General features: G+C 41.3%; 6 protein-coding genes across 11 annotated transcripts; 2 read left to right on the top strand and 4 right to left on the bottom strand.

The window, feature by feature from the left end:
* The first annotated feature begins 105,216 nt into the window (after window positions 1–105,216).
* PPP2R3B (protein phosphatase 2 regulatory subunit B''beta) lies at window positions 105,217–154,982 on the top strand. 2 transcript variants are annotated; one of them, XM_082783756.1, is made up of 13 exons: window positions 105,217–105,659; window positions 134,002–134,187; window positions 135,957–136,060; window positions 136,609–136,711; window positions 137,446–137,520; window positions 140,990–141,076; window positions 141,494–141,650; window positions 143,743–143,791; window positions 144,818–144,907; window positions 145,618–145,793; window positions 149,908–150,026; window positions 150,111–150,217; window positions 153,803–154,982. In XM_082783756.1, exons 1-13 carry the CDS (start codon window positions 105,315–105,317, stop codon window positions 153,945–153,947), a joined length of 1,743 nt encoding a protein of 580 aa, XP_082639882.1. In that variant the 5' UTR covers window positions 105,217–105,314; the 3' UTR covers window positions 153,948–154,982. The 2 variants fall into 2 exon arrangements, with proteins under 2 accessions (XP_082639882.1, XP_082639883.1); XM_082783757.1 differs by lacking the exon at window positions 105,217–105,659 and adding an exon at window positions 119,839–120,043.
* Window positions 154,983–155,118: 136 nt separating this feature from the next.
* LOC309890138 (cohesin subunit SA-2-like) lies at window positions 155,119–218,180 on the bottom strand. 4 transcript variants are annotated; one of them, XM_082783723.1, is made up of 32 exons: window positions 217,944–218,180; window positions 212,500–212,584; window positions 211,746–211,892; window positions 210,463–210,559; window positions 209,225–209,301; window positions 204,481–204,552; window positions 200,847–201,051; window positions 199,721–199,872; window positions 198,475–198,548; window positions 197,946–198,069; window positions 192,105–192,203; window positions 189,827–189,906; window positions 181,322–181,429; window positions 179,312–179,420; window positions 178,345–178,462; window positions 177,394–177,497; window positions 176,859–176,951; window positions 176,661–176,750; window positions 175,434–175,637; window positions 173,926–174,002; window positions 172,876–172,963; window positions 171,847–171,924; window positions 169,837–169,929; window positions 168,936–169,104; window positions 167,530–167,681; window positions 166,626–166,727; window positions 165,157–165,311; window positions 164,928–165,056; window positions 161,160–161,350; window positions 159,987–160,155; window positions 158,871–158,961; window positions 155,119–157,171 (listed from the first exon to the last, which is right to left on the bottom strand). In XM_082783723.1, exons 1-32 carry the CDS (start codon window positions 217,985–217,987, stop codon window positions 157,163–157,165), a joined length of 3,585 nt encoding a protein of 1,194 aa, XP_082639849.1. In that variant the 5' UTR covers window positions 217,988–218,180; the 3' UTR covers window positions 155,119–157,162. The 4 variants fall into 4 exon arrangements, 3 of the variants coding, with proteins under 3 accessions (XP_082639849.1, XP_082639850.1, XP_082639851.1); XM_082783724.1 differs by having other exon boundaries at window positions 155,119–157,168; XR_014319381.1 differs by having other exon boundaries at window positions 157,155–157,171; window positions 158,871–158,956.
* A 485-nt stretch (window positions 218,181–218,665) lies between these two features.
* GTPBP6 (GTP binding protein 6 (putative)) lies at window positions 218,666–229,649 on the top strand (the record flags this gene model as incomplete). The annotated part of the gene is made up of 10 exons (XM_082784656.1): window positions 218,666–219,032; window positions 220,209–220,346; window positions 220,777–220,847; window positions 222,405–222,535; window positions 223,243–223,313; window positions 223,759–223,917; window positions 225,225–225,433; window positions 227,918–228,066; window positions 228,394–228,546; window positions 229,028–229,649. The coding sequence occupies 10 exons, from the start codon at window positions 218,666–218,668 to the stop codon at window positions 229,167–229,169; spliced, it is 1,590 nt and encodes a 529-aa protein (XP_082640782.1). The 3' UTR covers window positions 229,170–229,649.
* Window positions 229,650–229,763: 114 nt separating this feature from the next.
* On the bottom strand, window positions 229,764–245,323 carry PLCXD1 (phosphatidylinositol specific phospholipase C X domain containing 1). 2 transcript variants are annotated; one of them, XM_082771524.1, is made up of 7 exons: window positions 245,275–245,323; window positions 242,587–242,729; window positions 239,019–239,155; window positions 236,230–236,358; window positions 234,974–235,129; window positions 232,266–232,449; window positions 229,764–231,549 (listed from the first exon to the last, which is right to left on the bottom strand). In XM_082771524.1, the coding sequence occupies exons 2-7, from the start codon at window positions 242,696–242,698 to the stop codon at window positions 231,257–231,259; spliced, it is 1,011 nt and encodes a 336-aa protein (XP_082627650.1). In that variant the 5' UTR covers window positions 242,699–242,729; window positions 245,275–245,323; the 3' UTR covers window positions 229,764–231,256. The 2 variants fall into 2 exon arrangements, with proteins under 2 accessions (XP_082627650.1, XP_082627651.1); XM_082771525.1 differs by lacking the exon at window positions 245,275–245,323 and adding an exon at window positions 242,839–242,937.
* Window positions 245,324–263,241: 17,918 nt separating this feature from the next.
* On the bottom strand, window positions 263,242–268,720 carry LOC309877434 (regucalcin-like; the record flags this gene model as incomplete). Its single annotated transcript, XM_082758749.1, has 6 exons — window positions 263,242–263,292; window positions 264,449–264,603; window positions 264,742–264,873; window positions 266,121–266,336; window positions 268,047–268,229; window positions 268,555–268,720. 6 exons carry the CDS (start codon window positions 268,718–268,720, stop codon window positions 263,242–263,244), a joined length of 903 nt encoding a protein of 300 aa, XP_082614875.1.
* Window positions 268,721–275,180: 6,460 nt separating this feature from the next.
* Window positions 275,181–285,057, bottom strand: LOC309888275 (regucalcin). The gene is made up of 6 exons (XM_082780513.1): window positions 284,893–285,057; window positions 284,066–284,248; window positions 282,871–283,086; window positions 281,416–281,547; window positions 276,356–276,510; window positions 275,181–275,537 (listed from the first exon to the last, which is right to left on the bottom strand). The coding sequence occupies exons 1-6, from the start codon at window positions 285,053–285,055 to the stop codon at window positions 275,487–275,489; spliced, it is 900 nt and encodes a 299-aa protein (XP_082636639.1). The 5' UTR covers window positions 285,056–285,057; the 3' UTR covers window positions 275,181–275,486.
* Window positions 285,058–288,358: the final 3,301 nt, after the last annotated feature.

Here is a 288,358-nt window from a genome sequence, read left to right as displayed (position 1 = left end):
GGCTTTCGAGTGCAGTGATATCCCAAGAGATTACCCCTCCTGCTGGGTTGCATTGCTTAGACTGCATAGCTCCAATACACTTTCCCTCTTTTAGAAGATCCAAGTAAACTACTGGCTAAAGAATTGAAAAGGGGAGTTAAAGTGTAGGATCGTAGGGTCTTTTTTTTTCATTTTTCCTGAAGTTTTAAAATTTTCAGTTGTCTTTCTTATGACTGTCAACTCTTCCAGCTATTCAGAGACCACTCCAGCATGAATTCTATGAATATATAACTTGGAGGCTCGCCAGGACTAGCAGGGTCCTTACATTTGGGCAAAACTGTGGTACTCTTAGTGAATAATCTGATTGTGGTCTACATCTACCAATTAAGTTAAGTTGCCTAACTTTGGGACCATAGGGGAGCTGGAAGCAGCTACGCTTTTGAGGACTCCATCAAAGCTAAAGGGTGATGCAAGGATTAAAGCACTGCCTAATGCCAAGAAAAGTATCACTGCATGACCTTCTGTGAACAAAGGAGCCTGGAAAGCATATGTACTGCACTGTTCAGTGTGGAAGCCAGGTAGGGGTTGAAGGAAGTGGTTTTGCTTTGCTGTCTGGAGTTACAAAATCCAGTGCTTCAGACTCCTACACCTCAAGAGGCTTTGGCTCAAGTAAGTGATTTTGTTGTGGTCACGGAGCATTTCCATTAATATGAGTTTGAAGGACTGAACCTCACTACAATGCCCACCTTAATCTGTGTTGTCACAGAAAAAGGGAAAGAAAAGGACAAATAAACATGCACAACTAAAGAGAGTCAGTGTAGCTGGCCTAGGTAGAGTAGTAGGATCTTGATATGGAACCAGTATGGTCTGCAGAAACATGTATGAGCTAAGAAATATATTGCAATCAAAATGTACACTATATCCTGAGTGTTAAAACATGGTGCTCTGCTTTTATGATTCCCACAGAGGCAAAGCCCACTTTTTCAATGTTTGTGGTAATCCAGTGAAAGTGAACTACTGCAAGACCTTAACAATGCTCTCTCCTTCCAGTGACAACGGATCTAGGCAGTGCCATTCCTTTTTTCAAAAAGCACTTTCCTTTTTTTTTCCCCCAGTTTCTTTATGCTGTGCAGCACAGAACATAATTACTTTACACTGTAGGCTCAAAAAGTCACTAAGCAGCTGATAAAAGGCAAAGAAATCAGTATGATTTTCTCGCTGAAAAAAGAGCTTTTCTTATTGGAGCTGATAACTCTCACCAAGGGCTCCAGGCTTTTGTTACATCAATTTGAGGAACTCATAATCTCTGCATTATGAATGTTCAACCAGGATATTTCCTGCTGTAGTGCATCAGGCACCTTCAATATCGAAGCTCCTGTTGTCATTGTTGGGTAAACAGCTTTTGACACGTTTTCAATATGATTACATTAGAACAAGTGGGTCATGATTGATAACCTAATATTCAGGCCATGCAAATCATCAATCACGGGAAGTATATTAATTATTCAATGTAACCGTCTAATGCAAGAATCAATGTTGGAAATGAAGAAAAGAAACTCACAGCTCCCAGCAGAGGCTACACCAGATAATAAAAAAGGAATACTAAATAATCTCAGCCCATAATCCTGTTTAATAAAATCCATTTATTTAGCTGTCAAAAATATGATACAATTATTTAAAAAAAAAAAAAAAAAAAAAAAAAAAACAACAACAACAAGAAGATAATGAAAAATATTTTTAATTTTTTTCCTGTGGAAAAGAGATTTTTGCACTTTTATGCTGTGATTAAATGTGAGGTCTAAAAATAATCTGTAAATAATGAGAATAGCTGTGACATATGTTAAGAGAAAACATCACTCAGAGAAAACAGGTGTTCTCCGTTATACTTACTGAGGTTAAAACAATTATGACAGTCTGACACATGGTCTGCCACAACCCAAGAACCATACAGATCCCCTACATGCACCCCACACTAACAAACCCACACAGGAGCAGACACATTGCCTCCTTAAGCCATCTAGAGCCTCAGTGACTTCAGTAGCCAGAGCAACCCCAGAGAGAAGCACCCTTGCAGTGTCTGCTGTACTTCTAATGTGTCAGAAATTGTGGCTGAAAATGTTTGTAATGCAGAAACAGAGCAGAACAGCAGGCAGCATCAGAAGGTGTAAACTTAATGACCCTCCTTGCTAAGGTATCATTGCTTGATGGAGAGGGGAATTGATGGCACTTACCTGAGCAGGTAGCTCTCTGCAGGCACTTGTTGACCCATATTCTCTGCTGGATTTGACCTCTGCGATTTTCCAAATAGTTTTGCCTGCTTCAAACAGCCCAGAGCATCTTAAACAAAAATCTCTGGTAACTAGTGCTGGCAGTATCAGCATTCACCTGGCAGAGGTCTAGGCATGGACTGCTACGTTTTCCTTGTAACATGACCCCACATAACTTCCACTCTGTCTACTTGCAGGCTGTTCCCTCCTTTTGTGACAGTGCCTCATCCCCAGTTATTGCAGGCAACAAGGCTCCTTACAATTATTGGCATAATGCTCTTTAGACTGTCACTGACTGATCCTGACATAACTACCTTTCTTTTAATGCATTTTAGCTAGGAATCCATTTTTTCCAGGTGCTTCCCTTCTGTGTTTTAGCATCACATTTTCAAAGTATACGTTTTATTCATAGGGTCTGGTTTGCTTTCAAAGGAAACATCAAGACAGATTAGTTCCCCCAACAGAAAAGAAAAAAAAAAAAAAAAAAAAAAAGTGCACACCAAAAGGAGGAAGAAAACTAAAGGCAGGTTCATTTATCTTCCTCTGTAAATAAAGAGCTACCCTCTTGGAATATGTCCTATTTCAACTCAGCTAAAATTCACAAAGGTCTGTACATACACACTGAGTGGCAGATTGTGACAACCTATAATAAGAAGACCACCAGAATGAAAAGGTGACCACTAATATTATCCACAGTATGGCAGTATGGAAGTTAGATGCAAGAAGGATGGTGACGGTTATAGCAGGATCTTGCAAATAGTTCCTGGAAGACCCAAATCCAGTGAGGCGTCTGCCTAGTATCTGCCTAGTGGTATACATCCAAAGACTTCTCTAGGCCAGACTTACAGACCTGATAGTTTATTTTCCTGCTAGGAAACAGCATAATAGCTGCAGTATCAACCAGCTTAAGAGGAAGAAAGGTTTGGCAACATCAGGCTTAAGCTTATGAAGAAGTGCTATAGCACTGCCTGTCATCTTCAGCCTGCAGGTAGAGAACCACAGGGTGTGGTGGGGACACATAACAGCCATAACCCCCAGAAGCATTAGTCTCCTTTGCCTAAGAGGACTCCTTAACAAAAGAAACATTGATCTTAAAGTAGGAAATTATAAACAAGTTGACTGAGTGAAAATTTCTCTTATTTCATAATCATATTTTTAAGTGTTGTGAATCTGGATGTGCTTCTGCTCATCAGCACAGCCACCAAGCTGTTGTCCAAGTCCTGGGCTCTGTGTACCTCTAAGTTTCGAGGGGTCTGAATGCCTTTGGTACTTGTTCTTACCTCACCATCTTTTGAGCACATTTTTCAAACACCCCTCTATTAATGCCTGTCATAAGGGCCCAGATGCTTAAGGCCTAGAACCTAGATGCATTTCAGAACTTGAAATACGACCTTTCTTGCATTTGCAAATCTCTTCACTCTTCAGGGACATGTTAGCTGAACCCAGCAAACCTAGAGGTGCAGTAGGGTTCCATAAGCAATTAATTTTTAGGGACAAAAGACTGGAAAGGACTTCTAAACTGAGAGGCCTTGCTCTTAACAGGACCGCTCATATAAATCCTTTCACTAACGAGACTAGGTTCTAACTCAAAAAAAAAAGTGCATATATACATATGTGTGTATATATATATGTATATTTGGGGATTATCACCTTTACAGGAAGATTGTTCCATAATCTCACTGGTGCAATAGATACTTTAGAAATGGAAACTTTATTCTAGGTTGCAACCACAAAGTATAACAAGCTTCTGCTTATTAATTCTGGACTTAACACTGTCCTGTAGCTCTTCTGTTTCCCTGGTGTTTATTTTTACCTCTTTACTCTCCAGAGCATATCCACAGAAAATGTATTTTTTATAGAAAGAGAAAAATATAAAATAATAGACATAAATAGGTAAGAAAAAAAAATGGGGTAAACCTCTCCAACAATCTTGTTAGATTGACAAACCAGCACAATGAAAAGATAACTCTTGGCAAAATTTATAAACACGCTTATATTTATTTTTGGTCCCGAGTTTCTTCATACTCCCTCAAACACTTTTGTGATACCTGTTAAAGTCCAGCAAAAGTTCAAAATCCCACATGGTTTCTCCTATAAATAATGGACGTTCACTGCCTCTCTTCTATGCAGTGACTTTTTATCTTCTCAGGCAAATCCACATTCAAAAATGATCTGACATCATGAAAACTTGACTTTTATTTCCTGTGGTTTGCACAAGCTTTCTTTGCTTCTGTGCAAACTGCTTTCTCCAGTTCTGCTTTGTCATTTGATTCACTTACCTTCATCAGATAGTCAGGTTGTTTTCCTCCCTTCCACACAAATCTGTCATTTAGGTATCATCACCACAGGATCAACATGAGAAAAACAGTTTTGGTATGGACACGTCCCTTCTCGTTCCTAAGGGCCATTTAACTGGAAGATCTTAAAAGTTAAAAGACTTTCTGATGTTAACACCTGTCAACATGTTTTCTCCTGTCAACATGGAAGTAAAAGACTGTAGAAAATGCAGCCAAGCCCATATTTAAAGTGATGTATACAGTTTGATTCTGATAGATATAGGAATCCACCACATCAAAAAGAATCCTTAGATTGTAGTCTTCCCCAAAATGTCACACTGATAAAAATCCTCATGTTTGTTTGCTAAAAAGACAGGAAAAAAAAAAAAAAAGAAAGAAAAAAAAAAAGAAAAAAAAAAAGAATATTAGTTGCTGAGTCAAGTCTTTAAATGTTGAGCCAATTCATAACAAATATTCAATTCAATACTAAATCTAATAAGAGAGCACAGCTGCTTTACAGGAAAACAGACAATGCATATGTTCAGCTCTTTCCATTCAGCTTGCAACAGTGGAAAAAATACAGACAAAACAGATGTATTTAAATAATAATTTTCCTAGGTAGTTTATCAGGTAGTTATTTTGGAGGTCATGAAGGGGAAGAAAAAAAAAAAAAAGAAAAAAAGAAAAAAAAAAAAGAAGAAGAGGAAGAAGATGAAGAAGATGAAGAAGAAATAAAATATAATCACCTTTCCAGGGAGGCTTCAATTTTGTGTTTTGTTTTGTTTTGTTTTTTCCTAGCAAAAATGTGTAGAAATACAAATATCAAACAGCATGAAGCTCTGTATTCAAGCAGCAGTACAACTGTACTTATTGCCTCTCCCATGACCTCCAGCACAGCTTCTCCCAGCCCGCTGCCCTATCCCACTGTCAGCTTCCTGGAGAAGAACGTTGCAGTTCACCAGAAGAGAGTCAGCAAAAGAAGTTACAAGCAACTTTTCACTACAACATAGTGAGGCACTTTGAGACTCTGCTAAAACAAATGTTCTTATCACTTATTCAAGCACTTGCAGTACTTCTTTCAAGGCAAGTGAAAAAATGTCACTGAGCAAAGGAAGTTCAACCATAGTTAGAGTGTTTTGATCACTACAGAAGATAGTGCCATGCGAGCCTTCCTGATACTTGCCAACTCTTGTTAGTACATTCAGGCTTCTCCTTTAAAATATTTTTTAGTATATCTTTCATGTTTAGTTCTAAAACTCATTGTATTTACCCGAGAGATCAGACCAAGCTTCTGCCTCCAAAACATTTAGACAGATTTTAAAAAAAAATATTTGCACAAGAGACCAAAACTCATCTTTCTGGTCTCCCAGGCAATTACATGCTTAGGCAGTAAAAAAGAAAAGGAAAAAAAAAAAAAAAAAAAAAAAAGGCTTTCTTCCATACCCAATGGGCAGTTGATTAAACACACATTATTACAGCTGTGGATTTTCTTTTATGTTTTCAGTTTTTAAATCAGAACATCTATATTGGTAGCTACCTGGCCTCTTGCAGTGGGAAAAAATACTAGAAGTCATACAAAAGACAACTGAAGCCACACACATGGAAAACATTGGTCAAAGCAAGTGGAGCCAGAAGTCCCATCAGAGACTAGAATTTGGCCCAGCCTGCATCTTGAAGTTACTTGTGGCAATTTATCCACAACAGCTTAGCTTTATTTCATTTTGAATTTGAATTGACACATGAATCGTAATCAAAGCATAATTTTGTGTTTCTGAAGATGTGGAGTCAATATAAACTTCGCCACTCTTGCTTGATGCTAAAAAGCTCTTGGACCAGACCTTCACTGCTACTATCCACTAGGCAAAGATCCTCATAATAGCTCTGAATTTGTTCTCAAGCCACAACCCACTTTCCCAGTGCTGCCAATTTAGCGTATATTGCTCATAGGAAAGTGGACCAGAAGAACCCAATTGTATTACCATTCTGATGTGGTTTTGCAGGTATTAGGACTTATGCTGGTATTTCCAAATGGAGATGCTTCTCCTCCCTGTGCTTCAGGCATAGTACCAAGACATTCAGAGCCCTGACTGCTCTCCCAGTGGAAGCTATCTGAAAGTTTTGGTTCAAAATTAGAAGAGGTCACTGCTTTCATTCATAACTCCATTAGAATTTTGATAGCATGAGCCACAAACAGTTATTTCCTTCTACCTGGTAGGATTCAGGTGTCTTATTTCACATGTGTTTTCATCTTCTTCCTCAAGGCTGTTCTGTCAAGAGAAGAGTCCAGTTTCAGTCCATCTTGGAAGATTTTTCACTCTGCATAGAAGATGTGGCTCTGAATAACTTTAGGTACAGAGAGAATCCAATGCTAGTTTTCTCACACAGCCTAGACAACAGGTAATCACCTAGCTGAGGGGGGAGGGGGGGGGGGGGCAGATGGAGAGGTACGTAGCAACTATATCTTCTGCAGAACCCAAAGAAGTTGGTATGTTTGGACAACACCTATTGCATCGATCCCCTCAGGCAAGAAAACAGAAGGAATACCTCATTTGTGGACTCAAACAAATTTGAAACATTAAACAGGCTCTGAGCTGCTGGGACTGTCAATGTGGAGGTGCTTCTGAGAATGCCCAGAAGCAGAATTTAGGTTCCTGAAAAATCCAAATGTCAAAGACAAAAGCAGCTGCAAAGTTTAAGCGGTTGCTGAGCAGTTTTGAGAACCTACATTTTGGACTGAAATATCAAAGCCCCACTTTAAAGCTTTTATTCTTTCATGGATGTGGCCCTCTTTTTTTTTTTTTTTTTTTTCCAGTGCTTTCATTCCCCTTCTGCACAATGAAGATAGGACCACACTCTTCTCTAACAGGAACGCTGAAAAAAATCCACACAACAACATTTGTGAAGGAACGAAGCTTAAAGAAATAATGCAAACCTTTGAAACAGAAATTGTAATTCATAAGTGTTTTTTGCAAAGTTTGTGCTCAACCACCAGCAAGCTCTCAGAAAACACACTTTCCCTCTGGATCAGTGAAGCCATGCACCTAGCCCAGGACTGCACTGACTGAAGAGAAGTTAGTCTGTTGTAGCTGATCACCAGTTTTTCATCTGTGTCACTGACTGTTTTTATCACACCCTGGAGTACAGGACCAGATACTTTGTTTCATGTATGGGACATAAAATACATGCAGAACATTCTAGTCCCTTTTCCTACCCTGCTCCTGCTCTGAGCTGTCCATGTACTAGCGGAAAGAAATGCTGCTCCTTTCCCAAATGAGCCTTCTTCTGCTTCCTCCACCACAGAAATTGTCCAGAGTTCCACAGAAATGTTCGCAGGCATTTGTTGCATGCAAATAGCTGCCAAATAAATCATTGTATATTGCAGCACAACCCCTGAGGGGGTTTGTACCTATGGAACTTGCTACTGTCACTCCACTTCCCCATATACCTTAATCATGTTATTCATTCAGCAAGAAGGATGAATGTTACAGCATGAGACTTTAATCCCTCACTGCTGAGGATCTGATTCTCAGAGAGAGAGAGAGAGAACTGGAAATCCAGGGAAAAACTTTAGGTAGGAGTCAAACACCATTATTTCTCAGCAGCGGGTTTAGACAAGGGCTGCATTATAAGAATATCTTCACAAAATACTTCAGAAGAAACTTACAGCATGAGCAAACATTCATACGAGTGTGTGTATGTATGCAGGTGTGTAAGTACAGGGTCTAAACAGCGCTATTAAGGCAGTGAATACGCAAGCTTTTAAAGCATCTGAAAAAGTCTTATATACTGCCTTCTGTAGGGTAGACCTATTGAACACAAAGCAACTTTACAAGAAAGTCTCCTCTACCCTCTAACTCTTTGCATTTTTTCCATAAAGACAATAAAAATTAGATAGAGGCAGACATCAGAGGGAGAGAAGCACAGCATATCGCAGTAATCTAAGAGCCCGTATTTTTAATACCACCAGTACATTTAAAAAGCAAAAGTTTTGTTGTTATCTCTAGAGTTAGTGCTCTCTGTATGAGGGGCAATGCCTAGGTCTTCAGTCTGGCCATGACAGTAACCCTGAAAAGATCATTTCCATGGAGATTTAAGCTCTCTGTTAAGACTGCCATCGAATATGCTCTCAGGTACTACAATGCAGACCAATCTAGAGGAAAATAGGTGGGCATTATGTCACACCCCATAATGCCTCCTGAACAGCTATGCATTAACACTAAGAGCAATTGATACTTCGGCTTACCTGTGTCCGGGGTGTTTACAAATCAGCAGATGAGAGATATAAGGCTGTGTCATTCATTACTAACTAGTTCCCCCAGCAAGACAGCTTCCAGCCAGATGCTATTATTCCAGACTTGACTAAGAAAATACAAGAATCAGATAAGATAGTGAAGCTTTCCTTATTTTCAAAGTATTTTGTTTATTAAAAATAATAATAATAACAACATGAAAAATGGGATTAAAAAAAAAAAAAATCAATAAAGGGAGCTGACACAACATATTCCAGTTTGGGGCCTGGTTTAGAGTTTATGAGAATCATCCTTAACAAAGCTTTTTGTAGAGCTTTCTTCTGAGCATGTTTGACAATTTATGGGGCATTTTCACAATGCCAGATCTACTTACACCACCAGAAGATGTGGTCTTACTTTCTTGTCTGGTACATCTTTCTGATCTCAACCCTGCTTGAGGGGTAGAACAGCAGTAATTTTCTGCTCCATTTTGATATATGGTGTCTGCAAGCTTTCTGCCAGTCTCCCTTCTTGTCCTCATTTCAGGTCCTCTATTCATCAACGCAGATTCATAGAACCACAGAATGGTTTGGGTTGGAAGGGACCTTAAAGATCACCCAGTTCCAACCCCCTGTCATGGGCAGGAACACCTCCTACAAGACCAAGTTGCCCAAAGCCCCACTCAACCTGGCCTTGAACATTTCCAGTGACGGAGCATCCACAACTTCTCTGGTAAACCTGTTCCATTGCCTCACCACTCTCATAGTAAAGAATTTCTTCTTTATTATCTAATCTAAATCTACTTTCTTCTTTATTATCTAATCTAAATCTACTTTCTTTTCATATAAAACCATTACCCCTTGTCCTATTGACATGCGAAAGAGGGCCTTCCTAGAAAACCCCTACTTCTAGAAAGCATCAGCATGACAAAAGTCATGAGTTACTGAAAGTGGATATTACAGATGTCTCAGATCATTGATCAAGTCACCAGTTTCAGTAATAAATTAAAATAATAACATTACAGCAGATAGATATAAGCTGCATTGCTCCTCATCCAGAAAATGAGTAGAAAAAAATCACTTATTTATTTAAACTAATGAAAAATACAGAAGTGGATTCCAAGATTTCACCTATCTTTCAGATTTCCAAACTGATTGAACTAAAGATTTTGGGACTCACTATAATATTGCCATAATTCAGTGATGTTGTACATCAATACTTATTAATTTGATTCTTTGAGTATGTACCAGTCTCCACCAAACATACTGCGCACCTCTGTCCATTCTGTAAACCCCACGTGATTACTGGTATCGTAAGTAGGGAAAACCTGGAGTGTAGGAATAGAAGGACTGAATCCCATTTCTGTTACTGCCACCCTGCTCCGACTAGCCACGGTGCAGAGCATAGTGACAACCGTGACATTACTGAGTCACCATGGATTTGCTGAAGCAGTTTAATAGGCAAAATACAAAAGATTATATTGAGGAATGGTGATACAAAGCCCTGCACACTTCTTTCTTACCATTCCTGCAAAGCTTGAGAAGAATGATGGTTTATGGACAATCTCAGTTTACTCTATTGTACTTTATTATTAATCATTTTATGTAAATGAATGAAGGTACAATGGCTAACATAACGGATTAATAATTGCTGCAGCTTGATCTATAATTAAGGGATTACATGCATGATAAGATTTTCAGGCATAGAAATGGAAAAGAATATGATGAAATACAGTATCTGGCATGAAAGCCTTGCTGACACACAACTCTAAGCTGCTTCCAAAAATTGTTTGAGTTCTGTGCCATACCATTTTAATGTGCATCAAACACAGAGGAATGAAGCTAAGGGACCATATCATTTGAAACACTTACAAGATTTAACAGGGACCAAAGCACAGCTTAGACATGTGCTGTGTGAGTGAAGATACTTTATTAATTTCCTTCTAACTCAATTAAATGAATTAGAAAATTTCATCATTTTATATTTTGACATAACAAGGAGGTAATAATAAATAAATAAATAAATTAATTAATTAATTAAAATGATGGTTTTACACCAATCACTTCCTGCCCAATAGTCTGCAACATCATCTAGATAATCATGCTCCATGAACTCCCCATGGGTGGACACTATCATGTGAAACCTTAATGCTTCTCTGAATTGCTCTACAGACACTATTCCATTTCATGGTGAAGAACAGCAACTGTATCATTGGGCCACCATATCTGATTAATTGTCCTCGATCTCAAAGTCTTCTGGTCCCAACACAGTGCTTCCTCAGAGCAAAATGTCAAGAAGTACCTCTGGCTGTTCAACCTTTACTAACACCATAGAGCCTTCTGGCAGGACTGAGATAGCTTTATCAGTATAAGGGAGAGGAAAGGCAGTGTCTGCATGTTCTGACTGACTAAATGAACCCACAGTTGTATGGGCAATTGAAAATTGGTTGATAATTTTAAACACAACAGGTGCTCAATGAAAATGTGACTAGGCTAGGAAAATATACCCAATCCTTCAAAAAGTGGAAGTCTGTGCAACATGAATGCAATCGAGACATTCACTGCTGTATAGTTTGGTCAGGTTGCAGGCATTGGTTTCAAGAAATGTGTGCAAGAAATAGTTTTCTCATTAAATTTCTTCAGAGAGATTATTATCCTGGAAAATACTAATTTAAAAGTGCCAGTATGTGCTGTTGCAAGTTAATGACAGTTACTTTCTCAAAGGCAAAGACACTTTACTGGAAAGGAATTTCTTATATTATTCACCACTTTTATGAGGTTACATTGTTTGGATTCAGCCCTAAATTTAGGACTGAAATCCAGACACAAACACATATGCACTCTTAACCCCTAATGTCACCCTGGATATAAAGGCTATTAGCATTTTTCTCTTAATTATGTTTCTGCTGGTACAGCCTCTATTTTCAAAGACATTCAGCACTTTGAGCAGTGTACAGATTTTCATGAGGGCACAGACAAACTATTAAATTAAGGAGAATATTTAGGATATGCACAAAATAGTTGTGCACTCATTTTTTAATTTTTTTTCCTTTTCCCTTCTATATTTTTCATAGTTCACTGGCCAACATCAGCATAACAGCTCTGCTGTCAAGAAAAAAAAAAATCCAAGCAATAATAGGCAGAGTCTTTGTACAGAAATTCACCCTATTCTGACAGGCCATTTCCTTATTATTTTTTTTATCAGGAGAGACATGTGTTTTACAGGACAAATAGGAAGACACAAGCATTACCCCAGTGACCTTGCAATCCAGCTTTTGCAAAGCTGCGAAGGCGAGATGCCATGCCATAGATCAGGCTTTTGTTCTTGGCTCTGCCAGTAGTCTGCTAGCAATGCTGGGCACCCACCTTGGCTCTCTGCACCTCAGCCATAAAAAAAAAAAAAAAAAAAAAAAAAAGGCATACAAAGTCCACTTATATTTATAGTTCATGATGCTAGTGCAGTATAATGGCTAATTTTCTGAGGGAATAAGTGTTATTCCTTCTCAGAACTTGAATAAATTGTGGGATCAGAGGGAACACCACAGACTACAGAGAATATTTCTCCTACAAAACTATGAAGCTGCTGCACAGCTCTAGACAAGGTTCTGTGGCTAACATGTCCTTCTCTCATCCTTCCTGTGTGATGGAAGGACCAGGGTCTGACAGAGTTTCTGTTTCTGGGACCTGGGCTTGCCCCACATCTTGAAGTGCTCCTGCACAGCAGCTGACTGCAGAATGCCCTTCCACATGGCCACAGGTATAGCCAGCCATAGGCTGTATGTATAGCCTTGGTCACAGACTTGCTTCTGCAGGAGAGGGACAGGGTCAAGAACCAGACATGAAAAGTGGAATACTGCAGACTCAGCCATGCTACTAAGCATCCACATGCATGCCCACAGGCCTACCACCTACCCACACTCAGTCAGGATCAGCTCCTTATCTTTATTACTGTAGCTCAAGAATAAACTAAGAATTAAGTGTATATGTATACATACACACACACATATATATACATAGTATTAAAAAAAAAAATCTTTCTCTATGCTCTTACTGCATAAGACATCATGTGCAATCCTCAGACCATGACTTTACGACGTCGCACTGGCTGTAGGCCTGTCTCAAGGGATGTTCTGAAATTCACCAGCTTAGAGGAATGCTTGGACAGTGTCAAGCCATGACAGGAAGTTTTGTGCCACTAAACAGTGGCCGTATCCCTTTGCATGGGGCTTGTCTAAGACTTAGGGGAAAAAGTCAGTTCCAGTATCTTATAGTTGACAGTTTCAGATTGCTAGCTAAAAGTTTTCAAAAATTTTTAAGGGATGATTGCCAAACAATATGATCAAGGAAACAAGACTCTCTCCTGCATCATGTAATAATGGTCTATCCACCTGTAAATGAATCTTTCTATCCATACAAGTCTATGTTTTTCACTGGTAATGTCATTGCCCCAGTGGCAACAGTTGTCAAGGAGTTGTGTGGTTGGTCATACAGTATCTACAGACAGAGTTTTAGGCTGACATTTCTGATCCCTTCAGAGAGCTGAAATCAGTAGGAAGAAGTGAGCAAGGGAGCCTCAGCGCAGGGTGTGCTGGCCAGGTTGGTCCAGGCAGAGCCCAGAGCTCTGGCACTACACCATCACCCAGCCACAAGCCTTGAGCAGATCAAGAGGTGTGGAAGAGGGAGACAGCATGGCAGACAGAGATCTGCGTATCAGATGTTAAAGCTGGCCAGTAGGAAGCATGGTAAATGCATTATTGCCAAACACTGGGGAGTGATATATGGATAGATATTATATCTACCAAGCTAAGGGTTAGCTTTCTTTTTCCCTCATACAGTTTTCCTTGATGTAAAAGGGGAGGAGAGGAGCAAAGAAATTGGTCAATAAAGACTCTCGGAGATCATACCTCGTTAGCATAAACATTTTGGGTGAGTTCTTTGTCAGCTTAAAGAGGGACTGATGGACATTTGAACTCCTGTAGCCCTATTCTGGGCTTTTGTTTTGTAACCCTATTTTGTTGTTGTTGTTGTTAGAAAAAAGGATAAATAAGAACCCATGATATATCCTTCATCACATACTTCTATCATGCTCCCTTCTTACTGTCCTCACACTGTAATCTTTTCATTTCCCACTAGAGTCCTCCCAATGCCTTTAATAAATTTTATCACTTCTATTCTTTGCCCCTCCTATTTATGCTCTATATTTTCAGTTATAATTACATGATGACATTCCAGTATTTTCAGTGTTCTCTTATCCCCTGGTTTTCACATTTTTCTTGTTTTTAGACACTGTTGCTTACTGATTTGTCCACAGTGACAGGCTACCCTTTTTCTGCAGCTGCTGCTGTTCATTTAGAACCCAGCAATGTGAACAAAGTAGATCAAATTATTCCTACCAATATGTATTACCATGTATTTGTCATCACTGAATTTCATCTGACATCATGTTCCCCAGTTGCCTAGCTTTGTTAAGTCCCACCAGAGTTCCTCACACTCTTATTTCATCTGGACTAAGCTAAATAATTTTGCAGATTGTGCAACCTCATCAGTTCCATCCCCATCTTCTTACAGTTTATAAATGGACCTGCTAAAGTCTTGGGATCATGCACAGTAACATCACCATATCGTACTGAAAACCATCCATTTATACCATTTTTTTGGGGGGCCTCAAAGCCCAAATTCTGTCAGTGACAGAATTCCACCCCTCTCCCCTTCCCTTAATGATAGGATTTTGATGACTTGCTTTTCTCAGTGGCTTTTTGAGAAATAAAAACTGTAACTGTTAGTTCTCAGAAGCTGAGGACAACTAACAAGTAGTCCTGACTAGCCTCTCAGGTGCTGAATGAATTAATTTGGATGGATGTCTCATCTTTTCACACCTCAGCTTCCTTATTCAATGAAAATCTCCCTAAATGGTTGCCCTGTTTTTATAGTCTTCCCTAGGCATCTGCCATTGGTCACTTCTGAGACAGAAGCTGGGATAAATGGGCCTTTGGTCTAGCTAGGTACAGCCGTTCTTATGCAGTAATCTCATCTTCATTATCTGAAATATTAGGTTTCAGGTCGGGTTTTCCCCAGACTCCCTGTGATGACGAATGATATAAGGAAATCATTAAGACAAAAATGTTCAAAAGTGGCTGATTTTGGATGGCATAGGATGACAGCTTTGTATCATGTCAGAATGTAAATAACTTCCTGCTTACTCTCACCTGCGAATCTTTAATGGAGATGGTAAAATAAGACAAATCTTATATTAGTGCACCCTGGAGCCCATCAATCATTTCCCTTTCTCAACAGAATATGATTACCTTTGTTTATGATTTTTCCTACAGTTTTGAATCCACATGACATTGTCCATGCCCAAGCACCTTTCAATGAATTAAGAGAAAAATATTTTTGAGATCCATCTAATATTTCCCATGGTCTTATTATCTATATGTTCTGTATTTCTTTCTTTCTTTATTTATTTCTTTTTTTTTTTTTTAAAGAAAGAAAAATAGCAAGCAAGCTGATATATAAAACAAACACTTTATAACCCCGTGTCTATGCTCCACAGAAGCTGTATTTTCTGCTTTTCTTGTCATATTTGTTGTTTTATAGTGTTGAAAAGACAAGTTATACAATAAATTAGGTTGTTCTTTTATTTGGGGAGATTATTAAAACACTTGCCATTATGTAACCCCAGATTTGAGTGGCTGGGTCCTAGATTTTCCCACTGCCATTAACTAAAAGTCTCTGTAGTATTAACACCTGGCTCTACCTTGATTGATATTTTAAATTAGCAGCAGAAGAGTCTGGATGAAAAACAAGGTAGTAGTATTTGTGTTGATTCACTCTTTGTACCAAGGCAGACATTTTCTTTTGACATTAGGAAGACTAATCAACAGTGAATATCTGCATGATAATCCTCCACTGGCCCTTGTTTCTTGCTGCCAATATTTCATAAATATGTGAGGTTTAGAGCACTGGTGATTACGCTTTGTACTCTTGGCACAAGGTCTGACATCTGGACCACCCAGGTGAAAGTCCACTGCAGTTCAGGAGTCAGTTCCTTCTAAATGCCTAAGAATGTCCACTTTCAAAATGGTGTTTAGGGGCTGATCCATGAATTCTACACATGCTGCAAACATCTGCTTACCCACTGAGCTCAGAAGAAGACCTTTAATATAACAGAAATAACAGAAGCAAGTAAATACCACAACTGATTTGTTGCTTCCAAGAGCCCAAGCCCTATACAACCAAATTTGAGCCTTACTGCAAAAAAAAAATAATATATATATATAAGTAAAATAAATAAATAAAATAAAATAGAATATTAAGATAAAATAAAATAAAATAAAATAAAATAAAATAAAATAAAATAAAATAAAATAAAATAAAATAAAATAAAATAAAATAAAATAAAATAAAATAGGTTAAGGCAACTGCTCTGGAATTCTTTATCATTTTTGACTGCTTTTTAGCCAGAGATGCCTTGTCCCACCCACAAATCACATGTTCAGCAACCAATCCACACAGCCACAGCTAGCCAGTAATTGTTTGCTGCACAAACTCTGTAACACTTCATTAGTTCTGCCACACATCTACTTCCACTGAAGGTAACTTCCCAAACGAAAAAAGCACAGGGCAACATTACAACTTCCATCTATTTTTAGTGCAACTTTTAAAAAAATATATAGGAAATGCAATTGAGGAAAAGAGCTGCTTGCACTACAGTTTACAATTTAAAGCAAAAATATGGCCTTGGTGGTTGTGTGTGTGCTTTTTTTTTTTTCTGTCAATCTTATATTTCTCCAATGAGACTGTGAGAAATGTGCAAAGCTATGTGATCATTTCTGACAGTTCTTGGCAGCTGGGCAGGGAAGCATTGGAAAGGATATCTCTCTCGCAATCCAAGATTAAATTTGGACTGAAACACAGGGCTCATTTAGGCAGCAATTAAAGGACCTTATAGACTGAGGGAGAATGAAATGATAAATGCAAAGAGGCTTATTTAATGGGGATATTAAGTAAACTGCTGGTAAAAATGCCCATTTATCATCCACTGATTCCTAATTGGTTTCCTGTTCCTGCCTGCATGTGGCATTTTCAGAAGGAATTACCTTCCTTTAGTGCGACTGTTGCAAATGCAATAAATCAAGCCCATAGATTTTTAGCTAATTTAGATGGAGGCTAAATTGGAGCCAAAGCATGCAAGAGTGCTTGCAATTAATGTTCATTACAACTTTTAGCTTCAAAACCGGGAAGGATCATTTTAATGCACCATTCCCAAGCAAGGCCACTATTTCAGGATTTGGCCACCCTTTGTATGCTCAACAAAAATCACTTGCCTTTGCAAGCAACTAGCCTTCCTAAAAACTCCCCAGGAATCTAGGCTGAGTTCTAGCAACCCTTTAAACACCTGTACTTCAAGAAAATCCCTGCCTTTTATTTTCATTATATGACTGATCTGTCTATAAAGGCTAACTTACACAGAAATTGCTTACCTTCACCATATCATTATTGATCTCAGCCGCCTGACTCTAGCAACATAAACTTCATTTCCACCAGGTAGTGTGAGGAGGTAACAAGGTTCTAGCTGAAAAAATCAATAAAGTAAACTGCTGTTTCCCAACCAGCAACTTTACTAGATGGTCTACAGTCTTAGCATATTCCTATTCCAAGGGTTCAGCTTTGGGGAAGAGAAGAAAAAAACTTGCTAGCCTGGGAATGTCTTTCTTTCACCATTCTTGTAAGGTGCTTTACAGATGGAATCTGTGTCTCATTTTATGGTATTTTATTGTTCAATACAGCCAGCCACTTTGAAAAACACAGTGACCCAGAGTTTCTGCAGCTTTTGGCATTAAAAATCTATGCTACATTTGAATGTAGTGCTGATATGCAACATTGAGAGCAAAAACAAAATTTGCTTAGCTATCATGAGTTCCAAACAAAACAAAAAGAACAAAAAAATCTCCCATTTCCTGAATCTACTGAAGTTAATGGGACTCATTCATATTCAGTGGTGAGAAAATTTGGTTTCCTGTGTCTTAATCCCAAGGAAAGTTATATATATATATATACATATGACAAGATTTTTTGGTTTCTCTTACCCATTGAAAAAATAATTTTTCATTTGCTTGTTTTGCTTCCAAAAGTACTATTGACACAATCTAAGTACCTCATGGCAATCAAGAAAAATAGATTTAGAAACACTACCCTTGGTGTCACAAAACAGGCAGCAATCTATATTTCATTTGGACTTGAACCCAGCTATAGTCAGTATTTTTGTTTTCTCTTCCGTTAGGTCATTTAACCTTTAATTCCTTGTTTTCCTTTTGAATCACCACTCACTGAATTAACATTCAGAATTTACAGCCTTCAGAGCTGGCATGTTTTTTGCAAATGATAGGTTTTGAGTGGGATAGGTTGAAACCCAAGTGGGTGATAAAGAAATCCATTAACTTACTGACCCACAAATCTTCCATCTTCATCTGTAATGTACCTATGAATGGCTAAAGGCAGGACCCTGGGGAAGATGAGGGTTACACTTATTCTCCTCCCCCAACCACATTCTGATAAATATTCATTGGAAAAAAAAAAAAAAAAACTGACACAGAAATACAAATGTTGGTATTAATGTCCATGCTGAGAGACCATGCTGTGGAGAAAATGGGTGGGCAATATGAAGATCCAATTTCCATTTTCCAAGAGCTGCTACCAACTTAATGTTTCACCATATGCAAACCACTTAATTTCCCCACACCTCATCTTCACTGTCAGAAAAGCATGGCTTACATTCCCACAGACGGGAATCACCACATACAAGTGCTAATTACTTTTAATTATTCTAGTTTAAGCGGCTTCAGGATATTTTTCCTGAACGGCAGGAGCACAGAGAAACATTGTGGAAGGCCTGAAAATGCCCTGCTATCACTTAAAGCAAGTAAATGTTCCTTAAGTGAGAAAGCCTGCCTAGCTTTTGCTCCAATCTGGTTCAAACACTTCTGGCTGGATGCTTGCTGCACACAACTGAAATGACATACATAGTGTTAAAAGGAAGTTCAGGATACACTTAAATTTGCCATTCTCCCTAATGATTCTAGTTGGTTTGATACTTGATGATGCTTTCTGAGCTTCTAGGTAATGGAAGTTCACATTTAATTTAAACAACACTTCCAACAGAAAAATACGCTTTATGAGCTACTTATTTCCTTTTTTTCTCTGTTTACCTTAATCTGATACATTAATACATAAGAATCCTGTCCCAGCTTGACTGTCTCCTTCCTCCACCCCAAGCCAACCCTCCGCACTCAGATGGTGATGCCTGCCATTCGTAGGGATTTGGCCCACCCTTCACCAAAGCAAAAGTAAACCCTCTGTCAGCCCAGGACGCCCTGGGAGATGACATGAAGTGGGGCCAAGTTGGATGTCCCAAGCCCTGCCTCACCTGGGTGTCCACTACAGTGTCACAAGTGACAAAATCTGCCTGCCTGCTGTGAGTTCTCCTATCTCTCAGCCACCCCACCAGGTGAAACTAACTCCTTTCCAATTTCTTCTAATCATTAAAAGGCCAGAAGCAGATTTTCCCAGCAAAGCATATAAAGCTGTTGGGGCCCAGTGCTCTAAGCTATTACACTTCAAAAGGCAGGGACTGCAGATCTTGGACTACAGTCCTCTGAACTCCAAATAATTGACCTTAACCTGATCTCACATTAATGGGTTTTATACTACTTGAATTAAAGTAGTGGACTGACTCTAGTGGACCACTGATGTTTTGTTTTTTACCAAGGCAAGAAGTATCAGAATCAGGCCCCATAACCCAGGCTCTCCTGTCTAACCAGATAGACAATTATTTTAAAGCCTTCTCTTTTTACTACTCTCTAGGCCCCACAGTCTTCAGAAAGGAAGATGTTTAGGTTTTCTTTAAACCAGATGCAGCTACTCTGCCAAGCATAGTCCAATTAAGTACCAATTTTATATTATTTTTCAGCCACATGTTACAACAAACAACAGAGTAGAAACCCACATATGGTTTTTGATATAGGAATAATGAAACTCAAAGAAAGAAAGAATTGAATTTCCTGTGGTTCCTTTTAAAAATATAAAATGTGTAATATTTTAATGGACTAAAATCAGTACACATGGAATATTACTTGGTCCCAACTGAATACAAGGTTGTACATTAATGGAAAAGTCCTGCTGATGTAAACGAAGAGGCAGAACACTGCACTGAATAGCTGGGAATTTATTCCTCAACCAAAACCACATACAGAGTTGGTACAAGTCAAACCCACCGGCAGAAGGGGGAAAACATGTTCATGTTAAAAGCAGCTGCCTGTAGCCAGTGGTGGTAGAGTGAGCTGATTATGATATCATATGCCTATAAATGAGGAGTACTTCCAGTGTTTCCATAGGGGTTGCAAGAGTGCAAAATAGATAGGAAGAAATCTTTATCGGCCCACAGTGTTATTGGCTCCACAAGCCTCATGAACTCATCAGCAAAACATAAATAATGCTGCATCTGAATAGAAAAGTACATTTTTAAATAGCATCCTGGTCCTTTAAAGAGTTCATCTACTCCAATATCAGTTTGTTACCTGCTTGTTTTTCTCTGAAATGCATGGGTTTGATGAGGGAAGATTAACCACTGGTTAATGCTCTAAAGGTCCTTGAACATGAAGGCACAATAGTGCATGCTGCTGGTCTTCCCCCTTTGCAAACTCCACAGAATCAATGACCTCCCAGTGTGAGAGAGGTTTAGCTCAAGCTGTTGCTGTTCACAGTTTTGACATCATTGGTTCAATCCCCAGTGTGTCTGTTGAGGTGCCAGTAATCATATAGACTCCATGGAAAGACTCACCTCAGGGAGCAATGTTTAATATCCACAGGACACAGCCTTCAAACCTGGATGTCTTATAATAAGCATCATGAAGACAAAAAGGTATTCAAATTATTTCTTCCAAAGCCTCTCTTGTTCCTCCACCTCTTAATCACTTGCCATGAGTTTGGAAAAGAAAGTGAAACAATACAGTGACCTGTGCAACCCACCTTAAAACAGTCCTGTATGAGGAACATACCATTATTAATCTTCCCCTTGGTGTATATTAATCCCCAGCATTCTTCACATCTGCAGGGTATCAGACACAGGAGGAAAACAACTGCAGTAAGTTGAAAACAGCACAAAGTAAAAAAATAAATAAATAAATAACCTGAGTTTTCCGGACAATGGTAAAATGCACTAATCCACAAGGGTAAAGTGACCACTGCAAGGATTTACAGCTGAGAATTAATTTCATCTCTATTATTGTGTCAGGTAAAATAGTAGCAGTTGTACTCTAATTTATATGGAATCACAAAGGAAATCCTATTTGATTAAGTGGATGAAGCACTTTCCACTTTTATCTTCATTTCATAAAGTGCCTAACAGGAGGTCAAATTAAGAGACTAAATTAACATTTTAAAAAATTAACATTTAAAAAAGTCATAGTGAATGCTATACCACAGTGATTCTAACCACACTATTCTTTATCATGAAGGTACCAAGACTGTTTTAACAGCCTTGGTACTAGAAATTAATAACTGTTATTTCCACGGGGACCCATTTTTCCTGAATGTAAATCATTCCACAAAGTCAGGCAGAAGAAACAAAAGCATTAGTCATTTCATACAAAGGTGTAAGCAGAAAGTGCTAAATCAGTTCCACTTTCTCCCTGAGTGAGCCATACGAAGGAAGCCCTCACAAATCTCAACTTGTGTTTATGACAGAAACCAACAGAGTCTACTCTAAGCCAATAAATCATAACAGCTATTTTGAAGGCCTTTCTTTAATTACTGATTATTCAAAAAGAAACTATGACACAACCACCACCCATGTAAAGACATGCACACACAGTCTTGTTTGTCTTATACACAGCTACGCGCCGGAGCAGTTCTCCAAATCACATTCCAGGCATAATATTTTGTTTGCTCTGCCTGTTTGTGTTTCTTTACACCACAGGCATTGTCCTGTTAACACAATTTCCAAGTCTGTTATTTGCTATTGGTAATTCACATTATCCTCAACTAACATTAAAGGTTTATCCCTCCAATGTTATTAGCTCAGCTTTCTGAGGAATTTATATTTTATTTGTGTAATGGTGTTTATATGTCAAATATGTGTCAAGTCCGAGGGCACTGAGAGTTTAATAGCTTGGAGTAACTAGTGAAGTCACATCTGGAAAACAGCATTTGTTGGAATCTGAATAATAAACTCATCTTACCATTATGCCAAACAGGAAAGTTTTCTGTATAGAAATATATTACTTTAAAAAAATATTTTTTGTATGCCAATCTTCGGCAAAAGCAGTGCCAGGATGCAGCTGGACCATTCCATTTAATTAGAGCGTGTACTCACATCTGCTTTTTTCCTCCTTTACTCATAACAAGGTCTAATTTGGAATGCTTTTATACACTAGTTAAAATAGACTTTCCATACCACATGGGCAGGGAAAGAAATAAGAGGAAAAGTACCAAATGCAAATTGAACCTGTCTTCTGCCAAGGACTTAGATGTGCCATCCTTCCTACATCCTTTTCCCATCAGCAAGCAACACGCATCCTCCATGTCTTTTGCTAACAGCTGCTCTTCCAGTGTAAGCCATTTTACAAACATCCTTTTCCAGCAGTGGCTGGCTTCTACACTGTCCTCCCACACACACACATTCAAGCATGATTTTTCTGTTGGCTGGTATTCTTCCCCTTCTTCATATTCCTCATTTTTTTGAGGGTCAGACATCCTTTTCATGAACAGGAAAAGATCCACCTACCTCCTTAGAGACTTTCCGTGCTATGAAAAGAACTCAAAAAGGATCTTGACCTGTCTCTGCCAAACTCTCACTCTTCCATCTATCAGCAAAGGGCATTGTGGGTCAGTTGCTAACACAGTAAAAAAAAATAAAAAATGGTTGATAGCAGTGGCTGATAGCTATAATACTGGGAGGAGAGAGGAAAACATGACTGTGGACACTAAGAGAAAATCTTTGCTGGACAGCCAGGATCCATCCCATGGATAAGGTGGCAAAATACACCTATTACACAGGTTACAGAACTTCACCATGTTCAGGCTACTTCTAGCTTACCTGGAGGATTACAAAACACAGCTTGCCAGGTCACAAAAGTTTGGATCCAGTCTTATAACTCCACAGTGGAAAATCATTCCACCACCAAGAATTATTGCTATTGTACTGCACAGGGATTCCAGGAATGGAAAGGGCCAAGTATGTCTGAAATGCCCTTCTCTAATTATTCTGCATGGGATGGCTACCTCAGCACCTATCTGTGTCTGTTTTTTCACAGCTGTTTTTAATATATGTGCCCCTGTGGAGATGCTTAGGTAAGACGTACTAGGCTGGTCCAGCTGGCATAATGGAAAAATCCTCTAAGAAATAATTCAGTAAGACAGAAAGTTTTTATAGTTCTGTCGCAAGTCTCTTGAGAGTGATTTGGTATCTTTACCTCTGGTATCTTTACCTTTGGCATCTACCTTTATCTAGCCATTTTGGCCCTCTATGCACCAGTGACAAAAAGCAATTCATGACAGGCAAAATAAGTCACTAAGACTGTGTGATTTGCTCTCTGAAGGTTTTTCTCTCAGCTGGCTATCAAGAGAAGCTCAATGACTAGTATACACCACCTGGACTTTTAAATGGCTGAAGTGCATGAAATCAACCATGTTCATGACAGATACCATGAATAAATCAAATACCACTTTTGGCTAACCTGCAGCAGAAACACAATTTCATGCCAGCTCAGCCAGTTCAACTCAGAAGGACAGAAAAGAGAAAACAATGAGACACTAGTAGTTGCAGTTGAAACAGATAATCCAGCCATCTTCTGGTCTTAAACAAAAAGAAAAAAAAAATCACAGATGTGTAATGGGGAAAGAAAACATGCGTGTGTTGGTATTAGCTTACAGTGCATTTGAAAAGACAAAGTTTAGGAATATATTGAATATATTGAATAAAAGCCACATTCCTCCACACCAGGGAAAATTTCTTCCCCTCCTCTCATTTGGCCAGAGAGCCACTGGGCTGGGATTACAGATGGGACAGGTCAAGAAAAGTCACTTCAGCAGTCCAGGAACCCAAAAAGGAATTGGAAAATTACATTCAATATTTTAAAACCTGCAAGGAGTCCAGCATGGGGCAGTCAGACCACAAATCTAGGAGGCTAGCAAACAGAAACCAGCAAAGGAGGCTCAGAGTCTGATCATTTCTTTGCTGCGCTGTTGGCCACATAGAAAGTAAGGCCAGAAAACAAGCCAGAATGGTCACACTGGCCAGCCGTCCTGATGGCAGCCCTCCAACAGGTGGAGTGGATTATGGAAGGAAGAATGATCTGTTCTGTACAAGTTATTGCTGGATAGTTCCCAGATGTGTTAATAAAGCTGCAGTCTATTCAAACAACATCTATCCTGGTCTATCCTGGTTCCTCCTCTACACTTATCTTGAAAAAAATAAGTCTGTTACATAAGCTAGTGACTGGCTTACTTAAGAAGTTGCACTTTATGCTGTGGAATAGAGGGTTTTTTGTTTTGGGAAAAAAGGAAATAAAATTAAAAAAAAAAAAAAAAAAAAAAGAGAGAGAGAGAGAGAGAGAGAGAGAGAAAACATGCAAAATTTCCAGGAAAATCAGGAAAAAATTGGGTTAAGCAGACTGGCAAAAATGGAATGATGGAGACTTGACACAGGTCTATCTGCAAAGTATCAGCTGTTTCCAGAGCTCAGGAATCCAAAAGAAGCAATTGGCTTTATATGTAGGACCACAGATAGAAGTCCAAAAATAATTTTGCACAAAACTGTGCAAACTTACATGGGTCTGATAGAAAAACACATTTCTTTCAAGTACCAGCAAAAAGGCATGGTGGTTTATTGAGCTACGGCTTTCTGTTTTACCCAACAAGCTTCTGTTCTTCACATTTTTGAGAGTCTGTGACTGAGCTACAAAGAAAAAATGTCTTTCCAGGTATGGACCCTGTCAGCTGTTTACTTTCTCTCTGCCAATTGAAAGTGCTTTCTTTTTAGTAAGCCCAAGATCAGCAGAAGTGGGAAAAAATGGCTTAGTCCATATTTTTCTTAAACACTGAAAATAGATGTTCAGGCACACAGAAAATTCTGCAGACATGATGAGATTAAGGGATTCCTGATGATTTTGCTGCATTTTCTAAAACACCACTTTTGTTTGAAAAACAATGAAGTTTATAGCCCTCTTTAATGCCTTCACTATGTCAACCAACAGACTCTGTGGCCAAACAGACTGAAATAATAGCTTTATTCATTTAATAGAGTGTTAGCTTTTGAAGTTTAATTATCAAGGATAAGAACTCTCCACATTCAGGGAAATGCAGACTGAAGTATGAAATCCACTTGGCTGCAGATCATTTCTACTCCATTTCAGTACAAGGAGGAATTTCGGTTGCGTGCCTGGAGAAGTGAATTCAGATCTGTAGATTCTTCTTGTTGCCTCTTACAATCCCAACATCCGATCCAATCCCTACAACCTCCTGTTCATTTCCTTCCAAGTCCTGACAAATTCTCCTCCTCTTTCCCCAAAGTGGCCCCTGGGAAAGATGAACTTGATTGGATTGAATTTTTCATTTCTACTGCTGTCTGTACTACCCTTTGGAGCACTCAGCATTGCAGCTTTGGCACGGACATCAACAACCACATCAAAAATCCAGAGAGTTTGGGAGCCATCCCAACTGCCTGAGAAACCTCCCTCAAGCCAGACAGACCTTTCTCCAATGTTTTGCACATTGGGCAGTCATCTCACCTCTGCGTGAGTGGGTGTGAAACACTCTTCACCTAGTGCAACACTTGTCATTTGTATTGCAATGATGTAAATGGGGCTGATCGATCCAACTGGCAGATCTGGCCCACACAGTCCATCCATCCTGCTGCCTTTTTTTCCTGTGGCCTCAGAGGAAATCAGGAACAGTTGTTAGATCAACACACACAGAACAAAAACCATTTGGAAGCCTCTTACACTTCCAGCACATGTTTGGGTATTTGGAGCGATGAGGAGCCACAGCCACATGGAGCATTGAGGCAGTCCCCATGCTGGCATTTAGCCCCAGTCCAGCTGAGAAAGTTGAGACACTGAATTTTAATGATCTCAGGGGAGTAAGGTAAGAACAGCGCAAGCCACGTGTCTGTAACAAGGCAAGTCTGCTTGGGATGAGACTTACTTCTGAGGATTTGGGACTTTATGAACATTAAGCCTCAAGGTTCTTAAACAATATTCTGAATACTCTCTGACAATGTCACTGCACTTCATCCAGATCATTGATTCCATTACCCAAATTTGGTGGCAATCAAACCATTCTTTTCCAAATTCAGCAATGGCACTTCATCTCAGTTCCCATTCTCAGTTTATAGGCTTAAATGTCAGACTTTTTTTTGCTAGAGCCAGATTCTCAATCAATGTCTAAAATATTATACTTGTCATGGTACACAAAAACTCCCCTTTTGCTTATCTCCAATACCTCAAAAAAGACTAAGGATTTCATTTAAACATTCCAGAACTAAGCAGGCACTGTAAAAATCATTCATTCCTGTGCCAATAAAATCAATTAGCATGATGTTTCTCAAACAAATGATTTGCAACCTCAACTTATTAAGACTTTTTTAGGAGTCATTTTATATAGCCAAGAAAAAAAAATATATTCTGACTCAGCTATCAATTATATAGCTATTAGGTACCTTACTGCATTATTCTGGAACTACAAAAGATGAACATATAATAGAGATAGGAAAACAAAAGATCATCAAATTCAACAGCTACTCAGAAACTCTGACCAAGAATGTTAAGACACTAATTGCAGCCCTAATAGAACAAGACTATGCAACGAAATGCCTATACAGCATTCATGGTAAACAGCTCTGCAGCTTCTCCCCTTGTAGTAAAAGGCCAGGTAGAAAAATAAACATCTCTTTTAAAAAATCTCACTTCAGACAGATAAAACCCCTTAAGCTAAAAAAGGGCAAATAAGATGCAATAATTAGGATGTGTTATCCAATATGCAAATCAGTTCCTGCAGATTGCTCTGGAGATGCTGAAGTTTATTCAGCAGGTTTATCAAGAGACAGTGGATTCCTTAAAAAAAAAAAAAAAAAAATCCCGGGGAAAAAAAAAAAAAAAAAAAAAAAAAAACACAATGAAGGAATGAAGAGAACCTGCCCTTTCACAGAACATCTAGCTGACATGTCGCTTGCTAAAAAAATGTAAATGATTTAAAGAAAGGCTAAGCAGAAATGTACATCAAGTGCCATTATTTCATCACCCACTTTAATCACACACTGCTATTCAGAATGGCTTGGGATGTTGGTTGTTACAGAAGAGGTTTCTGTACCATTATTAGTACCTCTGAACAAATGCGGTGAGCGGGGAAAAAAAGGGCAGCAGGGGGGAGAGTAAGAGCGAGAAGGAAATGTAGCAGCGGTTAAAGCATAGTTTAATAACTCCAATCTCAGTCACTTTTTTCATATGTATTGTATGTGCAAGTCCATAGTACAGCATAATGTGTCATAATTTGGCCTCCAATTCTGACAGCACTGCTTGACTTGGGCATTAAATCATTGCCCCGAGGAATTCACATTCTGGCAATTCCTGATGGTAGGACTGTCATCTCCTCCCACACATGACCTATCATTTTTGACATGATTGAATCAAAATTAGTCAGTACATTTAGATGTAAATTAGAGACATCCAAGAATAATAATGAGCACAAAAATATAGCTCTGTGTAATTGACACGGCAACAGCTTAGTACAGTCTTCCACAGTGTCCTCGAAATTATTAATATCATGATAACAGAAGTACTGTATCAAAAAAGTGAGAAAACTTTTCCTTTTTTTTTTTTCTCTTCTTCGGAGGGGCATATTTAACTAACCTTTAAATCCTAAATCCTTGGCTCACCCTGCACTCATGCTACCAGGATGGGACGCTCATGGGGCCAAGCCCCTCAGATGAGCAGAACTGCTTGCTCCAGGTAGTGACGCTTCCCAAAAACATGCCAGAGCTCCCCAGTCCACATGTGTTTCCCAGTGCTGCCCCACAGTGACACCACACCTGGTGTGTTCCCCATTATAAGCCCCTTTTTTTGTGTATTTGCACCGACCCCCAAGAGTGACACTGTCAGGAAGGTGCCAGAAGCCACTGGCCACCCCCAGGCAGCTTCGGACCCAGCCTACCATTGGGGTCCCTGGCGCTGGGGAGCAGAGAGGAAAATCCCCAAGATGCAATTGAAAGAGGAGGCCTGAAACTTTTGAAAAGAAAGAGGTGTGAGAGAGCTCCTCACTCTGCCAGGGAAAGGTCCTCCATGTTGCCACTGCTGTAGGGAGCACCCTCACCCGGGGCAGGTGTGTGGAGAACAAGACACAGCCGCAGACTTTGGGGCAGAGAGGCCTCCCACATCTGTAAAAAAAGGCAGCATACAACATCACCACAACCCAAGACCCCTAAAGTACTCTTTTACCAGATGGAGAGAGAAAGGAAATGGCAGAAATTTTGTGGGTTTTCCTCATTTCCCCACCTCCCAGTGGATCAGTCACCCTCAGAGCAGGCAGACACCAGCCACACCCTTTGCCCAAGAAAAGGACAGGCCTTAATAACAGAGACAGACTGAGACAGACAAAAACATGCACTGTATTAAGAAACATTTCCATCCGGTTTCAGCCTTTACACCATGAAATGCCATTTAATATCCCTGGTTTTGCACACAAACACTGCCCACCATCAGCCATCCCAGAGCTGCTGGGCTCATTGCGAGGGGAAAGCCTGGTTTTCTTCCCATGTGCCCCACAGAAAAACAGGTAACTGTTTAGGACTGAAACAATTCAGGAAGTTGGATGGGTTTTTTAGTTGTTTTTCTGGGGGGTGGATTTTTTTTTTCTGTATGGTGGGAGCATTTACATGTGTTAATGTGGCACTCAGTGATCTTGATAACCCAAGTCTGTATTACTACCTTGAAGCAAACCTAAAATCTCCTGGGGTCATGCCAACATCTCAATGGTTGCGTACTGAGTATCTCCCTAAAGTCTTTGATTACCATGTTGCCGGGGGAAAAAAGAAATTAGCTGGAACAATTTCTGTGTCAGTTGTCTGTGATGAAAGAGGAAGTGCCCAAGATTACTATGTCCTCGATGCACTTGCCATACCTTCACTCAACAGAGATGTTAATATTTAGAGTAACCAGGTGAAGCAAGTGTCAAAGCTGTTTTATTGGAATATGTTTTTCTGGAAGCCACAAATCATAAAACCATTTCTGAAACAATATTGCAAACACTACAAAAGTTTCCCTGTGCAGAGTGCATATGGCCAGAAACACTGCTTAGTGAAACAAAAGCTGGTAAGAAAGAAAATTTTCGCTCATGCAATTCAGTTTTCAGTGCTGATTAGTAACTTCCACCATGAACACTGCAGTCCTCTGGTGCTTAGCATGTCTGCGAAAGTGGCTAATGAGTGCATATAATTTATGAAAAATGCCAAAGCTTGCTAGGGCAAGAATACACAGCCTCAGTAGCTCTGTTTCAAACAATAAAATAATAATAATAAAATCCAAAAATATTTCTGTAAGAGGAGCAGAACACAAGCAGTTCTTGTGCACTTCAGATAGCTGCTCAGCACTATTCCCTTTAATAGGAGTTGAACATAAAATGTTTGTTTTCTAGACGTTTTCTACCCTAAAGTGTCAATGGCTATCTACATCCTTTTGAGTTTGCTGTACTGCCCATTGTGTATTAAAGTATCACATCTCACATTCATGACAAATTCAGTCAGGTAGCAGTACAGGTTGCTTATCTGCTCCTTGGAGTTGAAAATGATTCACCCATCCTTGAAAGAAAGACATAGCAAGTAAATCTAAATCCAGCTGCAGCTTGTGCCAACTTTGGCTGGATGCGATTAGTTCTGTAGGACATATGATAAAGGAGTTCAACTGGACTCAGAAAAGATGGCATCAGTTAAACTAATGAAGACTTGGGCAATGTACAATGATTTACTGTCATATTAGTGTGTCTATGCTAATTTATCCAAAATGAAGGACATTTCAAAATACTGTTTGGATTTGATACAGAATACCACTAAAAGGACAGGCATTTGGGAATGTAAAAAATGTTCTCTGGTAACAAAAGGCTTTGAAATCAACACAGAATGCCTGGCTTCCTTTCAAAGATTGTGCCTGGAAATGGCTGTCATCTCACACATCTTCTTAACAAGGACTGACTCTATAAGGCACTCTTATTTAAGAGGCCTGTCTCTTTTTTTCTTCACAGAAGCTGTTGCTTCTAGTAGGCATGCCCATTTTGGTCAGAAGTGACCAAAGAGTAAAAGTGAGGTAAAAAAAATAAAATAAAAATGATGAGTCCCATTGCTCCTCTATGGGGAGCAAATTGTGAATAACAGAAGGCAAGGAAGACTGAGGAGGAAATAAAGAAATAGAACTGTAATAAATAGAAAATAAATTAAAAAATAGAGATAGAAATAGGACTGGAATGCCTTTCTGGAGCAATATTACTGGGCTGGATTCAGAAGCTTCAGGAGAGGGATAAGTGAAGAAGCTGGCAAAGGACTGAGGGAAGCACATTCCCCAGTTCATGTAAGATGCAACTGGTACTCAGTTACAATGACTGCCAGTGGGAATGAGCATGGAGAGGAAAGGTATGCATTTTAGTGTTAACAGAAGTGGAAATCTGAATTTGCCATCTCATCCTGAAATTTGGGATGAGAACCTCTCCCTAAAACTGAAAATTATCAGGACATAACACCCCAAATTTGACAACGTTGTATTTTAATTCCTTGTATTTGGGGAGTGTGAACTATGTTCACTTAGCTTCTAGCAGCACTGGTTCAAATAGGCCCTCCTGAAATCTGCAATACATCTATCAATCCAAAAACTCAGATTAGGGGAAGAATTCAACACCTCCAAGAAGCCACAGAAATTGAGTGGTATTTCTGAAGTTACCTGAGCAGGCTGCAAAATGTTACAGGAAGTCCAAACCAAGGACCCTATGCATTTAGAATTGTATGGTTGGCTCTTCTAGATGTACATACTTCACTCATGTTTGAGCCCTACCCCTTCAAATTCAGTAGAGAGATAAAACAAGGGGGCAAACTGTCACAATACATCTCAGCTGTGCTACATAGCATTTCCCCACACAACAAAGCAGGAAGGAAATAGTGGAATTACCCACACAAAGAAAGCAAAGTGCTCTAGTGGGTGCTTGTAGAATTGGGGTGCTGCTCTCTAGTGATCCAAATGGTTGTATATAGTTTGGCAGATTAATTGCTAAAGCAACATTTATGCTTTTGTGTCTGTCTTTTTTCCTGTCCTACTGTAATGGTACCAAGGAAACCAAATGCAGAAAACAAAGTTGTTAAATATTACATTATAAGGACAGCATAAAGCGCCTTGATAAGGCTGACAAGCCAGCCTTGTGGGGAAATATTACACAAATTAATTCTTGCAAATTTTAGCTATGCTCTGTTGAAACAGGTCTTCAAAAATTGAGGCAAATCCCACCTCCATTTGACATGCAACAATAATAAAAGACAAGCACAATATACTTTTTTTGTCTGATAAACAGATCAACAAAGCTACATTAAATTAGTAATTAACAATTAGTTTGTCAGACATAAGTGAAAGTGCAATTAAGTCTGTAGACAATCTCCTCTAGCATTTCTTTACTTGCTAAGGAAGAGCCTGATACAGCTAAAACTATAAGGTGTCTCAGATATATTTTGAAGGAGAAGTAAGGCAAACTATACAGCTGTATTTAATGATTGGCTCTACATTGTATCAATGACTGGTCTAACTAGGACAAGGTGAAAACCCGCCTCCAGCTCTGTAGAGGCAGGAAAGCAGAGCGTATGTTTATTATCACCCTGGTGAACAGAAATTCACAAGTAAAATAATCATACATTGTTATAAATAGGGCAAGTCATAACCCACCTGCAAAGACGAATATCAGTATCTTACAAAAATACTTTGGCAAAATAAACTAAGAACCACATGAAAACAAATTCTTTGGTAGTAGGTTATTTTCATCTCCTTTGCATGCATTGTATTTTTCCTTGTATTTCCACTACAGTAAATGGGAAGTATTTTGAATATTCTGAAATACTTCAACTCAACAGTCTTTGTCACAGCAGGGAAAAAATCTCTAATTACAGAGGCCTGCAGAGATGGTAGAAAAACTGACTTAATACCCAGATTATGTTCTGGTTTCTTCAAGTAAGTAATCTTTCTGAGTATCAAGAAGTCCTCAGAAAATAAATAAATAAATAAATAAATAAATAAATACATAAATACATAAATACATAAATACATAAATACATAAATAAATAAATATTTTAAAAAAATCTAGAAAACGTTTTTTTCACATCTTGCCTTTGAAATTAAATGGTGTTTTTTGATTTATAGAACATATCATAGACTGCGTCATTCTGTGACATTGCAGGTTTTATGCAGCCCCTGATACCAGCTGTGTCACAGAAGACTACATTCTGAAATGTCTTTAGCAAATTAACAAACACCAAGAGGATTTCACAGGAAAAAGGAAAAAAAAAAATGTAAGCATTTCTTACTAAATATTTTTTCTTGTATATTCCTTAAGGTGGGTCATAAAGACATTCTCACAAGTCTAACATTATTTCAATTTTCGTTAGCACACTTTATTTTCAAATTATTACAGTGAAAGAGCAAATTGTTATCAAACTGTATGACTTTTTTCAGTTTTACATATATTCTTTGTTTATAAAAGCACATTTTCACAAGGACTAATGCTTTTTCTAAAATACATATAGATAAATAGATAAAAAGGTTTCTATTGAAACTGTAACTGTCTTTAGTTGCAGCGTTCCAGATCAAAATACTTTCCTTAGACCATGCTAGGATTTATCCAGATTTCAAAACTTCCCCTTCATTCACACATACTGAACACCAAATATTTAAGTCTGAACCTCAGGAAAAGATCATCCTTTAATTCCCAGGGCTACCTTGGAATATGTTATTTTAACTGCCAGATTCTCAAAAAAATTTTTATACACATTGTCCACCTGCATCTCAAATATCCATGTTCCTGAATCCTGCACCTGCTCTTAGTCCAATGCCACAGATGCTTTTCAACAGATGTTGAAAAAAAAAAAATGTTCTTGACTGGCTGCAGTACAGTTGGCCTTGTCTTGGATATTTATTTGGTTAGTTAGTTATATTACTCAGTTCATTCCATGTTTCTTTCATCTGCAAACTGAATGGGGGAAAAAATGAATAGTTCACATGAGCACGTTATGCACATTTACAGTCAGAAGGCAAGCTAGCGAACTTAAATGTAAGCCATTGTGAATAAACATGTAACTCTTTATTGTAAACATGGTAATCTGGAAATTACCTAAAATTACATTCTTATGTGTGTAAAGCAAAACAGAAGAACCTTAAAAGTGTGACTTTTTAAGAACAAGTTCCAATTCCCTCCATAGTAACAAATATGTTTTTTTACAAAATACAGAACTCACCATGGAGAGGCAGATGGTGGCCTTTCCCTGTCATGAAACAGAGGATCATATCTGAAGAAAAGGATCACTTGGAAAACAATTATCACACATTTTAAGTTTTGAATGCTCTAAAGACATAAAATCCTGTTGATCATTTTCTTCATGTTTCTTGTGTATTTGCTCCTAAGTTAAATAATAGCATGGACTCTGAGAAAGCCATCATTAGGCTTCAGAGTCAACAAGATATTGAAGTGAAAGGAGTGAATATAGGCCATTCTGAGCTGCTGTCTCCAGTTATTACAGAAGCTAGAGGCAACACGGCATCAATTTGCTGTCAGTCCAAGTGGGGAAGGCTATTTTTGCAATTATATGCTAGAGGCTATTTTTAATGAAGGATTAGAATTTGGAGCACAAGATGACAGCTTCCTAAAACAATAGGGCTTGTTCAGCTGCTGTGAGCCAACATCATTCATCCGCTGAGTTGTGGCCCTGATCCGTCAAAGCACTGGATCTTCAATGAGACTATTTGCATATTTTTCAGTTTTATTACTTGAGCACCTGGAAGCTTTTTGTCATGGCAAGAATGCCATTGTGAAAGGCACTGTGTGAACAGCAACAAAACAACTCTGTTCCTAGCACCTTACAGTCTAAGCTTTCTTCAGGTTTAGCGTACATTCAAGGGTTCTGTTGGATCAAGGCCTTCCTGTATCTCCTAATCCAGTTCTAGTAACACAGATGTTATGAGACAGTCATCAGGCATGGGGTTTCTCCCTTTCAAACTGTACCAGATAAAAAAAAATAAAAAAAAAAAAGCCAGGGAGAAATCTGAAAATGACAGTAGGAAATCCTTACTTAGGGTGGAACACAAGTAGAAAAATGCAGATTAACAGCCCATAATGTTGAATCCAAAATGGTATTTTTATGCACTTAAGAGTAGGAGTTTGCTCTTTAGTATCCTCTTTTAGAAATGTGCTCTCTTCTGAGTCCATGGTTTGGCTTCCAAAGTTACCAGGCTCTTTGCTATGCAATTAATTTTCTCCATTAAAACATACTGCAAATTCCTTGGCTGAAAGCAACAGCCTTATTGGGAGGGGTGAGCTAGATTCTCAGCTGCCAACCTGTAAGCTTAGTGAAGTAACAAAATTAAAACGGGCTTAAATTGTCATTTCTGGAAGAGCACTGTTTCCCTTAGTGTTTTGGCTCATCACAACACAGACTGTTGACATGCACAAAAATCTAATGCAACATGGTGAGTCAAATTATTTGGCTAGTGTCACTCTGCAGAAGTCTGTCACTGTGTTAATACCCAGATTTGATAGATTTTGGAAAAATGTCATTGTATACCCAGTGTTCAAGCTCTTTTTGCTGGGAGCACAGTGAGAACTACTGGACCTTTAACGTTACATGGAACACACTAGCAGGCAATTACCCTGAAGCTTTATGGTAATAACTTACCATGCAATTCTAGAATATTACACAAAAAATATCTGCAGATAAATTAAAATAAACAAACTCCAGCGTAACTACAGCTCAGCAAGAACACAAAGAGTCTTAGAGTGACAAAAAAAAAAAAAAAGCACAGCCTTTGTATGTTTAAATAGGGGAGGCAGGAACAAGAGAAAGAGATAGTTTACGACAATGGTGAGCAGATGTGTTGTCCATACTTTAAGAGGGAAATGGAAAAAATGGAAAATGTGAAGAAAGCACTACAAGAGGTATATAAATCCTGGAGAAAATACTTTACAGTTAGACTCTCAGGGAGCTCAATGTATTTATTTTATTGAAGCAAGACTGAGAGGCTACATGATTTCAGTACATAAACACCTTCTCAGGTAGCAAATCCAGTGCAAAATTCTAGAAGAGAGAAGAATAATGAGAACCCAGAGGCTGAGGAGCTGAAGACAGAAAATTTAGACCAGAAGAAGTGTATGTTTTTAGCACTGGGGGACGGCAATTAAGTTTGAAAACTCTGCAGCTTTTTTTTTTTTTTTTTAAATTTCTTGGCCTTTTCCATGTAAGACTGGTCACTTTTCTGGAGATATTATTTCAATGAAGCACAAGTTATTTGGATTTTATTTTTGTAATTTGGGATACATAATCATCTGTGATGGTAACAGAAGGCTTGACTAAATGATCACTTTCTGGCCTTCAACTCTACATGTTCTGGGAGAAGAAGAGATATGATTTCTTATAACAAGGATTCTCTCTCTGTACTAAAAGGTTCTATTCTAAAATAAAATCCTTCTTAAGTGCCACCTTCTACCCGATGAATTAAATGTGAACAGAGGTTAGCTAGTTCATGTTGGACTGTGTAATATCAGATTAGTTAATTCTGTCTTCTAATGACCCAACAAGATTACCGTCTCACTCTCCTCAATATTACATACACAGGGAATTACATGTAGCCAATATGCCCAAAAACCCACATTCCAAGCTTGACAAAGGAAAAGTCTAGAATTATGACAGCAAATGTTCTGTTAATTCTTCAGTTGTTCTTCATGAAAGGGCAGGGTAATGTGGAGGAGATAAAGAGGAGGAGAGTAAAAGATGAAAAGACATGGAAGAGATGAATGTGAGAGCAACAGAGAAGTAAGATGAGGTTAAGTTAAGAAAAAGCCAAGCAGACATTATGACATTGTGAGGAAGAGAAGCCGTGAAGGCAAATATCCAGTTGGTAGATGTATAGCAAGATTTGAAACTGTAGTGTCTCTGAAATTTGGCCAGGGAAAGAGAGGCCCTCTGGAAGACATCCCTTAATTTTGTTTATTATTGGACAGAAGCATCCTCTGAAGCCTCTACTTATGCCATGTGGGGCTCTGGAAGCCTCATCCATTGGCTGTAGGTGGGCTAGAAATCTACAAAGAAAACCCAGTTAGTGAGGATAATGGTACAAAATAGTTCAATAGAAGACATCTTGTCTCAGCATCATTAGCGAGCGGAGTCTTTCCATGTGTCTCTGACAGCTCTCTGTTAGACTTGGAGAGTGTGCTTTATCAAGCTAATTCTATCTTTCTATCTTGATATAGTATCAATTCTAGGCTTCACCACCCTAACAAATGCCAGAGAAACAAACCAGGATGTAAGGCCATGAGAATTTCACCTGCCTCAGTTTGCACTGAGAGACAACATGGCAATAAAGAAACAGAAAACTTCCAGAAAAGCTCATTTTCTTTCTAAACTGAAATAAATAGTCCTGCACAGAGGCCTGTGTTCCACGTGGTTCTTACTTCTCCCTGCATCTGTGCCATCGTCCCATGGAGAAATCAGCAGGCAGTGCTTTCCTTTCCACACAGTCAAGAAGATAGAAATTACAGAAAACACCCCCCCTAAGGTAACCACTACTTGCTATGTCTCAGCCATCTTCCATCTCCAAAGTGTTAGCAGTGGGACTCCATTTCTTCTACACATCAGCAAGGGGGGAAAATGTTATAGCAAATAGGTGAACAGTCTTATCTTTCTCCTGACACCACTCACTGTGCACTGGCCAAAGACATTTAATTTAGCCAATAAGTAATTGAGGATTAAGTTAAAACTGGCAGGAAAATAAAGCACAGTTGCCAGTCCAAGTTCTACCCAACCTGAGCACTGCAATAGAATGTCCAGAAAAAAAACATTATTGAATTCCCAGAATTGTTTCATTGGATTTGCACTCCTCTAACTGGGAGAAGTTGGGATTTCTGTGCCATCATTCATTTAACATAAGAAACATAATGATATATCTGTTTGCTTTCATTTTTTTCATTTAAAAATAATAAAGCTTTATGAACAAGCGTACACTTTGTAAAAGATGGGTTATGTCTAAAGATTTCAGAATTAACATTATAAAATTAAATACAAATTGTAATTTTTCTTTTACTTCTTTGCAGTACTGTATGGCATTTTCTGGCTGAAAGACAATTTTTTATTCAACCGAGCTAAACTAATGGCTGGCAGTGAGGAAAATGCACACACTGGGAAAATATCCCCAAATATCATTTCAAAATATTATTTAGTGTGCAATTAAAATAAAAGTGAATGCTATCCAGTGCAACGAAAACAGCCTTTCAGTTGTTCTTAAAGTTAAAAGGCCAGGACTGCAGGAGGCAGGGGACTTCTGGAGCGGCACTTAGGGTCCTGCTCCCATCTCATTGAAACAGCACAGGATGGGCACAGGAGCAATGCCCTTGACTGCGTGCCCTTATAGGAGCGTTACAGCTCCACTGGCTTTTGTATGAACTACCTCATTCAGATTTTTCTCAGCTAAAAATCTGCCTTGTAAATAGAAAACCCTGTAACTGTCTCACACTCCCAGGTTTTGTTTGGATGATACATGGTGTAAGTGGTTATGGCAAATGAACCACACGTAGAAACTGTTGCCATGCTTCTGCACAATAGTTGTCCTAAATGTTTTCTCTGGCTTCCAGATTATCTAATATATTTGCCAGGTATAAAACCTTTCAACTGAAAGTATAACATTTCTAAAGTATGTGTGTGTGTGTGTGTCTCAATTACACAGATACATAGAAAATTAAAATGGAGTAAAAGGACAGAATTATATCAGGATAAACAAGAAGAAACACACGCACACAAAACCAAGTGTGTAGAAAGAGATATTAATTTTAATGTGAGGAAGACAAAATAGTTTTTCCACAGAGGCTTTGTGCTGCATGAGGGTGCCAAAGGTTGCCACTGGCAGGGAGATGCTGCACACACCGGCCATACCTGAGAGCCCTCTTGAAGATGCTGGTTTCACCCCATGCGGATGTCCAAGCCCCCACGCCCCAACTGCCCCATGCAGTGCCACAGCTAGAGAAGGCCCTGGCTGAGCTGCACCTGCCCCATTCCTGCAGCTGGCAGAATGGTTTGCATGTGGGTTGCCCCTCCATACATACAGTGGGCACACCGACTCTGGCAAATCTCTGCTGGTTCCTTTTACTTTTGGCTGAGTTCTGCCTAGATGCTTGTTTCCTCATCAGAAACCCTTGAGCTGTTATGAAAAGCCTCTTCTGGGGATTTTAAATTACATAACAAATTATAACAGATATAAAACTAATATAATTTTGTGTTCTTTGGATCCAAGGCTTTCAAAAGTGACGTGATTTTGGAAGGCCAAACTTCCAGGAATCAGATACTCTTCATTTCCTTTAAGCCTTGTTCTTTTCAAAGGTCTCAAGCTGAGTATTCAAACACTGAGAAACCTAAAATCACTAAATAGCTTTGGAAAATCTTAAACTAAAAATGTACCTAACTACAAGAGATTGATTTCAGTTGTTCGACATCAAAACCCAACAGTTGCTTTCTCTGAGGCCAAAAGCAAGGCTTCCTTTCTCTGATAATGTGTTCTCCAAAAGGAAGACATCGTATACGATGGAAAATTAACACAGGGCAAAGAAGATCACAAAAGACTATGACCTTTCTCCTATATAAATATTTAATCAGGTACTTGACCTCACTGGATTACAAATTAACAGTAATTGGGACCCAAAAGGTTTCCTCCTTTTAACAATTTTTTTTCAATTGAACATGTTATTAAATTGGTTCAACTATTTTTTTTAGTAGAAGGGAATTAGTTACTTATGAAAAATATATTGAGGGACTTTAGGAAACCTGCCATCCCTCTTACCAGCTTTCTGAATCCACACATTCCTCTTCTTCTGCATGAAGGTGTCCTGTTCACCTGAACACCTTCAGGTTTCATCTGAAGACATTGTAAACATAAGACATAGTGTTGTTTGTCCTGTACCCCAGTTCCAAGACAGTAGCTAAAATGATTGAAGACACCCATTAATATCCTGTTCTCCATGTACATGTATACAACAGAGAGAGGAAAACTTCCTCCACAGCTTTGAACATTTCCTAAAGCAACAAAGGATGAATTGTGATTTATGCTGGGACCTCAGATCCATTCAAGATAGTTTTCCAGCATGGGAATTTTGTTTGTAACCATCCTATTAAAGAAAATCCATATGTCATAGAAATTAAATGGACTGGCCTGTCCACTCACAGAACTCTTGAGTCCATAATATGCAGTCAAGCAAAGCTACCACTGAAGTTTCCAAGGGGACTTTGATTTCTCCCAGGCCTTTTTACTCAAAAAATAAAAATAATTTTTAAACATGTTTCTTTCCTTCTTTAGTCTCTGCTACTTTTATTTTTATCAACAGTGCAATTATTCACCCTGCGTTTTCAAAAGTTCATAAAGCATACGGAAAAAATTGATATGAAAGGAAACAGCACATTTTGGGGAGAGGTTTTTCTCTTTTTACTGGACAAAAAATAATTTGGTTCAGCTGTGTGCAAGTTAAAAGAGAAAAAAATGCAAATGTAGCAATCTGGTGGGATGGGTCGCTTTTTATTTATATCTGTAATTCTAAAACAGCTTTGAAATGACAACTCTGTGTTAGGACAGAGATTAATCCTTGTCTGCAAAGTGCCACGGGCATGTTCCACAAGAAAACCCCCCCTGTCACCACGGTGTCTGCCCTCCCCATCAGGAAGGCTCTCAACCCTGAGCACTGCACATCTGCAGCTTCCCTTCCAGTGAGCACTGCAGTGCTCAGCACAGCTCAGTTGCAGCCTACTGGCTCTGAAAGGACCTGCTTTGGATGACCACAGATTGACCTGGATACCAAACATGAAGGGGAAACCTGCGGAAGGAAGAGCTCGGAGTGATCTTATCAATGGCAGCTGGAGGTAGTTTTTACCTGTCAACAGAAGTGAAAGGAGAACTCACAGAAATGACTGGGAAACAGCTCTTCAGATTAATTCAACTCTTCCCCAAGTTAGCCCGACCTTTGAAGTACAAAGGTGACTGTGCTCAGCATCAACAGCTGAGTACTGCTGATCCAAGAGCCATGTTGTTCTAGAAGCTACTTGGTGCCTCTTCTTTACGTCTTGAAGACCAGAAGATCAAGGTCACGCTCATTTTCACCCTGGTGATGGGATAACTAACTCCTTACTAAACACTAAGCCCCCAACACACCACATGTGCCACACCAGGTTTGAGCTGAGCTAGCTAATCAGGGGAATTCTCCAGCTCTTTTATAAGGTGACCTTGTAGCTCTAATTCAAAAAAAAAACAGGGATATGAGCCAAATACCAAAGTGTAAATAAGTTTTCCTATAAGCACAATATCAAGACAGTAAGTTTGTGAAGTCCATTCACTGGCTCCCATCCCAGAATGTAAACCAGGTGATGTATCTTCACTCCTCTTTTCTGACAGCAGCAATCATGCTGAAGTCTGTATTTCTGGCTGTGGCAAACACCTGGTGACTGTTACAGTGTTGCATCCATTCTGGCTCCTCTAGGCTCTTTGCCGAAAATCACAATTATATGTTGTCCTCTGATTAATGCTCATCTCTGGGTCTCAAATATCTATTCTGATTTTCCATTTTGTTTACAGGTTTCTCTTGTGTCAAGAATTTTCTTCCTCATGCAGAGCACGTGCTCTGGTTTGCCTCTGGGTATGCGTGGTTAAAGGCTCAATTGAGTTGCTCACATATGTGTACCTACAGGATTTGAAATGCCTAGGGTGTCCACCATGGCCTCCATCTGCCAGTCTAGTAAGACTCAGGTCTCCTCTAAGTCCTGCATTGTATCTGACAATTTCCTGTGGATGTTTTGGATATGCCTGCACATCTTAAATGGAACAGGTGGCCTATATATGGGCAAGTGAATCAAGCCTTTGATGTCTTATGTTGCAATGGATATGCTGTAGAGGCATTTGGGAGTTCAGAATTAGTGCAGTAATATCTGTTCCCTTTCTTAACAACTACGCATTGGCTATAACTCACTTGATCACACCTAAACCTGTGGTCTTTTCAGTTAGTTATATGCCATGGCAGATGTTATGCTTATCAACAGAAATCATAGGTCACTTCTCAGTCTAGAACCTGGAACTTACAATTAATATAGACATTATTGCCAAACTTATAAATCTACTGAAGCAGTTAAAGCAAATTTGATGTTCACCATTTGTTATCTTTCTCTTTATCTCTGACTAAAGTACACCTTCACTAGTATGTTTTTTGACTAGCCAATCCAAGGTGTCCTTCTCAATGACCTTCTTCCCTACATTTTCTTTTGCCTTACTGCGATAACAGCTATTCTTGGACTTTTTGTGACTGATTTCCAGAAGATCCAACATGAGCATGAAAAGTGCTGTTTTTTTTCTCATTCTCTGCTTTTAATTTGTATGACCACTTGGATAACTCACTCCACATCCAGGATAAAGACAGTTTCATACATTTGTAGTGGTCATACACTCTGTTACAGCTCATTCCAGTTCACCTGGTTGCATTCTTCAAGCAAACCGTATTGTCTGTAAAGGTGGTGATCTTGACAATGTTTCACCAAGTCCTTTCTTGGGTTTTGCCAAAAGTGTTCTATGCTCAGTCTCTTGGCTTTTGATTCAAGTGGTCTATGCTTAGTCCCTTGCCTTTTGATTCCAGACAAAACCAAAAAACTTTCTGTTGCCATTTGCATGTTCTACTTAGAATATGCATTCATGCACCTGTCCTGTCACCATAGCCCTTGAGGTCTCTACTGTAGATGAGTCAGGTGTCACTCATTTCATGTTCTATTTCTCTCATTAGTTTGAGATTGACAATTTGGTGTTGTTAAGTTTTTTTCTTCTTGCAGTTTCCAGTATTCTTCACAAGCAGTCTTGGTGTTCAATAATAGTGCTTCCCCTTTCTATTATGTAATTCTCATGCATTTTCATCCCTGGGAGACCTCCTATTGTTTGGGTCATGGTGCTTCAAAATGCTTCTGGTTCTAAATGGCTTCCAAAAGACAATCTCAAGAAGCAGCATCTGCAAAATGGTGATGTGAAAGTGCAAATTTTGAAGCATTCAGTGTCCAGGAGAATCTGCCAAAATCCCTTCTCTGTATCTTATCTTCTGAAGAACTTGGCTTTTGCCATCTTAGCAAGTATTTAATTCCTTGAGAGCAAATGGAAATGTTTTCCTTTTTAAATGATCTTGTTCAGCTTCTTGTGGTCACTGCAAAACCTAAGACCAATCCTTTCTGCTATTTTTCTCCACAGCTACAAAGAACAAGCCTGTTTTATTGCGCTGGCTGATCCTGTGAATGAAGCCATCTGTTGTCATGTTTTGCTGCACTTTTATTAGTGCCACATGTAAGAGATTCTGCATCTTCCATTAACTGTACCTTGAATGTCACCAGGTGACCCCTTTTTTCTGCGAGCACACTTCACTTCACGCATTGGCACATTCACGTCTGGTTCAGGTTTGTTCCTGGGGCTATGAATCTACTGGGCTTTTGCACACATTCTGATGACGAGACCAAGCTTATGCCCATGGACTACTTGTTTCCCTTAATGCATTACCACAAAGTCTTGCTTTACTCTTTGTGCCTTTGAACATCAGTGACATTTCACACTTGGCCAGGCCTGGAATTTGTCCCCTGCTTTCAAATTTCAGTCTCACCTTTGACTTCTCCAACTTTATACTTTCTTTTGAACAAGTGTGTTTCAGTTTCTCTCACTTCTTTCATTTGGGCTCCTGGGCCTAATTTGTGCATCACATGGAGGCCATTTGTGCTTTCTTTTATTAGCCATTCTTTTGACTTTGCAGCATCTTTCTTTGTTGAGCAAATCCACAGCTTTCTCCTGCACTCTATTTATTCATTTCATTACCTGTTGTAGTCTGAGTGTTTTTGCAAATGTGTGAATTCTTTTCCTTTCTTGATATTGGCACATATACTGGACTTTTTTATATTTATTCACATCAGCTGCCAAAGCTATTTTTGGCCTAAAAAAAAAAAAAAAAAAAAAAAAAAAAGTGCTTGAATTTCTCCTACAGACCAATTTAACTGGCATTCACAGTCATGGGCTCAAACATTTAGTCTGACTATTAAGAAAGCTTTCAACTGATCCACCATGGAGAGTGCGGTTTTAAACAAGGGCACTTTTCAATGCCCTTAATTCACAAGAATTGGCCTGGTAGTTTTGAGTTTGTGATAAATTACTCTATTGTCCCATTTATATTTTCAATAATATCTCCTCCAGGGAGTTTTACTTCCTGGAGGAACTTTGATGATCAAATATCCTTTCTGCCACTACACTCTTGAAAAAATTGGTAATTCTGTGCACCAAGCTCAGTCTAAAATTTTGTCCTTCTCCTGTTTTATTTTCCATTACAGCTTTCATATAGCCTCTATGCACCTGTCTGATTCTTGTCTTCATCTTTTTAGCATTCACCCTAATTTTAAATCATTGGATGCTTTTATCTACTCCAGGTACTGTCTCTTTAGCAAAAAGAAAAATAAACTTCCATTTTTCTCCTCAAGGAAGACCCTCAGTAGAATTTGCTTTTGTTGTTTATTTTTTTTGTTTGTTTGTTTGTGTTTTTTGTTGTTGTTGTTGTTTGTTTTTTTTGTTTGTTTTTGTTTTTGTTTTTGTTTTTTGTTTTGTTTTTGTTTTTGTTTTTGTTTGATTGGTTGTTTGTCTGCTTTTTCCTGAAATAGATCCTCTTGGTGGCCTGCTGATCAACTCAGGTAGCCACTCTAATGGTGCCTCTATGCGATGAGAGTAGTATGTCCCTTCCATAAATCAGTAACTGCCCCATCAGCCATCCTGTGAGCGATCACTGCGTTTCCAGCCTTTATGACTCTACAGGCAATCACAGAAGATTTGCAGACCTGCCAGCTCTCCATCAGTTTGTGAAAGTTAGTACTAATGAGGACAGGAAAATGTCACACCAGATTACAATTCCCTGGACTTTTTGCCAATTCCAAAATGCTCTGTTTCACTTCCCAGTTCCTCTTGCCATTTGTCCCTTTTCTTGGACTCTTAATGCCCTGGTTTGCAAAGCATTGCACAGGCAGATCTTCATACTGGTGTACCAGGAAGGCAGGCTACTAAATTTGGAGCTGCAGCTGATATGGCAGTGTTATACAACAGGCATCACCTGTAGCATTGTACCTCTAGTAATGTATTTTCAGGGAAATCTATGGCGTCTTTTTATAAATCAATCAAAAATGATCATGAAAAAGATGAAGCTGTGTAACAGGAGGTTTGAAAGACAAGCTAACACATCTGGATCCAAATGGATGGGCAAGGACTTCATTTACTGCTGCTAACTTAGCCGACCTAGTACAGTGTATCTCCCACTCTCTGAAACTGCCTCACCAACCTTCCTGCCAGGTTTAATGCAGGATCATTTTTAACCAGAACTAAATTGCTTTGTCTCCTCTCCAATGTAAGTAAAAACCTCACTGACTGTACTCTCCATGAGTCATTTCAGTTTCTTGTCCTGGATTTCTTTCAAAGAGCTTCAACTGGTTCACTCAGTTCTCTCCATATCAATACCAAGTTTTGTTTGGTATTTGTATAGTTTAGCATACTGTCAAAAAACTGCATATGTGGACTTGAAATAACTGAGATTTTTTTTTTGAGATGTGGGGGTTTTATTTTATTTTTTCTTCCTTTTTTTTTAATGGTAAAATTGTTGCAGAAGTAGTAAATTTTGTGTTCTTAACAAGTCTGGTGTAAACACTGTGAAGTTCACTTAGGGTCTGATCCTTAGTATTATCTAAGCCAGTTTATCCTGGCGAAGGCTTTGCCGTGTAGCTTTGGGATTTTAACTGTCATAATGTTCTTCAATAATGTAGCAGGCGGTCGAGGGCTGAAGTATTATATTCAGCCCTTTGAAGTATGCAGCAGGGTAGGTTGTATTGCTGAAATGAAAGTGAGCGTGTCAGAGGGGTTATGGGGCGGGTGGAGTGCCGTGGTGATAGGGAGCTAATGTGACGACCATTGTACTGTGTTCACTTAAAACCTTATTTCCGACTTGAGCTCTTTCTGGTTGTGCAGACTGCTGTGAAAAAAACATATGTCTGACACCATATTTTAAACATATATACATTTAAAACAAACAGGAAAAAAAAATACTGTTACAAAGTAAGCACAAAACAAAGGTCCCAAATGATGATACCGAGATACCCTAATTCCCTTAGAGTGGTTTGCTCACTTGTTTGCTTTTGAAAATAAAAGAAATGAAATCCCAGCTTTGTACATCAGAGAGTGTATTGTCTTTCATGTTTAATTCTTCATTCTCAGCGTCTGGCCTTATTTTAAGCGTCACAATATTCACACCCAATTTAAAGTGTTATACTCAGACCAGTCCAATTACATACCTGTGCTCTGCAACTAAAGAACCACTGGGTGCATCATTCATAACCACTCAAGTGACTTAGGCACCTACATGGATTTCCAACATAGGAAAGACTTGGGAGTGAGGGGGAGGCTGGAAATGCCATCCATAAGTTTGCATCAATTTTTAGCTCTGTAACCAGACTCAAATTCTAATTTAAATTTAAATTTCATTCAATGTAAATATATTCAGTGATTTTGCGTTTAAAATTCCATTGACTTAAGTAGGAACATTTTCTTGAAGCCATTGCCATCCAGATGTTGTAACATAACAAGAGCAAGTGAGTCATGAGTTATAAAGAAAAGGCTTAGAAGCAAAAATGTAAGATTAACTGGGCCTATGTTCCCACATCCTACCTCAGATAAAGATGAAATAATAAAACCAATAAAAATGGTGAAAAGTCACTTTTACCCAACTCCTTACCTCCTTTGTGATAGATGAAAAGCATTCTTTTTAATTTTTTACATTGTTTTATCTCTGATAATGTTCCCATAAGAATTGTGCCTAATTTTAACAGTGTCTATAGTCACACCCTTTATGCTAAAAATCCTGTTCCTTTGCATGAGCCTTCAACTACTGTAAAAATATGCCATTGCCATGCAGCCAGCCCATCCCGCTGTGCACTTCACTTGTGTATTGAGTGTTCTCTGTAAATAAGCAGAAAAACCTACAAACTCCTTGCATCCAAACAATTGTTTCTTTTAATGTAGAAGCCCAAGCTAAGGTCAAGAATAGGCAGATATTAAACACAATTAGTCTAAATAACTGCCTGAAGACAACTTTATGGTAACACTATGTACCACCTCCTCCACTGTCCATTGAGCTAAAAGCAAAAACACAAACATGAGGCAAACATGGCAAGTGCCATCACGGTATTTTGAGAAAAGAAGCTATCCAGTGTCTATGAAAATTTAATAACCATTGACTTTTTTATTATTATTATTTCTTACTGTGAATCCAGGACAAACTTTTATTTGACAACCGTATGTCCTTTAAAAGAGATCCATAAGTCTTCAAATAACCCAGACTGTTCTTCCCTCTCTCTTCTTCCCTCTCTCTCTCTCTCTCAATCTCTCTCTGTCTCCCTTTTTAATGCCCACATCTCCACTATCAGGAACAAATATGATTTCTGATTGAACATCACTTTATTTGCCAGTTCTGTGGTCTTTTCTTATCTTGTTCCACACTTCTCAGGCTTTGTGGTTAAATTATGTATTAAGGTCAATGTCAAAACACGGAAGATCTGTAATCTACAGGGAGCTCCCTTTTATTCGTTATTACAGTGAAGGCTGAGCGCAACTGTCAGGGAGCTTGGGATGTGCTCAGCATGGAGGCTTGCTACACAGCAGGGCTCTACAAAGCCTCTCTCCTTGTTCTCCCAGGACGAACCCTTGATAGATTTACCCAGATAACCCATCTCACTTTAAAGCTCTCTTGTCTCTGCTTCAATCTGAAAGCTGTCAAGTGCACCTATATAGTAATGTCATAAATCAAACGTAAAATGTGTACACTGGAGACACTGCGAGTGTCATGTATTCACTTGTACTTTGAGATCTTCTAAAGTAAAATGGTGTCAGAATAAGGAAGGCTGGGAGGAATGTTTTTTTCCTTAAAAACGACAGAATATTTGAAGAGGTTGGCTGTAAACTTTTTTTTTAAACTTTTGTTGCTATAAAGCCAAATTCTGGTTTATCTTAAATTAATCAGGGACAGCTATTTAGTAAAGAAAAAAATAAAAAATAAAAATAAAAGAAGAAGAAGAAGAAGTTGCAAGATAGCTATCTGTAAACAATGTGATTTAATGCAAGACCATGTATTGATTTTGTTTCTTTGGTTTCCTTCTTGACAAGCATTTGTCAACACAGATTTGTATTAGTTCCCAGGTTTGTTTATTAAACACTCATCATTCTTTCCCTGAACTAGAAACAATTCTCTTGCAGCAGGAGTACAACATCAAAGAGGGATCCTAAAACAAGATGCCAAGCATGACAAGAAAGTAAAGGAGTCCTCTATGCAGAAGGTACCACCACTGAACTTAATTTTTTCTTATCCTCAGGTAAAGAGAATTTTATTTTTTTTTATTGGCAGAAAAGGCTTGCTATTTCTTATTTAGTGGAATCTGCGTTTTATTTTTCTTGAGGGAAGAAGTTTCATTTACAACATCCACGTTGCCTTTTAGTCAAATAGATCCTAGCAAAACATAAGTGATCCTGCAATTGAAACTTTCTTGACTTTAAATGTTCTGGCTCAAAGCCTATCTATTTCAAGGCCAGTTTGCATAAAATGCTTAATTAAGGATATCTATGAATCATACTCTGTCCGGCAGTCACCAAACTATGTATTCCATACTGCATCCCAAATATGTTTGACAAGTTTGCATCATTAAACTGCAAAAAGCCCTAGCATAACTTTAAAGAAATCTCACGCATCAAAACCCCACAAAAGGATTGTGGCTCCTTTTAAATCATTTGGAATTGAAAAGTATCCAGTTCAGCTGGGATCCAGAGACCGTGCGCTTTTTGGTGGAGGGCAAGGTGAGGCCCAAAAAGTGTTCTGCTCTGGAGACAGATGTGTGAGTCTGAGCTATAAACCAGCTGGTGCCAAAGGTCAACCCGGAGGGTGCCAGATTTTTTGGGCTGGGGAACCAGCCCAAACAGGATGTGATACTAGGTTTTTCATTCCCTCTTCTACTGCTGGCTGCAGATCCCTCCAGCTCCTTCACCAAACACACCTACAGTCTGCCCACGGTCATGGTGGCTCTTGCATCTCTTGAAGCTATAAAATCATTCCTTGTTTCTGTGTACAGCAAGGCAATATTTCAAAAGGCTTCACGTACAGGCAGTGACTTCCTCTGTAGTCCATACTACTAACAGAGATCTCTTTGCTCTATGAGGTGTTACTTTTGCACTTTCCTAATTTATATCTTTTGTATTCTTGTTGTTTTCATTTAAAACAAGGGTATTTCTTCATGATAGCATCTGTTCCATCCTCTTTGAATTTGAAAATTAAATCTTTTGCCTTCAGGACCCAACATGACCATAACACGTCATGGAGCCATAACATAAGAATGTAACATTGACAATGTTGGGTCAGAGCAGAGGTCCATTTGCCCAGTATCCTGTCTCCATCATTAGCCAGACAAAGAGTGTAGAAACAGGTCAAGTAGCGGTGCTTCCCCCAGACTGCTCCTAGCCCCCAACAATTTGTCATTCAGTAACCTTGTGAGGCAAAGATGGTGTCTTTATATGTAATAGACACCAGTGGATTTTTCTTCCAAGAATGCATCCACTCATTGTGTCACTATTTAAATGTAAGCATCCCCAGCAGGAGTTTCACAGCCTAACTACAGATTGTTTCAAGCAAAGCCTCACTTCACACTTTTGAGCAGCTTACCCAGGATCCATAAAATGGAAAAAGAGCAGCGGAATGCTACAAAAGACCTACCACAAAGGAAGACAGGAAGGGGTTAGAAGCTGTCTCGTCTTGTTGTCATTGTCTGGAATCTTTTGATTACTCCAAGCAGGAGATGACTTTGTGCCTTGTAATTTGAAGTTCATCTAGATATACAACTCTATTAGTTGTGTTGTGCAGAAATAAAAGGTTTCATGAGGATAGCAGTCCCATTCTGTGAATCTTCTTTATGAGAACAATTTTTCCTGCTCCCTCTTAAACATTGTATTCATTAGTGAAGATGAGAAAGTCTGGAAAAAAGCTTTCATTCCCCCATCCATCAGTCACATTTCTTGGGGTTCATCCTCAAATAATGTCCATGTCCTGTGCTACTGAAGTGACTGATACCACCAGTGGTATCTCTGCACATCAGGCTTTAGTTCTATTAGAGGAGGTGTGGTCTATGGGAAAGTCTGTATCTTGACTGTATTCTTGAATGTAGGAATCTTTGTCCACTTTCTCCTTCTCAGGTGAGTAACATTCTCCTGAGCCTGCTTATGACTACAATTAATTATAGATTTACATGTTGAGAATTATGGTTTTCCAGGTTGTTGAAGTACAGAAAAAGATAGATAGAGCCGTGCTTTTAGATTAAGGTATAGTTTAAGATTTCCATAGAAAACACAATTTTCTCTAAAGATAGTCATTTGAACTGAATTTTCAGTTTCTTTAAAACTGTTCAAGAAGGAAAAAAAAAAAAAAAAAAAAAAAAAAAAAAAAAAAAAAACAACCTTCAGATTTTACTCAGCCCTTACAGAAAAGTTCTTGTATCCTCTCAAAAGTATCTCTGGGTTCCAAGAGTACCTTAAACTTGACTGTTTAATATAATAACAACTAGTCTGACATGACTTTTTACCCTTTTTTTTTTAATAAGACATGAGTAGGTTTGTTGTTCAGTATTCCTTTTTTTTTTTTTTTGTAGAGGTCAGAGGTCATACCCTAAAAGCTCATAGCTACATTATTACCAGCAATACTTGTCCAAGAGAGAAATGAACAGTCAGAAATACAAAACGCATTATTATCCATCATCCATATTTTGCACCTTCAAATTTTTTTCAGTGTCAACATTCCTGAGCCACACTGACACTAAAGAAAAGTCCCTGAAACCTCTGCAGATTTTAACAGGTCACTCCAGAGAGCAAGTTTAGTGCTTTCTTTAAATTCATGTGTTTGTATTCACAAGCCGATGAGTGTCAGGCTCACCACTGCTCCACTTTACATATATGCTTTCCACTTCAGAAGGAAAAGCTATGGTGCATCTGAAACAAACCCTATCTGAAGAGCCATGAAAATAACTTCTGACTACCAGGCCTAATTAATGCCTCCATGCTGACCTCTACATCCAGCCCATATCAAAAATGTTACAGCAGAGCTGATTCAACATGAACTCAAGATCAGGCAAGACCTGGTACTAATGAATACTAATGAACAGTAATTACTGGAACTCTGCCACAGAAACCCACTGCAGAGACATATGCTAATGGGCTTTGCACAACCAGGCACAGGACTTCATATCCACTAAGAAACTTCTGCTAGACTAAGAGCAAAGAGAACCATATGTCACGCTCAACCTTGCTTGCATCTATTTCCTCCCCTGCCCCTTGTGTCTGACATCCAGCTCCTGCCCCATACAGCCAGCTTGGGGCCAGCTCAGTTCTGCATCCCTTGCCAGCACAGGGGTCATGTGCATCCACTTGGGGACTGGGTTTGCCTTTCTGCCCTTTGTTCTCCCTCAAAATGGGCAAAACCTCATGTGGAGTAGAAAGAGATGTTAGGTTCCTTGGTCCTCAGCAGTTGTGCTGATAATATTACCTGCTAGTGCAAGGACACAATGGGAAAACAGATCCAAGTATGACATTTGGGCCTTCCCTGATAGATTTAATGGAAATTTACCCTCCAGAAGGAATGCATAAGATACTTTTAAACATAGAGACAGTCAGTTTGACAAGACTTCTCCCTTCTGAAATGTCCAGTGCCAGTCCAACCACACTGTGTGGATACCCTGACATCAGTGAAAAATGTTTCTGAGATAACCTTCACTTTATCTTAATTTCTGAGGTTCAATTCTGGCAATAATTAAAATTTATAAGAATAAATGTAACAATCAAGCCCCCAACTGAGGTGTTTATGCAATAAACTTATCGTTCTAGGCTAGCACAAGAGGTCAACATAAAAAAAGCACTCAGGCTTAGGGCTGGACCAAGCATCTGAAGCTGTGAGTGAGGGACAGCATGGAGCCAGAATGATTATCTATTCCTCTCTGCACTTTCAGATACTTGATTCCCACAAACACCATTAGTACCCATGTTTTTATTGAAGCTTCATCTCCTGGAGTCATAAATTAGAATCGTAGCTTTCATTTTACTAGGTAAGCAATTTTCTAACCCTCCTGGGTGTGGACAAATGCTTGTAAATATGACCCACATGAACACTAATGGCTCCAAAACCTGAGTGTTAGTAAAAGAGGTCTAATTATTTATTGACCTGCTTTAACTATGTGATTGAAGACAATCTCCTCTTTGGAGCAGATGTTGAATTGTAGTGCTTAAGACTTAGGACTGTGTGCAGGCTGCAAAGGCGTTGCGCTGAGACTGCTGCATGCCAAATGATTAGCATTAAACTTCAAGCTTAATAGATGGTGACCAGCCTTGTTGCTGTCCCCCCCTTCACCAGGCCCTTGCTGGTTATACCTCACGCCAGCTTTTTAACATGCCCTTAATTCGGGGGTGTGTCCCCACCTTTCTCCCATCCCATTTGTCCCTGCTATGTGCAGGGGAGCCCCACTAACTCATTCTTCCCCTGACTTTAGAGTTCACAAAATGAAGAAATGGGCGTGGAGAGATGTTCTTGTTTTGAGGGGTTGTTTTAGCTTGTGAGCTCACCGAGGAAGAACGCTGTCTGCATCAGCATGCATTTAAAAGTTTCCAGCCTTGTGGCTAGCATACAAAAATTTTAGGTTTTTCCCCTTTAAATAAAAGCCTAAATCCTACAGAATCTGAACCTACCACATCATCCGTAGAAATGCATCAAACAACAGAGAGCCATCCTGTGGGCAAGCTGTTTGACACCTGGTTCTTACTTCTGTACTTTTCCATCTCCTCTCCAGCCTCCTCCCTTCTTTTGTCCCTGCTGTGTTCATATCTTGCTAACTGAAATTGAACTAAACAGGACATCACGATGTACCTGTAATGGTCAGCAGAACAAGAGGTGTATTTGTCAGCTGTAACTGTTTAGGAAAAACAAGCACCTGCCAGCTGAAAGACCTCAATACACTTGACCTTCAGTCTGAAACAGCAAGCAGCAGAGTTGTTTTGCTACCACCCAGGCAATACATGAAAATCCATATTCCTTGACCTCTAGGATGTTAGTGGAGTTAATCCCATTTCTACAAGTTAAGAGGTCCAATACTTTCCTTATCTCTTGACTAGCACTTTTCTGCTTAGCATTCTTGCACAGCTTGTGCTCTTTTAAGTACTTTCTGATATTCCCTGGGCTGCAGAGCTTACAGAAAGGGGTCTTTCTTTTTCTTTTTCTTTTTCTTTTTCTTTTTCTTTTTCTTTTTCTTTTTCTTTTTCTTTTTCTTTTTCTTTTTCTTTTTCTTTTTCTTTTTCTTTTTCTTTTTCTTTTTCTTTTTCTTTTTCTTTTTCTTCTTCTTCTTCTTTTTCTTTTTCTTCTTCTTTTTCTTCTTCTTCTTCTTCTTCTTTTTCACTTCTTCTTTTTCACTTCTTCTTTTTCCCTGTCTTTCTAGTCTCCAGAAGTAAGAAATTCATTTCATTACAGGTGCTTGGATCTGACTGGATCATTTCTGAAAAAGATCGACAGTATCTTTAATCAGCTACTACATGTTGAAGGAAATAAATGCAGTGTTTGTCTGCTTTGGCTATAGAGCTGCTCCTCCTGCCACTAAGGTCATTCATTTGTCAGGCATATAGTCCCAGAGCTTTATAATTTATACTTAGAGCTGTTTGGTGTCCAGGTGGACTTTAAGGAGGTGGGTTTGAATCTGTTGATATATGTAATCCTAGACAACATTGGTCCTAAATCTTGTCAGCTGCCCATTACTTCTAGCAGAAGGGGAGGTAGAGGGTTTGCAAAGACTGTACCAGCAAAAATCAACTTTGAGGACAGTTTAATTCAGCCTAGTAGTCACAAGACATTGGTGCAAATTTACTAGAGGACAGAACCAGACAGTAGCTCTCAGTCAAGCTCACTGGAGCATAGACATTCCTAATCACACAATGCTGCAACAACTAGCTTTCCCACTCACTTTGCAGCTGTAAATGGCTCTGAGGAATTTTCTATTTTATCAGCTTGTCCAATCAAAGATATTAGTTACCCTTACAAACTTTAACTGACTTGTAACCTTACATCTGCACAGGTACAGCAACACATCAACTATTCCTTTCATAATGTGCCTTAGCATTAGCAATATTCCTGACCTGTGTATCCACTGTTTCTACTATTCTTTTCTTTTTCTTTCAAGAAGTGTTTTGGAATTAAATGCAGTGCTTTAGCATTCTTTAAGTCATAAAAGAACAGGGTGTTATGGCAACTGATACCCTTAAGTTCCTTTAAAAATGTACTTTGTAGGACTAGAAATAAAAGGTATGAAAGTGCAGTCTCTTGAATACTTTGATATGAACGGTGCAAGAGACACATATGAGAAGAAAGATTCCCATCCCATGTGGTAGCACTGTATTGTAGGAGAATGAAAAAAATGTATATATGAAAAATTCCAACTTCTCCTGTGGAGCAACTTGCTGAATTTGAGAGACTCTTGAAAGCTAGTCTCTTTCAAAAGCTAATCTGACATTTCTGAGGTCTTCCTTTTTGCATGTGGTAATACATTACATGTGTTTGAGAAGGATTTCAGGTTTCCAGGAAGATTAGAAGAGTAGCTGATTCATTCCTAATAAAAAGCTCTGAATGAGTAATAATCAATCACTTTCTGCCCATTTTTTCATCAGCATGTATCTGTCTGCATACCTGAAATGCCTGAATGTTTCAAAATACAGCATCTTTTAAGCCTAAGTGAATTTAGATTCAGCCTTCAAAATCAAAACAAAATCAACATTTGCAATATGTCGTGTTACTCCCTCCTGAGCCTGTTTCCCATGTCATGTTCTTCAGAGAGGCACACAGATATTAACAAACCTCCACACTTCTCTGTAAGTCTAGATATCATTATATAGTTTTTAAATATGGTAGAATTCATGGGAGATGAAAGAGTTAAACAATGTTAACCACCTAGTACATCAGCTCCAGACTGGGACTCAAGCATTAACACTACAGAAACAGGCTGAAAGTTAGCTCAACACATCACTGACAACTTTTGAAATTTGTGGTAAGGATAAAAACTTTCTGTGTCCCAGCAATGGAAGCAAATCAGATGCTCAGCAAGCAGGATTTTACACAGTATTAGTCATGAAACACATGAGCAATTTGTATTTTAATGACTGTTGACAACAGGTTTTGTGCATGAAACTTGAATCCTTGAAGCCTAGTCCAAGGTTATCAAGAAAAAGGTCAAGTCAAGGTGAAAAAGTGTAGATCTTGCAAGGTACATCACAAAGCACTGCACAATCCAAAGCAGAGTAGAATAAAATGTAAAGTATGCCAGATGTAGCTATTTCAAGAAGCTAGGGAAAACTATGATCCTACAAATCTTTGGCTGACATCACTTCAAAACTGGTAGAATCAGGCATACCCTTCCCATTACTAGCTGGTTATGGAAGTGTTAAGCTGTTAACAGTCATTACATCATCAAAGAAGATGTTGCTTTGATATGCTGTCAGAACAACACTCACCCCTTAAATATTCCATAAAGAAATGAGAACACCACTGTGAGGGGGAGCAAATGGTGTTTTTCAGATATGGCTTGATGGTATCCTTGCATTGCATCATTTAGGACTCAGCAGACAGGTGCTTAAATAACATATTGAAATCACTGGGCTGGAGGTGGACCAAATGAAGTGTGTCATGAAAATGAATCATTCATTGTTTAGGCTGCCTTGTAGACAGCAATGAGGAAGATCTGGACTTGATAATCAATGTTGAAAATGTCCCATGAATTCCACAGATTTAGGGAATGTTCAGAATGGCTGTTTATCTTGGTGACTGTTTAAAGGGCATCATTACATGTAGATGGTTGCATGAGTCTTTCCACTGACTTTACTGCACCTTGCATCAGGTCTCTTAAAATGCCACAGACTAATTTAATTACAGACAGATAAGTGAGTTTTTAAATGAATCTTTAAAAAGGTGCTCTCTTAGTCTCCGTGTTCCCATGTTTCCTTATTCAATCATGCCTAGTACTTTGTGGTTTTGAGCTTTTGACATAAAATGTTATGACGACAATATAAAAAATATTTTCTAAGGCTTGTCTTCAGACACTCTCCACATTCATGCAGTGCTTGGATGCCCAACTTATAGAAAAATAATCTCATTCCCCAGTAATTTCTTCATCTTCTCTTACCCTTCAACTCATTTCATTGTAAATCTGCTTCAGATAAACCTCACTTTGATTTACCTGGTCACAATATATGTTGTAACTTGCTGGGTGGAGTTATTTATACCAATACAAATTTCCTTAAATCTGTTATCTTGCTTTGTTGGAGACATTTTTAAGTAGTTAAGTCACAGGAGAGCAACCGTACAACAGTAACATGGGAGAAAGCTCTGTCAGGAAACCCCAGAATTCCATTTTTTGCAGAGAAAAGCTAATTGGTGTGTTACTGTCAGACCAGCAAGCCATGGGATCTCACTACCCCTCTGCCCAGAACCTTGCTTACAGCTTAATCTGTCCACCCTTTGATAGATAGCATGTTTTACAAGAGGCAACACAAGCACAAATTCCATGTGTATCCATGTCTCTGTACTGAAGGCATGCATGTTCATTTTTGAAGACCTTTAGTCACTACCTAATCATCTGCACCCTAATGAGGACAGACACTTGTCAACATTAGCAGAGAACCTCTATTTCATGCATATACCCATATGCCCTTATGTTTACGAATTTCCAGGCTTAAAGTAGAGTTGAGGCAGCCACAATAAGAAAAATAATGCATGTGTATGCATATGTGAATAATTTTATTGCAGATGTAGCAACTTCTGGTGGTTACGTACCATGACAGAACCTACTTGAGGTTCTTCAGTCTCTCCACCTTTCATAGTCAACTCTACCAGTTGCAATCCACGCTTCTGGACAAACCGTACCACATAGCAAATCAAAAAGTTTGAAAATACCAAAGATTTTTGCCTTCATATCTCCCATCTCTGTTGGCAGATTGGTGAGGTGAATTATATTAAAGAAAGTGACTGCTGATGTGAAGGAGAAGGATACCTGTTTAGTACCTCATTTCAAATATAAAAGGCAGAGAATAACTTAACAGATACTTTTCCCTTTCATGGAAAAAAGCACAGCTCCTGGAAAAAGTCATTGACATGCTCCTTCTCATCAAGAGATATCTAGATGACTCTTGGTGGGGAATGCCAGAGCTGTATGAAAACAAAACCATTTTCTGAAAGTGGCAACCCAAGGAAACAAGTGTGAAAAGTGGCTTATGAGACTTTCAGAGAGAGCCAGTGGCATGACTAGGATGAGAACCAAGCTGCATAACTGAGATATCAGTCCTATGTTTTATCTGTTGATCAGTAGTGCTCAAGTCACAGGGAGTTCTTGGTCAATGGCACCTCTCTGCCTACAAATTCAATTACAGAAAAGGTAAAAACCTTACAAGAAATTTGTGGCTGCCAGTACCTCAAAGCCATTGAGGAGTAATACGTTCCCTCTTCGGTCCTGCAACTGTTCCGTTTGTGCTCCCTTCTTTTCTTCTTCAGAATGCTCCTGCCCTGATCCAGAAGTGCTGTCATTCTGTGCATACAAAAGAAATCTCAGGAGCATGGGCACTGAGTTTCTATTTAATGCCTCCCTTTGTTTTGCCACTAGCCTTTCTGTATGCCTGAAAATACTGCGGATTCAGTGTGCAGAGTAGATTCCTGCCACCCAAAACATAATGGAGAAAGAGCAGGATTTGCCCTTTAGTCAATCCCTGACTGTACGGCATTGTCCCTACAGATACCATTCTGCTCTTTTCCCATTGTATCCATATTGTCAAAAGTGATAAGTCAAAAGCTTTCTTTTGTACAGCTGAAAAGCTATATTTCCCAAGTCTCCTTTCAGATCTGATTGTAGCGTTTTTATCACAGATGAGATTACTGTGTAAATGCATGCACTCTTCATTCTAGATTCTTTATTTTTTATTAAAACAACCATTTCCCAATTTTTCAATAACTATTTTTTACTCTTAACAAAGATCTTCCTGTTTCTTTCTCTGTTTCTTTTCTGACTTCAAGTATTCAATCCAATTAAATTATCATTTTTATCTAGTATTTAGCATGAAGAATCTTACTGTTTAATACATGCAGTCATCTCTTTCTTCTGTCCAATACTTATTTTTTTCTTCAACTGTTTGTGCCTTGAGAAAGATACATATTTCATCAAAAGATCCAATAACACATTGAACACTTACCCCCTCCTACCTTCAAAAGATCATACTTATCCCCCTCTTAATCTAGTGAGGTATGCAGCCTCCATCAAAATTCTACTGAAGACAATGAAAGTATAAATTCTGCCTTTAAAGCAGCTAGTTCAGCCCCTTGACAAGCACCTACAAATCCAGCGCATATCCAGAAGGAGGCGTCATTTTCATAAATGGTGGAAGATGCCAGTCTTCAAGCTATCAGCCTGATGCTGTCATGTGCTTAAAATCCATTTAAATTATTCCTTAAATAAACAGAGGTAAAAAGCTCAGAGTACCAAGTTACATGATATAACCTATGATAGCAATAAATCAAAGGTTCTGACCGTGATCACAGATATTATCTCTTATTACCTACAAAAGAAAATATAAGCCAGATATCCTATTTTGTATCCAGAATGTCTCTAGTGGCTTAGCAGCTTTCTAATGAATATCAGCTTAAAATAAGCTCATCTCCTTAGAGATCTGCTTCTGTGAAGGCAATATTCCCAAAGAAAACCCGTGACTGCTAAGTAACCTTTGTTATACTCATATGGCAATGATCTATTGGCCTAGGAAGCATGTACACTTTGTATAATTCTCAGTAAAAGGTAATTTTTTCCCTGGGAGGTTTTAAGAAAATATCCCTTTAAAATGTTGATGTAGAACTAATTCTCTTTCCTGACTGATTAACAAAAAAATATTGCTACTGTGGAGGAGAAATGTCAGTGAATGTGACAGCAACCTGGCCTTGATTTGAAAAACAGTAGAAGAAAGGTGGAAAACTGTAAGAGAAATGTTTAAAGGTAATACTTTTTAAACAGCTTGCTTAGACAGCATGAAAGCTTTTAAAATCTTGTGTATGAAAAATGAGTTTTTATCACCTATGTATACTTTGCACCAATTTATATTGAAGAAGATGTAGGCTCATGATGCAATTTTTATTGCATCCTATGAAAGCTGTTAAAAAGTTACCACAGAGTACCTTATGCTAAATCAATCAAATGAAAAGAAAACCCATTATTTTACTGCACTTTTCTGACAGTTACACTATAATAATGGGAAACTTTTTCAACAACTAATCTGTATCTGGCATAATTACAATGTTTAATAGTTTAGTTTTGACATATTTGTTACTTAGCTCATTATCTTCCTATAAACCTAGATCATCACATTTAATGGTATTTCAAAAATCCTCAATCCGTGTTGAAAAGTTTTAAGCAACAGTCTTTCCCCTGTTCTTTCAGTACCTCTGGATTCTGTTGTTTGATTAGTGGATGCCCTCTCCTCGTTTAAATATGCTAAAACACTCACCTCTTCTGATTAGCAGAGTCTGCCATGCAAAGCCTTTGTGTTGCACTTTCTACTGATTTGTACTGTATTACACTGAGATCCAAGTATGTGCCTGCTCTTTTCTATTGAACTCATTTATCTTTGGCGGTCAGCCTCACATGTGCATTTGGTGTCAAGTGTTGGAGAGAGAAGCAGGCACAGAAATGCCTCTTCTCCTTACTCTTAATTTTTGTATTGAAGGGAATGGGGATTCAATGTCTAGCAATCGCCTTTCAAGTCGGCAGCAGAACCACAGATAATTATCAGAGTTTGGATTTGAAAACACTGTGCCAGACAAAAGGCTTCTTGACAAGTCTGCCTCTAGGGGATGGCAAAATGTAGTAGGATGAAAAAATCACAGGGGCCTATCACAATGAGCTACAGCAGTATACAACCAGCTCTTGGGTCAAGCTCCCACAGAGGTTTTGAGGTGTTGTTGGTACCATGCCCCATCCAGAGCAGGGGAGGGTTGAATAGGTGCACTGCATCTTGCTATGTCATCATTTCTGGGCTTTCTGATCATTAAAAAAAAAAAAAAAAAAAAAAAAAAAAAAAGAAGGAGGGGGAACACAAACTTCTTGCCTCTTTTTCTGCTAGTTATCTTTCATATGAGTTGTTTTCAATGCAAATAAGGGGCCCAAGCAGTAGTGACTCTACACCCCACAATTTCATTCCAAAAACATAGGCTAAAGACTGATTTACTGAGGCAGTCAATAGCTCAGGTGGCAAAACTGAAGTTTCAAGCATCCCTTTATTACTAGCACACCTTCCAAGCTAACTGGGCAAATGTGGCAACTCTGCACTGAGAGAGGCAAGAATGGAAGACAGGTGAAAGACTGTCAGGTAAGAGAAAAAAAAAAAAAAAAAAAAAAAAAAAAAAACAGGGCCTTTATGATAAGGTCTTTTGTACATGCTGAAAATCTTTTGAAGAGCCATCAGGTGTGTCTCTCTGCTGAGGTCCAATGAAACCATTGCGGTGTCAGCTCTGAAACTTTAGCATAAGTGTCCTTAACACCAACTGTACTAACATTACCAGCTTCATCGGACAAAATTTGAAGCAATACAGCTACTATTTGATCTAGCAGTCTTTGCCTCAGATGCAACGAATGTTGGTCCTTAAAGGGACACATGGCCCATGGTGTATCTCACTGATCCAGAGAAGTCACACGGGCACCTCTGAGGTCAGATCTGAGCCTGCAGGCTGAAAATCTCTATCAGTGTTCGCTGATATGATTTTTCAGATCACTTCATTGCACTGGAAGCACATGTGTGGGCAGCATGCTGGAGTCAGCCCTCTTACCTGTACACAAAGCATACAGCCTCCCGAGCACCTATGCCCCAGCCTCCAGACATAGCTGAGCAGCTCCATTACACCAAAGCCAGGAATGGCCTATCCTTCTTCGGGATGAGTGAGGCATACAAGCTGCATTTATCCTTCCCTCATTGCCTGCAGATCTCCAGGCCCTGTGGCTGGTTGTCTTTCTACAATTTTCTTCACTCTTCAAGGCCTCTTCACTTTTAGTCCTCGTGTCCCTGAAAACAAAATCAAGTTCTGGTCTTAATGGACAGCCAAGTGGAGATAATTAGCAAGTGGGGAAATAGGGAGCATGCCTAGCTCACTGATGACTCTGTGACAAATGCACCAGGTGCCAGGGAATTACTCTCGGAAGAGAAAGCTGAGTTCCCATGAGTCAAAAAGTGGCCTCCAGGGAGAAAAATATTGGCAACCCTAGAGCCCAAGTGTTTCCATTTCTTGATGAAGATATTATTTTTCAATGTGAAAAAAAAAATAATAATAAATTAAATATATATATATATATGAAAAAAAGAGAAACCAAAGGAAAACACTTTTCTCCCATTAAGAAAGTCTGATGAAAACTGTTCTTTCATCTAGCATTTGATACTCAAATGCACTTTCCCATTCACAGTTGGATGGAAATTTTTTTTCAAGTTCAACCCTAATTTATTTATCTTAAAGCAGGCAATGTACTGTAATTTTACAATAAAGGACTCCCAATCAAAGCTTACCTTATCCAGAGGTAATTAATACAAAGATTGTTGAATTAAAGATGTGAGTCTTGACACTTTGGCGGGGGGTAAGGGACATGGTCTCAAAGGCCCAAATTATGCCTGAAACAGACCAATTAACACCATGTATCTTCTTTTATGTTAACTTCAATTAAGGTTTCTTAAAATTTTTAAAGTTATTTTCTTCTTTACAATCTCAGAATGTCAGAAATGTACATCAAAGAAAAACGCTTCAGTGTGAACACCATAGGTAACGCTCATTTGCACACAAATCTGCATATTGCAAAGGAGTTCAGAGCCCATTTTGCATGAATTATTGCCGGATGTGAGTCAATGAATTAAACAGCTAAAAAATAACAACGATCCAAGTGATGATAAGCTGCACCTACTTATGTTGACATAATGAATTTAAAAAAAAACACGTCAGAATTTGAGTTAAGTTACAGTGGAAATAAAGAGGTGATTTAAACTGTGATGCTAGGCAGGCCTGCCTGTGTATTTTAAAATACTTTACAAATTCATTTTGCTCATCATGATTCAAAATTCTTGTATTGTGAGAGCGTATTCTTTTTTTTTTTTTTTCTACCAGACAAAACAGAAATGGATGAAATTTCACACTCTTGTCTCTTTCGGTTTTGAAAGTAAATCCATTGACTTTTTTCAGCATTGCAGAGTATGTCATTTATATATCTTTTATTCTGCAGTCATCTGTCTATAAGATCAGTTTGCCCTTGTACAATTCATCTTGCAAGATGCCATTTCTTCATTTGCCACTGATGGGCAAGAACCTCATTCTTTTCCTTGTGCTGGTGCAAGCAATGTGTTTCTGAAATTGTCACAGCAAAAAAGGAGTGGAGTTCAGCATGACTAATGCAGAAATATCTGACTAAAGAAAGAATTGGTTCTTCAAAGAGTTAAATTTTAATCACATAAAAGGAATACCAAGTAAAGAGCAAAAATCCAAAGCTTTTCAACATAGAGTCTTGTTTTTCAGAGTCAAATCTATCCCTTCTAGAGCCTGTATGTGGCTCCCACTGACTCCAGTGTGTTTGGCCCTAATCAGAACAGGCTGCAAACAATGGACTCCTCTGCTGGGGCCTTTTCTTTCCCCCTTTGCAAATTCTCCACACATGGAACAAGATTTTCTTCTGAGCTTGAGTGCTCTTCATAACTGTTTGACTGATTGCTTTTATGAATATATTTGGGTTTACGGATTTCCCATCAATATTCATAATGAGAGTACCACGGGGCTTCTGCCTTTTAGAATTCAAAACCCAGGTTGTATGTGTGGTTATATATATCATTTGGCATGCTCCTTCTCTCCTCATAAGATGATATCCCTTTTATAAAAAGAATGGTAGCTCGAGAAGCCTGAAACTGCTTTAACTTTTCAAAAAGCAAAGGGGGTTTTAAGGAGTAAGTAATAAACAGGATTACAAAAATTCTGATTGCGTATGAGGGGAAATATTTCACAGTGAAACTGCCTATGGATGGAAACAATCTGCAATCTGCCTGTCCTCAGAGACACTCAGAATGAAACTGGAAGGGCCTTGAGCAGCTTAATCTCGCTTGGAAGCAGGGGTTTGTACCAAACACCCTCCAGAACTCCCTTCTGCCCAAAATCTGCCCATGGATCTAATCTGTGGCTCCACAGCCTTGATAGTAATATAAAAGAACTGCCAAAAACCAACTGGGCCAAGAGCCTGATGTAGTTGACAGCAATGTCTGCATTTTCCCACATAGTCTCTCTGCTTTCCTAATAATTGCCACACTCACTGCAGTTTAAGCCACTGACAACCCAGAATGCACGCCCAAGAACAGATTTGGGTGTTTTGGCTAACTGATGTGTGCAACAAGCCTACTGTGGATTGCACTTTTCTATAGTTTATTAAATTTATTATAGTTATTATAGCAGCTTCACCTTTAAAGAGCTTTAGGAGAAGTGGAGCATGACCCCAACTTCCACTACATTAAAAATGGCTTAATCATACCCAACCACCATGGGAATAAGTAACAGTTAAGGTCGAATGCAGGTTTGCATGTGTTTTGCTTTCTAAAGACCCTCAAGAGTTTGCAAGTTACAAGAAATTTTACACCTGTATTACCTCCATCTTTTCATTTTTTGTGATCACAGGTCAAAAAGAAAAAAAAAATAGAAGAAAAAGAAGAAGAAAGAAAAAGCTAGCTCAGCTCAAACTGTAAGGGCTCAAATTCCATCTGTTTTAGCTCATTTTTTCTCTGAGATGTCAGTATTTTTCTAAAGACCAACTGTGATAAAGCTTATCTTTGATCAACAATTCTGAAAACACTGGCCCTTAGCCAGAACTCCATTTCTTTCTCAGTTTGGGCTCAATTCAAAAGTCTCAACTTTTTCATGAAGTATGTGACAAAACTTCTAAAGAAGTGCAAGTTCCAATAGAAGGGAACCATCCTGCCAGGATAACAGGCAAATCATGCGATCCTTACTACTTACCTAAGCCTTTTTCTAAAAACTGTCACTGCGCCTTATCCATTTTAGAATCCCAAATCCCACTCATTGGGACTGCAGGAAACTCTGCTTGTTTAAGAGTGGATTTTGGCCTCAGTGAAGAAGTTGTCCTGAACTCTTTTGGTTTTAAACCAAAAATATATATATATCTGTCTGTAACACAGACACGTTATTCCTCAGCTGCAGATTGAGAAGTAAGCAAGATTATGGTATCTGACATTTGGGCAACTGATGGGATTCTATCAGCAAGTCGGTGTTTTCAACAAAAAGGCTGTGTATCGATATTTGGCTGCAAGGAATGCAGGTGGTCTGCATGACATTTTAGGAGTGACAGTGGACCATTGTCCAAAAAGCTTGGAATCACTGGTTAAAGCAACTACCTTTACTACAAAGAGATGGAGGGGCCACTGAGCACATCTTCGGAAGAAAAGAGCATCTGACCAGGATGCCCAGCCATTGGTGTTTTACCACAGTAATACTGAGTGTGAATCTAATTCCTGTTCATTCAGCCTCAGGGAAAGCAACAGATCTACAAAAAAAAAAAAAAAAAAAAAAAAAAAAGACTGAGAAAAGGCTATTGGGCAAGTAGGGCAATTCCACACGGTATTGTACCAGGGCAGGCTAGCAGAGGAAGGGCTTGCTACTAGCTAGCAGTGGACATTCAGTTAGAGACAGGTTCTCAAAGCTATTTAAGCACTAACCTCCTATTCAAAATGTGCTGTGAGGCACCTGAATTGGCTCATTCAAATCTCAGGAAAAAACTGAATGCTGTGATTTACTGTCAAAGCCTTATAAACAGAATTACAGAATTCAGTCTGCAAACATCCTCATGAACAAAACCTCACAGAATTCTCACAATTATTAATATTAGGCCAAGTAATCATCTCCAAAGGTAAATGATGAAGCACTGTTGCTTGAGTTATTTAAAGCCAGATTGGACAATTCTCCAGGGAACATTTTTGGGGAGAAAGTGGGGACTTTGTTAAGATTAAACTGAGGTTATAAATAGGAAGACATTAATGCAGTGCAGCATTACTGAAACAGCAATGCTGTTTTATGGTTGTTTTTTTCTAATCTGAAACTAAGGAAATTCTCACTTCCCACAGCAGTCTCCGCCATCCCCAATTGCTTCTATTACATTGACCAGGAGTAACACCCTGTGGCTTTTCATTCATTCTGCAATGTTGTAATTTCTACCTTTCTCCTCATCAGATGTCAGAAACACGGAGCTCTTGTGCCTTTCCCGTGAGCCTGTGCATGACTTCTGATTCAATGTTTACACCCATGCGCATTTGGTTGGTGCAGAAGGGCTTGGACCTTAAGTGCAGAAATCTTAGAGCAAGATGGTAAAAACAAATGCTGTCTAACAGCTTTGTACCATCACTCCAAGGTGAGGAATGTGTAAATGAGCCTCAAGGCTCAAGTGATGACGAGGTAGATGTTGTACTCACCCATTTAAAAGTAGGTAGAATTTCTATCCCCACTTTATCAGGCTTTGGAGGGTGTCATGTTTTCTTCTGGGTGCCAGTGATGAATAACTTGTATAGTCATTCAACTAGCTGGGAGAAGGAGATTATGGTTAACAAGACACCTTGGACACCGGACAATTGCAAGGAAGCAAGGAGCTGTCTCCTCAGCTACCTGCAATTGTGGGGATTTACATGTATGCAAGTGAAAGCAAAGCAGAGGTAGAAAATGTTTCCAGGTCAGAAAAGTCTGTGGTGTGCCCCCCTACCTGAGTGTACAGTCATACACTGCATACAGAGCACAGAAGAGCTACACTTTTTCAAGGTCTATATGCTATCCACAAAGGCAGGTGCTCAAGTAAACCCTTATCAATAGGAAGGTTTGATGATTTGAGGAGATTGCTCATTTCTTTCTTTCTGTGTCTCCATTTATTTTTTGTTTGTTTTTTGTTTTTAATTTAGAGTGATTACTTCCTCTGCCTGACTTCTACCTGTTTTAGGAAGAACTATTTGTGCCTTTTCAGTTCAATCCAGAGGAAGTGAAAATCGTGGAAGGTGCTTCTTCCACAGATGGATTTCTAGTTCAAACCTCTAACATCATTACAAGCACCAACATACAGGACAGTTTATCACTGAAACAAGCCTTTTCTTCAGTTGCTTTCTTCAAATGGGGTTTATGTGCCTGTCAATGTGAACCAGAGTGCTGCATATGTGCACCTCAGAGATCTGTAAGTTTCATTCTGAACTCACCAAGAAAATGGGACGTGACACCCAGCACTAAGGGATATTCAATCATTTCTGATCCACCTGCACACTTGGGTTGTCAAGGCCTTCTCAACCTACTTCAAACATCCCCACAAACAGCACCTGGAGAGGGAGCTTGCTTTTTTCCCCTTAAACTTTGGCATGTAGGTTGAAGATGAAGCTAAGGAAAATGTTCCATACGCACACATGCTAGAGCTGGGCAGATACTTTCACTAGCTAAGGGTGGCACACACACATGCAAGCAAACATACTTGAATGCACATAGCAAATATTCAGCTGGCTGAACTCCCATCCTGCTCTCTTCCATCTTTCTCGTCATGTTGCTGTGCTCATCGCGTTTCCCCACAGGAACAGCGGGTGAGTTGTGTGGACAGGTATGTGAAACACCTACAGCAGGGCCATCAAGCAAATCACTGTTTGTGGAAATAAATAATGGTAGCACTTCCGCTCTCCCCATGAATGCACAAGGGGACGCATTGTGAAATGCATCAAACCCTTTACTAGTTCTTGTCTCAGTTCTCACTCCGAGTCCCCGCTGCTTTGTGCTGAATACTAGTCCTTTTCAATGGTTAAAAAAAACCTCTGGAGCTGTGGAATTCCAGAAAGCACAAGCCAGGCTCAGACCCCTCTTCTCACGCAGCTAACATCTTTCTTCTTCAGCCTGAGTGACGGTGCTTTACTGCGGGCTCACACAGAAGGAAAGTCCACAGCCCCAGCCCTGCGACACGTAGACCTTCAGAGACCTGGGCCCACCCCTTCCTACCACTGCTGTGTGTGGCCTTCAGGCTTAAAAATACCTTCCTTTCGCCATAGTCGCTGTTTGTGTTAAGCCAGAAATTGAAGCTAGACGCTTGCAAAGAAAAACGTTCCTGGAAGTATTGTCTTACCCCCTAGCATGAGGCACAGTGCTACAGAAATGATCGCTGCCTTGCCACAGCCACTTGCAGACCCTGCCCACACAGCTGCTGGCGGCATCCCAGCAGCAAGCACCATTGCAAGGATAGCACCCCAAAGAGAAGAAATGTGGACCTTTCAGCAAAACTGGCATTTCACTTCCCCTCCGTCTCTCGTACAAAGTCCTTTCAGTAGCAGCAACTTGATTTCAAGTTTGCAAATGTGCACTGCTCTCCCTCCCCCTCACCTGCCCATGCAGGCATGCCACAAGACATTCTGCACGTCCTGCCTGCTGAACCTGGCTTACAATCAATGCACCAACAAACAGCCGCTGCAGTCGCTGTCCACATTAGCTGAAGACAGAATTAGCAGGAAAGCAGTTGCCAGCTGAAAAGAGGTAAAAAAAAAAAAATCACTGTTGTTGTCTTCTCTGACATAGATTTGGCAACACCATTGTGCATCCGTTCTGATCAATTTTATTTCCAGTGATTTATTCCAAGGATCTCCCAGTTCAACCAAATACAGGTCCCTGGAAGAAATGAACTCAGCCTGTAATAATGGAGAGCTAGCAGGTTCTCTCCTATCACAGCTTAGTTTTGGCCCGTGCATTCAGTCTTCCATTTCCATTCAGCTTTATGGCTGTATATTGCTTATTTCCCGTACTTCTGACTACATGCATTTGTCGCATTAATATTTTCTGAGCTGTGACTTCTTCCAGGACAATAATACAAGGGAATATAAATGCACAGGACTGTCAGGCTGAAAACATTTGAGTCACACAATAACTTGATTTGCAGTGGTTATTTGTGCCAGTGTTCAATGTCATTGCTATCCTAGGATTTTGAACAGAAATTGTTTTACAGGAGACTGCCTTTGTCAATACCATGTGATCTGGCAAATTTTAAATGTGACCCTTGGAATGCAAAGGTAGTCTTCTAAAAAGCATGTGAGGAAATTGAAGCTCTTCCTGGAGGCTGCCTAGCCCAGCTAATTGCACTGCTAACTCTCATTGCCCTCAGAGGATCTTAGTTTGACACTTCTCAGCTATTTAGTGCTCTTCAACCAACAATTGACACACAAACCTGAAATTAAAAAGTGAAAAGGGGACGTTATTTTATAGTGTTTGGGAGCTTAGATTCTCTGGTGCTTTTTATGATGCAGTGAAAACTTGTGTGATGGGTGACTCCTGTGACAGAGCACTTCCTTGTTTCACAGCACGGAGCAGCCTAGAAATAAATGTCCACTACAAACAAAGGTACACTTCTTAAGTCCTAAAAGTCATCGGTCTTCAAAATATTTTTTTCTACAAAAGCCATGAAGCAGAAGATAAACTAAACCACAGGTGATTGTCCCAGCCACTGCTGTAACAGCAAGGCTGGATCTGCAATTCAGGTGCTGTCCTATTCATTGCATCGAGTCTCTTCTCAATACAGTCTGGATAAAATAATGCATTTTTAAAGGTGGACATGAGGAAGGTGAACATAAATATTAAAAGGGTACAAAAAAAATTAGTAATTATGAGGTTTTTTATGTTACAGTTGTTATTGTTTTTGCCGAGCACAAGGCAGAGGAAGGAGGGAGGTGAATACAGGGACCATCATTGCTTCCATTTGTCTAAGAAGCCCAAAGTTCACACTAAACACTTTTTATTTTTAACTCTTTCAGAAATAAGTCATGAAATAGAGAGAACAAACTCATGAGTCAGGCTAAAAGCAATAGTGTACATACAGTCTCCTTTTAAACCAGTTTGCCAGTGTTTCTTCGACACGATGCTTATGTGTAATGCAGTGCAGTAAATAGGGACCTGACTCACAGCCTCCTCCTCTCAGGCAGACACAGACACCTGAGAAAAGCCCCATCAGATCAGAAGGGCAACACACAGTGCAAATAACCACCTGAGATGCCAGGCAGCATGAAAGGGAGCTTAGGGAGAGATCTGGACATGAGTTGCAGCTAAGTAATCAGGAATCTATTTATTGCAAGATTTTTTCTCTAGCATTTGCCCAGGACTTGTGGACGATACTTTTGACCTTCCAGGTAATAAGATTTAGGACAGAAAAAAAGTAAAATAGACCATTTTACTATTGCCTGAAGTCCAGTGGGCTCTGGCTGGATCTGATGAAACAAGTCTAACTGCTAGTACACAGAATAAGTTCAGTATTATAATGTATTGAAATGCTGATTTAGGTACTGTATCAGTAGATTACACTGTCATCTAGTGGCAACTACTCAACTTGCATCCCAAAATACTTGACGCCAGTCTGCACAGTGCAGATACCTACTCAGGAATCTTCTCTTGACAGGCTTTCTAGAGCAGCCGAATGATGAAGGACGCTTTCAAGGGATATCGCCATGCTAATGGAAGATGCAGGCATACATTGTGGATTTGACCCCCCTGCATACCTAGAAAACAAAAGGCCTTTAAACAACTATCTCAGAAGATGCATGACCCACCTAAACTTATTCTACTTCCTGATTAATGAAAGGTAAAAACCACGAGCTGAAAGTTAGAGGAAAGCCAGAGCCTTCTATTATGATGGAAAGGAAAACATGCAAGGCAAACACATCACTTTACGGACTAGCTGGTGATATTTTACTCCTTTTTATAGGTGTGCATATTACTAGGATGTCCCTGACATAAGAATACATGAAGCCAAATCATAAGTTAGAAATAGATTTAGCAATAAAGTCAAAGGGACTTCCAGATGTTCAGAGAACAGAACTTAATGGAAGGAAAAGGACAAATTCATTGCTAGATGAATATGAGAAGTGGTTTAAGAGTGATTAAGAACCCACAGGCCCATATAAGAGCCACAAGTCTAAGCATTCACCCCATTCTAACATAAAACTGCCCATAAAATATTTGATTAAGGGATGGCTAGAGTCAATCCATTATTGGCAGAGCCAGACAGAAAGAGCGCAGTGGCATGGAAGAGTTTATCGGGCTGAAGTACTGGCTAGCCTGCTCAGAGAAACACCAGATTTAAACACCAAAGGGTGAAATTTCCCCCCACCCCATTCTCATCCCAAATATCTATCTATATATATATGGATTGGATTTAAGATCACTGGAAGATATTAATATTTTTGAAGTAGGTAGAAGAAACAGTGGCTTTCAAACATCTCAAGTCACCAACAAAAGCATACAGGCTGGAGGATTCTGCTATCTCCTACTGCTCTGAAGGTTGGTATGGATATGAAAGAGAGACAAAAAAAGAAGCCCAAGGAGAAGGAAAACAGCAAAAAAAACCAGCAGATCCAGCCTCAGCAAACACCAAAAGATGGACCCGGGGTAAAAACAGAAAAGACTACTGGACCGGGTGCTCACCGACAGAGGGGAGTGTGGCACAGATACCATGTCATTCTCCTTAGTTCTCTTTTTTTTTTTTTTCTTAAGACAAATAGCTACCTTTTCTTCCAAGCTATTTTACATGCCATTTCTTGAACACTCTGATGTTTTGTTCACTTTTGTAGATCGCTGTGGGAAAAATGTTAATATTTGCTGGACTAGACATTTGGGTAGCACTTGTGCAAATGTCCTGGTTGTGAAATCCTGCATACTCCTTTATCCATTATCCATCTCCCAGGCCATCCAGTTCTCCAGTGAATTCTCTTTTTATGGTTGTAACAAGTACATTTTCTGGCTTTCACTACTCATGAGGAAAGACAGTGTTCCCTAATTTATTTATACTTATATTTTTGTAATTTGCACAAATGAAATGATCTACAGAACGGGATTCTCGGTAGTATAAATACATGTTATCACAAAGAACGCATTTGTAACAGCATTAAAGAAACTTCAAAACTAAAAAGCATTTTGATTGCAGCAGGCCATTTAATATGCATGCCCCTCACTGAAATTAGGCTACATTAGCTAATCATTGAAGAAATAAGAGAAGCAATATCTCGGTGTAAATTAACAATGCTAGCTCTGAAAGACAGCTAATTGAGATCTGAAACACAGGGAATTACAAGCAAGAGACCACAACGCTCAGAACTAGCACACTCTCTGAAGTTTCACAGCACTTCTCCTTAACCAAAAAAAGACCTTATGTTTTTTTAAGTAGAAAAGCATCACCAAAAAATCAAGCGCCATGGGACAACGATTCATTTGACTGCAGTTCTTGGGCTCAGGTTTACCAAAGAGAAGGGTAAGGGCAATTGCTTTATCCTGTCTCTCCCAGACAGTGACTGTTACCAGTACTTGCTGCCACAAGAGCAGCAGTCTGGCAGAAGAGCTCCTGTGCTGGCACCACGCAGGAGGGGACAGCCATTCCCAAAGCACCATCTGTGGTCATACAGAGGCAAACCACTGGCTCAGGGCCTCCTGTTCTCAGTCCATTGCTTTAAAAAGAAGACATGGTAGCTCTGACACATACATTGATTGTGCTATAAGTGTCTAGTTTAAGGCACCTTGCTAAATAACTCTGATTTTAATGGCCATAACAGTAGAAGCACTGCATTTCTATGGAACAACCGAATGTTCATTTTGTGCAATCTTACAATCTTGTGTTGATTATGCATTGCACTTTTTCATTATTTTTTAGGTAATGAGCTCTCAATTATTCCTGGCAATGGGGGAGGTTGAAGGGAGAATAACCCAAATAAAGCAAGAACGCGGGTAACACAAAACAGATGTAAATTAGGTTGTAAGAAAAGAATAAATACGTTTAACTTTGAAAAGCAAAGCTGAAATGAAGAATGAGGTAGTAAACATAATGAAAATGAGGTGGCAGGGGAAGTGGTTAATCCACAACACAAATAATCCTCACACAGCTGATCAAAAATTGACTGTCCGTGTTTACACCTGCAGTAAGCCCAGCTGCCCCTCTTCTGAACAAAAATGACAGCCTCTGCCTTACATAGGCTGGGAATGCAGAAACATGGGGGGAAATATTGAAACCTGACACGTTTTGGTGAGGGAGATACAGCCTCTCCTGGATATAGAGGTTCTCAAATTGTAATTAGCGAAGGTGGAAATCACAAGACTGGTACCTAATGCTTTGCAGGCCACAGCTTTCTAGCAGGCCGCAGATCTCTGGAGGTGGAAACTAATGGAAAGCAGCACCCGCGCTCCACGCGCATGCTGCACTTTCTTCAAACCTTCATTACTGATTGCTGGGCTGAGACAAATTCCAGCCAGGCTAAGCAGCCGGTTTTTGGTGCACTTCTACACAGTCAGGACGTGTTTTAATCCCCCAGAATTTATTAAAGGAAAACAACAAAGCTTTAGTTCTCCTGCCACAGCAAACAAACTTTGCTCCAACCTTTCACAGTGCAGATATCAGTTCCTCTCGCCTACCAGTGCAGTCACAGGTAGGTTTTTCTGCTCTGAATTTTGTTTTAATCAAGTAGTAAAATGAAGAAAAAAAAAATCAGAAAAGCCATGGAAATTTTAAAAGCTGAAAATCTCACATGCTAAAAAGACAGTTCCCCCATCCAAACCCCGGTGCTCCAGGGCCAACCCAAAAAGCAAGACCAATGAAGAAGTGTCTTAAGAACATAGTGCCTCGTTTCTGTACTGACTGAGAAGGGCAAGGAAAATGAGCCATGGGACCAATGGGTCTTCAAGATTTTAAAGTTGAAGGAAGGCTTCTGGTTCCCCTGCTTCAATATAAAATCTTAAAAACTCTTTCTCATTGCTGACAAAAAAAAAAAAAAAAAAAAAAAAAAAACCACATATATCTTGATTATTTCAATAGGTTTGAGGCATTCTTGAAGAATTGACTCAGTTTTATATACTTGCACTGCTTTACAGAGCTTCAGAGGAAAACTGGAAATGTGCCTGATGCTGGATAAAGTCTCCAGTGCGTGACATGACAAACACTGTCTCAAAGAATTTACAAACAAAATGGGTGGGACAAATGCATTCCAGTTTTATCCATGTTAAACTGAAGCCTCAAATTACGCTGAAAACCCATGACAGAGCTCAACATTCATTTACATTCCCGAACCTGATTTAATGCCTTACCTACAAGACTCTTTGTCTTTAATTGTGCCAATTTACTTTACAATTCACCTCATTTACAGAGATTATTAAAATTGACAACTGAAAGTAAGTCTGACACAGTTTAAAGCAAGAAATAGGAGAACAAGGAATGCAGTCTTGCATCCAGCACAGATTTCCATAGTCTAACTTCTGCCTAAATTCCCCAGCCTAGAGTTTTTGCTTGAGTAGGTACAGGTGGCAGCCTACAGCCAGCCACAAAAGACTAGATAGCACTTAGGGGGCTGAGCCTGGCACAAACCAGCTCAAAAATAATGTTCCCACAGCTAAATGCTGGTATATTAAGATTGGTTGTCTTCATTTAGACAACCTCTCTTACAAGAATGAATGATCTTGAACAGAAGTATCTTAGTTATGAGAAAATTACTAATGGCACAGGTGAAACAGAAGCACAGTGATGTTTATGAGAACACTAGCCCTATATATTTAGAATTGACATCTTTAGTTTATGTGAATACAACAATTGCATCAGCAGTCTCAAACTGAGATGCAATCAAGCCTTTTCCAGTTTCTTTACTTCCTGGAAAGGCTATGGAGCTATGTGAACCTGCAGCATGACCCAGTACTGAAATTTGTGCATGGACATCAGGTTTGTGAGACAAACTCTGCAGTTCATACCTAATTTTGCCATGAACTGCATGGAAAAGAGCTGGCTGCTTCTAACAGGATTCTTAGCAGCCATCTGGACCACAGTGTTATTGAAATTAACTGATAGGAAAAGCTGGGATGAAGGGTGTTTAATAAAAACCCTGACTGCTCATGCTAAGACCACTAAGGCCCCAGGGAAACATCAATGTCAGATGAGGATTCATAGCCCATGTGCTTCACCACCTCTGCCATTCCTCTCCACACTGCAACAGGTACCGCTTTTGTCTGTCACAGGACGGGAAGAGGAGCAACTGGGCAATAAGGCAGGAGTTGGGATGCTAGTCCAGGAAGAAAGGAAGGTCCCAATTCTCCCCTAACCTTCCACGTCTCTTGTCTCCCAGCACCGTGCTCCAGCCACCCAGCAGCAGATGATTTTCTGTCCATCACAGTCCTGTAGGCATTCATAGGAGCACAAGGTCAAGTGCCCACCTTGTGCTGTTTGAGACGTCCCAGGGTATCTGGCTCAGCCTCTAGCTGTCCCTCCAAATTGCATGTCTCCCATAGGACCTGTCATCCCCTGGGACATCTGCCAGCCTTGTGCAGATATTTTAGCCACCCACTATTGTTTCAAGTGGTATTAGAGACCTTGGTGCAAGCAACTGAGCTGTATATATATCCTATCTCTGTGTATATATATCCTATATCTTCCACTCAATCAATACCAGACACTGTAAAATCAGACATAGGATTTGAGGCCTGCACATTGCCTATGTACCTATTTTGTCCTTAAAAACCTCTTTAGGATACCCCCTTCCAGAGAACAAGACCTGTTGACTGCTACATCTCACACTGACGAGGCAGGGTAGGTGCCCAGAATTGCTGCTGGACTTTCCCTTTCTCTGCTATATGTTGTCACTCTGCTAATGAAGTTACTCGGAAAGCACTTTCTACTTATTGAAACATATCACATTTAGGAGTCACAGACTTGTATGGCCATGAATCTCATGTCACTGCTTCATTTTTTTCCCTATTCAGATTGCAAAAAGTTTCCCATCACATTACTTTGCTATATATCCTTCAAGTGAATGCTTGGTACATATTTAGATCCTTATGGGTAGCACTCAGCATAAGATAATTTTTTCTCTAGCGATCCACCAGGGAGATTGAATAAATTTCATAAAGAATACATTTCTGGACATTAGCTAAGCACATATAACAAATGGATCTCAACAGTTTCTTACTAACTATTGATGGACCCTACCTGTGATTAGAGCTTTCCTGAGGCTGCATTTGCTATTTAGGATTTTTACAGGGATTTGTCCATACTTTAGAGCCTGCAGCTTGTTTTGAACTTTCTGAGCAAGGTGAGCATTTTGAGCCAGGCCCATCTAGTCAAATAATATGTTCCACAGCTATGTACCTTCTAATGGTCGCAAAAATTATATAGTCTTCTGCAGAATACATGGCTGAGATTTTCATCAAAAATAAAGCACCCAATACGTTAAGCATATTTCCTTTATTACCAACCAACTTATTCGTACTGACATCTTTATTCATCAGAAGCTGCTGCAAATAGCTTGGACAAATAGGAGGTGGTTTTCTTGGATCATTTATTTTTGAATATTTGACATTTGTTATTTACACTGGGTGATTCTTACCTTAGATCAATACACAGACATTTCTACTCCTTGATTAGATGACAAAATTTAACGAGAGAAAAAGGTACAAATAGATAATAGAGAACAACAACTGTTCACATTAATATTGCATTACACACGTTACTTACCCCCAAACCCACACATTAATAAATCCAACGCCATTGACAAACCACAAACAGTATAAAAAGAGGCACCCAGTCATTGCCAAATGCAAGCTGAATACAACGAAATTTCTGCCAATTGGTATTGCCAATGCAATACCTTGCAGCATTCAGGCAGTTCCAGCCTTGCTGTCGTGGTGTCTCTGAAAAACAAAAAAACAGGGTTATTTGTATACACAACTGAGGCATTTTATAAGCCACAGTGACATAAAATGCCGACTAAGAGTCTCTTTTTTCTTACCCCTTTTCCTTTCACCTAAAAATCACACTCATCTAGTATATCTCTGCAGAAACTTTACTTAACATTTTCCTTAAGTACCTTCTTGAATAACAGCCAAAAATCATAAAATTAAGAACTTAGAACTACAGAAATCAAATTAATAAGCTAGTGTGCCTGGGGGAGTATAGAAGAAACCACCATAACATAGTATCAACAATAATACTCACACATGTATGTAAGAACACAGAGGGGGGTGTGTGCACAAGTGTGTGTGTGTGTGTTTGTGCTTATATTTATAACCCTTCTTGTAAAGGTGTATTACACAACATATGTTAGTAAAGCATCTGCAAAAATTATTTCAAGAAGAAGACATGACAGAGACTATACAGAACATTTTAATATTCGTAGTGGTCAGTAGTAATTTCATGCCTCAGTTATACCCTCTCTCCAGTCACGTGCCTCCAATGGCGATGGTCTGTGGGACTGACCACCTAGGGTCACACTTTCTGCTACAAAGGCACCAGACAAAGGGGCCTTCGCACACCTGTGAAGCCAGTTAAAAGCCTCTACGGGGCAAATTATTTGATTTTTCTTTGATGAGTGCTGCATGGCCTTTTTTTGGGGGGGTAAGTTCATGCCTTAGTTGAAGTCCAGCTCAGCAAAGCAAACCCCAGCTTCACAAAGTCCAGCTCAACCATTCAGTTGTATTAAGCTGAACCCCAGCTTCACCAAACTTGTCCATGCACTTCCAGAAATTAATTTTATAGCCTAACCAGTAGTCAGATCTTCAGACAGTCTTGACATAGGGTGTTTGCCTTCTGGTTTTTAGAACCTATTGATCCAATTGGCTCCACTTACATCACATTTTTAAATTGTTCCTACAACCACAAGACTTAGCAATTCATTTTACTTTTGTTGGTGAAAAGAGGGGGTCTTGCATAGACACTTTACTCCAAGGATCTAAGGCTTTAAGAAAGACATACTTGATGAAAGCACAAGGGTTAGCTTGTGGTTAACTTCTGTTAACGATACAAAATAAGCATGAGCCATAAATCTGGTGAAAATTGTATCACAGAACAGAAAATTTGCCAAATTGCTTTTCTAAGGAGTCAGAATATTTGCTGAATCAAATCAATTATTACAGACAGTTTTAGCCAAAACAAAATGAGTAAAAATATCAAAAATGCCAAAATACTTTTCAACATTTTTTAATGTAACATCTTATTTCTGAAACATCAACATCTTGTATCCTCATCTTCCAAATAAAACACTACAATTTTTACTTGAAAAGATAATTTTGTTTACAAATTGAACTCCCTTTCAGATAGGAAGGATTAGAAAGTGTTAAACAACCTGATAATTAAACACACTGAGTTGCCTCAAGCAAGCTGGTCTTGGCATTGTGTTTTGTTTGTGGTTTTTGTTTGTTTTGTTTTGTTTTTTAATCAAAATCTTCAAATCCATTGTAACTATTTGTGACAAAACCCATAGTTTCTTAGCTGTGTGGAGGTGGCTTAGTAGTTCGAGATGATTAGGATGACTTGTCTTCCTAAATTTGACTGCCAGTTTTGACAACATTTTCTCAATGACCTTGAGTACATCACTCAACTCTCCGTGCTTCAGTTTCCTCACCCATCTACTTGGCTTTTACTAGGATTGTGATGAAATCATCTTGTGTCAAGAATATTAATTTACCAGTATGGATTGTCATTTACTTATCAGTTCATCTGTGACAGGGCTGTCCTGTAATGTCATTGTCACCTTATTAACTGGGAAAGGAGAGATTTAGGTGTATTTTTATCCCACCATGGATTATAGGAGTTTGGTTGTTGTGGTTATTTCCATTCCTCCAAGTAATCGAGTGATTTTTCTAGCGTGTTTGTATGCATTTCTAAACTGTCCCAGCTCACAGTTGCCCCTCAGTAGCATTTCCTTCAAAAATAATGGTGTTGAAGTGCAGAAAATCATAAAAAGAAATGTCTATGTACCCACGGTGCAGCTCATGATTTCTTTTTCCAACGGAGGAAGGTATCTTGTGTGACCTGCACAAGTTGATGCATTTTGCTCTCTGTACGAGGAAATTCAATGAGTTTCCACAACCAAGCTTTCAGCCGCTGGCACGGGTCGTTATCGGCAGCACGAAGCGACTTGCACAGAAGCAGATTATTTCTGTATTTGTGCCTGGCTTGTGCTGGGGGACCTCTTCCAAGCTTTGCGGCATCAGTGACCGGGACGAAGCCACCAGCATGGCATTAGCTAGCAGCAAGTCTCCACGTCTCCGTGCTGTTCCTCGCCCGCTAGGTGGCACCGAGTGCTTCGAGCGGTGTAAAGGGGATGTGGCAGCCCGGGGGGGGATAAATAAATAAATAGAATGAAAAATCTTGGAAGGAAACGAAGGAAAACTCCACTGCCGTCTCAAGGACGGGACGCTGGCACTCGCAGAGGTAAGTTACATGCCCAGTTTACCACCCAAGCACTTTTATCACAAAACCATCTTCTGAAAATAAAGAAGCTCAGCATGTATCCTACAGCCTCTCTTAGAGGGCAGGTGATCACTGTAACACATCAAAAGCACGAGGGGGTAAATCTTCTGCTGGTGTGAACTCGATTCAGCTACAGCCATGCGTGCGAGGAGAGGGTGTGACTGCGTGCACAAGGACACAAGCTCAAGGGAGAGACCACAGAAAATTTGGATCACCTGGGGGATCTGCCTTCTGTCCCTGGGGAGCAGAGTGGCTGCTAGAGACAGCGATTTAAGAGCTGGTTTCATAGCTCAAGGACCACCTATTCCAGATTTCCAGTTTGTGACAGTAAGCAAATAAGGGAAAAAAACTTTTAGGCAGAGGTACATATATATTTGGGGGCATGCTATTTGTTAAATAGTTTAAATAATAAATGTGGCTGAGGGTAATGGTGTACATAACTTAATTTTTTTAATTCAAATGTAGCAATGACACCTCACAAACTTAAACAGGACCCCAGTATGGGCTTATCTGCTTAGCTGAACAAGAATGGCTTTCTTTACCCATACAAAAACACATATACAAAAAATAAAAAATACAAAAAAAAAAAAAAATACAAAAAGTGAACGTTTTGCTCCTTGAATTTTTCCTGGAAAAAGAGGTCAGAAGAAGCACAAATTTCCTTTTCAGTCCTAATCTATATTTCTATTTTATTAATTTTTCTATTAAAACTAGTTCCAGATTTTTCTGCTCCTTGCTGAAACGTTCAGAGAATATCTCCTATCATCCTATCTTCTTACAGAAACCAAATTTACTTAACTCTGTAAACACATAACTCCATAAAAGATGTTTAACGTGAAAACCCGTAAGTCTGACTAGCAGTTGTTGCTTTTGTTAATACCTCATTAAATGTAGGAACCTGTTTCTGGAAGAGGAAATGTGCTCAGGTTCCCAAACTAGTAATATGTATGTCTAGCAGGGAACTTCATTTTTTGATAAGGGTTTCTAAGGCTATACCCTTGGCAATAGTCATAGAAGCTTAAAGCTGTGAATTTTGTTCCTGATGAAATCTACAGTAAAATCACAGTTGAATTCTCTGCTAAACATTCAGAACCTTTCACTGCATGTCACCATGGCCAACTTTTTCTTCAAATACTTAAAGTGTGCTTATAACCTCCCATGATTTTTCTGAGGCTATCACAGAAGACTGAGATTTAGTTTACACACTGCAGCTCTTTTTGTACCCCTGCTGCTGCCCATGGGGTATTTGCAGCTTTAAAGTTTGTCACTGCTAGATGCCACCAGGTCTGTGCATGTGCTTGCTGGGTTCTGGCTGTTATTATGACACACAGGTGGTTTTTTAATATAAAAGGTCCTTGATTTTAGATAGATTAGAGGAAAGTATTTTGATCAAAAGACAGAGTTCTGTATTGTACTTTCAAAGAAGTAGGTACAAACAGAGCTTGCTAATTTGAAATGTGAAGTAGCCCTGATCTTCAGCTGCTCTGTTTCTTATGAAGGGACATCTCCCAGAAGCAAATCTTCCATCGTTGGTTATGGTCTATGGCAGGCCAAATCCCAAAGAAATCAATGGAAGCTCATCTTCGTTGACTCTAAGGCTTGTCCCCCATGGACTTGATGAGGTGGATGCTTCAACTGTTGGAGATGTCTGAGGAAACACATACACAGCTGCTGCTGCTGCTGCTGCAGGATGTCAAAAGCAAGACATGTCAACACCCAGGCTGCCACCACTGTACAACACACAACCCAACAGAGAGGATTCTAAACTAAAGGAAATTTTCCTTCGTGTGTTTTATTTGCCTCAGGCTGACTTAAAGAACATTTTATCATAGCACATGCGTCTTCAAAAAAAAAAAAAAAAAAAAAAGGTCATTATCAGAGCACTAGCCCGCAAGAAAAAGATGAGGAAAAAGAAAGGCACCTGAAAGTTTCTTTTCTTTAGATATTCTGTGTTCCTCAGCACCAACATTTTCATTTTCTTGTTGGCCTTGAGGACACATTGCTACTGGCTGCTTAGCTAAACCAAGCAAGGAAGACCGTCAGGTACGTGAAATGCCATCACATCCTTTCCTTTACACCAAGCTGAATACCGCTCTCTGCTATTAACGTAGGGTCTGATCGTGCTCTCACCAAAGTTAGAAGCAAATTTCCCATTGACTTTAATAGGGCAACACATGCTTTTTACTAAACAGACGGGGCACTTTTTTATTTCCTACTAAATATGAAAAAGAAAAATCTGAGTACCAAAGTCTTTGATCAAACAGAAAACAAACACATCTTACAGGCTTTTTAATAACTTTTTTCCCAATAAAAAGAGTAAAGTTGGCCTGAAATTATTATACCTGTTTGAACAGAAAGCATATTTTCTTTCTAGCTAGGCATTATATCATTCAATCTATGAAAACAGAGATGTAATATAAAGTAATAAAGAGGAAATACAACATAAAGTAAGATTCAGACATATTAAATTGCTTAATGAAAACACAAGAGAGAGAAAATAGAAAATATGTTTTCCTTTATTGAGAAAAATCCTTTTTCAAATGCTTAATCAATAATAAAGTTCATATTTCCTGACTTGAAATATTTTTTACATTTTTTTTTTAGAAAATTATTAAATATCTTTAATGAATATAGATTGCCATTTTTCTGCAGCATGGCCTGGCAGCATCCCGAATAGATTGTTCTCTGCCTAATCTGTTTCCCTTCTGCAATTGACTGATCCGAGTAGTGCACTTCATAATTTCATTTCAGATAATTCTTGTCACTGAATTCTATCCAGTAAATGTGAATACACATTTGCAAATGCACCTTGGGAAAAGGGAAATCCTGCAGGATCATGCTGCTGGTAATTTGAAGATGAGTCAAATTAACAGGCAACATTTGTTACCACTTAACTTTTCTATGCTCTTGAGCTGCAGAGCAGATTGAGGCTATGTGAGTATTGCAGTCAAACCACTGTTATTCCAGTTTGCATATTCTCTGACCCTAGTTCGCTGTCCATGGGTTATTAAATATGCAGAGTCTACTCTATGGAAGATGTAAGGCCTCCATTAGAGTGTGAAACCGTACATCCACCTACTCCACCATCTTCTGCCTGAATATCTACAGCTTGCTTCTGAACCATCTTGCTCCAAAGGGTGGAACATCAAAATTATCACTTAAAATAGCTGTCAATTCTGGAAAGACGTGAAGCATTTGTCTTCTCTCAGGGCTCAGTGGGAGCTTTACATTTCCTGCTCAGCATGGCCACCTTTCTCCCAGTATGGGACTGCAAGCACTCAGTAAGACCCTGCATGCAGTTCCCAAGGGGTGGAAAGACAGGGTATGCCTGTAAGATGATGTCAACCTGGCAGTCTTGAAGGACACAGATTCTGTGGCACAAAGACTTAGAGAAGTCATGAAAAGGAAGTAGGAAATTCCCAGTGCCTGGGGAAGCTGAGAGGAAGGAGGCGCAAGGTGTCTACAGTGACAGTGTGGGGAAAGATGTATGGTCTGGGGGGTCCTAAGACAGGCAGCAGTCCGGTGTGCTGGGAGATGAGAAGTACCAGCAGGAGCATCCTCTGGGAAAGGCAGGGTGGGGACAGGAGTAGAAAGGGACAGGCAGCTTTCAGCCATATGAAAACATTGAAAAGTTTGATCTCTCCTGGACTAGACCATTTCTTCTTTATTTGTACCACAACCTGACATCAAGACAATTCAGAACCTATGCATATGTGAGTAATGCTGTTCTGGGCAGCAGGGTATCCGAATTATGTGTCCAGGGCTGGCAGACAACAGAGAACCTGTGCAAGATGAAGGTCCTTCTGGAGTGGCACTCAATTGCCAGCTGGTAGGCCTCTGGGCTCTCAGTGTAGCTGTTGTGGTTAGGATACACTTATTTTTTGGCAAATGGTCACAAATAAGAAAAAAATATATATATTCTATGGGGAAATGGGTTCTACAGGGGCTGTGACCTGCAAATAACCAGATCTCCACGCTTCATCACTGCAGTCCACTGTTGATATGAGCCCACCAGTTTCCTTCCCTAAGCAATAATCCCAGAAGATCAAATTGGCTACAGTTCCTCAGACTGCACGTTATAAATGAGGGGTGGGAAAACGCAGTGCACAGTGTGCCCAGTTTAAGCTGCACCCTTGGCCAAGGCCTGGGCAGGCCAAGGTGGACTGCAGCCCCTCACATTCTGCACGTGCCACCAGGTACAGGAGATGAGCAGCTCCTGGGCAACTTTCTGGAGATGCTTCAGCTGGGCTGGGCTGAGGGAAGCTAGTAGAGAAGGGGCCAGGCAAGCACTAGGGAAGAAAGAGGTAAGGTGACAGGCTAGGGAGAGCAGTTACCCTCACAAAACTGTTAAGGCACCTTGCACATCAACCTTCCTGAATATTACAGTGTATTGAAGTAATCTTATTTACATATCCGAGTTAAATTTGGCTAGTTTCTAAGGAGTATTGCTATAGGCAGTACGCACAAATCACCTGGAACATCATCTCCTTCCATTGTAAACCTCTAATGATGGCTTATAAACAGAAACACGGTCAAGCTAGAAATAAGCTGTCACACAAAATGCTGACATCTCCAAATAACAAGTATATCCAAGAGGTGTTTTTTTTCTCATTAAAAATATTGCATTTATTTTTCACAGAGGAAGTAGATGTCGTAAGAAAAATCAATATGAAGTGACCTAATCTTTCTCATTTTCATTTTTAATTCCCCCATCGTGGGGCTGGAATAGCTCCGTTCCCTGACACCGAGTGCCATGACAACCATCAGGCCCATCAGGTCTCTGCATAGCCACTCTGCTCATTACCTGGGGAAAAATGTACGTACCAAACGCTCAAGCTCTTTTTAAACCTATTAAATATAAATAACTAATATGATTTGACCTAGATAGCTGAGTGTAATGTACCATAACATCCAAATTAAAAAAAAAAAAAAAGCCTAAGTGTAAAAGCATTTATAAATGTTATGGAGACTAAGTAAAGTTGCTACAGTGAGCTCACCAGTTGTATTAATGTTTTAAGATAACTTCTCAAATGAAATGTGTTCAAAGTGAGAAATGTAAGTATTCAAAATTTCGGGTATCACTTTTATGCTATAAGTGCAAATTTCTATGAACGGTGTATTTAAAGCACTGAGAATATACAAGTTTTTATAAAGGAGATGCATCTCAAATCTGGATAACTAGTATCTCCAAAGAAAAACGTATTTTAAGTTGCCCTTGAAGCTTTAATATTCACACTTTTCTGAAACCTAAAGTGCACAGGTAAAACACCATTTCTTTTAACAGTACTAGCCCATGGAACAATCTGTAGTTGCACACACATTCAACCATGAATAAGCAAGATAAAGATGTATGAATTTCTTATCACTAACCTTTACACAAACACCATTTATGAATAGGTATATCCAACTCGACTGCCAGCCTGGCTTTTCCCTTTCATCTTGCTGCTAATCGATACTTGATAGAAATTTTATGCAATAGCAATGTCCAGTCCACATTTTGCATTTTGATGCACCAACAGCAACATAACCAGCTTCACTCCTTGTCCTTATAAATGATGCTGCCATTTTCACAGATAACCTACTTAAATGTCCTAACGTTTTCCCTGAGAAGCATCACCTTTCTGGCAGCTGGCCTTTGCAAGAGAACGTTAGACTCTCATCTGAAAGAGAGATGTACGACCAAGCCTCACTCTGCCAAGCTGGCTCAAGGCTTTCATTTAATTAGCACATCTTTAGCTTGGCCAAATTTAAATGAATGCGTTTCTTGGTAATACAGATAATAAAAAACGCCTAGCATTTGCACCCTGTGACCTAGATAAAGAAATCACTTTAAAGATGAAGGGTTTGGGGTTCTCTGACTGATTTCAACTTTATTCGGCTTAATTCTCCTATCCTCTGATCAGTATTATCCCTTTCTACTGCAACTTCCTCTTCAAGCATCTCTCCAGTCTTATTCCCTCATATTACTAACTTCTCTAAGCCTTTATTTCACATTTGATTTTATTTTCTCCCTCTAAATGTCTCTCCAAGCACTTAACTGCTTTTCCAGTTTCCCAGATAACATCCAGAGATGCTCGAGCATTAATGGCTTTGCTTCCAGCTACTGATCAGCCATATAAATCTGTTCACACGCTGCAACTCGTCCTGAAAATTGGGTCCAACACCACCCCAAACTTCAGTATAAAACCTGTTTGAAATCCACTGACTTAACACAGCATGCCACTAAAAACGCAGTTGTTGATGCAAAACAACCACCTTCATGACCCCACTGTTTTGACACATTTGAATCTGTCAGGAAGTCTAAAACAAATGAATTTCTTTTGTAGCTGGAAGACAAATAAAATTTGTTTGGGTGGAGGTTTCCCTGTAAACTAATTACGTTAGACTCACCACTGCCTTTCATCTTGTACCACACTCATTCATCTTTTGCTCAGAAACAGGAAGAGGAGGCTGCTTCTTCCTAGCCCTGCAGTCCCTGCCATGCCTGATTCAGACCATATGAGCTCCAGAGAAGATGCACAAGTTTGCTTGGAGCAGAATCAGGCCCACAGAAGCTGGTGAAATCACTTTTTCTCTGTGTGGAAAATGAGAGCAAACCACCCTCACAGAAGTGCAGCAGAAAGGACTGGAGGAAAATGTAACTCAGCTGCTCAAACATTTTGTTCTCTGTGGAATGGTTTATAACCTATTGAATTTTCATTCCTCCGCTACATGACAGTTGAAGTGGGAAAAAAAAAAAAAAAGAAAAAAAAAAAAAAAAAAGAGAGATAAACATTTAACTAATATGTGAGACTACTTCTCAAGGTCACCCCAATTATTTATTATTAGGATTTTTTTTTTTTTTTTAGGTTTGCAGCTGTTGCAAGAGAATTCCTTTCACTGAAGTATCCCCTGACTGCAGTTTCCAACAGAAAATCTATTTACTGAAATTGAATATCAAGACTACCAGGTATGCACAGCTGCACTACAAAAATGTATATTATCTGGTCATCTCCTGCATGCTACTCCTTTTTTATTAAAAAGTTTAAGTGTGGTTCACATGGATGTAGAAGATTAGGAGGAAAAAATATGTCAAAATGAAAGCATCAAATTATCCCTAGCAAAGATATGTCTGAAAAAGGGAACCAGAAAAATGAAGGCCCGTATATGACCCAGGGTTAATTGTACTCAACTACCTGTGAAATATATGCACATTTCTATGAGGAGAAACAGCAGCGTGAGGAGGAGTGTTCCCAGCAAATGAGGACGACGGGCTCAATGACGCAGACGCACCATTAGCCACAGGCCTTGGAGACCCAAACCAAACAGATGCCTGCTCCTATCAGAAGCAGCAGGTAAATAGGACAGAAAATGTAGAAGCCCGATGAGTAACAGGACTGTGGTCTGACATGGTACGAATAAGCAGAGGATAATAAGCAAAGGCAAACAAGGACAATGAGAGGAGTCAATTGTAGAAAAGTCAGCTACATCACACACGGAGGCAGCAGTACATTCCAAATCTGGGAATGCTGCATTTTGGGACCAACCGGAGACTATTTTTGCTGAGCCAGTGCCCATTAAGTGGGCTCTGAAGAGCTGTTTGTTCCCTCTGCAGGCTGTCGATTTGGCCAGAAGCATGGTGTTGGCAAGAGAAAAACTGGTGCATGGGGAGTGCAGGTAGCAGTCAAGACACCTCCATGCACACAGTGCTAAAGTTACAAACACAAGTTATGTGAATTTATTCAGTGTGTCCCCCTTTCTTACATTACTGGCTTGTCCTAAGCCAGGGGTCACTCCGTGCTTCCCAGTGTCAGCCATCGGAGTTATACCAGCCTCTGAGTCCTGTTGGACGCTTGCTCCTTTATATCAAACACCGATTTTTTGGCTTCTCTGCCTCTTACCTTCAGCAAAGCACTTAGCCTACATGCAAGACCCTTCCCATGGGGTTCAAATGAGGAAAAAAGAAGACTTGATATGGTATTTGCTATGTGTAATGTATATGTGAGAAAGGAAAGTATAAATTTCTGCTACATTTAAGGATATAGACTTTGGCAGCTGGATTTTCCTCCTCCCTCTATCAGCCCAATGCCACTTTAAACATGTTATTTTCTGGCTGTCCTCATTTTCTGTGAACTATTCCTCTGTCATTTTCACTGTCACAGGAATCAATACCTAGTAATAGCATTACATAGGTGGGGGTGTTAGCCTCCCAATAACTTCTGGAGCCACAGACATGGTTTATTAATTTGTTATATATCTTTGACTGGTTCTTTTCCCCTTTGCCCTCTTATCTATCTTTCAGGGCCTCATGCTAAGACTGCACAGTGCTGAACAGCTGTAATGCACATCTCTGTTTTCCTTAGATCAAGTGGTCAGGAAAAAGTACTCTTCCTTCCCCACAAATACAGAATCACTTTTGCTAAACATTATGCTAACTTGTGCAAAGAATGACAAAATTTCATCCCCGATTTGTGAGAAAAACATGTATGTAACAACATCCCTGCTCAAAAGTTCAACAGCTAAAAACACCATGGCAATGAGAGCTCTGACACACTGGAAGACTCCTGGTTTCCCAGCAAATGTCAGCTCTTTCTCCTAGTCCTGAAAGAAGCCAGCAAAAATGCTGAGAACCTATTTAGAGTCACATTTAACATTTTTATTCTGGCCTACAGCACAATGCAGTTGGAAGGATGGGGGGGGGGGAGGGAGTGCATATTATCTTCTTCTGTGACAAAACAGATGGACTGAGATCACAAAAATCAAAGATGTGTTATTTGAGTTTTGCATGTTATTATTTCACTAGGAACAAGTTTTGAAGTGGAAATTTAGAAGTATGGACGCACCTCTGTTTCTACCACAAATGTCAGTGCAAATGAAACCAGCTTATACCAAGAACACCCGCTATTCATAACAGCCTCTTGTATACAGTTTATTGACCTGTACCATGTACAGCATTTCTGTTTATCAAGACTGTTTACATGAAACTAATTAAAACCATCAAGATCATTGGTTCATAGATGCTACCACACAGACAACAGAATGTCATTTAAAAGATGTGCTAAATAAAACACAGGTTCACTTTTCTCAGCTCTGGCTGCCTTTATTTGCCACAATGCAGACACATTTTCTAAATTTGCACTTTCTCTAAAGGGTACAGGATCAGGCTGACTTGTCAGTACTGCAGAACAGGGAGAATGAATGCAATAAACTTCTAGGCTGCCAGCAGCTACAATAAACGACACAGAATGACAACAATCCTTCCACATAAATACTGATCTTATTTTTGCTGAACTCTAGACCTCTTGTTTCATGGTATTTTTATAGACTACAGTTCATATGCATTACATTAGGGGAAGCAGTTATGATGCGAGCATATTGTCACATTCCCTTGTACACTCATATTATGAAAAAGTGCAAAATTAAAGGAAAAATTCATTTCAGTAGACCAGTCAGTCAGCACTGCACTTGGGGAGAAAAATAACAGTGCAGACCTCTGTTTGTTTGCAGCATTCAAAAATCTTCCCTCTGCACAGTCATGGGTTTTATTTAGATCTTCAGAATAAGGTATATTCCAATGTAAGAAAAATAGATGCCATTTTTTACCACAAGAAAAGTCTTTTATGAATGCTTGTATAAGACAGTTTTATGTGCCTCTGACACACCATTTACTTGACTTACCATAAATGTATTGCTTCTTAAGCTATCTCAAAAAGAACAGCAAAAACCGGAGGCATGCTCAGTCAGACTAACAGTTACACATACGTTACTACCTCACGAGCAGCTAGAGGGCTGAAGTTTCTGCAAGAAGAAGAAATAACAAAAGCAATGGATTGAAATGGCTGGTTTTCTCTCTGCCTAGCCCATCCCAAATACCACAAGAAGTCTCTCACAATTTGGAAATTACAATTTAATGTGAATGAAGAAAGTACCAAAGCATTACAAGGAGACTCAGAAATACATCTCTTCTTATATAATGAGAGAGTATATCATCATGTTACTATCATTTGAGAAACAGGTGCCTATCTGATGCATTGCTTTTGATAGCAAGGAGAGAGGTGATTCTTCATGCATCGAATAGATAACATGGACATGCACCTATTTAGCTTAATTTACACATACGAATAAATATATTTGCATGTCTTCTCCTGGTTGTTCATACTGCAATTTATAAGCTTCACTGCAGAAACAGCAAGTCCAACATTTTCAGTAAATATTTAGGAATTCTACAGTGCTGATGATGAAGCTTACCACTCCAAACACGACCTGCAGTCACTGCAGTGGCAGTTCTGAAGACACTGTACATGCACAGCCTCTGATTTGTGCAGGTGTCAGAAGAAAAAAAAAAATCTTTTCCCTTTCCTTTATTTTTTGCAGGTTCACATTGTTACCATTTCCCAAAAGGTAGGACTAGACACGTAGCAGTTAGATGAGCTCCTAGGATGTAGGGAAAGAAAAAGGATCTTCTAGCTGCAGCAGCAGTAATGAGAGATTCTTTAGATTTTTCTTTCCTTAGACGAACATTTTGGAAGAGCTGATTGCAACTGAGGTCAAGGTTACATGAGAGGTTACTACAAGTCTGTCTTAGGAAGTGAGGATTCATAGAAATGGAAAGAGTTTTCGTATTTACTTTTGAAACAAAATTCACCTGGGATGCCTTCAGAGACTCCTGACAAGGACAAGCACTCCACTCCCTTCATAGGGCTAGAAGCACTTTCTCTTGTTTCTTCAGTGCAAAGAGTGGGTACCACATGCACAGATTCTTTACAGACACCTGACTTAGCTGGAACAGATGAATCTGAAAGCTTCCTTATTCATCCATGAAGGAATCATCTAAGGAGTTCAGTATTCACAGTTATGTATTTTTAAGCAAAACACTTAAAATTATATCAGAAGCATACCGGCTGATGGGTGTTTTATGCCCTGTTCAGATAAAAGCTCATTCGACTAACTGTTTCAACCTCTGGGGACTGCAGAAAGAGAGGCATTAGTTAGTGAACTGTGCATAGTTACCACTGAGGAATTCCTGCACACGTTCTCTAGCAATATAATTTTCATCTTCTTTCTTCATCAGACAGCAGCATGGCCACCAGAGAATATAAAAAAGAGTTTCCCAAAACTTAATAGGTTTCTCTTTTCTACATCTCGCAGTAACTTGTCCATAGTGAGCCTTTGTAATTGACTACGGACCCCAAAGTATGGATTTAATCTTAGTTTAGACTTAGTTTTTCACCCTAGCAGTACTTTCTCTGTCCGGGGAGGACACTTAGAATCATGGAATCAGAGAATATGTTGGGTTGGAAGGGACTCACAACAAGATCATCAAGTCCAGCTCCTGCCTCACACAGGACCACCTAAAAATCATACTGTATGTCTGAGAGCTTTGTCCAAACGCTTCTTGAACTCCAGCAGGCTCGGTGCTGTGACCACTGCCCTGGGGAGCCTGTTCCAGTGCTTGATCACCCTCTTGGTGAAGAACCTCACCCTAACATCCAAACTGACCCTCCACTGATGCAGCTTTATGCTTCAGACACTTCAGAAATCCTGCCCTGTACAGAATCATTTGGACTTCAGAACTCAAGAGTCTTCAGATACTGCTTAACTTTTAACTTTCACATTCTCCCATCAGGAATCTCCATCCCAGTCAGGCAAGGCTGTCGAGTCTATCATGAATATGGTATATATCCTCCATGAGTTGAGTCTTCAGGAGCCGTATATGTGGTAAATAAATGGTATGGTGTAAAGAAGAGCTTCTGCTTCTGAAGCAAAAAAAAAGAAGAAAAGGGATGTTTCTTCTCTCCTGGTAAAAACCAGGTACCAAAAGAAATAATTATGAAAATTCTATGTCTACCAATCTAGTATCTTTTCTAAAAAAAAGACTATTATGTAATACACCCGTGTAATCCAATTACATGATTGAATTTATCTTTTCATATGTATTTATTTCTTCCCGATTACAAGGTTTTCGTTGCACACTGCACTTAATGCAGAGAATCCTCTTGGACAAATCTTGCTTGAGTAAAGGCTGGAGAATTTTACCAGTTTATAGCTGTATTTTAATAAGTCTATGATCCCACTGACAACAAAGTAAACAGGAAAAGCTCTGCTGCAGCCAGACTCTCTCTGGGCTTTTCAGCTGACTGCTTCTGTATGTAAAGCAATTAGTACATGTGTATATATTCATGCATGGGGGAGAACAAGTACGGATTTAACTATCAATATGCATACCACAGTACGCAATTTGTTGCTAATAAAAAAAAAAAAAGCTAATAAACAAGGCTCTGTGAGTCTACTTTTCGTTAGAAAAGTTCAGTGAACACAAGTGTTGGATTTTGCCTAATCTGCTCCCACCAAATAACTTCAACATAACTTATTCTATCCACTGGAATTCTTTCCTGTTCATCAATTTAGAATTGATCACTCATTTCTTGTTTACTGTTGCAATAATGGCTCTGCAACTGAAAATAAATGTTTTATGCTTATACATAAGAGGAACCCAGTCATATTCATGTTAAGATGCTTCCCTCATATTGTAGTTATAAAAACAGAGAAGGAAAGTGTTGGGGGGGGGGGAGTTCATTCTGCAAATTTCTCTTAAATGGAAGAAACAGCCCCATGGCTACACAGTTCTAGCAGTTTCTGCTTGTGTTTCTTCTAATTACATTTTCCTGAAGAAAACTGACTTCTACTACATCTGAATCTGTATTTGTCCTGCTACAGCAGCATCCTGGTTGTTGCAACATTTTCACTGAGTTCATCAAGGGTTCAACAACACTTCAACAAGGGTTCAAGTTCAACGAGGGTTCAACAAGGGCTCAAGGTGTTCAACATCTCACTGAGATTTTGATCCAAAATAGCAGAAGTAACTGAAGTACTCATTTTTGCTAGAGTACACTTTAAATCACAGTTCACTGTGCAGAGCCTTCTTCCACCAGGTGGTCTGTTACACTTGACACCATTTCACATTTGGCTGTTTAGAAATTGTTTTGCTGACATGGGTAGGATCTTCCCTTATACCTGAGGTGAATGCTGCTGGCTAAGGTCATGCTTCCTTACAGTCAGAGAGGACGGCTCCAGCAATATAAATGGGAGCTGGAATGGATCCTTAGGTCACCATACCATGGCCCACAAAACAAACAGTGTTTAGAAGTCATTCAAGTTGAAAACTTCAAAGGAAAAAGAAAAGATGTGTGTGCTGGCACAACCATGAAAAATTTGTCATCTACTCAAGGGAGCTCCCTCCAGGATTCCATCTCCAAAAATGTATCTTCCACTCTTTGGGGACTTTTCTAAATATCTCGGTAAAATGGCAGCAAATTTAAGACCAGCATTAGGAAGGGCAATCCCATACTGTTAAGCATTTGATGCTCATTTTCCATGAGTCTAGCAGGGGTTATAGAAGGGGACAGTGACTTCTTTTCCACCATTCCCCTGGGGTGGTACAGACACAGAGAGACAAGGTCAGAGTTGAAACTGCTCCAAGGAGCCTGGCTCATCCCCTGGGCTGCTGAACATGATACAAAGCAGTGCACTCTCCATTCACCAGCATGCAAGTCTTGCTGCAATTTGGCTCTAATGATGCCCGCCCAGGACCTCAAGGACAAGCAATTCCCCATGGTCATGTTGCTCTAACACCGTACTTTGTCTACTGCTCCACTTGTGTAGTAGTTTCTCCACAGTAAAATACAATAGAGCTGTATGTACAAATACTTTAACCACTGGGAACTCCCAGCTCTTGAATGATTGATCTCATAATCCTAACACTGTGTGGAAAAGGGTTTTGATATTTAAGAAGTCTTCCCAGAAGTATTTAATTAAGTAGGTCAGTCTCTCACCTAGACAACACATTTCCTTGATGTTAACACAGAACAGTCGTCAGGCTGCACTTCCAAGCCGTGTTTTACCATTCAAATGATTTACCTAAATTAAGCTAAAAAAATCCGTACATGTCCACATGCCCTTTATTGTTTATCTATGGCAATCTACATCATTGGTTTGGCCTTACATGTCTGAGCTGGTACCTGGCCCCAACGCCCATTGATTTCACCTGAGCTATGGATCTCCAGCATCTTACTAGAGACATGTAGGGCAAGTCACCCTCAGGTCTCCTGTATAACATTTGTTCTTCTATGTTGCCTACATCTTCTGGCCCCTCTGATCTTAAAGTGAAGCCTCTGAAGTGATGAGATGGAGTTCTCTTATATCGTGACGCATTTGCAACGTATATGTAGTTCACCTTGATGTTTGCCTCTCCCCAACTATTGTTTTACTGCATAGCCTCTATTTTATTGCATGCTCCAGAAGTCCACAGTCTCTCTATTCTTTTACAAAGTTGGTTACAAAAATTAAATTCTTCTTTACCGTCCAGGTGGTTTACATTGCTTTTAATTCCCTTTCCCAAATTTTAGTATTTAATCATAAAACTTCTGCAGGAGGTCTACCCCATAGAACTATATTTTCAAACACTGAGGTTTAGTTTGCTTTCAAATATTAAAGGCATTTATTTTATTTGACATTTATTTTATATTATTTTGCTATAATTTATTTTAATTCTAATAATCACCTGGTTTTATTTTCAGCACTGTATTTATTTCCTTTTGTTCCCATCACCCAAGCAGTTCTTTAACGGTTAGCTATAAATTTGCATCTGTTTGATCTTAGGTGTCTTTCTGCCTAAAGAATTAATGTTGCTTTTGATAATATATACTCCAAAGGTATATTGTTTTGAACAACTCCTTTGACCTACTTGTTTCCATAATGTTTGAGGTTTCTGTCAATGTGATTTCTCTTTATAATTTTTCTTCCCTTCTCTTTACCAGAGGCTGATTTTCTTCTAACAGCCTATTTCATTTCAGTTCAGTAAAACTCCCTTTATTTTTTAATTTTCTTAGGTTATAGAAGTCCCTAGATTCCAAAAACATTAATTTTACATTTTGTCAAATAGAAGGAAGTTCAGTAGATTCAAATAAAACCAGACTGAATAATCTTACCTATCTAATGTCCTTTTTCCTTCACTTTGAAAAATTCAGCAACTGTTGATGAAATTCTTGTTCCTGTGATAGGTTGAAAAGAAAATTAAAGTAAGTGTTATTTCATTAGTTCTGAAATATAAAACTCCTTGTCACTCTTCAAAAATACATATTCAAATCTCTATATAAGTAGCATGCAGACATTCCTGATCATATCTAGTAGGAATTTTTCTTTACAAAGACCCCAATTTTGCAATCCAATCTGAACAGAAGAGCCGTTTCAATTCCACTGAAATCCAGTGAATCCATTAGGCATTGGGCTTACAAAGGTATTTTGGCACTTGAAAATACAGATGGGTTCACAGTAGAATCTTCAAAAAAGTATAGGAAGTGAATTCTCACAGAAATAAATTAACTACAGTGTCTGTAGCACAACACATTATACTTTAAATTAAACAAGCCAACAAAATTGAAATGCAATTTTTTTTACAAAAAACACTCCAAGAATTGGGATTTTTGTCCTATGGCACAAGAAAAGGCTGTTTTGGGAAAGGCTCGGGCCACACGTTCTGAAGGACCACAGGATCTGGGGGGACACGATTCATCTCCCTGCATTCTCCCTTCTCTGCCCTTCAGGCATTCAGTGATTTGCTGACCAGAAGCTCCTTGCTTCTGTTCCCTGACCATACCGAACACAGGTGCTCTCAAAGCAGTGAAAGGCCAAATTTCACACCTGCACAGCCAACATTTGCACCAGGGCTTTTCTGTCAAGAGAATGCAGGTTGTGTTTGCTCGTGTCAGTTTTTTAAGAGGCTAATTTGTTGACAGAAAGAATAGCTGCAGAGTCAATACATCGCACATTTAATAATTACCCAGTATTACAAATATAGCAAAAAGGCAGTGTTTGGATTCAGGTTATTACACTGTGGTAAACTTTGAAGATTTTCTTTTCAGGTGATACCACTTCATTGGACTTAGAGGGCAGCAACATTTTCAAATTACTTTTCACAAAACATGAGAGAAGTTTCACTACCTTCTAACTGATGTTGGATCCAACCCAAACTCAGAACTGATACCTGCAACGTCAAACCTGTGTCTCTAAGAATTAAAATGTATTTGGAAGTTGGGTTATATATGGTACTATCTATCCTAACAAAAGAGGCTATGAGCGATTATGAAATGATAAACTATTAAAATTGAATACTTACCAACCACAAAAAGGTCTCTGTGAACACCGCAGTTATTTTGTCTCCGAAAGAACAAATGTTTAGGAAACACTGCAAATAAAACTGAAAAGTATAGACACAGGCTAAGAACTCCAGAAGCTATGTAGAGGTACTCGCATAAAGCACTCTGTAATTTACACAGCAAGTTTAGAAGATTGCTGTATGAGCATTCCAGGATCTCACTGGAAATCTTCTTTCCTCTAAAATTAGCCCTAGAGTTAGCTCAAATGCCTTTAACAGCAGGAAAGCTGTCCTGCTGACGCAGGCATGCCAACACAGCGACACCATACAAGCAGTTTAAAACGGAGCGAGCATGGCAGCTCTTTGCTAAACCATGGCCTGAATTTGCAATTGTTGACATTTCAGAGGTGGCCACATTCAAAAGGGTCTGGCTTATAAGTTCTTGGTACCTACACTAAAATAAATGAAGAGAAAAGCAAGCATTTTATGGCATGACAGTATCATACTTCTACAATTATTTTGAACATTAATCATTTAGCATTATGAGTCAGAGAGGGAAAACTGCAGAAAATTACAGGGGAAACTAATGATAAGCATTTGAGAATGTTTTTTTTTTTCCTTCACCATACAATTCTATGCACATAAATTGTTACAATTAGATACTCATTCTCTACCTTGTACCACTGATGAACAACCCAAAACTGAAATGGTTAAGGTTATAAAGAATTGGAGATTCCATGTTCACATGGAGTTTTACTATCTCTTTATAACCGATTGAGAATGTTTTCTGAATTCTATTAAAAAAAAAAAAAGTTCAAACTGCTTGACAAATATTTCATTGTCCTCATACAGCTCACTGCTGCCACTTGTTTGGAAAAATGAAAGGTAAGTTGAAAAATGCACCTTTTCCATTTTCATCTCTAATTGAATTCTCTCTTGACCCCCTTATTCCCCATGGCTGTATTTCAGGTTTTGATGATAAGAAAAAGAATTTTGTATTTGGATAATACAATTTTCTCACTTGCCTTCAGCGACCTTCAGCTCAATTTCCTCTCCCCAGAGACACTGTATATTATAGAATTGAATCAAATTCCTTATTCATAGAAAAAAAGTTCCAATTTAATCTGAATATTCAGCATTTTACACTGGTCAGGGTGATGGATGGCATATTGAAATGCTTTTGGTTCAGGTAATCAAATGGTAGAATTCAGACTTGTATTGAAAAAAATAATGAAGTCTATTCAATATTCTCATAAGGTGCAAAAAATGCACATTACACCGTAGAACTGGGGTTTTTTCTTATTACCTAACCAATAACATCTCCATTGCAAAAAGTATAGTAAAACATTAAGAATTTATGTAGGTTACAACACGTGAGAAGCAGCCACTGAGGGAAAAAGCAGGCATCTTCCTGAGAGTGCTCAAATGAACAAGCACAAAACGGGGGGGAAAACCAGATCTGTTTCCCATATGTACTCACAATTTCAATGCTGGCTTACCAAAGCCTTATAATATGTTTTTAAATGCTTTTCAAGAAAGAAACATAGCCTCTTGAATCATTTCAAGTTGCCTGATACCTTGAATCATTGTAATGCTTCATTTCAATTCCCAAAAGTTTTGTCAAGAAACAGCATTGGGTATCTCATTATTTCGAAAGGACTGGTGGCTCCATTTTGGAAAACTGTCCTGCTGGTTGTGAAGCACAGCCCCAGAGCAACAATGGGTTAGATCAACTTCAGCTTGGCACCACTCTCCTGATGTAGCACACTTGGACACTTGGACATGGACAAGATGTCTCCAGGAAAACAAGGGGATAACGATGCTGCATGAATGTGGTTTTTAAAACTCCATCAATAGTCCATTTCTTCTAGAGAAGCATGAAATTACCCCGTCTCGTTTTTAAATACTTAATTAAAGTTATTTATTTTCTATTTGTTCGGAGTACTTAAGCCACAAGGAATGATTAACCGCCGGCACCACGAGCATTTAATTAAAATTCCAGTGCAGCAATTAATTGTTAAGGCACTGTGTTACAAACGTAGCAGTGAGCTGCCCTTCCAGGCTGTACTATACCTGGTGCAGGAGGGGAAGCCGGCTCCATGCTCATTCCCTCCCCTTACACGCGTGCAGCTGGCGCACAGCCCTTGCACGGGAAGGGCAGAGATGAGCCTCCCCTTCAGGGAGATGTCCCCATGGCCCATAGATCTGAGGTGGCCTTCACAAGCCAGGATCCTCCTGCTACTGCTACTGCTACTCAAGCTCCCTACGTGGAAATACAGAGCTCTGCATGACGCCGGGCCTCCTCACTGGCCACTGATTTTCTGTGCAAAACCCATAAGCTTACCTTAACAGCTGGGGCAATTTCACAGCCACGGAGTAAAGCCAAAGGAGTGAGGCCTGTGGAAAAAGCACGCACATAAGCACTCTCAGGAACGGCTTACGTGCTCCCACTGTCAGGGACAATGGACACAACAAAACCATTTTAAAGCAGAAGCTTTTGATGTTGAACCACCTCTTTCAAATTAAGAAAGATTGCCAGGAAACGGTGAATGCTCGGAGTGGTAACTTGTGATCCACCAGCAATGGAGTAATGGACGAAGAACAGAACTTAAAGAGACACACAAATAAGTCCATTTCAGTCAAGTTCCAGATTAAAAAAAAAAAAAAAAAAAAAAAAAAAAAGGCTTATTTTTTCCAGCTTAGCCCCACATGGGCAATTAAGGAACCAGGCATTACATGTCATCGCTGTATTGGTGTAAGGGAGGCTCTGCAATGAAAGCCACTAACAGCTACACTGACGAACGAGAAAAATAGAGTCCAACTACTGTTCCAAGGGCCCTTACCTCTTCAGGACTAGCAGGAATAGAAGTCATCAAAATGCAAGATTTTAGAAGTTAATATGAACTGATAACAAAGAGATACACAAAGGAAGAAAGTGCTGAGTGTTTTACATACCCAGAAACACAAAAATGAACTTAAGATACTTTGTCTTAAGATATGTTACTTAAGATACTGAACTTAAGATGTGTTTGTCATAGATCAGGATTTAAGCATGCAGTTTTGAAGTAACTCAAGTACGTTTGCTCTCTGTCCTAAATGGGAGGGGAAATAAGCACACACTTCAGACTAACCTATAAAGTGCATTTCACAGTCCAGAACAGTAAGGATAACATGATGCATGTGCTTACTTCTGTTGACATTTATTTGGAACTTCTTTGAAGTTCTCTGTGTCAATACAAAACGAAAAAAAGGGGGGGGAAATTTTCTTGAAAAGCTGCATTCAGCTCTTGATCCTGCCATAAGAGTTCTTGGTGCCCTTCCCTGCGGAAGAGCGAGGTACACACGCAGCCGGGCCAGTAGGGCTGTGGGAGGAGGCGCTAGCAGTCAGGGAATGCCCGCGCTGAAATTAGTACAATCTGGTTTTATGTTACCATGGGGGCTATTCCCAAAGGCCTTTTTAGCCTGAGGACACGGGGACCTTTCCCAACCAAGGGATAACAACAGGCTCCTCTGGAGGGCAGGTCAGATCAGGAACCCAGCTCAAGCCCAGCAATGTCTGTGTCACCCGGATAAATTTAGCCCTGCGAATGCTCTCCATACATCCAAAGAATATTTAGCCTAAATTATTTTCCCTAGGACCATGTGGGACATTATACAAACCTTGTCTTCTTCCTTCTCCTTTTCAAATTATTCTGGTGGTCTTCTAATGACTGAGATCTTTCCTGAGTTTACTGTATCTGTATCTTGGCAGTTGCTGTCTGCTGTCACATTTGCGACTCTTTTCAGCCAATAATATTAAAAGCTAGACATTAATTACAGGCCGTACTTCTCCAACCTCGTCTCCTTGAAGGGAGACAAGGACCTACTTCCCTAACCTTGTCTCCAGGACAGAAGATTTAGTTGGGAACAGTACAGCCAGGCACAGCTGCAGCCTAATTGACAAGTGCTCCTTAAAAAACAGACCGCTTTCTGCCAACTACTCGGCATCACCAGTGACCGGGCGAGACGGGGCCCTGAGCAGGACTCGTGGGGCTCATGGCACGCAGGAGGCAGCACGCCCGGAGTGCCTTCTTCAGAGAGCAGCACAAGCAACCTCGTAGCAGCGTGCAGAATACCCCAGCCCAGCATTCACAGGGCTTTTGCTCTTCCTCTGTACCTAACTCCAGCAAATGCGGCCGGCAGCGGAGGCTCCCCTGTTGGCTGGCACAGCAGGCGGTAGCTGCGGATACGCCGCGTCCTGTTCACTGTGAATGCGAGCCAGCTCGGGTAGCAATTTAATAAAGCAGCTAAAGCTAATGCCATTTTTTGGCACCAGATAACAGAGTTTGTTGTAGGGTCACGCATATGCATATAAGGGGTCATGTAGCAGCAAATTTTCAGGAAATAGTAGACATGCACATTATTAGACTGAATTGCTGTCTGGCTCCAATACCTGAAATATGTAACCGACTCTTAACCCTACGTCGCAGTGCTCTGGTGCATTTAAATCACAAAAACGTGTAGTTTTTTGTCTCTTAAACTAAATTTCTACAGCAGGAAAAGAATATCAAGAATGTAGCACCAGATCCTGTGCAGAAACACTTGAAAAGCCATTCTGCTGGAATTAGTGACACTGCTGGCACAACGTCTGGATGAATAAACACTTCTCAAAATCTGAGATGGCTTCTGAAGTCTCGATTGTAAAGTAATTAATTTGGGGCTCCTATAATTTTTAATTAGATTTTTTGAGCCATTAATTTTATACTTCCAAGATTTTCTGTGCAACAAGGGCTCTTTTTAACATGCATATTTAATGGAAGATAATATTGTTTCATAATCATGAGACTCTGAAGCTGCAGCTTTATAAGAAAAATACTAAATCTTATTAAACTTGTGATAAAACTATTGGTGTTGGCAACCTTGCAGACCTATGCCTAGAGCTGCAGCATTTTCCTCCTCTTAATACTGTAACTAAAAAGACTTTAATGAGAGCCAGAGAATGTGGCTCTGTCTACCCAAAATCTTTTGGAATTTTTACTTTTCCCTAATGGAAATGAAAACAAATCTTTTTTTTTTTTTTTTTTTTTTTTTTTCCCTATAAGCTTTTATGGACATCTGAGCTGACTTTTGTAACGAAGAAGGATTAAGCAAACTCAGGAAAATGATAAATGTGGTTTGTATTAGGGTACTAATTAGCTCATAAATTTAGGAATAGTTGATCTTTTAATTTTGCTGAATGAAAATAGTGGTCAAATCACAGATCAGATCTTGGGACTGGAGTAATGCAATGGTGAATTAAAAACCCCTGAGCGTAAGTGTCTGATCCCATAGCATTATGAGAACTGGAAGTTTTGCTACTGGCTTTGAAGTGCACAGAGTAAATCTAACCAAAGTTGTAAAATATTGTTCAAGCAGCCAGACACTTAACAGATAATAATAAAAAAGTGTGATTTATTAGGTGTCTGCTTCTCATTGTGCTGTAATCCAGCAATTAACTACGTTGATTATTTTTAGTACATGGAGCTAATTAGCACACTAGTAGCCAGCATAATCCTATGTTTTACTGCAGTTTTTCTTTATGTACAGATATTCAAAGACCATCCCCTAGAAGTACACATTATTTCAGAAACCCTTCTGGATGCCAAGTGATAAAATACACTTGCCGGTCGCATGACTTACATTTCTTTAGAACTGTCGGGGTAGAAAATGAGTAGAGGCATTATCTGTTTTATGCTGCTCCCCTGGTAATCTCACAAAGACTGCTCTGGTGATATGCAGGGAAATGCATATTCTACCCCAAAACAAGTTTAATTCTCAACTCTTCAGACTGGGTCCTAGCCAGGTGGTAGAGATGCATGGGCCAGGCAGCCAGGCACGGTTCACAGTATGGTAGCAGAAAGTAGCTGGCAGACGCTGCAGGCTGCTGCCTGCAATAGCTGAGAGCCTCCTCTTCCCTCTAATGGTTGCACCAGGACAAGGCTGGAAGAGAACTGGGCTCGGTAACACTCACCATAGAGAATGAATAGGCTCCCATTCTCACACCCCATAAACATCCTCATGCACACCTTGTTAAACACCACCCAAGAGACTGCATTTCAAGCAGTTTTCCATAAACTCCAGGTGACCTGGATACAATGCTAGATAAAACCATCGGATAAAATACAGCACTAGAAATACGTGAACCTGGGATTAGAAGATCACGGGGACTTAATGAGGAACCAGCCTTCACATCTGGACTGCTGTAAACATTGCCCGAGCCAGGGGCCTTGTGGAAAAAACATCACACTGATAGTAATTCAGCAAAACGTTCAAGAAATGTTCACTGCTAGCCCCGCAGTGATATGCAGTAGAATTAATCTAAAGCCATGGTGGAAAACAACTGCTGAACCAATTTTCTACTTTGGCTTGTAATGCACCTGCTCTTACAGTGTCTGCATTTTATGCTCTCTTTCTTTTTTTCCTGCAGGAATGTAAATACTCCCACATGAAACCAACCACTCACATAAAGAGAAAGCCAGCAATCAGGCCTTAGTCTGACTACACAGTGTGCTAAAGTGGAAATAAAACGTGTTTGCAAACACAGAATGCTGAAATGCCTGGAGCCAGGACACAAACTGATAACCTACAAAGGAATTTGTAATTATACCTCCCGTTTGCACAGAAGGAGCTGCAAATCTGCAAGCAATCAACCAGAACTGATACAACTGCAGTATTCCACCTCAAAGTGGTAGGAGGTCAACAAAATTCAAGCCTCAGGTCTCACTCTCATGTTCTTCTCAGAGCATAGCTGGCTGCAAAACATGTGCACCAAGTCAGCATTGCTGACATTTTTTCTCTGCATATGATGCTACTTCTGGAGGCCATATGATCTGTAGTTCACCATCCTAGCTCTATTTTCGGTAAGCAGCTGCAAGAAAGGATGAAGTGGCATGGTTAGCTGGTATGGGTGGGTAGTTTAAGGGATTCCCAGTTATTAACATTTTCTTAGCCTTCAGTTTAAATGAGGCTGCATAAAGCGCCCAACATCCTCTCCATTCCAGCCCCCCTCCCCAAAATAGTACCAGGACGAACAATTTTTCTTTGAGTGACAGAATGCTGGATTTTATCTTGCAGTAAGTGGAACACAGCTTTTACTCTCCCCTCAAGTCTCTCTGACAGCATACCGTAAGCAGGTTTATGAGGAACATCACCTTGGCAGCGCATCCTCAATGAGCAATTCTGGACAAAATTTTCAATTATAGCAACTTAAAAAAAGTGACCAGCTTGTCAGAAATATTCAGCACACTTACTTCCAACTACGTTAACACATTAGGGAATCAGGACACAGTTATTTTCGTTCTTATATATAGGTTAGAACCTAACTTCAGATGCCTAAATTTGAAAATTGTGAAATGTGTCAGCAAAAGCGCTGTCAGAAGTCTGAGCGAAGTTAAATATTCTTCTTAAAGCAACATCCTAAGGAAATACTGCAGTTCTCCTCCCCATATAACACGCATTTGAAAAGCTCTAGAATAAGGACTCAGAAAGATCCCGCTGGGTGAACCTCGCTTTGATCTAGAGCATGAATTTCACCTCAACCTTACATGCCCTGTGGAACGGTGACAACTCTACATTGCATAAGGCGACATCTCGCACAGCCCTGTGCAGCCAGTTATGCTTGCTACTGCACATGCATTTACCTGACCTAACTTTAGCCGTCGAAAATGCAGTTGTGGATACCTCAGACAACAATCTGTATCCTTATTTAGTAGCGAAAAATGAGCACTTTTAAGACACGATTCATCTGACTTATGTTAGATGTCTACCTCGGGACAAAGTTAATCAGGCCTTAGAAATGCCTCTTCACTCCCACCAAACACAAAGTGAGAGCAGACAACACTTTCTTAACCAAATTTCTAAGTTGTACATACCCAAGGGTATGAGGGAAAAAGCCCAGTCCCTCTTGTACATGAAATGCTGACAGAGCAGGAATATTCCCAATGGACACCACTGCCTGGTGTCACCGCAAGAGTGACAAAGCAGGGCAAAGGACTTTGACGTTTAGCCATGCCTGTACATTAGCAGTACTGCTGGGATCACTTTGAGCATCAACACTGGTAAAACAAGGTCAGAAACAAGCTGTGTGCACCAGAGCCAACAAGAACTGGAAGCTAACATGGCTCCTCAGTTTCTGCACCCCTAAGCACATCCAAAAACTACAGGGAGGTGCTGCACTACATGGACACACCAGTATGGGTGTGCTAGCCCCACTGTCCAGCACAGCTTCACACAAGCACCCCCTTATTAATAACTGGTGTGAGTTACACCGGTACAGCACTCTCCTTATAAACAGATTCCTCTTAAACCTCTTATGAACAGATTCCTGCCTTACCTAACGAGTAGTCTGCATCTTTAACAGCACTGGCCATGACCCCATCACTTCAACTTTCAGGTGTCAGTAGGATATTGCATGCTCGGTGCTTTTATAGATCATAATTATTCAACCAGACTTTTAAAGGAGCTCATCCTTGAAACAGAGACACATACATTGAAACACAATAGAAAAGATTTCTGTTTTCCTTGCATTGAAACCAACATAGAAAAGGCATAGCCTCTCTACTTACCATGCCAGCAAAAACAGGGAAATCATGGTCAGAAATGAGTTTCAAGTTTCAGTCCTTGGTGGAAGAACAAAGAGGTTAATTTTAGGTATTCTGCCACTTTGGGCCAACTTTTGGGGCTCATATAACTCTCCAAACACACATCCCTAATGGCAGATATGCTGTTGAAGAGACCTGATCCATCCAGAGGCATGTTCAAAATATCCCTGTCAATTGCAAGTATTTTTATGACTTGGTGATGGCGCCCAAAGCACTTTAGTTTAACAGAAGACATGTGGAATTGATTCCTCTCTCATACCAATGTTAATCATGACAAATTCTAATAAAGTCAGAATTAAATTGCTTTGAATATACACTAGCATGCACGGGAGAATACTCTGACTGTGTGTATTTCTCAGATATTTTTTCATTTCTTTGTTCTTATTTCTCCTTTTCCTCTGGGAGATCTCATTGCCAGTTTCAACAAAGGGCATCATCTCTATGCAGATGATATCCAACTCTACAACTCTGTCAACTCACTCTCTGATCCCCTTCTTGCCACCTGTCTTCAGCATGTCAATCAGCAGATGGCTACACCATCACTAAGGAATGCTTCAAAGGCATTCAAAATGTTTTAAAAGTCCTCTTTGTTCCATGTCTGTGGCTCTGCTATCAGTCTTCTTAATTCAGCCCTTCAGTTCTAGGCCAAAAATCTTACCGTGATCCACAACAGAGCTCTCATTTTCCCTTCCCCTGCTTTAAAGCTACTTCCACAGTATTTACAGATTTATCCACACTTTGACACCTGCTTCCTCTGCTTTATATTATATTGAATGCTTTACACAAGTTCAGAATAATGCCATTTTATCCTTTTTTTTTTTTTGTCCAAAACAGACTTTCTAAACTTCACCAACCAGGTGAAGGAAAACAAAGCACTACTTTGTTTCAAAAAGTGGAGATTCCCCCCAGAAATTTCAACACTTCACAGGTTTTCTTGAATGCAGAATTTCATTTTAAGGCTTGTGTAAATGCTTTTTGGCATCTACAACAGTAAGTCAAAGCCATTCAAAATGCTTACAACGGCAGCATTGTTTTTGCCAAATGCTAACATTCTCAGTATTATCAGAATATAATTGTTTTGATCTCTATCAGATCTCTCTCATGGCATCTAATCTTGTGCTTTACCTTATTTTTTCCTTCACTTTGTCCTTTCTCCAAGCCCCCAGAAATTAGAAAGCAAGGTCATCCCTTCACATATTCTATGTTAACCTTGTCTGCATTTTTAGTCCTTCGCTTGAAACCATTGAAATATGTAAATGGTATCCTCTCTGGTACAGCCTCAGTTCCACACTAGTATTTGAAGGATCTGTGGCATCAACTTGGCAGAAACGTTCAGAGCACCTCTCATATTAAAAGAAGCAGAGTGCAGAAGTGAAGCATAGCCACATAAGGGAAATACAGGGAAATCGAAGTAGGGATCTGAAGTAAAAATATAGATGGTCCCCTGATGTACAAAACACCAAGGAGAAAGTTGCACTGCGCAAGACCATGCTATGTAACAAGCCATTGAGAAGTGTACAAGCCATTGAGAAGTTTAGGTTGGATATTAGGAGAACTTCTTTACTAAGAGGGTTGTGAGGCTTTGGAATGGGCTGCCCAGGGACGTGATGGAGTCACCATCCCTGGAGGTCTTTAAAAGACGTTTAGATGTAGAGCTTAGGGATATGGTTTAGTGGAGGACTGTGTTAGGTCAGAGGTTAGACTCGGTGATCTTGAGGTCTCTTCCAACCTAGACAATTCTGTGAGCTCAGGGAGAGCGAGGGCAGCGGGGAGGCTGTGGGGACACAGTGACACGGGCGGGCATCCCCACACACCGCACCCCGAGGCGAGGCGAGGCGAGGCGGGCACAAAATGGCGGCGCCTCCCCCGCCCCTCCTCGTTTCCACGGCAACCCCCCGCCGCCAGCCCGGGAGCGGGGCAGTTCTCGCGAGATGTCGGCGGGCCGGGGCGGTGGGCGCGGGGCGGGGCGGGGCGGGGCGGATTTGAAGGCGGCGGCGGGAGGCGCCGCGCGGGGCAGGTGGGTGCTGTGCGCGCGCGTCCCCCCCTCCGCGCGCCCCTTCCCGCCTTTCCCCGCGGGGCCGCGCGCGCGCTGCTGCCGTTGGGCGCTGTTTATCCCCCCCCCCCGTGCGCGCGCTCGCCAACGGCCGCAGGTGTGCGGTTGGCGGCAGGTGTGCCGTTGGGAGGGCGGGAAGGGGAAGGGGGGGCGTGGGCGGCAGCCTCCGGGGGCCTCGCCCGCGGCTCTGCCTCAGCGGGGCGGGGATGGGGGGGGGTGGAGGCGGGGCATGGCCGCGGCTCGCTGCCTGCTGACGCGGCGGTGGCGGTGCCTGGGCTCCCCGGGTGTTGGCCGTGTCAGGGCTCCCTCGGCAGCGGGGCTCGTGTATCCCCACAGCACGGGGGTTCAGCGTGCGTAAATGTGAGGGCTTAAAGCGTCAGCACCGCCATAAGCATGTGTAAGGGCGAAGGGTAAACCGTGAGGGGCTTAAATAGCGAAGCCCTGCAGTTCCTACTGTGTTTTTTAATAAGAGGTACCAGATCAGCGTGCACAGCCTTCAGGATGAAAATCCAGCCTTAGGACTTAGCCCCAAACCCTCTCACTGAAAGGCTTGCTTCTTAAGTCTTCTCTGTGCTATCACCACAGGCTCTGCATGAGCTGTTTGCTTGTAGGTAGTTATTTCCAAGTTCAACTACAATTTTTGAAGCCAGTTTGTCCCGAATGGGTATTTATTATACATTCCTGGAGAACACTTGTAGACAGCTGTGCTTGGGTGCAGTTTCTTTTTCTCCACTGTCCATCACTTACAAAGTATGCTTTTATGAAGAGCAATTTTCTGGATTTGGCTTCTAATTAATGACTTATGCTTACAAAATGTTTCTGTGCCTTTGTAATCTCATGCTATCACGTCTCTCCCCACACCTGCTGATATCAGAGGGGAAAAACTACCAGCATTTTGTTAGAACTGTAACATTAAATAAGTGTTTTGCTGTTTTTAACAGGACCCTTGGCTTCTGTGAAACTCTGAAAGTTATGTGGAATAAGTAGATAACTCAGACCTTTGTTTGGAATTTCTTCCAACAAGAAGGGAAACTTGTAGAAAATGACACCCGGGAAAGTTTTGCAACCTGTATTGAAAATGAAGGTGGATGAACTGTTTTTGTGCTGGTTTAGCCAGCCTGCGACGCAGCTGATATTAAAGGACTGCTTGAGAAGGATCAAGAATGAGGAGAAAACTGATATCAGAAATGGAGATTCAGGAAACAGTAAAAATGAGAGGTTTGCTGCTACGAATTCTGACTCCAAGCAAAGCGTATTAGGAGATGTCAGACTACCTTTGTCTTTCAGCCCTCCTCAGCTTTCCACTACTCTTCCATTGTCAACTTCATCCAGCTCAAGGAAAGTTTCTAATGTTAAAGGAACACGTAGATCTTCAGGAACCAGAGTAGTAAGTCTGTTTCTTAGTTATTAGACCTATTTGTTGAAATTGAAGTGAATTTTGTGGTTGTGGCTTTGAGTTATACAAGCAATTAGTTCCTCCACAGGAGGTGTCTGGAAGCGAAGCAGCACCACAGAACATGAAATGTCAACGTTGGCATGTCATCAGTGCTCAGTGGGCTGAGCTTCTGAAACACTGTCTTGGCTCCTTGGAGTTCTGTTGCTTTTTATAAGTTGTACATGCCTGACACAAACTGAGAAATGGATTGCTTTTATTTCCAATAATTTTTCTATCAATAAAATATTGCCCTGGTTCCTTAAAACAGCAGAATGGGAAGCATTGTAAGATGCTTGATTTGGTACAGCTGACTCATTTGGTATATCTACCCTAGTTTGAGCAGTAACTTCAAATAAGCAATACTGATCTGTCTTGCTGGTAATGTACGTGTCCTGGTCACTCCAGTGGGTACAGCATATGTGAGGAAGGGTCAGGATAAGTGCTTCCTGCTTTCTGAAGGATTGTCCTGTGCAATAAGGATAAGGCTGGTATCTGTATTCCTGTGTTTCTGAAGTCATGAACAAACTACAAGTGGTAGAAAAGCTACAAATAACTTTTTTTTTTTACTTTTAAAAAGTGGTTTTCCATAATGCCTTTGTGAACAAATAATTTTAATAGCCAAAACTTGGATAGATGGGGCAGATAGCCTTGGCTAATAGGGTATCCTGCATGAAATGCATTTAATGTTTTATATTAAATATCTAATGTTTTATCAGATTATCAGACATAATAGTGTACAGAGATTATTTATTTAGTTTAGTAAACAGATCACAGTTCCTGGCCATTTCTTCTTTAACTTAGTTGTGAGAAGTAACCAAAATGTTGATGTTTCAAATACCATGCTTCCCATAAGAAGGCCTTCCACTGTAAATGCATTTGTCCACAATTGTGAGTTCCCTGTGTTTGTTTGCACTGTTACTTTTACAAAATACTGCCTTGACTGCAAATATTCCTCTGTCTGATGATACCAGGCACTATTGTTAGTCCAGGACTCAAATTTGGCTCTGCTGAATCTGCATATTAACAAAGTAATTGTTTTGGTACTGCATGGTACACTCAGTGCTTCCATTCTAAGAAGGTCTTGGTTTATAAAAGACAATGTCTTCTATGCAAGAATGGCATCCCTGTCCCCAGCCTGACGTGTCTTTTTGTGGCTTGCAGTTCAGTTCATTCTAACTTGTGGGCCTCTTAAGAAATAGTAAAAAAAAAAAAAAACCACCACAGGATAGAAAGTGTGATGACTGATGAAACTAAGCATTGCATGTATGATCTGCCTTGTATCAAAGGAGTTGTTAACAGAGGCGTGCTGTTTCTGCTGTAGTGCTATAAATTCCAGTTACTTAATAATACTGGCAAGTAGTAAGTGGTTGTTGCTCTCAGCCAGTCTCCATACCTTCCTGCCTGACTCCGTCCACTAGCCAAACCCTCTCATGTCCCAGGCAAGCCATCTCGGGTTGGTATGGGTAGAGCAGTCACAGCTGAAGAAGATTAAGAATGTCAGTTAATATTCTGTTATAGGTGTCTGCTGTGTGCATATACCTGTATTTTTACCCACTGGCATAACAATGTGACAGTTTTGTGCTAAAACATTTAATCTGAAGTGTTACCTTTATTTTTTTTTAAATATTAATTTTCAAATCTAGTTCAACGTGGAGTACTCACTTCTTAGATTCAAGACATCACAGAGTCCAAAATTTGTCAGATTGCCTTTATAATAATAGAGCTGTATTTTATGCATAATCACTATCCAGACTACAAAGCATGACAATTGATTTACACTTTCCTTTATGTTCATACCCTCGTATCTTCTGTTCTAGTGAATTGTAGGTAGTTAGCAGATGCTCGGTCTACTCCTGCATCAGATAAGTGAGCAAAGGACGAGTTTGCATTACATGCCACTGTTACATGATGTATTCCATCACTAATTTGTTTATTCTAATTTCTCTTTGCGTATGTTGATTGCTTTAAGTAGGTACCATAAAGAAGAAATAAGAAATTCATGGAGGTGTGACAGTTGCTTAATTGGAATCACTTGTATAGCACTGAGAAGCAAACTAGATGGGTAGGTTGGTGGTTTTTTCATCCAAAGTGTTGTATGGAAGGAAGTTTCTATGCGATAAGAAACTTACTTGTGACTTTATTCAGCTGAACTGAAGCATCATGCAAAAGGTTCCTAATCTTCGAAATGTAAATTTTATTTGGAATAAGCACCAGCTCTTAAGAAATCCCAAGAGCTGCATAATTGCACATTCTATTGTGACAGTGAGTTTTCTCACAGAAAGCAAAATATACCCCTTTTCCTTCTCATGCAGTCATAAATTACCCATTCAGTGTCAAAAGCGATGCATCTGGCTTTGTGCACTTCACCATTGTTCATAAACTGAGCCATAGTATTTTTACCTACTTCATTTGAGTTTAAGCTTGAGGTCCTTGGCATTCTTATGCTTCACTTATGCTTCTATAAGTGGAAAACAATGTTTTGAATAACTTTTTTAAGAAGAAAGCTTGTACTGTAGCTCTAGTGACCGAGACTTAAACTCTAAGGAACAGTTCTAAAAAATGCTTAATAATAATAATTTGCTTAACTCTGTGTGCCCAAGAGTGACATTTGGAAAGGGCTTCTACACCCAGTCATAAAGAGCTGGAGAATGATTTTCTTTAGTACTATAGAAGTCAACATAGGCATCTTCTGTATACAGTAAGAAAAGCTTTAACAAAGTATTCCTGTAATGGAGCGTATAGGTAGTAAATTTGTTTTAGTAGGATACTTTTTCGGTATCATTGAGCTGAATCACTGCATTTAATTATGGGTAAGGCTGCTGTACAACTTCTGCTGTCTCTGGGAATATTCCTATTGGAACTTTTCCGAAGGACATCAGGCAGTAAAGCTGGTAACAGCAAGCTGACATCCACAGGTCATTACTAAGTAGTAAGTAACTGTGTAGGAAATGCCATCTTCATAATACAAGTTTGTTTTTAGAAAGCCAAGTATTGTAGAATGCTTTCTTGGAACACCAGTCTTGAAATGCATACAGAATTCAACCATGAAAATTCATTTGAGAGTGTGTTTTGATGTGGGTGAAAACGAAACAGTGTTTGTATAGATGCTTTTGGTTAATTTTCCCTTAGGGAAGGTTCTTTGCCTTTGCTTGTATGATGTCACTCAGGGAGGTCAGTGTCTGTCTTGTGTCTGTTGCACAAGTAACTTGTCTACAAGCACAGTAACTGCAAAGTTCTGGTGAACTTCATTATGTGAGGTAAAGTGCTTGCTAGCACTCAATATTCTTCAAGGAGATTTGTGACTTTTTTTATATGCTAAATGTATTAAAATAGCAAGAAACCAGAGGCATAGATAAACTTCTACAATTGTCTTTAAAAACAGCATACTATAAAATAGTCAAGAAATTCTAGAGCTGTAACTTTGAAACTTGAGGAATTGTTGCTGTAGCTTTCTTCTAACCCTTATCACTACTGTACACGGGTTTAACAGTGTTTCTGGCACTCTAAATTATCTTAAACATATGGAGAATACACAATTGTACACTGTTCATCACACTGTCAAAAATGCCAGGCCTCAAGGCCTAAAAGATGCCGCAGGCAAAATGTTTAATCCAAACCAGCTGGTGTGCTAGGCATCTGGGGAAACAATTCACAGAATTCCCTATGGGCATTTTGGAAGGGAGGGGAGTTGCAGACAGAATGTGATATGATCTGACGAAGTTCAAAGTTATTTTCCATTTCTCTGCAGGGTCAATCTTTAATATAAAGATACTTCTTAGGTTGGTTTCTGTATGTCCTTTTCTTGAAAAGCAAACTGTTCCTGCTCATTATACTATGACAATTATTAAAACTCATTGTCTTGTATTTCTCTAATTTGTAATTTTCCCTACTGCTGTACTATATTGCAGTATAGCTTTATTCATCACTGCCATTCTTGAAGGATTTCAGTTTCCAGTTAGTCGATTCAAATGGAGTGGTACTACTAGAATCTATTTTAGTTTAAAGGGAGACTAAAATGAAACCATTTACCATTAAGACAAAGGTTTAAGCATAACAGCACTAATAATTGCTTATTGGAACAACTGAACTGATGGCTTGAGTTAAAGGGTGGGTAGCAAGGCTTAGATCTGCATCCTTTAGATCAGTCTCTGTGTTCTCCAGGTGGGCTGTAATGTTTTTGGGGAACCTCCTTTTGTTAACAAGGAGAGAAACTGTTCATAAAATACTAGAAAAGTAAGAGGAATGAGCTTTCAAATCCAGAGAGGTTTTCACTTTGGTCATTATTAAATATCATTAAACTTGGTCGGTCTTGGCACTTCAAGTGTCTTGTTTTGCATGTTGCCTGCATCAGAATTGCTACCTCGTACACCTTAACACTAGAAGTGGTGTTAAGTACAGCCTGGGAAACACTAGCTGCATTGGGATTGCATGGCAAACTAGGTTAGACCGTACTCAGTCTTACGTAACGTGTACTTCCGAACTCCACATTGAGCAAAGCTAGTGTTAGTGGTGCTGTCTCCCATCAGTAGGTTGGGAGGGTGGCAGACTTGGCTTCCAACTCAAGCCTGTGACTTAAAAGCAGACTGTAAATAACCTGGTATCAAGCTGATGTACTTTTAGGATGATAACAAGGCAATATGACAGATGTCAGCACTAACGTGTTCACAGTAAAGGACCTTCTATGGTGCCAACAAAGGAAGGACAGCCAGAAGTTCATATAAAGGTCTGGAAGATTGTAACTATAGGTATTCCTAGAAAATCATTATTAGTTTCAACTGGGGTGAGATAATAATGGTCAACATAAGCAGTACCAGTGGTATATCCTGTGTTATTCTTAAGCTTTGCTGTACTGAATAGCTTGGAACAGAAGAACCGTTATCCTGATTAGAGAACCAATTATTCATTTTATGTAAAAATGACAAACACTTATTCACTGTTACAGCCTTTTGGTAGTGTTCTTTATTATTGCTGTATATTGGACCCAAGAACATTAATATTATGCTTGGCAGTAATAGTATTTATTTTGTTTACACATTGTGCTTTGTTAGAAGAAATAGTAATCTCTTACAGTCCTCTTTCAAAGTGGCAGTTCCACATGAAAGAGGAGATATATCTATCCTATTGGGAACTCATAAATATTCCTTATATGCTGCAACCATTTCTAAAGTTTTTGACACTTCTAGTGCTGAAAAACTGAATTTGGAACTATATGTGGCCTTCTTTAAATTTAAAATTCATGTGACTCCTGACACAGGACAAATGCAAATATTTGGTTGAAATTGATTATTCAGAGGCACTCTTTCCTGTAGGAGTAACTGTTGCTTAAAAGCAAATAAGCAAAAAAAACTTCATAGTTGCATGAGATCGTTATATTAAGATATTTACAGTTACTTGTCTATTCCCAGTCTTTTGAAACATTTAAGCTAATTATAGATCTACATCAGTCATTGAAACAGTTCATTGTTTTAGCAGGTGAGCAGTCTTGGAGGAAATTAGATCTTGATATAATGAAGACAGCTTTTTTTTTTTTTTTTTTTCTTGCCTCAAAGATGCAAGAGGATCCACAGCTGAGAACCCATCTTGGATTTTTGAGAACCTCTCCTTCACATGCCCTACACTTACTCTGTCAGCAAGAAATGATCTTCAGGCCAAAAGTATGTGTGGGCTTACTTCAGTACAAAACAATGTGGTTCATCCAGTGAACTAGTTTGTCTGTTGTTGGACATAGTAAATGGCTGCACAGAAATTTTCAGCAAGCAGTGCTACAGGAAGAATCTCTAAAATTCCAGTGGTAATATCATGGTTCTGTCTTTCAAAAGTAGAGGCTTTGCACACAACTGTTTTGAACTAAATGAAAATTAGGCAATTTAAGTAGCTTAATTGGAGAAGATACCAGTTAAGCTCATTTGTTGTTTTGTACGGTCCACAACAAGTGGGTACCAAATTTAATGTTTTAACTGTGTCACAATATACAAAATAACTCCTTTTTGTTGTTGGGTTGAAGTATTGTGTTCTCATCTTCAAGTTAACCAGATGGTACTAGTGTACTGGTGGTTAAGATTAGTTTGTATTCTGTCAACAACAGATACAATTTGAAGTTATTTCACAGAAAGCTAACCAGTGATCAAGTGGTGTGTTCATAAGTATGTGCTGGTACTTCATGTTAGATGTGCCTCTTTCCCACAGCAATCACTATTCCATATTAATAGTAGGTAGAAACTTGAGTCACCCGTGTACCATCTCTTGACCACGGGTACTAGCAGTGATAACTGGCTCTTAGGGCTGCTGAGGTAGTGCTTAAATAACCTTTTGCATACTGTTTCTATTAGGTTCTATAGTTTCTATTTCATATGAAACAAGCCTTATGTATTTGTTCTGTGCAGATCTTACTAGAAACTTCTGCGTGTTTCAGGCAACAAATAAGATGTGTTGGAAGATTACAAGGAGACTTCCACAGCATTTATAGAAATAGATGAGAAAGGAGAATGCAAAGAAAGAAGTTCTCAGTGGGTGAAGAAGGGAAACAGCAAAATTATCAATAAAATGCAGCTGTAAATATGCCCAGCATGAACAGTCTTCATCTAGGGCTTCCTAAACAAAACAAGGCTTGTAGAGCTTACGAAACTGCTTGACTTGATCTGTTTTTTAAAATTCGTCAGAATCAGGAGAACAGTTTCTAAACAATTTTATTCCTATAGAAGCTAGATCTGTATTGGTAATCGGCTGATCTAGATTTGGTAAACAATTCTACTAGATATATTGGATATAGTGAACAGTCTTTATTCTTGTGGAGTATCTCATTGACTCATATATCAAGCAAATTTTGAAATTAAATAATGTTGAAGGTACTCAATAGACTAGGTTTTTCTTACTTCAGTCTAACATTAGTATTCATAAATAGTCTTCATTTGCATCAAACACCTTTCTAAAGTTTTCAGTTCAAACTGTAGATTTGGAACAGAGATCACCTTTATCATTGCCTTATTTGCTGTTAACATACTGAAGGGCATCTCCTAAAGTATTGAACAGTGGCTTATTTATCAAGTAACAACTTAAGTGTAAGCTAGACTGCTTGAAAAATATTTGTACCTTACAGCAAGTCACTCAATGATCTCTCAAGCATATGCAGTAAGCTGTCCTGCAGCTGTCACTGACTCAAAATTATGGTCTTGTGATTTCAGGGACTAAATTACATGAGGTGTTCGCTTATGATGCCCAAATTAAAGTAGCTGTTGTACACCAATCATTTTAGTTTTGGAAATAATGAAATTCTAAGCTGTGTGTTTCTGAAGGGATTTGTTGAAAATTCAGTTCATGTAAAAGTGGTAAGTACTGAACAGTTGGTCCTATGTTTAAATAAATTGCTGGGGGGCAATCTAAGAACATGAATGACAATGTTTTATATACCAGATTACTTTGTCAACTTCTAAATTAAGGTGATACAAGGTAAATAATACCAACCTGGAAACAAGTAAATATCCAAATATCTGTGTGACTTTGAAAAGTTGCATAATGCATAAATTAGGCTTCATTATAAAAGTACCTGTCTCCTGTAGGAAAGTCTAAGTGTCATTCGTAATCAGCTTGAACTGACACTTCATTTCAATGTGTTCTGCTACGCACAGGCATACCTTGATAAGCTCCAAATGCACAAACGGTGGCTTCCTCTGTGGATACGCTTCATTAGCATCATGGTTAATCTAAAAACAGCGTTCTATAATGGCAGGTGTAGCTTTAATTTGTATGAGCCAAAATAAATATTTTTATTGTATCTATCTGTTTAACAGCCACCTCAGTAGCATCAGTTTGGGTGCAGCTTTTTCCATGGTCTAATGAACAGGTTCATCTGAAGATCACAAATAGAAAAGAGGTTTCACCTGTAAAGACCATTCCAGCAACCTGTTTCCATCAGAACTCTGTTTATGCTATACAGAAATAAACAAAATGTGAACTGAATCTTTTCCTAAGATGGCAGACAACGTGAGAATTGTTCTGAACGGGGTACTTTACTATCCTTTAACTGCCAGGCTTCAGTTTTATAATATCTCGTGTTGACGCTTGCTGAAGTTAGTCTGCCAGATGCAGTTAGCAATCTAAAAAGGCTTGTGCTATGTCTTTGGAGTCCAGGCAGTGTAATCATAGCAAGGTGACATGTATCTTATCTTGCTTCTAATCTGATAACAGCCCGTGGCGTGGTGTACATACATGGCATTCTTCTCATAATGCGCAGAGAATCTGATCAGCCCATCCTTCCTGAGCTATCAACATATATCTTCCATCTAATTGGTGTCTTGCTGTTCACTGTCTTACCTCCTAAAAACTTGGGATTCTCCCAGTAACTCTGGAAAGAACCTCCAGGCATTGTTTTGTCTACTCCAAGAGTACTGGAAAAATTAAATCATTAGAAAAGACATACACAATGTCTGAATGTTCCGTGGCGGAGGCACTGCATCCTTCAAGAAAAAAAACAAAAAACTTGATTCCTTCTGTGGTCTGTACTTTGTAGACTGTCATCTTGGGTTTTGTCAGACTACTGCTGGACAAGCTGTTTGGGCTCTGGATCTTAGAGGCGACCCACTCACAAGGGAGTTAGGGATGGATAATAATGCTGTGTCATTCTGTTCATCTCACGTCATCTTGTTCGGATCTCTTCAAAGCAGTTTGAAATGGGAAGGTCTTAGTAAGAAGCAAGTTAAATAAGTATCTGAAGAACTGGGAAAACTGCATGTCTGGGATGCTATTAAATCCCTTTCCTTATCCATCAGTATAATAACAGATAAGTTTCAACTTTGTGCATCCTTATTTCATACGACCATAGGTTTTAGTCAATGAAAATAAAAATATTTGTGAATTCAATATTGAAAAATCAGTATCAGTAGGTTCTCCCCACCCCTGAATGGGTCAGCTTGTCAATAAGTATTAATGTGCTTAGGTTGCTTAGGCAGGATCAAAAAGCAGAATGTTCTTTGCAGCTTTCTATTTATTCTTGGAGGTTCCCATTCTCTAAAAAGGTCATGTTTTACAGGACCCATCCTACTAAAATTTGAGATCATTAAATCTTGTTATGAAATGCATTCTCCTGAGAAGAGAATGTTTTGTTTATTGGTCATAATAATGGAAAATAACACACTGACAACTGAGGCTTTAGTCCATTCCGATAAAGAAGCTTTTTCCTTCCAAAGGCCTTTCTGAAGACTTGAAGGGTAATTTTAGATTTCTGTCGAAGTATTGTCATTCCTCATTTATTCAGACTTTGTCAGTGGAAGTTGCTGTGTACAGTATTAAATAGAGCAGTACTGCTGATGCTAGGGAGCCTGCCTAAGCTGTGTTTTCTCTCTTTGGTCATAATACCAGTCTGACTGAAATGGACATCATCCTTTTAATCTTTCCCCTTATTTCTCACTTTGTACCTTAAGAGCTGCTGATACAATAATGGTCCATAGGCTAACACTGGCTTGCAGGGTTAAAGATCTCCAGGTTAGTGTAAATAGTGTATCTGCCCAACCAGCATTATGTTTGCTCAATGTCACTTGCATCTCCTGTTGTGCAGTAAGTTTTTTGCGGAAATCTAGACTTGCTGGACACTCAGTTGGACTGTGGAGCTTTGGAGTAAGGAATAGGGAACCAAGTAATTATCGATTAAATATGCCTCATTTGCATAAATTAAATATCCCAGGAGACTCTCTTCCTCAGGAAAATGATCACTGAATGCAGGAGTTGGTGCTCATTCTTCAGTGCATGTTTACTTGCTGCTCAGGAGGGTCATTGGATGGTAGATAGAGCAAAGAATGCTGTCTATCTTTGGATCAGACCTGCGTAGGGAGAAAAAGACTGCCAATTTCTGTTTGCAACTGGGGCTTTTGAGACAGGATCTGTGATACTGCCATGGGTCTTGCAATCCAAAGAACTCTATCTTTGTGCTTTAGCTTTATTTTGTTGTTGTTTTGTTTTGTTTTTCCTTTTTCCTTTTTTTCACTACCATGTTGTAAAGCCGTGGAAATCAGCTACTTGTCATTATGGGAGACCTTATTGCTCTCTATAACTACCTGAAAGGAAGTTGTGGGAAGCTGGGGGTTGACCTCAGATGTAGCTAGCGATAAGACTAGAAGGAATGGTCTCAGGTTGCACCAGGGGAGGTTCAGGTTGGAATTTAGGAGACATTTCTTCTCAGGAGTAGTAGTCAGACATTGGAATGGGTTGCTCAGGGAGGTGGAGGAATCACTGTCCGTGGGGGTGTTCAAGGAAATGTTGGACCTGGTGCATGGTTTAGTGGGTGACATTGGTAGTAGGGTGATAGTTGGACCAGATGATCTTGAAGGTCTTTTCCAGCCTTAATGATTCTATGATTTCTATGATCTCTCAGTATATCAAAGGCCAGATAAAGACTATCAAGAGTTATTTCTAGGTTAGATAATATTAAATAATGGTGATATTCTAGTTACAATCTTTGTTGAAGATGAGGTGGGCAACTCATCCTTTTAGGGCTTTTTGTATTGTCTGCTTGTTTCTCTGGTCTAGCAAAGAACTGCTGCTTCCATTTGTCATCCTTCTGGTATATTTCTCACTTCTCATTTATTTGTTTTTCTTGCCTTATAGTAGCTGTATTTTGCTTAGCAGCTTTAGCTGATTAACTTTTTTGTATATCTTCTTGAGCTATTTGCTAATAGTGCTTTTTCTACTTAAAACATCTGAAATATATCCTTTGTACAAAGTTAGTCATGCTAACTTATATCTCTTCAATGTACTCAGAAATATGTTACCTTGCCTTAGTTATCTTCTCCTAACTGCTCTTCTCTGCCCCTCACTAGTCAGTTCCTTTTGGGAAGTTGTATGTGTTCTCTGCTGTGGAGATAAGGCAGAGTGTGTGTTCTGGGTTAAGGGGAAAGCTAATTTCTGCAGCATTGCAGGCTGAAGGATTCAATTATAATGCACATTGTAGCCATTGAGTTTACTCACGCAGCCTTAAAGTGCGTGAGGCCAAATGGGCCTTCTGTCACCGTGGTTCTCACGTGATTGGGTTGAAGTCTGGAACGCAGGTTTTGTATGGCTGAATGCAGTTTGTTACATATTGAGCTCCTTATTTTCTTGGAAGCTTCCTGTAATGTTTGGATGCTTTTTTTTTTGTATGATTTAAGGCCAGTTTCTGATAATCTCCTAAGACTTTAGAAGATTAGTCAGTATATGCTTTACACTGAGAAGAAAATATAGAAAAAACTGCATTTTGTAGACAAATGTTTCAGTTTTTCTGAGTTATGCTTCAGGTTTCTATTTCTTCTCTATTCCCCAAAACAGATTAAGTAAGATTTGTCCAACCTGAATACTTCTGTGTTGCAGCCACATAAGTATTACACTACATGTTCAGACCACTGCTAAAGTGGTGAACTCTTTAACCACAGTCCTTTGAGTCAGATCCATTCATAGTGTGTATCTTTAGCTTTGGAAGGAAGCTCTGAGCATGCATCTTCCCTTCTGTTTATCTAGCTAATAATAAGCTGCCAGGATACTTGAACAGCTTCGTGGCTGGCATCCAGCCCTTCACCCAGGAAAGGATTTTGCCTTAGCTTTCACTGGAGAGAATGCAGAGTTAGGGTGAGTGTAACACTACACCTGAACATTCCTGGTTCAATCTAGATGAAAGCTGACTTTCCCTTTCTCCTGTGACTAATTCATGACTGAAAAAGGGAAAACTGATCTTAAGGGGCTCTTGACCACATGTCTTCAGTAATGCTTGTACCTGCTTAAATGTGGCAGTACAGAACCTTTTAGTGTTCAGATGGTGTAAAGGAAGTGAGAGCTGCCACTGTATTTACCTCTCAGTGCATTGCAACTAAATGTTTACTTGCATGTAGATTCTTCACATATTGCAGCCTGTCTGCTTTCAAAAACTATACTGCATGCAGGTACATAACTACTAGGTTTGAAACCAGGCTAGTGACAGTAGGGCTAGAACAACATTAAGCTAGCAGTGGGATTGATGTACCGTCTACTGGGCTGTGAAGTGGTATTAAACCAATGAAACAGAACATCCAAAATATTGAATGCAATATATTAGTAACTGGTGACAGACTCAGAGCTTCATTTGAAAAATGGAGTGAAATTCACAGCTCTTCAAAGTGCAGTTCAGAGCAACAATTTCTTACTGAGGTTCCTTCAGCAGGTTCAGGTGAACAGGAGCTCCAGTCCTTCAGCCTCACTCTCCTTGTGGCAGCCAGTCATCTTAATGACATACTGTGGCCACCTCGACCAAGACCGTGATTGTACTAGTGAACTGGAGTGCATTACCTTGTGAGAAGGGATGAAAACAGAGCAATTTATGTAAGCAGATACCTTTCCTTACATATTTTCCTTCTCTGAAGGAAGGCCTTTTTTCCCTAACCTGAAATGCAATCTGCCTTGCCTGTGTGCAATACAACCTTCCTGACCTTCCCCAAACATCTTAGTCTGGAATGGGCATCTGCTGCCCAAGTAGGATTCTTCTACTCTAACACCTCAGTCCTTCGTCTCAAGTTCCAGGCATGCTGCTGTTGTGCGCTGCATTCCCTGCTCCCCTCTGGCTTCCTTGTGGCCCAGGGTTACCACAGGTTGGTTGATTTGGTCTTCCTAAAAGGCAGCAAGTGACAGCCAGCTTTGTTCTGTGCAGGTTGACAGCCTCATCATGCCAACCATGTCTGACTCTTGCCTAGTCAACTCCTTACTTGCTCTACTTCTGAGATAAATGTCTTCATAAGTTGCAATAACAAAGGAGGTGGGGAAAAACTAGATACTGACTTAAAACCAAGAGAACAGGCTTTCTGTCATCACTTACTTCCTAACAACGTGTGTTAAAGTAAAAAGGATTTAATTAAGGCAAATCATGTTTCACTGGTACCTTTTCATAAATTCCCTTTTTCGAAATCTTGCAAGCTGTGTGTTGTGGAGTTTTTAATATATTGATATGACAGAATGGCTATGAGTAGACGGACGAGGCTAAAGATTATAGATAAACACGGTGGAGCTAAAATAATGCAGTCAAATAAGAAAACTTGAGCTTCATGGTGAAATAGTTGTTTCAGTGTTTCTTGGCTGCATACATTTTTATCTAATCAAGAAGGTTATTTAGAGCATGAGGGATGAAAACAAGAAGACTGGCCACATCTTCCTATTTATGCTATTAGTAACTACACCCGTGCGTGACAGTTTAGAGGCATTAATCAGGCAACATAAAATATGCAACGTAAAATATCTTAAAGAATTTGGGGGGCTAAGAGTGTTATATTGCAAAAACTTCACCTGTTATCTTTTAATGTACATAAAAATGTAGAAGAGGAAGGACACAATGTTACTACCTTCCACAAAAGATTACCAAAAAAGATTATCAAATGTCTGTTTCTGGGAAGGAGATTGCTGTGGACCAAAAAGTACCCTTATTCCCCACAAAATGTATGTAAGATTCAGTAAACTTAAAATAGAGTAGAATGGTAGCTAACTCTAACTTTAGTGCTACTGAAATGGGATAGGCATGCAATCTAATACACGGATATTAAGTTCTATAAAAACTACTATTTAAGCAAGAAAAATGTATCCTGTCAATTTTGGGGGGATTTTGTTAAATCATTGATATTCCTGATGTATTTCTATGTGAAACTAGGTGAGCCACTCCATGGAAGTTTGCAGCTTTTTCTGTCGTCTTCATTTTTCCAATGTGATAGGATTCCTGCTAAAGGACTGGAGAGCTTAAAAGGAGTTTAATTGCTGCTCAGTAAGCCTTATCCTTTGGTGAGGTACTTAATTGAAGCTAGACAGTGAGTGTTTTGTGACAGAAGGAAAAGCTGAGGGGGGATGGGAGGAGGAGGAAGCTACGAAATGACCACGGCTGGCCTCTTCACATTCCTCTAGGGCTTGCTTTTTTAAAATTGGAAGCTGCTTTTATAGATGCTCCTCCAAACAGGTTTGTTTTTTTCCATACTATCCCATTTAGACTTTGGAATGCATGTACGAAAGGGCAGGCCCCCAAAGTGACTTTCCAATCTGTTTTTGTGATTCCAGCCAAGTTCCCTTTAATGTATGGAGCAGGCGAAGTTGAGCTGAGTCTCTTATAATATCACAGAACTCAGGCGCAGCTGCTGCTGCTTTAAGTGGCACTGTGTGATAATACAACAGCTCTGCTATTTACTGGGACTCAAGTGCCTGGACTGGCACAGAGACATTATATGAAATCCGAAAGCATGAGGATAAAGGAAATTTCTTTGCGGCAAGACCCTGATCTAAGAAAGGAGTTGGCATTGCTAGCTCGAGGATGTGATTTTGTTTTACCTTCTAGATTCAAGAAGAGACTGAAAGCTTTTCAGCAGGTCCAGGTTTGTCTTTCAGTTCTTATACAATTAAGTTATTGTATTCAGCTGTATGTTTACAACTGTGCAAATTTCAGGAAATACATGGCAGTTATTCCTCAACTAGCAGTATTTCACTAGGTTTCATGTATGTTTTCTGTATTTTAGAAGGTTGCACAGGTGCTTCTCTGCAAACAAAAAGACAGGAGAGCTTACTGAGTCATGTAGTATAGATGAAGTATGTTTGCACAGAGACATATGCAGTAGAAAGTTGGTGTGCCTATTGCCATTTGACTTTTTGGACAGTTTTCCTTAATCTGCATAGTCACAATCTGTGTATTTCCCCTGGGGGATTAATTTACATTTTACTAAAATCTACTGAAGTAGGATGTAACTTTAACTCAGAATATGTCAAAGTGCTTTTATTTGTCCATGATGATTCTGAATGCCTTTGCGTTGTTGTTCTTTTAGGCTTTTATTTGGATGAGATCAGTTGTTGCTACGTAGTTCATACATGTGCCTCTGCTGTTTTGCAACAGTGAGTTAAATCCACCATTTTAAAGTGAGCTCCTCATTGAGAATAGAAGCGTTTGAAATGCGTGGTTCATAGGAAAACTACTTATAAATGTTTCAAAGAGATTCTTTTGTGAGGGCAAAATCTTAAAACTGTTTTATTGGAGAAAGTCGGTATTTCCTCAACCAGCACCAAACTTTAAGTGTTTTGGTGGTATGTGAAAACATTCACTTTGTCCTTACCTCACCCTCACTTCTAACTCATGTACTAAAGGTGTATCAGTGACAGTATGTTTGACATTTTTTTACTTGTTTTTAATTAAGGAAAGTTTGGTAGTTGAACAAAAATTACATTATCTTAAGATTTCTTTTACTTTTCAAATCATTATAAATATAGCCAACCACTTAATTTTGTGTTCAGAGCACTAGTGTCCCTTCTGGGTGACCTTCAAGAGAGGGCAATGGAGCTGGAGCCCTGTGACCCTAAAAAAGTGTTAGCCGTGTACCTGTTATATTTTTACTTCAAATTTATTTCAGCTGAGCTATATAAACAATGTTTGTGCCTTTGTGGAAAGACTAATTCAAATGCTGACCTATCAGGTTTATGCTGTTCAGAATAAACTTGTGAATGAAAGGATTTTTGAATTTTTTAATTCAAAAACTAGAAACAGCCAAAAAGGAAAATGTTATCTTTAATTACCCCGAAGTAGCAGTTAATATTTCTGAAACTCAGAGCATGAGGCGAGCTTAGTCTAGTCATGGCATCCCGCTGTAAACAAACACTATTATTACCTTGTGTGGTGCCCGTTAACTTGATCTGCCTTTCATCGAGTGATAGCTGGATCGCTTGCACTTGTACGAGGTTTTTTGTGTTGAGCTAGAAAAGGTCTCAATATAGTATGGCAATGCATATCTAAAAGCAACTAAATACTTTGGAAAATAGCTTGTCTAATGTATTTTTTCAGTTTTGATATTCTGCTGCCTGTTACCTTACAATGCAGAAAACGAACAATCAATTTTCACTTTCAACCAGATTTTCCCTTGGATAAATGGCAATTGTAGAATAACATGTTAAACCACTTAATTGTATTACAGACAAAACTGTTTGGGCAGAACAAACTCAATAGGAATATAAAACTAAAATCTGATGTCTTTGCTCAATCTGATATAAAGTATTTTATCTGGGGTTCCTTTATAAATGCTATTTTATTTCTACTATTTCTACGTGATTTTTAGAAGACCTTTATGAAAGTACCTTAAATATGCAAGTGTCAGTAACTATTGATATAGAAGAAGATGAATATTCTTTACCTTCATGCTAATGGTAATTTCAAGTTGTGCCTCATGGGCCAGGTGCATTTCAAAGAATATCTGTTTATATTTTACGACATAATCTCTGAAGAAATTTCATGTTGAAATGAAAGACTGCTTAAAGCTTTTGTAGAATAACTTGAAAACCTTTTCTCAGTTGCTGAGCTTCATTGCCGTTGGAATTTACAGTCTTCTATACCACTGCAATATTTACTTTCAGACAGAACAGTTCTTGAAATTGATGTAAAATCAGAATGCTAAAATCAAGTGTAACTGAAGGCTGACCTGTTTTTCCATGCCTGTACTATACTTCTATAAGCGTTCATATCCGTGAAGTTTCTGTAAGATGTTAAACAAAAGTCAGATTCTTTTGAAGAAATGCAGTGCTGTAGGAGTTATTCTCCTGAAGTGAAACAACTAATGGTCATGGGTGGTGATGGCTCAACATCTGCTCTGATGTGGTTTGGAGTGACTGGGTCTTGCACAGTTTCTAAGAATTCTGAGGTGGTGTTTTTTGCATAGAGCCATATGCATTTTCCATAGATAATCAACTGTCCTTTGGAATTGGCATTCAGTGGAGTGTAGCAAATCAAGCTGTACGGAAAAATCTTTAAATGGATGATCAGTAGTGAGGTGGGTAGGTTTGGTAAGTGGTGGAACAGGCTGCTTCTCAGCAGTTGCATTTATTGATAGAACTGAGCAAAATAGCTATTTCTGGAAAGACTGTTTCTCAAAAATAAGATTAAAACAATACACAACTGTTGAAATGTTCTCTGTTATGGGGAACTGAATTTGGAACTGAACTTGAGTACATAATTTTGCACAGACCAAAGAACATTAATTCATCTCCTTGCATTAGTTGTAGGAAAGACCATTTTTAGGCAATTTTGTGTCTACAGAATATAGTAAGCTGGAAATGCAACACTTGAAGAGACACTGTATCCATCTTGCTCATCAGTTCTCTGAAACTTTTGAGGGAGAGGGAACTTATCACCATGTCAAATGGACTGCCAACAGCTGGTGACATCCCTACCTGTCAGAGCTGGAATGTAAGCAGCATCATTACCTAGGCTATTTGAGGAAAATATATCTGAAGTTGGAAACAAAATGGTAACAGAATAAAATAAATCTGTGTGCAGTGACATCCTTGCACCCATGTAGCTTAGTGTTAGCAGAAAAACACCTATTTTCCTAGTTTAGCTTAGTCTCACACTGCTCACGTAAATTGGTTGAGTTCTAACACAAACTAGACTTCACTGAAGTCAAATTTGCACTGAATAGGATTTAAAAATAAAGAAAAATTGCCCTTAATCTCAAACTCATCCCCTGAATTTCAGTGCCAGATCTATGTGCTGGTGTATTTTCTGATACTTGAACTGCATCGTACGTCTGTCTGCTGTTACTGCTTGGCGGTCCCTGTAGCTGTATGCGTCACACCTCAGTGTGGAAATGGCAAGCTACTGGTTCCATGACCACCTGTTAATGATACTAAATGCTGCTGCTTTCGCATGCTATTTATGTCAGCTGTATGTGAAATATTTCTTCAACTTCTCCACTGGGCCTCCCAAGATTAGCTTTCCTTCTGAGTGAAGTTAGGCGTGCGTTAGTGCCTCTTGATTGCTTTTGCACTCCTCTGTTACCAAAATGTTTTATAAACTCTAGTGACGCATTCAAGATGACAATGAACACCTACAGCCTGTAGGTGTTAATGTGTGCTGGGCTGGTGTATGCTTCTGCTGTAGTGTACTGGTTCTTCCAGTGATGGAGTTAACGTTGCCGTTTCTGAGGGAAAGTGGATTTTGAAAAGCTTAGTTGAGGCAGTTGGTTTTACATCGGTAGTCAAGACGTAAGTTGTGTAGTAATTGGAGGTCTTCAGCAGGCCAGCTTTCCTAACAGGGTCAATTTTCTAATTTTATTTTGTTTGAAGATGAATTAATACCACAGAGGGAGACATGATATCTGCTTTTACACAACGTTTTTCCCTTTTTAGGGGGGGGGGAAATAAATTTGCAGGGTGGGGTGGAATGGAAGTGTCATTCTGAGTGTAGCTTATAGCTATGCTTGATGTTAGTTTGGTGTAATGCCAACATTTAAGACAGAATGAGAGTATCTAAGCTGCCCACCGAGACTGGCTTGTTAAGGTGAGAGATTCCCCTAGACAGTCTGTCACTAATGGATTGCCAGGTCCTCAGCTCTAGCCATGCAGAGGAAGCCAGAAGCAAATAGTCAGTTTTCTGCCACTTGGGTGATGGGAGACTCCCTGTGCAAGCTTAAAATGTATTGGCTGCACTGTGACAGCAGCTTCTTCACCTGCTGGTGGCTGGTCATAAATTCATGCATGTGTGTGCTGTTTCTGTAGCAAAGCCAATATGGTGCACGTTTGTTACAGCTCACTTGCACACATGATTTAAGAGTCTACATGTCAGTACCCTCTGCAGATAAGTCCTGACCAAACAATTCAGGTACCGGAGACTTAAGATTTACTCTTTTTCTTGCCTTTGGAATAAAAGGTTCACATGCCTTTTCTCTATTTTAACATACTTCTCTTACCTTTATAATCATTTACACTACCTAATATAGCAGGTGTGCTCTGACTGTCAACAATAGTACTTTGTATCCTAGAAAGCCTGAAACAGTTTGGCACGTTTCTGTATTAAAGAAAATAGCCTTCAACTTCTTAAGGATCAAGGAATGTGCAATTGTTTTCACGATTGTCCAAATCAGAATTTGCTGGGGCATTGCCAGACAAAAAGGTAACAGAATACTTACTACACTGATGACTCCGCAGCTCAGTAACAAGGCTGAGCTGGCTGATATTTTTCTTGTTTGAGTGGATTTTTTTCTAAGCTCAATTGCCCTGAGTGACTGAAAGTTGTTTTGTTGCAAACATGGAAGGCTGCAGAGCTTACGAATTAAGTGGCTGTCTGTCTTAGCCCTATTTGCTACTTCTGATGCTGAACTGATGGCCTGTCCTGACAAGGGCTGTTTTCCATAGACAAATGTTAGAATTGCCTGAGGTAACTGGCTGTCAGTTTTTCCCCATTAAAATGATGTTTAGGCAGTCATGACTCCTGTGCAGGTAGTGAGTCCCAGTGTGATCCACTGGCTGTGTACAATCACAATGATTATGTACTAGGAGGCTCTTACCAGCTAGTCTCCTGAAACAGAACGTGCTGGTAAGGAACAGGAATACGGATTTAACCTATGATCAAAGTATTTTCTGAGAAAGCTGCAGCTATATGCAAAACTGGGTGTATTACTGACGTGGATGCTTGTTTTGATATAGCTCATAAAATGGAGGCTGTCTGACAACAATTCCCAGGCAGTGACTAATATTTTGTACCCCTTCTGTCTCGGCACAAAACGTAGTAGATGTTGCCTTTCATGAGGTATTTTTTCTGAAGTTTACTTTTCCATTTTATAATCTGTACCATTTTCATTTCCTGAATTAGCAGGGGAAGCAAAAAGTATTTCCACTGGTCAGCAACAGCAAATGCTTAGAGGATCCTACCTCTGAAGGCTCTGGTAAAAGCTCTGTCAGCAAATAAAGCAAGTTACTTGTGGACATATAAGATACAAACTCCTCCTGGGCTCATGCTTTTTTTTGTAAAATGTAAATGTAAAATGTAACTGCCTCTTTTTTTTTTTTTTTTTTTTTTTTTTTTTTTTTTTTACCATTCCACCTGTACCCCACCCCAAGGGAATTCTGAATGAATCATGGAAATCATGGAACTCTTTCTAACTGCGTAACTAGAAACTTAATGCAGAAGTTCTGTGTAATTAAAATGTGGGGGACAACTAAATATATGTAGCTGTATTTTAAGGTCTTTCTATGGCAATAATGCATGTGCAGTAGAGTACTTCAGTTCCCAGCAGGACTGCATTATTTGTCTGTTTCAGCTGTACCAGCTTGTAAGTTCATTGCATGCTGCTTTTTTACATGTGTGTGGAATACCGCTCATCTGTGGTGACATGCTTTTAGTTGAATGTATTTTTAATGTCAATGCAAAAGATGGTATGCATGGAATGTATCTTGTACTTTAAGTGGAACCCTTTTCTGGATACCACTACCTACCACCTCCTCCTACGTGAGAATTAACACACTATCCCAAATAGCTTTGTGTACATGGTCCAGACTTCTGCATGCTCTGCTCTGCAGAAATACTTAGACTTGAACGTGGATTCAGTTCAGTGGCTTTCTTGTGGAGCTCACGTTGGCTGCTTAAATGTGACTTGCTTAATTCAAAGGGGAAACGAATTACTCATAGCTCTTGTGACCATCAGAAAGTAAGTAGCTGAACTACCTGTTACTCTGCTGTCCTGACCCTGAAAATGACGGGAGGAATTTCCTTCAGGTAGCAAGCGACAAAATCTTTTTTCCTTCAAAATCAGAGGTTAGCAGACAAGCATTGTTTCAGTGACAAAATAGATCTGATTCTAGCTTGTTAAGAAGCTGAATTTTCCAATATTAATTTATAAAATGAATGTAAACTGATATCTCTGCAACTTGATAGCCAGTGATATTCTAGGATCAATACTTTGCTGGTGATGTTGATATTTGCTATTAAAGTGGACCACATTAGTAGTTCATTATTGCACTAGAAATACAGTAGAACTTGGTGCTGAGTATTTGAGGAAAAAAAAAATCATACAAATCAACCAACTCTTCTGAGCTTTCTATTTATAGTTCAACCACCAGGTGATGAATCAGTGAGGGTTTTGCCTGACTTAGTGGATGGAAGAGAGATCAGACCAGTTAGGTTCACCAACTGCTTTGTCTCTAACTGGCAGTACCAGGGTCTGCACTCTGAACTGTTGACCTCTGAACACAGTGAGGCTGACAGAGTTGAACCAAACACCAAGAGAAAGGTTATCTATCCCTAGAGCTGTTTTTATGTTTGTAGCAAGTAAGAAAACTAATATATATATATATATATATATATTTAGGTCATGGAACTCTAGCTGTAATTCCATACTTCTGTGAGTAGCAGTGCAAGTCGAGGGTCTTCCTTAAACTTCATTTTACTGATTCCAGAAACGCCAGGGCATGTTAATTCTGCCAAAACGTGACAGTGCGATATACGGCTTGGTATCTAGAATAAAGTTGTTTTAAAATTGGGGATTATCATTGTCACTAGATGACAAGACGAAGAGACCTTAAACTCTTGTACAGAAACAGGTTTGAGAGTAAACTGCCAAGAACATGCATAAGTCAGATAAGAATGATAGGTGGTGTGTGAAAATGAGACGAGGCATGATGTGGCACACCAGCAGGGGACACCCAACAGTCTGGGCAGAATTTTAAGGCAAATACAGACTGCACTTCGGGGAGCTGCTGAACAGCTGCTCCCTTGTATCGATCGAAGTGATATGTATAAAATCAGAAACAGTGTACTTTAAAGTACTTTTTTCCTTCTAACAGTACATGGCTAGAACTTTGTGGAAAGCTGCATTCCTTTTCTCATTTCCTCCCACTCATTGTAGCACCAATTTTAAGTGACTACAGGCCAAACTGGATCAGAGAACTGATCTGAGTTAAGGCTGAAAGCAAAAGCAAGCCAGTTTAAAAACTATCAGGGCTAAAATTAATAGATGTTTATCTCTTACCGTGGAAAGGAAAGAAGAGCATGTATGATATAATTAGTTTCTATAGCACATCCAAAAACAGCTGCCAAATAATAACTGAAGGATAGGAAGCAACTGGGACTGAAAAAGCATGTGTTGCCAGAGGACTTGTGCGTGTATACCCTGGCACCTGTTTTTGGCATAGGTTCATTCTCTGTAGGTGTGTCTCTGAGCTTGACCACATGTCTTAACTTTAGGATTATGCTTGGCAAGATCAATCACAGTCTTAGCATAGTTCTAAGGGTAATGTAAACTTATTTCAAACAGCATTGCCAGAGTATTCCTCTAACCTTCTTCAGGTTATCACCAGAACCATGTTGCTTCTAAGTGGAGTCAACTGTGGGAGACTGGATGAGAATAAGTAGTTTCACACTGCTTTTCAGCTGCCTTGGTGACCTGGGGCAATTCCCCATGCTGCAGCACTGCCACTGGTACTGACGCAAAGGTCAGTAAACCCAAACAAGATACAGGAGTGGGGGAAGATGCAGGTGTACTTTGGTTTGGCTTGCCTTATGCTGTGCTGTGAAACTTCGTTAGTAAGCTTTCAGACTAAATTACTGTTTTCAAGCTATTTTTCAGGGTAATAACTAGATTTTACAGAAAGTCTGTCTGGAAAAATAATTTTGAAAGCTTTAAATTGTCAAAGGATACTCTTGTTAAGCATGTGAAGCCGAATGGGAAACGATGCAGTCAGTGAACTCTTGCAGTAATAAATCTGTCTTTCTAGTTTGGCTAGAAGGAAGATATCTAAGAGCTTACCGAGAACAAGGGAAAAACATCATTTCTTTGAATTAGATAATTGGAAATCTGAATGTCTGCCACAAGGTCAAGCAAGCTTATGTTAGAGAAGTTTTTCTTGGCTTGTCCTGAGGGTAGCTGTAAAATTAAGCTTGCTTACCTATTCTGAAGCAGATCTTTGAAAGAACTTTAACATGCCAAAACATTTGGGAGTTTGGAATAGATTTTCTAAAATAATATTTTTTCCTTGCGTGTCAGTGAATCATTTTCTAGGTATTGGTAGCATGAATCTTTAACCTGGTGTTTTCAGGAGTTAGGTTTTATAAAAGTTACCATGCCACTTACTTATCTAGAGGAAGTGTTGACATTTGCTGTACAATCAAATAGATAGTAACTCAAAGCAGAAATATTTCTCAGACTTTATTGGTCAGACTTGAAAAAAGGGGAAGGCAGGAAGGCTGATTGGGTACTCCTTTTATACCTGCGTACTGGTCACATTTTCTTAGATTCGCAAGTAACATGCACCTTTGATAGTAAATAGGGCATAAAATTCAGTATAATCCTACAAAATGCAGTAATTAAATCTTTAAGTTTATGCTGCAATATTTCTTGTTTTGTTTAGAACTTTCAAGTTCACGTGCTAAACAGCATTTATGTCTCTTTACTACCACCCTACTGTCTCTCAGGTCTCCATTTTAACTTTTATTTTCTGTTGTAGCAGTTAAAGAAGGGAACTTCATGCAGCATCTGGTTTTCCTGGTGGGTGACTCAAAGTATCTCTAAGTGGGTGTTTGCAGGGATGTTAGACTTTAAAGAACCAAATTGTATACCTCTGCAGAATAGCTTTTAGCTTATTACTCACTTTGATATTCCTAGGTAATATTTGCATAAAATGTGATATGCAAGAGCAGAGGACTCAGCCAGTGGAAGAACTAGAATCATTTATGCATAGCATGCTTGAAAAGTATTGCAACATTCTTCTGTTGTTTTTTGTTTTTTTTTGGTAACATCACTAGTTTAATAGTCAGGTGTTGAACCAAACATTTACCTGTTGGAGAGGGAAAAATATCTTTTTTTTTTTTTTTTAGTACAAAATATTTTTTTCACTAGTTAATGCCACTTTGTTTGGAATTACGGTGTGCCACAATGTAATGTGCTCTTGTAAGTAAATGCAAAGTACAATTCTTGGAGGGAGGTCCTATTGTCTTGACCCTATTGTGTATATTCCATTGACTTTTCTAATCTGGAAGTCTTTATGGCAGCTTATGGTAAATAGTACAGCAAAAGCTGAATGCTGTCTCTGAAAACACATTTTGAATGTTTCCAGAGGAACTGGTATTACAGGTGTTAGTGTCTGTCAAATGTTTGAAAGCATAAAAGGTTTTACATGAACCTATCTTTTTCTGTAGTCAATGCAGATAACAATTAAGTTCAATGAGTTTGTCCTAATCAGCAAAATATCTATAAAACACTACATTTATAAACATATTTACATATTTACCTTGCTCGTTTTTCCACAAAGTCCTTTTTAAGTGAGGTTTCACTCACTAGCCTTTGAATGTGAAGCCCATCTGTGAGGTTCTGTGCTTACCTGTAGATGGAAATAGACTTGACTGAGTGTACAGTGTTAAAATATCTGGGAGCAAATGCCCCCTTCCTTTGTGTTTCAGGAAGACATCCTGTCATTGGAGGACTCTTTCATTCATTAAGTGGGGAGAGGGAAAATCACCGTGGTGTTTTTAAAATGAGGTATCTTCATTTTTGTTTAGAACCAAGTTCACTGCTGAGTGTAACTCATCCGTTGGCAGATGTAAGAACGTAAAACAAGACTGAACCTCTCTCATTCGGGTGTCCAATTACTACCATATTGCTCTACTGTAGTTCTAATAATTTACTTTCCATCCACTGGTAACAGTTGGTAAAGGGTCTAGAGAGCAGCAAAATAAAATAGAAAGCTGCCCTTCAAACAGTGACCCCACTGGGATATACATTGCTGCTTCCTTTGTAAAAGTGAAGGCAAATACGTGTTGGATAACTGGACAATCCTTATCAGTTTGGAAATGAAAACTGATCATGTGTTAAGAGTTTTTAATGAATTCTTCATAGAGAAATCTAACAAACTTGTTGATGTTTCTATAAACAAGGAATTTTCAGGGAACCATCGCTTTCCATCTTTTAGCAAAAAACATAAACTACATTTGCAACTTACAATACAATTACAAGTCAAGGACTTTACATACAGGTATTGCAAAGGCCAGTGCACCATTCAGTCCTAACAGTTCAGCATGCGTCTGCTTGGATGAGTTATTTACGAGCTCATACAGTCAACATTCCTAACTCCAAGTATGTTATTTTTTATGCCTTGCCAAGTTTCAGTGGAACTCATCTCTTACCAAGCAAGTTTCTTTGGGCAGTTTAGCTTGCCAGTACTAGACTAGTATTAAAGGGTTTAAGAAAATGTAGGTCAGTTTTTGTAAACGCTAAATTGACCACTGAAGTGGCATAGTTGTGTCAAAAGAGTAATGAACAGCTGTTGCAGACTTCCAATTCAAAGTTTTGCCACTAGCAGACTTCTGCCATTTCTTATTAAGGAAGAAATCCCATGGTTAGTTTTAATTCATTTTAGAAGAGCTTAATCTCCCACAATTACGCATTTTGACTGCCCTGAAAGAAGTTTGCTTTACCAGCTGTACAACACATGCCTCCACAGAAGAATCTAGCTGAAATTGTAGAGTGCAGTGGCACTCGGAGCCCATCACACATCCCCTCATTAAAGTGCATACAGGAGAGGAGCCTCAGCTGTACTGGAGGCCTTTCAGTTGTCAGCAGAGTTGAAGCTGACAGAAGAGAAGAGAAGAATCCCTGGCCCTTCTTGGGAAGGCAAGGAGAGGGAGGAGGTTAATACTAACTCTGTAGTGCATTAGTTGGAGCTGCTCGTTTCGCATGACCAGTTTCTTTCTTTGGTGCAGGCTTTTATCCCTGTGTTGACTGATGCTAACAGTGCAGTCTGATTATTCAGCTGGAAGTTGCTTGTGGCCTTGAAGAAGCATCAGTGTGCTCAGAACGTCCCCATAGCAGATATGGTGGGAGAGCTGTGCTCTGAGCCGGCTGCTGGAGAGCACAGGGAATATTCAGGGTCACTTTGCATTGATGGTATTCTCACTAGAGGCCTGTATGTAAGCACCAAATTAATCCATCAGAAGGGCAGGTCTTACATTTTCTGAAGCAAATGAAACATCTTTGTTTTTTTTCCTCTCACCCAATTTGAGGAACCAGCATGTAGAAACAGGTATCGTCCTTCATGATAAGGAGAAGGGTTTTGTCTTACAGTGAGTCTGTATTCTATACTTGACTTGAATAAATTTACTGTTTTACAGATTAAATATTAGATGTTCTTATGCTAAGCATGCAGAATTCAACATGAGGCCTAAATGTAACACTTATCTTAGATATATATATGTTAAGAAAATTGATTTTTCCTGTCTCCAGTTCTGAATCTGTTGCTTAGCTTCTTCCTCAGGACCACTCTCTGGAACATCTTTATGACAGACAAAAAGATGAAAAATAAAAAGCCTCTATTGCATAACTCTTAAATAACACCAAGAAGAGCTACTCTAGTAGGTGTAACTTTACTACAGATCCTGAACTGAGATTTCTACAGGTGCTTAAGAACAACTTTTGACCTGGGCTAATGGAAATCATTTATTATGTACTCTGAGGTACCTGAAGTAAATGAGTAGTTTCTGAGAAGTAATCTTTGCAGTGAAATAGCTCTGTGGCTAGCATTCTCTTTCTCCTGGGACCTTTTCCAATACAGTTTTCCCTCTGACCCTACTTTTCCTTTTAAAAGAAATCTTTCCCTTTGATCTGAGGCTCAAAATTTTCTTAGCTCTTGATTTTGAAGTGCCATGTCTGTCTGTACTAGGTTTTTTTGAATAACTGTTTTACCTCATGTTACCTGAAATGTGAAGGGCACATCAGTGGTCTGTAATCGCCACCTGTCCTCCTCTCAGCTGGGGCCTCGCTCACCAGCATGTTAATGCCTGCTCCTCTGTGGTGAGTGGAGCAACTCGTGTGGGAGCAGCTGGCCAGGCAGTTGGGGAAAGGGGAAATAAGGTAACTTTGCTCTTTGCAACAAACATAAGACTTTGGTTCTGTTAAATAAAAGATCATTTGACTGCCAGTGCTCAAAAGCATGCTATAACTAGCATGCTTTTGTGTGGTACCAGCCTGAGGAGCAGGTCTTTGATCTGCCTAGGGTAACTGCTAGGGCCCTGCTAAAGTGCTGATGTGTAGCACTGGGTTTCTAGAACTAAACAAGGTATTAACCCAATTACATATGTTATTTGTAGTGCTGATGGTAATATTACTTTGAAGGTGAAAGTGTTGCTGTCTTTGTTCTTTCCCAAAGTTTTTGGAGTCTACAGGTGGAAGGGATTTTTGATACCCTATGGCACTTCTCTTACAAACTGAGGCCTTGTTAGCTGAGCCCCTAAACTAATGTTGAGGTGTCAGAAAATCTAATTTATAGGTTTCTTAGAAAATAATAGGCAGCAACTGACTCCAGGCATCCGTTTCAAGGTAACTTTTTCCTCTAGGAAATAGGAGTTGTAACTCAGTTAAGGGATTTCTGCAGCTGGGAGCATGATCACTGGCTCAAAGTCAAGGAAGGGAAAGAAAGGTTAATTCAGGCTGGTTTAGCATGTGTAGTATTCCAGCAAAGGCTCCTAGATTGGAACCCAGAAAATTTAAAACTGCTCTCGGTAGGTACCTCTTTCTTTCACTGAGATGTGGAAGGGTCTCTGTACAGGCCCTTTGCAAGATGGTAAGAAGTAAAATGAGGGTTCTTTGGTTTGTTGCTTTTTTCTTCAATCTCTGGTTGTTTTTTCTTCAACTCTGGTTGGAAATGAGATGTAATTCTGGATTTTGAGCATATTTACACTACAATAAGCCATCATATAGCATTAAACATTGTTTCTACATTTGGGTAGTGGCCTTGGGATGAAAGACTTCATGTTTAACCACCAACATTAAGTTGCCACAATTCTATTTTTGCCTTGCTTGCTATCTTGGTTTCTCTGTGTTATTGGACTTTTTTTTTTTTTTTTTTTGACACTAAGTACAAGGTGAATTCGTCTTTACTTGGGCTAAATGTGTTTAAATAATTTCTCTTGTTACTGGTCATTGATTTTTCAGTAATGTGCTGTATCAGAAATTTCTTGAGAAACAAACTTAAAAGCACTCATGCCATAATTGTGTACAGTGTACCAAAAAAAAAAAAAAAAACCTAATATTTCCTTTATGAAACTGAATGATTTTTAGGAACAAAAACACCAAGCACCTTCTCTGTAATTCTATTAACAGGATGGTAGTTCACAACAAAGCTGTCATGCTTATTTCAACAGTTTGAAGTTGTAAAACTAGAAATACTTCAAAAGCAGATTCTTTCATGACCTGTCTGTTAAACTAGAAGTTATGTTATGCTATCAGTTTCAGAAGAAAAAATTCAAGTATTTCAGAGGTCTCCAAGAAGCTGTCTGGTATATTAATCTTGAAACTTGATAGGTTGAAGACTGAAATTGTTTTTATTAAATTTTAACATACCAGAAATCTTCCTAAATGACAGTTTTTGGAAATACTCATGAATTTTTCCAATGTGCTCTCATTCAGCCTGTCATCAGAAATCTTTTTGAAGGTGTGTTGTAACAGATAATACCAAGAGAATCAAGTCATCTGAGGATGCCTATTATACATGATTTCATTGTACCTGGCTGTCAACTGTATATTTATCTATTTAGGTTCAGGCGAAGAAAGAAGAAACTTTGCCACCATCGCTTAGTCAAACCATTCCAACTTTCTATTTTCCTCGAGGATGTCCTAAGGAAAAAGTGAATATAGATGCTGTGATTGCCAAAATTGAGAGAACTTTCTCTCAGTTTCCGAATGAGAGGGCAACTTTAGACGACATGGGGAAAGTTGCAAAGGTGAGAATTTTCTGGCTGGCTTCTTTCAATACTATATACCTATGGAAAGCAAACAAGAATTGTGCTTTGTTTTCTTGCATTATGGGTTTTCATTTCCAGCAAGGTAGTGCTAGTAAGACGGCATACCTGCTGATGTTGATAGCACAGTTATGAGTGGAAAGCTTTGCATTAAGTCTGTCTTAAAATTTACATTATTCTTAGAAAATGTAACAAACCATAGAAAACAATGTGTTCTTTGTTGACCCATAGGCGTAAGACAAAAGCCACTCTTGGTAAGCACTTTGATTTTTAGACCTCTACAAAATTAGTCACGTGGTGGAAAATGTTCCTGTCATTGGTATAAAATCTACAGAGTGCTGTTTTTCTTAAAGCAGTGTCATGAACATCCATTGTAAAGATGCTGAAACACAGAATCATTTGGTAATTTGAAATTATAACTCTTTAGTCAGTAGTGAAGAGTTAACGCAGAGTTACTGTAGAGTAGCAAAGTACTAGGCTTACAGAGCAGCTAAGATTATTTGTAAATCTTGTAATACACAATAAGCTAGTTAAATCAAACTTCAAAATTTCTAAGTAGTGCTCAAAATATCAGTGCAAGTCACGGTCTTGGTCATGAGTCTTAGGTTCTTATCCTTGTTCCTGTCACTTTGCATTTCAAGTCCAGGGCATAGAAGAATAGAAGCAGGCTCTTCTCCAGAGCAGGATTAGGGGTTGAGTTGCTCCTAGCCTACCTCACCAGAAGAGTTTAACTGCTAAGCTGAACACTAGGATTCCCTCCTTTCACAGCTCCTTTCCAACTAGAAGGGGTGCTTCAGCAAGTGAGCTGGAAGGGTCCAGTCAGCTACAACTCAGTGATAAAAGGCAGCCTCCTGAAGGGTAGGGAAAAGCCTCTCAGGCTGAGCAGGGTATTTGTCAGAAACGCTTCTGTAAGTACTGGTTAAACTACTGCATGAGAAATAACTGTCCTTTTCTGCCAGTGACCGTGCACATCTTGTAATATTTAGTATTCTCTGAGATCCAAATGAGCTGCTCACAGATGTTGGCACATCTGACGACTCCATGGCATAGTCAGTGTCAGGCAAGAGAGCAGCACTTTGCAGTGAGGACTGAGGAAGCTTGGAGCAGACGCAGAAGCAGTGCTGTAGCTGTATGGCAACACTCAAGGTGTGGAGGAGTACCTGCTGGTTACTGTGAAGTGCTGCTGGACAGGACAGGGCAGCCTGCTACCAAAAGTGGGAAAGACGTGCATGTATATGCAATGATGCAGATGACTTGAGCTATCCTCTGAGCCAGATAAATGTAAACTGGCTGTGGTCCAGAAGTTGTGTAACTGTTTGTGCTGCCTGGAGCTCAATTTAAACATATCCAGCCCAATAGCAAGGGCTCTGCTCAGCTGCTTGGAGGGTGGACAGACCAGACATGTGACTGCATTCATCTATTAGGAATGCTGCAAGTTGCTTTGTTTTACTTTCCACTTCTGAATCTTGGCCTAAAGCAGTTGCTTTAAATTAGCTAGTTTGGAGGGTGTAGCTAGTTTCAGAAACAAAATAAAAATAAAATAAAATAAATCTGTGCTTACCATGGTTTCAGTAATGCTTCTAATCCCCTACAGATACATGCGATGTTACAAAAAGGTTTTGCCCATTATGTTTCCTCAATGTTTTTCCTTAACACCTGTAAAATTTAATTTTTTGAAAGACTTATGAGGGAGTAACCCTCAGATAAGCAATCTAGTCAATGAATTGACTTGATGTATACTTTAATTATAGGCTTGTGAATGCCCACTTTACTGGAAAGGTCCTCTGTTTTATTGTGCTGGAGGAGAACGAACAGGATACGTGTCAGTTCATAAGTTTGTTGCAATGTGGAGGAAGTAAGTAGATCACTTTTTCAGAGAGATGGTATTTTTAAATGAAACATGGTAGTCTAAGTTCTGAATGAGTTTGTAAAGGGAAAGAAAACACTACCATAACCATTGTCAGTAAACTTTTACCTAGGACAACGTAAGTAGATCTTTCCTTTAAAACAAGCAAACAACTCTATATTACACTTAAAGATTTTTAAATGCTTGTGATAAATGACTGGCTATTGATGGGAAAAGTGAAAACCACGGCACTAATTTACAGATGTCATTTCTGGACAAAATGCTTTCTCTTTTTACTTTCTCTTTAGTTTCCTAGTTCTAACTTGAAAATGTCCTTTCATATAAGCAATTACTTTGAGTACCCCTCCTCAAATGTAAATGTACAAGACTAGCGTGCTTTAACTTCCCTTAGAGTGAACTTTGCAATGTGTGATTAATTATCTTTTGAATTAAATGTTGTGGTTGCAGTTCTGTAAGACTTGTTCATGCTAATTTGTATGGGCATCCTAGGAGCAATTTTCTGTGTATGCTAGTAAATGCATATCTTTACATTTCAGAATACTTCAGACCTGCTATGATGATGCTGCAAAGTTTGTTCATCTTCTAATGAACCCTGGATGCAACTATTTGGTGCAAGAAGACTTCATTCCTTTTTTACAAGTAAATTGCAACTGAAACTAGTTCTAGAAAACAAAACAAAGTTATGAGCTTGCAGAGTTTTTTTTAGCTAAACATGCGTTTTCATGGTCTTCATTAAAGTTTATTAATACTTCGTGTAGCTCACTTTGTGTTGTCCACTGAGTGCTAGTGACTTCTTTTAAAGTTAATCATTTTATGGCTGGTTATATATATATATATTTTTTTTTTATATTTATATTTTTTTATATTTTTATATATCTGCAGTAAGACGTATGGATTTGAAATTGTTTGCAAGAGTAGCTTGTATTTTTAGAATTTTTGGGATTTTGAAAAGCAGTTGAAGTTACTTATGTCAAGGAGGCCCTTTGGAGGGCAAAGGAAAAGTGGCCTGTAAATTCAAGACTTAATACAATTTCTCTCAAAGAGCAGCGAACAAATTTATAAAACCTGAATTGACTTTTAATGTGTTGTCAGACACAATTACAAGCTACAACAGTCAGTGTTTATCTGGCTAGTTTATTCAAAATCTGCCTATGTAAAATACAGGAAACCTTCAGGTTATATGGCTATTAAGAGATTATTTTATTCTTAAAGTCATCAGTGTTTACATGAAGCATGCTATAAATGAAGTTATTAATTATTCTAGTTAATTTGAACCCTCTTGCTTAAGGAAGGAGATATGCTAATCTGTGCTATTTATTTTATACAGTCACTAATGAATACTGTTCAGGATATTGTTATTCCTTTCTCTGTAGGATGTGGTGAATAGTCATCCTGGCCTATCATTTTTAAAAGAAGCATCTGAGTTTCATTCTCGGTACATTACCACGGTAAGTGTTTTTTATTTGGAAAATCTGTTCTTGTTAATTAAGTACAAAAATCAGAATGGTTAAAGTTAGTCAATAAGCATCTTTGTCCTTTGGAGGGAAAAAAAAAAAAGTTGAGTATGCTGTCAGTCTTAATTTCTACTTAACTAGAGGTATTACAAAGAAAATTGATTTATTTTAGCATTGTAGTAGAAAGTGGTGAACTTAATACTAGGAAGAGAAACACTGAATTGTAATAGTGTACAATAAGTTAATGAACATTGAACAAAGAATGTGCTGTTATCTTAGACTGACTTGATTGTGGGTTTAGACTGTACTCATTAGAATCCCACCCTTATTCTGCGATTAATTAAATGCAATTTTGAATGAAAAGTCTATATTAACATGATTATGTTCAGCATCAAGTAAAGTAATGTTAATACTGAAGCTGCTTACCATTTTTCTCTCTGGGGGTTTTTCTTTCTAGGCAGGTTTTTTTATACAAAAAAAAAAGCTCCATTTCTTTCTTCATGCAGTTACATGACTGAAGTATTCTTTAGGTACACAAGGGAAAAATCAGTGACATTATATTTCCTTAGCTGTAGACTAGATACCCAATTCCACTGAAGTCTCAAAAGATGAAAACTCCACAAAATGACATTCCATTCATTCTGTGCACATGAAAACTAGTTTAACGAATATTCACCAACACAAACCATGTGGAGTTGGTCATGTTTTATCCAGCTTATAGTTTTACCCAGACCTAAATGTGGAAGACTTTTTGAAGTGTTTGGTTTTGGTTCCTCCTATCCTTCCTATAGAGACTGCCAGCCTATCAAGTAGGTCCTGATGTATTAGTTTTTACTTTTTGTAATCATTACATGAGCTCCCGGAGCCTTCTTGCCAAATGTGACTAGAGGAAATGTTCTGCCTGTGAGAGTAGTTCTCTTGATTAATGGATTGTGGTTTGTATCAAAGCCTGCTCTGCTTAAAATCATGAAAGCTTGCTGAAGGAAGGAAAAAATCCTGCCACTTCCAGTTACTTTTCTTTGGATGAACAGCTTATTTGAGTAGGTTTGGGCCTAGCAATATTGAGTAAACCAGTGCTGGCAGCACTTTACTGACAACACTTAGTATAGTTTCAAGAGAAATCCACATTTAATCAAAATTCCAAAAAAGAAGCTAGTATTTTTTAATAATGTAGTAAGAATATTTGGAATGCCATTCTGCAGATAAAAAAATGGCAAGAGGACTCTGCTGTTATTTCTTGTCTTGTTTCAGGATGGAGTAACTGTTAGTGGTAAATTGACCTATACAGCCTTCTAAAACTCTGTCCTAGAAACTGTTACTAATATAGGTGACTCTTCTAGAAGATAAAGTAAGGCATTTTGGACCAGGTGATCCTGGAGGTCTTTTCCAACCTTTATGATTCTATGATTTTATGTATTCACCTGTATTCAGAATGGCCTTAATCTTGCTACGTGAAGCTTTAAAGGGTGTTGTAAGCATTGTAGTTGAATATTTAATCTCTGTTCATGCTAATTCCAGTTAGCAGTTAAATGAACCATTTTTTTTGCATTTTTTTGCAGTTTGTGTGTATATATATATGTGTGTGTGTGTGCATGTGTATGCATACATACGCTTCATAAATTTAGTGCAGCAGGTGTTTAAGTATTCTTCAACCATGGAAGCAACTGATTCTGTCTGCTAGGCAGTGATATCAGTTGGTTGGTCAGCCTAGTGGTAAGGTTAGGTGCACATGTTCAAGATAAAGCTGAATTACATTACAAACACTTGTCCTGACAAATGGGGTACTACGTTTAGTCTGCAAGTATGTTGTATGTACATCTTAACTATGAATTCTTGAAATTGCAGTCTCCACAGTTTCCTCTCCCTTATGACAAACCGTTGTGCAGCCTAGTAAGGAAGGCAATTCTCTGACAATTGGCTTGTACTCTGCTTCAATTCACTTTAGAAAACTGTCTTTTATGCCTGTTCCCAGTTGTCTCCAGCAAACATTCAATTTTGTTTTTATTTTTAGACCAGTTAAATGTATAACAGATGAGATAATGACATGCAGATGGATTAAGTTGCAAAGCTAAGGCAAAACCTTTTTAGAAAAAATTGCTTTGTAGTATAAGCCAAAAATGGGCCTTCCCTAAACTCACAATTAGAATTGAGCTAATTAAGTTTCAGAAGCAGGCTGGTCTATTCTCCTTTCTACATCTAGGGAGCCAGCTGTTCTTTTTCAAAGTGTGTGCTGCAGAGCTTACTGTATGCAACAGTTTAAGCTTTATTTTAAAGAATCATGAACAAAACTCTTCTGTTTGTACTTTAAAATTGTTGTTGTCTTTAAACTATTGGTATGCTTCAATTAAAACCTGAGGTAATGAAAAGGTCTTTAGTTTGAAAGAGGTTTTTATTGGGAGAGGAAGAAATTTCTAAAAATGTGGCCTTTCTTGGCTAATAACTACTGTTGTGAGTAAAATGCTGTGCATGCAACATTTAGTGCATTGCTAATCAGCAGGTATAATCCATTTCCAGTTAAGCAATTACGGTTGATAATATCTTAAATTTTTTTTGGTCTACTTTATTATTGATGAATGAATTATTTAGAATGTTTATCTGGTTGAATCCAGTATTCACCTCAAAAATGTTTTACTTAAAAACTAAGAGAAATTGTGTTTTAAAGGCTCATGTTTGTAAATTAAAGCTAAGCAGGTTATGCTAAATGCATGAGTTTACCAAAATGATCCACCAGTGAAACTGATTTAAGTAGAAGTGTTTGAATAGAACTGAATGAATTTGCTTCTGGTTCCAGTATCACTCTTGCCATAGAAAATAGTGTATTTCTTGCTAGCTTTTTGTTACTCAGTTAGAAATAATTTGTGCTATTTTTAGTAGTAGTGTCAGTTTTTTCCATCTAACTTTAAATAGAATGAAATGGGGGGGGAGGGATGCATTGTCTGTCCACCTGCAGGAAGTATTGTTCCTGTTAGGTGTTGGTTGGTTGTATTTGTGGACTTGAGAAGTCATGGCATCCATGTCCCCTTTTTGTTTGTCACTTCGTTTATGAAGTAAAATTTTCATAGCAAATATGGGTCTTTTAAATCCAAAGCCATGAGATACATTAATGGGTTTATCAGATGATATCCTAAAGTGTTAGAAGATTGGGAGGCAGTGAAACTGTCAACAGATGAATTCTGGATAACTTGTGAATATTCTGCAGCTTCACTGTGTGGGGCATGGGTACTGCAGCATCAAAGTAAGAGTTACCTAGATTAGATATAGATGGAAGTAGCTTGGGAATATGACATGACATAACAGAAGCATCAAAGTGCAAGTAATGGAAAGAACAGACTTCTAAGCCCTTCAGTTTTGGGGAAAGACGGAGTCCTGTAATGTAGCTAAGGCTTATCTTTGATCACAAATTTTTGGGAGGGTGCTTAGGTAGCATACTGAAGATCACCTCTTTGTTTTCTTTTTCTTACAGGTTATACAGAGAATATTTTATACAGTAAATAGGTCCTGGTCTGGGAAAATAACCTGTAATGAGCTCAGGAAAAGCAACTTTTTGCAGGTACACAATATCTAAAGCTTTGCAAGATGTTTCTACAAGTTTAAAAACTGTATTAACTAAATGTTTAAGGGAGTAATGTAAGAAGCATTTCTTCTTTTTGCAAAACTAGTGGGACTAAATTGCATTAACACGTATACAGGAGAGTATGTTTAAATGTCATCTTTTATCTAGACCTGTCTATGTGTAAATTTGATTAGCAGAAATCTGTCTTCATTTTTCTATGGACATATTAGCTTTCAACCTTTTCTGTTAAGTCTTTGCTGTCATTCTGCATGGTGTGCCCTGTCTCTGAAGATAAAAACTTATCCATTGACATATTGTTAGGTAATAGTAATTAGTTTGGTTATCAGAACTCAGATCACTCAGCAGCTGTCTTAGAAATTCTTTAATGTGTTCTACTTATCCTTCTGATAATAGAATGTGGCATTATTGGAAGAGGAAGCTGATATTAACCAGCTGACAGAGTACTTCTCATATGAACATTTCTACGTTATCTATTGCAAATTTTGGGAGCTGGACACAGACCATGACCTCTATATTGATCGGAAGGATTTAGCTCGACATAATGATCATGGTATGACAAATGAAGCATCTTTCTTTACATGTGTTAAATGACCTGTAAGCTTTCACCTGAGGAAGTGGTTAGCCACAAAGGACAGCGTTCATGAGTCTGTAGGTGTAGGTCATCCTGCTGACTCAGGAAATAAAGTAGGGCAAGTTATTTCTGATGCTATCTTGTGTCTAGCAATACCTAATCAGAGGAAAACCCTCAATTTGAATTCTGACTGTGGTGAAGAAGAGGAGGAGGAAATAAGTTTGAAAGTCTGTAGGCTTGACTGGGAAGAAGGGGAGACAAGAGGAAATGACGTCAAGTTGTGCCAGGGGAGGTTTAAATTGAATATTAGGAGAAATTTCTTCACTGAAAGAGTTGTCTTTACTGAAAGAGTTGTGAAATATTGGAACAGGCTGCCCAGGGAAGTAGTTGAGTTGCTATCCCTAGAGGTCTTCAAAAAATGTGTAGATGTAGTGCTTAGTGACATGGTTTAACAGTCAGCTTGGCAGTGCTAGTTAAAGGTTGGACCAGATGATCTCAGAGGTCTTTTCCAACCTAAATGATTCTGTTATTCTGTGATTCTTGCAAACATACGTTGTTGCTTTGCTTATTTTAAGGTTTTGTTGACTCAGCTGCAGGACATTTTGTTTTAGTACCATTTAGTGGCTTTACCTCTTCTGCATTCACAACATACAATGACTTTGAGATCCTATAGTCTTGTATACTCGCACCTATTTTAAATATTCTTGTAGCTTTTATGGAACTGCTGTGTTTTCTTGTTCTGTTTGCCGTGTCTATTGTCATCTTTGTCCTCTTCAGGACTAGAAAGCTTACTTAAATGCTGAGTGACTAAGGAATATGATGCTGCATTAAAAAGGAACAAAAAGCATTCTGATAGCTTCTGAAAGCTTGCCTGCAGAAGTCTATACTTTAGCACACCAAGGAAGGGAAGCTTTTTTCATTTGAGAGGTTGCTTTAGTAGGTACAGTATAAGAAAGCAAGCAGAACTGATATCAGGCCACAGGCAGTTTATTTTGCACTGGTTTTGTATCCTTTAAGCCTAGAAATATTGATTAAAGCTTAACAGTTGCTGTCTGATGAGACCTAGACTAAATAAGAGCATAAAATGGACCTGATACACGGATTTAGTCATAAAAGCTTCTATTTTTGTGTAAAAATCAAATCTACATTCATCAATCCCTTCCTTTCTTGTCACTGGTTTAAAATTAGATCAAACATGTGGAAAGAGCATGGAAAGAAAGTACTGAAGTATTTAGGTATTGTTGGAAAGACTGAGCAACTTCAGTGTTTCAAAACTAGATAGGAAGATAGCAGCATATGTCTGAAACAAATTGGCAATCCTACAGTTCTGCGGATAGATGTTAGTAGGGGCCAATATTCCTACTGAAATAATGTGGTGGTGGCATCTTCTAAAGTATATAAAACAGATGACCAGTTTGAATGGTTAACCACTTGGCTGAATTATCAGTATTTCTACAGTGTTGAAAAAGGAATTGAGAGCTAGAATAATCAGAAGTAATTCTGCTTCTATGAGAATAGGGTTGTATGCTGCTTTGAGTGCCTTCCACAAATTCCTCAAGTTGCTCTGCATGTCCCTTACAGGGGTAGTGTTCAGTTAAGACATGTATCTAAAAATCCCTGGAATTGTTTCAAAATAGAAATATGAATCACAACCATGTCAGAAATAGACCCATGTCAGAATCAACTAGGTATGCTCATTATGCATTAATATGCAATTCTGTTTTGGCCCTTTGCCAAAAGCAGGGTCACAAGCTAATGGTACTTGAAAACATTGTTTACTTGTCTTAGAACTAGTAAATGATGTTTTACTAATCAGCCAGTCATTACTTCTGTTATGCTACTATTTCTGTATCAAGTCTGAATTCAAAGCTGGTTGTTCGGCTCTAGCTTTGCTCTGGAGACTGTTAAGTCGTCCTTTCTGAGAGAACTCAAAGGGATTAATGAGTGCTAGAGTTGATCTTTCTTACAGGTGTGTGATTATGTGAGGTTTCCAATAAACTCTTCAACTAGACAGTACAAAGCAAAAATAATTTGTACATAACTGACAGAACTTTAAACCCTTCTTTCACAGCAATATCAAGTAGAATGATAGAGAGGATCTTCTCAGGAGCAGTAACAAGGTAATTATTTTGTATACTGATCTAAATCCAATCTAATACTTATATGCTTGCTGGTTAAATTGTGTGTGATTATTCCCAGGATAAAATGACCTCATTTGAAACAGAACATTGAATTTCAGTACTTAATATTGTTGTTAAAACTTGAGAGTATTCATGGAATCTCTGGCTCAATCCAAGATTGGATTTACTCTTTAATCTTTACTCTTCTTTCTTTATCCATATGAACACTCATTGTTTGCTATTATATAGCATAGCAGGGATGGGAATGAGGGAGGAAAAAATGTTGGCATTGTCTTTCTGTCCCTCTAACCTGTAGAATTTTCAAAGGGATTTGGGCTTTTTAACTACTACTAATAAAATGAACACTTGCATAACAAGTTTACAAAAATGAATCTATATGATATATGCAGCTAGAAAGTTACCAATAAACTGAAATAACAAAAGCTGAAATGAATGGTATAGACATTGGCAGGCATGTCTACAGTTCATTCCATCACGAGTTTTTTGGGCGAGACAAAACATACATTGTATCTTTCTAGATATCATAAAGATAACAGCAAAAAAAGGAATTTTTGGGGGAATGAAATATAACATGCCTATTAACTGCCTACCTGACTCTTTGCTAGAGAGGCTGACATTTGGGTGCTATGTTCTGTAGTATGAGTAGAAACAGATATAACTATGTTCTTGTCACATACACTTAATATTTTTTTCATTTCTATCTTTATACTTGTATTCCAACACTACTTCTAGCTGAGGAAGATAAGTAAAACTTTTGGTTCTTCTAGACAGAGTGCTGTCCACCTTCTACTACCTTCCTCTTTAAATATCCATTGCAGTGGAAACAGAGCTCACAAGCTCCCTTATCCTGAGTGACCATAGGCACTGACGTATTTCCTTCAAACAATGCATCTTTTGGGAGATAAATGTAGTTAATAGCACCAAGGGAAAATATTCCTTAATTCTAGTAAAACCTATCTGTTTTAAAATAAATTCTCCATATTTTTTCCCACATCGGCTGTCAAGAGGTAGAAAAGCACAAAAAGATGGAAAAATAAGCTATGCTGACTTTGTCTGGTTTTTGATATCTGAAGAAGACAAGAAGACACCAACTAGGTAAGAGTGAATTTGTTTTAGCAGAAATAGACTGGCTTTATTGGTTTTCTAGCCCTAAAAAGGAGAGATTTCTGTTGCTCAGATAGAACTTTAGAAGAGACTGAACTATAAAAATTGACTGGGGAAACTGGCTCAGTTGGTTGAATCATTGTTATTTTTTAGTGTTGTTCTATTGTTGCTGGTATAAAGATCTGTTTCAGTGGTTTCTAACAAGCTAACTACATGTTATTATTCATATGTTGCTTGTTATTGACAACAACATAAAAGGAAACCACAGGTGTTTCTTGATGCCAGTGGCTTTGGGGAGCTATGCAGTTAGCACTAGCTATAGAACATTCGCAAACTTATTGCTTGATTTTATTGCATTATTGGCTTGTTCAATTTGAAAAAAGAACTTAGTTCTGATGCACAATTTAATTTTCCATTGGCTCCCTTGATTATTTTTTTTATGTAAAGCTATATGTTCTAGTCCTTTCCTTTTTTTACCCCTCACAATTAAAGTGTGTTTTCAAATGCAAACGTTGTGTGGTAGGGCAACTACCAGAAGCTTTTATCACAATAGGTGTTTCTTGTCTAATGACTTCCTATGGTATTACAGAATGTAGTCTTAAGTTTTAAATCTGTAAGTAGCATAGCCTTTAAAACAAGCATCATAAATTCTTAAAACTGTTTGCGTGAACAGTTCTTTGTTATTAAATACATAATTTCAGCATTGAATACTGGTTTCGCTGCATGGATCTTGATGGGGATGGTGTTTTGTCTATGTATGAATTGGAGTACTTTTATGAAGAGCAGTGCCAAAAATTAGATAACATGGCCATAGAACCTTTGCCATTTGAAGACTGTTTGTGCCAGATGCTGGATCTCGTGAAGCCACAATATGAAGGTAATGAAATTCTTTTCCATTCTTTAACTTCTGCTTCTCTGGGCTAGGAGTTAGTGTTACCCCTAAGAGCAATCAGTTGGTTATACCAAGAATAAACCTTTATTTGGTGGTCGTCTCTAAAGCCTATTAGTGTTTATTAATTGAATGGTCTTCCAAGGACAGGCAGGCATTCATTTCCACACTAAAATTGAATACACAATATACTGCTTTAAATTCCATGAAATCTTAAACATGGCTACAAGCCCAAATTTGTCTCATATAAAATCTTTCCTGCTGCCTGAGGTGATGCCCTCAAGAAATGCTCCTGACTGTTTTGCTGACTTGCTGCTTACCTGTTCCACAACTCAGTTAAATGAGATTCCTTCAGATCGAGCAATTTCTAAATGGTGTTTGTGTCTATAGATCATTATTATCAGACTTCTTTTAGGTTACAAGCCTAAACTCCCATTAGGAAATCAGTCCAAGATCATCTTGGACTCGATGATCTTGAGGTCTCTTCCAACCTAGAAATTCTGTGATTCTGTGAAATTCATGACAATGGTCTTAGAGGTAGCTGAATTTTAAACCATCCATAGTTTTGGCCATTTTCTACATTCATTTGAACCTTCAATAGGCCTGCATTCTACTTTCCTGCATTTGACACGTGATCTTTAGCTGATCAAAACCAAGCCTACATTTTATGCCTGGAAAAAGGAAAAATATATATATATAATGGAGCATGACACTTGTTTCTTAATTGCTGTTCTGTGCTGCTCTGTACTATGTGTTTTGAATGCTTTGGTAAACATATTACTGCAATGTTAAAGTGACATCCTGCATGTTCATGGCCTCTACCTCTGCTGTTTCTGCTATTTGTCTTGAGTTTGATAAAACTGTTCTATCAGCAGTGGATTGGTCTTCAGGGACTTCTTGAACTCAGGACAACTGAGGTCAACCTGCATCTGAATTTAATGTCTGAACACTCCTTTATAGTTAACACTAATAATCCTTATTATGGCTAAGCTTTTTAATGTGAACTTCAGTGTGTAAAAGGACTTGGCTTATGCTCTAATTGCTATTCTTGTACAGAGCCTGCATTGCAACAAATGTAGAACTTGCATATTTGCACTTGAAGTGTTTGATAGGAATGATAACGTTTAACTCTTATACTATTGTCTGTTTTTTATGGTAAAAGGAAATTATTGAATGCTTATTCTTTTGTCTATCAAATATGTTGTGCTAGTGTCTCACACTTATGCATTTTTGTAGATGAAGCACTGAGTTGCCTACTTGAATTTCAAGTATCACTTCAATACTGTGTAAGAGGGTGGCTCTATTTACTGTTCATAAAATTATGGCTAGTGTATAAAAATATGTAGTCTTGCCTATTGCCCACCTTCTTTCCAGTATTAAGAACATTTAATTACAGGAAACTTAGCTCTGTTGAAAAAAAGACACTTATCTTTTATGGAGGTAAATTTCACATGCCAAAGGAACTGAAATAGCTCAAAACTAGTTTTAAAGAAATAAAAGCTTCACATTATTTCAACCAAGTTGAAATGAATTTGCTAAGTAAAAACACTCATTTATCATCATTTTACATCCTTTAGAAATGTAAAAAGAAAAAGTTGTAGTAAGTATGTTCTGGCTGGAAGCCTAGTCCTAGATATCAGTGGAATGGAGTCCTACATCAACATTCATGTGTAATGCAAGGGGGGTCAGGGAGAACTAAAGAAGTTGAAATAAACTCTGAAGAAAGCATTTGTTATATGCTTGCCTACAGTAACATCCCAGACTTAAAGTGTCCTTCCAGTCTTGTATGTTGTGCTTCTGAAAGGCAGATGTTTTTGATGGTGCCTCAGTTCTGCATTTGAAATGAAACAAGATTGGCGTGTCTGATCCATATGATGAACTTGATGAAAGGAGGCTGTGAAAGGTCTCAACCAAGAGAAGAGTTATTTAGGACAACAAAAATAAAAGCTACTCATAAAGAGCTGATTGTTTTCCACGTCACACAGTTTTTGCTAAAAAGATGGATTACTAAAAGGATTCATCCATTTTTCTAACACAACCCAGCCTCAGCAATTGATACTTCAGTTGGTAGATTTGAAACAAAAAGGTAACTTCATATAACATGTAGCTGCACTGTGATACAATTTGCTAAAGGATGCTTTGTACCAAAACCCGAATTCATGAATTTGTACAGATGTAGATCTAGCAATTTCAATTTCGTTCTGTTCCTGTTGGTCTTTGAGAGACAGTGTGGGTGTCTGCATGAGCAGTAGTGAAGCTCCCAGTGCAGTAAATGGAAACTGGAGAGCAAATCAGTGAACCAAATATAGGCATCTAACTTAAATTGGGAGCTTATATAACTAGGACTCAAATCAGTTGCTTGGTTGTGGAGAGATGCTGCCACTTGAGATGACCCGATACACCAGACATCTGTGCCAGTCTGACAGATACGACACAGGTGCCGTGAGGGATTTGTCGTTCTGGAGCATCAGCTGTAAGCCAGGCAGAATACACGAGGGCTCCTCAGATGGTGGCAGATGTGTGGCAACCATTTCCAAATGGGATTCAGATTCAAAGACCTCTGCTTCCCTCTGATGCCCTTGAGTTATACATTGTTAAAGATGGGATGCTCTGCTGAGGAAACACTGTTGTAAGTCTGGCTTTTGAGCTCTTCCATAACATCTGCAGTTAGCTACTCCTTGACAACAGAAGACTGCCCGTATATAAGGTGAATTAATAAAGGAGGGTTTTAAGGACAGCCATCTGTCTTTCCTTGTATGTCTGGCGTTTCTGAGTCTTTCTGCAGAAGCTTAATATTCAGCCTTGAAATAAGGTAACATTTCTGAGCAACATGACAAATACTTATAACACTTAGCAGATCCATTGTTTTGGGCTTTTGAAGGGTCGGTTTATAAAATAAAATACTTCTGAACGCTTTGCGTTCCACTCAAACAATAAATACTGGTCAGCCTAGACAAATGAGACAAATTACTTTTATGGAAAATTCACTCGTATGAAGCACAGTCACATGCTCAGGTCTAAAATAGATGCTGGAATTTTTGGGCCAAATAGAAATTATTTTTCAAGTAGGAGTTGAAGGAGCTTAGTGAGATGGATTACCTTCACTTGTATAATGCAGAATAACTTCAGCTCTGGTGAGGCCGCACCTCGAGTACTGTGTTCAGTTTTGGGCCCCTCGCTACAAGAAGGACATGGAGGTGCTTGAGCGGGTCCAGAGAAGGGCGACGAAGCTGGTGAGGGGCCTGGAGAACAAGTCCTACGAGGAGCGGCTGAGGGAGCTGGGCTTGTTCAGCCTGGAGAAGAGGAGGCTCAGGGGTGACCTTATCGCTCTTTTTAGGTACCTCAAGGGAGGCTGTAGCGAGGTGGGGGTTGGCCTGTTCTCCCACGTGCCTGGTGACAGGACGAGGGGGAATGGGCTTAAGTTGAGCCAGGGGAGTTTTAGGTTAGATGTTAGGAAGAACTTCTTCACTGAAAGGGTTGTGAGGCACTGGAACAGGCTGCCCAGGGAAGTGGTGGAGTCACCATCCCTGGAAGTCTTCAAAAGCCATTTAGATGTAGAGCTTAGGGATATGGTTTAGTGGAGGGCTGTTAGCGTTAGGTTGGAGGTTGGACTCGATGACCTTGAGGTCTCTTCCAACCTAGAAATTCTGTGATTCTGTGAACTTAGGAAAAAAAAAAAGGGGAATCTCCTTCATTCAGGGAAGAGAAAGGGATGCTGAAAGAGGAGATTCCTACCTGCTACGCAAACACTTCTTAGGAAGGAATGGCTAGCTCTCTGAAGGCTTCTGTCTCATAGGAAGCTTGGACAATTGGCTTAAATGATCTTTAAATCTAGGTATGGTAGACTTCTTCAATAGGAAGTGCTTCACTAGGGTGATAGCTAAAGCACAGAAAAAAATCTGAAGTACTTAAAGGTTTTGTCTGTTTTGAAGGACACTTTTCTAGGTAGGTATTTCATCTTTTCAGTCCTCTGCTATTGCATTGAGCATCAGTAGCAAATGATCTTGAGCATGATGATGATTTAAGAAAGAATATTATTCAAAAGTTTTTGGCAAAAGATATTTAGAGTTACAATTATCCTCTCTCTTAATCTTGTTTACAGGAAAAATTACTCTGCATGATTTAAAGAGATGCAAGTTGACAAATGTGTTTTTTGATACTTTTTTCAACATTGAAAAATACCTCGACCATGAACAGAAAGATCAATTTTCTATGTTGCGGGTGAGTTTGAAGCTGTAAAAGTCTCTTTAGCTACGTGCTTAATGATTAATGCAGCTTTGTATAACTTGCAATGTGATTGTTTAGGATGGTGAAGGCGAAAGTCAAGAGTTGTCTGACTGGGAGAAGTATGCTGCTGAAGAGTATGATATCTTGGTAGCAGAAGAGGCAGCAAGTGACCAGTGGAATGACGGGTAAGAACATCGCAGGAGAGCTGGCACAAATCCTTTTTACTGATTCAGAGCCTCACAATCACTGCCACTGTTAATGCTGTTTTTGTAGATCATTGTTGTTGGTTGTGTTTAGCCATGTGCCCAGTGAGGCAGAAAGAACCTCCCTTAGAACCTCCCTTGTATCTAGAATGAAAGTGTCTGGAATGAAATACTCTTTGACAGTTTGTGATCACACGAATTTTGTCAAAGAAAAGGTCCTACATCAAATTTTCAGCAGAAAGATGATTTTAAACAGCTTCACAGCTAAACATGATACAACACAGTTTCTCTAGCTTGTTGAGTCAATGAAGAGCATCATTAGGAGTTTTATGGGGGAAAGACTGAGTTCTGAACTAAAAATTATATTGGCTTAAAGTATTTCCTAATTGTTCTGTGAGAGTAAACGTGAAAATTCTTGCTCTTTCAGAATCACTCCTTTCAATTTGCTAGGCGACTTCCAGAACCTCTTGGAATCGTGCTGTACTTGGAGTCAGGTTTTCAAATCTTGTTTTCAGGTGGAAGCACTAAAGCTCTGCTTCCAAAATCCTGAATTTGCCTTTCACCTTTTCATTATTTAAAAAGATAAGTAAAAAGGTACAACTTTAACTTGTTTTAGGCCTTAAGTTGAGGGACGTGTCTAGAGAAAACACGTTTTCCTGCTTTCCCTATATCAGAAAAACAAGATCATCTTCTATGCCAGACAGCAATATTCATTTTTAAAATGTCTGTTGTTCTTGGCAAGGATTTAGAGAATTACTGGCTTGATGTTTAGGAAACTGTTCTAAAAGGTGTCCCGGCCCTTGGGAGGGGGGTTGGAATTAGGTGATCCTTTCCAACCAAATTATTCTACGGTTGTAAAACATGCAAGCAAAATCTTCTCAATGTACTAAGTTCAAGAAACTAAATTCAAAAAACTTCTTAAAAGAAAGCATATGAGGGAAGAATTGTCACCCAGTCTCCTCAACAGTGAGGGCATCACACTGTTAACTCTTTGTCGAAGCCTCCCCAGAAGTGATTAATATTACAGAATTAACAAGCCAAAAAAAATACTGAAGTTTTGTTTTGCTGTGAGTTAGGCAATATTAAGCCTTCATTGCATTTATCTTTCCATCTCTAAAGCTTAATTTATGCTAAGCTTGTGGTAGGTATAGAATGTGTATTTGCATTTTTGATACTCGTCTGACACTAATGCAGAGTGTAATAGCTTAGATTTGATGCATCAAAAGAAAGAGTAGCTTCTGCAGTCTTGCTGGCTGTGAAGCGTTACTCTGATAAATCAGCTGATAAAACTAGTGGGATTCTTATAAACCAGTGACGGATTCAGATTTTTGGCCCTCCTTTTAGAATGTTCTTCTAAAATTAACAAGTTAGAACTATCAAGAGTCAAAACTTGAAGTTACTGGTGGACGTAATAAAGCGCAGTAAATCAGTGTATCAGCAGGTCAGCCTGAGAGACCAGGCTCAAGACAGGAATAGCTTTAGAAAAGACTTGAATACTCTTAAATCTGAACATCTTTTATCTTAATTAAAACCACTTCCTGAAACATTTTACAACATTGTGGTTTTACTCTTTTTTCTTTTCCACTGGTCTGTTTACTTCTGTCATGGTAGTTGTCTCTTTCCACCTTCCTGTTTTAAAACACTGTTGCTGTTGCAAAGTGGTAATCCCATTTTGTCTATTCTGAGACACAAAGTTGCAAAAGTCAGATGTTTTTGACAAAGATGGCTGCTCTTAGTGAAGATGAAAGCCACAAAATTCACTGCAAGTATGCTTACCTCAGATTGTTTTTGTTCTTTCCCATAAATCTATTCAAGGTGTATCTGAAACCATGGTTCTATAGCTTTATGCATAATATGAACAAAACTAACTAAAATGCAACATGTTTTTCAAGCTTCCAGATTATATTTAAAAATTCACCTTAAACTTCCCTCTTCAGTAGACTGCTAACAGCTCTTGGACACTTACCTTTTCAGGTATTTCCATGAAGATTTTCTCCACGGCATAGGCACTGTTGCCTTTAGAGGTTTATACAGTCAAGTATTACAGACTTGTGGAACTTCAGACAGTGTAGAACTTCTGTAAAACAGAATCCTAATAACCCTAAAACTTGAGGGGAGGAGGGAGGTGTTTACCTTCACCGTGTTAATACACTCCTTCAGGAAAATCAGTGTGTTGCTCTAAGAATAGAATATAGTTTTGCGTCAGGGCCAGGGCAATCCCAAGCACAAATTCAGGCTGGGCGGAGAACGGATGGAGAGCAGCTCTGTGACGAGAAGGACCTGGGGGTGTTGGCTGACAAGAAGCTCAACATGAGCTGGCAATCTGCACTCGCAGCCCAGAAAACCAGCCATGTGCTGGGCTGCATCAAAAGAAGTTTGGACAGCAGGATGAGGGAGGTGACTCTCCCCTTCTACTCTGCTCTTGTCAGGCCCCACCTGGAGTGCTGTGTTCAGCTCTGTTTTTCCTAGCAGAAGAAGGACATGCAAGTATTAGAATGAGTCCTGAGGAGGGCCACATATCAGAGGGCTGGAGCGCCTCTCCTATGAAGACAGGCAGAGAGAGCTGGGGTTGTTCAGCCTGGGTAAGCAAAGGCTCCAGGGAAACCTCACAGCTGCCTTCCAGTACCTACAGGAAAGATGGGGATGGACTTTGTCAGGGAGTGGAACAGAACAAGGGAGAATGGTTTTAAACTAAAAGAGGGCAGGTTTAATTAAATACTAGGAAGAAATTCTTTACTCAGAGGGTGGTGAGGCGCTGGCACAGGTTGCCCAGAGAAGCTGTGGCTGCCCCATCCCTGGAGGTGTTCAAGGCCAGGCTGGATGGGGCTTTGGGCAAACTGGTCTGCTGGGAGGTGTCCCTGCCCATGGCAGGGGGCTGGAACTGGGTGGGCTTTAAGGTCTCTTCCAACCCAAACCATTCTGTGACTCTGATTGCTTCCATCTAGGCAATGCCAAAGCAGATCCTTTTTCAATATCAGCTGTCACTGACTTTAGCTAAACATTTCATTATCCATCTGTTCATTTTCATGTTCAGCAGGTGATTATCAGTAATTTCTCACTAAACAAATTGCTTTCTAGCCTCTGTTTTAAATACACGGTTGCTATCACTTCCTTGTGTTCATACCCATTTTATTAATGCTTTTGGTGTTCTTTGTTTTATTGCATCTACTGCAGGAATGTTGTTTTTCCTAACCCAGCTTAATTTCTGCTTTCTTGGAGAAAAAAAAAAAAAAAAAAAAAAACAGGATTTCTGTCAGATGCATAAATCTTGCATCTGACAGCGTCTAACTGAAGAGTAGTCCACTACAACATTATGTACTAGAGCATTTTGTTTTCAGTATAGCTGTGTGTATTTCACTCTTCTGTCACATGCAGAACTTGTTGGTAAACCAGCTCAAATTGAACTAATTTTTGCAGAAACTGTGGTGCATGTGATTGTTTATTTCCTGAAAATATGAAACACTGGAAGTGATGTTCTTCCTGCAGGTGCCTTGTTAGTGCTGGGACATTTGGGCACTTCCCAATGTATCTAAACTTTTTTTTTTTTTTTTTTTTGCTCATTTGTAGGTACGAAGCTGAACTGAATCCTGTAGACCATCAGAAGGCCAACGTCCTGAAGTATCAAATGGAAAAAAGACCATTTTTTGAAATGCCTTCACACCTGGCTGATGTAGACTTGGATGAATATGACTATGAAGAGGACTTTGAGTAGCTGTTGCGGTCGACACTTGCAGAAGAGAAGGGACAGTCTGCAGCAGGTCTGCTACACACTACACATTTCAGTGGGGTTTGTTTCCAGGAAGTCAGCTTAGTTTTGTGCTTAAAAAAAATATTTAATCACTAGACTACCTTTTAAAAGAAATGCATTTGTATGGGATGATGAAACTTTTGTATTTATTCAATAGTCTATAGTTTTTAAAATTGATTAAAATATTTATTTACAGATGTTGCATAATTCCTTCTTGGAAGAATAACAATATTTGACTTTAGAGAAGAGTAATCTACTGTTTTTTAAGAGAACTGGTGTAATTCTCTCTAAGTTGAGGAGTGGTGCACTGACAGTCTCCGTCCCTTATGCAGAGAGGCATTCCTGCCTTGCTAAGGGAGGTAAGGAGACAACTTCTACCTGGCCGGCAATGCTTATGTGCTCACAGACAGCGCTAGGGTTCTTGTGCCTTGTCGGAGACGTGACCGAGCGTGTGACCCAGCTCTTACTTACAGACGCAGTTTTATTGGACAAGCTGAGCATATTGGTGCATAAGGAAGACTAATGCCGAAACAAGTTGCTTCTCTTCTCTGTATAGTCCTTGTTTGCCCCAACTTTAACTTTGCTTGGCCTTTAAACTTCAGTGTTTTCACTGACGTTCATTATAAAAATACTATTAAATAGTGCAGTCTGTTTTAGTGTCCATACTTGATCCAAAACGAGTGTGTTATTTCTTGTAGAAGGAACCAATTTTTTTAAATCCTTTGTATAAATGTTACTTGATCAGTGATGTGCACTAATTTGTTGTGGGCATTCAGTGCTTTTGTCTGTCCTCCCCTTCAGTTGTTTGCTATTGACACATTCCATGGATATTCATAGTGTCACAGCAGCTTGAAATTGTTGCCTCACTCTTACTGTTAAACAGATTTTGTTGAAAAAAATGTACAAAAAGATGTAAGTTATTTTGTTTGCAGTGTAGATCTGTTTAAAATGTTTAAAAATCATGTTTGTATTTTGAAATAAAGATTTTCATACATGTAATTTAACAGCTCTAATTGTTATGTACTACATCCAATTAAGTTCTGAAAGAACCACTTAAGCTATGGGTTCCATATGTATGCAGTCTGGTTAGATAATTACACCAAGCTGCATATTCAAAGCAGATGAGTTCTAACAGGTTTTTCCCCATCCACATGGCAGTGATGCTACACAGCTGGAGGAGGTACGGAGCAGTCTGTGCCCTCAGCTCATCGCATGGCCTTCTACTGAGACTTACAAACTTACAAACTTGTGGACCTTTCAGTAATGGAGCTCATTACTCACAGCCTCACCCAAAAAAAAAATAAAGTCATTAAAATCCTTAGAACATTATTCGAAGAAATAATGTTGTGGTCCATTATGCCACCTTTAATAGGAATGTATGAATGTCAAATTTCTCTAAGTGTTATGCAGACACCTTTCACTACTTCCATGTTTTCCTTAGATTTTCAACCACTGAAGATATACAGAGCATTTCTTTTAAGCTCTATACAGAGCATTTATTAAGCTCTATTCGCCAAATGTGCTGTTAGAAAGATGCCAAACTGGCTTTCTGGCTGATGAGCCTGAGCATCAGGGAGGTTGTGGCATCCTAATCTTCCCTACCCAAACCCTTCAGCTGGGAGCTGGCTTCTCAGAAACAGCTGTAGATGAGCAGCCAAAACTTTTCTCATCACAATTCATTAAACAGAGCAGAGCCATGGTGAATGGTAGAACCTGTAGCCATGATTGATGCTTTGTGTTTTAATTGAGAGCAGGAGTGAAGAGATTTCACTATACATTTGATATCCAAGGCCCTTTTTTCCTAGAGGATGTGCAGAGGTTTAATGGAGCAAATGAGTGTGTTGCTGTAGAAGTCTTCTTCCTTGAAGGATGATTACTGTACCTTCCCCTGAAGCGTAGTTCCCATCCCTAATGGTTTTTCCCAAAAGTTTGAGAGCATTTGTGCCTGCGGTCCTAGACCTGTGTTCTTGGTGCAGCTGCACGCTGCCTACTGTGAGGGGCCAGGCTGAGATCCACACTGCAGGGGGATGAGGGGAACATCACTGCTCAATCTGAAACACACACCCGCTGCCTCAGCAGTGATCACAGCTTGCAGTCACGTTCCTGGGAGCTGCGCTCCCGCTGCATTTAATAACAGGGCCAACCAGAGGCCAGCAGCACCGCTGGGCTTTCTCCAGTCACTGTGGGACTGTCGCATGCACCTTCTGTACTAATGGACAGCAACGGTTATACAGTTTATTTTATAGTCATGATCCAAAATATATACATAGATTAAAATTTTTAAAAAGCTTTTAGGATTAATGCAGTGTACAATTCCATGGAGCAGTAACAAAGCACTCGAGTGAAGAACGTTTCCAAACCTGTCATGGAAAGACTGCTTCTGAAGGGCTGTATTTACAGTCTATTTACATTGTCTTTTCAAGCTTTTCATATCCCCAGTAACTACTACGTGCTTGCTGTGCATGACGGATTTATTCCAGAGGAAAATACTGAGTCAACTGGTCCGCTGTTGTGTTGTTGCTGCAAGTCTCCTGAGACTGTGTCCTGATCCCCAACGGCAACCAGCCCTGTTTCTGTGAGCGCTGGCGTTCAGAAATGCTTTCAGACGCTGTGAGCCACGATTTGCACCTTACAGGCAGGAAGCGAGCAGCCCTGCCGCGTCCCTCGCCATCCGGCACCCAGCAGGGCCCTGTCCACAGCCGGGCCAGGCTCCTTGCGCTGTGACGGGGTGCGAGGGCACGAGCACATCGCTCTCTCGGGCCTCTCACACCCAGCAGGGTGCTGCTCTGAGCTGAGCACCCTCGTCTCTGTCTCATCCAGTTCACAGAGTCGCTGAGTGTTTGTCAGTACCCTGCCTGCGATCCTTGGGGTGGGAATTTATCCACGAGGGCACTGAAGTCCAGGATGAAGTGCAGCAATAATGATAGTTGCCGCTCCCACACCTCAGAAGCACGCCACCAGCCAAAGCAGTGATACTGATGAGCAGCAGAGTGGAGAAATCGCCCACGGTGCTAGGAGCTGGTACTGGGTGGATGCCTACAGGGGGAGACTTGCCTTGAGCTGCTGTGCATCTCCTGCTGCCTTGGTTGATGCCGTCACAACCGCACTGTTCACTTCAGCAATTGGCAGAAAGCAGTAGTAGCGTGTTCTTCACTTCCATTTATCCCCTCATTGTCACCTTAACTCTTCTAGACCAGACAAAAGACACATTAGTCAGGCTCATATTATCAAGGAAACATCACAGAGGAGCAGCTTGTAAGGTGTCAGGGCAGAGATGTCTGAATATCAGGCTAAAGGGCCATGAAGACAACCAAGGGGCTGGAGCACCTTTCCTAGGAAGACAGGCTGAGAGCGTTGGGGCTGTTCAGCCTGGAGAAGAAAAGGCTCTGGGGTGACCTCACTGCAGCTTTTCAGTACTTACAGGGTCTCATAAAAAAGATGGAGAGGGGCTTTTTGCTCAGGCAGATAGTGAGAGGATGAGGGATAGTGGCTTTAAACGAAAAGAGGGGAGATTTAGATTAGATATAAGGAAGAAATTCTTCACTGTGAGGCCCTGGTGGTGAGCTCTGTCCCTGGAGGTGTTCGAGCCCAGGTCCTGGGCAGCCTGGTCTGGCGGGAGGTGTCCCTGCCCATGGCCGGGGGTTGGAGTTAGATGCTCTGTAAGGCCCCTTCCAACCCAAGCCATTCCGTGGTTCTGTGCAGCCTCTAACCACTCAGCAACGCGGCCGTAGGTGGCTCTCAGAAAGCACGCTGGCTGCCACAAAAGGGAAGAGGTATTTCTACACCACATGGAGCCCGGAAAATGAACGACAGGGAAAGGCCACATACACCAGTTAGAAGCTGTCCGTTTTCTGTATAATTTCAACCTTGGTCTGCTGATTTACATTATTTTATTATCGATCTTCAATAGGAGCTGCTCCAAGCCCATTGCCTAAACCAGTATTTTACATTTTAACAGGCATACAACTGGCAGAAAACACAGAAGTCCTTTCTTTCCTTCTAGTCCTCAAGCAAAAGTAAAACCCTGGGTTTGTAACACATTACAAGTTCAGAGAGCAGGAGGAAATACAAAAAAAAAACCAACAGAAACACTCAGGCCCTTGCAATGGCTGACAGAGCAAACCCTGGGAGGAAGGAAAGGCAGTGCTGCGAGGCCCGTGGTGTGCAGCAGCCTGGTTGAGCCCTTGGCACTCGGCTGCCCCAGGGCCACGAGCCCTTCCCTGCTGCTAGGATCCGTTACCCGCCTGCGCTCAGACCCAGGCAGGCAGCTGCAGCGTGGCCACACTCCTACCTGACCCCAGAGGTGCCCTCAAGAATAACACGGGGCTGCGCCGTCTGTCACCCCGAGCCCACAACGCTCAGGTGCTTCCCTTTGAATCCCCACCTGGCCTGAGGACAATTTAATCTCCCAACAGCCTCGAATGGAGAAGGACAAAAGCCAAGGGACGCTCCAGCCACAGCGATCAATGGCTGGGAGCACAACGCACACACCTCCTCTGAGGCAGACATTCCCTCCAGGCCACGCAGCAATGCCATCCCTGCAATGTGTCAGTAACATGAAGCAGCTGCAGAGGGTTCCTAATTAAGGAGCTTCGCAGTATGGGAAAAGGAAACTGGATCTTCCTCGTAACACGTCCTAGCTGGTCTCCAACATACCTAAGGGTGTCCAGAAGCTACGCTACCAATTGCCGTATGGCACGCAAATAAACGACCTGAAGAAGGAGACCTCAGACACAGCTGGAAAGGGGAGAGAACTTCTTTCCTCAGCCTAAAAGGGGCCACAAAATGAGCACGACAGCCAGGTGGGTACTCACGAGGTTCTGAACTCACGTTCACCCACCCCAAGTACAGCTGTCCACAGAGCTGGAAAACCCAATCCGAAATTACCTGGTCTGCATCAATCACATCAACATCGGCATCTTCACTTTTATCTCCCGCTTGTCGCTTCATCGAGACATCTGTCTCAATCTCACCTTTGCTGAAAAAAAAAAAAAAAAAAAAAGCTAAGTCTTGAGAAACTTTATGAGGGAAGTCATACGTTGCGCAGGTTTTATTAAGGCAGAGTGGTGCATGCATCATAATCTGTTGCTGAGGCACCCACAGGAGGTAGCCCAAAGCTTCTGGCTCAGTATTGCCTAGGTATGACATAGGTGGTGCTCTGAGGAATGTCTGAAAAAGGCAGATCAGAAACAATATCTTCATTTAAACAGGCTGGACCTACAATCTCCTATGTTTTTTTTTTTTTTTTTTTTGTTCTATTTTACTAGTATTCACCAGGTCCATTCAACAGGTGTCCCAAAACCTGGAAAAGCACGTGTACTCCTTCTGGGATTTGTGTGTCAGCTTTTACCCTGCCAACATGGGAAGTGGAACCCACCAGCTCAATAAATGAATTGCATTGCAGGACATTATCCCAGCTGAGCACTCTGAGCTCTTTACACAGCTCAGAAGTAGACTGAAGGCTTGCTACTTCTGCAACACCTCTCTTACATCCAGTTCTGGTGGGTTCCACTCCCATGTGTGTGCACGCTGCACGTAGACACGCAGCTCTTTAAAAGAAAGCCACCAGCAACACAGCAGTTAACAACGGATCTGCAGAGACAAGAATTCTCTCTTTCATTTCCAGAGGTGCAGAAAACACCCAGCGTTGGGCTGCACCACACAGCCAGGGAACAGCTGACAGCACAGGCCTCTGATCAGGACCAGAGACAAGAGAAGTGGGACAGGGAACTCCTCCCGCCTTGTCTGTTTCCCCACACGCTCGGTATTTGCCCAAGAAGTAATGGAAGCTCCGTGGCAGTGGGGAACGATGAGGGCAAGGCAGCAAACGCAGCTATCGGCCCGAGGAAATGAAGAACACAGCCTGTCCCTGGGACACGGCTCGCACAACACTGCGCTTTGCCCATGGCAGGACTGCAAAAAGCAGAAGCAGAGGTGGGTCGAGAGACCCCAGCTCCCAGCACTGGGACACGTGAAAGAGCTTCTAAGACATCTCGCCAGTACCTTTGCTGCAGCCCGCCGGGACAAGGGGGTGGCACATGCTCCTGCGAGTTCGTCTCTCGAGATTTCAGCCTCTTTCTGCTCTTCCCTGCTGCGGAGGTGAGCTGGGAAGCAGGCTGTAAGGCTGGATCTTGGCTTGCTGCTTCAGCAGGGCTGGCTTCAGGCAAAGACCCTGTAGGAGACAGCGAACAGACCCCGTTCTTCAACCTCGCCCTCAGAGGCTGGGCATTTCCAACAGCAGCGTCCCCGCTGCAGGGGAGCAGCGGAAGCCAAGCTCAAGGAGAGATTTGGGGCAAAGCAGCCATTTATTGAAAGTTGCAACTAAAAGGCACACAAAAGAAAAACAATTTAATTTGCCCCGATCATTTTTGCAATGTAGGCTTACGATCTTAGCCCCAGTCCTTTCGTGCTACCAGCACTGCTGACTCTGTGTCACCCTCACTAGACAAGGGCCACTTGGACACAAAAGGACAAGGTTTTGGAAGGCAGGGCACTAACAAGAGAAATTCTGAGAAAGAATGAGAGAGAAACTGAAGGTCTTTGGGAGAAATTCCCTTTCCTCCCCATAGACCTGCACATGTCCATAGCACTTAGGAGTTTTACTGGCAACTGCTTTCATTGTGGCTTTACTACATATAACTAATCCCCACCATGTCTTTACAGATTGGAAGTCCGTGAGAGCAGCCCACGTAACTCACTATGTTAGGAATATGATTCCAATTTAGAAGGCTAGACCCCCTGAAACCTCAACAGATAGAAAGAACCCAGAGAATGATTTGTCCCAGACTACCTGGGCTGAAGACACGAACCAGTTTCTGGGAATATCGCCCCTTTCTCAATCACCCACAGGGCCCAAATCAACAACGCCCTTAACGTAACAGCTGAAAGCACCGAGCCAAGCCCCAGTGGCACAGACAAATGGCAGAGCTCAATTCAAGATCATCTGAATTTGGCTCACACGAGGTCTCCAGACCAATCTTCCTCCAACTGAGTAACGAAGAGACCTTTAACAACAGCTAAAAACGTTTGGCAGTAAAGCTGAAGGCAAACACCATGGTTCCAACTGGAGAGGCCACGAGGTCCAACACACTGCGGCTCCGCTAACGCAAAGCACGACGCGCATTTTTGCTGGGACAAAGCCAGCACAGCTGATTCCCAGCAGCCCCATTCCCATACCATTCGACAATTTCCTTTTGCAAGAAGATGCCTTAGAGGTGCCCACTTGGGACCACTCCCCTAAGCTGCCGAGGACAGAGCTCTCCTCATCTTCGTTGGCCAGTAAGGAGTTTTTGTACCAGATCAACGGCTGCCATTCGTCTCGGCTGTAAGGCAGCGGCTCGACTGCGTACCTCTGTAAGTAAGCATACCTGGAGAAAAACAAAAGCAAGCATAAAAAAAACTCAGTATCCTTCCCGTCAACATCAAGGGAAGGTTTTGCTAGAAAGGCTTTTTGCCTTTACTGTCCAAAGGTGCAGACAGAACTGTCAATGCAGTGAAAAGAAAAGACACCCTTTTTCTCTTGTCTGACATCTCTGAAATATGGGAATAGTTAAAATGCAAATGCCTTCAAAGCTAAGAGAATGCTTGAATTTCAGCATTAGAGGCAACGTTTGGTTCACAGGAATTACAGAATTACACCAGTCTCTAAAAAGAAGTCCCCACGTAGGAAGTCACTGCCCATTGCTGCTGCCAGGGGCAGCTTGAACAGAGCAGCACTCTCTGAGGGCATGCCACTTTTCCTGCGGGCCCTTTCCTGCCTCTTGGACTGCCACGAAAAGGAGATCCCAGGTGACAGACGCTCCTCATGATTCAATAGCACAGCAGGTCAGGAAGCAGGGTATTTGCACCACAAGTGCCTGTTTTGTCAATATTTTTTTTTTTTTTTAAATGAACAAGCAATAAAAACACTTCTCTGGAATATCATATCAGCCCCAATCCGATCCTCGCAGGTTCACAGTAAGATTTTGAGTGTCTGAAAAAAGCAGTTAACAGCTCTTCAGTTGTGACAATGCACAGGACGCAGGAAGCATTGCTTCAAATCCCTGTTCTGCTTGATTCGATTCACAGACTTGACGTTGTACCCCCCTAAGTCTCAGGTGAATAACTTAATCACCAGGCTACCAGACCTTCTGGAGCAAAGAGGTCCCCTTCAAACATTTTTGAAAAATAGGATATTTCCGACACAGTTTTTCTGATCCATTCCTACATCACAACAATAAGAAAACAAAATCACAGCCTGACTCAGGATTAGAAAGTGGGTATTCACTACATTTCAGCTACAGCTCATCACTTCAGAATCAAGCCCCATCTTGTTAAAACAGACCCTACCTTAGCAAAACCAAAAGTGACAGTTTTAACACCAGCCTGTACAGTATATTATTTTTTCTTTGATTAAGAGAGTGGCCTGGAAAATATCAGACATTTCATTTGCTTTGCAAAAAAAAAGAAGGAAAGAAGGAAAGAAGGAAAGAAGGAAAGAAGGAAAGAAGGAAAGAAGGAAAGAAGGAAAGAAGGAAAGAAGGAAAGAAGGAAAGAAGGAAAGAAGGAAAGAAGGAAAGAAGGAAAGAAGGAAAGAAGGAAAGAAGGAAAGAAGGAAAGAAGGAAAGAAGGAAAGAAGGAAAGAAGGAAAGAAGGAAAGAAGGAAAGAAGGAAAGAAGGAAAGAAGGAAAGAAGGAAAGAAGGAAAGAAGGAAAGAAGGAAAGAAGGAAAGAAGGAAAGAAGGAAAGAAGGAAAGAAGGAAAGAAGGAAAGAAGGAAAGAAGGAAAGAAGGAAAGAAGGAAAGAAGGAAAGAAGGAAAGAAGGAAAATCATTGCTGGGAGGTGGTTAGGGTAAGCACGACTCAATTAGAGTCGTACACCCTGAGCGCCTTGGGAATGGCGAAACCCCAGTAATGGGATTTGTTAGTTTCAAACAAGCACGTATTGTAACTACTCTTTTAGGGCCTAATCCAACTGCTGTCCATGTCAATGGAAAGACTCCTACTTATTCAGGAGTCAAGCTCTTCGTACTGCTTGTTATTCAATAATCCATTTCTTGTGTGCATTTTGTGGCACAGAGCAGTTGACACGTCAGGTATTTTACTGCTACAGCCTGGGCAATTACAGGCAGAGAAGGTTAAAATCCATATACTTTGATGGCGTTGAAATATACTCCTTTCTATCAAATGCCCATATTCTGTATCTCATCTGTTATAGGTACATTCACATATGTGAATATACAGACCTGGACATCAATCCCATGATTAATAATAAAAATGAAAATAACCAGATGTTTATTTCTGAAAGTTCATGTTGACCCAAAGCATTCCACCCAGTAATTTATGATACAGCTAAACCTAAATATTTCTAGGAGGAAATATAATCTCCTGCCCCTGCAAGGCGTTTTAAGCCTCCCAGAATAGAAACCGTTACTCTAGAAACATTGTCTGAAAGTCGTTGTGGATAAAATTCCAATTTCCCCCCTTGTGAATTTTATTGTTTCCCATTTGTCCCCAGCAGCAGTGGGTGGGTCTGAGGCAGCAAACTCAAGGAGCATTCCCTACTAGGTTCTCTATTTCCCACAAAAGTTTTCAATGTCTAAACCTACCTGAATGTATAGATTACAATTAGGGATATACTTCTGGAATATATCCACCAGTCAAGAAGTTAAATAGAACCATAAGAAAGAATAATCCGGATATAACTTTATATCTGCCTACTTCAATTATGATTTTATTTCTCTTGTTTAATTGAAAAAATACTCCTTGAAGGTACATGAAATTACATTCTTTTTCAAGGATGAATTAACAGACATCTACTTATTGCACAAGTATCACCACACAAATAACAGAACTTCAAAATCCTGGCAACATGGACACAGATGTACAGGAACTGTACAAAACCAGTACATACAAAATCTATGACAAAAATCTAGTCATAGATCTCAAAGATTCTCTCCAAGAAGAACGCACAAACAGAAAGGGAAGTTATCACTTCCTGTCGATTATCCACCCTAGATTTACCAGGGCTGTGACCAGTGTATGTCAGATATTTTTCTTTCCTATTTTGCATTTTAGGTTTGAATTTATTTTTTAAAAGCATGTTGTGTGGGTAACTGGCAATCATTAATAAACTTTATTTGTTATGTAAAGCAGCAAAGAATTAGACATTTTACCAATCTTGACCTATGTTATATAAAAAATGGTTGACGGTCCCCATGGAGATTAACCTCCAATTTCAGACAAAGTGACACAGGACCAAACAAGTGACACAGGGCTCAGCAAGATGAGTTTTTCTTGTTTCATTGCTTCTCCAAAGCAGAACTTTTCCTGACAGGTATTGGAGTAATTTGCTAAGGAATTCCAAAAGGCAGATGTGTCTTCATGTCTCATCTAACTTTCCCATGTCTTCAAATGTGCTCTCAGGAAAATGGAAGTACTTGTTATATATTTTGAAATAACTTTTGCAGTGTCTTGTAAAGAAGAGGACTGAAGTACAGATATCCAAAATACACACTACTGACCAGGGAAATAAAGACAATGATCAAATGGCTCAGTCCTGACCCTGTGGAATTAGATTGTTGCAAAATAATTATCTAGGCACTACATCCTCCTCAATCTTTTGTGTTTTACTTTTCTCTTCAGAAAAGCATTCCTCCCACTCCACTAGCCAGTCAAGTTGCAAATCTCTGCCACAAAGTTCGCATTGTCTTTCCCTTACACTAATTGCCACATAAAGTCACAACCATTCTAGAAAAAGGTGTAGAAAGGGTACTGCACATGTAAGTAAATACTACGATAAAATTCAACAAGTGTCTCTAAAACCAAGAGCTTCAGGGGCAGATTGATTTCAAAAGGTCTCTGAAAAGCCTTTGAGCGACTTCTCCAGCACTGCAGGTCAAGTGTCCCATGTACAGAGATATACAAAATACAACCCACGCATGAAAATGTGGAAGAATTTAACTTACACTATTTTTTTGTCAGGCTTTAGCAGCTTATAGGAAAATTCACTGATGATTAACAGAAAGCTTAAGTTAGGAGGAAAGCTCTTTCCGTCTGTTCCAGTAGCTCCTTGAAAGGCAAATTCGATCCCTTCCCTATTGAAACAAAACAAAACAAACAAAAAGAGAGAGAATTAAGTAATAAAACAGACAGCTAACAAAAGCAATGACCATGGGCATTGTACGTGGCACATACTTGTGTATCATGGCTACAGATTCTCTAGATTTCACCTGGTCCCAGCCAAACGTTAGCGAAAACCGACGAGCCAGTTCTTTCATGTTTGTGAAGGAAGCAGATGCCAAGTCCACACCAGTACTGCTGTCTTGGCTTTCTGCACACGTCTGAAACAGCTGCAAAAGAAGTCCAAGATAAGCAACCACATGGAACCCTACAGGCAAACAAAGCTTCAGGAGGACAGAGAGACCCGTGCGCCCAGTAACAGCTTAAAAGATAGAAGCCTTACAAAAGAGTAGTTAAGTCATGTTCTTCAAAAGCACACAACAAGCACTAGGAACTGACACAAAAGACAAGTGCTTAACAGACATGCACGACCTGAAAAGTAAAATAAAAAAAAAAAAAGACATGCATACAAAGAGAATCAATTCCTGAAGGTGAGGGCCCCATCTGTTGTTGAGTCTTCTGAATCAAGCCCAAGAGGAGTAATATGCCTGAGAGGTTTTCAGGGTATCAGAATGCAGATATAGCACACAGGTCTGGCAGCAGGACAGCCCAATTTCTGAGAGTGAGACTGGGTTAAAAGCAAGTCTCAAAACCAATTACTACGTTTCGGGATTTTTTTCCTAACAGAACATGGAGGTAGCTTCAACCTGTTAACTTTCAAGGTCAAGCCAAGACCAGAAAGGGCCTGTTGTCTATGTGATACACAAACACAAAGTGCTGACTATGTCAGCAGAATACATGTAGCCAAATGCTGCTTAGCCTGGTCTAAGCTCAGATTTCAGGGGCTGGTTCGCAGATCTAAGCCCCTGGCAATGGGTGTGAAATAAGCAAAGCTCATGTATCAGTACCCCCTGGGAGGAGCCTGCTCTGGGGCTTACAGCACGACTCAACTCGAGCTAGAAGCAGCTCTGGCCATGGGCAGAGCTGGCAGAAGCAGCTGCTAAAATAGCTGACTGGCCTCATCAGTCAGCAGCTGCAAAACCCTTCAAAAGGGCTGTGCCCCACTTTCTTCCACAAAAAAAAAACACTGAAAGTACTGGGGCTTAGAGCTGGCCAGCCACCGGCACACTTACTCACAGTTCCTCACACTCAACAGGAATTGAGGTAGTCAGTAAAACCTAGAATACTGTCCTTAACCTTAAGGTTAAGAGACACCCACCATGTCCCAAGGGAGACTCTGTAATCTGAATGATTACATCAATCCCAACATGCTATGCCTTTGAAGATTGAAAAAAAAAAAAAAGAAAAAAACCACCTGTGCACAAAATTAAAGTTTAAAATAGGTGTAATGAGTAAAATAGGTGTAAGGAGTTTCATTAAGACATGCAAAAACACATCTAAATAGAAAGCAAAGCCAAGGAACGAATTTCTTTCACTAGGCTTTAAAAATTAATTTGAATAATTACGGAAAGGTAGGGAAAAGGCTAATATGAAACACAGCTGTCATAAGAACCCCCATCCTCTCATTTTAATTATAACCTTACCTGCTGCAGACAGAGAATCAGTGCCCTGGCACTCTCAATTCTGTTATTGTGCCTCGTCCTGCTTAGAGTTTCTTTAATTATATCCCCAAAATCGTTGTAAGCCTATTAACAGCAACAGATGAAAATTAGTGTTTCCCTTCCATAGTGCTGGGAATACACAAAACAGATGACTATGTTCACGTCACACAAGAAGTTTATAAAACACTCCCAGTATCAGTACACCCAAACTATAAAATCAAAATTGGACGTTTTATTTTATGTTTAAAGCAAAGGTCTGCTCCCTTAAGAGTAATGTGTATGTTAAAGTTACTCTGAAATTGTTAAGTATTATAACAAAAGAACAATCCTTCTTAGAAGAAGAACAGAGTTTTACATATTCAACCAGTGCTTGCCCAATGAAGTGAGGATCAATATCCACACTCAGGTATTTCCAGTGGCAATTGCCCGCTCTGTGCTGTTCTTAGCCCTCTCCACACACATTTCAGAGTGGCTGAGGCTCTAGCAGCTGTCTAAGCACAGGGACCCACATGACATCTAGGCCATCTGACCATGAACTGTGGGAGCTTTATGAAATCTGCTGACCACTTCAGTGTGAGACTCTCCATAGTTAAAACACTCTCCCAGCCATAAACTGCTTCTCCGTAATGGCCTCTTTGGAGAAGCCAAGGAGCAGATGTTCAGACATATAGCCTCTACTCAACTTTCAGTTACTTTGTCTGCAATGACACACCTTTCCAGAGCAAGGAGGCGAGACTGTTCCGCTCTTGCTTGGTTTTATAGCCCTTCTGTGAGTACACAAGGATTCTGAGCCATAAACCATTAACCACATCTTTCATAAACACCGGAGTCATTTTCAAACACTGAAATGCACTGATAGGCAAAGCCACGTTATCTAAAACATTACCTTCACATAATGCTTATAGATCTCAGCAGCTGCAGTCGTCTCCACCACATTAAACACTATTAACTTGCAATATGCTGCAAGAAGACTCCGCTTTTTGTGCAAGTCGTCAAGTTTGTAGCTTTCGTCTTTTCTCTCCTCCTCTTTTGTCAGGTCTAGGGAAACAAAAGCGTTGCAGCTTTGTTCCAGTATTTTATTCAAGGTATCTCAATTTTAATGACCAACTTTCATCCGAATAGCACAGACTCAGCCGTTCAGCCAACATACTAAGCAACAGATGCTACGCTCAGCTCTGTGTATGTCAGAAAACACAGCTTTCCATTTCCATTTCAAAGCTTTCAGCTGGTGACAGTGAAAGCGAGTTGTTTGCACAGTCTTCTACTCTGATCTTCACAGGGATTTCTCATTTCTACTAGGCAGAATCTCCTGTATAACACTGCTCAACTGCAGAACAGGACCAAACAGTGCAGAATAAAAGGCACAAACACACAAAATGGAAGAAACCAGACACATTGCAATCATGTTGTGTTTTGTGGGTTTGTTTTTGTGTGTGTTTTTTTCTTTCCTTTTTTTTTTTTTTTTTTTGCACACAGACAAGCACACCCACAGCATTAAAAAATCACTTCTTTAGGGAAGGAACCTGCAACAGGTTGACAACGATCCTTTGTGGGGAGGACTTAGAAATTGAAAGCATCTTACAGAACAGGTTTGAAACTGATCTCAGAAGGCCATCTAACCCAAAACAGGCCAGACTCGATCAGTTTCAGGTACATAACATAGGTAATGCGCCCAATACTGAACACAGAACTCCATGTGAACAGCTGAAGGGCAAGAGTTCAGCCCAGTAATCTAGGATGGTGCTTGGTTTTTCAAAGCACGACACTTGAACTCAGACTCAAACCACAATGAGCCAACAATCTATTTTCAAAACACTCCCAAAAGAAACCAGCCTTCACAATAACATCCTCAGCTTGGCATCTGAATTTGTTTGAAAAAGGCAACACAGCAACAATTACATAGCTGTTTCCCACAAAAACTGCTCTGCATCCCCACATCAAAATCCTCCAGTCCTTTACTCTGATGGCTTGGAAGAGCCCATGCATCAACAGAGTTGCACTGTAACACTGCAAGGCTTTCCACCGAGGTGGATGACACCATCTCTACCACCAAAGTCGGTCTGTCAAATACCTGTACGTTTCCACCCATGCCTGCATTACATCAGCCCTTTCTACCTGGGACTAAATTGGCAATCGTTGCCTGTGATTGAGCCACAGTGGAGACAAATCACTGAATTTATATTCATCGAGCAACTTTGTAAGAGGGCCAACAATGACTCGCCCCCTTTCAGCGCAGCCGGCAAATAGCAGCGAAAATGGTAGAGTGTTTCTTCAGTGCTGAAGATGTCTGACCTTTGCTTTCCTCTTTCTCCTCCACAAAAATATGTTCTTGGACAAACAAAAGCAGTTTTTCCTGAAGGGAAGTGCTGGGAAGGTAATCCAGAAATCCCACTTCTTCTTCATTATTATTTGAATCTTGATGACTCAAAATCAGCAGCCAGTCACAGAGTATCACGAAGGCCTGTATCAAGCAAACAAAGCCAAGGAAGGATCCAGAGACCATCTTAGTTTTCATGCCAACTCCCATTTGCATCCCATCAAACACCACAAGTCAGAATCTGGTTTCTATCCTACTTCTTCCTCACAAGCTGAGGATTTCTGTTGGCCCCACCCTGTGATGAAATGCCACAGCTGAGCCCTTCCAGAACCTACACTTTAGGATACGGTATATGCAAGTATCATGAATGAACACCACCTAAAGATTTGAATTTCAGACTTCTCTGAAAAGAACAATGAGCTCTATTACGCCACAACATCTCTCTTTCAACATGTGAATCACTAGACAATTTCTCCAAATGTTCCATTTTTTAAGTGACATTCATAACAAGGCATTAAAAAAGCAATGAAAGTAAGCAGTATACTGATTTTTCTAAGTAGAAAATGTAGTGACTATCAAGTGACAAATCAAGTCATTCAGATTCAGGCTTTGATTCTGCATATGGATCATGCAGAGACATACCTGTGTTTGTCTAAAGCACTAACTTTTGTAGCATTTTAGCTAACTTTATGTTAAAATAGATAGCATTTATTTCAAATAAATAGTTGAGGATTGTTTATTTTAAAGAGTCATTTCTCTGCTAAGAAACAAAAAATTACAAAATCAGCAGAGGGAAATACTGGTATGAAAAGAAAGAAAGGCATTTAAAAGGAGGACTGAGGATGCATGCCAGTTAAGTGATATAAGAACACAAACCTTTTCTCTCACGTCTTTTTCCTTATGGGTGAGGAAGTACATGCAAATCTCACTGAAACGCCTCAGTTCTCTTCTTAATGCCAAAAGAGCGCCCTAAAAACATATGTAAGGAAAGTGGCAGGACTGAGATGTTAGGGACCATGACCCAATAGAGAATTATAGAATAAACAACAGTTGCATCTTTCTCCACTGATTCATTTAAGATAGCACAGCAGATGCCATTATGAAAGAAGCTGACATCTCACAGTAGCAACAGCTCACCAGATATGAACAACTTTAAAAATATGTCTTGCTTTCAGCCACGATATCTACGATAGAAAGGTCAATCCATAAAAATACATACTTTTTCCCCCCACTCTGGTGCAGAAAAGTGACAAACAGAGGGACATGTGCGTCTTGCTGAGGCTAGCGGTGTTCAGCAAGTCACAAACTCTTTGGTTCTCCATCTGTAGGATTAGCAGCTCCAGTATCATTTATTCCCTGATACAGCCCTCCAAGCAACTAGGAGGTAGGTCTGCAGAACTCACTTCAGCTTACCCTTATAAAGCAGGGATAATAATTTCCACTTTAGAGACAGGTGTAGAGTCACAAAAACTCTAGTCCACCCCACCTTATTTTCAGCACCCAACATGTGAATTGCCTTCTAGAGTTGCTCTTCTCTCCCCTTCTACTGATTACAGAGGAAGCCCAGTTTAACTACACTGCTAATTGTGGCAATAGACAAGTCTATTAGTTAAGACAGTCTACTTGATTTGCCCAGAGCCAAATAAAAGACCTCCTGATCCTTCACTAGGTCCCATCTGTTGCACTGCACAGACCAATCAACAGAAGAACGCCTTTACAAGAGGATTTCATGCCATGCAACTGGATCTTTGTAAGAAAGGGGATCCATCCCAGGGCATACTGAGAAGGAGCAGAGGGGGAGGTAAAACACTGCCTTAACACCATTAGAGGAGGAGGGGGGAAGGAACAGTCCCAGAGCTGCTGTCCAGGAAATAATGTTTTTTGCTCTCGGAACTTCTCTCTTTGCCAATATCTAGATTTGGTCCTGCAGAGTGGGCCGTAACACTGTGCTTCCAATCAAAATCTGCCCCTGTATGAAAGGCCAAGTTCAAAAATGTGCTGCCCCATTATCAGGCAAGCTAACAGTGTCTGGGCTGGAAGGCAGAACATATTAGAGCAGTGAGAGATGCAGACATCCACTCAGGAATGGAATGGGACGGGAATAGATAGTGAATCAGTCACCAAACGGGTAACCTCCCAGCTAACATTTCTCACACAAAACAAATGCCCATGTCAGTGCCCTATTCTGTACACACAGCAGCACCAGAGGAAGGGGGCGGAATGACAGAAACAGCAACACTTGGCGTAGTCAGGATTCACCACGAAGTAAAACTGCAAAGGTATAGATTCACATGGGATTCAAAGTATAAAAGAGTTTTCCTCTCTGGTATCTTAAACTAGAATATCTTCTGAAGTATCTGGCAGAGACTGGCACTATGCAAAACCAATTAGGAAAGTAAAGTAGTCAGCTGATGAAAAAATTACACAAAGTTTGAAGAAAGTGGGATGTCACAGAATGGATAAGTAAAATAAGAACGTAAGAATAAAACAAAGCAACAGGACTTCCTGGAGTTTTCCTTGAATATTATTTGTTGCTTAAAGCAGGAGAACAAACTGTTTGGCAGTGGAACAAGTTCCTTATCTCCATCAAGCATGAGGAATTCGCTGCACATGTTTTGTAGTAAAAATAGAGGTGAACTGTTGTTCCCTTATTCTCTTGCATACTGAAAAGGCATAAACACTTTAAAAAATAGGGAAGGGTGTGGAAGGTAAGGGGAGATATACAGAGAGAGAAAACGTCCCAACTCAGTTTGGTTTCCTCAAGAAAATATAGAAATTGTCTTCTTGAGAAAGCTTGTTTTTTTTCTGGCTATCTGAGAATAGAAAAGCATCTTGAACTTCTACAAGTACAACCCCTGGGTTTCAAAATGATATGGAATGGCCAACCTTGGAAGAATCTTCTGCAGCTGCAGCTACTTGCCACAGGAGAGAAAAATATGTGCACTGGAGAGCTGGCAGGATCACCTGCAAATAAAAACACATGTCCTTTATTTACATGAAAGGCTTGACAGCAAAAAGCCTGGCATTCTGCTTGCTGCTTGCACTGCCATTTCTACACTGCCAAGAATGTAGGTCTTCAAAATAAACACAGTAGGTTTACACCCAAGTAAACATTGCCTGCTGAGAAACTTCATTACTAAGGTGCTACTTCTGTGTAACTCTGACATCCTGATGCGTTCAATGGAACATAACTCTGTAATACGAGGGGTATTCACAGAGGCTAACTTCAGCTGAGCTTCTTAGGATTTCTCTGCTGTCTTTGGTGAAAGGCTGACTCCTCCAAAGGGCAATTTAGAATAGAAGCCAAACCTTAGTTCTCTGGTACTACAACTGAAGGAGTCTACCCACACGCTTCAGACTTTCCCTCTTTGGCTATATTTTGCCTTTTTCCAAATAAGCCCAAATTCTCCTGGAAATGCAGTCCAATTAACTGCTCAAGTACTTAAAATACCATGATATACCTCTACCTTGGCACAGCCAATGTTTGAGTTGAGGCAATCAGACAAAGAAAAGGCTGCAGTTGAGACAACAGGTAATTACAAACTATCCTCATCAAGTGTCAATTTGCAAGCAACAGGTCCAAAATATTTCAATTTCTGGTTACAAGGAAACCATGCTCCTCATGGTCCCAACAATTCCATATGTACACAGAGCGAGGTTTTGCAACCAGCAGGAAGTACTGAGAAAGGATTATTCAAGTTGTCAGATGATTATTCTGTCGTAGCTCTGGAAAATCTCCAAATTAATGAATACATGGCTATAATCCATTGATTCTAAATAACATTATACCAAAACCTTAGTTTCTATTTGTCAATCTGGGAAACAACATCCTCCTGCCTCATACAACACTAATACATAAGATTATGTAATATTTGCTGGTTTTCCTGCTTTCAACCTTAAGTATCAACAACTCACCAGAACGGACAAACTCCCATGTTGTATTTCATACAACAGCAACCGTAAAGTCTTGTCATACAGCTTCCACTTGGTGAGATCGTGGGCACTGCAAGTGGAAAAAAAAAACAAACAAACAGAAAAAACAATGTCACACTAAGCAAGAAATGAAATCTCACCTAATCAAGTAGGTTAAATGAATCCTGGTTTTGCCTTCCTCTGATGTACAGCAGTAACTTTAAACAACTAATAATTAATTCTAAGGGGGAGGGGAGGAATACAGTCTGCATTCCTGCCACAAAACTGCAGTGTCTGTGAGGAGAGGAGGAGAAGGAAGCTGGACCTCTGTACATTTTCCTATACATTCTATTCACATTCTCTAAGTGCCCAAAAATGTCTAAAGAAAAATTCCCCCATACACACTTTCAAAGAGTACTTTGAATATTATCAAGTGTTGCAACTCAACTTTAGGTTTCTCTTCGCATGAGCAGAGCAGCTCTAGTATGTAGGATAAGCAAAAGACACATTGCACAGAAGGCCATCTCCCCAACCCTCTACTATCTCACATGGTAATTTACTTGGTGAACAACCCCTGCAGAACCAAGCTTTTTGAGAAATCCATGTTTTAGCAGGAGAAGACCAAGTAAATTAAAACAAACGAAGCAGGTAACACCTGCTGCACTCATTACACCTCTTCAGACTGGCCATCAGTGTTGACCATAAGGCAGTGCAACAACATGCAGCTAGGAGGGAGGCACCGTAACAACGTAGCTGAGAGGATGTCAACATCCACTCTGACATCCCAACTCCATTATACACACTTCTTAGCCCAACTAGGGCTGATTCTCCAACCTCAGTAAGTCAAAAATAATAATAATAATCCATACCCAAGAGCACAGCTCTGTTCAGGAGAAACTAAGTCTTGCAATATCTCTTATAGGAATAGTTTCCATTTTCTTGTGAAATTCTTACTAAACCCAACAAGCAAGAGCAATTCTCACTTGACATCTGTTAAGGCAACACTAAAGAATATGGGAAAGTAAATTAGCAGTACGTAAAAAAACATCTCACTTGTGAAAAGCTGCTATTCTTCTCAAAGCAGCGCACATCCGGGCAACTTCTCTTGCATCCGTGCAAAATCCTCTTTGCTAAATCATGCAGGTTTAGGAAAGAGAAAGGCATTAGCCAGCATGGGGCAAAGTAATTGCTAAGTTCTCTTCCCACCCAGCCCACAGACTTGAATTACTCTCCTCCAGCCCTCGCCCCTTCACACATGCAACTTATGCATTCCCCTACAGTAAACAGAAAACAACGTGTTGACTGCACAGAAATTTTGTATCAGTGTCCCTGTCCCTACTAAACCCCCAGCAGCCTCCCTAGACTACAGCACTGCTAAAACAGAGTAAAACTAGCAATTAGGCTACCACTGAAGTGCGAAACCTCACACAGTTGCTAGGTATCTCTGGAAACCTAACCATTCACATGGCGCTGACTCTCCGTGCTTCCAGCTGCCAGATCACATTCAAAGATAGCTAAAAATATATTAAAATACTTTCCCATAGATGCAATTGCTGCAGTTTCCACAAGGATGCTACGTGATTATGGGAGATGGTATATACGACCAGGAATTAGAAGGGAGGGGCTGCAGGAGAAAATCTCTTTATTTAGATACGGATTACTCTATGAAGGAGTTGAAGAATCCCTGGTCTAGCACTTATCTTGTTTCTCATAAGTGCACATTCTCCCATATTGACATAGATATCTATTTAAGACCAACAAAATAAATCCAATCTGAGGTTAGGGGATTTTTTGGCTTGACACATTTTACAATATCCCAGTGTCCAATAAAAACCTGCCAGCATTTACTCCCATACCATGGCATGACACCTGTTCATGACGGCACAGTTGATCAGATCAGCTGCGGGCTTCTGTTGTTCAGTTCAGCCAGCAAGCTATTCATATCACCACCAGCTGTTTCTGCTTTTTAGAACTAATGAAAAACTTTGAGGAAGACTCTACAGTCCTCCTTCAAGGGGAAAGTCATCATTTCGAAGACCCCAAAGCTATGCAGTCTGCATCACAGACTGATGTTTTGTTGTGTTTGTTTGTGTTTTTTTTTTTTTTTTTTTTCCTAGAAATACGCAGCCAAAGTCAAACTACAAAAGGTATCTTGCATGCAGTCAAATATGAAGAAGTATAGAACCAAAGCAGTAACCGGTATTTTGGGAACAATCTCATCACCTACAGATCCACGGTCCTTCTTAGCTGATCTTTTACATAATATTTTTGGCATAGTAATACTACAACAGTGGAACCCATGTCCAGAATATTTAGACAACATAAAATGTCCCTTTGCTGCTGTGGACTACCTCATTTACTATTTTCACCACTCTATTCCTGCCAAATCAATAAAAAGTAAACCATCAGTCATTTTAGAGGAGCAAACCCAACCTTGAAAGCTCTGCTCCCCCCAAGCAGAGAAACAGCAGGCAAAAAATTGTTCCATATCCCCTTTAATTTTTTCTCTTCTGTTTTCATATGGAAACAGGCTGTTTGTCTTCGCAATGAGTCACGCTCACCTTTTGCCAGAAGCCATCTAGTAGCTGGTTAAGCTGTCCCGCCAACTCATCTATCAGCTGAGTTCGGGCGCGATCCACCTGATTGTAGATGGCAATTTCTTCACTGCAGAGGATATAATAAGTCCTGGAGGATGCCTCAAGGACAGACATGTCAGAGTGTTTGACCACAATGTCTTTTACCTCTTTCAGCAAAGCATCCAAATGCTGCAAGTGATAAAAGGGGTATTACAGGTGAAATGCATGCAAATCCACTTAGGCTTCAGACACATTTCGCTTGGACTATGAATCTCTGTAGGTCACACAACCAGTACCAAATAACTGTCAGTCTAAGGAGCAGAGGGGCAGGGCTAGTAGATACAATTTTTTTTCTGGCTTTATGGTTCTATTTCATTACTGTCTGAATCTTTGTGAAAAATTAAGCAACTGTTTTAAGTCTCGCTTCAGTAATACACCTTTGGCACTACTACTACTATAAAAAAATAAATAAAATGTTAGGGAATAAAGATGTCTTTCCAAAGGAAAGGTGTGTCTCCAAACAATGGAAGTTGTCTCCCCCAGCAGCAGAGGACAGATACTGTTTCAGATCATGTCAGCAACTGCCATCTTCACTCTTACTGGCAGGAGGAAACTTAACTTGTGCCATGCCACTGACTCTCCCCCTCTTCCAGTTAATGTTTTGTGCTGAAAGTAATCTAGGCATGTTTGCTTGTTACCTTCCTGTAAACATCCCTGCTTTAGAATACATTACACTATTTCAAGGATTTAATCAATCCATTTCTGACCATCCCTTTCCCATCAGCAGTTACACTATCTCCATTCTTATCTTTCAGTTCCTATCACCCCCTAGCAGCTGGGAGTCAGTCCTCAAGGAGAATGAAACCTACTCTGCAGAAAACTCCAGGGAGATGCCAGCTTAGACACATAGCATAACCCACCCTCTCTCCACCCATCAATGAAAAACCCAGGGGCAGGCCTATCGCATGAAAACACAACCCATCACCCAGCAGGGCCAGTCACGGCATATCGGAACTGACAAGCGCTAACGCTTTTCTTTGGCAGCTTCCAATCAAAAAGTAAAGCCTGAAAAAGACCGCTTTCCTCAAGGTACAAGACTGTTTCTTAATATTTCAACAGGCTTCTATTTGTTCCAAGTCACACTGAATTCTGTACACTGTCACATAAATTTAGCACTTTCCACATGCACCGACTACCCCAATTCCTATTCACCTTCTCTAGATGTCCCGTACTGTAAACATCTAAATCATAATATTGTGGAATCTGCAGAAGATTTGCCACTTTTTGTGCATCAGTTGAATACTGCAGAGAAGAAAAAAAAAAAAAAAAAAAAAAAAAACAGGATATGAGTGCACTGCAGGAATTTTAATGAAATATTTAACATGCATTCACAGAGCAGCTGTTAGTTACCTTTGCCAAGAGCTGAGGAAGCACCATAATAAAATGTTCAGTAATTTTGGTACAATCTTCCGATTGTATTTTCTTCTCTTTTACTGACAGAATCTGCAGACAAAGCATTTTGTTTCAATTATAAAATCTCTTAGATCTGAGTGGAATTTTACATGTAATTCAAGGTTAACTTATATGCCTTTATCTAAATCAAATGAAGCCAAGATAAAGATATTTTCCGTGGAGACAACCAGATGCTTTTTTTATTTTTTGTTAACTTTAAATTAGATACAAAGCACTGAACAACAATTCTGCATGGATAAAATGCTCACCATTTGTCAATAACTTGCTTTAACTGGCTTTTTTCTAATGTTCATCCCCTTCAACATCCACTAGTAATAAGATCCACAGGTCAAACAACAGTGTGACATTTCGTAAAAGTATGCCAGTTCATTTCTGAAGATATACCTACCGCTGGGAGCACGCTATCTGGCAAAGCACATAAGACAAAGAGATTGTGATTACAGCACCATATGTAAGAATAAGACGCACTGACTTTTTTGGCTGCACCTCTGCCGGCTGGAGGATGACCTTCAGCTGCTTCTCTAACCGTCGCGAGGATAATTTCAGTGAGAGCACTTTTCTGGGCATCGTTCAGTGCTGTAAGTAAACCAGTCTCCTTTCAGCATCACACAAAAGAAAAATGAAGTTGCAGCAACAGCTAATGAAATGCCTATTCATTTATCCGGACAACTGTGGAAGGACACTACAGAAAGAAAGATGCAGTGTTGCTAAATAAACACCTAGAGTGCATTTGATTTAACTTGAAGAAAACTATTTTCTATATTCACTGAACACAAAGCTGATTATTTGCCTCATGACTAAACTTTTTAGGGCACTTGGGTTACCAAAAATACAGGCAGCTTCCATGAAGCCCATCTTTATTAACTACTATCTCATTTAGGATAAAACTACTCTTCTGAGCAACAAAATGCTTTAACTCACTGGGTCTGCAAACTTTGATTTCAATTGTACAACCACCTCCAGTTCTAGTACAACTATTATTAAAGTTCACTTTTTTTTTTTTTTTTTTTTTTGTAAAAATATCTTAGAGTTCTCTAACATGTTAGATGTCAATGAACTCAACACATTGTTCTTCTTCTCTTCAGGCATGAACAGCAGTCCAAAAATACCACACTTCATTCAATTCTGTTAGATTCTCAAGTTTTGAACAAACAAAAGAAGGGAATGTTACTTAAGCTTAATTATGCAAGCGTTCTTGCAAAATTTCTAAACTAACATTACATAAATGCAGAATACTGAATAAAACAAGTATGTTGCTGCAGATCATGTAATCAGCAGTACATCTGCTTTGTACATCTTGGCGACCACAATCTGGGATCAAAGGGCACTGCAATATGAAATGATCCTAAAGTAGCTGAGGCAAAGTGCAAAAAACAACAACAAGAGATTAATCCAGACAAAGCTAAGCTCTTTGCTCACCCACCTTCTCCATCTCCTCCATCATTTTTTAATAGAAGTGTGGTCATGCACTCCCAGTCCTTCAGGAATGTGCCAGCCCAGTCCCACAAGCTGTCTACGAGGTATGCAACATGTTTGTGCACCTAGGGATTAAAAACACAAACTTATAAAAGCAAACACATCATTAAAAGAAATACAACTTCCTATGGTCCTCTCCTTTTCCAATCACAGAGCTGTCATTCACACATACAGTCACATACAGTATTCCAACATATTTAGTTTGAGGCTATTCAACATTTAAACACTGCCTTCAGTCTGATACAATGCAGGAAAGTGGGAAAAAAAAGGATATAAATCAGGAAAGAAGCTTTTCTTTCCTCTTATTATGGTATCTTTGCTTTGTAATTTAAGCAATCTCTCTAAAACTAGTTTCTGTATTGCTTTTATACTGCTGATCGTAACTAAAAATCCAACCTTGGGACTAAAAATGAGTTAACATTTTAGATAATGTCTGTGAAATTCTTTGCACTTTGATTCGAAACGGCAGTGCCTTAGACGTTTTGGCCAGACATAGGTCTGCACCACCACAAAAGCCAAATAGAAAAGTACAGCACTTAAACTGATAAAATCTCAGAAAAACTACACAGTTCTTAGTCAGCATGGAGCTACAGTACAGCAACCTCCATCTGCCTGCAGAAAGACACAGACACACCAAAAACCATTCACATGGTGCCATTAATCTTTTAGGTTGTTTTCAGAAGCTGCTTCAGCTTTGATTCTCTCCACTGGCAGAGCTGTAAATTAGTCTTAAAACACAGAACAGAAATGCCAAATTCTGTCTCCATTAACAACTCATCCTGGAGAGTGAGAATGTGCCAAACACCAAACATTTCAGAGCTCACCACTGGAAATACCCCTCAAAAGGAAGCCAGAACTTGATAATCAACATGCAACAGTGAATTGAAAAGGTTTACTGCAGGGCCTATTCTCACCTCACTGTCCAGGAAGAACTGTATTAAACTTTTCAACTGGTGAGCATTTGTCCCAGCATTCCCTCCTTCTTTGGGCAGAACTTCTTCGTCTCCCTCATAACTAAGCAGCCTGCCAACAGAAAAGGAAGTCAGTTCATTTCTGCCACGTTCCCCTTATGATCATTTGCCAATATAATGCTCATTCTTTCAAGATCCCAAGGACTATATTTTTTCTAAATGTATTCTTATTTACTGTAAATCACATTAGACTTTCTTATGAGATGAAAGGAAAGGAGGTTAGATTGTTTTCCATCAGGAGAGATCTGCTGTCCCTGTGGATGCAGAGACTGTTTCTGACAGTTTAACAGGTACCCTGCCAACTTTCTGGACAGCAGATGCAGATTTCACAGCATTGAATATATCCTGAGGTAGGCATTTTCTCACGCCTGAGAAGGGGCTTACTCTAGGCTGAATTTAAACCTTAACAACGCAGTAAAAATATTACTACCCAACCATTAGTCGCATTACGGTACATCTAAGAACCAAAGCTTCTTAAAGAAAGCATAGTACCTTGTATTTACAAGAGACAATTTATTCCATTTCACAAATACAGTGGAAAAACTGTTTACAACAGTTTCCATTTCCCTCTTTGCCCCAAATGAGTGTGACAGTATTGCTCATGGAGAGTGCTAATCCCAAAACACATACAGGCCCAAATGTCTTGGATTTAAAAGCAGGACCACACTACTCAATGTCAGTATAGACTTAGACTTTCCAAAAGTGCTTCTGCTGGTGTAATTGATGCCAGCTCAGTAAGTAATCTAAGAATGAAACCACTGAGATTTCATACACACCATAAAGAAGAAAAAAATAAATAAACTTTATACTAAAACTGTTATCAGTATAACTAGGGAAAGGACATTGTCATTAACATTTCTATCACACCAGAAATAAGATTTTGATAGTAGTAGAAGTGCCAGAGAGAAGACCTGGGCAAACAAGAACAAGGAAGAAAGACGTTTAGAGGGTCAGAATGTCCATGCTGCACTGCAAAGCTGAGTATCAAAAGTAAAGTTACCAAGGCAAACAATTTAGTAGCAAGAGACAGACGTTCTGAGAGGAAAAACAGCTGATTTATGATAGAATATTGGGACAAACAGAAAAGACTAAGTAAGGCCAACAGATGTGATAGAAGACTCATCGAAAGAGATTTATTGTCTTTTGTCTTTCTGCTGGACTTGACTCCACAACCCCTGGAATATCAGCAGTTCAGCCAGATAGGAACAGGCAGCTAGGAGGAGATTCTGCACATGTGAGAAACACCAACCATTATTACTTCCGAATTTTTCCCCACAAAAGTCTTGCCAAAATATTTTTGTTTTCATTCCTCTTCGTAAAGCAAAATTATTTCTCTCAGCCACAGAGACAGAATATTTATTTCTTCTCTTTTTAGCATGCCAACTCCATTCACTTCATGCAACCATTGTTATAAGAAGCCCATTTATAAGACTTACTCCTGGGGAAGATAAACCCTGTACTTCATTAACCTGACAGAAAATTGGGAGGGCTTTTTAATCTGCTGCATCTCTCATTATTCAAAGCCTTTACAATGTATACGGCAACTTCCAAAGGGAAGAGGAGGCCATTCTTGTGATTAATCACCAATGCTATGGAAATCCAGCAGATGCTAGGTGATGAATTAGCTTGTAAGAAGCAAAGCAACAGGAAAAGAAAGTAGAAAGAAAGGAGGTGTATTCTCAACATGGCATGGTATCTGTGGATCAGTCGATTGTTTCATATTCTCTGTGTTAGTCTTGCAACTTTTCTCATGCCTATTGCGGAAGGCCGTGCCAAGGAACAAATGATCACCCCCAGACAGCCTTTCCCTTCCGAATCAAAAGAAGAAAGTACATCTACTATCCTCACGGCACACACGCTTCCAGCAGAAAAATGAATGCTTAATGTCCCTCTTAAATAAATCCACCTTCATTTTGAAACAAATGAGAATATGCAAGAAATAGGCAGAGATACCTTTTATAAAGGAATTCCCCAGCTGCTACTGCAAGTGGACGGTGTGTGGTATAAACCAGTCGGTATAAGGTTTCACAGTCTTCATCTGATAACACATCCTCGTAGTTCCTAGGCAAAAATAACAACGGAAGTTATAGTTCAGGTTTATCTGCAAAGAATACAATGAATGGTATGTCCAGCTTTATTAGACTTGATGCTCCTTAGCCTTGCAACTTGTTTATAAAGTTTTGTAGGACATATCTACAAATGCTATCAAATGGAACTAGCAGCATTTTTTACTCATTTTGTAGAGAAGCAAGAGGTCTGTACAAGCCATGAAAAATCAGGCCCATTGGACAGAATATTAATTTAAAGTATAATTAAATTGATTAGTGGACTTGGTAAAAAGAGTAATAATAATGAAAGAGGCAAGTTGTGCCTCTGTGCTTAGATGACCATTATAGAAGATAATAAACAAGAAGCCTTCATCTTGCAGAACAAATTCTTTTTAAATGATTTTTTTTAACAGCATTTTAAAATTTATACTCTATTACACTGGGCTTATACAGAGTCGCACACAAAAAGAAAGCGAAACACATTCTAGATAGCATGCTTACGCCTGCAACCTTTCTGTCCTACCACACTGAAAATCACAACTTTTTTTTTACAGCCATTAAGCTATGCATCTTGAGAATGCCACATGGCAACTAATAAAGCTAGAACATACTATGGGAGGTAGCACTTGGTGTTAACTGCAACTTGTTACAAAACAGGAAAATGAAGCATTGAGGTCAAATAACCCACCAAAGAGATACCAGCTAAGTGAAGACCAAAAGAAGGGGTACAGTTTCAAAATGCTTGCTTCTTACTGCAGTAACAACATCATTGGACTAAGCTACTTGAGCGAATGAAACAGCAACATATGACATCCTTCCACTTCCTATAGACAGGTGAGGGGAAAAGAGTTTTTATTTATTATTGTGCTCAGTTCTCAGCTAGTACTAGTTCTAAATCACCTGCAGCTGCAGTCCAGTACCTCTTTTAAAACTGAGGATTCCCCATTTGGTGGGAGTGATGGCTTAGAAAATTAAAACCCCTTCCTGGCTTGCCCAAGCAATTGTGTCCAATCCTGTTGCATCCTTCAGCATCCTCACAAGACCCAACGTCCCAAAATATCCTCAAATCTGACTGAAAGAAAGTGAGCTCACACTAAGGAAGAGTCATACTAAGAGTATCACTGGACTGTTCCTTGCAAATATTTTTTTATGTGTATGTTCACGACAGTCATAAGCATGGTAAAAAGCTGTTTAAATGGAAATGCTGATGGTGTATCTTCAAAAGTCATGGGTCAATCTTGCAAGATAATACTTGCAGTGAATAAAAAAGAAATTCTGGCAGGTTTTGGTGGCTTCTTTTATCACACAGTTCCCTTGAGTACACAGTTGTGGTAACAGAAGAAAAAGAAAGTGCTCTGAGTACATATATCATGTAATCAGCATACAGGAAAATACTAATGCAAATTCTTATTCAGCCATCTACAGAAATGGGGAAATAGCATAAAAATGTGCTTATTGTTGCTAAACAATAAGAAACTGAAAGAGATAATATGGTGCATTAGCATCTCCGAATAAGCATTGTCATGTCCGGAAAAGCCCTGAATAAAGTATTGAATTATTACTTCTATGAGGTTAACAAGTGAGAGTAAACTAAGACTGACAACAAACTGCACCTATAGGAGTAAGAATGGATCACAGAGCATGCCTTTATATTAAAAGACCATGGGAATTTAGTGAAGCCATCCAAAAAGTTTGCATTCATTCTTTTTAATATGTCCGTTATTTAATTCTTTTAAAGCACTAGTTACTGCTAAGCTCCCCTTCTCATTTTCTCTATGCACACATATTTTTTTTTTAAACAGCAGACAGCTTGAAAAAGAAAATTCCATATGAACACACGGTGATCTGGAGTGCGCCAACACTGAATCACAAACAGCCAAGGCTGGAGAGTACCTCTGGAGTAGGTAGATCACCTAGTCCTACCCTCTGCTCAGAGGGTCAGCCACAGGAGGTTGCTGTGGGTTGTGTCCGGTCAGCCTCTCTGACAATCTGTTCCAGCGTTTGACTGCCACCAGAGTAAAAAACTGTTTTTTGTATATTTAAATGGATTTTTCAGCATGAACACACCACTCAAGTGTACATGTTTTCTGATATTTGAATGTACTCATATGTCAGGTTTTCTCTTCCTTATACATTTATGAAAGTAGTGAGACCTCTGAGTCTGTTTTAAAAAAATGTCTTGCCTAAATTGTTTAGATGACTCAAAGTGCTCAGTAGCATGCCTGCAATCTCTTTGGGTAGAAATTAAGGACTTTGCTCTTTTCTAGCACAAGTGAAATTCCAACCTCCTTGGTTTTGACTATGCCTTCAAAGAAGCTAAGAATTTGCCCCAGTTACATTGACCTACAACAGTGCTACTTTGTCTCTCTTCAAGACAAGCGCAGGTGAGATGTAATAGCTCTGACCACCACTCTCTCTGAGACAACCTGCTTTACACTCAAAATTCCCACTCCAGTGAGAGCTGAGCGGTTTTACTTGCCTCTGGAAGTAACAACACTTGGCTACACCTGCTGCCACTACCACTAATACTACTACAATAAATGGGTGCCTTTCTTTTTGCAAACGTAAGCCAATAATCACACATTCAAAGAATAGTTTAAATACAGCAATAACACTGCTGCTAATTTACAGCCCTCAGAATGCCAAGCAACAGATAAAGGTTAAGCCAGAAGTGCCTGCCAGTGTTTAGGTGTCTAAAAATAAACAGGCACAGCCTTCCACATAGCAATGTTATGACATACCATTTTCTCTGCAGTTCAGTGTGAACATGGCATGAAGAAGTTGGGATCTTCTAGGGAGAGATCACAGCCCTATTTTGTTCTGCCTATGGCACCAGATGAAAGATTTCATATCTTGCTTTTTGTGCCATTTTACTGTAAGCAAGAGACGTGGCTATACATGATTGCTGGAATCACTTCTCTTGGTCTGCACTACAGCTTACGCTAAGCATGACAATAAAAATCAAAACAGTAAAATAAAAATACACCTGATGCTATTTTCAAGGCTTACCAACTTACTTTTTTTTGTTTTTAATGTTAGAGGAGGATCTGGCAGGGAAAGATTAAGCCCATGTTATTTGGGCATGGGTAATTCAAGGTCAGCATCTCAACTTTAAAAACTCAGTTTATTTTTCATTTAAATAAATACAAATTAAATATACTAATCTACAAGCACATTTTAAAAACATCACTGTTGCACTGAGCACTGCTATTCAAAAAATACCTCTTGAAAGCATTCTGTTCAAAATAACAGAACAGATTATCTATTTTTTATACTTAAAAATGTTATTTCCTTCATTCTACCCTACTGTTATTGCAGGTATTTCAAGATGGCACTTTGGTGATCAGAAAGAGCTGATAACGTGGTTGCCACACTACAGTAGAACAAGAGTCCTTTGCCACCCACTTGAAAATAGCACTAGTATGTTGCAATGTGCTGTGATTCCATGGTTATGCTGTGACAGAGCACGGGAAGATGCACATTAAACAGATGCTATATGGTATTCTGTTCTGGTTAAGAAACATAACCCTACGAGACAAGCAACCTTTATTTTTTCTTGTCAACTCTTCAGACAGGAAAGATAAGAATATTTCAGAACAGACGTGAAGGTTCTTGAACAGAGGTGCACAGATGACAAAATTGCTGATGGTTAACTTCCATGAAAGCATACAACTGAGAAGATAGAAAAAAGGAGAAGGCAGAGGAGAAGGCACAAACCTTTGTTCCATTTTGGTCTTTCATTTCTGCTTTGTTTGGAATAAGTTTGACTCCTCTACAGCACTACCATAACTCTACCTTAATAGGAGTGTGGACCTGCAGGAATCACAGAGGAGCTGAGAGGACTCCCAGCACGATTCCTTTCCACTAAGTACTGCTAGTCAAGTTACTCATGCAAGAAATCAGAACTGTGCTGTGTAATTTGCTTTACTGAAGAGAGATCTTTATGTCGCTACCTCTATCAACTTCACAGTAACATTTCTTTATTTTTTCTCAAAGCCATTAGACAAAACAAAGGGGGGTAAATTCCTTACATGTATGCAAAGCATACACATCTCTCTTCAGCTTACTTTTTACAATGACAGTAAAACACTTCATAGTAGAAGTTCGTGTTTGAGGCCAGGCTGGGTGGGGCCCTGGGTAACCAGATCTAGTGGGAGGTGTCTGTGCCCAGGGCAGGGGGTTGGAATTAGGTGATCTTTAAGGTCCCTTCCAACCCAAGCCATTCTATGATTCAACAATAATAGCATTTAAGCCTTCAACACAACTTAACCATTTCTCTGAATAGTGGCTTTCTGAATAACCTTGCTAGATATAATGCATTTGCATTTGTCACTTCCTTCTCCGAAGTCCATGGCTCAGCTATGAAATAACACCAGAGAATCAGAGTTCATCTCTTTGCTGACGATGAATTATTTGCCATGGCATGCTTTGCCAATCCAGTTTTTGAGCTTCTCCTAGAATGTAACCCCCCCCCCCAACCAGTCTAACTCAGAATAAGAAGGGAGACTAAAATTTCATTTTTAAGTGCAAGAATGATGAATCTCTACTTGACTTGGGCCTCCTGTGCTAAGCAGAACACCCAAAACTTGTAAGCTTCAGTTTCCTGACCTTTAAGTTGGATAAACCCTACTTAATACTGTCAAAGTACTGAAATGAAAATTAATGTATTCATCAGCTCCAACAAGTAATTTAAACAAGTCCTCAATGAGTCCTCAATATACCCACTGTTCTCACTGAGGCAGCTCTTCCAGATTTCAAATTTCAGAGCTTTGTGTTTAAAACACAGTTTAATTTCTACTTACATTTAACTAATGTGATACAAGATAATTTTCTCCCTCTTTGCTCTTTACCTTTAAAGCCGTTTATAAATTTGTATCCCTCCATGCACCACTTGTAATCACATTCACCTACTTCAGTTATCTAATTACTTTTGCTCTCTTTTCCAAACTCCCTCAACTCTTTCAGGTACTTAAGCATACAAAACTGAACTGAATTGTCTGGCAGTAGCCACGCTAAACTAATTTACCTCCTGAAGGGCGATGTTTGCAGTAAGATTCCTTGGCTTCTCACTGTCACTCATTTTTTCTCCTTCCTAGTTCTACTCCCTCTCAGATCCTTTGCAACATTAATGCTAACTATTATGCATAATTCAGTAGCATTAATAATTTCTGTTATGCTAAACCTCATAGGCTCATTTCAGTTTCAGGATCACACCACGCTGTGTAAAAATAGAAATCCACCAGCCCAAAAACCTTGGCATTCAATTGAGACAACACGCAACAAACAAGAAGAAAAAAATCAGCTCGGAGAGAGACAAAATGAAAATACAAATATGGATTTGAAAAAAAAAAACACACAGGTATATGCATAGCAAGAGCATTTTAAGTCAGCAATGGATTTTATTATTATATTTTTAATAGTGTAGCATGGTTAAGTGAATCAAAAAGATTGGTATTTTCATTGCCCGTCTAGCTAGCAAGAAAGAGAAAGAATGTAAAGGCCAGCACAGAAATGTTATGGGCCAGCAGTGCACACAGCAGTCAGGTATATATTCCACTGCACTAGAATGCAGTGATGGTTAAGAGAGAGACATAGTTAGTACTAACAAATATGCAGAGTTCCACTGCAACTGAAAAAAATAAAAATAAAAACTGGCAAAGAGGTCTTGCTACTATACTCGCCCAAAAGACAATTATGAAAACTCATAAAAGAGAGTTGCTAATATAGTAAATTTTCCCCAGGAAAGTGACAGAGCACCCAGCAGACTAATTGTGAGGGGAAAATAAAAGTTACTCCCAGCCTTGCCTCTCTCTCATACATGTCACTAAATAACAAAATATGCATTCCAGAACTAGACGCAAGTCCTAAAGATCAGTACCTGACTAGTCAAGTTTATATTGTTCGTTTAAAAAAAAAAAAAAAAAGACTTATTGTTAGCCAATTCCATAATATCACGATTCCAAATCAAATAGAGAGAGTTCTTACTGATGGATGTTCTTACTGGTAGCTTTAAAAATGGAAACTTGATCTGAAAGGTCTTTCATGCCTCACTAAAAATGTAGTTTGGGCAACTAGTTGCTAAATTTGCAGACTGACCATCCGCAGAGAAGTCAATACAGCATGACTGAGTGCTCTCTATGAATTACACAAATACATACAAGCAGCAGTGCCATTTATAGAAGTTGTCATTTATTATTCTTTACAGGCAGTGGAGTCACTGTCCACAACATCGTTTCATGCTTTATTGCATTTATCAGGCAGCTTTACTGCTCGATATGCAGGTAATGGTTTTGAACCATGATATGCACCTACTAGAGAGCCTGAAACTTCTTTGCTCCTGCAATGTCAGCAGTGAGTCCCTTCTGATACCTGTAGGTTCTGTGGCATAAGGTTTGTCCCTGCTTCAAGAAAAGCACCTTGATTCAGGCTCTTATTATGAAATAGACACTGGATATAGATTATGATATAGACACTGGATAGTGTCTATATTGTCTGCATTCCCTTCACACAGGTTTTATAGATGGATCAGTACTAGCCACATCAAAAAAAAGATCTGTCCTTGAATTTGCTCATTGACTTCCCAATTCTCACTTTCATCATTATAGTAATTAAGCAAAATCAGCAGTGCTCAAAGCAGATGGGGGAAGAGGGGGACAGAAAGGAGGATGGCTAGACAACAGATGAGCAAAAAGAAAGAAGCATGTATGCTCCACACAGCCTAATTGAAAACAATTTTAAAATGTATTCCTTCTGATCATTAAAATTATATTTTATGATGGAAAAATGTCATTCAGAAAAACTTTAGATGGTACTTACATTGAAAACCTAACTGTATTTTAAGAGAAATTTGGGGGGAAAAATTGCTTCAGGGGAAAAAAAAATGATCAGACTTTTATAGCTGCAGCTCTCATTAATGAGAACATGATCCCACATAATAAAGCCAGAGACCCTAAACAGCTGCAGTGCCAATATAGCACTTGTTAGTTCAGAGACAGAACAAGTGCAGCCATAACTGGTGTTCAACATCTTTGTACTTCAACAATGGTGTGCTACTCCTCCTAGCACAGGGACATGTTACACACAGACACAGCATTGTGCTTTGTTCCAATAGCTACACGTCACAGAGAAGCAAGTGATGTAGAAATGGATATTGTAAACACAGAAACAATAAACCCTATCTACTACTAGCGAGACACGAATAATAGTACTTGCTTCAGAAAAGCATGTTACGCTACTGTGAAGTAGTCATATGCTGTTCTGATGCATATGTTGGAGTAACCTAGAGAAATGCCACTCAAATCAATAGAGTGTGAAGTGAAAGAGGAGTGAGTCCAGATAATAAAGCATCACTTCAACATATACATGTACTTAAAATTTAATGTAAATATCTACACCACCGTATTTTTGGTCCATTAAGCTCTACATCCTCTTCTAGCAATGACCAATACTTCTGGCTTAAATGGGAAAGCAAATGGCTCAAGGCTATTGGACAATGCACCGTGCTGTACATGGAGATAAGCATCTGCATCAGCAGAATTCAACTTAAGCTCCAAACCAGAAGGGACACTTCTGGAGTACTAAAATCTCAACTATATCAAACAATGTAATGCAGTGGGTTTTGTTATTCTTATTTTGCTCTGAAAAAGAGGGACAGAGAATTTACTCTTCATATATTTTGCCAAAAAAAAAAAAAAAAAGTTGTTTCTAAAATAAACACGTTTCTCAACGATGTATTGGAATAGGAATCATGTGCTTCTGTAATGTTAGTCTAGTTTTTCCCCACAGGTTCAATTTGCCATTACCTTACCAATTCTATGGCTGGCAGGTAATTTCCCAACAAAACAACTTTTCTGTTACTTTTCCATTTCAGCAAAAACAAGATGCCATATACTTATTCATTTGCTGTCAGTTAGGCTGCTGTGGGCTTGATAGCTCCCAGATTTTCTGTCATGGAGCAAAGAATCTGGAAGCCCAAATTCTAGCAACAAAGTTTAAGGCTTCCTGCATCAGGTGGGGAGACAGGGAAGATGCCAGAGTTCCCTGAGCTCCTAGTCAAGACCTGGCAATGCTGGGACAGAAGATTGTATGGTGCGGACTTCCCAGGAGACAGACAGACAGTCTATTTGAGAAAAGCCAAATTGAAAGTGCTTTGAAATTTTCTTTCGGGGGGAAGTATAAAGATAAAAACAATTAGTTTTCACATTGAATCTGACCACAAAGGTTTTCTTAAATATTGGTGTTTCCCACAGAAAGAAAATATCATGTCTTGAGCAGCTTTAACTGTAACTCATATCCTGCTGGGACCAATTTTTTCCCAGCATGTAATTGATTACAGGAAGATTCATCAGGATTTTATCTGGATCTTGTTGCCATTAAAACAATACAGTAAATTAAAAAAGAAATTATTTACTGTGACATAAGCATCAAGAGTTTCATGGCTTGAACTGCTACTTCATGGTCCTTGTCCAGAGGCATGGACACAATTCGATCCTAATGGATGTAAAATGACAATAAAAAGATGTAACATGTTTTGTTCTCAATAAACATTATTTTTTGCTACAGATAGATCATCTACACTAGTAGAGCAGAGATTTATTTTTATTTCAGCAGCTATTTCCTAAGAGACATAAGGCAACTTGATTACTACCAAGTAGTTCCCCAGCCCCTGAAAATTAACAGCATGTTAATTTTTTAACTGAATTAATCATGCAGTAATATGGTATTTTTTTATAGATGTAATGTATGCGTTCACAAGAAATCAACTACAGTCTACAAATTAAAAGTGACTGACAACTTGTTTCTAAGATGTTACTACTGACACTTCAATATGTTAAATGAAGGTAAGCCTCAAATTACAAGCATTATATAATCAGTTTCTCCCATCAACAATAAGGTGTGTGTACCTACACATTACAGAAGCCAGTGCCTTGCTGGAAAGATAATTAGGAATTGAGTCATAAAGGTGCTTCATGAAATAGCGGTAATATTCCTGACCTCTAGAACTCACCCTACTGCAACTTGGTGCACATACATCTCAGGAAACAGTGGAAACTCTTGGGAAGTACCCAAGAACTGATACTCCTCAGTGCAGCCTACAACTTTAAGGCATATTAAACCTTCAGAATAGCTTGTTTGGGGACTAGCAGCTTTCTCATTACATATATCATTTCTAAATGTCTAGATTCATTTTTCTTTGCACCTTCCTTTTCTAACAACCCAGATGTAAGGTGTGGAAGTCCATGAATCCTGAGTTTGGAAACTCAAGGGTAACAGGGAGCATGTGAAAATCCAGCTTGTTGGAAATGAATTGACGATTATATATTTACATTGCCCATCACCAAGAAAGTAGTATTTCAACCCTGGGAGATTTCAGATCTGTCTGTATCTGCTGTTTGGATTTCTTTTCTTTAGAGGAGAAGGAGGGGTTGGGTTGGTTTGTTTGCTTTTTACACTGGGGAGGTAGAGTTTGCAATAATCTAGTTATATAGTGCCCTCCATAGAAAGAGAGATCTCAGTGAAAACAGACTGGAGCTGTTCATCAGCCTTTGAATGCTGATGAACATGATGAATGCTTTGAATTACTGTATGCTGTATAAGCATCCTGCAGATGCTTATACAGCATACAGTAGCTTGTAACAACCTTCCTTTAACAGCAAAGAGAGAACATCACTACAAAACTGTTTAAAATGGGTTAATCTTAGATAGCCGAGACCCAGTCTGAACAATTTATTCCTAAGTTACCAATATCAATCAGTATCTTGTTCTTCAGCAATGTTCTAAAGGTACTTCCTACTAACTGCTCTGACATATGGGTAAGGACTGCACCTTTTGAAAACAAACAAACAAAAAAAAAGAAACCACGAATTGCCACCACATGCAGGCATTGATTGTGTGCTGATTCAGAGGGACTGTGGTATCAATCCCCCCTCTCACAGCATCTTGAGCTTTCTTATTCACGTACTGAAAAGATCCTAAAGATCCTGCCCCGCTGGGATAAGAATAGCTGATTAAATCATTACAAAGGGCAGGATTAAAAAAGTAAGGGCTTACTTCTTAAATGAGTGAAGGTGTTGGAATATAATAAAAGTATATATACATAATGTTGGAATATGATAAAGACGTGTACATAAAGCCTACAGGGTCAGTGCAGTCACAGAACAAGCTCACAGAACTTCAGCATATCGTCTGACTCATTCAGACAGGAGGTAAGGAATCCTTCTTCAAGAGTCATACTGACATGGTGGATCAACAAAGAGTCATTCTCGCGTCAGTGTAATACATGTGTAATACATAGCTAATCAAATATCTAAGAGCCTAACCAATTATCAAAAACAGCAAAAAAAAAAAAAAAAGGAACGGCTGGAGCATCAAATTCCCTCCCATCTGTCAAAGATCCTGTAAAAAAATATGGGCCATCCTGGATAAATGATGGAAATACTTAACTACAGTGCATGTTAACACCATTCTGTGCGTAAACTACAGTGAAATGGAACTGTGAAAATTCCACAGAAGCAGGGGGAAACACCTCTGCAAAACTCCTTCATCCACTCAGTCAAGCAGGCTGCTTCTGCAATACTCTAAGCTTCTGTCACTCAAGGGAGTGGGGAGATGAGCTCTGACCAAAAACATCACACCCTGTGCACACACCCAACCCAGACATAAAAAATAGAGAACAATCATCTATTTACCTTGAATCTGCTTGTAAAGAGATCCATCTTGTAAACAAGTTCTCTTCTGCTATAAATTCCCTGCAGTCCCAGAAGACATTTCAACCGCACTTCAGGTTGCTACAAGACAAAGAGAAATCTGCTAATATGTTATCTCTGATTATTTACTCCTGGCATTTATATTATGCAAATAAGAGTTCCTTGTGGGTACCTACAGCAGATTACCCAAATACCACCCCATTTTCTTTATTAGTGATACCAGTACTGCATCTCTCCCTCTCTCTTTTTCCCTCCCTCTCTCTGAGAAAGCCTGCAATGAGCCAAACTTAAAGGTGACATCAAAGGTTGTAGGCTCCCTAAGATTCAGCGAAACTCTCGCAGAAACTACAGATATTATAAGCAACAGAATACAAAAGACACAAGAATTGCGCTATTCACCTGTTAAAGATATACAAAGACAAGAGTATGGATGACCTACTTAATACAATCATCACTCTTATGTATACCAGACTTTGCTTCCTTTCAACAATTTGTCTCAGACAACAGTTAAACTCCAACAAGGATTCCAAGAAATTCCAGTCCAGAAAAACCTCCCTGAGGAAGATGTGTACCTTAGCATTGCATTGGCTTATCACTGTGGACTCTCATAGAATCACAGAATGGTTTGGGTTGGAAGGGACTTTAAAGATTACCCAGTTCCACCCCCCTGCCATGGGCAGGGACACCTCCCACCAGACCAGGTTTCCCAAAGCCCCATCCAGCCTGGCCTTGAACAGGGATGGGGCAGCCACTGCTTCTCTGAGCAACCTGTGCCAGTGCTAATTTCTTCCTAGCATCTAATCAAAACCTACCCTCTTTTACTTTACAGCCACTACCCCTTGTCCTATCACTCCACTCCCTGACAAAGAGTCCCTCCCCAGTTTTCCTGTAGGCTCCCTCTTAGGTATTGGAAGGCCACTATAAGGTCTCCTTGGAGCCTTCTCTTCTCCAGGCTGAACAACCCCAACTCCCTCAGCCTGTCTTTGTAGGAGAGGTGCTCCAGCCCTCTGATCATCTTCATGGCTCTCCTCTGGACTTGTTCTAATACATCCATGTCTTTCTGTGCTGGGGGCCCCAGAGTTGAACGCAGTGCTCCAGGCAGGGTCTCATGAGAACAGAAGCAGAGGGGGAGAATCACCTCCCTCAACCTGCTGGCCAGGTTTCTTCTGTGTAGTATGTATCGCCAGCTCATGCTGAGTTTTTCATCCACCAGTACCCCCAAGTCCTTCCCCTTAGTGCTGCTCTCAATCTGCTCACCACCCAGCCTGTATTCATTTTGGCATTGCCCTGACCCAGGTGCAGGACCTTACACTTGGCCTTACTGAACTCCACGAGGTTCATGCAGGCCCACCTCTCGAGCCTGACCTCTGGGTGCCATCCCTTCCCTCTAGTGTGTCATACATACAAATATTATGCCTTCTGCCTGTTTCTGTTTTACTCTAGAATGATGTATTTTAAGCATTTTAAAAAGAGAAAAGTTTTAAGTTTGGCCTAGTTGGCAAATTTAGGCAAAACAGTCATCCCTGTTACTTCCTGCTGTTAGTATTCCTGCTTCACAATGTCCCAGAAAAGAGGACGTTTCCCTGACCCAATTTTTAATTAATCTCATGTCTATTGCTAAACCTTTCAAACTACAAAAGCTTTGGATGTCATTAAGAAATTTATTCTGAGGATCTAACATTTAAAAAAAAAATCAGTGTTCCATAAACTTAGAATGCTAGGGATATCAGCAGACACTGTAGGCCTTGAATCAGTCTCTTCATGTTTATTCCTTTTTTTTCCTGCTAACAATAGCAGTAGGAAAATTCAAGGAAACCTAAGAAAGGAGACCACCTACACATAGGCTATGTATTGCTACAAGTTCCTGTTCACCTGCTTAGGATGGAAAGCAAAGGATGATATCCAGTAGCAGGGTCTGACCAACAATTTTACATAAGGCAGCTTTTTGCTAAAAAATAAAATATAAAATCAATAGTTGATGACAAATGCTCTCTAACCTGCCCACAACTCACCAGCAGTACATATTCTAAATTGTGTTCACCTTTAAAATTAAAGGCATTCTCAGAGAAAGAGACTCTTGCCCCCACTTGCTGCTTCCTACACCCACAAGGGCTCCACATACAACTCGCTCACAGTCTCAGCTTGGAACCCATCACTGCCTGCCGCCAGGAGTGCCACAGGCAGGAGCTTTGCACACTTGCACAAACTCAGCTCAGCCAGCGTAATGCCATTCTGGCTTCAGCTGCTCTCACTATTTTATCATGAGGTTTTCCTTGTGAATAGGGACTTTATTTGTGGTTGGGATAAATAAATACATATGTTTAAAATGCTTGTGATGGTCATATAGCTCTTCAAGCATGGCTAGCAATCAGTCACTTGCACTTGTCAATCAGGTGGCATTCAAGTGTAGGTTTGCAGATATATGGATTAATACATTAAACTAAACCACCTGCTTTCTTCTAAGGTATTCACTTCCCACTCAGAAGCTCTCAGTCATAACCCTGTATCTATATGTTTGAGAAAACTGTGTTAGAACTATGAATACATAAGTACTTCTGCTATGGCGATTTCTGCTGTCTTCCTATGTTTTCTGCTGCATTTTCTCCTTCTCAGCTACCTGTCCTTTTCCAGATTCATCACTCTTCACAGTTTCTTGATCACTCAAATCTATTTCACATCCTTCTAAAACTATCTCACCACTTACCTTCAGCTCCTTTGGGCAGTCATGTAGGCAAGTACAGAAAACACCTAGCCACCTATTCCCTTCACCAAAACTATCCTTCTAATCTTGACACAAACACCTGCCTGTTTAGTCTTTCAAAGCCGTGACAGAGCGAAGGGGAATTATATAAGCACATCTTCATTCGGGATACTCGGAACATACACTGTCCCTCAGCTGTATCATAGTGTACTCTGACCCTGACCTGCAAACAGACTGGCAGGGAAAATCAGTAAGATGGTGAGCAGCTCTAGTGACATCAAGGAGCTCTGCATGGGCTCCAGCACTGTTTAGACACGTTCAGTTATGAGATTTCAGTGTTGCTGCAATCAAAGAGATGGAGCCATTCTGTAAGCCATGTAAGTACAGGCTGGTACATGGATGATTTTGTCACTGTTCCTCCTCAATACCCTCCAAATAATAAATTGTGAAAAACAAGAGTATTCCAAAAGTAGACGTGAAGAGTGAAGACAATATAGCTTAGCTGTCCTGTCAAGGTAAAACATAGTTTAAAAAAAAAAAAAAAACAGCAATACTGACCCCACAAAAAAAAATAAAAAAAAATGTCAGTATATATGCAGAAAGATGATTTTTGGAGAGAAAACCACACTTCTAGCATGAACATTTGAAGAAAGAAGTACTTCAGAAATTGTCATAACAATGGGATCAGTTTTTATAGCCACATCGCATGGGAGGTAAACCTAAAAACCTCTTCCATTTCCTGAAATTTGCCAGGAGTATTGCATGGCCAGGACACAAAAGTTCATTTTAACAGAAAGTTTGTTTCCCACAGGATTTCTTTGGGTATTTTTTTATGGTCTAGTGAGAAAACCTCAGCAACTTGCCCTAAAGTTCCAGACAAAGCTAGTCTAACATGCTGGGAGGTCTCAAGTGTGTGCACACACACATGTGCATGTGTATCTGTGCACATCTCCATTTTCATTGCCTTTGCATTCCTCTCTGCGGGTTCTGCCTTCCCCATTCCGCACCCTTACTCTTCATCATCTCAGTTTTTCTGGTCTTTAACTCTGAACTTTTTACACAGAACTCCCCTTAGGTCTGGCTGCTGATGCAGTAGTAGCTATATACCCCTTTGGGTGCCTTTGAGCACAAGTTAAGTGCCTCTGTTTCACAAATGCAGTGATAGGTGACTGGGCTTACGTGTAACATTGTTCAGTAGCATAGGGCTCTCACATTTAATGTCAAGTGTTGCTTGATCTTCAAAAAATAAAGTTACATTAGTTCTAATAGACGAACAAAAATGTATCTTGAAAATGTATTTTTATAGCACTTTCCAACAACTCCTCCTGGGCCAAAGAGTTGTATTCATATACAACTTTAAGAGTATTACTACTGAATTTGGAGAACCCTCTTGCACCTAGGAAATAGCCTTCCATGTAAAAAAAACATGCTTCAAATTGGAGTATAACAGCAAAATGGTATTTCAGGGGGAAAAATGATTATATTCAAAGAAAAGACATTGCTGACAAAACATTAATTTTATATCTGCTTTTTTGTTTTCCTCTTTAAAGTCTCCCAAATGACTGAACTTCATATTTGTTTACAACGCTGTAGATGATGCTGGCCAGATTTCTCCCCACAGTTAAACAACCACTGAAGTATTCTAACTCTGGGGCCTAAATTATCTGGCAAATGTCTCTATGTTATATTCTAAAAGAAAATTGGCTCTGGGAGATGTCAGTTTCTTGCTGCACACCATCATCACAGTGGAATGGAAATGCTTATTAAGGAGGAGTAGAGGGAAGTAACATTCAGATGTATTTAAAAGCACTACTGTCAGCGTCAGAAATGCCCTGCTCTCATTTCGGAATTGGGCAATTTAACAGTGGCTGCAAATCACAAAGCACAGCCGGGACTGCAACCGCCACTAGTGGCATACTACCAGGCCTCAGCCAAATGTGGAATATGAAAGACTTCTTGCTCTGCTGGCATCTGCACCACTGCTTCCACCTACTATGCTTTAGACAAATAACCATTTCTAGTTTCCAACAAATTACACTGGAGAAGCTATGTGCATTAATCAAAGACACCAGCTGTTAATTTTCACTGTACAGCACTGGGAATGGAGACACATCATCGTCAAAAATTACTTCTTATTCTCACAGTTTGAGAATTCTCCCAGCTGAACAAACACTAAAAAAGATATTCTGATCAGATAAAATTCATGCAGAAAAAGACAACAGTTCCTGACAGATGTGTTGCTTCTGAAAATCTGAATGCTACCTTTACAGAAATGGCAGAAAGCAAGGAAATAAGAGGCTTTGTGCTCCCCCTCCTGGCTTTGTGGTAAACTACAATTTTGTTCACAAAACATGGACATTACCCAAAGTTGACACAAAACTGAAGGTGTCAGAATTTGTTCAGATACTACATACACTTTAAAAGGTGGCCTGCAAGAAATACAGTGTACCAATTCCAGTACTTAGCCTTTCATGATAAATATACCTATCTCCCTAAAATTTGTCATGTATTTTAGAAGCATGAGAAAAAGTGTATTTTTCAGTTACTTTTCTTTTTTTTAATGTGCATCTACTTGAAAAGAAAAAAAATATATATTAAAAGGAAAAGGTGAAAAACTTTTGGGAAGTGACTGAAATAGACCTTCTGAAAATAATCTCTGTATTCCAAATGAGAAATGCAGGACTGAAGACTGTTTTACTATAGGTACTGTATCTGTTCATCTTTATAAAATCAGACAAAATTTTAAATGTAGCCATCAAACCTAAAATCACAGTTTTAGTCAACCTTTAATGCTGCATGTGCTCAAAGGATATAGGACATGTTACAACTTAGTATATTCAATTCAATAAACAACTTAGCTAATTCAATAACGTATTAAAAAGCTGCATGGAATAAGAACACTCAGACTGCTACAGAACTAGAAAAAATGTTGTTTTTTAATGAAACAATGGCTTTAAAAATGAAACCTGGAATAGGGAAGAGAGATTTTTTTGTACCATCGCAGTTTTAATATCTAGTCTTGGAAACTTAAACTTTAGGATTCTTCCAAATTTAAAAAAAAAAAAAAAAAGTCTTCCTATATATTGCCCCCATAGTGAAGTAAAGAAAACTAAAAACGTTACCTTATCATACAGCATCCACCCAATGTATTTTAAGTAGCTATCATTTAAATATGTATCTGGGTATGTGTTAATCAAGCTGCCAATTTCTTCCATACAAGTAGCTCGGATCTCAGGGATCACATCACTGTGAAATTATAAAATTGTAACATTAATACATTAACATGTCTAATATACTTTAATTATATCATTTGCAATATTTTTTTCCTGGAATTGCTGAAGTATGTACAATCCAAAATATTTCCAATATTTATATATTAATGTACTAAGTCGTCAATCAACAGTTAATCCATTTAGCTACAAACGTTTCATACAATAATTATCTTGAAGTTCTGGATATCTTCTCAATAACTAATGTACTCCATGTAAAATTTCAGAAACAAAATTGAGATGTCCTTTTCTAATACCAAATTCCTTAAAATAATTTAAATGCTACATTTTTCTTGACAGGATGGCATTTAACACTAGTATCCAGACAATCTGAGCAACAGTCTCTTGGGAATGCAGATACACTTCACAGCTTTATTCTTACCGGTAACGGCTTAGAAACGTCCCTTTGAAAATAGCATTCATCATGTTCTGTATCTCCAGGAGCTTCTGCTCATACTGAAAGAGAAAGAGAATTGAATGTTTACAGTGATCCCACAGTTCATTTCACACGATAAATTTGCATCAGTGCACTTACAAGACTACTGTGGTCTAAATCACTATTGTTTACACATGGTACCAACACAGAATGAGTGGTCTGTATCTACACTGGCAATTGGCCTTTTTGTAGCTACGCACTGATGAAAGATTCATCAGGTACCAACCACAAACCTGGAAAACAAGGTTCAGCACGTAATATTTTTGATATGGTGACTCCTGCTCTACCCACACACAGCACAATTGCTAAGCAATCTTCACGTATAGGTCAAAATTCTCCTTTTATGCACTTTAACAAAGATGGAGGAAAGGCAGACATGCCAAGGAAATCTAGTTTTGAAAATTTGGAAACATGACACTTTATGTAAACATTCTCTCATCAAAAGCATCAGAAAGGGTAAGAAGTTTGCTTTTCCCCCCCAACAGACACATTTGCTCTGTTTTTCCTGTCAGATCAGACTTCTGATGATGCTGAAGACTTACATCTCACCCAAACACTTCCTATGAAAAAGGGGGCTGCTTCTATAACAGAAATATTCTTCAGCATCTAAACCTCGGAACAGAGGTAAAAGGTTCTAAAAGGTTCTAAAGCCAGATTTATACCTTACAGCTAAAGGCCTGTCTCTGGGAGGTGATAAGGAGCTGTCTAGCTGAGCAGAGAAGACATGACAGAAACCAAACACAACAAAGATACAGGTCATACTCGAAGTTATGACCATTTTTACAATGCATTACTTATACAGAGATGACAGCTATCTTGTGTCCTTTTGTGTTCATTTCACTCACTGAGACTCAGTTAAAAACCTAAAATCTTGGCTTTTAATTTGTGTAGCCATATAAAGCACTCTCCCACAACACCAGAGCGATTAATGCCATTACATGTGTGTGCAGATCTATGTGTGTGTAGAGATCAAGGGCTAATGAAGCAATTAGTGGGACAGGCACCGCAAGCTAACAGTATATAGGTCAGTTATTACCTTAGTCATTTTTGTACCACTTAATCTGGGTGGGCACAAAAGCTCTGCAGCTTGCATTAGATAAGCCTCAAAGAACTGCAGTAACCCAAAAGCAAGCTGTCAGCAATCCCTCTTTTTAAATCTTCACTCATCTCCCATACAAGACACCTGCCTAACCTCTTTCCTTTTTCTCTCTAGCTGGTCAAGTCTGTAATTGGTCTTCTTGCCACTTATTCTGTTCTTCTCCACCTCATATAATCTTTGAGCATTGTGCTTGTTGACATCAAGGTTCAGATGTACGCCTACAACTGCTGTCAGAAGCTTCATTGCTGAAAAGGAAACAAACCCAACATATTTAGTTTAGCTCAGAGATATGTAACATAAATATATTCACCACATTACCACAAAAAGCATAGGGCTAGCCAAATCCAATTTATTATCCACATTGCAAATGACTAGATTATAGTAATTTCTTTCAAACCACAGTGTTTGTTTTAAGGGCAGGCGATGATCAGAAAGGAAAATTTAGTGATACTACTAGTAATTTATAGATTTTGGCAAGAGTTTATTTGTTGACTAGTAAGAGAAGTGATTTACCGGACAACTCTCTTCTTATATTAAGTAATCTTGATTTGTTTGCAAAAGTATCTAAAGCTGTGGAATATGTAAGTTTCAGAAAGAAAAAAAAAAAACACAGTGAAGTCCCAAAAAACACTGGGAACCTCAATATTTAACTTATTTTGTCAAAAAAATTATAGTTTAGTGTGTTCTTTGTATGGCAAAAAGGGTACTTAGTGACTTTAAATTTTAAAAAGTAGCTTTAATATCACTATGCTGAACCAAATAAAAATTTGTTACAAGTTTTTTTTTCCTTTTAGCATAGATACCACAAGAACAACAGCTCTCTAAAGGAAGCTTTCATACACAATGCATTTAATGTAACCTCACTGCATTAATTATTAGAGGGAGGGAAACCAACAAAATAGAAAACTGACTGAAAAATCAGTTACTGATTAAAAAAAAATCACAACATAATTTTGAAGTTAGTCATATCAGACATTAAAGAACACATCTTTAGAAAGAAAAATCAGTCTAGATCAGACTGAAAACATTCAAATTCCATTCAGATATAAATGGGAACAATTTATTTATATTACATTAATAAACACTAGGAGGAAAGCACTGTCAATACATAAAAAGAAAACAATTGCTCCAGTAGAGACCTTTTCAATTTTGAAGTGTTTTATTCTGCACGTAAGTCAGAAAAACCCATGGGCTACAGCAAGTCTATGACTTGTTTTACCTGCCAAAGTGCTTGTGTGTCTGAATGCTCTGATCATGGAGTCCGCTAAGCCCGTAAGCAGTGAGATGATAGCGTCCATCAGGTAGCTATCATACAGGATGCTGCACTGGCACTGTTGGACCAGCACTGCAATGAATTCACAGAAATTGGCCCTGAACTTCTTCCAATAGGATCCTGTTCTGGTCAGTGGGTAGTCTTCACCGTCCTGCACAAGCAAAAAGAGACAAGAGAAAACACACTAAATAGTTTTGTTTGTGCACACCACATACATGTCTCCCACCGAACACCAGAGAATTTTGCTGACAGTCAGCTTCATCTCAGCTCCCCTGTAACTTTTTTCATGGTTATTATTCCAAAGAAGGGACATGCAACTACATTACAGGCAAGCACAGATACAAACTAGCCTCATGAGAGCTACACTGTAATGACAGCTCACATCTTAAAGCAGAAGTTGTGAGGCATCTGTGAACACATGGGAAAGGACATGCGAAGCCACAGTATCATGAATGCCTTTCACTGACACAAACCAAAAGCACTCCTGGCCTCTCCTACTTCCTCACAGGTAGCAGTGCATCCCCACTGCTCTGTCCCTCCTGCAACTGCAAGGTAAAATTCAGGAGGAAAATGACATGATTGAAAAAGAATTGTTACTTTGCCAAACTGTTTTTCAATTGGATCAGTTCCCTGAGGTGGTTGTATTGGTTTTGTCTGGGGTAGAGTTAATTTTTTCCATAGCAGCTGCTTTGGATTTGTGATGATGTATTGGGTTTATGGGGCAAGGTTTTGGTAGCAGAGGGGTTGCAGGAATGGCTTCTATGAGCAGAGCCCAGCAGCTGCCCTATGTCAGATCAGAGGCAGCTCCAAAAGGGTCCTGCTGCTGGCCAGAGCCGAGCCAGGGGACGACACTGGGTGGGCCTCTGGGACAGCAGATTTAAGGAAGGGGAAAAAGCTGCTGGGCAACATCAACTGGGAGAGAGGACATGAGAGAAGAACCAGCCCTGCAGCCCCCAAGGTCAGTGCACCAGGAGGTGCTCCAGGCACGCAGCAGCAGTTCCCCTGTGGCCTGTAGAGAGGAGCCCACGCAGGAGCAGGGGGTCTGAGGGGAGCTGCCGCCCATAGGGGACCTGTGCTGGAGCAGTTTGCTCCTGGGGGATGGACCCCGTGGGGACGGAGCCGTGTGGGAGCAGGAGATGAAGGAGAGGCAGAGACAAAGCGTTAGGGACTGACCACAGCCCCCGCTCTCCTGTACCAGTAAGGCAGAAGATGTGGAAAAGATGGGGGGAAGGTGGTTGTAGCCCGCTGTTAGTTTCTCACTGTAAGGTAAGAAATTAATCTCCCTTTGCTGAGTCTGTTTGCCTGTGACAATAATCATTGCACATGATGATAATTGTTGAGTGATCTCCCTGTCCTTATCTCACCCCCTGAGCCCTTTTTGTCATGTTTTCTCCCCCTTTCCCTTTGGGGGGGGGGGGGGGGGGGGAGAGGGGGGAGTGAGAGAGTAGTTGTGGTGGAGCTCAGCTGCCCAGCTGGGTAAAATTACCAGGGATACAAACAGTGGTAATAACACACCAGTGTTTTAGTTGTTGCTGAGCAGTGTTTACACTAAGTCAAGGACAGTTCAGTTTCTTGTGCTGCACTGGTGGTGCACAAGCAGCTGGGAGGGGATACAGCCAGGACAGCTGCCCCCCATGGTCCGTAGGGATGTCCTGTACTATAAAACATGCTCAGCAATAAAAGCTGCAGGTAAGAAATGGGGGCTTGGGGGTGAGGGGGGAATGTTCAGGAGCATTCAGCTTGATGGCATTCATTTCCCAAGAAACCACTACACATGATGCAACCCCGCTTTCCTGGAAATGACTGAACACGTGTCTGCCACTGGGAAGTAAAGAATTCCTTATTTTGCTTTGCTTGCACAGATTTCACTTTACTCATTAAACTTTATTTATCTCAACCCATGACTTCATTCACTTTTACGTTTCCGATTCTCTCCCCCATCCCACTTAGGGTGAGTGGGTGAGTTATAATAAAGCCCCAGGAGTGTTCACACTACACTTGATAATGCCAAGAAGAAAGCAGACAGATGGCAGTTCACACGACTTCTCACACAAAACGGTGAGCCTCATGCGAAGAACACAATAGTAGGATGTTGTAGATGCCAGTATCAGACAGCATAAACATTTATTTCATTTGCATCTCACAGATCCCATGAATGGCTCTGAATATTGATTTGCATCCTGATAGTTGTGTATGGAACCAGGGAATTCCCTAATTTCACTCATTATGGAAAACGTTATTCTGAAGGAAACCCACTACTCCGCTAGTCCTTCCAAACACCTTCTGAGATGTATTCCAACAGGCAGCTTCACACCCAGAGCAACCCCAGGTACATCTGAAGTGCACTTGATGCTTTTCTCTTTTAACTGTTTCCAGAGCACCAAACCCACTGCTTTTTTTGAAAAACAAACACAGGCAGATCTTAGGGATGCCTGCAACCCAATAAATTTGGAATCTATGGAAAGAGAGGAAAGTCAGAGTGAAGTGCTAACAAGGAGACAAGATGAAACCCCCACAAAGCTGCAAGCAATGTATGGCAAGAGGCATTACAGAATAGCTGTTTCTAAAATATTCTTCTAATTAAAAACATTCTCTTGTAAATATAATTATTTATGAAACAAGCTTCTGAACGAAACTGTCTGCCAAAAGCTCTTGTGTGCATGCTCAGAGGTTGCTGGAAGGGTTGGGGGAATGTTCTTGAATACCATTGCAGCTTGACATACACCAGGCTGCTTAAAACACTACAGGAGCATGTTGTGGTTTAACCTGGCAGACAGCAAAAATGCCACACAGACATTTGCTTACTCTCCACTCCTCAGTGGGATGGGGGAGAAAACTGATAAGTGCAAGAACTCATGGGTTGAGAGATAAGAACAGTTTAATAAGAAGAAAGAAGGAAAAAAAAAAAAAGGAAAAAAAAATAGTAACGACAAAAAAAAATAAAACAAGTGATGCACAAGACAATTGCTCACCACCAGCCAACCAGTGCCCAGCCAGTCCCTGAGCAACAGGAGCCCCCCCAGCCAAGTCCCCCAGTTTTGTTGCTGAACAAGACATCATATGGCATGGCAGAATAACCCTTCGGGCAGTTGGGGCCAGCTGTCCTGGCTGTGTCTGCTCCCAGCTCCTGGTGCGCCCCAGCCTCCTCGCTGGCAGGGCAGCACGAGAAGCTGAAAAGTGCTCGACTCTATATAAGCACTGCTCAGCTTACACACCGGTGTGTTATCAGCATCTTTCTCATCCTAAATCCAAAACACAGCAGCATACCAGCCACTAGGAAGAAAATTAACTCCATCACAACCAAAACCAGGACAGAGTGATTCATCTTATCCAAATTAGCAGGTTCTGTTCGCCTCCCTTTAAAATCAATAGCAAGGAATGGGCAACTCCAAAGTGCGCATGGGTTCTTTCAAATACAGAGGTCTAAAATAGACCAGATGAAGTAGACTTCTGAAGTGTATAATTATCTCTGTTCACTAACACACAGTTTAAGCTGACTACTTCTGATGTATTTGCCTAAACTGGAGAAAGCTACAGAAAGAGCCATGCTACAACTGGAAGAACTACAAAAGAGCCGTACCATGTCCACTGGCCAAGTAACTGTCAGGATCCAAGGAAAGGCCATGAATCTCTTGTATTGCAACCCAGATTCCTGTAATGCAGGAGAAAAAAAAAAAAATAAAGGCTTTTCAATGAAATTGCACAGTTAATTGAAAAAGATAAAAACAGCACAACCAATGCATCATATTTAAATGGCTATTAAAACTTCGGACAATTTGTATTATAAATGGTTCACACAATCCAATGTGTTAAGATGTAATCCCTTATTATTCTTCAGTTATGAGCAATGATAGAAGAAAAATGTATTTTTATATAAAACTGTAGTTTTCTCGCTACAAGTGAAAGACTTGTTTTTAAAACTTACAAGCAAAAATATACAAAATGTAATCCTCAAAGTTAAGTCTGACATATGCCTTTCCAGCAAGTCTAAGAACATATCCCTTTCCAACACTTAGTAACTACATACTGTTAAACAGCTAACCTCTAAAATAAAACATTCTGAGCTTTTGAAATTATACAGGATTTTTTTCAGAATAAGCGTCAGAGATGTTTCTCAAATCTACAATTATTCCAAAACAAAAGACAGGAAATCTGCCATTTTTATTAGACTCAGTGAAGCACAACAAGTATTTCTATCCCTATCTGGCTCTACAGTTAGAAATAAAGCTCATCTCTTCCATTGCTAAACTTTTCAGCAATGAAACGTGAGAGGAAAGGAAGCCTACAAATAATAAACAACTACTGCAAGAAATAAAACAATGCATACAGGAAGAAAAGCAGCAGAGGGAAAGAGAACTGATTAAGAAAGAAAGGAAAATAAAAATTGGTGGTCCTAAAGATAGGTCTGCCTCTCCGATGACAAATACTGCAGCCCACAAAGGAAAAATGCCTCTGAATGACTATATTAAAGCCATCTCCTTCCAATGCCTGTACAAGTTTTCACAGAATCACAGAAGCACTGAGTTTCAAAAGGACTATTTGAGATTATTTTACCCAACCCCACCTGCTCAAGCAAGGTCAGCTACAGCAAGCTGCCCAGTGCCAGAATCAGTCAGGCTCTGAATATTTCCACTGGTGGACACCCCACATCCTCTCTGGCCAGTTTGTTCCACTGTTAGACTCCCCTCACAGTAAACATGTTCAGATGAAGTTTCACATATTTCAATTTGAGCTCATTGCCAGGTCTTGTCTGGCCTTTTGTGCCCACTGTCTCACTGGGTACCAGAGTCTATAGATTCCTCTTCCTCATCCCAACAGACACTTCTACACATGGGTAAGATCCCTCTGAGCCTTCTTCTTTCCAGACTGAACAGTCTCAGCCTCTCCTCATACAAAAAAATCATTAACCATCTTTGTGGGCCTTCACTGGACTCAATACAGTAAATTTGTACTTTTCTTATACTGGAGAGCCCAGATCCAGGCTCAGCACTCCAGATGTGTCTCACCAGTATAAGCAGAGAGGATCACCTCCCTCCACTTGCTGTCAATGCTCTGCCTACTGCAGGAAACTGTTAGCCTTGTTTGCTGCAAGGGCACATTGCTGGCTCATGCTCATCTTGATGCTCACAAGGACACAAAGATCCTACTCCACAGAGCTTCCTTCCAGCCTACTGGTAGGCATGTAATTGCACGTGTTTGTTTTTTTTTTTTCCTCCTCAGATGCATGGGATTTCCTGGTATAGAACTCTGTGAGTTTCTCCAGCCTGTTCATCGACTCACAGAATGACCTAGCTTGGAAGGGACCTAAAGCCCATCCAGTTCCACCCCCCTGCCATGGGCAGGGACACCTCCCACCAGACCAGGTTGCCCAAAGCCTCATCCAGCCTGGCTTTGAACACCTCCAGGGATGGGGCAGCCACAGCTTCTCTGGGCAGCCTGTGCCAGGGCCTCTCCACGTCAAGCTCTTCATCCAGCAGCACCACCAAGTCCTTCTTTGCAGATCTGCTCTCTCTCTCCACTCATTCATGCACCTCTGGACAGCAGCACAATCACCCGGTCCATCAGTCACTCCTCCCCGTTTTGCATCACCTTCAAACTTGCTAAAAGTAAGTCTGCCCCATTGTCCAGGTTTTTAATAAAGTCGTTAAACCATATAGGCCCAAATATCAATACACACCACTAGTGACTGGCCTCCAACTGGGCTTTGTGCCACTGATCACAACCCCATGGGCCTGGTTAATCAGCCAGGTTTCAATCCATCTCACTATCCATTTACCGAACTCAAACCTCAGCAGCTTGTCTGAGGATGTTATGGGAGACAGTGGAAGAAGTCTTACTGAAGTCAAAATAAACATCCTCTGTACTCTCCTCACCCTCCAAGCTAGTCACTTCATTATAGAAGGCTATCAGGTCAGTTAAGCACAATTTCCCCTTTGTAAATCCATGCTGACCAGTCCTGATCTTCTTGTCCTTCATGTGTTCAGAAATGATGTCCAGAATCAGTTGTTTCATCACTTTCCCAGGAACTGAGGTGAACCTGACCAGCCTGTAGTTCCCCAATCCTCCTTCCTGAAGGTAGGAATGATGTCTGCTTTTTTCCAGTCTTTGTGACTCTCTCTCAGTCCCCATGACCTTTCAGAGGTAATTAAAAGTGACCTTGCAATGACATCAGCCAGCTCCTTCAGCACACTGCAAATGCATCCCATCAGGGCCCATGGCCTTATGTATGTTCAGTCTGTTTAAGTGTTCCCTAACCTTATTCTCCGCTGAGAGTAAGGCTTTGCTCCAGAATTTCCCTCTGGTCTCAGAGACCTGGTATTCCTTAAAGCCAGTTTTAACAGTCAAGACCAAGGCAAAGATGCCAATTGAGTTCCTCAGGCTCTGTGTCCTTTGTCACTGGGGCTGCAGCTCCATTTAGCAGTGCAGCCATTTTTTCCTTAGTCTTCCTTTCACTGCTGATATACTTGCAGAATCTTTTCTTCTTGCCCTTTGCATTTCTCGCCAGGTTCAACTCACAGAATCACAGAACTCCACTAACATTAGTGAGAATTTTGGGAGGAAGCAAGGATACACAGATACAGTGTTGCAATTAATTGCAGTGTCTAATTTCCTGTCCTCTGAATGCTAGAAACAACCAATACAATTTAATAGAGAAGAAGTAATCAAGCAGTTAGCTAGTAATACTGTCCACTCCCGTTATTACTCACACCATTATTATTGTCTGTTTTCAAAAATATGTTTGAAATCTCAGTAGTCCTACATGGCACTACTCAACAAACTTATTCCCTAAATCACTTTTCCATAACTGTTCCATTACAAAGATGAGAGAGAACTGCTTGAGAAAAGAAATGCAACCACAAGGAGGAAACAACTAATTTTAAAGTAACTCTACTTTCCTCTTGCTCTTACGAGTTCTGCTTTAAAAGAAATCAGTTAAATCCTCAAGCATTATTTCAATCACCTAATACATGATTAGCATAAAAATGGTTGCTTCAGACATATTTTTTCTATATTAATAGTTATATCACAAGTAAACCAAACAAGCTGTCCGACACTGTCTTTAGAAATACTTCATTCCGTATAAATTATTTTTGGAGTTTATTTTACAGTCAGTCAACTTAAAAGCAGATTAAGAGAATTTCAGAACTCATCAGATTTAGAAATGACGAACAAAAATAGAGAGCATCCAACACAGGGAATACCATTTCGTATTTTCCATGAGTAAAACGCTTCACAGGAGTAGCATGTTAAAATACTGCCTCAAAAGAAAAGCTACATTGTTTTTATGCATGCTTCTAAGGCAAATGTAGAATCTCTCCCTTTACCCACCAGGACAGGAGAAAAGGCTACAGAGCAGTAACACATCCAGAGTGATGATCACAGTAATCCGATCTGTGTACCTTCCAGAGTGAAGGACCTTCACTGTCATGAGTGCTATTCAGGGTTAATTTAGTTAGGACAGAAGTGCCAGATTACTAATTCATATGGCCAGACACATATTGGATCATTTCTGTCAAAAATTAGCCCAAGTGCTACTGCAGTTCTAAAAGGAGGAAAACCATGTTGGCAAATTCGTCTTCTGTGGGAATTTCTACAGCAGCTGGTCTTTGAGAGATGCTCAATTAAAGCAAGGCTGATGGCTCTAGCTTGACAAATCAATTCAGAGGTGGCAAATTCAGGGGGAAAAAAAAAAGCACAGAAGTAACTGAGAAAGTGCTGCAGAAAATCTGATGTTGGCATAATTAACCAAGAACCAGTCAAACAGAGAAACAGTGTAGTGAAGGTGAGCATTTTTCTTAAAAATCCTCAAAAAATGAGATATTCACTATTGTTTTGACAATTATCTAAAATCACAAATGCATTTTCCTTCTTTTGTGTGACAACACAGTTATAAAAATTAATGCTGTCAGCAAAACAGGAAGATTTAAATACAAATACCAAATAAAAATTATCTTCAAAACAGCTCTTCAATAATTTACAATAGCATTTAAAAGGACCTATCACCTGAATACCAGAGGAACTGTTTACCTGTTGCAATGTCAGGTTATATGTACCTCTATAAACCCACTACCAGAAGAACTCCTACGATTTAGGAAGGCTAAGCGAGACAGCCCTAACTCCAAAAATAAATGTCACTTACAAAAAAAATACTCTAGTGCTGCTAAAATAGGTCATTACAACTCTCCTGTGCCAGAATTAATTTTCTAAAGAAAGGAAGTGGGATACAGCTCCTGATAAGCAGCAGGAACTTTGTCTAGGTTGACTATTAAGGTAAAGCCTCTTATCTATATTAAAAAGTCACACAAAGTCAAAGCTGTACCTACCTCATCGAAGGTCTCTGTCATTTTTTGCATGACATCATTCTTGTGTGTACTTTGAAACATTTCTGCTGTTACCATGCCTAGAAAAGTACATTTTAAAAAGAAGAATGTTGAGAACCGTACTTCAGAAACCCCAAAAAGGACTTTAATTTAAATTTAGAAATACCAAGAGAGGGGTACTTGAGCAGTTTTATCTGTTTACACTGACACGGGCAACATATATATTGGTAGACATATAAACACATTTACAGTAGGAAGTGCTGATGAACCAGAACTGAAATATACATTAAAGAAATCTACAGTGTCTTCTTGCATGGCTATTTGGCTATTTGCCCTAGCAGTCAAATAGGCTAATGGCATCCTGGGGTACACCATGCACAGCACCGCTAGCAAGCTGAGGGAAAGGAACGTCCTGCTCTTCTCTGCGCTGGCACAGCCTCACCTCAAGTGCTATGTACAGGTTTGGGTGCACAATATAAGTACACAAAACTACTAGAAAGCATCCAAAGGAGGGCTACAAAGATGGTGAAGGGTTTAGAGGGCAAAACATATGAGGAGCAGCTGAGGTCCCTTGGTTTGCTCAGCCCAGAGCAGAGCAGGCTGAGGGGAGGCCTCATGGCGGCCTGCAGCTCCCTCACAAGGGGAGCGGAGGGGCAGGCGCTGAGCTCTGCTCTCTGGGGACAGCGACAGGGCCCGAGGGGACGGCATGGAGCTGGGACAGGGGAGGGTCAGGCTGGGGGTTAGGGAAAGGGTCTGCACCCAGAGGGGGGTCGGGCACTGGGACAGGCTGCCCAGGGACGAGGTCATAGCACCAAGCCTGCCAGAGTTCAAGAAGTGTTTTAGCAATGCTCTCAGACATAGGGTCTGATTTATGATTAGTCCTCTGTGGAGCCAGGAGTTGGACTTGATGATCCTTGTGGGTCCCTTCCAACTCAGAATATTCTGTGATTCTATTTAATCTGTCCATTCACTGACTTCAAAGATTTACTAACATTTAGCCCACTGTTAGTCAAAGATCCCAGAACATTTTCCAGAGAAGGCATATTAGTCAAAGACCTGGAAAAAAATCTGAAGTGTAAGAGGTACTTTCTAGCTGCTTAAATATACTCAGAAGTATCAACCTAACAGAACAGTCTTCTTAAATCTCTTATTTGCCATCCTGAAGCTTTTAGCTAGCTAACATACTTCAGATTACTCTCCCCCCACAGGCAATAGAAAGGGATATTAAGAGGGTGAATTACCTTGGCAGCCTGAGCACTGAATGAAGAAGTTGATCAGATCTAGAAGTGCCACATTCCTGTCTTGTTTATAAGCTTCAACCCAGTCATCTACCACAGACTAGAACAGATTAAATAAACTCGTTAGCCAAGAGCTGAACACAACATGCTGCACTTCGCTGAGGACATCCATAATGCACACACAAACTACATTTTTCCGTCTACATTGAATTATAAAAATGAGAATTAACTCCATACCGTTACATTCCATTTCTAACAGAACATATAAAAGAGCCTTTCTGGGGCAAAATGAAGCCTTTAACCGCTCATTCCCAACTTCTGTCTGGCTTAGGCAGAAGGCTGAAATAGTTCACATATTATACTTAACCTAAAAGCTAACCTCAAATTTCATTTCTAGGGCAGCCCAGCCTCCAGCCTGTACGCGACACTAGGCCTGCTGGGACAACTCATGCAGCCTTCAGCCCACCTGTACTGCCACACAGGTCTGATGAATTCCAGCAGCAGCAGCCCGCACTCAAGCTGCTGCCTTTTCAAGCCCTTCTCATCATGTTTCACACAGCAGAAGCTGTGCTCTTCAGGGAGCTCTACTGAAGCTAACACAGCTGTCACACAGCTAAAGCCCAGCCACAGATCTTGGAAAAAGTAGGGTCTCGCCTCCAAAATATGAATGTGTTTTTCACGTGTGCACACATGCAGTTTATACTACATACTGGAGGCATATGTATAACCCTGGATTAAAAATATTTGAAGCTCCAGGTTTTAATCTTTCATACACATATACGAACATGATATATAGATACACTGGTGGACTTCCTCACACTGAAGAAAGTTGCTAAGTAAACATCTACAGAAAAGCTGATTATGCAACATGCCATCACACATCAGAACGGGGTCAAAAGAAAACTGCCTAAAGGCAGGCTCCCAGGAAAAAAAAAGAAAAAAATGGTCTGATTTTCAGAATTCTGAACAACCACAATTTCCTACTAAAGAACCCTTTCTATACTTTTTTTAAATAATTGGCTTTTCATGTGTTCAGACATTGCTTTAGCAAGACTGTTTTAGATATGCCTTTCCTTCCTCTTTTTAAATATCTTACAGCTACGTTTTCATTAATGAAGATGCATTCTTTTCAAGAACCATGCTCATAGCAGTTTTCTGAACATGTTTCTTCACACCTATGCCAAAAACAGAACACAATTTCAATGCTCCGGAGTGATAACTGAAGTGACTGTTGTTTATCTATCGTCCCTCCACCAACTCCTCTCAGAACTCAGAGCTGGAAATACCTGCATGGCCCGCTTCCCCATGATAACCACTTCAAACAATGTAACCGCCTCAACCACTGCTCCATTCTGCAGCCGTCTCACTCTTCTACTGCTGGAAGAATTTCTCCTTATATTTTCACTCTGTTCTCGGACCTTACGTTTCTCTCTCTGAAATGAGTCAAGCAAAGAAAGAATATGAGGAAAGAAGATACTTAACAGCCATCCACAGATAAATGAACTATTCCCTAATAACAAGTTTATTTTACTCTCACCGTAAGGATTTCCCAAGGGTGCTAACTTTTAAGCCTCACTGAGGCTGACGAAGACTTATCAAACATGAGTATGAAGGAAAGGATTTATCAGTTTGAAATTTTTTCCTCAACAAGTCATAAACATAGCAAGGTATAAGCGGAAAGAAGCTTCTGAACAGTTATGTACTGCCCAGAAGGCATTTTTCAGTGGCAGCTGTAATTTCTGAAGAGCAGACGGCAAGCACAAAAGCTCTTCTACACCTCTTCACTCACAGGGCAAGCGCACAACCTGCAAAGTACCATCAGCTGCACGCAGTGTACAGATAAGGCAGAGCACATGCTGAAGTGAACTGACTGTGCAAAAGCCAGTACTGAGGCTCTGATGCCAACAGAATTTGGGGATCAAGCTGCAGCCACTGACTAGGTTTTAGATGTACTGTATTGTTTCAAGAAACACTCCATTTTGTAACAATTGAATGAGACAGAAAATAAATTCCTTAAAAAAAAAAAATATATAAACTTACTGTTGTTTTCAGGTTGCCATTTCTCACACCTCCGCTGTTCTGCACTGCAGACTCAGGCACAGTCTCATCACGGACAGCATTCTCTCTAAAGCATAACAAACATGTTGAAACAGCCGTGAGAACAAAGAACCGTATACTTGGTATAAACAGCAGAAGAAAGTAAGATTATGCATATGCATTTTAATGTTCCTAAGAATATAGAATGGTTTGGAAGTTATGCCTTTTTTGTTGCTAAAATAAACAAACAGAAAAAAAAACTTTAAAAGTACAACAGAAGTTCAGGGCCTTCTTCAGATTATTTCCTTTCCTATCTGATACATAGATAATTAGAAAACTAGTGAAACTATCAAAACCATCAAGGAAGCAGAAAGCAAGTAGTTGAAATACATGTAGAAAGCTGATGTTGACTTAAAGTAGCTTGTAAGAGCCATCAGCCAATAACAAGCATATATCACATTTTAGGTCCTCTACAGAAAACAAGAAAACAACATTTGGTGGCTCTACAATTTAAAATGCGAGGAAGAAACTGTTTTACTTGTCCTGTAAAACACGCTTAAGGAAGAAGACACATAAGAACGTTCTTTTCATTTGCAGGTATATATTCATATTCATTGCTAACATGATGCAGGAATAATGTTATAAGCAAAGATGCACCTTTTGGGGGATCTGAAGCCATACATTTAACTGCAATGAAACCATGCCATTTTTCAGCATTCCTAATGCTAACAACATGTCTTGCCAAAGCTCATGTTTGGGCAGACGAGCTAGATCCCACTTGTGCAGCAGTTCAGTACTGGTGGCCAGCTGCTATGGCCTCCTTGAAAACTGGATGGCCACCTCATGGCCAGGACATGAAGCCAGTTGACTTGTGCTCTAGGAAGGCACAAAAGGAAAGTAAACATGAGACTGTACAGTTACTTTATTTTTCATGATCATGCTGCAACAGGAGAGCGTACTAACATGAGCAAGCACTTTGCAGAGAACAAAGCAGAGTATTACCCTGTCACATACAGTCAAATCTCCAGTATCCAGTGTTGACTAACCCAGATGGAACATTAACCATGCTACGGATGCAGAGCCAGATCGAGTCCAGAGGGGTTTATCAATGCCAGATAAACACTATTCATCTTCCCAAGACAGCTTCAGTCAGACAGTGCCTCTGCAAAGCAGATCCTGAGGCTGCGTACCATCCGCTGCAGGGCCTAGGTCCTGATGTTATTTCATTAGTGAGAAGTTTCTATTTAAACACATCTCTGGTTCTGAATTTATTGGAGCACTAGACCGTAAGCGATGTAGAATTAGGCTTCCAAAGATTCCCATGCTGCTCTCTAGATCCCATAAAAATATATCAAATTTCTAAATAAAATGATGCAAATGATTAACTTCCCTACAGAGAAAAATCCCATTGAAGCTAAATTTAGTGAACTTCTCACCATAGAAAAGTTCAAAACGTGCCATGGTGGTGACAGATGGAAGCCAAGAAAATAAATCAGTCTAAACCAACCCTTACATCAGTTGTCTGGACTTCTGCATGCGATGAAAGAGGGAAGAACTGTGCCTCACAACCAAGTCTGCATGCTAAAAGCAACACTTTGCAGTTTTCAGAATGCTTCCTTTGATTTGTAATTGTGCACCACAGAGATTAAGTATCTCAACTGCTACCAAAAAACTTCCTAGTTCAAAAGAACAAGCAGCAATAGCCAGCAATATATACAGCTCTTCTGAAGCCAGGTAGCCCTTCTCAGATTCCTTATACAGATGACAAATTAAAAGGACCCAAACCTATTTGTCAAGGAGCTGCTTCTCCTATGCGATTAAATGCTTTCACTCGTGATTTTGAAGTAGAACGCAACATTATGGGGCTGGACTAACATGTTCTTACTTGTGCTGTTCCACTAGAACGACAACTTAGATGCCAGCCAGCATTTCAGTGTGTGTTACCTGTTTATGCAGTGTACCTCCACACGATGCTCAACATACTCTCAAGCAGTTTTCCCGAATTATTTCTGTGTACTATTTAGCAACTTATTACATGCCATGATGAAAACAAATACATTTCATTTGATTACGGAAACTATAATTGAGTCTAAGTTGAATTAAAATATTTAAATAATGAAGGAAAAAAAAAACACACCGCCCGGTACAAAAAAACACCAGGACAATTTAGTCAAGGACTTGTCTGAACACGTGCTGCATTTAACATCTTTGTCTACAATATACCTCGCTAAAGCTTTAACTCACACAGCTCTTTCCCAAGCACATCCTGGATGTCGAAACCACTTTCAAGCAATGGTCCACTGACACTGACCCTGTGCTACTTTATGCCAGGCAAAACCTGCCTGTAGCGAAAGGTGTTAACAAAGTAAGTGAATGCCTGGTATAGGGGACAGCCTGCTTCCTGAAGCTCAGCAAAATGAGCAGTAATGAGAAGACAGTTGACCTCCAGCTTCCTCGCGCTGGGCTAACAGTTCCATGTAAAATGATAGCCCTGTGACTAGAGCAGTTAGACTAACTTTCACGCATATGCTAAGCATCCCTGTTGAACACCCACCAAACGTAACTCAGCACTAGGTATATACTAAAACGCCATTTAGTTTCCAAATCATTTTGGCTTTCAGTGCACCACAGCACGTAGCAATGCCACAGGAAGTACTGTCTTACAAAAGACATCCTACACCAAAGACTGCAAAGACAACGTATTTAAGCAGGTTTAGCTATCTGCTTGCTTTAAAAGTTATTTGAAAAAAGACTTCTCATCATAAGCCTATGAAAAATAAAATTGCGTGACTAAACAAAAAAACACTCTCAAGATCCTGCTTTGGAAAAAAAAAGCATCTTCACTTTAGTATGAACTTAACTATGAACTTCTGGACTGATATGTTTTCCTACACTTAATGTATTCTCTAATTCCCTGAATCTTTAGGTTTGTTTTGCATTCCTTAAGAAGCCGCTAGATCTTGTTTGCTCCTATTTACTTTCTTTATATACAGAGTTGCACTGATCCCTGTACCTGGAAGTGCTCTGTTTAGTTTTGGTAGAGATTTTTAAAAGCCAGATCATCTCAGTACTCATGTTGCTTTCCTTCCTTTTAGTACGGGTATTTCCTGATAGTAATGCTGTTCATCAGGCAGGTAGTTAAAGGTTTGCAGGAACTAGACCAGAGTTTACAAACTGAACCATACGGAACCACTTAGATACTTCCCTTGAGTTTTTATCTGCACAACTAGAGTTCTGTTGAAGAAACTGTAAAAAGAATTAAGACATCCTCTTGTCTTCTTGAGCAAAATAGGAATTACTCTATCTAATCCTAAGGATGATGTGAACACTACCACAGTGATCCTTATGCGCAACTCCATTTAACATCTTTTCAACTACTTGAGTACAACAGTAGGTTTGACAAATTTTGACATAATCACAAGCTTTTCTTTTGTGTTTTTTTTGTCAACACCACACCAAGTGTTTCGGCATACCTCAACTCACTGCCTCGTGCACTGTAAGGAACAGTTGCCAGCCATTTACTCTGTTTCCATCAGCAAACGGTAAGAAAGCACAGGAGGCGGAATTCCATTCCTATCTCATCATAAATTTGACCTTTAGACCCTGCAACATATGGCTCACAGGCACATTTCTACCTTACATTCCTGCCACAATACAGTCCTTTCAATAGCACTGGAAGTGTTACTGATGAGATTAAAAAAATAAAAAAAAAAAACTTGAAGCAGGAAGGAAGCAAAGCCCTTCTTCTAGCCCTCACACAATACTACCGTGGAAATTTTTGAGTTCAGTTTTCTCATTTTAATAAATATTTTGAGCAGACTTAAGAGACCCACTCTTAAAAAAGAAAGCTACCTCTTTCATGCCATCATAGCTTATTCTTTCAGCCGTCTAAAAGGAACGATTAACCTACGTTACTGGATTAATCCCACCTGTATATTTTCTAAATCATAAATTCCAGTGCAATTGCTTCACCTTTTAGAAGCAACAACAAATCGCCAAACAATAAGAAGCTCAGCTAAACAATTGCCAGGCACCTACCTGTCACTTCTGAAACTAAAAGGTTTGCTTCAGATGAAACATTCAGGAAAGGACACTTGGCAAGCTACACCGATTGTCATCATGGCCTACAAGGAAAGCACCTCTCAGAGCTTAACGAAGCAAAAGACCTGGAGCACGCTTATAGAACCATAGAATATCCCAAGCTGGAAGGTACCCATAGGGATCATCAAGTCCAACTCCTGGCACCGCACAGGTCTATCCAAAAGTTTAGACCATGTGACTAAGTGCACAGTCCAATCGCTTTTTAAACTCAGACAGGCTCGGTGCAGTGACTACGTCCCTGGAGAGCCTTTTCCAGTGTGCAACCACCCTCTCGGTGAACCTCTTCCTGATGTCAAGCCTACATTTCCCCTGCCTCACTTTAACACCATTCCCGTGGATCCTATCACTGGTATCACGGATAGGTCACCTGCCTCTCCACTCCCTCTCGCGAGGAAGTTGTAGACCACGATGAGGTCCCCCCTCAGCCTCCTTTTCTCCAGACTGAACAGGACGAGTGTCCTCAGCCTCTCCTCATACATCTTCCCCTCTAGGCCCTTCACCATCTTCGTCGCCCTCCTCTGGACGCTCTCCAACAGTTTAATGTCCTTCTTGTACTGTGGTGCCCAGAAATGCACTCCAGTACTGGAGGTGAGGCCGCACTCGCTTGGAAGGTAACAAGATGAGCAAAGACCAGGCTACAATGAGCTCAAAGTAGGCAACGCTAGATACCTAAGTTTCACTCTTCAAAACTACACAAGGTATGCTCAAATTTAGTAACTTTATTATCTGTATCTGCTCTTTCTACCTACATATCCCGTTCTGTAAACAATATGAATGCATTTGGTTGATTAATTGAATCAACTGATGACGGAAAAGATAGCCTCTGAAGGGGGAAGACTTGACATGCCCCCGATGAAAGCAGCTCTGGAGCAGCACATCCTCTCCCCCTGCTCTAAGGCAACAAGGAGTACGCAATGCCAACAGGTTGACTACAGATAACTTGGTACTCTTCCCTCTCAGCACCTCAAATCTGTCACTGGAGTGAACACACCCACTGAGACTATAAATCTGCCTGTTTTTATTCAAACTAGGTTCACTTGCACAGAACAGGGCACAGAGAAGCTCGTAAGACCAACCTCCCTGAACATCGGCATAAAGCTACATTTAGAAGATGCTGAACAATACACGAAAGGGAAAGGAAACGAAACGCAGCCGTTATTAACAAGACACAGCCAATCCCCTTTACCTTCCCTCCCACCCCCAATGACCCATCCATTCCCCCACTTATCTGCAGGACACAGATTGAAGGGACAGCGCCCGAATTCACCCCCTCAACCCCCTCCCCCTAAAAAAAATAATGAATAAATAAATGAATAAATAAGTAAATAAGCGGCGCCAGGTCTTACTTTTGGCTGGGAAGGCTGCTGGCTGCGTTGGGCTCGGCTATCATTTCCACTACATTATTTCGGCGGCGCAGGCAGCGAGCTGATGGTGGGGGGGGAGGGAGGGGGCTCCTGAGGAAACTTCACCGCGGCGGGGCTCGGCTCCGAAACGCGCGTCCCGGGGCGGGCGGGCTGTCAGGAGAAGAGCAGAGGGCGAGCTAATGACGGAGCCGCTCATTAAGGGCCCTCACGGCCGGCCGGGGGCGTTAATTACCTCAGGGAAGCGAGGGGGGGGTGGGGGGGGAGCTGCCCGGATCCCCCCCTCCCCCCCCCCCCCCCCCCTTCCTTCAGGGCCCTTCCGAGGGCGGCGGGCGCGGCCCTGGCGGCTCGGAGGGGCCGGAGGAGGAGGAGGAGGAGGAGGAGGAGGAGGAGGAGGAGGAAGGCTCCGGGGCCGCCCCGCTCACCTGCCTGTGAGGGGCTGTGGTGGAGGAGGAGGGGGGGGGAGGGGGGGCGCTGAGGCAGAGGCACGGCCGCGGGGACGCGCACTCCAACGGTCGAGCGCGCGCCCGCCGCTGCCGGCTCCCGCCGTCAATCACGGCCGCCCCCCGGCCTATCAGCGGCGGGCAGCGCGGCCGCCAGGGGGCGGGGCCAGGCGCGCGCCGGCCCCCGCCGCCTCGCGGCCGCCGTAACGGCCGTAACGGCCCCGCCTCACGCGGAGGGGAAGGGGGGGGGGGGCGGGCAGCGACATGGGGCCCGGCCGCCTCCTGCGGCCGCTGCTGCGCTGCTGCCGGGCGGTGCCGCCTCCTCTGCCTCGGGGGGCGGCTGTGAGGGGGCCGCTCAGCGCCGCGCTCCGCCTCTGGGCGCCTCAGCGGCCGCCGGGCAGGGGCGAGCCGCCCCTTGCGGGCGGCGGGGGGCGAAGGGCGGGCGGTGACGACGACGACGACGACGACGACGAGGATGAGGATGAGGATGAGGAGGAGGAGGAGGAAGAAGATGAGGATGTGGAGGAGCTGCTGGGCCCCTCGCCGCTCGGCCCCGTGCCCGGCGCGCAGCGGGTGGCCGTGGTGCAGCCGGCGGTCCGCTGGGGGCCCAAGAAGCCGCAGCTCACCACCGGTGGGTGGGCAGGAGGGGGGGGGCACCCCCGGTGCCTTTCTCAGCCCTGATAATTGCAGGGCACCCCCAGCCCCGTTATTAGCCCTGGTAATTAATGGGGGCACCCCCAGTGCTGGTATCAGCCCTGCTAGACACAGGGGGCACCCCTGGTCACTACAACACCATATCCCCTTTACAGAATAAAATTGTTAACTTTTCAGAGTTTGTGTAAGCCTTCCCATTTTACAAGCGGGGAAAATTACGAAGGCACCCATCTGTCCAAACGTACATGAGAGCAGCGGTGAGCCTTTTCCATCTGTTCAGGCCCTCCAGATGAAGAGCACGAAGTGTCAGCAAATGATTCAGGGTGACTGCTGAAATGCCACAGTTACAACAGAAAAATGAGCGCTAAGATGAATATTATCGATAGGATGAGAAAGGACCACGGTTATAATTAAAAATATATTACCTTTTGGACTTCTTTAATACATCAAATGACTTTTTCTATCTAGAGAAACATGATGAAACTCCTATGGGAAGAGGATCTCCTGTCTGGCAAATCAAAACTGGATCTACTGATCTGATTTGCCCTTGTGATTTCATGAAATCCTCATAAATCTGTGCTTTGCCACGTAGATGGTTTAAAAAAAAAATGACTAATGAAGCAGATTGAAATCTGTGTCTTTAGCAAGTCAGAAGTCAGTGTAGGTCCTTGATAAGAGTAGGTACCAGTGGTAAGAAGCAAGGTATGCGGTATTAGTAGTTCTTTACATATTGCCACAAAACACCCAGGAATTATTCCTGTGATCTTGTGGTTATCTAAAATAGCAGTTTAATCTAAAGCTAGTTAAGCATTTTACTTTTTAAGAAAAAGGTACAGTGTAGAGGCAAAGAGGTGAGTAATCTATTGACTATACAATTCAGAATTCAAAATCAAGAACCATAAAAATAATTTGTACTGGCAGAAAGATGCTTTTGTGTAGTAAAATTGCATCGAACTAGGAGTTTAATTATTCTGATTAGAGGTAAGGCATTTTGCACCTTATGCTGCTCATTAAAACCATTGGACCTGTAGAATTTAAGTGTAGCATAGTCGTTCCCTGTTCACACATCTTGTAGTTACTGGCAATTTGAGCAGTTGATATAACCTTTTTTTTTTTTTTTTTTTTTTTTTTTTCTGTGTGTGTGTCTCTAAAGCTGAGTTACAGATTGCCGAAGCTGTTGCTCTCATAGATACCCTTCCGAACTGGACTGTTTTAGATAAAATAATTATTCCTACAAAAAATCCTGACAAGAAGTTCGTTTTTGGCAAAGGAAACTTTGATGTTTTGACAGGTAAGGACTGAGGTTTGTCAGGACTGCATCATTCAGTAAGGAAAGCTTCTGCAGCTGAAAACTATTTAAGGATAGCTATAAAAGTTGAAAAAAGGTAAAGGTTTTATTAATCCGTCAAATAGGTTTGCAGACAAACTTCAAAGATATTTTTTTCAAAAGCAACATGGAATAGAAATAACCCATATTCATTTGAAATGTGTGGGGCACCTTAATCACTATGCTTAAGTGAATGACGTAAAAGAAACTGGCAGCTGTTTTTGACGTAGTATGAAATTAAGTGCGGATACGGCTGTTCTGTGGACAAAGAATATGATGCCATTTGGAATTTTATGAGCACCGTGCTCAGTGCAAAATGGTTTTATATTCCGTATATTTTAAGAAGAGAATTGACATTTAACACTGCATTTTGTAACGGTTATCCGTCTTCTAGAAAAGATTAAAAAAATGCCCCATGTGACAGCTGTCTTCTTGAATGTGGAAAGAATATCTTCAGTAACAAAGGTAATTTAATATCAAATCATATTCTTTACATCCATATTGTTTGGAAGATCTTGATGCTATCAGGAGGGTTGGTTAATGATAATATATGAAGCCAGCTGGACTGAGTTTTTCTGAATGGAAACTTTAATTCTTGTTATATTTGTCCAGCTGATAATAAGTGTATCTACATGTCATGCATGAAGTTTTCCTGCAGCCTGATAGCCTTTTAGTATAGACTGTGTTTGTGCATTTGCCACTGGCTCTACTTACATGTAAAATGTTGGAAAAACTTCTCGGATCTTATTCACAAAAGGGGGGTGATAACACAGCTTTTGTTGTGAAGGAATGTCAAGATTTTGGATTACATATGTGCACAGGTTTCATACCTCTACAAATTCTATATGCTTTTTCTGTAGTGCTATGTCTGCTGTATTGTATTTTGAATATGAGGTATAAATTCAGAGCAAATCTGTACTTTTTTTTTGTATTTTTAAACTTTAATTCGTAATCCTTACAAAGAAAATGTATTTTACAAAGACAGATTGCTTGTGGGGAGAAGCATGCTTTGCTTTTTTTTTTTTTAAACACTTTGGCAATAAAATAACTGGCTTGTAAACTATATGCATGTGAACTATAAGCATGCCCTTTAGCATGCTTAAACAAACTGAAATAAATAATTCTTAGCTTTTTTGCATGTGCAGTGTCAAACAGGGTGTAAAGTGCAAACACTGCAAGCAAACATCAATGCTTTGCAGGTAGTTTTGAATGTTTTCCCTGAATTATAAAATTATCAGAGGTAGATATATCCAATAGTTATCTTGAGTACTTCAATTTATCAATTAAATGAAAGTTGAAAATGTTTCCTATAAACCTAGTTTTTATTCCCTAAATTGAAGTATGAGTTCTTTTAGTCCCAGCTTTACTACAAAAAATCTTTTCATAAATCTAGATCTTAAGTACATTTTAACAGGATATAGATTCAATAAAGTGTTTGAGAATGTGCACAGAAGATGAGCATTCTGGATTTTAGAGATGGTGAAGGGAAACTACTGCATACTTCAAGTTCTTTGAGTGTCTTTTGGTGAATTAGGGCAGTTTGGGGTGTGGGAAGAGAGGAGTTTATTATTTCATGGAAGGCTTGTTATGAAACAATTTTTCTTTCTTCCTCTCTTGTTTTTTTCTTTTAACTTCAATAACTATTTTGCTTTTCCTTTGTTATCTTTATCCTTTCCCATACTAGCATTTCGTAATTATTTTTTGTAAGGTCTTAGCCACTGAAATTCTTCATTCTTTTAGTGCTGTGAGATGTCCTGTAGGAGCTGTTTTCAGAATCTGTTCAAGGCAATAGAAGGATTCTCGTGGAATTCAGTGGTCCTAGATAAAAAGTTCTACCTTCTAAATTCTTTTTCACCTTTCTTCCTTGTCAAACAAAATGTTGCTTTTGGGTGCTCATAATCATTACTGTGAGTTCAGGTGCCAATCAGCTAACTGTAACTGTAATGCTGTGTACGAATTGATTTACTGGTATTCTGAATCGGGCAGAAAACATCTAGGTTATTTTGTTTTACATGGCTAAAGAAAGAACTAGAAGATGCCTGGGGAGTGAAAGTCTTTGACAGATACACCATTGTACTTCACATTTTTCGTTGCAATGCCCGCACTAAGGAAGCAAAACTCCAGATTGCATTGGCTGAAATTCCACTCCTAAGGTACCTCAAAGTGTGTACTGACCCTTGTATATTTTAGTGAAAATTTCGTTACATTAACAATCAGGGTAATGCTATATCGTGGGGAAAAAAAATGCCACTGTTTTGGTGTCTCCGTACTATGGTCAATGATTGAATAGAGTGTAGAAATATTTGCATTAATGTAATTGCTTCAAACTCCTACAGTGCTGACAGGCAAAACAAGAAAGTGTTCAATAGATAACGTTACGAAATGTATTTCTAGTGAATAGGTCCTGGTTCTTTCTGATATGGAAGATGGGTTGCAAGAATGTATAGGAATTAGGTATGTGTAGTTCATATATAAATAGGTTTAATAAGGAAAGCTATAAACAAGGAAGTTTAAAGGCATTAATTTGCATCTGAATTTTCCACATTTCTGTATTATGTGGCATAAAAATATGCTGGTGTGTGTTGCGTGGATGTATCAGAGGCATTTTTGTCTCTTTAAAGTTTCTGAACAGCCATTATGATTTACTAAGAGTTGCATGACTTTTCAAACTATGGTTGAAGAGCCAGAAATATCTGGGTTTTCTCACCATGATCTGGCTTTATTTATACCTGTGTCTTGTAGCGTTGTAGTGTTTTCATCTGTACTGTTAGAATATCACTAATGCTTCATATTTGCTAGGCATTTTAAGGTAGCTTGGTTAGAGAAGATTGATTTTATTTAAATATTACTCCACTGCCAGGTCAAATCTAAAAAATGAGGTGTCTCAGCTAGATCAGCAGAGAGGTGGATCAAGATACATCATGGGCTCAGGTAAAGTCTATTCCCATGAATTAGACGATTTTTTTTCTCCATAGTCTTTAAAATAGATTAAATTGCATCTTATTAGGGGGAGGCTCAGGGGAAAGACAGTTTGTGTTTTGCATCTGATTAATTGAACATGAAAAAACGTGTTGGATGGTAACTTCAGTCATAGCCATAGTAAAGTTTTCATGCTCAGTAAGTGGCCATGGACAGAGCATTTGCAACCGCAGGAGTTTATTGTGACCAGACATGGTTATTCTAGAGTGCTTAGCATGTGTCTTAATAATTATTTATCACTCTGACTCTATCTTTGGCAAGAATATGCAGTTTTAATTGCTTATGTATACTGTCATATACCCTAATGGTAACTCACTCAATTTCCAGATAGACAGCATCACTTGTTTTACTGTTCTCTTGTAGACTATTCTGCCAGTTACTCATTTGTATTTTTCAGGTGAGACATTCATGGAGACACAGAATCGCCTCTTGAAAGAAAAAGAACTTAAAATTAGGCATGTCCTGGAGAAGCTAAGAAGAAAAAGGTCTCTGCTTAGAACTCAGCGCAGAAAACGCGAGTTTCCAGTTATCTCAGTAATGGGCTATACAAATTGTGGTAAGCAAAAACTCATAAAATTGTCACACAAAGAAGCTTGCCTTGTCTCATTTTTAATTAGAGTCTCTAGCCAGAATCTGATTTTGGTATGAATAGGCTTTGTGTTCTAATTATGTTTTAGATTTTATAATGAGAATATGTCAGTTAGATTATAGTTAGGAAAGTAAATAATGCTTGTTACAGTCAGATTTTTTTGCAGACATGTTCTGGAGAAATTTCTAGTACCTATTTTGTCAAAAAGATTTTTCATCTAATGCTGAAAACTGTCATGCTAGTGTACTTTGTATGTATCTTTATTACTTGATCAGAATGGATAGAGAAAAGTACATGGGTTTTGAGATCACTAGGAAATGCTGAGGCATAGAAGGAAAATTCAGGAGAGTTGGCAACTAATCTGAGAAATGTGCTTAAAAAGCACTTTAGCTTTTCATAGATTAATGTATAGTGTTTAGAGAAAATTCTTAAGAGAATCTAAATAAAACTAAAGGTTTTTTCTTTTTTTTGTAGCTTACGCAAGTGAATTCATGCACAAGGCATACATTGACTTTGGACTAGACGCTTCTCAGATTACATTATTTTAAAGCCATTTCATTTTATTATTCAACTTCTTTATAAAAAGCAAACTTACCATGCACTAGTTTTGATATTTATTACACTGATACTTTTAAGCCACTTATAGAGTTGAAGATTCAACAAAGACATCTATAGCACAATTTTGCATACATAATTGAAATACTTTAAGCTAAAGTGCTCATATTCTAGGTAATGACTATAAATTCTGTAAAATATTTATGAAGAGTTAAATAAATTTCTCTGGTATCATATTCATGACAGTACACGTAACAAAAGCATAAAACTAATAAACTAAATAGTGCTTCTGGTGATTGTTGGATTTAACAAGGAAATGTTAAATCATTTTATTTCAGAACAGAAGCACTGAGGAGCATGTGTGTGTGTGTGCTTCCTAATGTTGTCATGGCAGCATTCTTCAGATAGTCTTAGAGGTGAGACGTGTAGGTAGGTCACTTTGCAGGTCAGTGCAGTCTGTGATCATCTTGTTGTTATTCCACAGCACAGCTTCCAGACATGGCCTTAAATCCAATTCTGAGTTATAAAAGTTAAGATTATCTTTGGGTTTCATAACATAATACAGATAACTACTCACAGGCTAGACTTCTATTAGTGAACTAGATATGAAAGATACATAGTGTCATAAAACTCACCCAAGTCTTGCGAATTAATATTTCACTTGAAACAAGCCATTAAAGTCTTGTTGTTCTGTTTTCTTTTGTTTTTATTTTAATTAGGAAAAACCACCTTGATCAAAGCCTTGACCGGGGAAGCAGGACTTCAACCCCGAGATCAGCTGTTCGCCACTCTTGATATTACAGCTCACGCTGGCTACCTGCCCTCACACATGGCAGTTATTTATGTTGACACTATTGGGTTTCTGTCTGATCTTCCACATAACCTGGTTGAGTCCTTTTCAGCTACCTTAGAAGAAGTTGCTTACTCAGTAAGTAGTTGACTATAAACATTGAGAAATTGACTCAATTTTCTTCCAGATAGTCTTTGCCCCTTCAGAAATGGGGAACTTAACTGGCATGCTGTTCTTAGTGATGTACCTGACTGACTGTAGTGGTCTTCTAACATAATAACTATCAGGTGAATATCCTATAATAAACCAATTTTCTGATACTTTATGCAGAATATGTAAGCATGAATAGGTTTCAGAATTCTGAGTATACATGTCCTTTTCCATGGGGTTTAAGCCAGATAATTTTTTTTTTTCTTGTTAAACACATGAAAACCTAGACTGTGCATTGGCATAAGTTGAGGTTCTCTTTCTTGAGAATAAAAAAATGAAGTAAACCCTTCAGAGTGCTCTGGTTTTGACTTAAGGTTTCCTGTAGCTCTAAAAATGGACAGTTGTGATACAGGCAGCATGTAATAAATGTTAGTGTTCTTTTCCTATAATATTTTCATTATTTGCCTGTTACAGCAAAATTTAAAGTTGCATATTGTCTAACTCTGAGATGAACAGATGAACTGATGAACTGGCTAAATGGCAGAGGGTCGGAGTGAGCGGGCTATGTCTGTCTGGCGATCAGTCGCCAGCAGTGTTCCTCAGGGCTCAATTCTCCGGCCAGTCCCATTCAGTGTTTTTATCAATGAGCTGGATGCAGGAGTGGAGCGCATCCTTAGCAAGTTTGCTCTGATACTGAACTGGGGGGTGCTGTTGACTCTCTTGAGGGACGAGAGGCCTTGCAGAGCGATCTAGATCTGTTGGAACATTGGGCAGTCAGCAATAACATGAAATTCAACAAACATTAATGCCAAGTGCTGCAGCTGGGATGGGCACAGGTACAGACTGGATGAGTGACTGGAGGGCTGTTCTGCAGAAAGGGACTTGAGAGTGCTGGGCCAGCAGCGTGCCCTGGCAGCCAGGAGGGCACTTTGGGATGCCTCTTACACATTTTCGGGTGCGTTAAACACTGCACAGCCAGCCAGTCAAAAGAGGTGGTTCTCCCACTGGATTTAACACTGGTGTGGCCTCACCTTGAATACCATGTGCAGTTCTGGGCTCTGCAACAGAAAAGGGATGTTAAGGTACTTGGAAGTGCCCAGAGGAGGGCAGCAAAGTCGGTGGAAGGGCTGGAAGGCAAGTCCTATGAGGAGAGGCTGAGGACACCCGGGCTGCCCAGCCTGGAGAAAGGAGGCCGAGAGGCGACCCCAGGGCTCTCTGCAGCGTCCTGAGGAGGGGAGTGCAGAGGGAGGTGCCGGTCTCTGCTCCCTGGGCACTGGTGACAGGACACGCGGGAACGGCACAGAGCTGTGCTGGGGGGTCAGGCTGGGATTGGGGAAATCTCTTTACTATGAGGGTGGTCAAACCCTGGAACAGGCTTTCTAGAGAGGTGGTTGCTGCCCCTGCCTGCCAGTGTTCGGGAGGCATTTGACAATGCCCTCAGTAATGTGCTTTAACTTCTGGTTAGCCCTGAAGTGGTCAGGCAGTTGGACTTGATCATCTTTGTAGGTCCCTTCCACCTTAACTATTCTATTCTATATAGATGGGGACTTAAAACAGTCTGTATCCTCAAAGGTAATGAAATCCTATGGTAGCTGGATGTCTGAATTCTTCTAAGGATTGATTTTTTAACTGTGATATAGCAGGAATTTCAAAAGCTGGCTGCTGCTATTATGTTTGGTTTACTTTTTAAGTCTTAAGTGAAAGGCAAGAAATGTACTTTTCACTACAGTTTTCAGAAGTTTGAAGCATTATCTTGAGCAAAGATGCTGAAATACTTTGAATGCAAATGCTGTTTGGTTATTTGTGTGGTTTTTTTTGTTTGTTTGTTTTTGTCATGGCAAATACATGGCTTAGATTTGCAACCTATCTAACCATGTATGTACTTGAAACTGGTAACTTTTGTATAAAGTTACAAAGTATAAACTGTATAAAGTTATTGGTGCTAAGTGAAGCACCAATAGTAGTATCTCAGAAGCTAGGGATAACAAGAGTCTTCTGCATTTTGAATACAGAATTAAAATTTACATGCATTTTTTTCCACATTTGAAATGTTCTTTCAGCTATTACTCTTGTAAAACGTTTTTAGAATTAATATTTTTTCTTCTCCAATATTTTTGAAGTTTTGCTGTTATACAGCCTTGGCATTAAAAATTATATCATTTATTATTTGAAATCTGCCAATCAAGCTAGTTAAGGAATTCACAGAGCTTGTTTTGGGGTTGTTGGCAGCAATTCATGCTCTCTGGAGTGAGACTACGCTGCCACAGATTTTCTTTCGTCTTTGAATAAAAACCAGTATTGATTTTATACTGTTACGGTAGGTCATTTTGCAGTGTTAACCTGCCAGGGCATTGTCTAATGTATAGGAAAGCAACTCGTACAAAAGAGAAATGCAAAAATGGTGTAAAATCTCTACAGCCTGGTAACTGGGTGTTCTGTTAAGTAACCGTCTTGTCTATTTGTGCTTGCTAGGATCTGATAGTTCACGTGAGGGACATCACTCATCCAGAAACCGTCCTCCAGAAAGCAAGCGTTCTCTCCGTTCTGAAGAATCTCAATCTTCCAAGCCATTTATTGGAATCAATGGTAGAAGTTCATAACAAAGTGGATTTGATAGAAAGGTGAGCAGGAGATGCCAAGTATACTTATATATCTTATATATCTTATAAGAATATATCTTATGTTCTGGAATCTCTATTTCTAGAAAAAAGCTTCCATACTTCTGAATATGTTTAATAGTGTTTCTCAGTCTTTTACATATGTAGCCATGGTCTTAAAAATTTAATTCATTATTTTTAAATATCAAAAAAAAATCATTTGAGACAAACAAGAAGTGATCTCTGTAGGAAGAGAGCAGTATAAAATAACACAGCTAAATTGTCTGTGCTTGGAATATTTTCTCAATATAATCTTTGCAAACAAGTATGATGGCAATTATTACTTTTCAGGTATGAACCCACTGAAGAAAACGCTTTAGCCATTTCTGCTCTACATGGACATGGGTTAGAAGAGCTGAAAGAAGAAATAGAGAAAAAAATTTTGAAAGCAACAGGGAAGAAGATTCTGACAATTAAAGTCAACTTACAGGGACCTCAGCTAAGGTAAACAACTCTGAATTTTATGAAGGACTTGAACAACTATGAAATTCTTAATATTGCAAAACTTATTTGCCAAAACATACAATACTAATTTTAATCTGTGACAAGAATTACAGGGATATTTGTAAACGTTTTTATGACCTATTGAAAAACTATCAAATATCACCAGTAGATACCATACAGCATGCTTCTCAAAGTGACCTTCACAGAGTTCTGTGTTAGTACAAAAAGACAAACTTCCTGAAAGACCATTCCACTGGTCCTGAAGCCAGATTTAAAAGAAAAAGCAGAGACCTGAAACATTTATGAAAACACCCTACACCCCGTTTCCAAACAGCAAGTAGCAAACAAAAAGTTAAGTGAAGCACTTCATCTTTTGAAGTGTTAAATTACCTAGATGCAAACATTCAGGTCTAAACCAACAATCATACTTTATGCACTCTGGAATGCCTTTAAGATGCTAATACACTTTTTACTTTTACAGTTGGCTCTATAAAGAAGCAACAGTTCAGGAAGTAGAAGTCATGCCTGAAGATGGCACGGCCATGGTGACAGTGATAATCAGCAACTCTGCTTTTGGCAAATACAGGAACCTCTTTCCCAGCAGTACTTTTTTTATACCATGAAACTCCATCCTTTTCTAGAAAAAGAAACTGATCTCATTAAGAGGATGTGAAATGAAGTTACTGGCCCATTAGCCTGGATGTGGAAGAGTATATTTATTAACCAGTTGATGTTCTTGACACATTGTAGAAGTGGACAGTGTTTCAGAAAACGTCTGGAAACAGTAAGAGCTTTGAGTTTCATTCTGGCAGCAAGTGCAAAAACAGCACTAAATTTTATGTTGGGAGAGTGGTTGGCTACAGGCCTTGGGCCTCAAACACGTGGGAATCACTGGATGACATCTAAATTAACCTTTGGAAAAGTACTGAGTTTCTTAAATCATATTTTTTTTTATCCTGTTTTTCAGAATAAGGTGTGTTCATGCATTCTGCTTGAATATATATTTACTTTAAAAAAAAAAAACTGCCATAATTTATTGCAGTGAAGCAGAAAACATTGGTTTGTATATTTAAGCAACTAATAAAGTTACCTGTGAACGTCTTTCACCCCATAGTGTTCCTGCATATGGTAATTTATCCACAATACCTACTACTGTATCAATTCTTAAAAGAGAAAACATCAGTATCACAGAAAGGAGAAGCACAACTCCTATTTCAGTCTTTATTACACAAACAGATCAAGTTTTATTAGGTAAAGTAACAAGACACTTGAAGGGTACAAAAGAGGCAGAAAAACATTCTGAGTTACAATAACACTTCATGCAGGTGGTGACTCTTTAAAAAATTAAACTGAATGACTGCTCTATATGAAGTAAATAGAGATGAGAACACGGATTAAAAGGCCCATAAAAAAAAAGTCTTCTCAATGGAATGTTTGGTTTTCACTCCTATGTCATCTGCAATTGTGGAAGATTGCATGAGATGAGGAGTGAGCATCTTGGCCTTTCATTCCTAGAAGTCAAAGTTAACTTTGATCTGGTATCAAGTGGCAGTTGATTTCAGAGTTATGCAACCATCTACTACAAACATGAGCATCTTGCCAGACACCTGAACTCAGCTTTTACATGTAAAGTGCATATCAAAAGTGAGGTATATTGATGAAGCTGCATAGTGAACTTTATACAATGCCTGTTTTCTTTTAGCCCTGATACTTGGCATTTTTCTTACCTTCATGATCATCAGTTATTGCACAGTCCATTTAAAAATTAGAAAAATAGAATTAATTTACAGTGCCAAGCAGCATAAAAACAGCATTTACGCAATCAAAGAATACTTACTGAGAGGAAATATGACTATGGCGCTACAAAAATATGTTAATAAAGGAAGACCAGTTGTGAAACCTCAAACGCGACAAGCTCATGAACTGTATTTTTAAAGCAGTCTGAGTTTAGATTAGAAATTAGTTTCATATGTGTTTATTTTCAGCGTAAAGGGTATTTTGGCAGCTCCTAATAAAACACATTTTACTGCAGCAGACAAAACTGTCCAGGAGCCTGGCTCTGGTATCTTTGGAGCGACTGCAGAAGGGGCATGAATGATAATAATGAAAGTGTTCCAATGCACATATCTCACAAATCGTGAGGAATGTTGTGACTACCCTGCTAGTAAAATGGTTCACAACTCAGCACACAACCGCAGTGTGTCAGTACCTTATCTTTCATATATCAAAAATATTTTTAACATTTTCATATTGCATATTTAATACAGTCTATGAAAACAGACAAGTCAGTTTCACACTGATAAAATACTGAGAATTGGGGTTGCAGTTATGCACAGAGTATCTTTTAAACTCCAAGAAAAATAAAATTACAAAACAATTTGTGCAACTAGTGACATTATATTTTTCTTCTTACTTGGACGTAAAATAAAATAGGAGTAAGTTCTTGAGATTTCCAATATTGCCAGCTGCTACAGAATCTAAGCACCTCTAAGTAAATTACACCCACATAACAGTTCTCTAGAGACTTCAGCAAGATCTTCCTGCTCTCTTTTTCATGAAAACACTTTGAAAGCCTGATGATTTTGAGAGCACTTCTCTTAATGAGTTTTTAAAACATCCCTGGTTTAAGTTAACTGGACCTTTATGTAGTCCAAGATGTTTAAACCAGGAAACTCTCAATGCACACAAAGTCTTTTCAGCTTTTCAAAGATTATAAAGCTGAGAATGAAATGGTATTTGTTCCTGCTTTTTTGCTGTGACAGTCTAATGGAGGATTAATTTTTGTGTTAAGTTCTATCACGTCTCTGACAAAATCATCGTTTCCTATGAAGTCTCCAGCAATGATGTTAATACATTCTTTTTGCGTTCCTGGATACTGCTTCCTCACCCAGATTTTCAAGCATGGAAGACTCCGGAGTGTCATTTCCTTCAGTGAGCCAAATGGGTGTAAAAGAATGTATCTTAAATTTTCAGTAAGGTTAATGCCCGCAACAAAGAATTTTTCTGAAACAAAAATCAAAAGGTGACACATTAAATATTCCTTTGAGGAGAACAGAAACCGCTCGGCATTGCATTAACTCCAGGTCTAGTTCTGCTGGGAATCATTAAATTGCTAACTTAAGATTGTTTCACAGACCTAGAAGTGTTTCAGTGGGCTGTCTTCGTTTGTTGCTGCTGTATGCCACACCAAACAATTAACTAAAACCCAGCTCATTCCTTGAACCATCCCAGTTCAGTTAAACCCATCTCAAGTGTTTGTTGCAGGCTCAATGTTCTCCACCCACCAGTCTCCCTCTGTAAGGTGTGTTTCCACAAGGGCTGCTTCCAGCTGACTACACTTCCCACGTGACATGTGAGAACACACGGTGCATCTACAGAAGCATTTTCCTTTGGATCAGGAGTATGCTTCTCAAGCAGTTCTTCCCCTCATCATCCCTTGGTTCTTTTCCACCATCACTCCGGTGAAGCAGCTGCTGCAGTGACATAACCTATGTACGTAGGTGCACTTGCGCACGCATTTACATCAGCAGGTAAGATGACATGCATGTTGCACTCCCTCGTGGGTGGGCGAGAGCACTCAGCACCGTGTGAGTGTAGAGCATGCAGCATGCCCAGCGGGGTGACATCCCTCACCCCTGTGAACTCCCAACCTACTCTTTCTGTTTGTGTTGCACTGCCATACCTGCCTCTTGTTTCTTTGCAGCAGCTCCCGTACGTACCTGGCCGGCCCATCCGCTTCATGCGCTCCAGGTACTGGATAAGAGCGTGAGTGGAAGTTCTGTTCCCCCACCAGTACGGGATGGCAGGCCACAGCTCGCAGTGCTTCTCCACCTCCACGACTTCTTCATACGAGACTATGACCTGGTAGCCCTGCTGCCACATGGTCCGCAGCGTCGGAACCACCTAGGGGAAATCACGGCCGGGTGCAAGTCAGTGGGAGCTGTGAGCCAACAAGAGCAGTGTCTGCCAAAGTTCAAATACCAAAGCGTGGAATCGCCTAGACAGCGAGGCTCAGATTTGGTTCAAGCAGTTCACCCTGCAGCCAGGTGGAGCTCTGGATGGATTACAAACTGAAAACGTGTTGCAAGAGGAAGACATAGCCTGTTCTGCACAAGGAGTGACAAGGAACACAAAGCCCCACACCCATCTGTAGGAAAACAGATGCAGAGAAGCAGCAGTAGTTTGGGCAGCTGTCCCACACAGACCCAAATTTCTTGCCACAGCCTTTAATGAAAACTTGAGTGTTCAGACTCAGTAAGGCTAAAGGTAAGAAAGATACTAATTCTGATTTCTGTAAGGGCATTGTTTCAGAAATTGGGATGCCCTGGTCATCCTGCATTGAGAGAAGGCAAGAGCTGAGTCACAAACTGACTCAACAGCCCTCCGTTTATTTATTTTTTGAAACCAACATTTTAACAGGCATCTTTTTCTTTTTTTTTTTTTTAAGAACGTTGGTGGTTAAAAGCTGTGTCTGTTGTTTGTGAAGAGGAATTGGTGGCTTTAGGATGTTCCAATTAGCTTCTTACTTAAAATAAAAAACAAAGTTGAAAAATTTTAATGCAAGTCTTTGAAGAAAGCCAGGGGTTGAATGAACATAGAAATCCCTCTTGGCTTCATCCAAGAGAGAGTGTGAGCCCCAATTAGATCAGAAAATACTGCAAAATTAAGATACAAGCCACTCATGAGCTACAAAATCTGTGGTTGACAGAAGCCTTTGCTTTACTACAGCTGCCTTTCTAAAGCTCAAACCTTTTTTATTTTTTTATTTTAAAGGGGGTACCAGAGATGTATACTCGAGCACAGGTGCTTATTTTGCAAACAAAGCAAAGATGAAACTGCAGATGTCTGACAAGGGATTTTTAAACCCTAATAATCCAGATCAAAGGAAGACACCTTGAATAGTTAAGGCAATTACAATTTTAAACACAAAGTAATGTTGTCACACTGTGGCCTGTGCCAGTATTACATGCAGACCTCTGCTTAGAGCTTCATAAACGCTTTGACGCTTACTTTTGTTCAACACCAGAGCTGCAGTCTTGAGAGACAGTAGATGTTAGGTGATTTTAAAATAAGTGAGCAAGCACAAGGCTGTTTGATGTTAATTCTGAATTTGTGATTCTGACAAGCCCCACAGCTACCTAACCTGCAGAGGCGTCACCTGCAGAAATGGCAAGCTCTGCTGTGCTGGTAACAGGCCCCCTGGAAACGATCCTGCTTGAGGGAAATACTTGGTGTCTCCTGTCTCCGCTCCCTGTCCTCCCTCTGCTTGGACACAGCTCAGAAACATTCTCTTTCTCCAGCCAGGTGAAGAAACCAAAATCTCAAACCATCACCTTCCTTCAACAAACTATCAGCAACAACTTGCCCCTCTCCCAGTTAATATATTTTTTTTTTATTTTTAGTTTTGGAGCTGACCCAAAAGTAAATTTGACTGTCTTCTCCTGCGTTGCTCTGCTCATCCACGACTTACACACTCAAGGTATTTGGGGAAACAATAAAACAATGTCACTCAGGTCTTCAGTTATTCAGTGGAGGCCTGAATATTCAGAATCCCCTAATTTTGCTGAGAATTGTTTTATTTTAACTCTGCCATGCAAAATGCTTTGAAGTGGTAATAGTCAGCCCTTACTGACACACCAGCTTCAAAGGATTAATTCGAATCGCAAACAGGGTCATCATTATCCTGCACCCCTCACATCTCCAGAGAAAACCCTCTGTTCCTGTGCATCTTTGAAATGTTAATTGTTTAACTGCTAAAAGCTCCCACACCTTGTAAAAAGAAGGGGAAGCTAAAAATCTCAACTTATGAAATATAGTATACTAAGTAATTCTGATTATTAAATATAAAGCCTTTCTGGAGGGTCGGGTGACTGAAAGCTGCTAGGACGTGGCCCAACACAACTTGGAAGTTGGCCCAGTTGCCTGCTGGGGTTGGACTAGGTGACTTAGAGGTCTCTTCCAACCTAAACTACGTGATTTTTATGCTACGTATAGCATCAAAATGATTTGTAATTATTGCTGTGAAAAGACTTCTGTAAGGTAATCTGAATCCCATCAGCTCAGAAGGCAGACATCTCCACCTGAGACTGAAAGCCCTTGCCATAGTCTGGACTGTATTTTTAACAACCCTTCTTCAAAAAATCAGTCAGAACAGTGGGTGGCAGTTGTGTCCCTACTGTTGTGTCCCCTACTGTTATCCCACAACTCAACGGACATGACAGTCCAATTTAATTCCCTCCTCCACACTAAGGGATGTAGGTTTGTTATATTTCTTCAATTTTATTAAGTAAAGACCTATTTCTGATGCGGCAAATGTTTCCTAGTTTAAAAATACAGCACAATCAGAAAACATATGACAATTCTGAACCAAAGGCCTCACTGTAATATATCATCCTTTAAAAAAGGTGGGAAAAAATCTCACACTTACATTTCTGGGACACAGCTTACACTGGAAAATCTCTTTTATACAGGCAATAAGATGACAGTGAAGTTTCTTGTTTAATCCATCAAAATTCCTGCAGGCTAAGATAACAACTTCCTGCGGATGAGCTTCCAACCACTTTAACACTTCCCACAGAATATCCTACAAGAGATAGTCATGGCAAATCATTTATGTTACCCTGGGGAAAGAAGTAAAACAAGCAGAGCATTGACTGTGAAGTAGAACCACAAAATCAGCATAGGTTTTGGAGTATGGACATCTGACAGCCCACAGGATGTTCCAGAGAGAAGCAGCCCAGGAAAACCTTTCTGCAAGTCCGTGATGATTTGCTCTGGATGTGGGTCTAACACACCAGACTTAGCAGTTTTATATTTTGATAATACCCACGAACCTCCTACCTCTTAGAGGCAGGTTAGCAGTAAACCCATCTTCCCAAGCTTCTTTAAGGGCAAACACTGTGTTAGTGGGAAACTGGAAAACAGGGGAAAGCTCTGTACTTGCTGAAACAGGACCTGTTCTCACTGGTTGTTACAGGCAATGACACTTCTTGGAGCCCACCTGTCACTAGCAGGGTGGGCAGGCACTACATCTAACTGTCTGCTCGAGCATGCCATGACATGAAGGGTCCAGACCCCCAATATGAAGCATGAAACCAAAGTTTAGGCAGTTAGGCTACAAACTGAAGCTGCATTTGCTGGGATCTGTACAGCCAGGCACAGATGAACGCACAGCCAGCTAAGAAAGACGTGAACTGGTCCACAGTGAGAGAGCACATGCAAAAGAGCAACTCACAGCAGTGTCTCCACAGTAGCTGACAGTAATTTGATCATGGGATCCAGACTCGAGTCTCTCTGTCTTTCAGGGAAATACTTTTTCCTCAAAAAAAAAAAGTTTCTGTGATTTTATTAGGCTTTTAATACCTTCTCCTTTTTAGTAATGCCTGTCCTTATCAGGGAAATGGGACAGCCCTAGGTAGCATCCTGGGACAACACAAGATAAACCCCAGAAACACATGTTATGGGGGTAGGTGGTAGAGAGCAAGGCACAGCAGTTCCAGATTGATGCTGAAATGTTCCAGCCCAGTAACCTGCCCTGCCAACCTTCTCTAGTTTGAGGTCCTCACGTTAGGAAAACAAATAACCTATTCAGAAGACCTTGGGCCATTGTTTTCAGACTGTGATGGCTCTTAGACAAAACAAGCAGCACTGTGCGTAGAGCCATTCTGAAGGCAAGGACAATACCTGTACAACAACAGTCGTGTACACCATGTGCACGAAGTACAGATTCATTGATGGATCGTTGGCCTTGTGGGCAATCCGAAAGTCCAAGTATCTAACGCCGGCCTCAAGTTGCTCCGTCACAGTCAGTACCTGAAGGGTGAAACAGAAGACAAAGGTCCCGAGAGCCTGGAAGGGATCTGTTTCTTTAGATTAGATAACTGGAAGAGGTGTATCAAATTAGCCCTGCGACATTTTTCACAGGTCTTTCATCTTTAAGATGGTGCTGTAAGGCACCGAGTCACAATTTGTATTATTTTACTATCTGACAAGAGGGATCCTGATTTCCCTGCAGAATACACCCCAGACACAGATTAGATTAGTTTCAGACCTCTGCATTTGTCGTGTTCTGAAAGTCAAAGATTCATTAACCTGTGCATAAATACACGATCACTGTTCACAAGACTATTTGTATAAACAAAACCTGCAGGATCAGCACCTTCGAAATTCTGGATTTATTTTGTTAGATCAAAGACTTCACCACGGATGTCTCTGCGGAGCTCACTCATCCTCAACAGAAGGAAAAACAAGAATAGAAAAAAATACTAGCTATTGTTCTTTTTTATTAGGGCAAAGTCTCTTAAAAAAAAGTTTGTATCAACTTGCAGAAGTCCTACAAAACAGAGGATCCCTTCTATTTTAAATTTCTCTTGGACCTCCCCTACTGACTTTGAGGGCTAAGTGGAACATGTGATAAAGCTGAGTTTCTGGGGCAAAAAATCCCAAATGGTACATCTCTTATCTATATCGAGACTCTTTCATTAAGAAAATAGAAGCAACTCAAATTAATACACTTAAATACTAATTTGTCTCAGTTCAACCTGCTCGTATGGACAACACTTTCAGGTCTCAGAAAAAATACTCTGCACTGATTTAGGCCTGAAAGACTTCAGCAAAACTAAACCAATGCAAGGTGTTGTGCCCGATGAGCCACGTCGGTGGCATTAGCACCTGGACAGAGCTCAGACAGATAGTGGGATGTTCACCCTGCCTGGCTTTCACCATCCAACTTTCTGCTCCTAGGAGGGGAGTTTCATCTCCCCTGGCCGTGCCTGAGCTGCAGGGCTGGGGAGCAGCCCTGTGTGACCCGGGGTGCAAGTAGTGGGGTGCCTCTGACCACAGGAGCTGCCAGCAGCAACTTCCACGCCTGCTCGGTCTCCTCCAGGCTGGAGAAGCTGAGGGAGAGACCCAGGGGTCACTGGAGATGGGGAAGTATATGGTTGTAGGTCATATATAACCTTTGTGGCCAGAAAGAGCACCAGAATAAGCTGTTCTGAACTGTCCTTTGGAGAAACTTCTTCCTTTCCACTGGCTGCACGGGAAAACCAGAGAGATTTGGCTCCTTAATTCATCACCTGCATTTGGATACTCAATTAGACACCGTAAATACTGCCCCCAAGGGCAAAATGTAAGAGGAGGCCTTGTGGAGCGATGCTGCCTGGTGCTGCAGCCTCACGCCAGGCATCCAGAGCACAAGTGGAGATCACACACCCAGCGTCAGCCACCGTGCAGCCGAGACCTGGGCACCGGGGCTGAAACAGAAACAGAACAGCCAGGGCTGAATCCAGGCAGCTCCGAGGCGTTGGGCCATCCAGGAACGCGTGGGCCCTACCACTGGTTGGACTCCTTGATCTGGGTGCTCCAGATACCAACGGGTGGAGTCACCTCCCTGCAGGGACGGCTGGGCACCGCGGCACGTTTCCCGCTCAGCAAGCCGGGCTCGGGCCAGAAAATGAGTGCAAAGGTGTGTGGAGCTTCTTTGTCCCCTCCAGGGTCACCTCATCAGCCAGCAGGGCAGGAGCTTTCTGAATTTGACAAGGGCTTAAGTCACAAAGCAAAGGAGCAGCTCGAGAACAGGCGCTGCGCCGAGCGAGTGACCTTGCACATCAATCTGTGACTTACGTGGTGAGCCGGAGTGTCCAAGCCTCCCGTGTGCCAGGGCTGCTCGAGCACAGCACAAGGAGCCTAGGCATAATCATTGCCAGTTATCAATTATTCAGTTTTAATTCACTAATAATGAACTGCTCCTTCTAAAAGAACAAAAGTGAAAGGATTTCTGGTGCCTCTTTGATGCCAGCAAAGCCTCTTCTTTAGAAAAATCTTCAAAAGCTCTAACTTAAATTATGATTCCCAATTTTGTCTTTAACGGGCGTTTGTGAGGAACAGCAAGAGATAACTGCTACCTTAAAGTGTAGTCATTTTAAAAAACGAACTAAACCTTATGTGAGGTGTCAGACCTTCATTCTCTTAATCTGTAATGGTAAAAGTTCCCTTACACAATAGTTTTGTCTTTGCCGCTCACTGAAATATTTACACAATAAAGCAAGGGAAAACAACAGACACCTCACACAACAGTGATAGTACAAACAATGGGATTACCTTCTGAACACAGTGCAAGAAAATAAAAACCTTTTTACTAACTTCCTTTGATAATGCTTATATTAAATGTTAACAATAACAATAAACATGCCAAAAGGATGATGGGTTTCTAGTAACAAGTGGTCAGTTTTAAGCAACATCTTTGTGAATCCTCCCTGCCTAAGCCGAATGATTTTTCCCTGCAAAGATAAAGTAAAAATAAAAAAAGATCTGGTACGTACAGCACAGGTATTTCATGAGAGCACGGATTTCTAGGCTGGAGTAGAAACAGGAAGTTCTGTTCTCTCATTGCTGTGTGGGAGATCATGACCCCCTCAGCACAGCAGCACATACTTCAGATTTGTTCAGGCCTGGGAGCGTTGGACAACTCTTACCTGTGTTATAGACCACTTCATAATGATCGGGCGTACAATGCAGGGCATAAATTTATTTAAAAGCTCCACCAGCTTCGATTCATTGCCACTAACAGCCGAGTTTTTATCCAAGCAGTATGTCATAGTGTCGTGACTCCCTGTGGAATACAAAGGTAAATGTTAAATGAATGTCATTTCTTAATTACTCAAACACCACGAGACATGGTTATATTGCAGGCACACGCCTGACACACCACCTCATTTCCAAAACATACCTGTGTATTGCTTGTAGGTACGTATATTGCCCATGTAGGTATGGTCAAAAGGTGGGCTCTTCTACAGAGATCGCCCACCTGACATTGACAGCACGAAATCCTCATGAGGGGAGGGCACTGAGACTTGTCAATATTTTTCCCTGAAGCAATTCTTTTCCTTGAATCTATTTGGAATTTGTCCCGATTTCAGACTTGTTCAGGATTTCATGCCCATGCCCCTCACCTTTGCCCATGAAACTATACAGAACCATGCCTGAAAGCTGAAATTCACTTTCTTACACATTTGATTGGATCAACTCCTAATCTGGCACTTCAAGCATTTGTGTCTTAAATATCTGGTAAGAATGCCTCCCTGAACAAAGCATGAGTGCTTGAAGGCTTCAGAGACAAATCTAATCTAAGTTTGCATGTGACAGACGGGCAGGATCCACCTTTTAGGGACTTCAGAACTACCTCTTTCCAGCACAGAGAATTACAAGTTACATATTAGAGTCAAGTACAGCCTGTCCAAATGTTTGACTTCCAAGAAATGTTAAGCCTGACACAGCTCTTGCATCATATTTAGATGAACCTCTATGTCCGCTTTCTTCAGTACAGGCAGCCAGCGTTTCTGCTAGCTTCTTCTGTTCCATTATTTCTTCTGATTTTGAAAAACATCAATAAGCTAACAACTCCATGAAGTGATTTGCTGGGATCTTTACAGAGTATCTGCAAGGAATTTGCATATCATTTTGGTTTTGAAGTCTTCTGTCAAAGCGTTCACTGATGCTAGGAGCTTCTAGCAGCAGTTGGCATCTTGATGGCTTCTTGAAAGGTCAGTCTTACTGGTGCCAATGGCAATACTTCTAGCAGCCAAAGGAAAAGGACAGGCTTGTATTTGAAACAGAGAAAATCATTTAAAATGGTCAGAAATAGTTTAATGTCTCACTATTTTTCACCTTCACAATCTGCTTTCTGCCTCTATTTTCCTGCTTTAAGCACCCAAACTAAGATTATTGCAGAGGGAAGTTTGACAATGAGGGCAGTCAAAGAAGTTTGCCCTAAAAGATGTAGGAGTCAAACCACTAAATCCACATGGACCAAATCCAAGTCTGAGAGAAGGGAACAGGATTCCAGCCATGGGTGTTGCATCTGCTGATGCCAACCAGCCTGCGGATAATAACCTTTCATTTAGGAGTCTTCTTGTGATGTCAGTGGGTTACAGTGATAAGAGGAAGATGGCATATCCATGGTGCAACAAATACAGTGCAAAGACGGTGAGGTAGCAAAAAAAAAAATAAAATAAAAATGCAGTTTTGAAACTTGAAACGGCATCCCCTGCAGCACCGTGGTGACCCTGGCACAACACAGCACCAGCTTCTGAAAGCTGCCTCTGTCTCCTTGTCATGATTTCAGAACACACTTTCTCAGGTTTCCTGAGTGCCTTGTTGTCTTCTTTATCTGAGACGAGCCCAGCCATCCCATTCCGGGAACCCCTTGGCTTGTGACACCTTTACCATGTCCTAGGGACCAGACGGACAGGCCTGGCTTCTGTGAGGAGGTCAAACAGCTTCCGTTTCCTAACTGAGTTTCCCCCAGACGTTGCTCCCTCTGACAACCTGCCAGAGCTGTCCTGACCTGGTTGGTCGTAATTTGTTTTGTTCTGACCTGGGCTGGACGAGTTTTGCAGGTCAGCTGGAGAAGCAACAAAACCTCCCAAGCTACGTGTCCTGCAGTGCTCAGAAAAATTGTACAGTGTTTGCCAAAATGGACTCAGAATCACAGAATATCCTGAGTTGGCAGGGACACATGAGGATCATTGATTCCAACTCCTTGCTCCACAGAGGCACACCCAAAGATCAAACCACATGTCTGAAGAGTATTGCCCAAATGCTTCTTGAACTCCGTCAGGCTCGGTGCTGTGACCTCTTCCCTGGGGAGCCTGTCCCAGTGCCCGATCACCCTCTGGGTGCAGAGCCTTTTCCTGACATCCAGCCCGAACCGACCCTGCCGCAGCTTCATGCCATTCTGCAGCCGTTCTTCTGTGCCTGCCTGTTCTGCATGCAGATTTGCTCATGAGAACAGCAAACATTCACAAGAATGCCAACGTCACTGTTAGGAGAAGTGCCAGGAAATCAAAAGCACACATCAGCAGTTTCTCAGCTTTCAACCAAGAAACATGACTGCGAAAGCTCTTTAGAAATAACACTGTTCCTTTTCATTGAAAACCACGGAGCATGATACTGGCTTTTGGAACAACTTTTGCAAGAGGAATAGAAGATAAAAAGGGAACATGACCTTTCTTCTGCCATAAGATAGTTACTTATTTTCTTATTTTGTTGATTAAAAAAGAAATTAGATTTTCTTTATAACATCTGAGTACTCTTATTTAGACTTTATCCAAAACTGAGAGGTGTGCTTGTTTTGATGTTAACATCACTTTAAATTTCACATCCAAAAAGTCACCATGAAGTAAGTTTCTGCTTTTCACTTTAAATCATATTCCGCTGTTCCACGAGGGGTAGAAGAGCTCCACCACAGTTCTCAGGTCCTCCCAGGGCTCTGCTCACTGAAGATAAGACTTGATTTTCCTCGTTATCTCTAAATACAGCTTTGCTAAGTTAACCTAGGATTCTCTAACCTACATAAAACATCCATCCACATGCTGTGCTGCTTTCCACCCAAACTGTCGCATCTAAAGGTGTGAGAGAAAATGTGGGCTGGACTGTCCTTCTGTACCATTCTCACTGGGGAGGCAAAGTGCTCAAGAGCTAACAGTCTTCCCACAAGCCAGTGAGAACAGGTTCTCCTGTAAATTCTTTAGGCAGAATGAGAAAAAAAAAATCTCCTCAAGGCAGCAGAAAGAACCAGCAACATGACCCCAAAAATGCTAATGATAAGCAGGTCTGGATGCAGTACCAAGGAGGACTCCAACTATAATGCAGGTGCATTTACCCATAACTGCATAAATCTAGTTTTACATATTAGAAAAACATATTAGAAAAAAAATGGCCAAGGTGAGCAAATGCTCAGATTATTAGCACTGATCTGACAAGATGATTCATAATCATCTTGTGCATCTTGATGCCAAAGAAGTCTCACTTTCTTCCCTTTCCTCAAGAGGTCATTTTTCCCCTCCCCTCTGAGAAACCCCCCAAAATACAAAATAAAGATATTCACACACTTGCACACGCCACACAAACACTCCCCCAAGCCCTTCTCCCACACACTGACCCAAATAATAAATATAGCCATCCCGAAATGGCACAAACAGGATGTTCCAGTGCTGAAGTGACATGCCAATAAAGCATCACAGGACAAAAGTTAATCTTTACCTGGAAGAGCTAAGTTATAGAGGGGAATATCCCAGAGCTTTTCAGGTAACTCTGACATCCACTGGCCATTTTCGTGGCACACATGAAGGGAGGTCTGCAAAGGGCCTTCCATTAGTACCTGTTCTAGGATGTCATAGGGTGTCCTGGGAGGAAAAAAAAGAAAAAGATAACTAAATTATTCCATACACTGTGGCTGAGTTAATGCCATTGGACCTGTGCAGAATGTATTTATACATGCTATAAAACGTCAACCCTTCTCTCAAGTTGCAGCAGCAAAACGTCAAGAGCCCCACAGGCACAGGATACACTGCTCCTGTTAATATTGCCTTCCCACACAATGCCAAAGGGACAATCCAGCTCTGAGCTTGCAAAGTGACCCACTGAAAGAAAAACAGAGCCAAGACAAACACGAGCAGCTTTGTCAGTGTGGAGAAATGACTGTCTACGTTGGCTGTATCAGCTACCACAGCAAGCTATAGCCTGCTTCCAGAGGGAAACACTGTCTGTCCCCAAATCCTTGGCAGCCCCCAGGGATATGATGGCAGGGCCAGGCAGGGGCTGGGTCTGCAGGCCCCTCGAGAGCTTTGCCTCTGCCAGACATGGGATTTTTGCATCATGCTGGCCTCTGGGGTCAGAGGAAAACTACCATCTTCTTACACCCCATTTTGACAAGACCTCTTGATGTCTGTCCTTATCACTGCTGCTGAGCCTGTGACCACAAGTACTTCAGTTGGTCAGACCTTCCTGAAAGCTACTCTGGAAGCATTCTTCTTGGATAAATCTCTCTGTGATCTCATGGAAAATTTGCAACAGTCACACAGGAGTGCCAGCAGGTGAAACTCAGGTGAGAAATCAAGCTCATCACTAGGGCCTACTAGAATTATGCTGTTCATTTTTCACTTTATTTTCTCCTGAACAATACAGAACACAAGGATGAGATCCTCGTGCCATTTTTTTTCTTTCTAGGATGTTGCCTGAAGGTCGGGTTTTGTTTGTGAAGCCTTCCTTCTTTCCACTAGTGTTAAGGCTTTACCTGTTGTTTTTTGTCCCCAGCTAGGTAGTGGAACACTTTTTTAGACCATGGCACAGTGATCACCAGCAATAACATCACACCTTCCATTTCCTTTTCAAAAAGCTGGCACTGTAAATGTTTCCTTCCTGCAGAGACAGCAGCCACGTATGCATCATGCAGGCTTTGTGCTGCACCAGCCCTCCTGACTCGTCCCTGTTCCCTCTTGCTGCATCTCTGCACATTCAGTCCCGGGGTTGTTTCTCCCTAAAACATTCTTTCGGCTGTTTTGGGAGGTGGCCGGTTCTTCAGCATTTACAAGCGAGCCGTGCTATTTATATGAAGAACCCGTGGTTTCCTTAAACACAGCACAATCCATTTTTTTGACAGTCACATGAGGTCATCTGAAAAGTAACGTGAGGAATGGCTGTCCTAAGCTTTACGCACACACCAGACATAGCAGGTACAATTGGCTTTTACATCTGCTGATGCACGATGCACGTAGCATCGCTCGTCCAACCTGCCTGGCTGCGCGTTTGGTGTGGCTTTGACTGGGTCTAATTGAGTACTTCCACCCCAGTTACGATAAGGACGGGATCCCGTCCACCAAGGGAAGTGCCCAGCGGCCGCAGCCCGGTGACAGCGCAGCGACACTGCCCACGTGTCCTGGGGTTTTCCGCCTGGCAAAGAGCGGCTGCCTCGGAGGTTACCCGCACACACGCACAAGACCCTTGCGCAAGCAAGGAAGAAGTGGTTTGAACCTGCTCCCCTGGTCTGCTTGCTAAACACAGAGCAGGTATTTGATGGGCTCGGTGCAAAGGCCAGTGGAAAAACTGCCGTGGGTTTATTTTTAAAAAAGTGCAAATCTCCTTGTCATGGATGAGCAAATGGTCTCTACGTGCCACATCTGGCACATTTAAGTTGAAATCTCAGCAGGATCACCTCAGACATCTCCCAGCTCTGCAACATAACATGCCGGCCTTCTGCCACCTGCAGACCCCGTGCTCTGCCAGCGGAGGCTTCCTGCTGCTCTCGTCCCCTTCTGCTGCATTTTGTGGCTCCTCTGACCGCACAGCACTGCTCCCCCGGGGCTGCCCTGCTCCTTTGCACAAGCGATGCTCCCAGGCCATGCCCGCTGTACCCACTGCCACCCTCTCCACAGTGTATTTTCACTGCCACGGCTGACACGGGCACAGCCCCCCGGCTCTCCACCAGCCGCAGCTCTGCTGCACGGGGGCTTTCACCCAGGGGTGGTTGGGCAGTGAGAAGCCACCAAGCCGGGAGTCCTTGCGGAGAGACCACTTCCCTCCTCCTCCTCCATCCAGCCTCAGCTTTCTGCTGACCCTCCAAGGACCCAGATCATTAGAAGCCAGAAATTAAGCTACCCCTGCTGAAAAAGATTTGGGTTTCTGCCACATTCGTCCCTCGCAGGGGATGCCCAGTGACCTCTCAGCTGGTGCAGTCACTGCCCTGACCCCAGTGGGACCAGGGCGCTCCGTGAGGAGCATCCTGCTGGGCTTGGGGAAGCCAGCAGTGACAGAAATGTCGAGACCAAGCCGTGCTGTGGTCCTGCTGCTCAAACCCCATAAAAAAGCAACCACACCAGGCTCTGCCCCGAGCACAGCACAGCACAGCACAGCCCCTCATTGCGCACCCCACACCCGGCTCCCGGCTCGTACCTTGTGTCAGCGAGGCGAGGGGGCACGTCCTTTAGGGAGAAACCACAACTAACCTGCAGGAACGAAATCACAACCCTTAGCTATAACCATAAGTAAATCTCACAGTTTATTCCCCCGCACAGTGTCTTTATTCCCAGCTCCCAGCCTGACAGCAGTGCCACACAGCGCTGCCCTAACCCTGCTGCCACAGAGCCGCTGCCTGCTTTCCGACCCGACCCGGGGCAGTCCCAGCGCAGAATAATGACACTTTAAAACAAAACGTGCCCTAAAATACGGAAACCCCCCCGGGGTGCCTGAGACCACCGCCCTGACAAAACCCAACCCCGGCGCTGCCCTGCCCGCAGCCGTGCCCCCTTCCCGCAGCAGGGCGGGCGGGCGGCTCCCCCCTCAGCCCCCCAGCCCCCCAGCCCCCCAGCCCCTCAGCCCCCCAGCCCCTCAGCCCCCCAGCCCCTCAGCCCCCCAGCCCCTCAGCCCCACAGCCCCTCAGCCCCACAGCCCCTCAGCCCCACAGCCCCTCAGCCCCACAGCCCCACAGCCCCACAGCCCCACAGCCCCACAGCCCCTCACCTCCTCGCAGCAGCGGCACCGCCGCCATCCCGCTCCCCGGGGCCTGCCCGGGCTCCCCGGCACAGCCGCGGGCACAGCCGGGGCCGGGCGGGGCCGAGGCCGGGGCTGGAGCCGGGGCCGGGGCTGGGGCCGGGGCAGGCCCCGTGCAGGTGGCGGAGGGGCGGGAGGAGCCCGCGGCCGGCTGGGGGTGGAAGGGAGCAGCGGGGAGGGCGTTAAAACCCGAAAAAAAATAAATAAAAAGTCTTAAAAATATATGAGTGGTACCTGAGGTGTCTGCTGCTTCGCCCCTTTCTCACAGTTTCTGTTCTTCAGTTTCTTTTCCTCCTCTTGCCCGTCTCGCATCCGTGAGGCAGTTTGGGCATGCACCCTTATTTATGCCGGCAAGCGCCTCAAAAAGCTGTCCTGTGGAAGCAGGCAGGCGGTGAGGCAGGGAGGGAGTGCCCCAGGGAGGCAAACACGCAAAGCCTCGGTGCGGTTTTGGGAGCAGGGTGCCCGCAGGGCCTCTCGTCACCCCTCCTAGGGGGTCACCTGCAGTGGGGCTCTGGGGTCACACCGCCGCCAGGACAAGGGAAAATTCAGGCTGCTGCCGTGCCGTGCCTCTTCACGCAAGGGCGTATCTTCCAGATACCCCTGCTTCACTATCTCAGCTTTGCAGAGGAAAAAGGAAGAGCCACACTCTTGCACAGAGCGAAACTTGGCGGGGTGGCAGTGGGCAGAGCTGGTTAACATCCAGCCGCCAAGCCACTTCCCTCGGCTGTCCCAGTGCCACAGCTCAGACTGCTGTTTGTAGACCAACACTCCTCTAAATCATCCCCAAATTTTCGGGAGATACAGAATAGACATGGAACAGGTTGACAAAGGTAGGAACCAAAAGGACGAGATGCCCAGAGGGGTGAAGTTGAGCGAAAGAGAAAGCAATAAAGAGGAGATGCTGTTTATAGGCTGTGGGGGTTTCCATAGGCGTGACAGAAAGTGGCTGCGAACAGTTTCAGGAGAACCATCGTGTGTGAAGTTGTCAGGACTAATTGGGAAATATGGCTGTGGAGAGGAAGAATTGCAAGCTATTTTTGTGTTGATTTGAAATGAACAACAGAAAGCTCAAAAACAAACCAACAAACAAACAAAAACTATGGAGGTGAAGTACCCAAATATTTTATTCCGGAGGCATTATAACAGGACTTCACACCGTAGTGATGTGAAGCATCTGCTGACTTACAAAGGACGGACTTTTGCAAGCCTCCCCTCAGCAGGAAAAGCCCTCTCTGATCCATACCCTTTCAAGTCTGAGTTTGGGTCTCAGGTCTTTGGCAGGGGGGTTGGACCCGATGATCTTTCGAGGTCCCTTCCAACCCCTTCAATTCTGTGATTCTGTGATTCTTCTTCAGCTGCTCTGGAATTACTGGATATCATTCCAGAGACAGTTGGTCCTGGTTTAGTCCCTAGGTCACAATCTCTCTAGGGGGGATTTAGGAAGCCAGTAAAAGGAGGAATGACGGGAAATTAATCAGCAAGCGATTAAGCCCTGAATAAGCATGTCTCCCAAGGAAGGGTCAAGGAAAGGATAACCTATAGCAATATTTGCAAAAGTAATGATAGCAGATCTCAAGAACAGAGGGGAAGAAGCCCAAGATTTCTCACCATGCCTGCAAAATAAATGTCTACATTAAAAAGATGGATAGTGGAGTTCAAAGATATTGGACACAGAAGAACTTCTTACCCAGAAGGAGCTTTTGAAGCATTTGGTAATAAAAAGGTTTAAAGCTGGTAACATTTATGAGAATCAAAACACATAGATACAGAAGCTTCAGCACTGCATCTTGATGGAAACACAGGCCTGATTTATAGCTGTGGATCAGAGCGAAATATTTCTGGTTTATTGGTCAGAGCGACACCAGTCAGAGAGGCTTAAACTGGACTTTATACATTTAAACAGGCCCGGCTGCCCAAAATAAAATAAACTGCACTCAGTCTGAGAGAAATCAGTCATCTTCTCTGAGGACTTGCAGCCTTCGGAGGTTTATTGAATGCTGACAATATCTGGGATGTTGCATGAGATTTTTTTCTTCCTTCACCGTTTTTTTATTTTATTTCCAGACATTGCACACCTCCTCTTTACTCCTTAACATGCAGAAATGCCACGCAGCTTGTAAACAACCTTAGCTGAATTCCCTGGATTTGAGGTGTTTGCCTGTTCTGGGGACATTTGCAACACCCTGGCAATGTATGTTTGTTCCTGCCCTGACAGACTGATAAGCCCCCTCAACCCTCACCTAATTTCTGTCTTTGGGAACAAACAGGCAGCCTAACGTTTCAGGGAGGAGGCTGCATATCTGACGGCTGCAGCTGTGAGGACGCCTGAGAGCAGGGGAAACAGTGGTGAGGCAGCCTGCAACACCAGGGAGATCACCCTATGCAATAAAAAGGGACTGGGAAGGTGGCCAGCACTACAGCCACCCCGCAGGTCTGTGCCCTAGAGAAAAAATATGTCCCAGGCATGCCTGGAGTTGGTTTCTGGTTCCCTGTGTTTGCTTCTGGGACTGCTGCGCTGATTCCTGATCCCCATGTCTGTCAATGAGGTGTCTTTGGTGACCTAGTACCAGGCAACAGGAATCATCTGGCACAAGGCTTTTGGTGGGATTTAGGTAACCCGAACACACCCCTGTGTATCCACGCCATCACAGAGGGACAGCCCTGGCTTTATTTGCAGCAGGCGAATTCAGAGTAAAAATGCTGCTCTGGTAGCTCAACACTGAGCACAACACTGCTGCCCTGATGTGATGGATACTTGGGAACCAGTGCTGCATGATGTGCATTTTCTCATCAGTTTTGCAAGACAAGGGAAATGTTTTGATGGATTTTAGAATGACAGAGAGGAGAAAGAAAATCGGAGTTGAATTTTATTAGCAAAAATTTTAACTGAAATTCTTGAACAAGAAAAAAAAAAGATTTCTCCAGTTTGACCCAGTCCCACTGATGTTAACTGTGGTTTCAGTGGGCTTGAGGCAAGGTCCAAGCAAAACAATTTTCTTCTCAAACAGAAGCAACTGCTATTTCAATTTCAACATTGCTACACCAGTGTTGACAAGAAAGGTTGGAAAGCCCTAAAAAAACACTGAGTAAAGCTAGGTTAGTTCTGGTCCCACCAGTGTTTTAAAAAAGACTTCCAAGCACCTTAAACAAGTGACTGAAGTCCTTCCAGGTGGTCAACTACAGTGTGAGCCGTGTGCTGTGAGGAGGGGAAGGACCTGAGAAATGACACAAGTTTCCTCAGCGCATGGGACAGACTCTTGCAGCCTTCTTGGTACAATGGTGGCACATCCTCCTAGGGGCTCGGGGTCCTCCACAAACACTCATTCCCCCTCCTGACACCCCGCTAGGCGATCCTCTGCTAGTCAGGGAGTGATAAAATAGGGCAGGAGCCATGTGGAGCTACTGGTTCTTCTTGTCTTTCAGACAGGTAATCAGCTGTGTCCACTGGATCAGCAGACCACAGAAGGCCAGCTAGCACATGAGGACACAGCAAAGCTGCTCGTAATATGCTGATAAAAAGAGAGGCTGGAGGGGAAGATAAACAAATCTTTCTCATCAGACCCAAAGCCTGAGAAGATAGGAGGACGAGGAGAAGGAGGCTTTGCTGCTAGAACCCATTCCCTGCGTGGTGAGAAGCCATCTCCCTGGGAACTGGGGAGACACTAGAAAGGATTTCCAGTTACAAGCAATGAATAAGGGAAGCCTGCTCCTCTCATTCCTCCCTTTTCTCAGCTTTGTTTTCTGGTCCTTTTCCTTAAAAATCATCCTTAAGAATTATGGGGATGAGGCAAACTCCTGAGCTCTGGCAACTGCTTTCTCACCACACTCCCCATCCTACACAAATCTCTCTTTCTGATAGCTGGGACAAGTCAGAAAAAAAGGAAAAAAAATAAAAATAAATGACACCCCAATCCCCACAGAAGCTGAACCCACAGGGTAGAGCAACACCTTTCCTCCAAGGAGGCGCTCTCAGAGTGGCACAAGAGGCAGCAGCTGGGGCAGGAGGGGAGCTGCAGTGTTACAGCTGCCCATGTCTTTTCTGGGTGCAGCTCCTAACGTGGTGGCAGAGCGGGGAGGAGGAGGAGGAATTCTTCTTAAATCCATCACAGTGGTGAAGCTGAGAGCAAGTCTTGTGTCCTTCAATGACCTTGAACAACATCCCACCTTGTCCCTGTGATCAGCTGTGAAAACCAGGCACCTGCATCCTCAGGGACAAGTTTCCAGTACCTTTGACACTGGGCAGAGGCTGAAGTGTCTGTGTCTTTGAGCCATCCAGGCCTTAATTCCTGATGCTCTCCTGTAGTTTAAGCCTTGATGGCTCTGAGCTTGGATCATTGGGAAAGAACTATGAGTATTTTCCTCAAGATTGTCTTCCTCCCACCCCACCACCATGCATTCCTGGTTTGCATGGTCAGCCATAACCACAGCCTGACGTACAGTAAGACCCTTCAGGGGCCATAATTGGGCACCAACATGCCTCACCTATCGACAAGGTGGCAGAGGTCAGACAAACCACATCCTCGGTGCAAAAGCAGCCCTACTCCGTGCCCTGCAAAGCCGTATCTGATGCAGTTGTGTAGACGTGGTGCTCATGTTTGGCCTCAGGACACTTATCATAAGTACCTGGGCGTATGACCACTGCCACTTGGGCAGTGCAGGTGTGGTCTGAAGTGACCTGTAGCAGAGGCTCGCTCTCCAAGGGGACATGAGCAAACAGCACGAGTCCTCCGTGCCAGAGGCTGCAGGTGCAGGGCTGGTGGCAGCTGAGCTCAGGCTGCCTGCCTGGGTCAAACGCTGCTAATAATAAAGACTAAGATCTACAACAGAAAAGTGATGTACTACGTAGTTCCAAAGGGACCAGGAAACATGACAAAGCATTTTATTCTTTATTACATTTTTTTTTTTTACTTTATTACCTAGTAAAAAAAAAAAAACAAAACCAAAAACAAACAAACAAAAAAACATAGTGACCTCACCATGGCCTAAAAGTAGCCACTCGCTGGAGGATTGTTTTCCACTGGCACTCGCTGAAAGTTGGTGTCAGGAATGCGGAGCTGAAAAGTCACACCAGACACACAAGGGCTGCAGCTACCAGGCATTGCTACCTAGGGGATGTTACTAGCACTGCTGAGCACAACGTACAAAATGAGGTGCTGTCTGGCCTCAAAAGCAGATTTGCCAAGCCTCAAAATGCAGCATTAACAAACCAGCTCCTTTCAGAGGCAATGGTACGAAGCCACCAGCATGCACTGGGGGCTCAGCAGCTGCTTGAATGCCACTGGTTGTGTTTCGTGAAGGAGACACAAGGAAATACAGAGGAGCTGCTCTAGCAGTGGCCAAACCCCACCTGACTGTCTTTGCTTCCTCCCATGGGTTAATGTCCCACAGCAGTTTTCTTTCTGTTGGACTAAGATGCACTAAGACTTCTTCCACCCTCACCCCCACGCCCTGTAGGACTTTGTACATCTCCCTGCAAGGAAAAAAAATCCACTGCCTGTTATAAGCAAATCAAATCCTACAAAAGATAGTCTGAAGAGTGTCTTTTTGGCAATGGGCTTTTCCATGGATTAAGACTTTTATGACTGCCAAGTTTTGCTATATAAACCACGTCAGTCTTCCTTGCAGTATCTCCACAGGTATGCCACCCGTAGCGATCGTGACAACGGCAACTAAGCAATTCACAGTAATCAAGGACAGTAATAAAACTCACTTACAGCAGTATACGAGCACATTTATTACAGCACACATGTTCGGAGCTGCAGGGAGCAAGGACACTTGTGGCAAGTTGCAATGCGAGTTTTTCCTGCTCCCCGGATCCAGGTGAAGAACATGATGGCACACTCAACGTACGCCGTTGCACCCATTAACTGTTTGTACCTGAATAGCTGTGCTGCTGGGATGGGAGAAGTCCCTTCAGCCTGTGGGCTCCACCGGTTTGCTGACCAGAAACGTCAGCTACAAATTGGAAGCCCTCACGCCTGCGCTCCTCGTGTAGCTGCGGGGCAGCACCAGCCAGGAGAGGGGAAAGCAGTGGTCTGAGACACTAATTGCTCTGAGAACACATCCGTAAGGCATTAGGAATATGTAAAACTCCCCCTTCACTCAGCCACCCTGAACTTCCTCATGTTTAAAATGAAAGCGAACATAAAATCCCCCAAATGATTTCAGGCTCGTAGATGTTAGCACGAGATTGAGAAATGCAGTTCTCTTTGCTCTTACAGTCTCTTTCAAGTCCCTTTGTTCTCACAGACAGAGTTTAGGACTGTGTAATTCTGCAGAAAAGTTAAGCTGCCCGAGCACGTCCGTGTGGTGGTCTGTTCTCCTTCTCATTGCCTTGCTGACTGGAGCATGACTCCTCAGGGAGCCAAGGCCAGTGATATTCTTGTGTCAAAATGCTGTGTGCAGCAGAACTGTGTACCTGCAGCTTGCCTTTGCTCAGGTGTCGCCTGCAGGCTCTGTATACCACCAAGATTTGCCCCGATAGCAAGTGTGGGTGGTCAGGAGGTGTGGTTCTCCCAGGTGGGCTCTCTACCAGTGCTTTCACAGAAGAGCCATCCAACAGCAGTGCAAACAGACATCTTACTGCTATCTTAATGGCATGCGTTAGTGGAACCACCCCAACAGCAGAAGTCACCAGCCTGGGGACCTTGGGTACAGGGCCTTGGCGTGATAACCACGGCTAAGCAGAAATATTTGCACAATCTCCAGTTATTTTTTAATCTAACACCTAAGGCAAAATATCGAGCTATTGTCTTGCAAAAGCACAGAGTGATGTCAAAAGCCATAAAATTTCTTACAAGATCTTTCTCAATTCAGGCTAAGAACAAAACAAATGAAAATGTGACTCAGATATTCTGACAGAGCAGCAGCCTCAGCCTTTGGTTCCAGCAGCACAGGAGCAGGCATGTCCTTGCATATTATGCCCCTCACGCCTCAGCTGGGCAGGTTTCCTTCCAAACAAAAGCTCTCTTCATGAGAAACGAGGACAGGAGAGCCTGTTTCTTACTCCACTCCTCTTCAAAACACATCTCCAAGGGCTAGCCCATGGTCTGCAGCCGCAGCTTCTCTTTAAAATGCAAGCAAACTGAGAAGTCCAAATAAAGTAGGGATTAATTTTATTTATTTTCCCCACGGTTTCTCAGTAGCCCTGGTACTCCCGAGGGAGATTCCTAAACACCGTGCCTCCCCAAGTTGTGCATACAGGCGCCCCCTGGGGAATGAGAGGAATACAGACATGTCCTAAACAGAAAATTCCCAAATTCTCGGTCCTTGTAGGGACAGATGGGGAAGGAAGGCTCCCTGTTACAGAGCAGCCAAAGTTCACATAGCCGTCCCCACTGTCACCGCTCCTTAAACACACACTCCTCATTCTCCTGGGGGTATCATGCTCCTTAGCAGCATGTTGATTGCTTCACATGTCAGATCCTGCGTCACCTGGAGTTTCATCCAAGCCAAACTTGGCACGCACCTGGAAGGTGTTCCCACCGCAGGATCAGTGCCAAGCGTCTCTGCTCCAAAGGGGGCAAACTCATCTGACATCCCCACTGGAGCTAGCTGTGCACCACCTCTAGAGGGCAAATCAACCCATCCCAAACTAAAATCAGATTGACTGCAGCCCCCTCTTTCTCTCCACCAGGCTCCTCTAACACTTACGGCCACTAGCTCCGCTGGCAGGCTGTCTCCAGAGGAGATGAAGCTTGAGTTATGAGGGAGATAATTGGTCAAAGTCTGTGTAGGGTGTTGCAGAGAAAAAGGTTGCTCACCGCAGACCAACAGTGCATGATCAGGCAAAACTGATCACTACCATGGGATCGACACACTACAGGGTGATACAGCAGCGCAAAACAGATCAAAATCAGAGGTGGGCATGTGGTTCCCCAACAGCCACAGTAATGTCAGATCTTGGTGCTTTTCCTTTTCAGGCTGGCTCCGTGCCAGCTGCAGAAGGACAGGCAGGCAATGCCTGGTCCATCACAGAGTCTGCTGCTACAAGAGAAAATCCCCAGATTTTTTGGCATATTTAAAACAGCTGATTGAGATTTTTTAGGGAAAATTTAGGAAACAAGCACAGCATGTCATTATGCCCAAGCCCTGTGATTCGATGAAGAGTCCCAGTGTCAGATTTATTGTGGCATGAGCACACAGCTTCAGCATAGACCCAGTTCTGCCTTAGGTCTTGTCTCAGATGTATCATCCATGTTTGAAAGCATTACATTCAGCATTTGGGGGAGATTCAATAAGAAAGCACAATGCCAACAGAGGTCAGTGCATCACCATAACTCAGTCACTCCTCATCTTAGCTAGCAAAAATAGCTCACCTTGTAGATCATGACTTTTTTTTTTTAAATGGGGGAAGAGATTTAAAAGCTATTTGTATGCAGTATCCTTTAAGAGGAATTGTCCTAGTCACTAGCTCATCCTAACAATAATAATAGAAGAACAAAAAATAAAAATAATAATAAGAGGAAAGGAAAGGAAAGGAAAGGAAAGGAAAGGAAAGGAAAGGAAAGGAAAGGAAAGGAAAGGAAAGGAAAGGAAAGGAAAGGAAAGGAAAGGAAAGGAAAGGAAAGGAAAGGAAAGGAAAGGAAAGGAAAGGAAAGGAAAGGAAAGGAAAGGAAAGGAAAGGAAAGGAAAGGACTTCAGTGACCATAGCATTTTTTGGCTTCTCTTCCTCCTCCGTCCCTCTACCACACACACAAATTTTTAAAGTAAATGCTGAAAACAAATGAGAAGATTATAAAATTGTCCTGTTTAAATTATAAAAAAAAGGTCACCACCATGGCAGGAAATGCACCTGATGAGCTACTGCTCGCCCTAGGATGCTGTCATTGCATCAGCAAGGAACTGCACGCGGAGTCTTGAAAAGGTTCAAGCCCTCTGTTAAAGTAAACAGAAGGTTTGCTTTGTTGGGACATCCCTACTGACAGGTTGTAGAAAATAGCGACTCTTTCTCAGTTGCCTGCCTCTTAACAAAAATGAAGAGCAAATTCCTGGGACACTGCCCCTGGCAGCTTCATGCCGAGCTGAGCTCACCTGCACTGACCAAGTGATAGCACTGGCTGCAGCTACTCCCACTGGGCCTTGTGAAGGGGGTGCAAGCATCCAGAGCAGGTGGGAGGAGGATGGAGCCACAGCAGCAGCCGCCAGCACAGGGAAGATGGCGTCCATGGGACTTGTCACCACTTTCCTGGGCACCACTTTTTGCGTTCCCTTCTCTCAGCAGTTACTCCCACAGGTTCTCATTACCAACCCCTACCGCAGACCTCATGTTGCCAAAACCCACCAGGTGTTGGCTGGAGCAGGAACCAGCAGATGGAGCTCCTCTGGGGCTCTCCAAATCAGCTAAACCTTTCCTAAGCGATCCTGTTTGCGCCTCAGTTACCCAAGAGCAGAGACGACAGCACTGATCTCTCTCCAGCTCTTCCAGGCAGGCGGTGTCTGTGCACCTCTAGCAAGCTTTCCCCAGCAGGGTATCAGCTGTCCTTGGGGCTCTTTACACCCCAGCCTGCCACAACAAACATCACATGCTGCAGGGACGGTCATTTATCACAAGTAAAGAAGCTCCTATCTTCTAGGGAAAACAAACTGAGCCATGGCAGGCTCTGGTATTCACTGACAGAGAGGAATTCAGTGCTGACCCACACAAATCTCTGGAGAACAGAGCTCAGGGAAGGCCTCCGAGCACCAGCAAAGTAGAAGTGAACATTGTCACTATTCAGACACAAGCCTGTGCCGTCACTCAGTGACCTCCCAGCTAATTTTTTAACCTCTTGGCCAACACCACCTACACCTGAGAGAGGAATCCAGGTCAGTGAGACACAAAGGTGGGATTCAGCCCGTCCAGTCCCACAGATACCTGCAATATAGGTGTCTACTGATGTCTGCGCTCACCCAGGTAAGACTGCTTTTGCAATCAAGGAGAGTAAATAATTAAAAGGTGCAACCCTCTAGCCTTGAGAAGACATCTAAAATCTGTCTGCTGAGTTACACCCTGGAGCGGGCTGTTTCTCTCGCCACCATGGTGAAGAATTCATTGATTTCAGAGCAATAACCTTCCGTCAGAGAGCACAAATGAGCTCGCTGGAGGAGGGGAGGGAGGCCTGGACGAGTCTTGGGCCTGGCAGAGGGGACAAGAGCACACAGCTGTGGCCAGTCCTCCCAGGAGCACTGCCAGAACAGCAGTGAAGCAACCTCACACTGGAAGATGCAATTCCAGGTCCCAAATTGCTCCAGGCCAGAAATAACACAACATTCCCCAAGCCAAAATAGTGCAGTCAAGTTTGTTCACAGCACTCTATTTTTTTTTATTTTTTTTTGGACAGAGGGGGTAATTTGTGCTGAATCACGGGAAGGGAAGGTGAGGCAAGGCAAGGCAAGGCAAGGCAAGGCAGGGGAACCCTCTCCAAAGCAGGGTGTGCTGGTGCAGGGGCAGGAGAGGGTAGATGGAGGTTGAAGGGGAACTGAGGTACAGGCACAAAGTGCAGCATAAGGCAAGGAAAGTCCTGCAGAGGATGGAGCAAGCATCTTCAGTTTCCTCTGAGTCATAAGAATCCCTTCAGGTATAAATCTGCCAGCTCAAGCTTTACTTCCAAATTATGGAGCCCACCTGTTCAGTCAAGGACTTATTTACCTGCCAACAACACGTCTGTGTTTTCACATTCATCTTCATTATCACATCAGCTTCCATGTTTTTGTCTTATCTCTTATAACTCTTTTTCTTTCCCTCCTTAAAATCCTCCCAGCGTTTCAACACTGTGATATCAGCTGTCTCCAGAAGATACCACTGTCCTGCCAGGGTATTCACTCATGTCTAGTTTTCGGTAATGCTACCTGAGTGCTACTATACACAGAGTTTAACACTTTCTTCTTTAAGAAGACAAAAGATGAATTAAAATGAGAAGAACGAGGGTCCTGCATCTCCTCAGAGGTCATCACCACTCGCGTTTATAGTTCACATGAGTCTCATTTGGGTGCTGGAAGAGAACCAACACCAACTGTTTCAAGTTGGCAATACTGCAACATGCAGCCCAAGCAAAGCCAATAAGCTATTTCTTTCAGCAGCTGAAGTGGTCTCCAGTTCTGGACAAAACAAATTAATCTACAGCTCTTTCTGCCCTTCAGCTGTTCTTTACAGAGCACCCAGTTCCTGCTCATACACCTCCTGAGGAGTTGCCTCTCACTCCTGCAGCCATTTTCCCAGTCAGGCCCATCTGCTGAGCAAACCCGCCCAGATCATCCAATATTCCTGTTAATAGTTTATATGGCAAATGACTTCTCATTTTCCAAGAGTGTTTTCAAGTGAATAGTGGATCAAAGTCCAATGTCTCTCCTTTGTAGGCTGTGCATTATCACCCACTCAAATCTCGGTTCTCATTGACACAGCGATAACAGCAAGGAGGTAGCAAAGATCTGAATTCAAGTTGTTTGTCAGTGTGATGCTGATGTGGATATGGAGCATGATAGGGTCAAGGTAAAATAAACAAGCTATGCAAAGCCAGTTTATTTCCCCTGGGCAGCTACCTCTTTGTTCTGTCAAGGACTTACTTAGCTGCAGTAGGTGGCACTTAGAGATCTTTTCATTTTAAGCCATTTACTTTGTTTCCATCCCTTTCTCATTAACAAAAAGACAATCTTCAGAGTTTCGCTTTGATACTAAGTGGGTAATCTGAACAATAAACAGATAAACAAAGCTTGCTAGAAAAAAATGATTAAGTCTGCTTATCCAGGTTTAAGAACTGTTTTTCTTCTATTCTGCCAGAGCCCTGGATACAACAGTAAAAGCCAGCAGAGCAAATCAAAGAACCATAGACTCATTAAGGTTGGAAAAGACCTTCAATATCATCTGGTGCAACCACCCCCCTACCACCAATGTCACCCACTAAACCATGTCCCGAAGCACCACATCCAACCTCTCCTTGAACACCCCCAGGGACGGTGATGGCAGCATTTCCCTGGGCAAATCCTACATTACTGCATTTGCCAGTTGCAGGGCTGTGGGTGCAGCAGCAACGACAGCATGGCCGTGATGTTTAACCAGCTTCATTTGCACCCTAGCTCCATTTACGAATATTTGGAAACCAAAGCTTAGATCAATTAGGTTTCCACAAAGACGTGTCTTTTCAGGCAGGCAAAAAAGGGCATTCAGGCTGTCCACAAAAGCTAGGAAATGTAAGGACCAAAACATCCCCAGCTGAAAGCATGCAAGAGAACTACAATTTACCCAGCTCAGAAACACAGAAAATATTTATAACAGCTTATGAAGGCCAGGATGTGGAGAGCAATCCCTCCCAAGGGAAACCTTGTTGACAAGCTCCTTTATGTTCTGCCCATGACCCGTGCAGGGGAGATGCCCCATCAGCAGGTGATCCCTGGGCAGGCAGCAGCCTCCCTGCCATGCATCACACCCTGCGGGGCTGACCCACACCAATGCTCCTACTGGGCCACCCAGTAGCCATCTCAGAGATGACAGAGGACTGTAGGTACCATGTTGTTCCCCAAATGCACAAGGTGAATAAACTCAGTCCCATACCTCCCTCCTTCTTGCCTTCATCTTGCTCTTGACTAATGAGGCTGGAGATCAGCCCCACCACAGTTTTCAGTAAAAACACTTTTTAGGAAGCAAAATCATAAAACAATAACTTCTGAAATCTGAAAAGTGAAATAGTGAGCCTTTTGGCAACAGAGAGAAATTTGCCCTCAAGATTTTCCTTTTTGGGAGGCCCTGCTGAGCTGAGAGAGATCCCAAAGCCCTCAGAGCTTGGAGTTTGAGAGGCACACATGGTACCTCCCTTCAGAGGTGGGGGAAGGAGAGCAAGAGAATTGCAAACAAGACAGCCTGGCTTGCATGCCCAGGGAAGCTCTAGCAAAAATATCAGAGTAATAAGGTTTTGTCATGTGCGTAGTGTTTCAAAACAATCTACTTTTCTTTTCTGGAAGAGCACATAGGCTATTGGACAGACAATTTTGTAAATAATTGGATATTTTTTATTAAATGAATTGTCTGCATACATTTCCTACTTTTTATTATTATTTTATTAAAGATTAAGACACTTGACTACCCTCTAAACATCCTGCCTTCACATTCCTCTCCAGAGCGGGTAAACAGGAAATCTTGCATAATTGTCCATGTTCCTTATACCAGTCTGGCATAGGCATGGTGCCAGAAGGCATTTAACACCTTTGCTGGTAAGAACCCCCATCAGCCTAATTACTACTGGAATCATCACTGGGGAAACAAACAGCAGCCTGGTGCTTGAGCAAAGGTTAGAATGAGCCAAACATTTTATTTCTCAGTCAAATCGGCTTTGTGCAGCTGCATGGACTCACCTACCCTTCCAGACTGTCGTGGTTCCGCTCGAGTGGGCAGCCGAGCTCCACCACAGCCGCTCTCTCACTCCCCCTCCTCAAAGAGGAATGGGGAGAAAATATGTGAAAAGGGCTCAAGGATTGAGATAAGGACAAGAAAATCACGCAATAATTATTGTAACGGGCAAAACAGACTCGGCATAAGGAGATAGTAAGATTTATTGCCTATTACTAACAAGCGAGAGAAATGAGAAAACAAAGGAAAAAGCAAACCAAAAGCACCTTCCCCCCCATCCACCCTCTTCCACCTCCTCCCCCTGAGCGGCACAGGGGAACGGGGGAATGGGGGTTATGGTCAGTCTACAGCACTTCTTCTCTGCCGCTCCTTCTCGGTCACTCTCGTCCCCTGTGCTGTGGGGTCCCACCCACGGGATGCAGTCCTTGATGAACTGATCCGGCGTGGGCTTCCCACAGGCAGCAGCTCTTCCAGAACTGCTCCAGATATGGGTCCGTACCACGGGGTCCATCCCTCAGGAGAAAACTGCTCCAACCTGGCTCCCCTACGGGCAGCAGCTCCTGCCAGGTCACCTGCTCCTGCGTGGGCTCCTCTCTACGGGCTACAGCTCCGGCCCGGAATCTGCTCCAGCAGGGGTCTTCCACAGGCGGCAGCCTCCGTCGGTGCAGGGCCACCTGCTCCACCGTGGTCTCCTCCACGGGCTGCAGCGTGGAACCCTGCTCCACCGTGGTACTCCATGGGCTGCAGGGGGACATCCTGCTTCACCATGGTCCTCACCACAGGCCGCAGGGGACTTCTGCTCCGGCGCCTGGAGCACCTCTCCCCCTCCTTCTACACTGACCTTGGTGCAAGGCTGTTCTCCCACTCCCTTGACTCTCCCGGCTGCTGTGTGGCGCAGCGTTTTTTCCCTGTCTTAAATATGCTCTCACAGAGGCACAAAACAACATCGCTTATTGGCTCGGATCTGGAAAACAATGGGGCCCTTCCCAAACCTGGGGCAGCTTCTAGATCTTTCTCACAGAAACCACCCCTATGGCTCCCTGCTACCAAAACCTTGCCACGTAAACCCACTACACAGACCAAGGTAGGAGTGAAGCAGAGCAGTGGGCCAAGAACCTTTACCCTGTGTATCCTGCTCGACATTTCCAAACAACTAACTGCAGTTCCCCTGCTGTTCCATGCCTGAGTTATCTGGGGAGATTCTCCTCCTCAGGCATCAAGTTCTTACTCCCTGCTGAAAGCGCTGGGTGTCTGAGAGGTGACTCAAGGCTTTGAGAAGCAGTGGCAGAATGGCCAAATACCCCAGAGAAAGGCACTGAAACATCTGATGTGGTGAGCAACGAGCACTGTTGAACTCTTTGTAAAATCAGTGTCAGCATTAAGGATCTGAAAACGTATTCTGTGCTGTCCATCTTTCCAGGCAGTACAAAGATACCAAATTCAATTAAAAGACTATATTTCACCAGCTATGTACAGGATAGCTACAGAAATCAAACCTTTCTCTAGAAAGCAACTAAAGAAAACAAGCAAAAGACAGATCAAAATGAACTGATTCAATGAAGAGTTGTTGCACGTGCACTAAGCTTTTCCTCAAAACAGCTTCTGGAGCTCCTCCTGAGATCAAGCAGATCTCCACGGAGCTGTATCTTCTGATGGGACAGAATCTGCTGCCCCAGCTGGGATCAAATGGGTCACAAAGGTTCAGTGAATCCAGCACAGCTTTGGGTTCTCATTTAAATAACCTCTAAAATACAACTTGAGTTGGGATTTCCATACCGCTGTGGTATAATCAGCTCTTGCTCACAGGATAATGAACTATATAGTTCATGGAGTTGTAGGAGACAAGAATAGTTTGGTCAGGGTCCAGGTTTGTACAAATCCAGGAAACACTGGGAGATCCCCTGCCCTGTCCCATGGCACTCTGTTTTCACACAACCATGTCTGTCAGCTTTTTCCAAAGTGCATCTCACTTGCTCACATGTGAGAAGCTCTTTTTGCCCTGCCTGCAGCACGTGCAATAGAAGCAGAGGGAAGAAGTGGACAACTTCACTTCCACCTGATCAGTCTGGACAGGGTTTGGACAGGACCTGGCTCCCTGCAGGGGTGCTGATGCCATTTGGGAAAACCCCGTACTCAGGAGTCCCTTCAACCAAGCCAACAGGGACCCCAACTCCTGGCAGAAGCTATTGGAGTTACAGTGAAAGGTAACATCAAAGGAGAAAACAATCATATCTGACAAATATTGAACGATAGGGAAGAATTCACAGTATGGCACCCAAAATTACTGATGTCTCCCTTCCTTATCTCTCTCTTCCATTTCTGGAGCAAAACTACAAGTTTCTGAAAAATAAACTTCCTTAAAATAGTGATGGCCTATATTAAGACTAAGATCTACTCCAATTGTTAAAATAATTTCAGTGAAAATAATGACTGAGTGGTGTATGCTTCTGAAAAAAGTCTTTAAAATGAGCTGCCTACCAAACTGGCAGAAGTAACTCACTGCACACCTGGACCCAGAGCATTGAAAGTGCCCCATCAACTTCAAGCTTTGCCAAATGATACCTTCCTAATTTCTTCTTGTAACTGGAAGTTTTGTGGGTTTTTGTTTGTTTGTTTTCAGTTTGGCTTTGGACAGCTCAGACTAGTCCATGGAGAGTTCAGTTTTCTATCTGAAAATTTTGGAAGGAAGAGTTAGTTCGATTCACAAACCACAAATAACACTGCCTCTGTTTAAAAGACAAGTGTTTTAAATGCAAAACTTCCTCTTCCCACATCTAGGTAGTGCCTTTAACAGTCTCATTCAGTTCATAACACTTTCGAATGCTGCAATTTTCTTCACTTTTAAGTGTAATCCTATTTTCCAAGAAGCAAGGTTAGGGTGAGAGTCTCCTGCATGAATCCTGAGAAGCCAGTGTCAGCTTTGGTGTGGGAAAAAAACCTGCACATCTTCAGCAGAGGGAGAAAGGTCAATAAGCCACGTTTGACCTCCTAGAGAAGAAAGAGGAGGTGAGGTGAGGGTAATGCAGCCAGGAACCTGAGCAGGTATGCACAGCACTGAAGGCAGGGACAAGGATTTCATACCTGACACTGAACAATACAGACCACAAAGAGACACAAGAAAGCTGACAAAATGTGAGATTACTCTAAGTGGGGATAGAAACTCAGGGTGAAGAGAAGAAAGAGAAAATCTGAAAGGAAAAGAAAAAAAAAGAAGAAAAAAAAAAGCAGGTAAAGACTTGGAACAGGAGAAGAAGAAATAAGCTGTGCATTCAATAAGAAGATATGGAAAGCAAAGGGAAGTCCATGCCTGTGCCAAATGTGACCTCTGCCAGACCATTTCTATGGAGCATCAGTTTTTAGTGCCATAGGCCATCCTGGTAGCTCACATCCTGTTTGCATCCAGACTGTGGGTGGTCACCATGTTTTCTGCATTCATGACTGAATGCAGAGCAAAAAAGTCCATAGACACCTTTTAAATATGGCTGCGTAGTTTATTTTCAGTGCATAAATGGTGTCCTAAAGACAAGACAAAAATTTGTGACAAAGCAAATGGAAGCAGGCCAGCAAGGATCTAAAATCGGTGCCTGAATACTACAAATAAGTCTGATCACTAAGAAAATACCCTGGGGGAAATTCCACAGCAGAGATGCAGTCCAGTTCCAGGCATCACACTCAAAATATGTATTAAAATCTGACATATCATTGCTGCTCTATCACTGTATCATGACGAGACAAAACGGGAGTCAGGTCTGCTTCAGGAACAACGCAGACACAAAAATCCAGAGCTGGCCATCAGAAAGCTCAAAAGCACCCTAAGCTTGAGCTTGAAGCGTTTTATGTGAAGTCACAAAAAGATATCAAAATGTAACACATTAACTTTACCTCTCCAACCTATCGTATAGCAATATCTTCAATTCCAATCACCTTCGCAAACATGGGTTTAGAAATCCTCACACAGATGAATTCTGTAGTTCATCGGACTTCTTGTCAGAATTACTACAAGATGCAAGCACTTCTCCATTGTTATTTTTTTTATTTAGTGTTAGCGTTCAAGCAGCAAAGAAATTCTGGGGGATCCCTTTAACGCCCAGGCCTGTTATCTGTTAAACACAGAGAAAAAAAAAGTGAGAGGGAGGGAAGAAGGGAGAGAGGAAAATAGGAAGGAGGGAAGGAAGGAGATAAATTTCTGAGCACAATGGAAACATTCAAATGTACAAAAATATATCATAGCAACCTATCCCTATATCAGGGGTCCCCTGCTTCAAGAAGAACCCAGAAAGAGTCATTACATGGAGTCCTTTGGAAACATTTACCATTAAGATCTTCAAGATTATCAAGCACCACTCATGACTTTTGCTAATTTACACGGTATTTGTGACTGTTACATGTGGTACTTAGCTCTGTGTTATCCAAACAAGCCATAGTAACTTTTAAATTACTTTGCCCGTACAAGACAAATGTGAGTTTTAGAAAATATCAGTTCCCTTTTATAGCTGAAGAACTGAGGAACAGAGATTAAATTAAAAAAAAAAAAAAAAAAAAAAAAAATCAAGGTTCATGATGATCTTTTGGTCTTTAGTTTTCCTGTGACCTCCTAAAATTGTCTGCTTGAAAGATCTACCAGTTCTCAGCCATGGAAAATCTGTTCTGGATGCCCTTTCAATTAGGAGGTCCCAGATCCCAGATTAGATCCCCATCCCTCCTGGAACATGTCTTCATCCTATTGCCAAACTGATAATAAAGTTTAATTTTTTTCCATTTCCCCTCACTAACAGCCCAACCCTTTCATGTTATGCTCAACTTTCAGTGACAGTAATTGCTGTTTCAGAGGAGCATTTTATTCTCCCAATTCCTTTTTTGCTAATGGACTGCAAAATGATGAGAGAAAAAAAGCTTTGCATTGAAGAACCCTAGACAAAAATATGAGTTATTAATTATTTAAAAGGCAGCACTTAACAGACTAAAAAGGTCCCCGAATTTTGGGGATGGGGATGCAACTTTTTGCCCTGGTGAATGTAAGCATTTAACTTTTAAACTAGCAGTCTGTGATGTAAATATTTAGATATCCTGGCACAACTGAAAACTGAGATTTAAGGGAGAGGAATTTCTGAAACTGACAAAATTATAGTAAGAAATAGGAGTGACACCCAGTTCCTCCTTACAGTATATTACAGAATATGCTATACAGACACGCAAGTACAGGTCTGATTAAAAAAAAAAAAGAAAAAAAAAAAAAAAAAAATCAACACCCATCACCTTGAAAATCTTTCCTGCGTGAGGCTCCTTGGCGAGGGTGGCGTCGTCCAGGCCATCGTAGGCAGACGTCACGTACATCTCGGCATAGTCTTTCCCACCAAAGCAGCAGGAGGTGATCCTCGGCGTCGGCAGCCTCACAGTTTGGATTCTTTTTCCTGCAGGGAAAAAAATAAAAATAAAAAAGAGACTGTTTCCCAGTTCCCTTTTTGTAGGGAGGAGGCAAACGGGAAATTGCTGTTAGTGAAGGTCGGGCCATGTCCCCACAAACAAGGTGCCACCAGGGCAGGCCTCACCCGTCTCCGGGTCGACACGGATCACTCTCCCGGCGTCGATGCAGGCCACCCAGAGCTTCCCCTCGGCATCAATGCACATCCCGTCGGGCATCCCCTCCTCCTCCTCCAAGCAGTACACGAGCCTGGGGCAGGCTGCGGGCAGAGGCGCGGAGCTGGGTGACCTGGGCTACCGGTGCCCAGCAGGTCCCCACCCGGCAGCTTCCCTGCTCTTGGCAGCAGGCAAGCTCATGTTCTGTGAGAAAAAATGTGCTGTAAAATTCATATCGTGTCGGCATTTCTGAGCACTCCTGCCCTGTACCAAGGGGCGAGGACCAGAGGCCCTGTCCCCATGACAAACCTCCCAGGCACAGCCGCTTCTCCTGGGCTGCGGTGCTCATGGCAGTCTTGTTGTGGGCGATGCACCCCACGAATAATGGCATCTCTCCTGGGTATAGATCAAGGACTGGACTTATTTTCATGACCAGCAAAGCCCCCTTTTTTGACTAGACCCAGGAACCATGCTTGGCAGGCTGGGCTGTGGTGCAGGCCCTGCAGTCACCGCACCACCCAAAAATGCAGGCACCAGCACTGGGCCAAGCCTGGGGAATGCATCCTCATCAGGATTTTGTATTTGAGAGGGAAAGTTGTGTTATATCTTCTTTGGAAATCTTATCTCCTAAAATCTTAGAGGAGAAAACAGAAATCTGAGTAATTGCAGTTACTTTGTATGGCTTTCACCCATCAATTCGCCAGGTTCACACAGATGACAGTACAGGGAAAGGCAGTTCAGCCTCTTAAATTCCTATGGAGCATAACAGGTTGAGACAGCACAAAAATACTCCACACAGTTTTAAAATGACACTACATCAGTTGTGCTCTCACTTGAATTTCCTTTTCGCAGATATTACGATAAAAAATCTTTGTCCAGAAAATGACTTGAAGAGAAATTTGCCAAACATCTGCAGGCAGCCTTAACTTTAGAATTAAGCTTCAGTCACAATGATTACTTGATTTTTTAAATACATTTCTGTGATATGCACATGCTCATTCTGTATTGGCAATTATGAAGCGAATACAGTTGAGGCATTCCAGTAGATGGCACTCAAGAATAAACAGCATCACAGAAGCTAATTCTCGGTATAAAAGGCTTCGTCCCTGCAACTCCTTGGACAGGTCTAAATATGAGCCATCTATCCAGGTGAAAATGCCAAAGCTGAAGGACTGTCAAAAGATGGCTCACCAAATACACCTGCACCATACCTAAATTTGAGAAAAATCATGATCAGCCTGCTGAGAGATACGAGATCTGTCAGATAAATCACAAGATACTACACACCCAGGTCTTGCTGCAGAAAGAGCCATAATGCTACTTGTCACCAAATTTAGAAAAGTGCATGTACCGATCTTTCCAGTGTGCACATCATAGCTGAAGGCATGCACAGCGTATGCCAGGCTGTCGATGTGAAAGAAGGTCCTGTGGTCCAGGGACCAGTCCAGACCATTGGAGATGTCCACCTGGTCTAACTGTTTTATTACCGAAAGATCAGGGAAAAGAGTATAGAGAGCCCCTTGTCGTCTTGCTCGGACCCCCGGCGCTGTCTCTTCAGCCATCGTACCTGAAATGAAAGCAGGAGTGTTGATTAAGAAGCAGCTTGCTCCCACAGGAGTGACTTCCTCATGCTCCATCAGAAACCTTTAACTTTTAATAAGAAATCCTAGCACCAGATATTGTTGTTATGCCCTTTAAGCTTTCATGGTATGTCCTGCTATTCATTTGATAGTGAATGCCTCCTTACAATAGCATGTATTTCCCAAGCTGTCTAAAATAGGAAGAAAAATATCTCCATCCCAAGGTGACAAAAATATCTCCATCCCCAGCGACAAAGCAGCTGAGCTATGGAGACACTGCAAGGACAGAGACCTTGCAGAAATGGGCTTGGAGAGGTCCTACACACCCGAGGATGGCAAAGACCCCACAGGAAACAGCAGGATGATAGAAGAGGAGCAAAATGCCCTCTTCATGGCAATGAGAACGGGACTAAATGGTGCTGTAAGACTGGTGAGGTGGAGACAAGGAGCAGTCCAGGAGAAGCTGCCCCTGGGGAAGTGATCCTGGCCAAGAGCAAGGCGAGTTTCTGCATCTCTGTGTGGTTTCAGTCGTAGGCACCAAAGACAAAGAAAGCCACAAGACGCCAAGTGCTGAGGTTTTGCTCACAATGAGAGGAAGCAAGGATGTAGGCAAGTATCATATGCTCTTGTTGTTGCTATTTATAGGCTACTTTTATTATTTAGATGGGCTGTGACCTTAAAATACAGGTGCTGTAAATCACAAGTGAAGAACAACAGAGGTGAGATAATATTTTTAATTAATTTATGCCTCAGTGTTGCATTCGTTATTTAATTTCTGTTTCACTCTTATAGAAGTGAATCTTACAGATTCACCCTTCTCCAAGGAGAGAGCTCTGAAATATATTAAGACCCCTAGAGGGAACATTTACATTTTCTTTCAGTTGGGGCAATCTGTTTCTATTGGTCTCCCATTTTATAAGGTTTCTTGAGTTTGTTTTACAGCATTTGGCCAAAACTGCTGTTGAAATCATTGATCTGTCACACACAGCTAGGAACAGGTATACAAAGAGGTGTACTTTATCTTCTCTCCTATTCTCATTCTAGTGACACGTGAGCCCTAAAGCACAACCAGAAGCCAAACAAATTTGCTGATTTTGGCAAATTTGAAATAAGAGGATGTGGCTGGCTGGCAGGGCCATTTTCACTCACATCAGTTGCTCCCTGCTCCCAGCGTGGATAGGAGGAAAACCTCAGGGGTCCCTATCTGCACTGCAGCCAGTGGCAACAGCCCCACTTGCTCTGCCAGCACCTTTTCCTATGGGCTGAGCAGTGCTTGCATTTGAAGGCTGCGAGCCTCAGCACCTGCTTTGGTCTAGGAGCCACATCCTCCTCTGCACCTCCAGAAACCTTCCCACCCAGGTAAGCCCTTTGATGGCTTTCCTCTGCCTGCACAGGCAGACTTTTGGGAAACACCATCTACTAAGTAGAAGCGGAGCCTTCCTGCCTGGTGGCCCTTCTGGGCAGCCTCTGCCCTCATCTAGATCAAAGGATCCAGCACCACTTATCTGCCTCTCCTGGGTGACTGGAGGCTGAAGCAGCAGCCGAGCACACTACTCACACGATGGCTTGCACTGGCGGCAGTGGGTTTTGTGGGGAATTCAATAAAGGAATCAAGAACCTGGAATAAAGTGCACTGTGTACAACACACCCTCGTTAGTTCCTCTTTGCTCCAGGGAAAATTTCTGCCGGTGACTTACCAGCAAAAAACCTCCCCTTTGGATCCACTTTCCCATCATTGAACCTGTTGTTGGGTTTATCCTGCTCGAGCTCGAGGATGGTGGTGACCACCTGGGTGTCCCAGTCCAGAAAGGCAAACCGTTTCCCCAGTGCAATGGCGTAGCCCCCGCACTGCCGCAGTGCCACCGAGCCGACGCGGGCATCTGCGGGAAAGAGGGATGGGAGACGATGGGCACCTCTGGGGCCAGCAGTGGGCCCTACCCCACCCCACCCCACCTCATTGAGGACTTGATCAGGGCATCCCTGGCCCAGGAAAGGCCGAGCTGATGCCAACAGAGCAAGGCCAACATTTCTGCAGATGTCTGTAACATCCTCCCCTGAGGAGCACAGCTCGCCATCTCTGTGTTCTCCATCTCTCTCCCCGTTCTGTGCAGACACAGCCCTTAGGACCACACCTTTTCCCCTGCAGACCTGGATCAGACTCACAAGGCGGAGCAGCGAATGGCCCTGAAGGCAGCGGCCCCTTACCCACAGCCACGCTCTGCACCTCGCCGGTGGCCGCGCTCCAGCGGCAGACTTTCTGGGAGTTAATGTCGACGTAGACGAGCGCGTCCTCCCGTTCCTCCCAGACCGGGCACTCTCCCATCCTGTTCTTCTCCTTCACCACGGGTTCAATTCTGATGGAGGAGCACATGGCCTGAGGGGAAGAGAGTCAGTAACAGACTGCGTGAAAAGCTCTCGCTCTGGGGAAGTTTGTAATGACAACGCTTAGAAGTGGGATTTGTGAACGGCAAAGCCCCCAAATCCCACAAAATGGAGTGATTTAGGAGGCCCCCGTGACATCTCTGTGGCCTCTCATCCTACCCTAGCACCTCCTGGGCTGGGACTGGGCTCAGGAAGCCAAGGCTCCTCCTGAGCAAACTTCTCCCAGGTGAGAAGTGCCAGGGAAAGCCCAGAAGACTGCAGGACAGGACGTGGGCAGGAGCTGGGCATGGTTGGGGGAAGCCTCATCGCAGAGGAGAGAAGTTCTGCCTCATCAACGCAGATGTGCTAATTATGCTCTGTACAATGCCACCTGCAGGCTGCCAGCGCTGTGGAGCTCCCATCCTGGGTCCCTGCTCCCACAGAGGGCTGATCCCTCCCCAGGATCCTTTCCAAAAATCCGTCTTGTTTGCATCCCTCTGCCCCACATCACCCCATATTGCTTCCTCGGGGCTTGGCCGCTGCCTGGCGCTGGCCCCACCTGCGATTTGAGCAATAACTTCCACAACTCAGCTGTTACAAAACAAAAGGGGCCCCGGTGGCTCCCTCATTCAGCGCTGATGGAGACGCCGCCGCTGCACCCGCCCACCAGAGATGGGAGAGATTCCCTGGGAGCCAGCCAGTTCCTGACACCATGTTCTTCCTACAGCTTGCTGCCTCAGTGCAGGCGTTGTTTCCCAGCAGGTGAGTCAAGGATAAGATTTGCAGATAATTAATTAGCACTAATATGCTTCAAAGTAAGCGGGAAGAGCCAGCAATCACCAGGAGTGAAAATGCTCGCACATGGGAACCAGGGACTGCTCTGTTTTCTGCACAACAAGGCAAGGCTCAGACAACACAGCTTTGATTTTTTTCCCCCAGATCACAGAATCACAGAATCGTCTAGGTTGGAAGAGACCTCCAAAATCACCGAGTCCAACCTCTGACTTAACACTAACAGTCCCCACTAAACCATATCCCTAAGCTCTACATCTAAACGTCTTTTAAAGACTTCCAGGGATGGTGACTCCACCACTTCCCTGGGCAGCCTGTTCCAGTGTCCAACAACCCTTTCGGTAAAGAAGTTCTTCCTAACATTCAACCTAAAACTCCCCTGGTGCAACTTAAGCCCATTCCCCCTCGTCCTGTCACCAGGCACGTGGGAGAACAAACCAACCCCCACCTCGCTACAGCCTCCCTTGAGGTACCTATAGAGAGCGATAAGGTCGCCCCTGAGCCTCCTCTTCTCCAGGCTGAACAAGCCCAGCTCCCTCAGCCGCTCCTCGTAGGACTTGTTCTCCAGGCCCCTCACCAGCTTCGTCGCCCTTCTCTGCACCCGCTCAAGCACCTCCATGTCCTTCTTGTAGCGAGGGGCCCCAAACTAAAACTGTATGTATCCACCTGTCCCCAAAAATAGTGTCAGAAGAACATGCTGAGGCCACACAGCCAACACGCAGGCTAGGAAGTGATTTTGCACACCTGCATTATGGGATGGGGTGGTAGTTCCTCAACCTCATCATTTTTTTTTGCCCAAGTGCCACGTCTACATACCATTTATATGCAATATATGCTGAGCGTCTCCGGGTCTCCGCTTTGATACCAGCCACAATGGCCAGGCTCCAGCATAGAAATGCTCAGGTAACACTGGCTCTGAAGTATAAATGAGGCTGTGTCACGAGGTGCCAGCAAAAATGAACCCTCTAAAACCTGTTAAGCCGTGCTGGAGCTGGAGGAGTGAGTTTCTGTGGGGCTGAAGTTTGGTGCCGTGTGGCTGCAATATTTTTGACTTGATGCTCAGAGACTTTTAACGCTGGCCACACCGTGTCATTGAGCCATGGTCTGGTGAGCGGAGACCTACTCACCTCCGTGGGATCCCCCTCCTGCTGCAGAAAAGCGGGGCCAGCAGATAAGGGACCACAAGGCACTGATTCACAGACCCATCCCAAGGCGCACGCACCCACCTCATCACCAGGTGTTTCATATGGCACCAAGTCCCACCACCAGTGATGAATCAACCCCAAAAAGTGCTGTTCAAAACACCCCAGGCTCATCACCTCGAGGCATCCTTTTGCCCTGCATCTTCTTGTGCGGCACCTCTCGGCTTGCTGGCCGCAGCACCAATGCATCAGAGACAAGCATGCAGGAAAAACAGCAATTCCAAGCAGAAACCACCAAATCCTGCCATGTGCTCCCCAAAGAGAAATACAAGAGGCTAAAAATGTCACAGTCACCCTGGCTGCATCCACTCTGCACAATTTTATTGGCATTTCAGACTCCTGGAATTGTGCCTAAAGCCCGTACAGGGCTGATGGGTGTCACTGCCACGCTCTCCAAGTTACACTATATAAAGTTGTCACGGTTTGGAGGCTGAGAAGAATACGGCAGCCCGTGCAAACCAAGGAATTTTAAGCACATTTTCCCTGGGTCCAGCAACTGAATACTTCTCTCAAGCCGTAGGGCACCAATGCGACACTCGGCAGCGAACCAAAACACCACACCTGCCGAGGAAAGCCTTGCGAGACCTGGGCTGCTGCCTCTTCTCCAGCAGTGCTCCAATGAACCCGGCTGCTGCTTGGGGAGCCGCTTAACAAGGCGCAATCGCTGATGCTATCTGCGGCCAGCAGGTAACCTGCCGCGCTTCCCCTTCAGTCAGCAGGCAGCTGAGCAATGAGGCACGCACCAAGCCCCTCCTGAACGGCCCGGCTGGCAGTGCCAGCAGCCAGGCATGTGATAGGGAAAAGCCCTGGCTCAGCGCTTTGCTCCTGTCGTGAGAGCAGCTGAGGAAAACAGGCGTTGCACCACGCGTGTGCCCCGGGGATAGCCCGCTCTCCCCAAATTTAGGGGCAAATAAACGTCTCGGATGATAAAAAGGGCAGGTTGATAAGACACAGGGGAGGGTTTTGTAGCATAAGTTGCTTTGAACGGCGAGGGAAGATTATTCCCGTGATGAAGCTGTGCTATCACCATCGAGCCTTGGCTCCCGCTCCCGGCCGTGCCGCCGGCTGCCCCGCGAGGTGCCCAGCCCGGGCTGCTGCAGCTCTGGGGCCTTGGGGTGCTGGCAGGGCCCGTCCCGAACCAGCACAGGAACCAGCAATGCATTTCTCTGCCTGTGTGAGAACCAAGCAAACACTTTAATTTGGCGCTCACGTGGCCCACGGGATGAAAGCTTCTCCCAGATAAGCAAATAACCGCATTTGACCCGGGATTATCCCGACGTAGTCATCACCTAGCCAAATGCAGAGATTAAAAAAACCTACGGCCCTAAGCCAAACTCCAGCGTTTCTCAGCAGAAAGCTGGCAATCCTTCCCACCCAAATCCTTTGGCCAAATCCTTTGCCAAATGCCTGCGTTTCAGGCAGCGCGGTCGTGCCAGAGGTAGGGACCAGCCGCGGGCTGCCCTTGCACTGCCACCCAGGCTGCCGGCACGGCCCCTCCATCTCTGCCCACCCTCACAGCATTTGTTCCTTCTTCCCACCTGAATTATAACTTTAAAGAAAAAAAAAAAAAAAAAAAAAAAAAAAAAGTCTTTTTTTTTCTACAAAAGACATCCCAAAGCATTTTTTTCTAAAGGAATTTCAGTGGAGAAAACCATGCTTCCCAGTCAACTCTTCCTAAGGTGACTTGAGTTACTTCCTCTCCACATGCCGTGGCGGAGTAAAATCAAGTCATGCAATGGGAAGAAACACTCACCTGGACACAATAAAAAAAATATATAGTGTGAAATCCCATGCTGATGAACAGCTCGGAGGCAACCCCATCGACCGTGCCAGGCTGAGCGCAGATCCCACCCCATCCTGCACCATCTCTTTGGGTTCTTCTGATTCCAGTCCCACCAGCTCCTGGTCTACTGGTGCGGCATCTCCCACCCCACCTACCATGCGGACATCCCCCCTGCCTGCCTTCCTGCAGGCTGCTCTCAAAGGCTGTGTGGACCTCAGGGACAAGCGGTGTGACCCTGCAGCAACAGGTGCACGCTTGCTCTCACCCAGCCAAATCATTATTTTAACAATTTCCTCAACTCAACACCACCACACGCTTCACCCGTTTCTAACTTGGCTGCTTTGCAAAGCAGAAACGGAGAGCTAAGTTGGCTGATGGCAGCCACGCGCCCCTGTACCTCTGTCTGAGGGCTCCCCAGCCCTCGGTGCTTCCTTCTGGGCTGGCTCGCTCCCCTCCCGCTGCCTGGCGCTGCTCCGGTGCCGCTGCTCCTGCTGCTTCTTATAGTGCCCAGGTCTGTCCCAGCAGTGCGGTCGGGGGAGTGTATCGGCGCGCCATACATATTAACGCAGCATTTAAACACTGCTGCTCATCTGCTCTCACCCACGGGCATGCACTCAGACAATAGGGCTGCATTTGTTACCGCCACCACGCGAGTATTTACTAAATCTGTCACTGCTCCCCTTTGTCACCACTCCCCAGATTGCCCTGCTGCAGCTTCTTCTCCTCGAGCGTCCAGCCCAACTGTTCTCTCCCTGGAAACCTTCCTTTGCATACAATTTGGCCGTCTCCAGCCCTTAAAGCCATCCTCCAGCCAGCCAGTCATCTTCTGCAGCTATCATTCCCACCCTCCTGGCAACAGCAGCAAAGGGTAGAGCTAATGAAGACACGGTCATTAAACCGTCCAGACGGGCACAGGTGTAGCTACTCACCCCGGCAATAGCCCACTCAATGGCGTTGCCCAAAACTCCAGCGAAGGCTTATCTCCTTGTGGTTTCGCCCTTTTGTAGGAAGGGCCTGGTCCCTCCCTGATCTTCAGTCAGGAAGAGCAGGAGCTCCCTGGGCGGTCAGTGCCGCCTGCTTTTATGTAAGCAGAGCTCTTTTGCCTGCGAAGGATTATTTGGGATTTCTCCAGCTTGGCTGGGCATAAATATGCTTCACCCATGACTATAGATTTTGGTCACGAGGATGAAGAAAACCCCTGAGGGCGCAGCAGCTGCTGCTCCTGATACAGCCTCTCCTGTCAGTGCGCTCTTGCTCAACCCCAATTTAAATCAGCACCAGTCCTTGCTCAGAGAGGTGCGTGCCGCTAATAAGGCAGGGATTAAACAAAAGCCAAGAAGCCTCCACATGGAGGGAGCCGGCAGGGAAAGGCTGGGGAGCAGCAGCTGCTGAGCCCGTGTGGGGACTGGGTGCTCCATCACGAGATCCCAGTCAGGCCCCCAGGGTGCTGCAAGGGCCACGGCCTCGGCCCCGCGGGCTGTGTGGGCCCGGTGGGTTTGGTAACGCTGCAGGAACGGCTCTGCTGGCACAGCTGGCTCTTCCTCGCCTCTCAGTGCCTGTGAAGCCAGGGGCACGAAGCCCCGCGGGTGATCTTGCAGAAAGGGGAGGTGGTGTTTCTCCCTAAAATCCCTGCGTGTCCTCCCCGGGTCTCCTGGGTGCCTCTTGGCTGGTGATTTTCCACATCTTTGTTTTTCCGAATAAGCAAGAGATACAGACTGAAGCGCAGGAACCTCTGCAGCATGATGGCTAGGGTACAGGGAGCTTATTTCTGCCTGTGTCTGCTTATTTTCCGATGCATCTCCGGCCACCCATTAGCCTTCAACCACAGCTGCCCTACAGCACAGCTCCCGAGCTGCCGCTATCGCTAGGTTCATGGCTTCGGAGATCACAGCCCTAAATTAGCCACACGCTCCATCTCCCTCACCTCATACGCCCTCACTGCTGTGCTTTGAGTTTACCTTGCCACATGTAAAGCCAGTGGAGGCATGGTGGACGCTCGAAGAAGCCCCAGCTTCCTTCATCACCTTGCTCCTCACCTTCTGCCCTGAAGTGAGCTGCTTAAACCTCCTGCTCTTCCAGCAGATGAGACTTACCCCACACATACTTTAGTGAGGGAAAAGGGTTACTTGGACGCCCCTTGGCTGAAAGCAGCACCAAGGATTTGGTGTCATCCAGCAGCCAGACAGCTGCTGAGTCACCCCCTGCACGCTCAGGGGGCTTGGAGACACTGCTCTGGGAGCGTTTGGTCCAGTGGGAGGGAGGGAGGTGCACGCAAGGTTTTATTTAAAACACACGTGGCCAACACCACCCAATGCTTTTTATCGCCACAGATCTCCCCAAAACAGGACAAGATCTTCCAAGGATGGGCAAAGATGTGGTTCGATTGTGAAGTTATTATCTGAAACAAAGTAAGCAACATAATGACATGCGGTGGGGAGAGACGATGGGCTCCAGCCCATCAGTTAATTTAAGCACAGCCACAGCTGAGGGCTGTAAAACCATAATGTAAAAAGGAAGCCGCAGATGCCCAGCAATCAGTACTGATGTTTCTGTTGCTGGAAACATCATGGGACAAATGGATATTTTATGAGAAACTCCAGAAAATATGTAAAGGAGTCACTACGAGTAGTTTAATCAATATATCAATGTACTATAATTGCAAATGAGACAGAAGAACAAGGAGTAAGAAGAAAAGATACTGAAACAAATGCCATCAGAGAAGAAACTTACAATATTCAATAGTTTATTAGGATGAGTCTTTTTACTACAACAGAAAAAAATACCATCAGATATTTAAAGTAACAGAGTTTAAAGGGTAAAAAAAAAAAAAAATGATTTTAAAAATATTTCACGTATTTCATTAGCTTTTCATCCTTTCCTGATGAGATATTGTAATCGTGTCATGGCTTCTAAGCAAAAGATGCTGAACACCCACATAAGACCTTCTGATTTGTCTTGCTTCAGCCAGTCTTCTGGACTCCATTCTGAAGAGTGTGCATTTAACCTGCAAATGCATACGGCGGGATTCCTTTCACCCCCAGCCCAGTTATCTGTCAAAAAAAGAGGAAGAAAGAAGATAAATGCAATGAGTCACCACTGCCAAACACTTGCTTTTCTTTCAAAACCAGGCATGCTCTGATTTAGAAAAGGACCGTGTCCAACTTGACATACTGCTGTATGTTGTATACTGCAGCTCGTCACAGCCTGGAATTTCAACCTGTGCTCCTTCTCTAAAGCTAAGTAACCACAGGCCACAGTCTGTTCCTCAGTCCATTGTCCATTCCCCAAAAGCCTCTTCTCAGATACTACTAAGCCTTAATTCTGCACTTTACAATGTAACTTTTGGTATGTACCTATATGGAAGACTAGGGCTTTGAAAAAACAATCCCAAAGTGACATTTTTTAAAGAGAGAATTTAGTTAGAACTAAGTAGAATATAAATAAAAGCAGACGTTTTTATCTGCCATTGTTTAGGACACAAAACATGCCATGTTTCTTCCTGTAACAGACAGAAAACTCCCTCTTGGGCAGGGGAGCAGCAGAAAGAGGTGATGGCACAGAAACTTTGCAGTATCAGCTACAGCATGCCACATATTGCAGGACCTACAGGGCACTTCTTGGTCCATTTTACTTGCTAGTATGAATGTGACCAGTTAAACATTTCAAATCGAAAAGCATTTTCAAATCTCTGAATACATCTGTATCTCTCCATCTGCAACAGGAACCAAGGATATGAAGAATAGCTTAACGTGTATTCTTGATGTCTTGATGACCACCCTCTTCCCGCTTCCCACCGCTCCGACTGGTTTGTTGTCTAAGGGCAGGAGGAGAAGGGCCTTGTGAAACGGGAGGGTGAAGAACCGTTCACCTTGAAAATCCCACCAGCCTGCGGCTGCCGTGAAAGCCACTCTTTATCCATCCCGTCGCGGGCAGAAGTCACATACATTTCGGAATAATCCTTTCCTCCGAAGCAGCAGGAAGTTGTCTTGTCAACAGGAAGCTTCACAGTCTGGATCCTTTTTCCTGGAGAAAAACACTCACGCTGCTTCTTGTTTGTCTGCTTACAGCAAGGGATTTAAACAAATTCTTGCAAATAACCAACGTGGAGTCAGGTGCTCCACGAAAAGGAATCCCAGGGCCGAGGGAGGGCTCCTGCTGTGCCTCAGCATACTGATGAGCACGGCGACAAAGCAGGCAGACTTCTGCAAACCACCTTGTTGTTGACCGTGTATCACTTGACAAGTTTCAATCTCAGTTATCACAAATGAATCCCGCCCCAAAACCCAGCGTGTCCTCTAATTAAATGCTAACATCCACAGCACAGACATCTACATCTGAGCTCATCATCTAGGCTGCCCATACAGGCAATGGAAATGGGATTTAATTCCTCCTTAAAACAGGTCACATGAAACACGCCCCAGACCTGCTGACTTCTCTATTTTAACTACAAAGGAAGCCTGGAGCGAGCAGAGCTCGTGCAACTCTCACTACGCCTCTACCGCCTGAAGTTAGGGAAGATTAATTCCTAGAAGATTTTCTTGCAATTTCAATAGCCTTTCAAATTAAGCTTGCATAAAATAGGGATCATGGGACACGTCTGAAGTTTACAGAAAACTCGGGGCAACCATAAACAATATTATGCACTTATTATACAACAAATAACTACCATCCTAATGACAGTAGTAAACAGAGTGCCCCTGGCACCAACCAGCAGATTGCCGAGGCACTTCAAAGCAAATTTTTCTAAAATTCCTCCCAAACCTGGGCAATATAATAATGGCTCGTACTCATTATGCCTGCTTTATTTACCTACAATTGACTTTCTCTTTCTGGAAGTACACTAAAGCACATGAATACAAAAATATTATATATTCATTTTTGTATTCATGTGATCGCATACAAAAAATATGTGAAATATGTGATCTCATACAAAATACGTGATTTTCCTGGCCCCTCATTTATGTGTGCAGAAGGCTTGGTCCCTTTACAGCAACTGACTGGTCCATGGCATGTTGAAACAACGGGACAGAAACTTTGACAATGGGAAGAAGAAGAAAAAGAAAGAAAGAAGAAATGGAAAGAAGAAAATGGGAAGTTTGGTCCACTTAACACGTTGTGAGAAGTTTTTGGTCTGCTCCAGAGCTGGGCACTATTTCCCAGGATGTGTTCATCAAAGTATCTACCCTTGTCTTCCCTTTTATGTGCCCCAAACCTTTTGCCTCAGCCAACACACTGTGCCTTGGCCTTTTGCAATGAGCAGTGAAGGCACAAAAGCACAGCCCAAATGGCTTCACCTGTACCAGATCACCAAGCAGGGCACAAGCACAGGGCCACACTACCGAGCTGCTGGTGCAGTCCTGGCACAGTTTCGGCTCAGACCCCACCAGTTGCTGCTCTCCATGAACAGTTCGGGCTCTGGTTTGGTGTGGGAAGACAGCTTGGGTGTGCAACATAAGCTGCAGGACTACGGGAGATCTCCTGATCCATTTCACTTGCTAGAAGGAATGTAACCAGTCTATCCAAAACTCGGGGCTGAGAAGGACGAATGGAATTGCCTTTGTCTTGCTGAATGCCCTGACACATGGGCTGGGTACTTTTAATTTGCCTTGCTTTTAATTCCAAAATAAATGAAAGAAAACAGCAAGCCAGCAGCGGCGAAAGAGCCTCTTGTACGTAATAGCCAGGGAAGTCTGACTTTGGGATTCCTGGTGTTGTATAACAAGCTTATTTGGCACTGACCCACCCACAGTGGCCAAAGTAAAAAACAAAAGAAATAAAAAAAGTCACAATCACAATCAGTGTAATGGTGCTCAGAGTGTCAGAGATTATAGACAGATCTGGTTACCTCCTTTTTTCCCCTAAGAAGAGCAAAACATATAGAAAAACATAAAAAACTGGGAGAGAGCAAGTCCTGTCCACTGCCTGGGAGTGACGAGGACCAAAGCGAGCTCCAAGGCGATGCTCCTGCCAACTGGCACCCGCAGCACTTTGTGGTTATCCAGTCAGCTGGAAGTAGAGGGATTACATGGCTGCATGGGTTACACGGTGTCTTATACAACACTCCAGAGGCCACCCTAGAAATTGGCTGACAGCAAGTCTGGGCAAAAAGGAGCAAGAATGGTATTCAGAGAGAGAAAATGTGCTGTAGGAGAAGAGGCATGAGCCCCTGAGATAAGGGGAGAGACCCTGACTGTGCTTGCAGAGACGTCTCAGCAGAGACAGCCTGGAAGATGTTGTTTACAGAACTCTGAGATGGGCGTCATCTTCCTGGAGATGCAAGGAAATCTGCACCTGAGAGATTTTTCACGGAGTCATCTTCAAACCCGTCTGGTTCACCTCCCTAAGCAGTCACAGTTACCTCAGAATTGTGCAAAGTGCAGATTTCACAGACTACTTCAAAAGAAAGAAGGCTCCTTCTGACGTGGACACGCAGCCTGTGAAACTTCTTGCTGCTGTTCGCCGTGGGTGCTCAGGGCTTCACGTGGTTGAAGGGAGACAGGACAAGTTCATGGATGAGAAATGCACTGGCAGCTAGAGGTGCACCAGACATCACATCCAGCTCAGGAAGACCCTGAGATGAAAACAGCAGGAAGCTGGGAGAGCATTAAGCTGTGTACCCCACCTCCCCTGTTCTTACACTCTCCCTACACGTCTGCTTATGGACACTATTGTTATTAGCTTTCCCCTAAAAAAACACCTTACCTCCTTCCAAAAGGGTGCAGGAAAGGGAAGAAAAATGAAAAAAAAGAGACCCCAAAAGCAGCTCGGTGCAGCCCATGCTGTCTGGAATCTGTCAAAACCAAGCTCCCATCTCGCAGACAGCGTGGTGCAGTCTCTCTCTCTCTTTACAAGTGTTTATACCCAGACTAAATCATGCCTGGCAGACCACCAAAGTTGAAATGGGAGCAGCAACACGTGACAGGCTCAATAATGTCTTGGGTGTGCCCAAGACACATTACTGTGGGAACGATAAAATGCCACCGAGTCTATTAAATATACTTTTATGGTTTCAGTTGCAAAACTTACCATGTAAATAATTTTCAATCATAAAAAAATGTTGCTGGCATCAGTGGCATGTGCGACTTGTATTAACTTTAGTAAAATAGCCCAAAAAAACACCATGCTAAAAAAAAAGCAAGACTTGAAATGGCTTAAGTCGTCTTTGAAATTTTGTGGCTTATCTATATTTTTCCAAGTCTCTTATCATCAATATGGTGAACACTGGACACGAGAGGATGCTAACTCTTTGACGGATGCAAGAGGATGTCATCACGGGTATCTGCTATTAAGCACCCATGTGTGTTTGATAGCATGGCTGAGCTATTTGATAGGCAACCAGAAGACTTTGGATCATTTGCCCTTATCTTTATGGCAGATGTCAAGTTCCCAGACATAAGCTGGGAGTATCATACAGCCACAGGGAGGAAGCCTAGGGAATTCGAAAAGCATGCTGAAGGTAATTTTCTGTCACAGGTACTTACTGAGGAAAAGTGCCCCTCCTAAACCTGTTGTTTGAGAACAGAGAAGGCCTCATGGGATAGGTGACAGCAGGTGGCCTCTGAGTCGGAGGACTGTGACAGGAGGAGCAATGTCTTTTGATTTGTGGCCACCAGAACTGTCTGTAAGGGAGCAGCTGTATCAGCTGAATGTTCCTAAGTCCACGTGGCCTGATGGGATTCACTCCAAAGTGCTGAATGAGTTAGCAGATGTTACAGCTGGGCCAGCCTCAACGATTTACCAAGGGTCTCGAGAGGCTGCAGAAGTCCCTGCTGACTGGAAGCTAGCCAGCGTTATACTGATCTACAAGAAGGGTATGAGAGAAGACCTGGAAAACTACAAACCCGTCAAAGCTCAGTCCCTGGAAAAGTCACAAAGAAGATGATCCTGGGTGCTATCAATGGGTATTTAAGGAGCAAAGCTATTATCAGGCTTAGTCAACATGGGCTCATGAAGAGAAAACCCTGGCTGAGTAACCTGATCTCCTTCAACGATAAGGTCACCTGCTTGGTGGATGAAGGGAAGGCGATGGATGTAATCTCTCTGCATTTTAGTAAGGCCTTTGATGCCATCCCTCACAGCATCCTGGACAAGTTATCAACTGTGAGACAAACCAGTACATGCTGTGTGGTGTTGGTGCGGCCTCACCTTCAATACTGTGCAGTTCTGAGCTCCACAACATGAAAAGGGATGTTAAGGTACTTGGAAGTGTCCAGAGCAGGGCAGCAAAGCCGGTAGAGGGGCTGGAAGGCCTGTCCTGTGAGGAGAGGCCGAGGACACCCGGGCTGCCCAGCCTGGAGAGAGGAGGCCGAGAGGTGACCCCAGTGCTCTCTGCAGTGTCCTGAGGAGGGGAGTGCAGAGGGAGGTGCCGGTCTCTGCTCCCTGGGCACTGGTGGCAGGACACGCAGGAACGGCACAGAGCTGTGCTGGGGGGTCAGGCTGGGATTAGGGAAATCTTTACTATGAGGGTGGTCAAACCCTACAACAGGCTTCCTAGAGAGGTGGTTGCTGCCCCTGCCTGCCGGTGTTCAGGAGGCATTTGACAATGCCCTCAGTAATGTGCTTTAACTTCTGGTTAGCCCTGAAGTGGTCAGGCAGTTGGACTTGATCATCTTTGTAGGTCCCTTCCAACTCAACTATTTATTCTATTCTAACACATATAATGGCAATCCCTCTCAGCAACTTTATCTTTTCCAACATAACGGAGGCTTGGAACAATGGCTTATTTATGAAGCGAACTTTTAGGAGCAGAAACATAAAACTGCTAAATAAAAAGAGAAAAAAAAAGAAAGGAAAAAAAAATAATTATTTAAAAAGAAAAGTAGTACCATTTCTGTATGGAGGAAAGAAAAAAAAAAAAACATACTCCTTGCATTTTTTTTCTTTGTTTGAATTCTGCAAAATTCAAGTCCGCCCTTTGCAAGGGCTTACCTGTCTCAGGGTCAAGACGAATCACTCTCCCACCATCGTAGCAAGCTACCCAGAGTTTGCCTTCCGTATCAATGCACATCCCATCAGGAATGCTCTCCTCTTTTTCCAGTTTGTATACACTCCTGCGGTTGTCTGCAAGATAGAAGAAAAAATACAACAAAATTACACAATGTAGTTCCTTCTTTTGATGCTCTTTTCTAGTGCACCGCTCATGTTCCCTACTCACAATATCAAATAAGCAACTGAATAAATTAATATTATATACATATATTCAGGACGTGAACTATGTATTCTAAAGGTAGATTGGACTTTTCCAAGTATGAGTTGCTTCCAGTCAGAGAAACTGAACTTTCAAACAGAAAAGACTTTCAAAACAGATTGCTGGAACGTGCCAATAATCACTGGTCCAACACAAAGCTGACCTTCAGATATATAAACTGAGAGTTTATATAAACAGAGAGTTAGGAAAAGCATCGACTTCAAAGGCACACTGTCAACTTAAAAACAAATAGTTCTATCTGAACTTTTATCCACTGTTATTAAAGAAAATTAAAACCAACTTTCCAACATTGTTTATTTTATGCTCTGACAACTTCAATGTTTCTCATATGTTGCAATACTTTTAATGAGTTTCCCTTGTGCTCCTAGGAATTATCAGATTGCCCACGGAAAAAGAAGGGGGGAGACCACACCACTTCCTAAAGAAAAATTCAATTGTAAACCAAAAAACATAGCAGAGGCACCAGGACAAGATGCTATACCGAAAATAACTCTGAATTCACACTGCTAAAGCTAACTAAATTTGAAATTTACAGGGCTCTTTTAAAGCAAAATTCTGCAGCCCATGTATTCAAAAGCAATTTCTTAGTCCAAGTCACTGGAATTTTCTTTTGCCCCAGCTTGTAGAAGCCCTTAAGGGCGTGTTTTGTTTTGTTTTAAATAAATGAAGGAAGAAGAGCTTTGAGTTACTGCTCTCCAGTTGTTGCTTAGCTCTGTCTGCAGGATCTTTATTTAAGAACTGAGGTTTTAAAAAACAAAACAGGGTGAAAAAAAAATCTAAAGAAGCATAGCAGAGGTATTGCAAAAGTCAGACTCATGCAGCCACAGAAATCTAACCATCTACAAAATCTAACAAGAAACACTTTGCCCTTTTTACACAGGAAGATCAGATACGCATCATGTTTAATAACTGCACTCCAGACTACTACTCAAACCCCATCATGCGATTTAAATATTTTATAATGTTAGCAACAGCTTCTGACTAGTTTGAGATGGCAGCCTATGTGGGCACAGACGAGTTTTGATATGGCTTCTGCTCCTTTGTTCTACAGAGGATTCTGAAGAAGTGCTCTCAGATCTCAGATCAGAATTCATCTTCTTGGTAATAACCACCATGAAAACCAACACCACAATCTTCAAGCACAAGTGCGTATTTTAAAATAGGACGATTCATACCAATTTTTCCAGTTTGGATATCATAATCAAAGGCGTCCACCGAGTAGGACAAGCTGTCAATGTAAAAGAAGGTTTTGTGATCCAGCGACCAGTCCAGCCCATTAGAAATGTCCACCCGATCAAAGTGCTTCACTACGGAGAGGTCGGGGCAAAGTGTATACAGAGAGCCTTGGTTCCTTTCCAGCACAGCGGGTCGAATCTCCTCAGCCATCGTACCTGTGTGGAGACAACGGGGAGGAAAGCATCTTCAGAGTGAGCGGGCTCTCCCCAGGGTCTGCAGAAGGAAGGGGGGCTTCAGAAGTTCAGGGAAGAAACTGAGTTAGAAACAAAAGAGAAAGGCAGATTTCAGAAGTGCTGCACTTAGCAGATTTCAACACAGAGCCTTTGTTTTGTCTGTTGAACTGTGACAGAAGTGGCATGCAGTGTGACTTCTGCAAAATGCTTTACTCGGTCACTCAGAAATTAAGAAAGGTGAGGGCAGCATTTATCTTCCAACACACCTGAACAGCCCTGAGCAACCTGCTCAGAGCAGGGTCAGGTACAGCAGGTTGCTCAGGGCTATGTCCAGTCTTCAATACCTCCACAGATGGACACTCCACTGCCTCTGGGGGCAACCTGTGCCACTTTTTGACTATCTTAGTAGATTACCACTAAAAGAGCTTTCTAACATTTAAACACGATTTCCTTAATTTCTGCCTATGTCCATTGCTGCTTGTCCTGTCACTGGGCACCTCCAAGCAGAACCTGGCTCTGTCTTCCCACCAGGTACTCGTACCCATGGATAAGATACCCTGACCCTTCTCTTCTCCAGCATTTCTGCTGGCTCTTTACGAGCAATCAAAACCAGTACACCAACAGGGAGGAGACAAAGTCAGTGCCTTAAACTAAGGGGGCTCTAAATCGCAGGCCTTTTTTTACAAAAATAGTTCTGATAATATGTTGGCCAGGTGATATAAATGCATTTCTAAATGGGATTAAACTCTGCTTGAAGACAAAAAAAAAAAAAAAAAAAAACAACTCGCCTATAAGCTACAAATATATACGTGAACTATGTAGTTCGTATTTATATGTATGTATCAACTCTGAATGAACACTTACTGCATCTACAACCGATCGCTGCCTGTGGTCTGTGAAACCCAAGGGGAGGAGCGGATCAGCAGGGAGCAGCAGGAGACAGGCAGCAGACCCAACGTACCTGCGAAATACCTCCCCGCGGGATCCACCTTCCCGTCGTTGAATCGGTTGTTTGGTTTATCCTTGTCCACGTGCGCGATGGTGGTTACCTGCTGCTCCTTCCAGTTCAAAGCAGCGAACCTGGTGCCCAGGGTGACGACATAATCCCCCGATTTCCGAAGAGCCACGGAGCTCACAGGAGCATCTAGAAACAGGGTGCGATGGACAAGAGGCATGTGCTATGAAGACATTTCTTTCCTACCCAGCTGCCGCTCACTTTAGACACGCAAGCAGTTCACTCTGGACCACAGGCATGAGAAACAACCCACGAACTGCACTGCGACAGGTCACGATGCCGTGCAGCTCAGACATGCCTCCAGCAGCACCAAAAGCACACGGAGGAGTGGCAGCGCTTTCCAGGGGTTAAAGCAAAGCAGAAAATTGGGAAACGCTCCACGGTTAGTTTACACTGTTATGCAGTAAAACCTCAATTGCAGGTTATTATAAAGGAATTAGTTTAAAAAAAAAAAAAGAGAGAAATGTGCGTGGAGATAGTATTTCGGCCTTAATCAGGTATAACGTAAGGAATAACAACTTTAAATAGAGCAATAAAATCTGGGGGTAGTATTTACCAGATGAGATTTAGGAACGTGCACTGGACTGATCACCAACACTTTAATTAAAAAATAAATAGATAAGTAACATTTTTTGTCTTTATAGCTATACAGAGGTGCAATTAGGTAACAGTTTTACTGAGTGTGAGGAAAACCTGGAATGGTGGGACACTGCCAGCCGAGTAACGGAGGTTTTTAGCAGCTGCCCCGAGGCAGAGCCCGGGCAGCGCCTTACCCAGGGCCACGGCCTGCAGCTGCCCGCTGCCGGGGCTCCAGCGGCAGGCCCGCCGGCCCGGGATGTCGACGCAGAGCAGGGCGCCCTCCTTCTCGTCCCACACCGGCGACTCGCCGATGCCGAAGCCGCTGCTCACGACACACTCCACCCTGACGGACGACATGCCTGCGGGGCGGCACGACATGGCACGACATGGCACGACACGACAAAAGAAAAGCCCCGGACCCGCGCCCCCTCCCCCCCCCCCCGCCCCATTCACCGAGCCCTCCCCGGCCGCTCCTCCTCCCACCCACCGCGGGTCGTTAGAAATATAATAATAAAAAAAAAATAAAGTAAAAAATAAAAATAAAGTAAAAAATAATAAACAAATAAATAAAATAAACTGAAGCGCCCGCCGCAGCCCTACCTGCTGCCAGCAGGGCGCCCGCCGGCCCCGGCCGCCGCTTTTATGGGGCGGGAGGCGGGGGCTGGGGGGCGGCCGCGCTCCGCCGGGGCCCGGGGCCCTCCCCGCCGCCCCACAGCGGGCCCTGAGGCTGCCCCCGGCCCCATGGGGGCTGTGGGATGGTGGGCTGGGCTCCGTGGCCATGGGGAGCCTGTGGGTGTTGTGGCTGGGGTGCCCGGCTGTGCTAGTGCCAGCGCCCCATGACGTGGTGGATCACCTTGGGGCTTGGGGCCAGTCGCCCCCGGGGGGATCCATGATGTAAAAGTGGCTTCTTAGCTCCTCACAGACCCTACTTCTTCCTGCTGTTGAAGCACCCCTAATGGGTTACCTCTGTCCGTGCAACAGGCACTCACCCCTTGGATTTCAGTTGGCTCCTGTTCTTTTTGGGAAGCTGACGGGCGACACAACCTCACCACCACGCCGTGTTTCATGCAGGCTTCCCTCAGAGTAACACCGACACACTGCCTATCAGCGTACTGTCATCATGCCTAAGCACTTTGGCTTTTTATTTTACGGGCTTGTGTAGCATTACTGCAGCCCATGCTAAGCCTCAGTTTTTCTGTCCCCGCTGTGGTGTCATGTAACGCACCGCAGGGCTTCAGCCCAGACCTGAGGCAAGCGCGTTAGCACCGCCTGCCCACACAGAAAGCACCCGTCCAGAAAGGCCTGCAGCAGCTGGTGGGCTTTTGGTTGTTTGTATACAATTTACAAGGAAAGAAGAGATTTTTAAAAATGAATAAACAGAATTAATCTGTAATTTGTAAGTACAGTGAAATGCATTGCCACTTTTTAAAAAGCTCGGCCATGCTGGCTGCTCCTCTGGTGTCCTTGCATGCCACGAGGCCATTTGGGATGTGCAGGGCTCACGCAACATCTTCCTGACATCACCAAGGAGAGATGCTCACACCCGCAACCCACCCGGCGGAGCTCTGCTCCTTGCTGACTGCGGCATTTGCCAGCATGGTTTGGAGGCATCAAAACAAGCTGTGTGTTGGCACCCGCCTTGGGAGAAAATTAACAGCTCCTACGAGCTCCAGGTTACACCACAAACTCTCTCTTCTGCCGAAGTGACAAGGATTTTTGAACTTAGGTCTCTGGTTACACGGCACGGTACTCCTCTCTTGTGCCTGTGCTGTAATAGCTAACCTGGCTTGCTGGAAGGTAAAAGGGGGAGGAATTCACGGGTTCCTTCATTGATGAATGCCTTCTGAGTGCTTCTGGCAGCACAGGTTTACCAGGGGAAGGAAGAGGGCAGGGAAGGTGGCTGCCGAAGGCTTCCCAGCCGGCAGCTGCTCCCTGCCATGTCACAACCACCACATTTACCACACGGCGAGCGATAAGGAGCCCACGGCTTCCCTGCGGCCTCCCAAGGGGAGAGCTGTGGCTCAGCGGGCCCACCTTGTATTCATGTGGCAGGGCTCCTCGCACACTTACTCCTCCAGTTTGACAGGAAGCAGGGGAAGGAGAACCATGGGGCTCACAGACCCCCTCCCGTGCATTTGTATTATCACAGCCACTAATAGCCTGAGGAATAGATCTGTGACTTGAGAGGTCCTGCTGCCCAAAGCCGCATGTAATCCTGCCCTGCTGTCACATCCACAAAGGTAACCACAGCGCGCACGGGGGAATTTGCCTCTACAGGGTAACACCACAGTCTGGGAAAACAAACAACAACAACAACAACAACAAAGCAAGCAAGAAGTAGAAATTTAAGATCAGTCACTGTGAACCGTTGGCTGAAAAGCAAAAGCTAGTGCTGTGACATGCTTGTTTTCAGCCAGGTATAGTTCTTGGAAGAAACTCATGTGTCTGGATCAAGGTTTTATTTGTTGGTAAGCAGCAGGTAGGTCCAAGAATGATCAGACTGCTGAGAGGTCACAAGCATTTACTGGTCTGGGGGATCGCAATCACATCCTTAAATGCTCGTAGGGTTTGAACGTTTCCCAAAGCATTTACCTGCTTTGCAAACTTCTCCTTGGGAGAAGGTGGCATGAGCTGTTAACAGCAGACTTGTCCACTGATGAATTTATACATCATGTCTAACACAGACTGCTAGCACACTGTTAGGGAAGTTAATGCAGAATGGATTAAGAGTCTTAAATGGGGAATCTTTTCTAAAGAGGACTGCACCAAGTTACCATGAAGTAACATCAGAGCATTTAGCCTTAAAAGTCCAGTTTCTCTCTCAGATCTGGCAAAGGTGCCCTTTACTTATCAAAATGCATTATGCAGGCTTCTTTGAGGAGCATTTTGTGCATGCTGGACACAGTCCCTTGACAAATCACCTCACACCATATATGCAGTGCTATAACCAGATGTTATGTGGCCCTTCCCGCTGCAGTTTCTCAAACATCTCTCACACCATCACAAGTGTCCCTCCAGCTCCTGTATCACCACAGCACCTGCCTGTGCTAGCTCCTGCCATCCTAATCCATCTGACAAAGCCCGAGTGTCCAGCCGTGCCTTTCCAGGCCCCTGCTCCTTGCAGTGGGAAAGAGGGTGCTTCAGAAAGGGCAAGCCTTCCACGGTGGAGCCTGGCCAAGAGATGTTGCGTTAATGCCTTACTTCCCTGCTCTTTGTACCCCATGTGACCCGCATTTGCATTTTGCTTGCCTCAGGAAAAAAAAAAAAAAAAAAAAGGAGCATTGCTATGTTCTGTGGCAGCTGCAAGAGGACAGGCACAATGGAGGCTGTGCCAGGGAGCCAAGACTGGAGGGAGAGGCCGCAGCTTTCATTCAGGGACCTCCGCTGGCAACAGTGCCCTCAGTGTTTTGAGCTTTCAGGCACACAAGCCCCTCTTCAGGCCCAGGTCAGAAGCGAATCTCAAATTAACTGCAGGTTTGGGACAACTGCTCCAAGCTTAACTCAGTGTGTTCAGGCAGGTGAGCTGAGAGAAGTCTGGTTGCTGTGTTAGCCTCCACATCACCCGGCGTGCCTCGCTTTTGGCTTTTTCCTCCTTAAGCCAGGGGAGATTGCTGGGGCCCGGGAGGGCAAGGCGATGCCCAGACACCTTTTTAGAGGAGA

This window comes from Aythya marila (genome assembly GCF_965140915.1).
Source record: "Aythya marila genome assembly, chromosome: 1".
Taxonomy (NCBI): domain Eukaryota; kingdom Metazoa; phylum Chordata; class Aves; order Anseriformes; family Anatidae; genus Aythya; species Aythya marila.
The sequence above is the reverse complement of the archived record's forward strand: the minus strand, read 5'-3'. Positions and strand labels throughout refer to the sequence as shown.

Excerpts from the sequence above, each read along its gene's own strand:
- PLCXD1 (XM_082771524.1), bottom strand. The coding sequence starts at position 242,698 with ATGGAAGGCCCTTTGCAGACCTCCCTTCATGTGTGCCACGAAAATGGC. Across the intron at positions 236,359-239,018 it reads TGAAGTGGTCTATAACACAG|GTACTGACTGTGACGGAGCA; the intron begins GTAAGAGTTGTC and ends TTCACCCTTCAG. Across the intron at positions 231,550-232,265 it reads GAAGCGGATGGGCCGGCCAG|AAAAATTCTTTGTTGCGGGC; the intron begins GTACGTACGGGA and ends TTTTTGTTTCAG.
- LOC309888275 (XM_082780513.1), bottom strand. The coding sequence starts at position 285,055 with ATGTCGTCCGTCAGGGTGGAGTGTGTCGTGAGCAGCGGCTTCGGCATC. Across the intron at positions 284,249-284,892 it reads GCTGCAGGCCGTGGCCCTGG|ATGCTCCTGTGAGCTCCGTG; the intron begins GTAAGGCGCTGC and ends CCCTGTTTCTAG. Across the intron at positions 281,548-282,870 it reads TATCCAAACTGGAAAAATTG|ACAACCGCAGGAGTGTATAC; the intron begins GTATGAATCGTC and ends TCTATCTTGCAG.
- PPP2R3B (XM_082783756.1), top strand. The coding sequence starts at position 105,315 with ATGACACCCGGGAAAGTTTTGCAACCTGTATTGAAAATGAAGGTGGAT. Across the intron at positions 137,521-140,989 it reads ATTCTCGGTACATTACCACG|GTTATACAGAGAATATTTTA; the intron begins GTAAGTGTTTTT and ends TTTTTCTTACAG. Across the intron at positions 150,027-150,110 it reads ATCAATTTTCTATGTTGCGG|GATGGTGAAGGCGAAAGTCA; the intron begins GTGAGTTTGAAG and ends GTGATTGTTTAG.
- LOC309890138 (XM_082783723.1), bottom strand. The coding sequence starts at position 217,987 with ATGATAGCCGAGCCCAACGCAGCCAGCAGCCTTCCCAGCCAAAA. Across the intron at positions 176,751-176,858 it reads TTCCTCAGCTCTTGGCAAAG|TATTCAACTGATGCACAAAA; the intron begins GTAACTAACAGC and ends TCTTCTCTGCAG. Across the intron at positions 171,925-172,875 it reads ATGGGAGTTTGTCCGTTCTG|GTGATCCTGCCAGCTCTCCA; the intron begins GTGAGTTGTTGA and ends TTTTATTTGCAG.